The sequence below is a fragment of the Pseudochaenichthys georgianus genome, unplaced genomic scaffold (assembly GCF_902827115.2).
Source record: "Pseudochaenichthys georgianus unplaced genomic scaffold, fPseGeo1.2 scaffold_200_arrow_ctg1, whole genome shotgun sequence".
Classification (NCBI taxonomy): domain Eukaryota; kingdom Metazoa; phylum Chordata; class Actinopteri; order Perciformes; family Channichthyidae; genus Pseudochaenichthys; species Pseudochaenichthys georgianus.
The window spans coordinates 202,260-415,900 of NW_027262720.1; the positions used below are offsets into that span (position 1 = coordinate 202,260).

The 213,641-nt window shown below is 41.6% G+C and overlaps 3 protein-coding genes across 3 annotated transcripts; 2 read left to right on the forward strand and 1 right to left on the reverse strand.

Moving 5' to 3' along the window:
* Window positions 1–5,310: 5,310 nt before the first annotated feature.
* On the forward strand, window positions 5,311–113,685 carry LOC117441800 (AT-rich interactive domain-containing protein 3B-like). The gene is made up of 9 exons (XM_034077806.2): window positions 5,311–5,611; window positions 7,922–8,554; window positions 51,179–51,253; window positions 56,452–56,524; window positions 101,443–101,626; window positions 107,520–107,764; window positions 110,516–110,794; window positions 111,718–111,810; window positions 112,799–113,685. Exons 1-9 carry the CDS (start codon window positions 5,576–5,578, stop codon window positions 112,957–112,959), a joined length of 1,779 nt encoding a protein of 592 aa, XP_033933697.1. The 5' UTR covers window positions 5,311–5,575; the 3' UTR covers window positions 112,960–113,685.
* An 8,706-nt stretch (window positions 113,686–122,391) lies between these two features.
* Window positions 122,392–148,971, reverse strand: LOC117441819 (semaphorin-7A). Its single transcript, XM_034077835.2, has 14 exons — window positions 148,817–148,971; window positions 146,974–147,107; window positions 146,807–146,875; window positions 146,629–146,724; window positions 143,494–143,602; window positions 141,787–141,891; window positions 141,566–141,708; window positions 139,316–139,494; window positions 137,363–137,465; window positions 136,528–136,723; window positions 133,171–133,286; window positions 132,374–132,519; window positions 127,738–127,814; window positions 122,392–123,405 (listed from the first exon to the last, which is right to left on the reverse strand). The coding sequence occupies exons 1-14, from the start codon at window positions 148,965–148,967 to the stop codon at window positions 123,056–123,058; spliced, it is 1,974 nt and encodes a 657-aa protein (XP_033933726.1). The 5' UTR covers window positions 148,968–148,971; the 3' UTR covers window positions 122,392–123,055.
* A 13,140-nt stretch (window positions 148,972–162,111) lies between these two features.
* On the forward strand, window positions 162,112–186,066 carry LOC117441818 (synaptotagmin-1). Its single transcript, XM_034077834.1, has 6 exons — window positions 162,112–162,187; window positions 171,743–172,217; window positions 172,730–173,201; window positions 177,242–177,413; window positions 184,129–184,289; window positions 185,372–186,066. Exons 1-6 carry the CDS (start codon window positions 162,154–162,156, stop codon window positions 185,522–185,524), a joined length of 1,467 nt encoding a protein of 488 aa, XP_033933725.1. The 5' UTR covers window positions 162,112–162,153; the 3' UTR covers window positions 185,525–186,066.
* Window positions 186,067–213,641: the final 27,575 nt, after the last annotated feature.

The following is a 213,641-nucleotide window of genomic DNA, read 5'->3' on the forward strand; positions in this document are numbered from 1 at the left end:
ATCAGCAGGAGAGGACTCTTTAAAGTAGAGACGCTACATACTGATATACACCTGAACATCAGCAGGAGAGGACTCTTTAAAGTAGAGACTGCTACATACTGATATACACCTGATCATCAGCAGGAGAGGACTCTTTAAAGTAGAGACGCTACATACTGATATACACCTGAACATCAGCAGGAGAGGACTCTTTAAAGTAGAGACGCTACATACTGATATACACCTGAACATCAGCAGGAGAGGACTCTTTAAAGTAGAGACGCTACATACTGATATACACCTGAACATCAGCAGGAGAGGACTCTTTAAAGTAGAGACGCTACATACTGATATACACCTGAACATCAGCAGGAGAGGACTCTTTAAAGTAGAGACGCTACATACTGATATACACCTGAACATCAGCAGGAGAGGACTCTTTAAAGTAGAGACGCTACATACTGATATACACCTGAACATCAGCAGGAGAGGACTCTTTAAAGTAGAGATGCTACATACTGATATACACCTGAACATCAGCAGGAGAGGACTCTTTAAAGTAGAGACGCTACATACTGATATACACCTGCACATCAGCAGGAGAGGACTCTTTAAAGTGGAGACACTACATACTGATATACACCTGAACATCAGCAGGAGAGGACTCTTTAAAGTAGAGACACTACATACTGATATACACCTGAACATCAGCAGGAGAGGACTCTTTAAAGTAGAGACACTGCATACTGATATACACCTGAACATCAGCAGCAGAGGACTCTTTAAAGTAGAGACACTACATACTGATATACACCTGAACATCAGCAGGAGAGGACTCTTTAAAGTAGAGACACTACATACTGATATACACCTGAACATCAGCAGCAGAGGAATCTTTAAAGTAGAGACACTACATACTGAAATACACCTGAACATCAGCAGGAGAGGACTCTTTAAAGTAGAGACACTACATACTGATATACACCTGAACATCAGCAGGAGAGGACTCTTTAAAGTAGATACCACATTCTGATATACACCTGAACATCAGCAGGAGAGGACTCTTTAAAGTAGAGACACTACATACTGATATACACCTGAACATCAGCAGGAGAGTACTCTTTAAAGTAGAGACACTACATACTGATATACACCTGAACATCAGCAGGAGAGGACTCTTTAAAGTAGAGACGCTGCATACTGATATACACCTGAACATCAGCAAGAGAGGACTCTTTAAAGTAGAGACGCTACATACTGATATACACCTGAACATCAGCAGGAGAGGACTCTTTAAAGTAGAGACGCTACATACTGATATACACCTGAACATCAGCAGGAGAGGACTCTTTAAAGTAGAGACGCTACATACTGATATACACCTGATCATCAGCAGGAGAGGACTCTTTAAAGTAGAGACGCTACATACTGATATACACCTGAACATCAGCAGGAGAGGACTCTTTAAAGTAGAGACGCTACATACTGATATACACCTGAACATCAGCAGGAGAGGACTCTTTAAAGTAGAGACGCTACATACTGATATACACCTGAACATCAGCAGGAGAGGACTCTTTAAAGTAGAGACGCTACATACTGATATACACCTGAACATCAGCAGGAGAGGACTCTTTAAAGTAGAGATGCTACATACTGATATACACCTGAACATCAGCAGGAGAGGACTCTTTAAAGTAGAGACGCTACATACTGATATACACCTGAACATCAGCAGGAGAGGACTCTTTAAAGTAGAGACGCTACATACTGATATACACCTGCACATCAGCAGGAGAGGACTCTTTAAAGTGGAGACACTACATACTGATATACACCTGAACATCAGCAGGAGAGGACTCTTTAAAGTAGAGACACTACATACTGATATACACCTGAACATCAGCAGGAGAGGACTCTTTAAAGTAGAGACACTACATACTGATATACACCTGAACATCAGCAGCAGAGGAATCTTTAAAGTAGAGACACTACATACTGAAATACACCTGAACATCAGCAGGAGAGGACTCTTTAAAGTAGAGACACTACATACTGATATACACCTGAACATCAGCAGGAGAGGACTCTTTAAAGTAGAGATGCTACATACTGATATACACCTGAACATCAGCAGGAGAGGACTCTTTAAAGTAGAGACGCTACATACTGATATACACCTGATCATCAGCAGGAGAGGACTCTTTAAAGTAGAGACGGTACATACTGATATACACCTGAACATCAGCAGGAGAGGACTCTTTAAAGTAGAGACGCTACATACTGATATACACCTGAACATCAGCAGGAGAGGACTCTTTAAAGTAGAGACGCTACATACTGATATACACCTGAACATCAGCAGGAGAGGACTCTTTAAAGTAGAGACGCTACATACTGATATACACCTGAACATCAGCAGGAGAGGACTCTTTAAAGTAGAGACGCTACATACTGATATACACCTGAACATCAGCAGGAGAGGACTCTTTAAAGTAGAGACGCTACATACTGATATACACCTGAACATCAGCAGGAGAGGACTCTTTAAAGTAGAGACGCTACATACTGATATACACCTGAACATCAGCAGGAGAGGACTCTTTAAAGTAGAGACAGCTACATACTGATATACACCTGAACATCAGCAGGAGAGGACTCTTTAAAGTAGAGACGACTACATACTGATATACACCTGAACATCAGCAGGAGAGGACTCTTTAAAGTAGAGACACTACATACTGATATACACCTGAACATCAGCAGGAGAGGACTCTTTAAAGTAGAGACACTACATACTGATATACACCTGAACATCAGCAGGAGAGGACTCTTTAAAGTAGAGACACTACATACTGAAATACACCTGAACATCAGCAGGAGAGGACTCTTTAAAGTAGAGACACTACATACTGATATACACCTGAACATCAGCAGGAGAGGACTCTTTAAAGTAGATACCACATTCTGATATACACCTGAACATCAGCAGGAGAGGACTCTTTAAAGTAGAGACACTACATACTGATATACACCTGAACATCAGCAGGAGAGTACTCTTTAAAGTAGAGACACTACATACTGATATACACCTGAACATCAGCAGGAGAGGACTCTTTAAAGTAGAGACACTACATACTGATATACACCTAAACATCAGCAGGAGAGGACTCTTTAAAGTAGAGACACTACATACTGATATACACCTGAACATCAGCAGGAGAGGACTCTTTAAAGTAGAGACACTTCATACTGATATACACCTGAACATCAGCAGGAGAGGACTCTTTAAAGTAGAGACACTACATACTGATATACACCTGAACATCAGCAGGAGAGGACTCTTTAAAGTAGAGACACTACATACTGATCTACACCTGAACATCAGCAAGAGAGGACTCTTTAAAGTAGAGACACTACATACTGATATACACCTGAACATCATCAGGAGAGGACTCTTTAAAGTAGAGACACTACATACTGATATACACCTGAACATCAGCAGGAGAGGACTCTTTAAAGTAGAGACGCTACATACTGATATACACCTGAACATCAGCAGGAGAGGACTCTTTAAAGTAGAGACGCTACATACTGATATACACCTGAACATCAGCAGGAGAGGACTCTTTAAAGTAGAGACGCTACATACTGATATACACCTGAACATCAGCAGGAGAGGACTCTTTAAAGTAGAGACGCTACATACTGATATACACCTGAACATCAGCAGGAGAGGACTCTTTAAAGTAGAGACGCTACATACTGATATACACCTGAACATCAGCAGGAGAGGACTCTTTAAAGTAGAGACGCTACATACTGATATACACCTGAACATCAGCAGGATAGGACTCTTTAAAGTAGAGACGCTACATACTGATATACACCTGAACATCAGCAGGAGAGGACTCTTTAAAGTAGAGACGCTACATACTGATATACACCTGAACATCAGCAGGAGAGGACTCTTTAAAGTAGAGACGCTTCATACTGATATACACCTGAACATCAGCAGGAGAGGACTCTTTAAAGTAGAGACGATGGGATCTAAACTCTTCTAATAAGGTTTAAGAGAAAGCATTATCAACCTGTATCCGCTAGGGGGCAGCAGATCTCCATCAGGCTGATTCCTCGATGACAGCGAGCTGGCCTTTACTGTTCAAATAGATTTATTTTTGTCGTATTTCATTTAAACATTTCATTACTTATTATGTATCATTCAGAGAAAGCTGAAATGTTCTCTCTGGTAAGAAGATCCATTTCCAAAAAGCAATTTGGCATTCTTATCAATCCTAACTGTACATTCATATGATTCATAGATCAATATGTAGCATTATATTACATTACATTATTATATTATTATAGTACAAGGAGTACTTTTACTCAATTTTTCTGTTATAACTCTACTCGCCATCTTCATCATTTAATGTATTAACTCATCAATGCATCAATAACTATAATCTAATCATTATAATCCTGTGTACTACTTAGATTCTGACCCTCTGTTTGAGGTACAAGCAGGTAGAATCACCCAACATAACAACAAGTACATCTTTTTGTATCAAAACTTTGTTTATCTAGTAAAATGCTAATTGATGCAACAATACTATTATCTAATAATGTCATATAATAGTACATCTCAGATTCAGAATGACTACTTTTGCTCAAGTAAGATATTGGACTTTGACTTGTAATGTATTTCATCTTTAATGTATTGGTACTTTGTTTTGGAAAGAATCTGAATACTTCTTCCACCACTGCGTATAAGTACTTTTACTTTATCACAGTTGTACTTCACTACATTATGAAGTCCAAATTAGTACCAGAGTGTAGGAATACTCTGTTACAGTAAAAGCATTCAAAATGTTCCTCAAGTGAAAGTAGAAAAGTATTCTCATCAGAATATAGTGAAAGACAGTAAAAGTAGTCATTGTGCAGATTGGTCCATCTCAGAATAATATATATGATATGTTTTATAAAGATTGATCATGAAAGAGTTCTCAAAGCTGGTGAAGGTGCAGCTAGTCTGAATGGCTTTGAAGACTGCAGGGTACTTGATTATATTTCACATCATTCATCCAGATCCGTAAAGTAACTAAAGGTATTAAATACATGCAGTGGAGGAAAAGTACACCATTTACCTCTGAACTGTAGTGGAGTAGAAGTAACTGAGTATTGCTACAATGAGTATTAGTACTTGTACTCGAGTACTCTGCTGTCAGGGGGCGGGGCTTAATGCGCCACGCGGGGGGTGTCACTCAATTGAAGGGAGGAAAAAAAGAAAAACGACTGAAGGGAGTTACCTCCCCGAGAAATGAGAAATGAGACCGGGCCGTTTTCCAGTCGGTGGCCTTTGCTATTAAACCAGGAAATCCCTAAAATTACAGGGGGGCAAAAGAGCCAGAAGACCAGGGGGACTATTCGGAGAGGTTTGCCCCGGAAACAGCACTCACACAGCGGGCTTTCTGCAGGAGGATCGGTCGGTGCATGTATCTCTGAGTGTGTGTGAGTGTGTGTATGTGTGTGTGTGTTTACAAGTGTTTGAACCAGTGCCACAAACGAGGGAAGGATAAATTCGAGGAAGGAAGGAGGGATGGTGGACAACTCGAGCAGCAGTAAGGCACAGATGGTGAGTCCTTTACATTTATCTGGAACCAGCTGTGAAAAACGAGTGGAGTCATTTCCCCCAAAAAACAGAAGCAAACTTTGATAGTTTGCCCTTATGGTAGGTTTGATTCAAACCCTTCTTTATGTCTCTCTATGTTGGAGTTCTGCCTGTTTGACGGTTTCACAAACATCCATTAGTGAGGATGTGGCAGCCAGCTAAAGCGGAAAGGAGCTGGGAGAAGTGTTCTTCACTTAAATAATACATTAAATATATAAAATGCTCCATTACAGGTAGAAGTACTGCACCGGAAAGCGTGTTTAAGTCAAAGTACAAATCAGCTAAATGTACTTAAAGATTAAAAAGTAGTAATTATGCAGAAAAATATTATTATTATTATTACTATACCATTATTAGATAATATGAGAGGATTATTTCATCAATTAGCATTTTAATCTTGCAGATAAACAACGATTTGATTAAAAAACTATTTAAATTTGTAATTTCTTGGATAATTCAATTTTTTGTACCTTTTTTTGTTTATTTCTGAGAAAACCATTAGATTAAAAGTTCACACAAAGAAGCTAAAGATGTCAAATAAATGTAGTTGATGAAAAGTATAAAGTAGTAGTTGTAAGTATAAGTATGTGTGTACTTAGTTACTTTCCACATCTGATATTGTTTACGAATTTATTTTAACTCTGGTTGACTGTCTTTGTAAAGCAGCGAATGCTAGTTTGGACATGTATGTGGATGGAGAGTAGGGACTACATATAATATAACAATACTAGTTTAAGTATATGTTGCAGTACAGCTAAACATGAGTGTGTGTGTGTGTGTGTGTGTGACTTTCCATGCATCATATCTTGCTGTAATTTAATTCTAATGTCAATTTGATCATTCTTTCAATGTAAAGAAGCTTGACCTACTTTTTCTAGTCGTTTAGTTTTCGATTCTGCTGTATTTGAACTTCCTCCTGTACAAAGTAATAATGTAAGGACCATTTTACTGTCAGTGCTAAAACTCAATAGTAATTGGGACCAAATATTTCCACCGATGCTCTGAAAAAGGCTTTTAATGTTCATATGTTGGCGTTAAAACCCCTGCGCGATACATCATAGGAATACTTTGTTAGCTTTGTCATGCTTTTTCTCACACGGTGAAACCCATGTATTGTGTTTTGTTGGTGTTAAAGCTTTTTTGCAGGACTCCTTTAAAGACATTTGAGGTTGCTTTAATTTTTTTGCAATGGTTGTATCTGTTTTGCAATGCGCCTGGTAACACTACTGCGGTAGGTCTCTGCTTTCACACATGCTCCGGGACTTATCGTACACATTCAGAGCCCGACGTCACCTCATATTTTCTTTGTTTATACAAGTATGGTTTGCTTTTGAGATGCTGAGGATGTTCCCACTCTCTCACCTCAGGCCCTCAGTTCAAACATTGACTACAGAGCCAGACGCTTTTACTACATGAAGATACGGTTGGATTATCCATGGTATTTATTATGTACCAATCAGACTCCTGGGTTTCTCGTGCAGCTTTGATTTTCTGAATGTGCAAGGAGCATAATAAAACTGTTGGAATGACTGTGGTCAGATATCCTACAACTTTAAACTGAGTTGAAGTAAACCTATGAAGAAAATAGAAGTCCGATACAAATGATCCAGCGTCTTCAAAAGCATCAACATTGACCCACAATGCATCAGAATCAGTCCTCCAGGAGTTCAGATATGGCTATTTACTTAAAACGGCCATTTCTGATCCTGAAATTGGAAGAAATGGAGTCAGCATCCTCAATTGCTCCCTAAAACCACTCCGAAAGTGTCCAAGCCGTTTTCTTAACTGTTGTCCACATAATGCTAACTAAAGCTAATTAACGCGACTAATGCTAATTGTCAATATAATGGTGTAATGCCATTCAGGTTGATTTGAGCTCAGGTTGACTGTGTTCCTCTTTAATTAAGATATCAGAAGTTATATCAATTTTTCCTTTGGACTATTTTAAACCAGCTAATGTTAGTTTGAACTAATATGTTACGGGGGAGGAGTAGGGCTACATGAAATACACAAATACTGGTTTTACTGCATTTTCCAGTCGTGGTGCAGCTAATCGACTGAAAGGACACATAACGTTACCATTTAAGTAACAAGTGGGTATTTCTTTGTAATAACCTCCATGTTTGTGACTTTCCATGCATCATGTCTTGCTTTAATTTAATTCTAATGTCACTTTACTAGCCCGACAGTACGTCATAGTCACATTTGTAGGTATTTGAATGCATTCAGTGGCTCGTGTCTCATATTTGGATCCTCTTCTCTCGTCCTCCACAGCCCAGCATGTCTCAGGACGCCTCAGGAGGAGTGGGCTTCCCTCAGAGCGGCTCCTCGGGGGGCATGAAGCTGGAGGCCGTGATGGAGCAGCTCCAGCGCCAGCAACACGCCCGTCTAGAGATGGAGAGGAAGGAGAGGAAACTTCGTGAAGCTCACATCATGTACGCTCAACAAGTGGCCGCTCAGCAGGCAATTCTCACCGCAGCCAGAGCATCGGGAGCGGCCTCTTTCATGGGGAAGAGCCTCGGTGTTCCCGGGGTAATGTTGCCTCCGAGAGTGTCCAATCAGAGCAGCGTCGACTCGGAAAGAGAGGATGATGAAGATCGAGGAGGGGAGGAGGATGAGGATGATGATAATGAGATGATGGAGGGAGATGAAGGCAGCGAGGAAGAGGAAGGGAGTGCGAGTGGTTTGGAGTTTCTCAGAAAGCAGACCCTCGCTCTGCAGCAAAACGCCTCCAGAATCCCTCCTCGTCCGTTTGGTAGTTATTCGGCGTCCGCCCCTCAGAGATCTGCCTCTCCACCAATCAGAGTGAAGCAGGAACCAGACGAGGGTCTTTCTCCGGCGGGACCCCAATCTGCAACTTCCCCCAACGGACAGGCCGACTGGGGCTTCGACGATCAATTCAGACAGGTACGGGCCAGGTTTGGCAACATTACATTACACTAAGTGCACGCGTCATCATCCGTACTGAGAAGCAGCCTGTCCTTCAATCTCATGATCTGCCAATCAAAACACGGTCCATTGTGCCCCAGATTAGTAATTCCTTTCACCCCCCCCCCCCCCCCGTCGAGGGTTTACATGATCTCCCCGTTTACCCCCCGCTGTGAGCGTCTGTTTAATCTTGATTGAAGAACAAATCTCTCCCTCGGAATCTGTGTGAAACACTTCGGCTCCCAGGAGACGGACGGCCGCCGATCGGCTTTTGTGGCAAAAAAAAAATCCTCCTAAGTGAGTCCTGGCAGAGAGCCAAGCTGGGAGAAATGTGTTCACACTCCCTCGGTGTGTGTGTGTGTGGGTGTGTGTGTGTGTGTGTTTGGCTGGGATCCAGGTAGTAGAGTCAGAACTGTGGGTGGTTGGGTCAGCACGAGGATTTTGGGACGGGTGGGAAGTTTAGATGTAGTGCACAGTAGCAATCTGTCACTCACACACACACACACACACACACACACACACACACACACACACACACACACACACACACACACACACACACACACACACACACACACACACACACACACACACACACACACACACACACACACACACACACACACACACACACACACACACACACACACACACACACACACACACCCAAGTCCGAGAGTTTTTTTCGGCTGCGTGCCAAGTGCACTTTCCCTTGAAGGTAAATATTGCCTCATCACAGTGTTACAAAACGGTGGAATGCCAACTGGGAGCCAAGTGGAGGGGAAGAAGTACTTATATTTAGTACTTAAGTAAAAGTAGAAGTACTCGGGTCTTGTACTTGAGTAAAAGTAGAAGTACTTATATCTAGTACTTAAGTAAAAGTAGAAGTACTCAGATCTTGTACTTGAGTAAAAGTAGAAGTACCAGAGTGTAGGAATACTCTGTTACAGTAAAAGTCCTGCATTCAAAATGTTCCTCAAGTGAAAGTAGAAAAGTATTCTCATCAGAATATAGTGAAAGACAGTAAAAGTAGTCGTTGTTTGATTGGTCCATTTCAGAATAATATATATATGTTTTATAATGATTGATCATTACTTCACATCATTCATCCAGAGAAGTAACTAAAGGTATTAAATACTTGTAGTGGAGGAAAAGTACAAAGTAGCAGAACATGGAAATACTCAAGTAACGTATGAGTACCTCAAAATGTTACTTAAGTACTTGATTAAATGTACTTAGTTGCTTTCCTCCGCTGGCTTAAGGTGGCATTCAGCTGTGTGTGCGTGCGTGCGTGTGTGTGTGTGTGTGTGTGTGTGTTTTCTGGTACCTGAACTGTGTTTAATAAATAAATATATATATATATATATATATATATATACCTTTTTGTATAAATAGTTGTTGTGGTGTTAAGTTAAATGTTTGTTCCCTTGTCTTAATATTTGTTTCGCACTCTCAAAATATCTCTTGTTCTGGCTGTTCTCTGATTGATATCTCGTTACGGTGAATGCGCGTGGATCTGACAAACCAAGACTTTCAAAGACCTTTCCCTTTTGATCAGATCGACCCGGATGGACTTTTTGTATTGTTTAGACCAGACGAGGAATTGATCATGAAAAGTCCAGCTGGTGCATCCCGACAGCTTTAACAGGTCTGTTTGATTCTGCGTAAGAGTTCATATCATCGGGGTTTGGACTCATGCAACCGCACCTTTAAAGACGTATGATCAACATGTCCACCAAGTTCCAACGGATTCTTTAATAATGGCATTATATCCGATCGCTGCCCTCACATACTTTCTAGTCCTATACTTCAGCGTCGAAGCAAGGCATCTGATCCTGGTCTCACATCAAACCACCAGTGGAGTTCAGTTGGTTGAGTGTGTCTTGAAGGCCGAGGCGAGCAGAGTCAGAGTTGTGTTTGACCGCCTCTCTATCTGTGGCGCGGTGTTTTATTTTATGAGCAGGGGCGTGCCTCATCCTGGGGGGGGGGGCTCAGCCTGGGGGGGGGGGGGGGCATTATGGGACGAGAAATGGCTCTGGCACTTTTTTTGTTGTGTTTCCTCTCTTTTATCTTTCCTGTCATTATGTCAGCTCTGCAGTATTTAATGACGGCTCATCTCTTCAGGCAGTTTCAGGTTTCAGCTGCGGGGGAGGGGACAGTGTGTGGGTGTGTGTGTGTGTGTGTGTGTGTGTTTTTTGATGTCATTGTCTTCGAGAGGCCTGGCAGATGCCGCAAATACCGACCCCCCCCCTCCTCTTCTTCTCTCTCCTGTAATAATGTAGGAGAACTTTTATCATGATTTAAAAGCAGAGGTGGGGAAAAGTACTCAAAAGAAGTACCGATGCATTCCTGTCGAATACTTCATTACAAGTCAAAGTACTGCATAAAAGCAGAGGTGGGAGAAGTACTTATACACTTGTATACTTGGATGCACGATATTGGTTTTTTGAAACCGATAACTTCCTGCTTCTCGAGACCGATACCGATAACCGATAATAATATAATATATATATATTAAATGTATCTGTAGTTTTTGCACACCTGGTGGTAAAAAGAGACTAGTAGTGAGCAAAGGACATGAGCATTACTACTATGAACAAAACAAAGCCAAGAACAGTTTTGACTTCAAAGTGGCCATATTTATTTCCCCAAATAAACTTCTTGTCTTTTTCAAAAGCCTCGTGGATAGGTAAAAGCCTCGTCGGTGCCTTTGCAGCTGGCTTTGGATTCGCCGCTAGTTTAGCAGCGCAGGCGTCTTCGTACGCTTTTAACACACCATCGTAGCCATGGCGATGTTTCAGGAGACTGATCAGGTTGGAAGTATTATAGCTCGTTGCCTTCTTCCCTCCTCGTGGAACTTCTGCATGTGTTAATACAAATAGCAAGCGAACTATCTCACTCTGAAACTTTGAAATAGTCCCATACTACCGACGACATGTTTGTTTGCTGTCCTGGCTTCACGGCCGCACGCCGTTTACGTCACAGCCAGGCACGAGTTAGGGAGCGCTGGATTTGTGAAGAACTCCCCTCTTCCTAAACCACTAATACCACAGTACCGGCAAAACGGGAGGAGCCGAGTGAAAAACAAGCGCCCCTCATCCCAATCCACCCACACCACAGGACTTTTTCTTTTATTTACCCAAAAAATATATTGTATATTATCGGGGCTATTAATACTGTTATCGGGTTTATCGGGATGCGTCATAATTCCTATTATCGGACCGATAATTATCGTGCACCACTACGTTGTACTTGTGTAAATATATTTAACATGTTCATACGAATGTTCCATCATAACAGAGTGAATATATTTGGGTTTCGATGTTGCACATTATTTGGGCGTTGAGAGAATCTGATGCACTTTGTTTAACAGTTGTCTGACTTTTTATTGACTAAACAATGAATAAATAATGAAAAATTATCGTTAGTTAAAAAACATATCCCTTAATTTAACCATTAATATAAGAACATTGATTTAACGTTTACTGCATCGTGTATTAATAATTGGTCCAAGGAGACAACTGAGCTCCCTTTCGATGCAAAATGTGGATTTTACATAATTAATTTTTCATCGAAACAGATTTTTCTCCACTTAATCAAATCAGAGGAACATCCAGAGCGGGCCTCCCTGCTCTTGCCCTCCTCTTTAGTGATTTGAATATTGAGTGAGGGGTCAGATGTGGGGACACAGACAGACACGAGGAGCTGGTGTCTTCCTGTCAGTGATGAATGTGCGGTGACCTCAACCCGGAGTAAATAAATGTCAAACAACGGGACGACAAAGGCGTCTTTTTGGCCTCCAGGACAGAGGAGGCCTGACCTCTGTAATCCCACCGCTAACACCACCATCACATGGAGCCCTCCACTCCCCCAGATAATCCCAGTGTGCTTAATGGTTTTAATCGAACTGTGTGGTGGCGGTATATATGTGGGCTGCAGGTGACTGGATGTCCTGACTAAAGACATGTTGTGTGGGTGTAACGATTAGAGCTGCGACGTTAATATAAAATGTATTATTTGTTTTATCTCCGCTAGAGTTTTTAAATGCCATTTTATGATACGTGTCTTAATGTCTGTCGTGTTTGTAAAGCCCTTTGAATTGCCTTGTGTTGAAAGGTTCTAAATCCCAGTAAGATATATATCTGGAAAAGGCAAAATATGTGGAAATATCTGAGTTAATGGTATTTTTTAATATCCTTTAATATCGTGAATTTATTGCAAAATCAGTCAAAATAATAGCATTTTTACCGAATTGTGCAGCTGTTGCTACGATGAATCAAACGGACCTTCATTCGATCGTGGCACGCTTTAAGTTTTCCCCAATTATAGTTTTATCGTCCGTAGAATCCACCCTGAATCTCCGGTTTGCACCGCGCGGCTGCAGGCAGAGGTTAAACAGGTTGAAGTTGTTCACGCCTGGGTAACTGTTCCTGTGCGACTTGTCTCTGTGACAAGAGAGACGTTGCCTGTTTGTGATCGCAGAGAGTGATACCGAGACAAACAAACTGACACCACAGCTGAATAATAATAATATGTCTGCCACAGATTGGTGGATATATTCGGGTTGTCTCTAACGATCTGCTGCTCTAAGATAAGACGTACTTATTGATTCAAAATTGGGAAATGTTTGCGTTGAAGCCGCATTAAAAACAAAGGCATTGCACATGAGGAGAAATTCAAAGAGTAGAAACATCTCAAAATATACGAGTTGACCGTGAAGATAAAAATGGACGGGTCAATTTGACTCACTGTAAGGATGAGGGGAATTACACAAAGCATTCTCAACTGCACTGTGGGTATTGTCCACAGTTTCTTACCATTGCATGTATGATATATGTGTAATGTGTGTATATGTGAAGCGCTTTGAGTCATTGATAAAGCGCTATAATAAATGTAAGGAATTATTATCACTTCCTTTGGTTTCTCTGCAATGCACGGCTGGCCTGCCTCACTTTAGGGGTACAGATGCTTTTCTAAATCCACTCTTCCACTGAAGACAGGATTCTTAGATCATAGGGACGTCCCATAAAAACAGCTCGAGCATAAATTCAAACGCAACTCTGGATCCTCTCACTTGCAGCCAGACAGAGGAGCGTCTCAACTTCCTCAATTGTGCAACGCATTTGTTTTCGGCTCGCACACATGTGCCTGGTGTTAGCAGCAACGTTATCTCAAATGTGAGATAACATAAGAAGAGCTTCATTGATCCCAATTTGGGAAATGTTGCAGTATAAAAACAAGGCATTGCACATAAGGGACATCAACAGGGTAGGGATACACAATTCTAATGTGTAAACATCTCATAGAGATAAAACGGCATTAAAAAAGTAGAACATATACAAGTTGAAATACACATTTACAGTGTAGCGCGAGTGGCGGTTCCCTCTAACCAATCAGTGCGCACGATCCACACATTCTGCTCACGGGAAACCATAAAGAAACTATCCAGCTTGAGTCGTTCCGTAGAATCCAGTGGAAATATAGCGAATTAAAAGCCAAGATAATTAGCTTAATACATTTTGATTAGGGGATGGTCTCGTGGTGAATCAGGACTTGTTTTATTTCCAATCTTTAGAATCCACTTATCTTCGGTTGCTAATATAAAACCACACGAGCTATTCATGAGCGAGTCGCACAATGCAGGGGAGATATGGCAGCGTTATTGTCGGAAGGTTTGTTGCTATATTTGGGGGGAAAACAACAAATGGGACGAATATTACATTTACTGTATGAGAGGAAGGACCGATGTTACAACGTTTCCATTGAGAAATTGAAACGATTGAATACCAGGACCGTTCTGCTGCTCCACAATACTACACGTTCACACATTTCTACCTTTCTAAATAATGTGCTAACGGCGTCTCCGATTCATTTGTCATCGTGCGGCGCTAACATGCTGCAAAACGTAGATTACAAACATCGTTATTACTTTAGAAAACCCGAGCGTCCTGCAGGATATAAAGAAAGCTCTTCTGAAAGTCCCATGTGAGCGCGGCCACGGCGTCTGTGGGAAACGCTGCAACTGTTCTTCTGCTGAGAACTGTTGCATAATTTAACTGTCGCCACGGCAACACATCGAGCAGGAAGTGGTTGATCTGCACGGCTGCAGAGATCAATAAGGTGTGTGTGTGTGTGTGTGTGTGTGTGTGTGTGTGTGTGTGTGTGTGTGTGTGTGTGTGTGTGTGTGTGTGTGTGTGTGTGTGTGTGTGTGTGTGTGTGTGTGTGTGTGTGTGTGTGTGTGTGTGTGTGTGTGTGTGTGTGTGTGTGTGTGTGTGTGTGTGTGTGTGTGTGTGTGTGTGTGTGTGTGTGTGTGTGTGTGTGTGTGTGTGTGTGTGTGTGTGTGTGTGAAAATATTATTTTTCTTACATGCAGTATCTGGACACGCTTTTAATACATGTTTAATGTGTGTTTTGTAAACTATGCTATTCTGTAAGTTGGCCTAAAATACAAGAGGACACATTTCTGATCCTAAATATCTCAGTTTCTTCTTTACAGGTAAATAGGGAGGAGGCGTGTGGCGCAGCGGGCTAGTGCGTTGGTGTTGGGGTCAGGGGGCACAGGTCCGAACCCCCCTGCGTGTCCTTCACCCCAAACGGCCCACAGCATTGAGTGTGTCGCTTTGGGTAAAAGCGTCTAACAAGTACACATGTCATGTAAAATAGCATTAGTAACGGATTACACTTTAAAGTGTCCCTCCCTAACCCTGGTCAGCAGATGGACTCCTATTGGACGGGCTAAACCTGAAACGTTAAGAAGACAAAAAGGTTTTAAGTCGATGCTCTGAATTAATCAAATGTTAGACGCACGTGCTCATAAACAAAAAGTACATTTTAATGAAGTACTTCTTTCTCAATCCGCAAAAAAGTCGTGGTAAATATCAGTTTAATTATTTTAAAACTAACCAAACGGAAACGTTGCACGGAATCCAAAAATGTAAGTTTGTGAACTGAGTAAACTGAAACGGTGTTTTCATAACTGTAATTAAAGTCAACGTTTCAGTTTGTTCACTGTTTTGCTCCTCGCTGCGAACTGACCCGGTTTCTATCTGTTCTTCTGGATGAACCGCTGGTTGTCTCTCAGAGCTGTCAGTGGGTTTTAAATGTATGTAACGTGTACTTAATGTGTACTTAGTCCCGTTCTGTTTACTGGACTTCCTGTCTGATGCAATAAGGCTGGAATTACCGTCCGACCGCACACTGGGAATCTTTCTAATCCCTTATATGTATCTTTGTTCATGACTACAAATGATATTACTCCTGGCATCCGTGATAAACGCTCCGGATGCTCACCCTCACTTCCAAATGAGCTGCCGCGCTGATCTGAGTGCAGATTAGCCCGACTGAAGGTGTCCCACTGACTCACCGGCCATCTTCCTCTCTTCTCGTTTCATTGCACTTTGACTAAATCAGAACTGAAAAATGTAAAAGATAAGAGAAAAATGACCGATAAAAGCAGATATTATTCAACTTGCACATGTCTTTCGATTCCCTCTGTTCCCAGGGTGTGTGTTGGTAGCATGTTGCACACGCTGCGGGGTTCACACACTCGTGCTCACGGTGCGTGTCGCTGGGATTCCTCAGTTCATGTTGTTTTTTAATGCCGTGTGAAGCGTTTCTGCCTCATTGACAGCAGCTGGATGAAAAGCTTTTTAACGCTAGATTGTTTTGATGGAAACGCCATGTCGTTGTGATCGATGCTACGATGCTAAATGTAGCTCGACTGCTATGGCTACGGGTTGCGTCAGGATGGAGACACAGCGTCACACTGAACAATCAGGGATGTGTAATTAGGTTTTTGCTCTCCTCGCTTCCTGCTTTTGTTCAGGGCAACATCGGAAAACATTTAACCTCGTTTGAATTGTCTGATTTAATTGGAAAATGTCACAAATGAGGGTCAAATGTTAAGAAATAACATTATTATCTCATATCCATTGAGCCCGTCATGTGAGCTGCGTAATGGCAATGTTCAGTATTTTGCATAATTAGGACATTGTGCAAAAGAAACGATACATTTTTAAACAGTCATTGAATACGCCAAGATAATTCAAATAAAAACAAGCTAAGATGTGTCGGGAATACCAGAATAAAGTCACGTTGCAGGGTTAGATATGGAGCTATGTGATATCGTGACAGGAAAGTAATCTGTCTTTTTAAAAACCAAGTTTTATCGATAATATTGCAAACAGTCATTTGAAGCTAATGCACTTTTTTTTTTACTTAAAGCTCCCGTGTCACGGCCATTTCTACTGATCATGATTCCATTGTTGAGGTCGACTAGAATAATTTTAAATTGTTCAATGTTCCAAACTCACATTGGTTTCTCACAGCATCTCTGTGTAGCATGTGTATTCACTCTCTGGCCTACACGGCTTGTTGGAGCTCCTGCCCCCCCCCCCCCCCCTCCCTGTGAGCCCAGTGTGCTCTGATTGGTCGGGACGTTGAGAGGCTCGCTGCTCAGTGATCTGGCTTACTGGTGTGGTTTCCGGGTCAGCGAGACAGCGCGAAACTCATCCTGAGCACACACACACTCACAGCCGAAGTAAAACAATAAGTGTGGCTCGATATTGAGAAAGAAAAAGGTTTATCGCGCTGTGAGAACGGGTCGGCGGAGAGAATGGGTCGGCGGAGCCATCCCAACTCGTCTGTTACCAACCAGGCAGCTCTATGCAAGTCAATGGGACTCCCTGATAGTTGAAAATGTACGCTAAAGGTCCTGGTGTGTGAGGAGCTCCGTGGATTGGTCCATTTTGGTTCCCGGAAGAAACAAATGGAAAAAAAGAAATGTCCAACGAGGCGTTCTGGGGCAGCACAGACAGGTCTTCTCGGTGTTAGAGTTGTACTCGCTACAGGGTGCACTTTGAGGGTGTGTGACTGCAGACCGTTCACATGCAGAACAACCTGCATAACACGAGGGGACGGGTGATAACCGGAAAAGCATGACATGGGCCCTTTAACACTCAATAAACATGTTATAAAATCACATCTGAAACATAGACAGTATCTATGTATACAATAAGAGTGCTCTGTAATAGATGAAGAGTTATGATATAAAAAGTCAATCAGAAAAGTTTATATTGAATATTGATCTGGGTAAATCTCCATAGTGCACGTGTTGCCAAACCGTGATGGCACTTTTGTTTGATATAGCAAATCTCACTGAGCTTCATTTTGTGCTGACCGGCTCTAAAACTGTCCTTTCATATATAAATACCTGAGTGCAGGAATAAAGGAAACGGTGCAGTGTAAGGTATGAAGAGTCATCTGATCGTCGTGGTGACGGAAAACACCAACTCGTGGCAGCTGACTCGTATTAATGTGGATTACATCTCCTGTATCGCAGAGTCGTGCTGCATTTCTCACTAGTTTTCTCTGAGTAATCTGTAACACTGCTGTCTGTGTTTTGGTACATGCGTGTGGATGGCACACATCTACTACACTATAAAACATCACAGTTTTACGGCCATCTTTTCACATGCAAATGCGATTTCATATGCATTTCTTTAGAGTGTAATCTCACTGAGCTTCATTTTGTGCTGACCGGCTCTTAACAGCCACGTGTGGACGATTCCCCCCCGACCAGAAATAGAGGTATTGAATTTAGTAGCTAGATGAAGGGGGGGAGGGGGTTATTGGGAGAGGGGGGGGGGGGTGGTGGTCTGTTTTAACGCTGCCCCACCCAGAGGAAACATTCCAGACAGAATTAAAGAGTTAACTCTTCAAACGGGGGACATTCCCAACAACAGACTGGGAGGGGGGGGGGGGGGGGTAGAGGGAGGGTAGTGGGAGGAAACAAGTATTCATATTCTTCGAGTACAAGTATGAATGCACTGAAAATTCTGAAACTAACATGAAAAATATGATCAAATTTAAACAATACAACAATTCTGGATAAAAATTAAAACGTTGAGTAACGGGAACGTCAGAAGCCAGACGACGATAACACTTATTTCTATCATTAGAAAAAACACTGCTTTATTCCACGAATGGCGAAATTCCTCCTGCTTTTAATGGACAAATCTTTGCATCAAAATAAGACGGAATCGTCTCCAATTGAAACCAAAACTCTGAACCCCAAATGAAATCAACAATTCCCCGAAATGCTCTGTTCATCGCTATGACAACGCAACACAAACAAGAACCGGGAATAAGATTATTCCTCAACATTTCTTCGTTGCATGTTTGCGTTGTTTTTTTCAGACTCTATTAAACGGCAATATCACCAGAAGATCATGTTTATTTTAATATCGGAAGCCAACATCGTTATTCTGATTTAATATTCGACTCATCGTGCAGCCACAGATCGGAATGTGTGCCACACTTGTGCCTTAAATGCAGCACAATTGGCATCACAACTTCTTTTGAATGGAGCTTTGTGGTCTCTTCGTTAAAAAAGATTGTGCAACCTTTGTCCCAAAGTGTCATAACACATTACAGATGAGGTTTTTCCAGTGTCAATGCCCTTCTCTATACAGATCTGACACGACGTACCGGAGCGTCACTAAATACTTGATTTTATACATTTTAAAAGTGGATGTTGTCATTCTGCTCATCATACTTGGACTCTCCTGCTTCCTCGTGAGTAAGCGTGCTCTCGAGAGACAGAAGGCACAGCTGTTGGGACATGCTAATGCTCACTTCCTCCGTGGATTCAATCGTCTATATTGCAGAAGTGATTTGCATCGTGGACATGTTTGCGTAAAGTTGGTCCCTTCAAGTCTGCATTTAGGTCCTCGTGTTTACTCTAACTAGTCCCCTGGACAACCTTTAGAGGTCTGTACTTAAGTACACGTTTCTGGTATCAGTACTTTACTCCACCACATCTTTTCTACTACTTTTACTTTGACTTCTTACATGTTGAACACAAATACCTGTACTTTCTACTTCTTACATGTTGAACTCAATACCTGTACTTTCTACTTCTCTACATGTTGAACCAAATACCTGTACTTTCTACTTCTTACATGTTTAACTCAAATACCTGTACTTTCTACTTCTTACATGTTGAACACTCAAATACCTGTACTTTCTACTTCTTACATGTTGAACTCAAATACCTGTACTTTCTACTTCTTACATGTTGAACTCAAATACCTGTACTTTCTACTTCTTACATGTTGAACTCAAATACCTGTACTTTCTACTTCTACATGTTGAACTCAAATACCTGTACTTTCTACTTCTTACATGTTGAACTCAAATACCTGTACTTTCTACTTCTACATGTTGAACTCAAATACCTGTACTTTCTACTTCTTACATGTTGAACTCAAATACCTGTACTTTCTACTTCTTACATGTTGAACTCAAATACCTGTACTTTCTACTTCTACATGTTGAACTCAAATACCTGTACTTTCTACTTCTTACATGTTGAACTCAAATACCTGTACTTTCTACTTCTTACATGTTGAACTCAAATACCTGTACTTTCTACTTCTACATGTTGAACTCAAATACCTGTACTTTCTACTTCTACATATTGAACTCAAATACCTGTACTTTCTACTTCTTACATGTTGAACTCAAATACCTGTACTTTCTACTTCTTACATGTTGAACTCAAATACCTGTACTTTCTACTTCTTACATGTTGAACACAAATACCTGTACTTTCTACTTCTACATGTTGAACTCAAATACCTGTACTTTCTACTTCTTACATGTTGAACTCAAATACCTGTACTTTCTACTTCTTACATGTTGAACTCAAATACCTGTACTTTCTACTTCTACATGTTGAACTCAAATACCTGTACTTTCTACTTCTACATGTTGAACTCAAATACCTGTACTTTCTACTTCTTACATGTTGAACTCAAATACCTGTACTTTCTACTTCTCTCATGTTGAGACCTCAAATACCTGTACTTTCTACTTCTACATGTGAACTCAAATACCTGTACTTTCTACTTCTTACATGTTGAACATCAAGATACCTGTACTTTCTACTTCTCACATGTTGAACACAAATACCTGTACTTATCTACTTCTTACATGTTGAAACACAAATACCTGTACTTTCTACTTTCTCACATGTTGAACTCAAATACCTGTACTTTCTACTTCTCACATGTTGAAACACAAATACCTGTACTTTCTACTTCTTACATGTTGAACTCAAATACCTGTACTTTCTACTTCTTACATGTTGAACTCAAATACCTGTACTTTCTACTTCTTACATGTTGAACCCAAATACCTGAACTTTCTACTTCTTACATGTTGAACCCAAATACCTGTACTTTCTACTTCTTACATGTTGAACACAAATACCTGTACTTTCTACTTCCTACATGTTGAACTCAAATACCTGTACTTTCTACTTCTTACATGTTGAACTCAAATACCTGTACTTTCTACTTCTCACATGTTGAACTCAAATACCTGTACTTTTCTACTTCTTACATGTTGAACTCAAATACCTGAACTTTCTACTTCTCTCATGTTCCAAACAGCTTGGTTCCTTTAGTCTGAATGTGTGTTTGGTTGCGTGATCATTATTCTTAGAGTCACTGCGTGCCTATTGGTTGGAAACACAATCCGTTATCCATCACTCCTGTCTTCTCTAAAGAAGAGGGACCAATGGAAACGTTGTCATGTTGCCGTGGAAACATTCATTAGCTAACAATGACATTATTGTTCTATTCATATAAAGGGAGGTCAGGTACTCTTTTAAAGCAGCTGGTTAGCTATGGGTACTTTTTACTGAAGGACATTTTGAAGCGTTTCGTCAGTACTTCTACTTTCACCAGAGTCTTTTGAACACGAGTATCTGTACTTCTACTTGAGTAAAGGATGTGTGTACTTGTACCCTCTCTAGAGCTAATTTCTCATGTTGTTCTTGCCTTTGCATCCGAGGTGTCTGCCTTTCCGCTGAAATAACGACCGCCTGCGTCATCATGCAAAAGGTCTTATAGGATGTCCCTTCATGCATATCGTCACCGAGGGAAACTCTGCGCCTCGTCTGCATTTAATTCAAATTCAAAAGGCAGCAGGTTCTCGCATTTAGATGCAAATGTTGCAACGTCCATTAGAGAAGTCACACTCTTTTCTTTCTTCCATCCCCAAATCCACCCCGGGGGATCGGGACTTCCTTTAATAAGAATACAGCTTTGTTTATTCAGCACTCTCCGTACAGCACGTGCAGCTTTTTGATTTGGTTTATTTGGAATGTGTAAAACAATAATACAAACAAATAATAATGAAATGAAAACATGAGACTTATTAAACTGTACAAACTTAAAGCAGAGTCAAATTGATAAACAAAAATATTACCGTCTCTAAATTATATTTAAACAAATATTTAAACACAAATCGGAAAAGGTTTTTTTTTTGGCTTTTCTGCTGTCTAAAACATGCAAATTTCTCCTCCGTTGGATTCTGATTCTGATGCCTGCTTGTAACTCGATCAGTTGGTAGTGAAACCCCCTCCTCTCACACACACACACACACACACGCGCATCTCAACACCTGCCTCTTTAATGAAGGCAAACCGGGAGGTGTACGACTGAAACAAAGACCCCAGCAGCCTGCGAGGTCATGTGACTCTGAGACGTCTCCTGGGTTTTATATAGGTGCTGATATATACAGTACGCATGTATATAGAGTAGTGATCACACTGTGTTGACCCTTGGCACAGTGTGTGAGGTCCTGATGTCCTTCAATGTGTGTCATGTGTGTTTAACGTCATGCTCCGCTGCTCACATGTCGCATTCGGCGCACGTTCGGGGTATTTAAAGGTCTCCGATCATGCAGAATGCACTTTGGGATGTGTCGGAGAATACAACCCACTTTCCTTTCCTCCGTACCCGCATTTCTAAATCTCTCAAATAGTATATTAGGAGACCATTTTTTGTTTTTATATTAGATTTCTTGTTTTTTATATTTTATGTATGCACCATGACATCAAGTCAAATTCCTAGTATGTGCGAACCTAAACCTGTTTCTGATTCTTTCTGATTCTTTAAGGGTAACATGAAGAAAGCCTTAAAGGTCAGTGAGGGTTAGCCGTTCCGTGGCTAACGTTAGCGCTTCTCTTTAATAGCAGGTATTTTTTTCGTGGTATTTATTGGCTATTAAATCAACATTCTGTCGATATAGTGATGCCAGACTAGATATTTCTCGTATGTGTTGTTTTGCATGGTTTTAAAGTAGGGCTGCTCAATTAATCGTATTTTAATCGCGATTACGATTATGGCTTGCAACAATTACGAAAACAACGTAATCGAAATAAAACGATTATTTTTCTATTATTTTTATTACTTTTTTTTTTTTTTTTTTTTCAGTTGAGTTAAACTTAACGTTCAGTGTAATCAACCGTTAAATACATACTGTTCACATTTTTTTTTTTATCCAATAAATGGATGTTTTCAAAGTCAATGAATAATCGCATTTACAATTATTGACCCAAATAATCGAGATTATGATTTTTGCCGTAATCGAGCGGCCCTATTTTAAAGGACTCATTACAGTAGAGTGATGGCATTTGTCCCTTTTTGAAGTCTTTGTATTCACATTACTGATTATATATCAGATATCTCATTGTGTAGTCAACAGTTACCCCCACAGCACCGTCGATATCGAGGTATTGGGTCGGGAATATCGTGATATTTAATATAATCCCATGTTCTGAGCTTGGTACCGTCTGTCTTTATATTCTACCGTCGACACAACACATTGGTTATGGTACTGATACTCCATTTGACGCTTTACGATACTTTTCATTGAGGAGTAGGAAGAAAGCCAAATGTCAAATGTCGTCAAAGGACTTTCCCCAAAGAAATACTTCGGATAAAAGACTAATCAAACGTGTACTACGGACATCCTTCTATACTTCGTGATCCTGTACAATAACTACATTTCGAGCAACTTCACGAACGCATCTTGCCTTTAGCCCAAAGGCGTTTTTGGGGATAATTGACTTTTAATGTCTTTATAACACTAATTTAAATAGTCTAATGACGCCCTGGGTGGAAGTTATGAAATTGTAGCTGCAGAGAGTATTTGAATAAGTCGCCCCGCTGACCCTCGCCACATGAGAACGCTTAACACCGCATGCCGTGTTTTCATGTAAACACTTGTTGGATGTAATTTGAGAAAAGGCTGGAACGCTTGAATGGAGTGCAGATTGGAAATGGATCGGCCTTCGTGTTGCTGATATGGATCCACAGGAAGCACAGCATCGAGGGCAGAGCTGCACAACACGTCTTTACGCTATCATCTTGGAAAGAAGGGATTTGTAATCAGCTGAGAAGGAGATTATGTAGAAGCCAGGACTTTAACTCAACCTGATTCTTCTGTTGGTGCCGACACATGTTTGAAATACTTAACTATCAATGTGTTGAGTTGAGTATAGAAGACGCCGGAAGGAAGCATTGGTTCCACTTTAAAAGCCTTTAAACGCATTGGAAATATTGTTGTTTTGGAATATTCAACAATGTTAATGCGTTTTTTGCACGATGTGTCAAAATGGCAAAACAGACTCGTGCAATATTCACATTTCAGGACGCTCGATGTTTGTTAAAGGCTAAATGTGTGTTAAAATACCACTTTGAACAAAGTATTGTGGAGCTGCAGAGATGCACCCGCCTACACATTGTATTCCACAGAAAAACTCCTTAATAATTTCCTGTATTTTAATTTGAATCTTAATCTCAACTCGGTATTTTCCCTCCAAACCCTGCAGCTTTAGTTCGAAGTTGGAAGAAAACACTACATTGGCTTGATATTGCAATGTCGATATGATTCTCAATAATGGAGGGATTCATCCTTTTCTTATTTTAAAAGAAGATATATTTAAAGTGATCAAGGTCTTTTGTTTTGGGAGGGTCTGAACAAACACAGATATTGTATAAAGTCTGCAAAAACACCAGGAATTCTCTTCCTTTAGATTTCATCGTGCAGCCACAGATATGAATAGATGCCACACTTATGCCTTAGATCAGGGGTGTCAAACTCAAGGCCCGGGGGCCAAATCCGGCCTGCGACTTCATTTTATGTGGCCCCAAAAGAGCTTGAAAAAAATATGATTTTATTATACGGTTACATGCTACTTTACAGAGGCACATTGCCCATAAACTACATGTCCCACAATGCATCTGAAATTTGACTTTTTTTCTCAGAATTTGACTTTTCTTTTTTCAAAATGTCACTTTTTTTAATTTTGACATTTTTTCCAGAATGTGGCTTTTCTTTTTAAATCATTTTGTGACATTCTCATTGAAGAGACTTGCAATTATTTGCCCTAGAGTTCTGCTTTCAGACGTAGTTAATTATGAAGGTATTCATAATTCCGATAATAATCCAATGCAGAGCCAATAATGTCATATAATACATTATTTTATATATGTTAAATATTTATATATGTATTTTTATATAGTCTTAAAGTTACAACCGGCCCTTTGAGTGCAACCATAATGCGAATGTGGCCCGCAATGAAATTGAGTTTGACACCCCTGCCTTGGATGAAGCACACTTGGCAGTACACTTCTTTTAAATGAAGCGTTGTGGTCTCTTTGTTAACAAATATTGTGCAACCTTTGTCCTAAAGTATTCATAATGATAAATGGACTGTACTTGTATAGCGCTTTAACAGTCTTTACGACCCCTCAAATCGCTTTGCATGCTACATGTCCTTCATCCATCCACTCAGAGCAGTGCACCGTACTCTAGGACCTAACACTCACACCCCGTTGGCCATCAGGAGCAGCTCAGGGTTCAGTATCTCGCCCAAGGACACATCGACATGTTGGCTGCACGGGCTGTGATCGAACCCACAGCCTTCTGGTTGAAAGACGACCGCACTCCCTCTCAGCCGCAGTCGCCCCAACTTATAACACATTAAAGAAGAGCCATGTTTATTCAGATTAAGGTTTTTCCAGTGTCCTTCCCTTCTTTATCCGACACGACATATCCTCCTTAAGTTTTAAAGTGGATATTGTCATGCTGTAAATGATATGTGGACTCCACAGCTTTCTCTGGCACCCTGCCGTCTCCCACAGAAGATACAGTGTGTGTTTGGCTGCGAGTAGAGGAGGTGTGGAGTTGAAGAGTGTGTGTTTTCTATTGTTAGCAGCTTTCTTGGCTTGTCTCCTTCTCCACTTTGGCTGATGTCCAGGCCTGTAACGTGCTAACTGGGCCACTGTGTCAAGTGTAAACACATCAGAAGGAGGTGAAAGAAGTACAGCAGGCTTTCCTTTCACTGCTTTCTAGTCACTGCGCTGCCTGCCAAAAATGAAGTTTATAATAGCACACGGCCAGGTTGTTTGTCTGCCAAGTCTTCAGACACAAGCCCAGTGTAATCACACGCTTGAAGAGGGAGCGAGGGAGGAAGCATGCTGGAAAGAAAAGAAAAAAGGAGGTCTTGGCTGCTGGCCAGGAAACGTCACGTCGCTCTGAAAGCTGTGTGTTCACAGCTCAGCTTCCAACGTTTACATTCTTCATTCTGGGCTGGACATCCTCCCCAGATGCTCACTTCCTGGATCCCAGCATCGCATGGAGAGCAACCGTAAGCAGCGGTGGGAAGTAGTGGAGTACAAATACTTTGTTACTCTACTTAAGTACATTTGTCTGGCATCAGTACTTTACTCCACGACTTTCTACTTCTTACATGTTGAACTCAAATACCTGTACTTTCTACTTCTTACATGTTGAACACAAATACCTGTACTTTCTACTTCTCACATGTTGAACTCAAATACCTGTACTTTCTACTTCTTACATGTTGAACTCAAATACCTGAACTTTCTACTTCTTACATGTTGAACTCAAATACCTGTACTTTCTACTTCTTACATGTTGAACTCAAATACCTGTACTTTCTACTTCTTACATGGTGAACTCAAATACCTGTACTTTCTACTTCTCACATGTTGAACTCAAATACCTGAACTTTCTACTTCTTACATGTTGAACTCAAATACCTGTACTTTCTACTTCTTACATGTTGAACTCAAATACCTGAACTTTCTACTTCTTACATGTTGAACTCAAATACCTGTACTTTCTACTTCTTACATGTTGAACTCAAATACCTGTACTTTCTACTTCTCACATGTTGAACTCAAATACCTGTACTTTCTACTTCTCACATGTTGAACTCAAATACCTGTACTTTCTACTTCTTACATGTTGAACTCAATACCTGTACTTTCTACTTCTTACATGTTGAACTCAAATACCTGTACTTTCTACTTCTTACATGTTGAACTCAATACCTGTACTTTCTACTTCTTACATGTTGAACACAAATACCTGTACTTTCTACTTCTCACATGTTGAACTCAAATACCTGTACTTTCTACTTCTTACATGTTGAACTCAAATACCTGTACTTTCTACTTCTTACATGTTGAACTCAAATACCTGTACTTTCTACTTCTTACATGTGAACACAAATACTTGTACTTTCTACTTCTCACATGTTGAACCCAAATACCTGTACTTTCTACTTCTCACATGTTGAACTCAAATACCTGTACTTTCTACTTCTTACATGTTGAACTCAAATACCTGTACTTTCTACTTCTCACATGTTGAACTCAAATACCTGTACTTTCTACTTCTTACATGTTGAACTCAAATACCTGTACTTTCTACTTCTTACATGTTGAACCCAAATACCTGTACTTTCTACTTCTTACATGTTGAACCCAAATACCTGTACTTTCTACTTCTTACATGTTGAACTCAAATACCTGTACTTTCTACTTCTTACATGTTGAACTCAAATACCTGAGTATGTTGAACTCAAATACCTGTACTTTCTACTTTTTACTGAAGTACACTTCAAAGCCTCTTTACTTTTACTTGAGTAAAGAAGTGTAGGCAGTACTTCTACTTTTACCAGAGTATCTGTACTTCTACTTGAGTGAAGGATGTGTGTACTTTTGCCATCTCTGGATGTTGAGCAAGTGAATACACGGCTTCATGTCTGTGCTTTCCTTGAAAACATCCCATTCAACATTGTGACACTTGAAGCCAAAGGAGCTCACAATAAGTGCAATCAAGCACGAGGAAGCAAACTCGGAACATGCAGTGCACTCGCTTTGAATAAGACAAACCATCACTTTGTGCTAAATATGGGGAATACAGTATTTATGGTATGTTTGCATCTTATTTTTAGACGGAGAACTCTGTGAGGAAAGTTGTTTGTTGAACTTCTTGTGACCTCGAGGCTTTTCAAATCTCTGTTCAGGGAAGTTAATTTGAAACAAAATGCATTCACTGATTTACTAACGTCTCTTTCCCAATGCGCATCTATGGGAAATGGTATGGTGACCAATGGCATCACGTGATATAAGTGTAGTTCCACCATTTGGCCACCACACAATTAGCTTTGAAACCCAGCGCTTTTATGCTTAGTTTGCATAAAGTAAAATAATGTTGATCCCGTTAAAGTATTTCCCGGCTTGGGATTAAACATACTATATCTTTCTAGGAAACCCCTGTTGATAGAACCGTCTCACAGGATGAGACACACACGGAGGTAGAAGGTATGATAGTAGAAATACAATATGATCCGTGTCGGAAGAATTGAGACTAAATGAATGTGTACTGACGTTATACTAAAAAGAAAACGCCTCCGATTGTGCGTTTACCTTCTAGTATAGTTTTAAACGTGACTTTATGGACTCCAAGTACTTCTGTTTTTAATCAGACCGTGCAATGCTTCATTTGAACGTGTATTGGGGGGTTTGCTGCACACTTGCAAGGCTTGTATTGAATGATTTCAGATGGGGAAAAAGCCCATCAGGCGGTGACCTATAGCGGATCTGGTTAATCGACAATCACTCTGTGAATAGAACTATGGACCATGTCAACGGCAGTCAATAATTTCAAAAGCCCCGTTAGTAAATGATTAAAGAGGGGCACCGAAAATGGAATTATTAACAGCGTGGCCCACAATGAGTACGTTATAAGGAGATGTATGTAAGAAGAGAGAGGGGCTTCATCGCTCCACCCGTCCACTTTTAATCGGGGAGATTTAACCTGTGTGTCGAGTTCATACGGCTCATACTAGTGGACATTAATAGACATTTTTAAAATGGTGTTTTATTGTTTATTAAAAAGATCTCTCTCGTGCCTTCTTGTTGAAGCACCTGGTGTCTGAAAAGTGCTATAAATATATACATCTTTATTATTATTGATAACAAACATAAGCATATTAATGTGGATCGTGGTTCAATAGTGTTTGTGGCAGATTTAGGACGCCCCATCCCCCGTCGATCAGCCGCCATCTGTTCTCACAAAGACCCTAAATTAATGTGATTAGAAAACCTGAAGAAGCCCCGAGCCGTTGTCTCCGGATCGGATCAGGTTTCTCTTCCTTATTTTACTTTCAAAAGGCATCACATTTGTTTTCTCGCAGCCCTCGTAATGTCCCAAAACACGCCTCTGAAATACACACATGATAATTATAGCTCTACTAGTGTGATGGTTGGAAGAAGAATCGCCATTTCGTTGTGTCCTGTGTCGCAGTTTAAGATGTGTATTTGGTTTAAATGTTTGATGGGCGGTAGCGTCCGATATTAAGCAATGTATACGAGTGGTGAAGCCTTTAAAGATGAAGAAAATAGACGTTTTATGGATAAAAAACGCTCGTTAAAGTGTCTTTTGGAACAATAATGGCGTACATCTTGGCGTCTGGATTAAATGGAAATGGATTTTCTTTGTACCCGACGTTAGAAACCCTCTTTGTTTTATTGGTTTTCCTATTCACATTACATTCAGTACATTGTGTTTGCTCCGTTATCTATATCGTATAACAACCCAATTTCCCTACGAGAATCATTACAGTTTTATCTTATCTCCTCATACGCACTGTACTCCTGTACTCTAACGGCAGCGTATATGCGTGTAGTATAAAGCATGCCTTTAATTGGGTTAGGCACCTTGAGGCTGTGGACAATTTAAATACCTGGTTTGACTAGGCTTTCTAATTTACCTGCCAAATATCGTTATAAAAGCCTCTGCAGAAAGGTGACCAAGTGTGTGAAGCACGATGTGTGTTAGTAATCCTCTTTAAGTAGGCTATACAGTCTGCATGTTAATATGATTAACCGTTATCCACGCTAGGAATAAGACTGATAAACCATAAGCACATTTTATTAGCTTCTCGAGATCAGATATTATTTGTATTTTCTATTATCCTCGAAACGGGAGTTTAAGGGCAAGTACAAATTGACTTTGAGCAAGTAGATCTCTAACAGCAGTCGGTTGAAAAAACATTAAAGTTGAACCCTGACCGGAGCACAATATGGATGGTTAACAATTTATTTAGGGCTGGTTTGCAAATATAGAATGAATGGACTTTGTGCAGTTGGTCGGTCTAACGATGAACAAAGCTTATTATAGCTCTGCTAACTGGCTACCGTTAATTTTAGATAATTTAATTTATTTAACCAGCTGCTGGCTTCAAATGGTTGCATAGTAGAGCAGTGCAGGGATGATGTATTTGTGGAGTCGACCCAGTTAGCATCCATCAACAAACAATTCAATTGTAGTTTGGAAATTCTGGAAAGATCTGTGGCAAACACACTTTTGTGATACTTACAAGCCTTGTTCAGCAGATAACTCCACATGTTAACGTCACTTTATGATTTCTGAAGTAAAAAGATAATGTTGGGCTATCAAGGAACTACAGCACGGTCACATGACTTCACGTCACCACCGCTAAGCTAAAGGAGGCTAATGTTGGGCTGTAAAGGAACTACAGCACGGTCACATGACTTCAGGTCACCACCGCTAAGCTAAAGGCGGCTAATGTTGGGCTATAAAGGAACTACAGCACGGTCACATGACTTCACGTCACCACCGCTAAGCTAAAGGTGGCTAATGTTGGGCTGTAAAGGAACTACAGCACGGTCACATGACTTCAGGTCACCACCGCTAAGCTAAAGGCGGCTAATGTTGGGCTATAAAGGAACTACAGCACGGTCACATGACTTCACGTCACCACCGCTAAGCTAGATGAGGCTAATGTTGGGCTGTAAAGGAACTACAGCACGGTCACATGACTTCAGGTCACCACCGCTAAGCTAAAGGCGGCTAATGTTGGGCTATAAAGGAACTACAGCACGGTCACATGACTTCACGTCACCACCGCTAAGCTAAAGGTGGCTAATGTTGGGCTATAAAGGAACTACAGCACGGTCACATGACTTCACGTCACCACCGCTAAGCTAAAGGTGGCTAATGTTGGTCTATAAAGGAACTACAGCACGGTCACATGACTTCACGTCACCACCTCTAAGCTAAAGGTGGCTAATGTTGGGCTATAAAGGAACTACAGCACGATCACATGACTTCACGTCACCACCGCTAAGCTAAAGGTGGCTAATGTTGGGCTATAAAGGAACTACAGCACGATCACATGACTTCACGTCACCACCGCTAAGCTAAAGGTGGCTAATGTTGGGCTATAAAGGAACTACAGCACGGTCACATGACTTCACGTCACCACCGCTAAGCTAAAGGCGGCTAATGTTGGGCTGTAAAGGAACTACAGCACGGTCACATGACTTCACGTCACCACCGCTAAGCTAAAGGTGGCTAATGTTGGGCTATAAAGGAACTACAGCACGGTCTACCACTCTATCTATGACCTCTCCAGCAATGCATGTTTGTTTTCATACATCCTTGCTCATTAATTACCCTGCGAACCGTGAGCTTGGTTTCAGTTATTTTGGTTTCTCTGTTGTCCTCTGAGTGTCCAGTGGAGATACTGTCTGTTTGGCCCCTGAAGATGAGCTCCAGATGCGTGAAATGAAGCAGTGTTTCGGCCCGTGAGTCCCAGGGGGGCCACAGGCTGTCAGAGGTTGAAATGCCCCTGCACACTTAACGCTATCTGAGAGGAAACAGATACCTCCAGGGCTCTGACTGGTGGAAACGGCTCCTTATCGATTAGTCCCTGCAGAAAGCTGTGAAAAGCGCTTATGGTTTGAACATTTGATACTGCAGATTCAGTCGAGATAGTCACAACGAGAGCCTCTGATGGAGAGGGGCAGAAGCCTGGGAATAAAAGACCCAGCAAGAAGTAATTTACCCATCTGACTGCAGGCGCGTGACCTCTGTCGCTTCACATGTAATGAGATGTGTCCTTAAAGATCACATCAACATGTGTCCCCTCTTCTCCATGTCTCTTCTACATCAACATGTGTCCCCTCTTCTTCATGTCTCTTCTACATCAACATGTGTCCCCTCTTCTCCATGTCTCTTCTACATCAACATGTGTCCCCTCTTCTTCATGTCTCTTCTACATCAACATGTGTCCCCTCTTCTTCATGTCTCTTCTACATCAACATGTGTCCCCTCTTCTCCATGTCTCTTCTACATCAACATGTGTCCCCTCTTCTTCATGTCTCTTCTACATCAACATGTGTCCCCTCTTCTTCATGTCTCTTCTACATCAACATGTGTCCCCTCTTCTCCATGTCTCTTCTACATCAACATGTGTCCCCTCTTCTTCATGTCTCTTCTACATCAACATGTGTCCCCTCTTCTTCATGTCTCTTCTATATCAACATGTGTCCCCTCTTCTTCATGTCTCTTCTACATCAACATGTGTCCCCTCTTCTTCATGTCTCTTCTACATCAACATGTGTCCCCTCTTCTTCATGTCTCTTCTACATCAACATGTGTCCCCTCTTCTTCATGTCTCTTCTACATCAACATGTGTCCCCTCTTCTTCATGTCTCTTCTACATCAACATGTGTCCCCTCTTCTTCATGTCTCTTCTACATCAACATTTGTCCCCTCTTCTTCATGTCTCTTCTACATCAACATGTGTCCCCTCTTCTCCATGTCTCTTCTACATCAACATGTGTCCCCTCTTCTTCATGTCTCTTCTACATCAACATGTGTCCCCTCTTCTTCATGTCTCTTCTACATCAACATGTGTCCCCTCTTCTTCATGTCTCTTCTACATCAACATGTGTCCCCTCTTCTTCATGTCTCTTCTACATCAACATTTGTCCCCTCTTCTTCATGTCTCTTCTACATCAACATGTGTCCCCTCTTCTCCATGTCTCTTCTACATCAACATGTGTCCCCTCTTCTCCATGTCTCTTCTACATCAACATGTGTCCCCTCTTCTCCATGTCTCTTCTACATCAACATGTGTCCCCTCTGTGGAAAGAGACTCTGAAAGTTTCAGGAACAAAGATTTTCTCTCTTTTTGATCCATTTCTATAAAAACCTGTCTGAAAATGAGCTGATCAGATTTTGGCCACTTGATGATGTCATAACGATGTTTTGTCTTGAGTAACCATTAGCCAATCAGCAACAAGGTAACCCCCCCCCCCCCCCCTTATCACCTGAATCTCCTCTAGAGCACCATTGAGTTCTTTGTAACCAAACCTCTCTCAGAGGGGCGTGGGGAGGGGCTCCTTATCTTCATCTAAAGTCACAGACAGAGAATCAGCACTTTGGAAACAGGGCAGAAACAGAGGGGATTATGGGTAATGCTGCCATGATCTGTTTGGTGTTTCAGCCAATCAGAGACAGGCTCTGTATATATCTGAGACCTGTGATATGTTGATGAAAAACAGTATGATAGGGACCTTAATAGCAGTGGAGGCTTCCTTGGTGGACAGTGCAGGTATCGGGGTATCGGGGTATCGGGGTATAATGAGAAGGTTTTAAAGGCGTCTGTGTGATGTCTCTCTAGCGGCCATTAGCACGGGGGTGAAGTGGATGCTTCTCTTTGAAAGATGTGAGATATGCGAGGTATGTTTAGCCAAAGCTTTGAACCCATAAGAAACGCACTGATGGCGGCTTGGACCCGGACGCCGCCGCTGCAGCTTCTACAGGGAATGGTTTTATATCACGGTGGAAGAAGTACTCGCATCGTAGTAAAAGTACTTTGGTCCGTAAATACTACAATGCAAGTTAAAGTCCGGCATTCAAAGAAATATATCGGTGTGTTTTATCGCTTACAAATACTTATAAGTACGAGCATTTACATGTTGAAGTTAGTCAATGATAAGACCATTTCAGATACTTATAAAGATGATGGGTAAAAGTACGATACATGCTTCCAGAATGTCGTGGAGTCGAAGTATAAAGTAGCATGACATGGAAACACTAGTACAAGTATGACAAGTTTAGATACTTACTAAAATACTGGGTATAAGGGGGGGGGGTTCGCAGTACACAGTACACAGTCTACTGACCCGCAGCTGCTGCCTCTCTGTTGGACTCCGGTACTGCACCTTACTCACGAGACGTACAAAAAAAAATGTTGTCTCTGTATGAAAGATACGTTTTAAAATACTGGGTATACTCGTAGTATACTGCGCCATCATAGTACAAACATTGGGTTGTTTTGTCCAACATGTAGCTCCTAACTATGAGTTAAATACATTTAGTGGAAAGAAATGCTTGGAGTAGAAGTATAAAGTAGCATACATTGGAAATACTAGTACATGTATGACTATTTTAGATACTTTTGCAATACTGGGTATATTGAGTATACTGAGTGTTTTGAGTAAAAAGTGCATCCAAAATGTAGTGGAATAAAAGTACATTCAATGGAAATACTAGAAACAATTTTAGATACTTAAAATACTGGGTATACTGGAATTGTAAGTTTTATAAAAAATGTAATGGGTGTATGTGTAAAAAGTACCCGGTAACTTTTAGTTAAACACTGTGGAGTAAAAAGTACATTCAATGCTTCCAAGTATAAAGTAGAATACAATTGAAATACTAGTACAAGTATGACCATTTAAGATAGTTTCTAAAATACTGGGTATATACATCTTCCATCTTCTCCCGCGTATCCGTGGTCGGGTCTCGGGGGTAGCAGTTCCAGCAGAGAGCCCCAAACGTCCTTTCCCCTCATCAAGCAGCTCTGACTGGGGGGTCCCGAGGCGAAGAGATATAACCCCCCCCACCTGGTCCTGGGTCTATATACATCTTCATATCGTATAAAAGTGTTGTGTTAGCTGGTAACTTAATGTGGAAGACGTAAAAGTCGTAGTAGTAAAGTACTGCATCATAAATAAATAAACGATCGTGGTTTTATGTGTAAAAAGTGACTGGTAACCTGCTGTGTTACCAACATGTAGTGAAGGAGAAGTAGAAGTCGCATACAATGGAAATACTAGTACTTCTTGAATACATCCACCTTCCACCACCAGTCTGTGTGACTCTGAACGCCTGGACGTGTGAAGTCATAGCGTGTCGGAGCAACACCCGTCACTGTTCACCTCACGGAGCTGATGGCTGCAAATCAAGTCCATGAGGACAAATGATTTATTTATTTAATTTTGAATTGTGCATTTTGAATGTCCATGTTTGTACTCGTGTTTTCCTTCTTAAAATGTTTTTTAAATATTTTTGAGATTTGGTTGAGCAGGGTGTACTTGTACTTTTACAAGTCCTTTATTAGAGACGTGTTTGTGTTTGTTTTTAGTGTCAGGATGGAACCCTTGTATTTTTCTCTGCAAACAGAATCTACCTACGGGTACACATAAATAACCTGAACCTGTCTCTGAGGGTCCCGGTGGGTCCCTGTGCAGCATGCTTGGACACCAGGGTCTGAAACACCATGTGTATTTTCTAAATAAAGAAAAATATATCTTTATTTTTTTTATGCATTCTTAGTTAACATTAAGCTGCTTTGTCTCTGTCTGCTCTGTGGGACGAATGCACCCTAACCCTAAGGCAAGGCACTTATCGATGAGCCTTTCGACACGAGGCAAACCCAGAGCATTAGGACACTTCTTTCCGCTCATTTAAAGACGGCATTCTGATTCTGAGGCACAGATGTGATTCTCTGACTGTTTGCTCGGCTGTGAAAGGCTCTTTGAACCAATGAGTGTGAACTCCTGGCCGCAGCAGCCTATAAACGTTGCAGTTGTGTGAGGCGACGCAGAGGGGCAGAACGTGTGATGGGGGAAGGGCGCAGGAATGTGGTGTCTTGGTGAAAGAGCTGAAAAATGCACTCCGTTTATTTGGCAAACCAGACTCGCTGGTCGCCAACAGACGTGTTTACCCAGGAAGTAAACACGCAGACCCTCCCCTTTCCCCTTCAGACGTGCAGCGTCCTCCGTCTCTCCGTTTAATTCCAGTCAAAAGGGCTTTACTGCCGGGGGAACACATGTTTGCATTGTGGAAGCTGGTGTGAGATAAAGAGAGGGGGGGTAGAAAATATGGATCAAATAAAGACATACCAATAAGTAAAGTTTAATTTCAGTGAGATGTTCCTTCTTCTTTCTAATAGATAGAGTGCAACAGGAAACATGGAGGTGTTACGTTGAATATTTTAATTACTGATATCTGTAACTTTGCAGAATTGTTATAATTAAATACGTAAAGTTTAACTTGAATATACAAAAAAGTACAATTCTGCTTCTTCTTTCTTTACAGTTCGAAAGTTAACAAACATTTTTGTTAAAGGTTGAACAACTATAGTTTGGATAAATGAGAACTGCTTATTTTAAGCAAATATATAAATACAAATAAGTTAACTTTAATATAGAAAAACGTGACATGTTTCTTCTTCTTTCTAATAGAGTACAACAGGAAACATGGAGGTGTTACGTTGAATATTTTAATTCCTGATATCTGTAGCTTTGCAGAATTGTTAGAAATAAATAAGTAAACTTTAACTTTAATATAGAAAAACGTGACATTTTACTTCTTCTTTATTGTGTATCTATAGCGGGACAGAGCCCAACCGACGGAGCTATCTGAAGATCTGTGGTCCCTGGCAGGTGGGCGAGAAGATAGCCCCTTGAATACAAACGCGTTACGTGAAGCGACACAATATGTACAAGTTCATCCGTGTGCGATAACATGGATGTGTAATAAGAGCTGTTGGCGCATGAAGACAAAACGGCCCAACTTTTGGGAGCGCGAAACGTCACGAAAGTATTCATATAATCGTATGATCCGTTCTTATTGTGCGTCCATGGGTAAAGGTAAAACTCATGTAGTACTGAAGTAATGCTGAGGGAAATAACTCTCAGAATAACGATATTAGCACATTTTACGACCTGAGGACCGAATGTTTTAAATAAGGGCTATCCAAACGTTCATCAATATTATCCAACGCTTTACAGACGTCTCTTTCCCGATGTTAGTCAATGGGAAGAAGTGTTTCCGGCCCAGCGACTGATACGGAAGTGTAGTACCGCCTTTTGGCCACAACGAATATTTTCCTCCCGGCCCGTCCACACTACAGCTTCGACAGCTTCAAAAACGGTTTCCAACGCGTCTGCCCGTCACTTTGAATGTTCAACTGTTGAAGCCTCTGAAGCTTTCGGTGGAAGCGTCAGCCAATCGAATCATACGCCAGTACAAGCTCTAGCCAATCAAACCGCTGCTTGTGTGTCAGAGGCGGGAGATTCATGCGATTGGTTGTTGGTCGAGCTTCAGACACGCCCAGCTCCAAGCTTCTTTTGAAGCTGTAGTGTGGACGGGCCGTCAGAGTCCGGCGCACTTCCTGGGCGCTAGGCGATAAATCATCAGTTACAACGAAAAGGCGATTGTTTCCGACAGTGTTGACCGACTTTAGCCAAAGCTATTAGCTGGTTGTAAAACTTGCAAAGCTTCCAGATGTTATTCCACTTCACTCGACTTTAATTGAAAAAGCAGATTGTTCAAGCTGCACACTTATAATAAACCTTAAAGTATGAAAGGCTTTGAGAAGCGAGGGGATTCTGGATGGGCTGTAACGCAGGAGGTTCTTCTCTCCGTGTCTCCGGGGGGAAATCGGATTAGGTTCAAAAAAGCGTGTTGATCGGTGTTTAAGGGTTAACTCCTGCATGGGCCTGCCTGTCTATTTTCATTTGGTCTTTCTACCTGTGACCTCCCCCTCCCCTCTCTCTCTCCCTCTCTCTCTCTCTCTTTCTTTCTTTTTTCGTGGCTTTGTAATTGGAGTGATTAATGGAGGGAGGGGTGGTCTCGCCTGAAGGCCCGCTCAGAGGCTCTGATTCTGGGCAGGTAGAGGCACGTTTTCCCCATGGACGTTTAGCCCCTCGTCGCTTTGTCTGATCCCCAAAACATGGCGAGTCCCCGGGCCTTTTTTCACTTTAATGCTCCATAATTATTCCTAATGAGAGACGAGGGTCTTTCATAAGTGAGACTCCGTGAATCAGAGGCAGGTTTCACAGTTCTGGCCCTTCGTTCGACAAGTATATCTACTTTCTTGTTTATTTCTTTTCATGCCGCCGCAACACAACATGTCCCAAATGGGGATCAATAGAACTTCTCCTCTTATCTTATCTTATCTTATCTTACCTTATTGTGCTTATTTGACAGACAGTCTACAGATGTGTATCCTTCATGGTCAATTTGTATATATTTAACTTTTTAGTTCGGTTTTATTTACTATTTTCAGATGTTTGTCTTATTTTTCTTTATTTTCCGTGCAATTCCTTGTTATCACAAAAAATGCCCCAATTTGGGATCAAAAAAAGTACTTCTTATAAGAATCAGGTTGTAGGTTTACACATTTGGCGTGGTGTATTTGGCGCATACATAAACACCGTTAAATATGATAAAAGGGAAACAACCAAAAAATAAAGAATAATTGTAAAAAACTATTAAAACAGATCCCAAAAAACGACGTACCGTAAAAGAATACTTGCATTACTGCTACGAAACGTGCAGATATAAGTAGCTCTGTACTCAAACAAGATATTCAGAGGGTTGTGCAGCACTTATATAAATACAATAAATAAAAACAAGATATTACGAATATTCTTTATATTAGAAAGTGAGGACCCCCCCCCCTCTCGCTGCTCATGTAATTATCCTCACCATGAGACCCTCCTTTCTCCTCTCCTCGCTTTAAATCCAAACCCCCCGAGGAAACTCTCTGAATTATTCCTGGAGTCCCGCTGTGCGATCAAGCCCCCAATTATTTGATTTGGATTAGACAGTGCGGCCCCTCCCCCTCACATAAAGGTCGTTTGTACTGTCCCGCTGAGAGGAAGAAGCGTACACGTTTTCCATTATAACAAACGATTGATTGATACATTTATTTCGAAAATAAATAATTACAAAACCTTAAATTATTCATGTTTAATCTATAAATAATTATCATTATTAATTATTATTGTTATTATTATTAATCCGCTTTACTTGTTGATTGACATATACATATATACGCACACATATATACGCACACATATACATACTATTAAAACATATTCTAAAAATACTCGTAATACAATAAAATATGTGCAATACGAAAAGTGGAAAGCTCCAAATTGTTGCACAGTATTCGGAGCGTGTGCATCAGGACTGAAGTGAAGAAATAAAAACCAGATATTGTTCACAGATCTTAAAAAGTAAGAACCGGTGAATCAGAATAGAACATGGAGGGTGAGACCCTCTCTAATGGTCGCACATGGAGGGGCGAGACCCAGTGCCCGGGGAGCAATGGGAGTGAGGGGCGAAGGGGGGTGTCCGGTGCCTTGCTCAAGGGCACCACGGCAGGGCAGGAGGTGAACTGGGACCTCTCCAAGTAGCAGTCCACTCTCCATACTTAGGTCTGTTCGGGGACTTGAACCGGCGACCTTGCGGCTCACAGTCCCAGCCCCTACGGTCACAGTCATATACTTTTTTCAGAAAATCAATTTTGGTCAGATCTAAACAAATCAAATGACTCGTGTGACCCTAATCCTCTTCCGTAGCTACACAGCGCGCCATGCTAAACGTATTGAACACATTATGCGTCCTGCCATTTGAGTCTTTCTCTTTAGCTCGTGGTGCGAAATCTAACTTTGATTAATGTCCAGCCGAACTGCACATCTGCCTTCCTCCGTGCTCTCTTTGCAAAGCCTACGCAGGTCGGTTCCTACGGTAGATTTTAATCACATTCAGAAATAAAAAGCACAACTCCTCTTGTATCAAACTGTGCACAGCAGCAGGTCTCCTCTCCGGCTTCACGCCGTGCGTCCCAGATTCACCGCTGCAGCTTTGATTGAGATTAAAGCAACAGATTTCTCTGGCTGCGAGCGAGAGCTTGGGAGTACCTGCGGGGTGAGTGTGTGTTAGTGTGCGCCGTGTTACTGCTCTACAGGAATGTGAGTGACTTTATCACCCCCCCCCCACCTTTGATTTACTGGCATACGTTGCTATGGGGATTGTCCTGGGGGTGTGTGCGTGTATGTGTGTTCATTGAGCGAAGGTGTGGCTGTTTGCACGGAGAGATTTGATGAGGATCTCCCATGGTAACCTTCCAAATGTGTTTGAGCGCCTTGTCGGGAGGTGGAGGGTCTCCTACGGGTGTTAAGTACACGCAATATGCCGTTATGTGTAAACAACAACACAAACAGACACACATGTCGCCACTGTTTCACAACATGTATTTATTCTTAATATTATTCTTACTACCGGCTGCTACTCGGTTAGTCCACCCGTTACTGTGAAGTGCAATACTACTTTGACTTCTGTAATCCTACAGTATTACACTTATTTACTTTATAAATACCGCCGCTACCTGAATGTGTACTTCTGTACATTGTAACATGATAGCTTTGTACACAGAACACTTTCTACTTCACCACATGAACAGCTTTAGCTCCTTTTCGTCTAAAAAGTGGACTAACTCTTAAAGTCACAACAGACTCAAACTATTTAAATATTTTACAAAAAGTAAATCTGAACTTTAAAAGTAAAATGCAACAATATTACTGTATGTATAAATGTCACATGTATAAATATAGTTAAATACACAGAGAGGCCATCTTTCTGCACAATAAGTACTTTTACTTTTTATACTTTGGGTACATTTTGCTGATGTTGTAAGATTTTGAACAAAGGACTTTTACTTGTATTTTGACAATAATGTATTTTAACTCAAGCAAAGCGTAAAAGTACGAATATATTGCTTTTCTTTCTTTCCTTCTGGGATGTTGAAATGAATCCTGCTCTGACTTCTCGCTGATTATATGTTCAGTCAAACAGAAGTTATTAAAATGCTACAATATTATGTAGAAATGTAACTCCAGTAAAGCGTCTGAATACTTCTACCTTCTGCTTTTCTATAATACCCTTCTATATCTCCCGTCTCTACCTGCTGCAGCTTTGTGAATATCCCCTCTCACTGTCCCCGCTGTAGATGACTGAGGGCGAGGAGTATTGACGGGTGATGTGAGTTTGTGTCGGGGGGGGGGACGACTTCCAGGGGTATTGATCCGCCTCCGGGTTCAATGGCTGTGGGGGGGGGGGTCTGGGAACCGTGGCTCTCAGTGGGTTAGGGGCTAAAGGGGCTCTAACACGGCGCGTGCCTCTCTTCATTAGACTCTCTTTAGTCTGCGGGATTAACCCGGCTGCAACGCAACAACTGATCCCAGGACAGTTTGACTCCACAGGCCGTAAGACTATTGAAGCACCTGAACGCCCGTAAACATTCATCTGAATATATCCATTTACTCTTCTTGCACTATTTCTGTTTTATTTGTATTTACGTGCACATCTCAGAACGTCCTCGTGCACTATTGTATCCGTGTGTTCCACGTCCTTCATGTTGCTCTGGTGGAGAGGCTTCAGCTTCTCGTTGCATATCTGTATCGACGTGCGCGTGAGGATACAGCCTTGAACTGGCCTGTGCTCTGTATGAAGGGACCTGCTGCCTCACACACTGTTTAATGGATGATGTCAAAGCACGTGTGGACATGTTTGATCGATGTCAATTAAGCGGTTGACTTTCCGACTCAACGTGCTCGATGTCAGGTCGAACAGAAGGCCGACGAGCTTGGGACATGCTTCTCAGAGCCAGGTAACGTTTTATTAAGTATTCTGTTTCCTGTAAAGAAACCAAACAAGTATTCACATTGAAGAAGCTTGAGTCCGATCATGTCCTCTGTTTCCCAGCCTGTGTACAAGTACTTCACTTCAACGCAGTTTTTAATTGACCTTCAAAGCACACTTACTTGATCTTTACATTTCTATCCAACGCGACTCACTGAAGGGTCTCAGGGACACGACGACATGCTGACTGCAGTGGGGTTTGAACCTGCGCTCCCCTGATCCCAACACCAACGCACAACCCACTGCGCCACACGCCTCCCTTTTCCAAAAGCATCTCCTTCTTTTCTTTCAAAAGAGAAACCGATGAGTGATTCTTCTAAGGACAAAACTTCATGAACATTTTGAACCAAAATAAAAAGTTACACGCAGTATGGGTTTGAATCAAAGTCATTATTAAATGTACGCAGAAACATTTAGATTTGAGGACAGAAGATTATTCACATGATGCTTTTATTAAGAACGAGCCCTGCATCTAATAACGGCTCCACTATCAAATTGGAGAAATGCTGTCAACATCCTGGCCAATCAATGGCCTCCATCCCCCACTCCAGCAGCAGCCATTAACCCTTCCTGTTCCAACATGCCTCACTAAAATGGTGGCTCTACTGGAGACATCCTTTTCTCTAATGGCTGTGTAGAATTTCCCCCTCGAGCTACGTATCGACATCCAAGAAGTAGGAGTGTGTTGTGTGGAGATGGAGGGAGACGCAAAGAATGTGTACTTGTTGCACTGTAGTGACTTTAAGGTCAGGAGAACACAACACAATACATGGGGCTCAAAAAGCGAGTATTTACAGAGGAGGAGAAGTACTCGGATGTTGTAGTAGAAGTAGTCATATATTACTTGAGTACAAGTTATTTTAATCCAAATCCGTAAAGTAAGTAAAGATATTAAATAAATGTAGTGGAGTAAAAGTACACCATTTCCCTCTGAACTGTAGAGGAGTAGAAGAAGCATAACATTGAAGTAGGGAACAAGTACCTCAAAGTGTACTTAAGTACAAACTATACAGTAATACTAAATTAATATGTGGTTTTCCTGCAGGTTAAATGTTTGAAAATGCTTCTCAAGGTCATGTCTTGTTTTGTCCACAACTCCACGATGTTCTGTTTACTGTAAAGAAACCCAAACAGATTCACTTTAATAAGCTTGAATCAGAATATGTCTACATGTTGTCTTTGAACGTCGCAGCTCAAGTGTGTCTCTGGAAGGAAAAGTAATACTTTCCTTAAACCCACTCTGACCTGCTGAAAGATATTCTATTTACTATCAAGAAACCAACCGGTATTCACGTTTAAAGCTACAATCAAAGCATTTAGACGTTTTTAATAACTCAAGCCGATTGATTATCTGGATATCTGGCAGCGCTACACTTAAGCAGCCCTTACACGATGACCTATGACCTCCTATCTGTGTGCAGTATTTAGAATCCCATTGACTTTTTGTTGCAGTCCTCGCATGCTGACTTCCTGTTTGGCCTACAACAATACGTCATCACTGCATCGCTATATACGTATTGTTAGATAAGGGTTTATTTAGATTATGTAAAACCCTTAATTTGGAGTAAAAACTTAAACCCATCATGTCCATTACTTCCCGAGAACTATGAAACAAAACGTGAAACGGTTCAAAATGAGTATTGCAAGCATACGATGTAAGCAATGTTGGTCCTTCTCAACAAGAGCCGTGGTGTGTGGAGTATTTATTACACGTTGACCCCCTGCTGAGCGGCTCCAGATCTCTGCTGGTCTTCTTTCTAATGGCAGGCAGGCATAATGTGATTATCAGTAAACCTGTAACCGCCTGAGAGGAACCAGACTCCTGTTCTGCAGAGGGAGCAGGAAATGCACATAAATATATATATATACTTATACAACCAGAGGTGGAAAGTAAATGTACTTATGTACCATTTTGAGGTACTTGTCGTCCATTTTCTGCTGCTTTGTACTTATATACTTTTCTTTGACTGTATATATACCATGCTTTTTGTTCAATATTATAACGCCATTAACTAAGTGTAGTTTGGATATAAGTAAAGTATTTGTCTGCAACACATGTTAAATACATAAAGCACTTACGGTAGGAGCTATTCATTGATTTATAAAATAAAAAAAAGACTTTTTTTCTTGCTGTTCCGCAACTTTATCTTTATTTATCTTTATTTGAGTAATGCTTTTATTTTGAAGGCAGCTCCAGGTTATTGGGTATTTAATGGTAGACAGGTGAAGGGGGGATTTGGCTCCGTAAAGGCTTATTTTTATTTATCAAGCTTCAAAGCAAGAGAGGAAGTTTAAAAGTATTTAGACTTGTTGCCGTGCGTAGCTTCAAAGGAGACGCTTCCCATTCGCTTTGAATGGGGCGACGTCAGGCTTTGCCGAACTGCGTTGTGGTTCCGTCGCTTTGCCTCCGTTGCTCGCTTCGAAAGTTGAGAAAAATTCAACTTTTCAAGCTTCGACGGAAGCGTCAGCCAATCAAATCATATGAGTAAAAGCTCCAGCCAATCAAACCGCGTGCTTGTGTGTCCGGGGCGGGACATTAATGTGATTGGTTGTTGCTCCAGACACGCCCACCGGCAAGCTTCAACGCACGCCGCCGTGTGGACGCGCCGTAAGGGAATAAAAGCACACACTTTATTCCTGCGTAAGACTTCCGACCTTATGCCATGTTTGTGTTTTAGGTAAAGGGAATATCCCTGCTATAGTTTAATCACACTTAACGCCATTATCTGAATTGTAGTCTGGATATATACTCCCAAATATCTGCCTGTAAGACGGAAGGAGAAGAAGCTATGCATTGACTGTTTTTACATGTAGCCATTTCATCTTTATTTATCTTTATTTGAGTAATGCTTTTATTTTGAAGGCAGCTTCAGGCTCCAGGTTATTGGGTATTTAATGGTAGACAGGTGAAGGGGGGATTTGGCTCCGTAAAGGCTTATTCTTATTTGCTACAAAGCAAGAGAAATAAAAGCCATCGTGTCCGATTGTTGAAACGTAAGGAAATAAAAGCACACTCTCTATTCCTGCGTAAGATGTCCGACCTTAAGCCACAGCAGGAGTTTGTTTTTTGATTTGTTTGTTTCTCGTCAGAGGAGATATCTCAGTGGAATCACACATACGTCCGCATGCAGGCTTTTAATTTGAGACACTTAGGAGTTATATCAGGCCGCGCAGGGCTTTGTACGCCCCTTTAATGCCTGCCATCCAGGGTGTGGTGGTTTCTGTTTTTAAAGGAGTCTTTTCCTGGATGTGATGAGGGGGCTGAGGCGCCCGGTCACAAGGAGTGGTCCCAAAACACATCAGTATCCACTCCAACTTGACAAAAAAACAACATAGTGTTAACATTCCTCAGCTGACCAAGAGCCAACATGTCTATTCGTGGCCGTCGGCTCCCAGTTCACAATTATTGGTTCTCTGTGCACCAGTAAGAGCTGCAGCCTTCTCCTGTGCATACACTTACATGTGTAATTACACGTGACAGCCCATTCACAAGGCATCGCTTATACAATCAGGCCCGATCCTAAAGTCGGCTTTTATTTAAATAAATGTTAAGTTACCGTCTTATGAGGGAACACCGGGGTTCCTTTGGAGCCTTTCAAAAGTCTAAGATCAACCGTTCGAATGTCTTTCCAAGTCGATGTCACATCACACCGATGCAGATAGTGGACCATGTAGGGGTGTATGCAAATGTGCATGTTGACTTAAATCTAATTCAAAGTGCATTCAAATAATTTGAATCCATCTCCCCGGAAGCTGGAAGAAGCGCGGACACGATGGGGAACGCTAGAGCTGCAGCGATTGGTCGAATGTCAGGAAAAAAGGTTTTGTAATCGTTGAATTTTCATACAGAAACGGCCGGAAATGCTGCTCTCAAATATGAAAATGATCTTGTTTACGTCGAGTGGATATCTTTGGGTTGATGGTGTCGCATTGGGAGATATCTGGCATTTTAAGATAATGACTTTATTTATGATTCATCTTCCACCGCTATCTACACGATTTAGAAAGTCACATTTCTGATTTGCTTCTTGCTTCGTGCTACTTTCTTTAGCGGAAAAGCATTACATAGTTGGAGCTGCACCTCAATGAAACCTATATATCTTACACACAAGATCAGTGAGAGTATCAGGTCTGGATCACTGTATACTCCCCACATGTGTGTGAAAGAAAAGGCCAGTTTTATAGCAAATCCTTTTGATTTTGAGCTCTTTAGAAAAAGACGAGAGAGAATGCAGCAGAAATAAAAAAAATGGCTGAGAGACGTTTTGTCTCTTGTCGCGTTGATGTTAGGAATACCTTGACCCCTGCACTCATGCATTATTGTATGTGTAGGTGTGTGTGTGTAGGGGTGTGTAGGTTTGTGTGTGTAGGGGTGTGTGTGTAGGGGTGTGTGTAGGTTTGTGTGTGTGCTTGGAGTTTGTATACAATAACATTTGTGTTTCATCACAAATCCAAGGCCAGCAGCGACTGACGTCCTTTGTTTACGTCCTATTCCTGTGAGCTGGGAGTCCATTCTAGTTTGTAAGTGACTTTGGAGAAGATAAAGGAGAGATCTGCTGAATATATAGATTGTATAAGAAATTATCAACCTCTAAATAGAGGTAATATAACTGAGTGAGTCCTGTTGAACACACGTCATATAGTGGGTTATACACAGAATCCTGTATTGGCCCCGCAGTGAGGACGGTTAAAGCGCAAGGTTCAGAGCGGATCAAAGCAAGAAATAAATACTAAAAGAATAATATTTGTTAAAAAGAATAATGAATAAAGAACAATCTTAAAATGTTTTTTTTATTAAAAATGAGAAATAAAATTTTAATTAAAAAAATTATACAATTTATTAAAAAAAAAAAAAAAAAAAAAAAAAATTGGGAACTTCTTCTCGGTTTATCCAACTATTATTAAGAACTACCATTAATATAATACAGAAATAGAAACCCGTTAAGTGTCCCGCTACCGGAACATGTACAGCATCCATTAAAAGGCAAGAAGATATTAATTTAAAAAATACATTTTCATGCACACAGGTTTATCCAATTGGTATTAAGCACGAGTATCAAAACGTACATTATTGATGTCCTTGTGTTGAAGAACGTCCTGCCTATAAGACCATTGGAAGTGTTTCCCATGATGCTTCACGGCTCCTTGTTCCGGTTAGCGTCAGATTGAACTGCTGACCTCTTGTTGAATCGGGAACATCAGCTTGTATGAAAGCTGCCGAATGCAACAGTTTCTCTCCCGCATGCAATCGGAATGATCTTGTGTTATAGTCTTTTATAACGGCTAAAGGTTAACAGAGGTGTGCAAAGGTCCAAGTGTACGATACCGTTTATAAAACTTCACATGACACATGATGCAATCTCCATGACGTACTATAGATCATGTAGTTAGACGGAGAAATGCATTTATTTATGATAAAGAAGTCTTATTGTCAACATTGTGTACACTTCCTGAGATGCTAATGTCGTGGAAAAATGGCTTTTTTAATATTCATTGAGGAGTTATCAAAAAGTGAAAACAGTCTTTGAGCGTTTGGACTTTGGACTTCAAATAGAGCTGCAATGATTCGTTGACTAATCAATAGTAGACAAAACAATACCGCCAAATATCTCGATGATTGATGATTTTTAAACCTCTCAAATGGAGATATTCGCCGTCCGTGTTTTTATTTCATATTATTGTGAATGTGTGATTTTGATCCGAGAAATCCACATTTTGAGAAACTGGGATCGATATTAGACAAAAAGACACAGAGAAATATCTTATTGATTAATCGTTAAGGAAATAGCCTCAAAATAGAGTTATTTACTGTTTTCCGTGTGTTAGTATCATATTATAGAATATCGTTGGAGATTAGTCTGAAAAAAATAATTGTTAGAGAATTTGAGAAACTGGGATGAAGACTTGTATCGACCAAACGACCCTCTGTAGACAAGTAAAGGTTTATCTAATCTTCTATTGTCGTTGGTTTAATACAGAGAACGATCAGCTGATGAACCGTTAAATGGTAGCTCGTCCGAATCAATCAACGTTGAATTGGAGGAATTAATACAGATGCTTAAATGCTAATTAGCATCTGGTAATTTAGCGTTTTGGATTCCCTGTCCCTCCCGGACTTCGGCGCGAGAGAGGGTTTTAGTGGTTATCTTTCTGCGGCTTGATGTCTGACGGGTATTTGTTTAGCGAGCACGAATGTTGACAAGCGTTACACGTCCAGAGAGTGAAAGAGGGTGAAAATGACTTGCTCTCAGGGGCCTTGACAACCTTTGACCCCGCAGCTCTCGTTTCAGATCTTTGTAATTGCCACTGACCAATGGGCTCCCGTTTTGAAACCAGACCCCGCGCAGCAGCTATTAACGTCCCCCTTCGTCCCCCACTTCCAACGGATCTTGTTTTGATTCCTGATGCTTTTATAGGTTTTGTCTTTAAGAGACATTCCTTCTCGGCACATACCGAGCACCCCTTTCTGCCCCCATTTTCCTTCCTTCCCGTCTTGTGGGGCCGTCGACAACCCCCTTCTTGTCCTCCGCACATACCTGTTTTTAAGATTCAAGTTTCAAGGCTTTTATTGTCATGTGTACATTAGCTACAGTGTCGACATGTCAAGAAGAACTGAAGCCACGGGCTCCTCCAACGGAGCAACAGGAATATATATAGCACACAAATGAAATAGTTAAAATAGTGCAAGTAAATACAAATACAATTGAAATGGTGCAAGAAGAGTCTATATACAAGTAAATGGAATATGATATTAGATAAATAATGTGTAAGTTGCAAACGGATGAATGTTATGGATGTTCTTTCAAAAGTGCAGGTCTTATGGAAAGAAAGTGTCCGGTGGTTTTAGACCTGACATTCTTCTTCTTGTCATCTTGCAATCTACTTATTTATCTACATAGTTATCACCGCAACAAACCGTATTGACTTTTTGTACATTATTTAATTCCATATTCTGTTCTTGTACATATCACATTCTATTTACATTCACATTATCATGTTACAGTGAATATCTTTGGATCCACATTTTGAGAGAATTTGAGAAACTGGGATCGATAGTAGACAATGATCTGAATACTTCTGAATATAATCGTTAAGGAAACGGCCACGATATTATTATATATGTTGCATTGTTGGAGGAGCTGTGGTCAGAAGAATTTCATTGCCATGGCTACACTGCTGCTTCGTGCACAAGACAATAAAACGTGTGTGTGTGTGTGTGTGTGTGTGTGTGTGTGTGTGTGTGTGTGTGTGTGTGTGTGTGTGTGTGTGTGTGTGTGTGTGTGTGTGTGTGTGTGTGTGTGTGTGTGTGTGTGTGTGTGTGTGTGTGTGTGTGTGTGTGTGTGTGTGTGTGTGTGTGGTGTGTGTGTGTGTGTGTGTGTGTGTGTGTGTGTGTGTGTGTGTGTGTGTGTGTGTGTGTGTGTGTGTGTGTGTGTGTGTGTGTGTGTGTGTGTGTGTGTGTGTGTGTGTGTGTGTGTGTGTGTGTGTGTGTGTGTGTGTGTGTGTGTGTGTGTGTGTGTGTGTGTGAACTTGGCCACCCTTTACAGCTGCGCTCAGGTTGAGAGGCGGGGGCCTCGTCTCCAGCTGGGTCGGAAGAGATGGGGGAGTTTGGAGGGGTTTCCAGATGCAGATGGTTTAGGTCAAATGGAGATGTTTGAGGATGAAGGGGGAGGGGAACAGGAGCTCAGGGGCGCAATAACTCCAGAGGTGACTCCTCCGAAGCCCCTGGAAAAAATGCACTCTTGGAGTTTCACTAAATATTAGTCCTCATGTGTTCGTGTTGCACCGTGTTGACCTGATGGGATCATTGCAGATCAAATGGACACATGTACCTCTCCTGTAGAGATCGTCCCCCCCCCCCTTGCTTTGTTGTTGATAATATGACTTTTAACTCTTCTGACTTCAACACAAAAAACATTAGTAATCTCCACCATTTTATTTAAAAACCCTTTAAAGCTGTAAACGATGTCTCAGACTCCTGGTGTGTACGAATAACTGTGGGAATAAACAAAGAACTGACACTCGAAATGCAATGAAAGTGTTGATCAGTAAATAAATGGACTGCACTTCTATATCTCTCCATCTTCTCGACACACACACGCACACACACACGCACACACACACACACACACTCAAACGAGACAGAGGGATTTGTTTGCATATACAAAGAAGTTGTTGTCATGTGGTACGCAACGTTGTACGTGATTCCTTCAAGACATGTCCCCGTGAGGGATTAGTAAAGTATGTCTTCTTCTTTCTTCACCAGATTACGTTTATGAGGACCGCCGCCGGTCATGGGTTTTTTGTGGGGCCAATACAATTTTCCAATCAAATAAATACCGATTGGATTTGGATATGCCTTGATATACGCTTTAGTCATACCGCCAAGCTCCACATAAGATAAGATGATAAGACGTACTTTATTGATCCACTTGTTGGAAATGTTTGCGTTGCAGCATATAAAGACAAGACGGATACATTCAAAGACAAATGTTGGAGGTCGAAGTCCATTCCTCCAATCAGAAACGTGCAGGAAACATCTTTTATTTCCGCCCGGGGACCTTTCTGCACGACTTGCACTTCTTCCACATGCGTCCTGTCTCTATCTCTGCTTTCACCATTACACGAATGCCCAACAAGTCAACTTCAATGTAGTCGTGCTGCTTTAAAGACTCGCCGTTGCTCCACTACTCTCTGTAACCAGGTAGGTCGACACGGACGAGGAATTTGACTTGATGTCGTGAATATAAAAGTAAATACAAATTAAAAAAACACAGATAGAGAACTATTATAAGAAAATATAATAACATTAAAAATAATAACAAATATAGTAATATATTTAAATCAAATCAACATTTATTATAGCCTCAAATCACAAAAAGGATGAACAAAGCAAACAAAAGCAAAGACAAAATACAAACGTCATTATACAACATTATAAGCATTGCCACGTGATAAAAGCACGGGACTGAAATGATGATGATGATGATGATGGAAACTAGGTGATGGAAATGAGTTGACGAGGAATGTGTCGGATGGATGGATGATGGATGGATGGATGGATGGATAGATGGATGGATAGATGGATGGATGGATAGATGGAGAGATGGATGGATGGATAGATAGATGGATAGATGGATGGATGGATTGATGGATAGATTGATGGATTGATGGATAGATGGATGGATGGATAGATGGATAGATGGATAGATAGATAGATGGATGGATGGATTGATGGATAGATGGATGGATTGATGGATTGATGGATAGATGGATAGATAGATGGATGGATGGATAGATAGATAGATGGATAGATGGATTGATGGATAGATGGATGGATTGATGGATAGATGGATAGATAGATGGATGGATGGATAGATGGATAGATGGATGGATGGATTGATGGATAGATGGATAGATTGATGGATAGATGGATGGATGGATAGATGGATAGATAGATGGATAGATTGATGGATGGATAGATGGATAGATTGATGGATGGATAGATGGATGGATATATGGATGGATAAATAGATGGATGGATGGATAGAGAGATTGATGGATAGATTGATGGATGGATGAATAGATGGATGGATAGATAGAGAGATAGATGGATTGATGGATAGAGAGATAGATGGATGGATAGATGAATGGATGGATGGACAGACGGACAGGAAGTACTTTATTGATCCGAATTTGGGAAATGTTTGCGTTGCAGCAGCATAAAAAGCAAGGCAATAAGAAATGAAGACACTAGAACTAAACAGTCCAGTAAGTGTTCGATACAACTTCCGGTTTGTTTGCTGACCGTTTGTGTTTCTCTCTTTGTCTCGTGCAGAATGGGAGTGCAGGCTGGAACGATGATGCCGACAGCAACCGAGGAAGAGGAGAAGCCTCCAGAGACTTCGCCAAGGTAAGAAGAACACATGCTGTTGCACCGATTACATAATAACTATCATTGTGGCGGCTCAATTCAGTTTGAGTCGCCGAGAGGCTACGCTTGGCTTTATCCAGCAGGACTTGCACTCTTCCTTGTTCATGTGATGTTTTGTTGTTGTTGTTGTTGTTGTTGTTGTTTGTTTTGTTTCTTTCCGTTAACTGTCAAGTGGGAACGAAACATGTTTTGTAGTGAGTTTTTGTGTTAATCTTATTTTCCGACGATACAATTATGAGTGGCTGTGAATAAGAAAATATGAAGGACAGACCATCTATTTCTATTTCTTTAGTTTTTTGAGAAAGGGGCCGGTCTCTTCTACATCAACATGTGTCCCCTCTTCTCCATGTCTCTTCTACATCAACATGTGTCCCCTCTTCTTCATGTCTCTTCTACATCAACATGTGTCCCCTCTTCCTCATGTCTCTTCTACATCAACATGTGTCCCCTCTTCTCCATGTCTCTTCTACATCAACATGTGTCCCCTCTTCTTCGTGTCTCACTACATCAACATGTGTCCCCTCTTCTTCATGTCTCTTCTACATCAACATGTGTCCCCTCTTCTTCATGTCTCTTCTACATCATCATGTGTCCCCTCTTCTTCATGTCTCTTCTACATCAACATGTGTCCCCTCTTCTTCATGTCTCTTCTACATCATCATGTGTCCCCTCTTCTTCATGTCTCTTCTACATCGACATGTGTCCCCTCTTCTTCATGTCTCTTCTACATCAACATGTGTCCCCTCTTCTTCATGTCTCTTCTACATCAACATGTGTCCCCTCTTCTTCACGTCTCTTCTACATCAACATGTGTCCCCTCTTCTTCATGTCTCTTCTACATCAACATGTGTCCCCTCTTCTTCATGTCTCTTCTACATCGACATGTGTCCCCTCTTCTTCATGTCTCTTCTACATCAACATGTGTCCCCTCTTCTTCATGTCTCTTCTACATCAACATGTGTCCCCTCTTCTTCATGTCTCTTCTACATCAACATGTGTCCCCTCTTCTTCACGTCTCTTCTACATCAGCATGTGTCCCCTCTTCTTCATGTCTCTTCTACATCAGCATGTGTCCCCTCTTCTCCATGTCTCTTCTACATCAACATGTGTCCCCTCTTCTTCACGTCTCTTCTACATCAACATGTGTCCCCTCTTCTTCATGTCTCTTCTACATCAACATGTGTCCCCTCTTCTTCATGTCTCTTCTACATCAACATGTGTCCCCTCTTCTTCATGTCTCTTCTACATCAACATGTGTCCCCTCTTCTTCATGTCTCTTCTACATCAACATGTGTCCCCTCTTCTCCATGTCTCTTCTACATCAACATGTGTCCCCTCTTCTTCATGTCTCTTCTACATCAGCATGTGTCCCCTCTTCTTCATGTCTCTTCTACATCAACATGTGTCCCCTCTTCTCCATGTCTCTTCTACATCAACATGTGTCCCCTCTTCTCCATGTCTCTTCTACATCAACATGTGTCCCCTCTTCTCCATGTCTCTTCTACATCAACATGTGTCCCCTCTTCTCCATGTCTCTTCTACATCAACATGTGTCCCCTCTTCTCCATGTCTCTTCTACATCAACATGTGTCCCCTCTTCTCCATGTCTCTTCTACATCAACATGTGTCCCCTCTTCTTCATGTCTCTTCTACATCAACATGTGTCCCCTCTTCTCTCTGAGGGGCGTGGGGAGGGGCTCCTTATTTTCATCTAAAGTAACAGACAGAGAATCAGCACTTTGGAAACAGGGCTGAAACAGAGGGGATTATGGGTAATGCTGCAATGATCTGTTTGGTGTTTCAGCCAATCAGAGACAGGTTCTGTATATATCTGAGATCTGTGAGATATGTTGATGAAAAACAGTATAATAGGGGACCTTTAAGTTGTGCATACAGGGTCGGCGTCATGGGGGGTCATTCGCGGGCCATGCCCCCCCCAAATGAGTCACTGACCCAACGCAGGGTGGGCAAGCCTTGCCACTTTGCCATTTTTGTTTTTTTAATCATATCAGTGAAAACGTTTCCACTAAAGGTTTTTTGTGTGAAATACTCAGCAATAAATAATACAAATATAAAACACAGCCTGAGGTGCTCACTGCTGCTCTCTGATTGGTGTGTTGCTTGACCAATGACCCCCGACCTTTGTTTTGTTATCATTACATGGCTGTGTGTTTAGATGAAAGCCCGGTGGCGATCTGTTCATCTGTTACACTGATTATAGTAAAGCCATCGAACATAATATGATATACAGTCCAGTACAAGTACTTCTGGGTCTCTGTGTTTCATTCAAGCTCGGCTCTGTGTGTGTGTGGCACGAGCGCATTTTGTGAGTGCGCGAGCGGTAACGTGGAATGTTGTTGTTAGCATCTGGTTAGCTAGCTATGCTAACGGATATAAAGAGCTGTTTCTACACCAAGGTGGAGGACAGTCCTCTCCTGTCAGACTGAGAGGATCGTATAACCTCAGCTCAGTGAGGTAAGGACTCTCTCAGTGTTTAGATAGTTCACTTTAGTGTAAGTTATCTCAGTGGGTCTCAAACGGTTTGGTCATCATTTATGTAAACAAGTATTTGCGAGGAATGCCTTTATATGATCATTATAGTTATTAAAGAATAAGAGAATAAATGAAAAACGGGTATGAAATGCTATAGGACAGTAACACAAGAATACAGTTTAAAGGGGGAGTGATGAGTAAAATATCCATAAAGAAAAAGAACATCTGTTTAAAGTTCTGTTTCATCTGGATGCTGAGAGATGTTGGCTATCCATAGATCTCTCATTTAGCTCTCAAAGTGCACCAGATTGATGCTTTTAACTTCAATATTTTAAAAATAATCTTCCCGGGGGAGCATGCCCCCGGATCCCCCTAGAGGAGGTTAGGTCCACCCCCACCTAAAACATGTTCACATGGATAGGATACTATACATTTGCACACTTTTCGTATGGTGGCCTATGTCCATATGTTTCTGTTTTGGTGGTCGTGCCACAACCGTGCATGCATGCTGAAGTCTTAGGTGCGCTGTACAAATCACTACACCCTGCAGAGTGTGTGAAAGACAACAGACTTTACAGCATGTTTTTTTAAATTGAAGCTGTGTTGGTGTGTGTGTGTGTGTGTGTGTGTGTGTGTGTGTGTGTGTGTGTGTGTGTGTGTGTGTGTGTGTGTGTGTTTGTGTGTGTGTTGTTGACGGCAGTGTGTACCCCCCCTTGGTAAATGATTGCCCCCCCATTCGATGTGTTGTAGAGCTGACCCTGTGTGCATACCATGAACGGAACAAATTAAAATGAAATGAAATACTGCAAAGCGTTCCCAATGAGAACGTCCACACTGAAGTAAGATATTTAATAAACAAAATCAAAACACAATAACTTAGAGGGTCAACAGAACCAGTGTCAGCACAAGTTCTCCGTCATCCACAGCCGACATGTAACGGGTGACCGAATAACACAAACCTCACCATGTGACAGTTACCGGAAGTGCTCAACAAATACAAATACAATCGACGTAAACAAATAATAATAATAATACAAATAATAAACTCAGGCTAAGTAGCATTTTGGCTCACCAGTTTAACCTTTGGAGCATTCCTAACGATGCAGAGCTATACGTCTCTCGGCTCGATTCATGTTGCCTGTTGCCCGTTGCCTCACCTCTTCGGTTCGGAGCTGCAGGAAGATAAGAGCTAACGGTCAGCCGGCCGTTGACATGATGTTCTGTTTCTGTGGGACAGAAGATAGACAGTGTTTGAACTGCAGAGCACCTCAGAGAGACACACCGGATCAGATCTGAAATAGAGTTTAAGTTTGAGGTAAAATATGCAGAGGAGGAAAAGTACTCAGATCTTATACTTGAGTAAAAGTAGAAGTACTCAGATCTTATACTTGAGTAAAAGTAGAAGTACTCAGACCTTGTACTTGAGTAAAAGTAGAAGTACTCAGGTCTTGTTCTTGAGTAAAAGTAGAAGTACTCGGATCTCAGATCTTGTACTTGAGTAAAAGTAGAAGTACTCAGATCTTGTACTTGAGTAAAAGTAGAAGTACTCAGGTATTGTACTTGAGTAAAAGTAGAAGTACTCAGATCTTGTTCTTGAGTGAAAGTAGAAGTACTCAGATCTTGTTCTTGAGTGAAAGTAGAAGTACTCAGATCTTATACTTTTTTTTGTGTTTGACTTTTTTGTTTGGTCAATTTATTGAACATGTCAGAAACAAAACAAATATATAACAATAATATATATATATTCTCCTTTTTTTCTTTTTTCACTCAGATTAATAATTATAACAAAGTACCAAAAAAATAAAATAATAACAAACAAAAAAAAAATAATAATAATTTTCAGACTTGAGTAAAAGTAGAAGTACTCAGATCTTGTTCTTGAGTAAAAGTAGAAGTACTCAGATCTTGTACTTCAGTAAACGTAGAAGTACTCAGATATTGTACTTGAGTAAAAGTAGAAGTACTCAGGTATTGTACTTGAGTTAAAGTAGAAGTACTCAGGTCTTGTACTTGAGTAAAAGTAGAAGTACTCAGATCTTGTACTTGAGTTAAAGTAGAAGTACTCAGATCTTATACTTGAGTTAAAGTAGAAGTACTCAGATCTTATACTTGAGTTAAAGTAGAAGTACTCAGATATTGTACTTGAGTTAAAGTAGAAGTACTCAGATCTTATACTTGAGTAAAAGTAGAAGTACCAGAGTGTAGGAATACTCTGTTACAGTAAAAGTCCTGCATTCAAAATGTTCCTCAAGTGAAAGTAGAAAAGTATTCTCATCTAAATATAGTGAAAGACAGTAAAAGTAGTCGTTGTGCAGATCGGTCCATTTCAGAATAATATATATGATATGTTTTATAATGATTGATCATGAAAGTGTTCTCAAAGCTGGTGAAGGTGCAGCTAGTCTGAAGTACTTTGTAGACTGCAGGGTAGCTGGTGAAGGTGCAGCTAGTCTGAATGGCTTTGTAGACTGCAGGGTAGCTGGTGAAGGTGCAGCTAGTCTGAATGGCTTTGTAGACTGCAGGGTAGCTGGTGGATTTACTCCAGGTGGAACTGAAGTCTGATTATATAGTATATTATATACTTGATTAGATTTCACATCCTTCATCCAGATCTGAGAAGTAACTAAAGGTATTACATGCCGACTCAGCGAAGCCGTCCTAATGAGCTTCTGTTCCCTCTTCAGCTGTACGAACTGGATCCAGACCCCAAGAGGAAGGAGTTTTTGGACGACCTCTTCACCTTCATGCAGAAAAGAGGTAAGAGTTCTGAAATCCACATTGTGTTAAGCAGTAGCAGATGCTTCCTCACTTCAGGCTCTCAATCTCCATCCTTGTGTGGTTACATTGTGATTTATGTGAGATTTGAATTAGTTTTTTACAAATGATTGCCGGAGGAGTTTCCACGCTTTCTGTTGTTGTCAATGGGCTTCTTTTGGGGGCTCTGGATTGATATATGTTTGACGTGGAGTACCCCGAGTGTTTCCCTTTGAGGCTAAAACGGCCAAAAGTGAACAGAAATTGTTAAGAGGCAAAATTGTGCTAAAATAAAAAATTTGTGATTCTATATTATAGTGCATATAAGAGCATTTTTAACTCTTTAACTCAGGGGTGTCAAACTCAATTTCATCGCGGGCCACATTAGCATTATGGTTGCACTCAAAGGGCCGGATGTAAATATATAAATATACATATATAAATATATAATATATATATAAAATAATGTATTACATTATTGCCTCTAATTCGATTATTATCGGATAGGGTAATAACTAACTACGTTTGAAAGCAGAAATCCAGGGCAAATAATTGCAAGTCTCTTCAGTGCCCAAACGAGATGCATTGTGGGACATGTAGTTTGTGGGCCACCTGCTTCTGTAAAGTGGCATGTAACCGTATAATAAACGTATTATATTCTTTGCAAGCTCTTGCGGGGCCACATGAAATGAAGTCGTGGGCCGGATTTGGCCCCCGGGCCTTGAGTTTGACACCCCTGCTTTAACTGGTAAATTAGGATTTACTTGAGATTTTAAGTTCATTAGAGTATTTTTCTACAAACACGATTGTCCGAGGAGTTTTCTACACGTTTACATTTGGTGGAAAGTGGGTTTTTTGTTGTTGTCAATGGGATGCTTTTGGGGGCTCTGGATTGATATATGTTTGACGTGGAGTACCCAAAGTGTTTCCCTTTTTGGGCTAAAACTGCCAAAAGTGAACAGAAATTGAACCGTTAAGATGCAACATGTTGCTAAAACAGGAAAACGTTGGGATTCCACATATTATAGTGCAAATAATAGCATGTTTACCCCACAATAACCAATAACATACACATTTACATCAAAATGTGGTCTAAATTCCACGAGAAACATCTGTTGGTCAAAATGGGACACCACATTGTGTAGACATTTGAATATACATTTTAAATATAAAAACACCATGGTAACGAGCCGCAGCATGCCATGTTCATGTCCTACAGAAATACCTTTCGCACTCTTTTACAAGTCTCCAAAATGTGACATTGGTTGGAGTTAATTTCCCCCCAAAACCAAATACCACATGACTTCCATTTCTGAAGAGTCATTTCCTGTCTCGGTGTGAGGAGGGGTCGAGACATGTTTTTGAACGGAGCATCTGGATTTCAGCCACAGATTGATTGGTGTTCCTTCTGCAGCGAAAACACTTCATTCGGTCAATCAATTGGAGCCCGTAGAAACTAAGAAAGGATCGAATCGAAGATGTTTAAGCATATTTATATCGTCTCGGTGGGCTGGACAGATGAACGAACAAGCGCTTTCTTAAAGTATGGACACCTTCGGATAAAAAAGGGAAGTCTAGTCCAAAGAAAGAGAGGTTGGTTGATCGACGTTTAAAAAAAAAAGGACACTTGTAACCCCTCCTTTTTGTGGCTTTGATGCGCTGAATGTAATTACGGACTTTACAGATGAACAAGTATGGACACTGTCTAATAGAAATAGGAAGTTTAGTCCAAAGAAAGGGAGGTTGGTAGATAGAGGATACAAAGGGAAACGTATACCCCTTCTTGCGACCCTGAAAAGCGCCATATAAATCTAAGTTATTATTATTATTGTGTCCTTTTTGTGACACTCTGATAGAAACAGGAAGTGTAGTCCAAAGAAAGGGAGTTTGGTAGGTAAGTGTATAACCCCTTCTTGTGTCCTTTTTGTGGCTTTGATGCGCTGAATATAATTACATGTCCCAAGTGTGCCATGTCACTGACATGACAACATGCTGTAACTCTCGCTGGCTCCGAAATCCTTCACTAATCCCCCTCCCCAGAGTAGAGGCTTTGCGGGGTCAGCAGGTGAGATTTGCCCCTGGTGATCCTGTGGTTCTGCAGCATAACAGCCAATCGGATCTGGACTCACTTATTTAGTTGGCCAACAGCCGGGGAGATCAGCTGACGCGAGCCGATTTAATGCACTTACTGTCAGCAGAGGTGGGAAGTCGGGGAGTACTTCATTACTGTACTTAAAGGTCTCCTATCATGCAACATGCACGTTTTGATGTCTTTTATACATAAAGATGTGTCCCCGGTGTCAGGAGGCTCACAAAGTGTCAGTAAATAAAACCCTCTCTCTTTTCCTACGTACCCAAATCTCTAAAAAACGATATGACGTAATTTCTGAAATGTGGACCCACGGCCCTATCGGAAACAATGCGTGACGTGTTTTGGACGTCATATTGTTTGTTTACATTAGCATCGCTAACACTCAGAGCTAACCTGTACTGGAGAGAGCATGTGTGTGAAGAAGCAGGAAGTAAAAAGAAAACCTGAGAGAGAAAAAGAGTTTGAGCTCCATACTGTTTCAGAAGTAATCCTTGATGTGGTTTGGAACACGATATGGCGTCTCATCACGGCAGCATTTAGCTGTTTCTGGGTAGAATTTGAAATATATATATATATATATATATATTTAAAGCTTTATACCCAGAATCAGCACTTTAGTAACGGGGCTGAAATAGAGGGATATGAGGCGTGGCTCGAATGGGTGATCTGTTTGGTATTTTGAGCAAAACACTTAATCGACATGCTTTTTATATATTTTTATTTATCTGAGACCTTAGGTGACCTTTAAGTACATTTGTCTGGTATCAGTACTTTACTCCACTACTTATTTTTCTAACGACTTTTTACTTTGTACTTCTCATTTCCCAAACAGCTGGTTCCTTTAGTCTGAATGTGTGTTGGTGCGTGATCATTATTCTTCAGAGTCACTGCGTGCCTATTGGTTGGAACACGATCCGTGTATCCATCACTTCCTGGTCTTCTCTAAAGAAGAGGGACCAATGGAAACGTTGTCATGTTGCTGTTGTTCAGCATGGAAACATTCATTAGCTAACAATGACATTATTGTTCTATTGATATAAAGGGAGGTCAGGTACTCTTTAAAGCAGCTGCTAGCTATGGGTGCTTTTTACTTGAAGACGCTTCAAAGCCTCTTTACTTTGACTTGAGTAGAAGTTTAGCCAGTACTTCTACTTTCACCAGAGTATTTTTAAACACGAGTATCTGTACTTCTACTTGAGTAAAGGATGTGTGTACTTTTGTCATCTCTGCCTATCATACAAATCGGTTGCCGAGTTACAGGAATACCTCCCAAGCTGAATCACAGTGTTATTACAGAGGTGCATTCTGGAAAGGCTGTGTTTTGGCAGGCTGTGATTGGTGGTGTGTGTGGATCATACTTCATGGTGTTTTGTCACATGGCGGTGTGTATGGGAGACGTGGTTTGTTTTGTCAGACGGTGACGGATGATGATGGTGCACACATTTGCCTAAATGGGTCCACAGACCCTTGTGAATTCAATCCCTGCCATATTTGCTTTAAGCGCTTTCTGAAGACAGACGAAGACTATTATATGTGATGGTGTTATCAATCTCATTCCACGCTTACATTTCCAATGGTTTTAGGAACACATTAGGGTTGTTAGGTTCAGGCACCAGTTTGCAGATGGTCAGGGTTAGTGTTAAGGTGCTGGGACAAATACAATGTGTAGATAATGTAGGACCTGACCAGAATGATGCTAAAACAAGATGACATGATCGTTATACCTCAGTGGCGAATGGTACAGGCCTCAAACTTGGTGTGCACGAGTATCTCGTCCCTCTGCTCGTGTGTGCCAAATGTGGCGTTTCTAACTTCTTACTGTCATATAACTGTCATTGTCTCAAACCAGCCAATATTTGGCTTAAAAAATAACTAGATCACGGTCACATGACTTCACGTCACCACCGCTAAGCTAAATGTGGCTAATGTTGGGCTATAAAGGAACTACAGCACGGTCACATGACTTCAGGTCACCACCGCTAAGCTAAAGGCGGCTAATGTTGGGCTATAAAGGAACTACAGCACGGCCACATGACTTCACGTCACCACCGCTAAGCTAAATGTGGCTAATGTTGGGCTATAAAGGAACTACAGCACGGTCACATGACTTCAGGTCACCACCGCTAAGCTAAATGTGGCTAATGTTGGGCTATAAAGGAACTACAGCACGGTCACATGACTTCAGGTCACCACCGCTAAGCTAAAGGCGGCTAATGTTGGGCTATAAAGGAACTACAGCACGGTCACATGACTTCACGTCACCACCGCTAAGCTAAATGTGGCTAATGTTGGGCTATAAAGGAACTACAGCACGGTCACATGACTTCAGGTCACCACCGCTAAGCTAAAGGTGGCTAATGTTGGGCTATAAAGGAACTACAGCACGGTTACATGTCTTCACGTCACCACCGCTAAGCTAAAGGTGGCTAATGTTGGGCTATAAAGGAACTACAGCACGGTCACATGACTTCACGTCACCACCGCTAAGCTAAAGGTGGCTAATGTTGGGCTATAAAGGAACTACAGCACGGTCACATGACTTCACGTCACCACGCTAAGCTAAAGGAGGCTAATGTTGGGCTATAAAGGAACTACAGCACGGTCACATGACTTCACGTCACCACCGCTAAGCTAAATGTGGCTAATGTTGGGCTATAAAGGAACTACAGCACGGTCACATGACTTCACGTCACCACCGCTAAGCTAAAGGTGGCTAATGTTGGGCTATAAAGGAACTACAGCACGGTCACATGACTTCACGTCACCACCGCTAAGCTAAAGGTGGCTAATGTTGGGCTATAAAGGAACTACAGCACGGTCACATGACTTCACGTCACCACGCTAAGCTAAAGGAGGCTAATGTTGGGCTATAAAGGAACTACAGCACGGTCACATGTCTTCACGTCACCACCGCTAAGCTAAAGGTGGCTAATGTTGGGCTATAAAGGAACTACAGCATGGTCACATGACTTCACGTCACCACCGCTAAGCTAAAGGCGGCTAATGTTGGGCTATAAAGGAACTACAGCACGGTCACATGACTTCACGTCACCACCGCTAAGCTAAAGGTGGCTAATGCTGGGCGTGATGACGTTTAGTCATCTCATTTAGACACACAGAAACTCATTCACCAGTGGGATATTTACTGATGTATTTTAATGGCATTGTCTCCAGCCAACATTTAGCTTTTTTTTTTATCACGGTTACATTTCTTACACATCACCACCCGCTAAGCTAAAGGCGGTTAATGTTGGGCTATAAAGGAAAAGGCTAATTCATTGTGGGGTTTTAGGACTCATTCCTGCACCTCTCTTTCGGGGGGATAACCCGAGAAGGAGCCCGGAGAAGAAGCAGCTCCTGGCCTGCTCTAAGTTTTCGGGGGTCTTGTTTGCAGTGTGATGTATTAAGAGGGAGGGGCAGATCTGTCACGGCTCTGTTAGCGGCTCTGTTAGCGTCTCTGTTAGCGTCTCTGTCCGGTTAGCAGACTCTGGGAGAGGTTTGTTGACCCCTAACTCACGCCGTCAGACAGAGGTATCCATCAAGATCAGTGAAATACCCCCCAACCCCCCGACAGCAGATCACTGGCTGATTAGAGAGCGCCATGTCGCGTTGCTTCCACCAGCTAGCAGGAAAACCAAAAGGTGAAGTTATCCGTCTCTTTTTTTAAGTCCAATTGTTGTGTTTTGAGCAAATGGGATGGATTTAGAGATCGGACGATACAGGAGTTGAACACTGATCGCGTTATAAATATTGTTTTTGTTTTCAGTGTTATCAAAAAGCTATAAAAAAACCTATAAAAACTAAAAAAAAGAATAATACAGAAATAACAGACCCTCACTATGAGGCTATTTTTTTATTTACCCACGTTAGGATTATTGATGACCTTATGTAAGATTGTATGTTTGTTTGTTGCTTTAAATAAAAGCACGTTTAACATGTATTAAGTACATTTCTTAGTGTATTTCTAACAGTGTATGCAGTAAGAAAGAAAGTGAAGCCAGTATGTTTTGAGACAAAAGTTTCAAGCATATTTTGATGGTTTTTAGGTTTATATTGTGAATCATATTTGTTTATGGCCAGGGCAATTAAGACATATTCTCATATCGTACCGTGCTTAAATTATTTGTATCAGGAAAGCCTTTATTTATATTTTAAACTGCACTGTAACTTTTATCCATGTATTTTTCCTTAATGTTTATTTTATTAGCTTTTCTTTTTTAATGCTTAATGTCTTTCATTTTTTTTGGAAAGCACTTTGAATTGCCTTGCGTTGAAAAGTGCTATATAAATAAACTTGCCTTGCCTTACCTTGCCTTTATTCCTCCCACAGTGGAGACATTAAAGTACAGATACAGAGGAAAATGCAAAAGGAAAATTATTAACTTGCATATTAGAGCCCTAAAATACAAAAATGCATATTAGAACTTTTGTCCTTTGTATTTTCTTAACTTAGCTAAATTAAGTTTCCAGAGCGAGTTACACTGAGTGGAATCGGCTTGCGTGGATCAAGTATCATCATCACTACATGTGACCAGTAACACATATTACCTTATCTCCAGTGAGTGCATCTATAATGGACGAGTGCGAGGCAAAGGGAAAAATAATACGTTGAGAGATGAAAAAGGGGTTTTTAATGCGGGCAAAAAGGGCACGGGGAAAAGACAACATCCCTGCAGGTATTACTGGAACATGAAACTGCCATGTGTCAGACTGTATATGCGAGATTTGTCTTTTCTCTCGCTGATATACCATCGTGTGGGAGGGTAAGGTATAATTTCCTTCACCTTTAAGTGAGTCTTTCGCCCCTCCCTTAATGCAAGAGGCACTTGGCTGACCTCGGCTGTCTCTCGAATCGTAATCGCAGGGAACAAATTGCTCGGTCGGATTCCCATTTTGTCTCTGAGTGCCCAGAGATGGAAGAGCGAGGCTGGCTAAGATCTTGTTAATGGCACCCTCTAATTGCCATCTCCTCCTTCCTCTTCTTTGCACAAGTCAATTCAAAGTGCTTTACCAAAATGAAAGACATTAAGAGCATAAAACAAACAGTAGACATTAAAAAGCAAAGATAATAAAACAAGAATAACAGGTACGTGAATAGAATAGATGTGAATAGTTCAATTAAGAGTAGCGGCAAAAAGAAAGTCTTCAGCCCTTCAACCCCTCTGTGTGGAAGAAGCCGGGAATACCAAGTGGTGGAATGGGAAATGCAAACCTCTTCATTCGCCTGATCTTAAAAGCAGAACGGTTTTAAAAACACCTCCTCTTTCCGTGGAGCAGATTGGTTGGAGAGGGGGACAAATGGTGAAGTGCTTTCCCACCTCATCGCGGGGCCTCCAGGCCTTGAGAGGAAAGCAACAGCGGAAGGAAAACTTACGAGGGATTCCCATTTCCTGCCTCCGCGCTTAAAAACAGGCGCGTGTGTGTGTGTGTGTGCGTGTGTGTGTGTGTGTGTGTGTGTGTGTGTGTGTGTGTGTTTGTGTGTGTGTGAGTGTTAATGGTTGAGGAATTTTAGCAGCTGTCCTAAAGCCTGTCTGTGCGTAAAGGGGCCCATTGACGGGCTGTGAATCACAGAAATGGCAGAAGACACGCATACAAATCCTCTCTCCACCTTCATTTACTTGCCTCTTGTTTTTCTTTGGGTCAACTCCTCCAGCATTCATTGCCGGGCCCCTTTCACATTCAACGTTTGCCCCCTAAACAAGGAGCTTTATTCTGCTGCAGAACCTGGCTTTATTTGCTGCCGGGAGAGGTTTCAACACGAGGCGATTCAACGTGCTTTACTTCAAATGAAAGCATTAAGATGTGGTGCAAAAGAAACGCATTGAAGTCATCAAGAAGCCATGCACAGTCAATCAAAGCGAGACAGGATTAGATATTTGAAAACGGCGAGAGTTGCAGCGGACCTGCAGGTTTCTGGGAGTTCGTTCCAGATATTTGGAGCATAATAACTGAGCTTCTCCATGTTTAGTTTTGCTCTGGGGACAGAGAGCAGACCTGAAGACCTGAGAGGTCTGGGAGGTTCATGATGAAGCAGGAGATCATAATAAACCATGCGGTGCTTTACGAACCAGACGGGGTATTTTGAAGTGAATTCTCTGACAGATCAGAAGCTAATACAGTTATTTATCAGTACTCACAGACACTTGCAACACATATATATGGATAGATGGATGGAGAGATAGAGAGATAGAGAGATAGAGAGATGGATAGATAGATGGATAGATGGATGGATGGATAGAGAGATGGATAGAGAGATGGATAGATGGATGGATGGATGGATAGATGGATGGATGGATGGATGGATAGAGAGATGGATGGATAGAGATGGATAGATAGATGGAGGGATAGAGAGATGGAGAGATAGATGGATGGATGGATAGATGGATGGAGAGATAGAGAGATGGATAGATGGATGGATGGATAGATAGATGGATAGAGAGATGGATGGATGGATGGATAGATGGATGGATGGATGGATAGATGGATAGAGAGATGGATGGATAGAGATGGATAGATAGATGGATGGATAGAGAGATGGAGAGATAGAGAGATAGATGGATGGATGGATAGATGGATGGAGAGATAGAGAGATGGATAGATGGATGGATGGATAGATAGATGGATAGAGAGATGGATGGATAGAGATGGATGGATGGATGGATAGATGGATGGATAGAGAGATGGATGGATGGATAGATGGATGGATGGATGGATAGATGGATAGAGATGGATGGATGGATGGATAGATGGATGGATAGAGAGATGGATAGAGAGATGGATGGATGGATAGATGGATGGATGGATGGATAGATGGATAGAGAGATGGATGGATAGAGATGGATAGATAGATGGATGGATAGAGAGATGGAGAGATAGAGAGATGGATAGATGGATGGATGGATAGATAGATGGATAGATGGATGGATGGATAGATGGATGGAGAGATAGAGAGATGGATGGATGGATGGATAGATGGATGGATGGATGGATAGATGGATAGAGAGATGGATGGATAGAGATGGATAGATAGATGGATGGATAGAGAGATGGATAGATGGATGGATAGAGAGATGGATGGATAGAGAGATAGATGGATGGATAGATGGATAGATAGATAGATAGATGGATAGAGAGATGGATGGATAGAGAGATGGATAGATGGATGGATAGATAGATAGATAGATAGATGGATAGAGAGATGGATGGATAGAGAGATGGATAGATGGATAGATGGATGGATAGAGAGATGGATAGAGAGATGGATAGATAGATGGATGGAAGTGGTCGCAGAAGTGTGTTCAGACATTAAAATACAATACTTAAAATACTTTAAAAAGAGAATGAACAATTACAAATAAAATGAAAAATATGATGGCAAATATAATCGAAACAATATCAAATATTCTGGATGTTTAAAATAAAAAGTAAAACGAATGGATTGAATTGAATGTGAGAAAGGAGAAACTCAAACCGCTAAAAGAGGTGGGTTTCGGGGGCTGGTGAAACAATAGTGACGCTGCAGGATATTATCCTTCGTTGCACCATCATCTCCATTACTGGGTTTAGCCGTCTCACGCCCTCCGAGAGAAAAAGCTTTGACGCCTTTAACCCACGCCGACGTTTTGATTCAGCAGATGGGCCAATGTTTGTTTTGGCTCGACACCCGGACACTCTCTCGCTTGGTGGTGATGGGGGTGTTGGGGGGTCGGGGGGAAGCAGTGGGTCTCCTATAGGTGCAACTTACTCCAACTATCCTGAGCCGATTCTCTAAATGGATGCACTTTGGAGGCGTGTTTACCAATAAGACATAGTTAGGAAGCGACATGTTGTCCTCTGTTGTCTTTGTCTCCATCCACACGTGTCCATCTTGCCTGCTGTTGGGTTCTTTACAGAAGGCAGTAATGGTTTCTTTCCTCTATAGGTGCACATTCTCCCAACTATTATGACAAAGTTAAGAGCCAGCTCTCCAAATGGATGCAGTTCTGGAGGCGTGTTAAACTCAGAATGCTCCAATAAAGCGTAGCTAGGAGAAACCCCCGTCATCTCGTTCGGTGTTGAGGGGGGTTTGGGGAAAGCAGTGCGTGAGGTTATACGGGCGAATAAAGAAAAGAAGAAAATAAAGAGTGATGCAGCCAACTGCCTGTCAGCGCTGTCCACTTGAGATGATTAATGGCCTCAGGCTGGGATGGACAGAGCCAGAAAACAGAGGCTCCCGTTCAGTGAAATCACTCGAGAGAAAGGGGGGTTAAAGACAAGTGTCTTAGCTCCGTGGACCTGAACAAAACCGCACACGTTGCCGTCAAGGAAAGCCTGGACCCTTCTCAGTAGATTCAGCTTAAGAGGGACCACATGGTGTTCAATCGCTGCTTTAGAAGCTATTTCAGGGGAAATCCCTGCGTAGTAGCTTTAAGTCTGTTAATAGTAATAAAGTGGTAAAGCCGGCCTAGTCTCTGCCATTAAGGTGCATTGGTCTCGATGGAGATGTGCAGAATTAGAGGAAGGAGAAGGAGGGAAGTGGAGATAACGATTATCATGAGGAAGTCTCATTAAGCTCGCCGTTAAACCTCCTGGAAGAATCTCCGCTCCGTTCGTCCCCATGAATCTCCGGGAGACGGGTTTCCATTCAACCGTCCAGGGGGCAAAGCAGACGGGAGGAAAAAGACATTCGGGGCTTTTTGAGTGTTGGCTTTGGAGCACATACGCCCTGCTAAGAAGTGCCACGTGTCGAGGTGGACTGTCGTGGTTTTAATCTCCAATTTGGTGCAACGTATTCCAACTATCATTAAGGGGCCAATCCTCCAAATGGCGTGTTTCCCTCCACCAATAAAACGTACATGTTGTCCTCTCTCTCCATCCTACACTTGGCATTTTGAGCACACTTGTCCACCTCGCATGCTGTGGGGGAGCAGATGTATTTATAGAACACTGTCATGGTTTTAATCTCCAATTGGGAGCGACTTCATCCACCTGGGTCGCAGATTAATTGGGGTAGACGGTAATGGTTTTAATGTCTGATTGAAATGCGGTGCCTTTCTAAGTGTTGGCTTTGGAGTACACTCTGCTAAGAAGTGTGCTCCAAAGTATGTGTTGACATTATAATACTTTTAATTAAAGTCAGTGTTCCGGTGTTTCCGCTGTAAGCTGGGTGTGTGTGTGTGCGGTGGGACGAGTGGCCTCCCAGCAGGACATTAGAGGAAGTTTCCCGACTGTAGCGCTGAGCTCTGTCCGCACCAATTACAGCCTGAATGGGCTCGGGGGGGTCTGTGTATGCGTTATGTGACTCCCCGCTCAGCCTCGCGCCGCCCGATAACAGCTCTGTACACACAGCACTCGACAATAGGAACATTCTGTGGCGCTTTGATACAGCCTCAGTTTCCCTTTAGTTAACACCCCACAGCTTCTGGAAAAGGGGCAGCAGCTGCTACCGGCAGAACACACTGGGAACACATCGGACCACGTGGTCGGATTGCAGATTTAATTGAGGTAGACATTGATGGTTTTAATGTCCAATCAGGAGCCACTTCTCCAAATGGACACTGTTTTGGAGGCGTGGTCAACTCCGAATGCGGCAATACAACGTAGTCATTAGATTACATGTTGTCCATTTTGGATACTGTTGGATTAAAGAAGACGGTCATGTTTTGTATCTCCTATAGGTGCACATGTTTCCAGATATCCCGCTCGTTAAAAAGCCAATTCTCCAAATGGATGCAGCTTTGGAGGCGGGTTCAACTCCGAATGCGGCAATACAACGTAGCTAGGAAAAGGGCATTGTCCATTTTGGATACTGTTGGATTGCAGATTGAATTGAAGTGGACTGTCATGGTTTTAATTTCCAATTCGTAGCAACTTTATCCAAATATCCCGCTCGTTAAACCGCTAGTTCTCCGAATGGATGCAGCTTTGGAGGCGTTTTGTCTCTCTTGTCTCTCTTGTCTCTCTTGTCTCCATCCAACTCTTGGCATGTTGAGCACATGTGTCCATCGTGCATGCTGTCGGATTGCAGATGTATTCGTGGTAGACTGTAACGATTTTAATGTCCAAATGGGTGCAACTTATTCCAACTATCATTAAAAAGCCAATCCTCCAAATGGACGCAGCTTTGGAGGCGTGTTCAACTCCGCATGCAGCAATACACCCTAGCTAGGGAAAGGGCTTTGAGAGCACATGTGTCCATTTTGCAGATTCATTTAAAGAAGACTGTTTTAATTTCCAATTAGGAGCAACTTTATCCAATTATCCCGCTTTGTCTGCCTTTAGCTGCACGTCTTTCCAACTGCCATGACTGAGGTAAGAGCCAATCCTCCAAATGGATGCACTTTTGGAGGCGCGTTTACCTCCACCAATAAAACCTAGTGAGGAAGTGACATTTTGTCCTCTCTTGTCTCTCCGTCTCCATCCCCCGTCCTCCACCTTCCCCCACTGTTTATTGTGCTACAGTTACAGCCTCTGAAACTTGATAACACCATGGGGGATAGTGGTGGAGGGTGTGGGGGGGGGGGGGGGGTGGATTAAGGGGCCTCCTGTCCTACACTGGATGATTAATGATCTCCCCAAAAAAAAGGGGGAGAAACCGCTCTTTTTTTTAGTGATAGGCCGACGACGCTGACGGACAGCAGACAAGGGAGTGACCGTCGCGTGTCTGCAAGTGTGAAAGGGGAGAAAAGAGAGGCTGGAAAGGGCAGACGGGGTGAGGGAGGGGAGGTTAAAAGGGGCTGGTTTTTTTGTGTAGAGACAAGACCGTTTCCCTTTGAAAGCACTTTGTCTGTGGGCTGAAAGTGAGCATGCTCCCCAGCCAACCAGACAGGTCATCACGTAAAAAGAGAAGCAGCAGTGGTCCTCTCGGGAAAGGGTGGGGACCCCAATGATACGCTGATTACAACCGCCGCTTCATAATCAGTGCTCCCAGACGATGAAAGAAGCTATTCTTATTGGAGTCGGTACCATCGTTGGTGAACTCCACCCTTTGGCAACTTGTCCAAAACATTAAGATATAAGTTGCCAGAAAAAACGAGGTATCCCACAATTGAGGAAGGTTTAGCAAGTCATGGCTTTTTGAAACAGTTTTTCGAATTCAATACAATTGCGATATAAGTTACGCTTTACATTGATTTAGACGGCCAGCAAACAGCGGCAAAACGTTAAATCCCACCATTGTGCTAAACCCTGTTTTTAAATAGCTTTTCTAATTCACTTCAAAACGTCCATAGAAATACGTAAGGAGGAAAGACCAGAGATACTCTGATTACACCCACCGCCCTATAATCAGCGCTCCCACTATACAATAAACTATTCTTATTGGACGTTGGTGAGCTCCACCCTTTGGCTGGCCAATTATCAACAATTGGCGATATAAGATACGCTTTACTTTCAAACTGCCAGCTTTTATCCCACAATTGAGCTACTCGTGTTTCTATATGGCTTTTTTAATGCAATACTTCAAAAGACGTACGATAACCACGCAGAAAGACCAGTAGGTACAGATTACAACCACTGCTTTCTATTCATTTGTCCCAAACTAAAAATACACTTTTATTTATTCAACACATTTAGTTGTGTGGACATTATCTTCGGTAGCTCCACCCATTGGTTGGCAAACTATCAAAACATGGCGATATAGGATACACTTAACATGGATTTAAACTAGCAGCGGAAACACGTTTATTGAGGAAGGTTTGGCAAATCGTGGTCGTTTCTTCACCGCTTTTCTAATGAAAATACTTAAAAATATTCACAACGATACGTACGGTAATCACGCAGAAAGACCAGAAGTGGAAGCAAAGACGTTGAGGATGGTTTAGCAAATCATGGCTTTGAGTTCAGGCTAAAAGACACTGGTCTTATTATTGCACGGGGGACGTTATCGTTGTTAAACTCCACCCTGCGGTTGGCGAATTACAAACCCAGCCCTTTTGGTGAGTTCATCCGCGGGGGTCGAGACAAACGGAAGTAGCGATGTGTTTCTTGCAATCTGTTTCTTTTGCACTAATACACGACTTGTTGATGTATGAGAGAGAGGGACGTTATCGCCGGTAACCTCCACCCTGCGGTTGGCAAATTACTAACAGAGGTCTTTTTTGTGGGGGGGGGGGTCTTCTACGGTGGTCAAAACAGAAGGAAGTAGTGATTGTGCAATCTTTTATTGTTTCTTTCTTACCAACCAAGACGCCTCTCTGTGTCTCGCTCCGCTCTTCAAAACCCAACCCCCCCCCCCCTGCTGCTTTTTAAATCTCTGCTCAAAACATTTGGACGTGTTTTTATATGTTTCTTGTGCTTTTAATCATGTTTTTAATTATGGTCTATTATTATTTTACTTCCATCGTGTTCTTTTATATTGTATTTATTCCCCGTACAGCACTTTGGCACTGAGGCTGTTTTTAAATATGCTATATAAATAAGTAAAGATTGAGATAGGGCTAGTGTTGTTCCTCTATCGTTCAGCCATTGTATTTCTCCTCGGTCGCCACTGTTCTGTCCATCTTTGATTACGACGCGCTGCTCGGGGATTCGAGTCTCTTAATCTTCTGGGAGATTCGTAATCACCCGGCGCTCATCAGTAACGGAGCAGATTCATTCCTCACAGAGAGGTCATCGGTCAGGGTAAAAATAACACGACTGCTCAGATCCATGCACCTTACTGTGGCCTCGGTGGAAGAGCCACACAAATACTATGATATTCCTACGCAAGAAAGTAGAACATGAGCTGATCTATTTCCCCGAATGAACGACGCTGTTTTTAACTGGAATTATCCGAAAGACGTGATGTGAAAATGCTAAATATATTCCTTCGAAAATAAGACTTTAAAAGAATTCAACACATTGAATGTCGGCAATTCTTGGAAGTAAACAGACATAGACCTATTTTTATTATAACGGCAGTCTATAGTATATTTGAACGCTGCCTTTGGAGCGTCAGGCCCTCTTCTATTCGACATGCTTTCATTCTTACGTGTATATGTATTATTGTGTCTTTTATTGGAAATTCGTACTTCGGATATTCTATAAAACATTATATTTTGTTTATTTGGCTTTTATTGTATTCATTCTATAATGGAACAAAAGTCACCAAACCAATTCCCCTGTTAGTATGTCTGATAAACGGATTAAACATTCATTTCCCATATAATCTACTAACATGTGAAAGACAGGGACCTAACCCCACTTATTCGTCCACTCATGCATAAGAATTATCTATTTCCCTCTAAACCCGTGTTCCTGGCCCCTCTGCTGAGCCGGTCCCACGTCAGATCCACACATTTCCCAAACTTCTTGCTATCTCTGCGTATCTGCGTGTCTTGCTCTCCATCTGTGTCCTGTGTGTGCTCTTAAAGCAATGCTTCCTGTTCTCCACAGCCTGTGATGGACGGTATGAAACACGTTACAGCCCCCCGAGGAGCCCTTCTGCCGCAGCACAATAACCCTGAGCTCACTTCCAGGGTTATATAAGACTCGCCGTAACGGAGAGCAGAGGCCTAATGGACAACGAGAAGAAACTAACATTATATATATATATAACACTTTACATTAAGGTACACAACATGGCAATTAACATGCATATTAGCAGCACACTGGCTCTTTATCAGTCGGTGTTAAACACTTATTAATGCCTTATTCTATATGTCCGTATTCTACAAGTACCAGGCCATTAGTTTCCCTCGACTTAGTGCTTATTTATTGTAAGGAAGGACGTTGTTGTACGAGAGTGTGGGTCTTAATATGCTCAATATGGGCCTAATGAGGCAGCAGTACCACAATAACACTTAACACATATTGTCTATTCGGTAAGACTTTATATTAAAGTACATATTAACCATCAACTAGTTGTTAATTAACATGTATATTAGCAGTACATTGGCTCTTTATCAGTCAGTATTAAACACTTATTAATGCCTTATTCTGCATGACCATGTTCTACAAGTAATTAGCCATTAGTTGAGTTTTATATATATATATAGAATAACCCCCAGGGGTGTCAAACTCAAGGCCCGGGGGCCAAATCCGACCCGCGACTTCATTTTATGTGGCCCCTCAAGAGCTTTCAAAGAATATAATACGTTTATTATACGGTTAGATGCTACTTTACAGAAACATGTTGCCCAAAAACTACATGTCCCACAGTGCATCTCAAATTTGACTTTTTTCTCACAATTTGACTTTTTTTTTTAAATATGCATTTTTTTCTCCGAATTAGAATTTCTTTTCAAAATGTCACTTCTTTTTTTTCAGAATTTGGCTTTTCTTTTTAAATCATGTTGTCACCTTCTCACTGAAGAGACTTGCAATGACTTGCCCTAGACTTCTGCTTTCAGACGTAGTTAATTATGAGCTTATTACCCTATCCGATAACAATCCAATGCAGAGGCAATAATATCATATAATGCATTATTTTATATATATTAAATATTTATATATGTATTTTTATATAGTCTTAAAGTTACAACCGGCCCTTTGAGTGCAGCCTTCATGCTGATGTGGCCCGTGATGAAATTGAGTTTGACACCCCTGCTCTAATTAGTGCTTATTTATTGTAAGGACGTTGTTGAGGTTTGGTTTTAATATGTTCAATATGAGCCTAATGAGGCAGCAGAACCACAATAACACCAAACAAATATGATCTATTCCTATGTATTAAGACGTTAAACTAAAAGTATTAATTGTGTCAAAATAACTCAAAATGTGTTTTTTCTAACTCAGAATTCCCTATTTGAAAGTGACGTCTTGTTCATAACAAGTAAGCGAGTAGTTTGACGCTAATATGTTGATGAATAACTAGTTGATGGTGAATAAGTGTACCTTAATAAGTGTTAGTAATAATGATATACTAAAACCACCAGGCCATAAGACTGTTAAACAGCTGAACTTTGGAAAGAACATCCATAACATTCAACTTAAAAATAACTATTTATCTAATATATCATATTCCAATAACTTAGAGATTATCCTTGCCCTGTTTCTATTCTGTTATGCAGAAAACAAGAAGCCTGCATCCAAGGGAAGAAGTGGACACGAAAAACGGCCGAATGTTATCCGTGCCTCTTTGTCCACGGCATGTAGGGATACACGATTAAATAGAGGAGAGGTCGTTTAAATAATGGTAGATACAGTAAGTGTGCAAAGACGAGTTGTCCTCTTTAAAAACAGGCTTAAAACTCGACTTCTCATTCAGTTATATTCAAAAGCTTTTTCTTAAAGTCTAATCCCGTTTGTTTTTAGTAATAAGCATCGTTCCCTTTTCACTAAGAAGGGCTTGGCGTTATTGAGACACATCTAATATATATATTGTAAGCTTACTATTTGTGCTTTCATGACATATTTACACAATGAAATGTATTATATATAGTGGTGTAGATATATGTATAATACAGTCAGGTATTGCCTCTAAAACCAGGATAATACACCTAAAAATACACTTTAATACTTTAATATCTGGTCTCCGATCACAATATTGATAAGATGTAACCGAGGGTATTGTTTCTTACGTAGGAATGAAAGCACTTCCTGCTCTGGGTCTGACCTTTTCCAAAGTCGCTCTGCATTAAGAGCACCAGCCAAATCCCCGACACACATGTTTGACCCCGTGTCATGGATTGCAAAAAGCCTAAAAGTAATTAGCATTGATGGGAGGTGAAATGTCCAAGATGAGTGCCCAACCCCCACTCAGTCTCTCACTCTGCTTCTGTCCTCCTCGCGTCATAGCAGCTGATGTCTCCAGCATTGATTGGTTTCCCCAAACGGGACTCGTCAGCTGATGCGTCCGTCAGTCCGGTGTCCATTGATTGGAGTGGTTAGCTGTTATAAAGCTGGGTGCTCCGTGTTGCACCTGCCAGTGAAGACATCACTGTCAGCCACTTAAAGGTTCCCTATTATACTGCTTTTCATCAATATCTCACAGGTCTCGGACAGATCCAGAGCCTGTCTCTGATTGGCTGAAACACCAAACAGATCATTGCAGCATTACCCATAATCCTCTCTGTTTCAGCCCTGTTTCAAACGTGCTGATTCTCTGTCTGTTACTTTAGATCAAGGGTCGCCAACATTTTTTAGGGTGAGAGCTACTTTCAAAAAATAAGTCGTGAGGTACTTTTACTCAGTTTTTTTGTGTTTTTTGCAGCGTATATATTTACCTTTACCCTTTGTGTGCTGTTTGGGTCTGTGGGACCCGTTTGCAGTGTTTACTAAAAGAAAATGTTTGCAATTTAATTATTTTAACCTGCTTTATTTGGGGGTGGACATGCTCGGGTCCCGCAAATCAAGCAAGAATGTGATTGGTCGATATTCATTGTGGGGGAGGGGGGAGGGGTGTTCGATAGATATAGAGCTGTAGTAAGTATATAGAGTTCGCTATGATTGAGGTTTCGTTTATGCATAGGGTAGATTCTTTTAATTACATTGACTTTTTTGTTTTGTGTATTTTTTACATTTTGGATTTGCTTGGCGAGCTATTTTTAGAACTTTCCCCGCGGGGGCAACGTGAGTCTTAGTGACTAAGTGCCCTCGGGCACCGTGTTGGCTACCCCTGCTTTAGATGAAAACAAGGAGCCACTCCCCACGCGCCTCTGAGAGATATTTGGTTAAAAAGAACCCAATGGTGCTCTAGAGGAGATCCAGGTGATAAGGTGGGGGGGGGGGAATCTGATCAGCTCATAATTACACGGTTATTACTCTTCATAACATCCATCCATTCATAACATTAGATTGTAAGCGTCTTTGAGCGTTAGGAAAAGCGCTATCAAAATATAATGTATTATTATTATTTTAACTTTATGTGGATTAATAATAACTCAAATGTCAGACTAACCATCATGGTCCCTGGTCCACAACAAAGACTATACTATAACACCCCTTGTTGTGAAATATTAATAACTGCAATATATACCTGCCTGCTATATCTTTTTTTAATCTTTAATATTTTTTTTATGTGTGCTTCTTAGTTAATATTAGGCTGTCTTTGGCTCTTTTTGCCGTAACAATGCAAATGTCCGCTCTGTGGGACGAATAAAGGTATTCTGATTCTGATATTTATCCACATGTTTGTATTAAGTTTCAGCATACAGCATTCACACCGCAATGTCTTCCTTCTGTTGATAGTAATAGTCAGTGTTTAATATTTCCTTACAAAATGAATGTTCTTTGTTATTAGCCTACTATAAGAGTGAAAAGAGACTCTTAAATATCTAAAATGTGAGTAGAAAAAGCTTTTAGCCGTCCACCGAGGAGGCAGTTTACTGTAGAGCGAAGGTCTGAATGTGTAATTACGGGAATGTAATTGCACAGCGCACTCCTATAATTCCTGAATTGCAGCTTTATACAAGGCGTGCACAACAGCCCGACTAAAATAAACATGTGAGGGCAGATTGTAGAGGGGATAATGCTTTTAGACCATATGTTCTTAGTCCGTATTAACAGTGTGGCTGCATGTAGCTGCTGAGAGTTAGCATGTTCTGAATCTGCAGCATGAAGCAGTCACTGTCCACTCTGCTTTAGTTTAGCTCCTTTCATTGACACACGAGTGAAGTCATTGTTAATTCAATGTTTGAAGTGTATTCACAGACACAACCAACTTCAGTGGAGCCATTTCAGCTTACAGTTTGACACAAATGTGTTGTCAACTGGGGCTAACAAGGCTAAGCTAACTAGCATGCTAATGGCAGGAGCTCCAAAGTGAAAAACTGCCAGACTTTTCCGGGTGAAACAAAACAAAAGGAGAAGTTAATTGAGTATCCTGAGAGCTCAGTACATGCTGGCAGTGGGTCACGTTTTCTGAATTCAATATTATTTAGGTTTATTCACCATAGCCGTACTATTTCCAACACTTCATGATTGTCCAGACGGCAAATAAGGTTTTTAGCTAAAATGCATGTATTTAGGAAGTTTTGATTGTGAGTTGTGTGAGTTGTGTGAGTTTGTAAGCTGTATCCACAGACATAACCAACTTCTATTGAACAATTTCAGCTTACAGTTTGACACAGATGTGTTGTCAACGTCTGAGGCTAGGCTAATGTTTGCTAGCAAGGCTAAGCTAACTAGCTAGCTAATGCAGGAGCCAGAATTTTCCGGATGCAAATGGCGAAAAGAGGCAATAAACAGACTATCCTGAGAGCTCAGTACATGTTGGAATTGGGTCCAAAAAAAGGTAATTCATTAATTCATATGTTTATTCACCATAGCCGTACTATTTCCAACACTTCATGATTGTCCAGACTTGTGCGGACGAGTAAGGTTTTTAGCAAAAAAGCATGGAAGTTTTAGGAAGTTTTGAGCATATCACTGGATTAAATAAAACCTGGATTATACGAACACAAGTTGTGAGAGTTTGTAAACTGACTTCTAGTTGTGTTAAACATGGCCCTAGGTTACCTCAGTTCACCACTAGTACTTCTCTGCAGAGGCATGCGAGGAGAAGTTGTCTTCAAGCATTTCAAGGTAACACAGCGTGAATACTTGATATGCAAATGGTGCTTTTTGTGAGAGAAGGTATTCAAGCAGTGACCGACAGAAGAGTCTTTTTCTCTTTAACCCCCCCCCCCCCTGCTTTTATTGCTCTTGACTTCATTCTCGCTTTGATCGCTCAGATTTGTTCGACCTGAGTTTCAAGCTACTCCAGTGGAAAAAACTTAAGTTTAACCTTTGTCTCCTTTTGTCACTACAATCTACAGTTGATGCCAACTCCCCTCCCTCTATTATGTGCACAACATGCCATTGTCATGTTGCTGTGACATATACATTCTTGACATTTCTGCAAAGATCAGAGATGGCAGTTTGCAAGGCCGAGCTATTGGGTTACTTTTCTCTCACTCGATCTCTCAGTCAGATGTAAATATAGAGCAGAGGTCGCACACTATATCTGACCAAGCTGTTTCAATCGGGACCCAAAAAGGCAAGCAATGACTGCACGTTAAGTGTTTTATACGTAATGCATCACATTTAAAAACCGTAAAGACATTATTAAAGTGTAGTTTCATGCATAGATGTATCGTGTTTTCACGCCTGTGCTCGAGTACGCCTAGTATGAAAGAAAACAGCTTTTAACTGACTGTTACCGACACAATACGGGCCTGTATCATCGGTGTTTATAAGAACTGCATATGTCAACAAAGATGCTCCCCTCCCCCCCTCCACTGTAAATGTCATAGCTGTCATCTGCTGTTTGCCCTTGTATCTAAAACCTGCTGATAGATTTCATTTTGCCTAAATGTATTTTCAGTGCAAACACAATTAGACCATCACAAGAAGAAGACGGAGGGCTGAGGAAACAACACGATAGACGGTGCAGCTTTGAGCAGCCTTTCCCACTGCTTTTGCTTTCTTTACACTATGTAGGCCAATCTTTATAAGTTGTTTGCAAGTGTTAAAAGCTAGATGTGTTGTTTGAGTTGTGTCTCAGGCTTTAATGTGAATCGTTCCCAGTTGGAAACACATATTTCCAATTATTCTGACGTCACCTGAATGCACTACACATGCCCAATCTTGCAATGTCAACAAAGCGTTACACAATGTGGTGTCTTTGTGTATTTAGAGGTGGTTTTTTTAAGCTTCATTTCCACGAGGTTTTGTTGGTGTAATCCTGCTGTCAGACAGATGGACAACGACCCGACAGAAAACAACCACCAGTTCAATCTCGGGTTTCAAAGAAAAAAGTGCAACAAAAAAACGTAATAGTTGTTTTTTATGTGCAAAACGTAGCTTTGATGCAAGTTTTTAGTAATCAAGGTATCTTTATCTATGTATGCATTACATTATTTCAAATAAAAACTGACCCATAAACTGCCTCACAACCCAACTCCAGCCGGGAGGAATCGGGTGCCCTGAGCTGTCTTTGTGTAATCGTGCTGTCAGACGGATAGATAAACACGTCTTTCATCAGCTCCAGCTATGCAACATTTCTAACACAATCGAGCCTTACAAGATTTGTGAAATGAAGGCGGGGAAATGCTGTCCACACACTGCATGTGTGTGTGTTTAATGCATTAAGCAACACAACAGGTTCAGGTGGTTTCTGAAGTGTGTGTGGAGGCAAAGCTAGGAAACCCCGCCTTCGTGATGTCGAGCGTTTTCAAATCAATCCCTCACAGCAGGTCTGCTCAACGTGGTGTGTGTTTAATGATGGGGTTCAGTCGTGTGTGTGTGTGTGTGTGTGTGTGTGTGTGTGTGTGTGTGTGTGTGTGTGTGTGTGTGTGTGTGTGTGTGTGTGTGTGTGTGTGTGTGTGTGTGTGTGTGTGTGTGTGTGTGTGTGTGTGTGTGTGTGTGTGTGTGTGTGTGTGTGTGTGTGTGTGTGTGTGTGTGTGTGTGTGTGTGTGTGTGTGTGTGTGTGTGTGTGTGTGTGTGTGTGTGTGTGTGTGTGTGTGTGTGTGTGTGTGTGTGTGGCCTCTGGCTGGTACTCTGCACATTCATCAGCCACCTGCACAATTTCACTGGTCAACTAGATGTTCACACACATTCCCAGATCGTGGTGACCCTCAGAACCGGCTGCAGGTTGGAGTTCGAGACAATGATGGAAACAGCCTGAGGCTGTAATGGATGCATACGCAGACACACACAGACAGTGTTACACACAAAGATACACACACACACACAGATACACACACAGATACACAGTGTTACACACAAAGATACACACACACACACACACACAGATACACACACAGATACACAGTGTTACACACAAAGATACACACACACACACACACACACACACACACACACACACACACACACACCGTAATACACAGATACACACAGATGCACAGTGTTACATACACACACACACACACACACACACACACACACACACACACACACACACACACCGTAATACACAGATACACACACATATACACACACAGATACACCCACACACATATACACACACAGATACACACACACACACACACCGTAATACACAGATACACACACATATACACACACAGATACACACACAGATACACACACAGATATACACACAGATATACACAGATACACACACATATACACACACAGATACACACACAGATACAGTGTTACACACAAAGATACACACACAGATACACACACACACACACACACACACACACACACACCGTAATACACAAATACACACACAGATACACACACAGATACACATACAGATACACACACAGATACACACAGATACATACACACACACCGTAATACACCGATACACAGCGTTACACACACAGATACTCACAGATACACACACCGTAATACACAGATACACACACACACACACACACACACACACACACACACACACCGTAATACACAGATACACACACACCGTAATACACAGATACACACACAGATACACACACCGTAATACACAGATACACACACAGATACACACACCGATACAGTGTTACACACACAGATACCCACAGATACACACTGTTACACACACCGTAATACACAGATACACACAGATACACACACCGTAATACACAGATACACACACAGATACACACACCGATACACAGATACACACACAGATACCCACAGATACACACTGTTACACACACCGTAATACACAGATACACACAGATACACACACCGTAATACACAGATACACACACCGATACAGTGTTACACACAGAGACACACACTGTTACACTGAGGCAGTAACCTTACATATCCATCATTTCCTCTAAAGAAGAGGGACCAATGGAAACGTTGTCATGTTGCCGTTGGTCACCATGGAAACATTCATTAGCTAACAATGACATTATTGTTCTATTGATATAAAGGGAGGTCAGGTACTCTTTAAAGCAGCTGCTAGCTATGGGTACTTTTTACTGAAGGACACTTCAAAGCCTCTTTACTTTCACTTGAGTAAAGAAGTTTAGTCAGTACTTCTACTTTCACCAGAGTATTTTTAAACACGAGTATCTGTACTTCCACTCGAGTAAAGGATGTGCTATCAGCCGGTGTTGATTGGGGTCCTTTGGGATGGGGGGGTTGGGTTTCAGTTGAAGACCCGTCTCACTTTCCGCGCCATCCAACCTTCCCCCCCCCCCCCCCCACCAGGTGACTCTTCTTCATGACCCACGGAGGTGTCGCGTTTCCTGCCACTCTCTCTCTGTTCCTCCCCCTCTTTAATTCAACTCGCTTAAGAGACAAAGATGGCAGTTAAAAAAACACAGTTCTTTATTTTTTATTTCACCTTTTTATTGGTCATTAATTTGAGTTTATTATGTTTTTTAAAATATGTATTTATTTGATGTTATATCTATGTATATTAATTAACCCTGGAGACATATCAGAAAACCCATGTTCCTGTCTATTACAAAGTATTAAGTGCAAAACTAAATCGAATGACTTTTTAAAAAGACACGTGTTTTATGTGCAACTTCTTTTAAAAGATGAATCCAAGCTTTGATGCAAGTTTTTTTTTATGAATGTTTCATTTTAGTCCTAAAAGAGACCGTAGTGTTCGATGTTCTGCAGCTAACGGTACGCTGCACCCGGCGAAGATTTACCGCCAAAGTGCTCCGGAAAAAACTAATCTAATCGTGTAACTCAAGTTCTAATAGTGTCTTATTTGCTGTGTGTGTGTGTGTGTGTGTGTGTGTGTGTGTGTGTGTGTGTGTGTGTGTGCGTGCGTGTGCGTGTGTGTATTACGGTGTGTGTGTGTGTGTGTGTATCTGTGTGTGTGTGTGTGTGTGTGATTTACAGCTTGTTTCTTGGCACCTCGCCAGTTCGGTGATGTTTTACGCCCCACACAATGAGGCAGTTGACAGAAGACAGAAGACAGAAGACAGCTGCTTTAATAAACTGTCGGCTGTCTGTAATAATTCTCGCTAAGGAGCTCGTCTCACTGTTCCGCGAGTAAATAGCGCTCCGAGTGACTTATCAATCATCGAGCGTTTGCTTTTTCCTCCGCTCTAGTATTTATTCTTATTATTGAAACTCTCATATCGAGATATTCACTCGAAAAGTCACACGTTTATTTCTTTGCCTGCTCATGAAAGGGACAACACTTCACTTTCATTAAGTGTTGATTATGTCTAGAAATGTCACATACCTGTATTAGTAGAAAGCAATAATATGCAGTTCGAATAAAAGGGTTAGATTTCAACTAACCGTATACAGTGTTGTGACATTTGTTGACATAATACACTTAATTAAAGTCATGTTTAAGGGTTTTCTAAAGTGTGTTAAAAACGTGTTTTAATCTGATCCGACATACCTACAGTCACATATTTGCACAGAGGGAGAATACACGGTGCTTTGTGTCCTCTTTATGGCACTGCTGTTGGATTAGTCACATCATGCCATGGCGATGATGTCGTAACAACGTCTCCGCAGAGGGAAGAATATCTCGTATTGTTGAGTTTACCCTCACCAACAAAGGGGTTTTCTTACTCTTATCAATGAGGCTTTTCTCCGCCCTTCTGCCTCCGTCTATTCCCATGAATTGCACTTACTGACGGGAATGCAGTCAGGGGTGTCCAAACTACGCTCCGGGGGCCAAATACGGCCCGCGGCCCATTTTGAACCGGCCCTCAGCAAATTAAAAAAGCATAGTGAAATAAGAATCTTGTGCTTTTCTTATAATGTACTTCTTAAATATATATATTACACAGTAGTATTCATGTTACAGTAATACGCCCACGTTTCAAATAAATGCAGTCACTTAAAGTTGAGAAAATCTTCTAACAAATCTAAGTTGATAAGAAAAAAGCCCAATAACTTAATTACATAACAGCCTTGAAATAAACCCTTAATATTTCCCTTTATTCTAATCAATCTGAGGCTTTTGTTGTAAGGAATGAGCTGCCAACAAGATGAGTGAAACCCTGGGATGTAGGCGGTTGTGTTTCTTAAAGCATGTTCATGTATCGAGCCTAATTGACCTACATTTTGCCAACTTATAACTTCCCTTACGAGGCGATACACCTCACCTCTAAGTGGCCCAGCCCTTAGTATATTGTTCTGTATGTGGCCCTCGGTGAAACAAGTTTGGACACCCCTTGTATAGATAATATCGAGCCCCAATGATGTCTTATATAGGCTTTATTAGACAACTGTCCCCCTCTATCTGTGTCTCTGTGTCTCTATCAGCTGTGGCTTTCGCTTCATGCTTAGAATAGCGATGTATCTATAGTGTAACGTTACATTTCACTTCCCTTATGTGGAGGGCACGTATCTGAACACTTGATATGAATTGGTCCGTCATGCGAGTGGTGGCTCTGCCTGGACTATAGATAGCAAATTCCAAGGCTTTTTTACCTTTTATGTCCCTGGCCGTGCATTCAAAATAAAACAAACATGGCTGGAAGCAGAGCAGGGTCCTGACAATATGCCCCGACGTTTAGAAACTAAACAACCAGGGGTAAAGTAAACACTAAGCATGTGGAGACCAGACACTCCGTTTTGACATATTTCAGTCATTCCTGAAGGAAAGCATGAATACCACCTGTTTCGGTTGTTTGAAAGACCACCAGAAACACTCACTGGAGCGGTTTGTGCTTTCGGAAGATACATCTTCTTTCAGTCTGGAAAGTGTCTTCTGCTTTTATTTATTTAGAGTTTCCGACTCCGGGTAGAACATGTTATCAAATGGAGCCTGTCTGATGTTGATGTTTCGATCACAGATGGCGCTGAACTAAAAGAAAATAAACATCTAAGGGTACGACGAGGGGTCGTTCACAAGAAGAGGCCAACGAGATACAAACACATGTAACTTTGTGTGGCGATTGACTCGACTCTTAATATGAAGAAAGAAAAGACCAATGAAGAAACAAACCAGAAGTACTCTCTTCCGTAAGATGTGCTTTTTCAGTCTGGAAAGTTACTATTCTGCGAGTTTCAATGCGTGTTGGGACGCACATTTCCTAGACTTTACCCGGTTTGTTTTTGATGGCTTGAAATTAAAAGAAAATGAACATACGAGGGGTCATTTACAAGAAGAGGCCAACGAAATACAACTTTTTAAACACCTGAATTTCCCTTAGGGCAGGGGTGTCAAACTCAAGGCCCGGGGGCCAAATCCGGCCCGCGACTTCATTTCATGCGGCCCCACAAGAGCTTGCAAAGAATATCATATTTTTATTATACAGTTACAGGCCACTTTACAGAAGCACAATGCCCATGAACTACATGTCCCACAATGCATCTCAAATTAGACATTTTATTTTTTTTCAAAATGTCACTTGTTTTTTTCAGAATTTGGATTTTCTTTTAAAATCGTTTTGTGACATGCGCACTGAAAGAGACTTGCAATTGTTTGCCCTAGACTTCTGCTTTCAGACGTAGTTAATTATGAAGTTATTACCCGCTCCGATAATAATCCAATGCAGAGGCAATCATGTCATATAATACATTATTTTATATATATTAAATATTTATATATTTATATCGTCTTAAAGTTACAACCGGCCCTTTGAGTGCAACCATGATGCCGATGTGGCCCGTGATAAAATTGAGTTTGACACCCCTGCCTTCGGGGATAAATAAAGTTCCATCTTATCTCATGGAGACTCTGAATATCAAAATTGTCAACAGCCAGATTTGGGGACTACTTCTGTCGGTAAGGGTTGACTCTAAAAGGGTCGGACACATTCAAGGAAGGGCAGAAGACCTGGTTGTTTATATCCAAAACGCATGCCTGCTTTGTGTAATCTGAATCATGCCGGGGGTCCCACCCCTCGCCTCAACCAACCAGGAACGCTTCTGACACGGACAATCTCCCGTAGTGTCTATCCAAGATATTTAAGACGAGAAGTATTTTATTGATCATTAATTGTGAATAGGTGGATTTATACCATCACCTTCGACTGAGGAACCGAGATGGCCATTTTTCACTATTCTCTCACATTTCCTGGCCAGTGATTGGATAATGAAAATAATGGTTATACATATTAAATCTGGTTATCAGAGTTCGAGATGACGCCCTGCTGGTGGAGGCGGGGCATTTCAAAGCTGTTTTCGCTCTGAAAGGACTGAGACCTTTGTGTTGGCTGACACCTTCCTCACTAGTCCAGTCTCTCTCCAGCTGGCCACTTAACGCGCCTCCCCTCATTCCCTTCTTCCTTCCTTCCCTCCATCCGTCCTTCCTTACCTCCTCAAGGCAGCAAACACGCCTCCTCTTCCTCGCTTTGTTTCTTTATTTATCTCTGTTGTTTCTCGCACCCTGCTGTGCGTCTCGACTCCGGCATTTAGATTCAAGGTTCAAAGATTCAAAGAAGGTCAGCTCCAGTTTAGAAATGGAATTCTTCTGACCTGAGCTCCTCCAACGACGCAACATATATAATAACATACAAATAAAAAATAGTGCAAGAAGTCTATATACGTGTGAATAGAATATGATATGTACAAGAACAGAATATTAAATAAAATAATGTAAATTAAGATGGAATTAAATACGGTTTATTGCGGTGTCACTAATCAAAAAGAAAACAAGATGGCTTCTTCTCTCCTCCTCCTTTTTGGTTTGGTTCTTAACGGTTTTGCACCATTTTAATAATACACAAACACAACGGATAACAAACACTCATTGGGCTTATTTAAAGCCTCTAGAATGTGAAAAACCAACATTTTATATAAAACGCAACATCAATATCCCGACAATTGCTTGAATTCAATAGAAAAGGACGAACTTTTAGGACAAAATATGCTTAAAATTAAGAGTTAGTCCACTATTATCTGATCGTATGTAGATTTGATTGCGAAACCTCACACCAGCCAATGGGAGATCATTTCCTGCGTGTTGTTTCCCGTGGACGGCCGTCTGCCACTTAATTATTTAAAAAATGCCCATGATGTGAAGTCAGCGATCTGTAATTTACCACTACTGGCGCCACGGGCACCCGATTGATTTATTACAGAGGCCCTTTAATGTGAACAGCTGTTTCCTACTAAAAATAGGTCAGGGGTCGCATGGAACGACCTTGTTTTTTCTCCTCTTTTCCTCCCGTTGAGATGGAAAGCTGCACGAGAGGTGGGCGGCTCTTCTTTGTTTGATATCCTAATGAAGTGACTATCTGTCAATCCAAGATGTGTATACCGTCGACTGGGACTCGACCTCCTGTAGCGTCACCAGCGATAAAGTCCTCGCCTCAGTGTATTTGAGAAAACGGCATGGATGTGGTCCAGAAAGGACGATTAGTCGACTGATGGATCGACAGAAAGAGAGTATTGTTGAAGTTTTATCGTTTTTAGCCCCTCAAACACGGAGATGTGCGGCTTTGCCCGGTTTGATATCCTAACGAAGTGACTATCTGTCGATCCAAGATATTTAAACCATCAAAATGTTAATGTTCGATTCAGACGTCTCTTCTTGCTTTTGATCGATGGTCTCCAGCCTGGAAAACGATGAAAGGCTTTTCACTTGATGACTTATCCCCGCGTTAGGATGGAGTTTGCATGAACGTTGTGACGTCGAGTTAACGGAGGGGTTTCTCCTCCTTTTAGTGTGAAGGATTTCTCCCCTGCTGGGAAATCAAAGGCGACGGCGTGTATCGGGTATTGATTATCCGCACGAAATATAGGCTGACATATCAGAATGGGTTTTATTACCAAGTGTGTGGATACGGGGAATTTGCCCTGGTGTAAACAAAGACTCAGAAAGAAGATTACGTAGCAAAAGAAGCAGTATTATTTAATAATATGTGAGATTACAATAAAATATGAGAAATGTTCAAAGGGTTTTGCAGGATTTACAAATAACAAGAAATGGTTCGTTTTAAATTATTTAATTGATAGTTGCTGAATATTTGTCAGTAGTTCAAAGAGCCAACTGATCATTGCCGCCATCCCAGTTTATCAAAAAAACTATTAAAGGTCTTTAAATATCTTGCTTTGACATTAAGATATTTACTTAGTTATATAAATCTGATAAAAGCACATCGTTGAGGCTGAAAACAGTATTTTTCCTGAAATGTGCACAGGCTTTTTGAAGGATTTTGGGTATAGTGGATCATTACGTGGGAATATCAGCGACGTCCCGCCTTTCTCCTCCTCCGTCTGACCTTCTCATTTGAAGGCTAGCCGTTAGCAAGTAGCCCGATTAAAAGGTAAAAATAGTAAGTCCGGTTACTCGCTATTTTAAAAGTCAAATCAAAGCCAGTTGCAATCAAGTTGACAATTAGCAGTAGAATATAAATAGAAACTGTTGTTAATATCGATCTACAGGGAGATATTCGGCAACGATTGTGATGATCAAGTATCGATAGAGAATTCCGTGAGGTTTTTAAAAACAGCATAAAATACTGATTTATTCATATCGTAAAGAAGTAAATATCTGAAGTGTTGGGGAATAATTTGCCCCGCGTGTCATCTTTCGCCCTCTGACGCAGAAGCCCGGCCCTGAGCAGCCGGTGTGTCCCTTACGGAGGGGCTGCCCTAGCATGTTGATGTCACCAGTTTGTGACCGGCCGCTCTCGGTCAGAGATAGTCGTGGTTGTGGGACTCCTGGAACACGTCCTTCCAGAGGACCCCGAGCCGTAAGCGACAGCAAATGTGATCCAGTGTCCTCAGCTGTTTAGTCTCTCTATTGAAGAATGTTGATTATTCTCTGAACGAGTTAAATACGGGTCTGAGGAAGAGATCTTCAGAACTGATTGTGGCATCTCAACTGTGTGGTCAACTCGTGGCCCGTGACATGTCTCCACCAGAGCTCCAGCTCTCCTCGTGTCTCTGAGTCCTGACTCCATCAGAGCTCCAGCTCTCCTCGTGTCTCTGAGTCCTGACTCCATCAGAGCTCCAGCTCTCCTCGTGTCTCTGAGTCCTGACTCCATCAGAGCTCCAGCTCTCCTCGTGTCTCTGATTCCTGACTCCATCAGAGCTCCAGCTCTCCTCGTCTCTCTGAGTCCTGACTCCTTCAGAGCTCCAGCTCTCCTCGTGTCTCTCTGAGTCCTGACTCCATCAGAGCTCCAGCTCTCCTCGTGTCTTTGAGTCCTGACTCCATCAGAGCTCCAGCTCTCCTCGTGTCTCTGAGTCCTGACTCCATCAGAGCTCCAGCTCTCCTCGTCTCTCTGAGTCCTGACTCCATCAGAGCTCCAGCTCTCCTCGTGTCTGAGTCCTGACCCCATCAGAGCTCCAGCTCTCCTCGTGTCTCTCTGAGTCCTGACTCCATCAGAGCTCCAGCTCTCCTCGTGTCTCTGAGTCCTGACTCCATCAGAGCTCCAGCTCTCCTCGTGTCTCTGAGTCCTGACTCCATCAGAGCTCCAGCTCTCCTCGTGTCTCTGAGTCCTGACTCCATCAGAGCTCCAGCTCTCCTCGTGTCTCTGAGTCCTGACTCCATCAGAGCTCCAGCTCTCCTCGTGTCTCTGAGTCCTGACTCCATCAGAGCTCCAGCTCTCCTCGTGTCTCTGAGTCCTGACTCCATCAGAGCTCCAGCTCTCCTCGTGTCTCTGAGTCCTGACTCCATCAGAGCTCCAGCTCTCCTCGTGTCTCTGAGTCCTGACTCCATCAGAGCTCCAGCTCTCCTCGTGTCTCTGAGTCCTGACTCCTTCAGAGCTCCAGCTCTCCTCGTGTCTCTCTGTTGTGAAGGATTGTGGGTAACGAGTGGATGATGAAACGGGAATACAAATAACGTTTATTCCCATTAGTGATATATCAAACTCGAACCCGGCCAACCCTTCTTCCTCCTCCGTGTTATCATGTCACGTCTAGTCGTTTGAAGGCTGGTTTTGATTTCTCTTTTAAAATGGCAAGCAGCCCGACTAAAAGTAGAAAAAAAATAACGTTTGTTTCAAAGGATTTTGGGGTAATTAAATGGGAATACAGGCGACGGTTGAAGGCTGATTTTTAAAATAGCAAGTAGCCGGACTGAAAGTACAAAACAGTTAGAAAAAGTGTTTTAAGTTATGTGGGGTAACTACGGTAGTGGATAACTAAATGGGAATAAAGGCGACATCTATTCTTATAATTTGAAGTCCAGCTGATTTTGATTTCACTTTTAAAATAGCAAGCAGCCCGACTTAAAAGAAAAGCTTGGAAAAGTGTGTATTTGGGGAATTAGTGGATAATAAATGGGAATACTGGCATGTATGTGCGTTAATGTTATGATATAAGTCCCTCAGAAGTCGTACCCATCCCACCCGTGGTCCTTCTCCATCGGACACTCTATCGTCTCATTTGAAGTCGAGCCGCTTGATAGCAAGAAACCGACTAAAAGTGAACAAAAGTTTGAAAAAGCGTTTGTTTGGGATAACTAGTGGATAACTAAATGGGATTAAAGGCGACATGTATTCTTATCATCAGAAGTCTCGCCGTTTGAAGGCTGATTTTGATTTTTAAAATATCAAGTAGCCCGCCTTAAAGTAGAACAACAAGCTAGGGTAGTTAGTGGATACCTAAACGGCATACAGGCGCTTATGTGTCATGACGTCTCAAGCGTCCTCGTACCCGTCCCGCCCTCGTTCCTCCGGCTGCCGCTCCGTCTTATCAGTTGGCGTCTAGCCGTTTGAAGGCTCTTGTGTTCCCGTGGAAGTCGCAGGAAGGATTTAGGGAGCGGTTCAGGGGCCTCGGCACTTCCCACCAAGACGACCTCTGACCCCTGGTGCCATTAATCACTCGGCTCCTGATGGCCCTGTCCCTGGGGGGAAATCAGTCCGGGGCAAAGCATGATGGGAGGTGAAGCCTGCAGCCAATTAGAGAGCAGCCGTGTGGACAAATCAGGGCTTTGCAGAGAGGAGGAATCGCCCAGTGATTGGCCCACTCCTGAGATGTTGCTGCTGCTGTGAAGTAGAGTCCAAATGTGTCCCCTCTTCTCCATGTCTCTTCTACATCAACATGTGTCCCCTCTTCTTCATGTCTCTTCTACATCAACATGTGTCCCCTCTTCTCCATGTCTCTCACACATCAACATGTGTCCCCTCTTCTTCATGTCTCTTCTACATCAACATGTGTCCCCTCTTCTCCATGTCTCTCACACATCAACATGTGTCCCCTTTTCTTCATGTCTCTTCTACATCAACATGTGTCCCCTCTTCTTCATGTCTCTTCTACATCAACATGTGTCCCCTCTTCTTCATGTCTCTTCTACATCAACACGTGTCCCCTCTTCTTCACGTCTCTTCTACATCAACACGTGTCCCCTCTTCTTCACGTCTCTTCTACATCAACATGTGTCCCCTCTTCTTCGTGTCTCTTCTACATCAACATGTGTCCCCTCTTCTTCATGTCTCTTCTACATCAACATGTGTCCCCTCTTCTCCATGTCTCTTCTACATCAACATGTGTCCCCTCTTCTTCGTGTCTCTTCTACATCAACATGTGTCCCCTCTTCTTCATGTCTCTTCTACATCAACATGTGTCCCCTCTTCTTCATGTCTCTTCTACATCAACATGTGTCCCCTCTTCTCCATGTCTCTTCTACATCAACACGTGTCCCCTCTTCTTCATGTCTCTTCTACATCAACATGTGTCCCCTCTTCTTCATGTCTCTTCTACATCAACATGTGTCCCCTCTTCTTCATGTCTCTTCTACATCAACATGTGTCCCCTCTTCTCCATGTCTCTTCTACATCAACACGTGTCCCCTCTTCTCCATGTCTCTTCTACATCAACATGTGTCCCCTCTTCTCCATGTCTCTTCTACATCAACATGTGTCCCCTCTTCTTCACGTCTCTTCTACATCAACATGTGTCCCCTCTTCTTCATGTCTCTTCTACATCAACATGTGTCCCCTCTTCTTCACGTCTCTTCTACATCAACATGTGTCCCCTCTTCTTCATGTCTCTTCTTCATCAACATGTGTCCCCTCTTCTTCATGTCTCTTCTACATCAACATGTGTCCCCTCTTCTTCATGTCTCTTCTTCATCAACATGTGTCCCCTCTTCTTCATGTCTCTTCTACATCAACATGTGTCCCCTCTTCTTCATGTCTCTTCTTCATCAACATGTGTCCCCTCTTCTTCATGTCTCTTCTACATCAACATGTGTCCCCTCTTCTTCATGTCTCTTCTTCATCAACATGTGTCCCCTCTTCTTCATGTCTCTTCTACATCAACATGTGTCCCCTCTTCTTCATGTCTCTTCTACATCAACATGTGTCCCCTCTTCTTCATGTCTCTTCTACATCAACATGTGTCCCCCTCTTCTTCATGTCTCTTCTACATCAACATGTGTCCCCTCTTCTTCATGTCTCTTCTACATCAACATGTGTCCCCTCTTCTTCATGTCTCTTCTACATCAACATGTGTCCCCTCTTCTCCATGTCTCTTCTACATCAACATGTGTCCCCTCTGTGGAAAGAGACTCTGAAAGTTTCAGGAACAAAGATTTTCTCTCTTTTTGATCCATTTCTATAAAAACCTGTCTGAAAATGAGCTGATCAGATTTTGGCCACTTTATGATGTCATAACGATGTGTTGTCTTGAGTAGCCATTAGCCAATCAGCAACCAGGGTAACCCCCCCCCTCCCCCCTTATCACCTGAATCTCCTCTAGAGCACCATTGAGGGGCTCCTTGTTTTCAGACACAGAATCAGCACTTTTTGGTCTATAAAAAGTCAGAAAGAAACCAAAATGTCAACTAATTTCTAAAGGTTGTGTTTATATTAGGGCTGTCAAACGATTAAAATTTGTAATCAGATTAATCACAGTTTAAAAATTAATTAATCAGATTAATCACCATTCGAACTATGTCCAAAATATGCCATTTATTTATGTATATTGTTGGGAATGGAAAGATAAATGAAAGAAGGCGGATATATCCATTTAACACAGTATGTATGTTTATTATAACATTGTTCTGCATGTCAAAATGAAAGACAACCCACACACCTATCAATCATCAAACCGTGGGGTCTTAATTCATTACGTGTTGATTTCTATCAACGGGGGAGTACTTCAGGAAAGTCGACGAGGGGGGGGGGGGGCTAGTGGAGTACTTCGTGACCACAGAGTGTGAACGTTGTGATCAGCTGTTTTAGCGCAGTTCTCCAGTGAAGGGGGGAGTCTCCCTCCGCAGACGGTTGGCGTAGTTTTGGCACAATTCCGTTGTACAGACCGACGTTAACAGCAGCCCCGTCTGTGCACACGGAGACCGACTCTGTCGTCCGGTGATCGAACCGCCTTCTGGAAAAGCTTCACAAGTACGTCGGTACGCAAATGCGCTTTGTGACACAAGTGACGGTACGCATTTCAGATTACGCACATAACCTGCGTACCAGTTATGTGCACCCCTGTACCAGAGCCATATTATTACTATTATATGGCTCTGCCCTGTACTACAGCAAGAGTATTCTGCGTCGGGACTTCCTGCAACAACACCACGCCGTTATCAAAGATGTTCTATTGAGAAGACGATCACTACGTGACAAAAGTTTTCAAAACCGTGGCTACTGAAATCAATCTTACTAACTGCTGTCTGTGCAATTTACTCCGCGCGAGTTGGCAGACTTTATTTTGCTTACTTTAAAATCATTTTTCACGGTGGGGCTAAGCCACTTCTTGGTATGGGTGTAGCCTACCCCAGCCATACCCTGGCGCTGCCACTGGTGGCACGTATGGGGTGGGCCATTCTGCACATGCGTTAAATGCGTTAAATATTTTAACGCAATTAATTCAAAAAATTAATTACCGCCGTTAACGCGATAATTTTGACAGCACTAGTTTAAATGTAATGATTTCCCGTCTAAAAACCCAAATATGTCCAAAGAGAGCATTCATGTAGAAATGGGAACAATTATAACAGCGAAGGGGGCGAGAGGCGGCGATCAAGAGGCATGTTTTGGACGGGTGTAATTAAGCCTGTTGGGGCTAAATGTCTCCAGTTGGAACAGATGTTGGACACCAAAGGAAAATGTCTCTCACTAACTGCCCCAGTGCTGCTAATGGGATTCTGGGTCAATTACGGCTTTATCAATGGTTCCTTCCCAGCGCGTTCATATGTAGACGGTAGTACTGCCACTAAAGAGGTTTATTATTGTATAATTAAAATCCCAAAATGACTTTAGATGTGTTAATCTTAAAGTGTCATAAGATAGTAAGAAACAGAGAAGGCAAAAGTACACATCCTAGAAGAAGTAGAAGTACAGATTTTAAACTCGTGTTTAGAGACATTGTCAGGTATTTGTGTTCAACTTGTAAGAAGTAGAAAGTACAGGTATTTGAGTTCAACATGTAAGAAGTAGAAAGTACAGGTATTTGGGTTCTACATGTAAGAAGTAGAAAGTACAGGTATTTGTGTTCAACATGAGAGAAGTAGAAAGTACAGGTATTTGAGTTCAACATGTGAGAAGTAGAAAGTACAGGTATTTGTGTTCAACATGTAAGAAGTAGAAAGTACAGGTATTTAAGTTCAACATGTAAGAAGTAGAAAGTACAGGTATTTAAGTTCAACATGTAAGAAGTAGAAAGTACAGGTATTTGGGTTCAACATGAGAGAAGTAGAAAGTATAGGTATTTGAGTTCAACATGTAAGAAGTAGAAAGTACAGGTATTTGGGTTCTACATGTAAGAAGTAGAAAGTACAGGTATTTGTGTTCAACATGTGAGAAGTAGAAAGTACAGGTATTTGTGTTCAACATGTGAGAAGTAGAAAGTACAGGTATTTAAGTTCAACATGTAAGAAGTAGAAAGTACAGGTATTTGGGTTCAACATGTAAGAAGTAGAAAGTACAGGTATTTGTGTTCAACATGAGAGAAGTAGAAAGTACAGGTATTTGAGTTCAACATGTGAGAAGTAGAAAGTACAGGTATTTGAGTTCAACATGTAAGAAGTAGAAAGTACAGGTATTTGGGTTCAACATGAGAGAAGTAGAAAGTACAGGTATTTGGGTTCAACATGAGAGAAGTAGAAAGTACAGGTATTTGTGTTCAACATGAGAGAAGTAAAAGTAAAAAGTATTTAGTATGTAGACGGTAGTACTGCCACTAAAAAGGTTTGTTACTGATGATTAATCTCCAAATGAGTCTAACGGTATCTGTTTATTTTCAAAGTGTCAGAAAATAGTAAGAAAATATCACATGTGTCGATCCAATCAGTACTCAGAGTGTAGATAGTGTGTAATAAACATTTACCCAGATATAATCTTTGATGAACTAAAACAGATGTATAAGTTTGCCTTTTTATAAGGTTGATCAAATACTCTGCCAATTTGTTCTGAAATAATGTTTGGTGTAGAAAATGTCAAAAAACACTTAAGAATATTCATCAAGTCTTATATTTTCACTCCAAAAACCAAAATATATCTACTTTTAATATGATGTGAAACCGAAGCATATGTAAGACTTCAATTTCCTTATTTTTCTGTGGATACATCATTGCAGCACTTTTAAACAAATCTAATATTTGTAATCTCCTTTCTTCTTGCCCGTTTGGTCTGTCCAAAGTTTTTTTTTAAAAGCCAAAATGGCAACTCATTTCGTGTTTGAATGTAATGTTGTCCAAGTTAAAAAACCCAAAGAGATTCAGTTTAAGATATAAAACAAAACAAAGCATTTAATCTACATATTTTAAAGGCTGCAAACTGTATTTTCGGACATGTTGACATTTAAGTTACTTTACTAGCAACAAGCACTTTGAATTGCCTTGCGTTGAAAAGTGCTCTATAAATAAACTTGCCTTGCCTTGCCTTGCCTTGCCTTGCCTTGCCTTGCCTTGCCTTGCCTTGCCTTGCTAACAATCGAAAAAGGTGCAGATGATTCTTAAATAGATCATCTAATCAGTCGACCAATCGCTGCAGCTTTCCTGTTGAAGCGTGACACCAGTGTTGAATAATTAATGCTGTTTTAGGTTTCAAAACCACCTCTGCTACCCGTAAGGTATTCAGGATAGAACGCTTGGTAACACGATATCTTAAAGGTGGGGTCGGTCATTTTGGAGAAACCGGCTCAAGATCGCTAGAATTTGAAAATACACAACCGGAAAAAATCTGCCCCTTCCTCACAGAGCCCCTCCCCCAACACACACGAACACACACGTGACCAATGAGGGCACGAGATAAGTGTGTGCCCCGATGGAAGGCTGACAGGCAGGTCGGCCATCCAATCCGTTTAGCCGGCTCAGATGATTGGTCGAGCTTTTCACAGCGCTACGGCTTCCACTGATGACGTGTTTTTATGTATTTATTGTCAAAGCATTTAAGATATTCATAGCTATCGGGACGTTAAGAGCATTCCATGGAATATAACAAGTGTTTCTGAAATAAATTACATACCCCGCCTTTAAGGTACACATATTCACCACCAACTGGTTGTTTATTAGCGTGCATATTAGCAGTAAATTGGCTCTTTATTAGTCATTATTAAACACGTATTAATGCCTTATTCTACAAGTACCAGGCCATTAGTTGAGTGTCCTCAATAACCCTCTATTAGTGCTGATTTATTATAAGGAAGTTGTTGAGTTTGGGTTTTAATAAGTTCAACAATAAGGCAGCAGAACCACAAGAAGAGTAATTCTCCCATAATAACACATATGGTCTGTTCTTATGTAACGAGACATGAAACTATCCGTGTTAAAATGTGGTTTTTCTAACTCAGAATTCCCTATTTTAATGTCTTGTTCATAACACATAAGCTACTCGTAGTTTGACTCTAATATGTGAATGAACATCTACTGTAGTTGATGGTGAATACCTTAATCTAAAGTGTTACCGAAGCTCTTCTCCACACACTCGCCCCGTCGGGGTCGCTGCCCTCTTTGTGCGCTTGTGGACGCATTAAAAGGTGATTTGACAGCAGACGGCGATCGAGGCGTGAATTAAAGCCCGACTAACTGCTGTTCTGTCACTCTGCTGTGTCTCATTGTTAGCGTGCGGCTGAATGAAAACATGGCTTCCTGCTGACCTGCACTTTAATTCACACATCAATAACCCCTGGCTGATCTCTGACCCTCGGCTTGTGCTAATTGTTTGATGCGGGATTGATGTCCCGGCGCGGCATTAAATAACCGGCAGCAAAACATTCCTGGAGCTTTTATCGGTTCTAGAAAACTGCGCACAGATGTAGAACCGTCGACTTTTCCTTTGCTGTTGTCCACCTCAGAATGAAATGAGCTGTTTCCATCAAACCGGGGAGGATTTTACACCCAATGCGCCGCTTATAGAGATCTGCACGTGGTTCTATTGATGTCTTGCTGATTATATTCGATTCTTACACATTTGTATTTATTGTTAACGCCGTTTCAAATGATATTTAATCGACTTTGAAAACTGCTAGTAGCCCTTTTCTCAAAAGTGATATTTGTTTGAAAAGACGATGGGTCGTTTTCACTTGAATGTGAAAACAGAGCTGACCTTCAGCGTCAGTCCTGCTGCTAACCATTATTCAAATGACCTTGCCAAATGTTTTCTAAATTACATTTCGACTATTAAATTATAGAAAAACAACAAAAAACAATGTTATGTATTTAAATGTCTTATTTTAGTCCAAACTTAAAAATGGTCTGATGGTTAGAATTGTATACCTAATTCACTAAGTATAGATATTTTCATCTTATTATTATATTACACTTGTTTACACAGATGTCTATCCTTCTGTGTTTACATCTGATTCTCTAAAGGACTTTGCAAATTGCTACTGCTTTCAAAGGGATTGTGGGTAATTGTCACTTTGTGGATTACTAAATGGGGATACAGGAGATGTTTAACAGATGTGCTTATTAATTATTTGCCAAAGATTATCTGAATTAATCGTTCTGTCCCTAAACATATAAACAAAGAAAAGCAAAACATGTCCATCAGTTTCTCAAAAACAAATCAATCTTGTTTTTGTCATTCCAACTATTAAGAAAAGCACTTTACTATAATATCAGTCAGAGAAAAGCAGGGACTTATCATATCGGAGGCTGAAAACTGGATTTTATGACATTTCTGCATAAAAAAATGACCAGTTGATCACCACAAAGGCTTCTGATGACTGCATCTCTATTGAACACAGATACTGAACACAGATATAATAGTTTCTCTCCTCTCCTCTTGCTCTGTGTTATCCAAACGATCTGTAAAGCAATCCGGCATCCTGGCGTCTTATAGTGTTGATTGGCTCAGAAGATAAGATGCTATTTCCCAGAGCAGCATTTCCTGCAGCTTTAACAAGCTAAACATGTATTATTAAGTACCGTCGACATGCGGTGCGACTTTGAAAACAGGTCTAAAAGCTACACCCGTAAAACCACCCGTAGCATCAAACGCTTTTTGTTTAAGCTGCGATGTGGATTCCGCAGGTTAAAGGTTTATATTCCTGCGTGCTCAGTTTGAATGTGTCTGGGTTCCTTTTCTCTCCACCCCGCAACCCCCGACCCTCTCACATCCCATTGTTGCAACGCTAACATGAAGAATGAGGAAACTGTTGTGGCAAACAATGATTGTTCAATATCGCAGCCTCATCGGCTTTCACAACCCCCACCAGAGCAGAAAGACCTCCATAGTGACACGTTATACTCACAGGTTCTCTCTCCGCGCGCGCAGAGGCTGTTTCCAGCGAGCAGCTTCAGTTCCAACACCTTTAACAAGCTCTCCCTCTCGATTCAAACACAGTTCAGTACACATGGCTGTTTATGTATCTACTCTAATCTGCTGTTGGAGTGAAATGTGTGTAAGATTATGGAGTTTTTATATTTGAAAAGCTATATTGATTTAGTGCAATTATGTAAACAGCCAGAGGAACAAAGCGATGACAACAGGGGATATTAAGTCATGCTAAGCTAGCTAGCTCTGACGCAACATTTCTTCCTGGAATATATTTCCAAATACTCCGAGAATAACAAACAAGAGACAATAAACTGATACCTGTTTCATAACTAATAGTGTTAGACTAGCAGCCTTTCTATTACGCATAAACGAGAAAAATATAGTTTTGTATTGTTGATTATTTTACACAAAAATACATAGTAGGCCTAGGCTACATTTTTTTTAATTATTTTTTCATCAAAAGACGAAATGTTTGAGGCATATTTCACTGGATTGGTGTCTATCACTGGCAATATATATTCTCTTTTCTAAACACTGATATATATTGTGTATCGGTGTACAAACACTCACAATATATATAATAATATCTTCAGTGAGTATCAGCTCTCTCTCTCGCTTTCATGTTTGATGTTTTTGAGCACCTGATAAACCGCTTGGAAATCAAATATATTATTGTATACGTTTAAAAAAGAGCCCTCCAAAAAACAGATTTCTAAATCAATTCACAATCTTACAACATACATTGTTTCATCAAAACACACTTTTGAATGCACGTGTTAATTAGTTTGGGATAACCGCCTATCAGTGGCAATATCTACCTCTTTGTTGAACACTAAACTGGGATATGTATTGTGTATCGGCGTACACACACTCACAATAATCATGAATGTCCTCAGCGAGTATCAGTGACATGTTAGATGTTTGTGAGCACCCGATGAAGCGCTTTGAAATCAAATGTATTATTAGAGAAGTTTAAAAAAGAGCCCTTCTGATTCAAGTCCCAATCTTACAACATAAGACTCCTGACTCGTACATGAATCTATTTCCACCGGCCTCAGCTAATTATTAATTAGTGCTCTGAGCAAGTCACACCCTCTGATCTGCGCCCTTATGTAGGTCCATGTGTTCGTACATGGCTTACAGACATGTTGCTAACTTAAGAGAATGAATCAGGGCTAATCTTCATGGCCTGATCACACTGCTATTTTGCCGAGTCATTAATGAGTCTGAGGCCGAGGGATTGGCCGGCATTAAAGTACCCCCCCCCCCCACACCCATTTCTGACCGGGGATTAGCAGATTGTCACAATCCAAAAGTACACATCCTTTATTCAAGTAGAAGTACAGATACTTGTGTTTTAAAATACTCTGGTAAAAGTAGAAGTACTGACTAAACTTCTTTACTCAAGTCAAAGTAAAGAGGCTTTGAAATGTACTTCAGTAAAAAGTACCCATAGCTAGCAGCTGTTTTAAAGAGTACCTGACCTCCATTTATATGAATAGAACAATAATGTCATTGTTAGCTAATGAATGTTTCCATGCTGAACAACGGCAACATGACAACGTTTCCATTGGTCCCTCTTCTTTAGAGAAGACCAGGAAGTGATGGATACACGGATCGTGTTCCAACCAATAGGCACGCAGTGACTCTGAAGAATAATGACCACGCACCAACACACATTCAGACTAAAGGAACCAGCTGTTTGGAGAATGAGAGAAGTAGAAAGTACAGGTATTTGAGTTCAACATGTGAGAAGTAGAAAGTACAGGTATTTGAGTTCAACATGTGAGAAGTAGAAAGTACAGGTATTTGAGTTCAACATGTAAGAAGTAGAAAGTACAGGTATTTGAGTACAACATGTAAGAAGTAGAAAGTACAGGTATTTGAGTTCAACATGTAAGAAGTAGAAAGTACAGGTATTTGTGTTCAACATGTGAGAAGTAGAAAGTACAGGTATTTGAGTTCAACATGTAAGAAGTAGAAAGTACAGGTATTTGAGTTCAACATATAAGAAGTAGAAAGTACAGGTATTTGAGTTCAACATGTAAGAAGTAGAAAGTACAGGTATTTGAGTTCAACATATAAGAAGTAGAAAGTACAGGTATTTGAGTTCAACATGTGAGAAGTAGAAAGTACAGGTATTTGAGTTCAACATGTAAGAAGTAGAAAGTACAGGTATTTGTGTTCAACATGTGAGAAGTAGAAAGTACAGGTATTTGAGTTCAACATGTAAGAAGTAGAAAGTACAGGTATTTGAGTTCAACATGTAAGAAGTAGAAAGTACAGGTATTTGAGTTCAACATGTAAGAAGTAGAAAGTACAGGTATTTGAGTTCAACATGTAAGAAGTAGAAAGTACAGGTATTTGAGTTCAACATGTGAGAAGTAGAAAGTACAGGTATTTGGGTTCAACATGTAAGAAGTAGAAAGTACAGGTATTTGAGTTCAACATGTAAGAAGTAGAAAGTACAGGTATTTGTGTTCCACATGTAAGAAGTAGAAAGTACAGGTATTTGAGTTCAACATGTGAGAAGTAGAAAGTACAGGTATTTGTGTTCAACATGTAAGAAGTAGAAAGTACAGGTATTTGAGTTCAACATGTGAGAAGTAGAAAGTACAGGTATTTGAGTTCAACATGTGAGAAGTAGAAAGTACAGGTATTTGAGTTCAACATGTAAGAAGTAGAAAGTACAGGTATTTGAGTTCAACATGTGAGAAGTAGAAAGTACAGGTATTTGAGTTCAACATGTGAGAAGTAGAAAGTACAGGTATTTGTGTTCAACATGTGAGAAGTAGAAAGTACAGGTATTTTTGATACCAGAAAAATGTACTGAAGTACAGTAACAAAGTATTTGTACTCCACTATTTTTGTTTGTTATTGTCGATTAATCTCCCAAAATGATTCTAATTGTGTGTTCATCTTAAAGTGTCAGAAACTAGTAAGAAAATATCACATTTTTCCGCACTATCTTTCTATCAAGAAATCATTTTAGCACTTTTAAACAAACGTAATAATTTAAATCTCCCCACTCCCCTCCTCATGCTTACACTGTTGCACACTTTTGTATTCAGTTGCAGCCCCTCCTCCTCCTCCTCCTTCTTTTCGTCGTTGCCCCCCCCCCGCCCCCCCCCCCTGCAAGCCTCACTGCAGATAAGCTGTTGACAAGATTAATGCATCTGTATCAAAAGTCCAGAGCCGCTTTGCTTTGTGTTGTTTGTGAATCCCCTTTTCCAGGTCAAGCCAGATTGCCTTAACTGGGCTAATATGTTTTCAAGCCAAATGTAACAGGCGTGCCGTCAACAGGGGCTTTAGCAGCATCCTGACGGCACAGCAGGTTCATTCATAATGATACAGCTTTATTTATATAGCACTTTTCACACAACACGTGCAGCTCAAAGTGCTTTTACAAAATGGCACATCGCAAGTTCAAAACAAACAAAAAGAAATTCCCCTCTGATTATTTGTTAAGAACTTTAAAAGGTAAATGCAGTAAAATATAACGTGATCAGGTTAATAGACACACGGGGGTTAAAGGTATGATGATAAAATACAATAATGGTTTCTCTGAAAGATAAGACACAAGACGGCTGAGTCGATGCAACAATATAAAACAATTTGAACATATAGGTACAATAGAAATACAAATAAAAAGATAATAGTAATAAAAATGCCATAATTCTAATAGAGGTTAAAGCGGGTAGGTGGACACGTACGAGGGATTTGACTTGGTGCATACATAAAGTAAGACGGGAATTAAAAACACAGATAGAGAACTATTTTAAGAAAACATTGCAAAAAATATACTACAATAAAATGTAGCCGTATTTACATTGAAATAAAATGGAATAAAATACAAGATAAGACTTGATTCATCCCGAAGGAAATTGTTGTTACAAAAATACAATAAACGCAGCAGCACAATATTAATAAGACTGTGCACGAAAGAGCAATTCAAAACACGGGACACATCGACGGTCACATCAATAATGTAAATATTAACAGTATTTAGTAGTGCAAAAACCGTCGTGGTAGTTACGTAATTTGCACGTTATTTATTGAACATTATTAATAATATTACTACTAATAATAAAAGAATATGTGCAGTAATAAAAAAAAGCAATGTGTGTGTGCATTCATGAGCTGGACCTTTAAAATGGTGGCTGGTGGATGAATGAATGCATAATTTAGATTTCATCCTGCCTGGTCATTTCTACAGCAGCGGCTTTAAATGTATGTTCTGTGTTAGGTGCCCATATGTCTGAGGAGTCGTCAGCATTATGGGGTCCATTCCCATTGGGATTGTCTCGTTTTAAAAATGCATGCACACGTAATACACAGATGCACTTTGTTTGCAATGCGTTCATGGTGCGCCTCGAAGCTATTGCGATTCAGCTGTATGGTTTATACGCCCTATTGATTTAATGTATGGTTTTTCCGCTCTTCCATAGGAACCCCGGTGAATCGCATCCCAATTATGGCCAAGCAGGTCCTGGATCTGTACATGCTGTACAAGCTGGTGACGGAGAAGGGAGGCCTGGTGGAGGTGATCAACAAGAAGATCTGGAGGGAAATCACAAAGGGCCTCAACCTGCCGACCTCCATCACCAGCGCGGCTTTCACCCTGCGCACACAGTGAGTATTCAGATGCACAGGGACGTACAAAAAGATCAGATCAGATAAGATGGAGCTTTATTAATGACCCTGAGGAAATTCAGTGGTTTAACAGATGATTAGGTACCAGGTCGATGCTAACATCTGAACACGTGCCGGTACTACCGTCAGGGCCGAGGCTAATGCACTCATAATAAACTCTCAAATGATATGTCCCGGTTCCCCTGGTAAAGCTCGTAAAGCTCGTAAAGCTACAGCGTGAACACCAAATCCTTGATAAAGCCCACAGGAGAAAGCTACTTGATGCTAGCTGTTAGCTGTTAGCTTGGCATTCACTATGTGAAGGGTACACTTATGTACCTTTTCCGCAATACATATTTCATGCGTACCTTTTACTTGAAAAAGGTACTTATTAGTACCATACAGGAGCGTGATTGTACCTTTAAGGGTACATTTGTATCTTTTGTAGCTTAAAGAACAAAAATGTACCTGTACTGTACCTTTATTTCTGACAGTGTAGTGAGTACGCTGTAAAAAGTTAAACAATAATGAAAACAATCTGTTTTCACTTGAAATAAGTAAAAATATCTGCCAATAGAACAAGTGAAGATTAGCTTGGTACGATTTTTGAAGAAGGGATATTTAGATAAATCAGATCTTGTGATGAGCTGGGAGAACTCATTTTGAACTATATTTGACCAGAATCAGGAAATGTTGTGTTGCAACATAAGCCGCAAATGCTCAAAGGTTTTTATTTTCTGATGTTAGTTTGTGATTTTCTAATAAATATGTAACAAAATCTGAGATACAACTCAAAATAAGATTATTTGACTTAACAATATGATGCATTGTCTAAAAACAAGACCCGATATCTCACTGCAGTGTCACTCCTGAAGTTATTATGTCTTATATCAGATGTGGAGACATATTAGATGTCAGACAAATATACTCGGCAAGATTTCGAGTTTTTGTAGACGTCACAAAAACTGATGATTAGTTACCAAGTCGATGCTACACATCTGAAAACGTGACGGTACTACAATCAGGGACGAGGCTAATGTAGACAAACTAATGATGTGTCCTGGTTTCCCTCGTAAAGTTACAGCGTGCGAACACCAAATCCGTGATGAAACCTGCAGGAGAAAGCTATCTAATGCTAGCTGTTAGCTATAAAAAAGAAGCAAATACAGAATTTACCTGTACCAGGTTGATGCTAAATCTGAAAACGGGACGATACTACAGTTCACAATATACCATCAGGGCCGAGCCAGTAACGATATAGTGTTTTTCCCTTTTAATGCTACATCGTGAACAACAAATCAAAGATAAAACCAGCAGGAGAAAGCTACCTAATGCTAGCTATTAGCTGTTAGCTGTTAGCTGTTAGCTGTTAGCAGCCTTAGCTAACAGAACCGGAATCTGCTTTATTTCCAAGACAGTTTACGCATTCAATGAATTAGTTTTGGTGTATGATACCTGTACACAGTAAGAGGAATTCAATTGTACAAAAGAAGCACATATAGAAATGCAATGAAAACATTATAAAATTAAATGAAATTTGTCAATTTATTGAACATGTCAGAAACAAAAAAATATAACAATACATATATACACATTTAAGCCCTTTTAATTGTAGTTTCCTCTAATCTACTTGAAAAGATACAGTAGTTTTAAGGCAGATGTTTACAAAGATATATCAAAAAGTGAATTCTAACCATCAGGAAGCAAACAGTATTAACAAATAACGTATATTAAAGTCCACAGGGTTTATTGTTATCGTTTTACTCGGGTATCAAATGCTACGTTTTCCCTGTTTGTCACAAAGCAACCAATGCAATTATCTTAATTGGATGCAGTAGTCACCCAATGAGCATCCTATCCATCTAACGTTAATCTTACGTAAGCGCTAATTTAATTTACGGTGAACTAAATAAAGAATCTCGAGTGTGTGTCTTCTCGGCTGCAAACAAGCACGTTCCTTATCCCATATGTGTGTGTGAGAGTATGTGGATATTTTTTCATGTGTGTGTTGGTTATAAGCCGCGACGTCAATAATAACCCGTGCCTGTGTGTTTATACAAATGCGGGTTTGTTTCCTTCCCTCCTCACATCCAATCCGTGTGTATATTACATCACACACAGCTCCCATTGATCCCTATAGATGTATTGATGTGATTTAGGTCAGAGTTCGCCATGACTAAGGTGGGGTTTGACTGACAGATTGCACAGTTAAAAACCGCGACTAAAATCCCCGTTGCTATCTTGATGGAAATCCTTCTCTACACCTCTCTATCCGGTGCACTAATGATCCGTTATGTATTTTTAATGTCGCTCTATCTAATGGACGCTGCTCTTAGCCTCTTATTGATCTGCCATCCCAGCATTATCAGCATGCACAACACAGCATGTTCATTTTCCTGTTGGCTCTTAAATACCAGAGCTGTGATGTCATCTAAGTATACTCAGCATACAAAACGTGTCCTTGCACAATTGTCATACCAGGTGTCTCATTAAATCCTGTGCCAAGGTTACCGTTGGCTTGCTGGAGTAACCTGATTTTATACAATGGGGGTTTTCTATAATTAGGGGTGAGGGATTATGGAAACACAGTTAACACAAAGGGGTGGGACCATGGGGAGTTTATTGTGGATTAGAGTATAAGAAAACACTCACAATAACTGCATTTTGTCTTAGAGATGCTGTTAAAGTAGGGAAATAAAATAAATTATTAAGTCATCCATCTTCTCCCGCTTATCCGTGGTCGGGTCTCGGGGTATCAGTTCCAGCAGAGAGCCCCAAACTTTCTTTCCCCTCATCAACCAGCTCTGACTGGGGGGTCCCAAGGCGCTCCCAGGCCAGCGAAGAGATATAATCCCTCCACCTGGTCCTAGGTCTACCCCTTGGTCTCCTCCCAGCTGGACGTGCCTGGAACAGCTCCCTAGGGAGGCGCCCAGGTGGCATCCTAACTAGGTGCCCGAACCACCTCAACTGGCTCCTTTCGACGCGAAGGAGGAGCGGCTCAACTCCGAGTCCCTCCCGGATGACCGAACTTCTCACCTTATCCCTAAGGGAGACGCCAGCCACCCGGCGGAGGAAACCCATCTCGGCCGCTTGTATCCGCGATCTCGTTCTTTCGGTCATGACCCATCCTTCATGACCATAGGTGAGGGTAGGAAGGAACATGGCCCGGTAGACAGAGAGCTTTGCCTTCTGGCTCAGCTCCCTTTTCGTCACAACGGTGCGGTAAAGCGACTGCAGTACCGCTCCCGCTGCTCCGACTCTCCGGCCCATCTCACGCTTAAAAAAGGTCTATATTTGTTTATTTGTCTTATTATTATTATAAAATTAAGATCCTATCTATAATGCAATACAAATATTAGTTTTTTAATTATTTGATTGATTCGATTATGTCTTAGTGCCATATTATATAGATGTTATACATTTAATACCAATTCAGTAAAGGTTTTGGATAATATTGTGAATTACTTTTGCCAGGATAATCATCGCAATAAATAAATGGTCAAATTAAGTAAAATAATGATGTTGCATGCAGGGATCAAATGAAAGACGGTTCTTTGTAGGATGAAATACTTTTAATTCAAAAGGAGATCTTTACACTGACAATAAAGCAATGTATCCACGCTTTACCAATCTAAAGATATGTGGTTGCACTCCTCCGTTGGTAAACTACTTGTAAAAACGTACACGTATTTTGCACCTCAAAGAGAAACTGTAATCTCTCACCATGAAGCCAAATGAATAAATAAATAAATTACCATCAGGAACAGCATCTTATATCAGAGCTGCACTTAATGAAAGGTCCCCTGTCACAGTGGTTCTCAAATGGGGGTACGTTGGGGTACTGTAGGGGGTACGCGGACCCCTGGGGGTACGTTGGGGTACTGCAGGGGGTACGTGCGATTTATTTTATGTGAATGAAAAATAAAAAAATGAATGCATTTAAACAAACTACTAATAGTAGATTAACTACTTTATTCAAAGGTTTACAGAAACTCTGGATAATAAAATGGGAACAATAAACGGGTGCTCTCTTTCCCTCTCCTGACAGCCTGTCAGTCTCGTGCAGCTCGCTGAACCTGTAATGAGTGACCCGACAGGAAAGAATACATATATTTATAACTAGTTTAGCTAGTTCCAGAGTAGATAAACTAGCCAAGGGTGTTAGGTCTAACTCTGAGTGTATGTTGCTCCGCTCACCGGTCCGTCACAGCGGCGGAGCTGTGGTCATGCAGAGCTGCCTGTTCTCCGTCAGCAGCAGCTGATCTGATCCCTCTCTCGCGTCCGGTTAGACTTCACTCGCGTTTATGTCCAAATCTATCAGATCTAGCTAGTTCTAGTTAATTACATGACTGCCTGCTTATCAAAGGACACCTAAACAATAAGCGTTGCTTGGCAACGGCGTGTGGCCGCAAAGTATAGCGCAGCATTATGCATATGTTTATATGAGGAGTCAAAATCCCATGCTCATAAAATGCTCATATCTGTTTCTCTTCATTCCCCACGCCCCAAAATAAATAAATATACAAATATACCAATTGTAGGAAAAGTAAGGAAGTTTGAGCAGTGTGGGTTTTATATGAACAGAGTTACACATGTTTCAAAACGCGAAGTGTAATAGCTGCAGTGGCCTCGCTGTCAGAAGGACAAAGGTCCTCAGTGAAGCTCGAGCCCATGTTTCTCACTATAGAACAACTTATTAAAAAGATCAGTTCAATGCAACTAATGTCGTCTTAGTGTTGTTGCTTGATGTTGAAATTGGTTTGCCATGAATTTAGTGACGGATTGTAAACATTTGAAATGTAGCATTTAAGTGTTTCTCAGTTACGAGGTTGTGTTTGAATAAATCAGACTCTGATGGTGCAGCGCTGTGCTGGACCTCTTTATAGGCATGTTTTTCCTTAACAAATAGTTTGTGCTGATCAGGGGGTACGTGGCTGAACGTGTGTTTCAAAGGGGGAACATTATTGAAAAAAGTTTGAGAACCACTGCCCTATTATACTGTTTCTCATCAACATATCACAGGTCTCAGATATATCCAGAGCCTGTCTCTGATTGGCTGAAACACCAAACAGATCATTGCAGCATTACCCATAATCCCCTCTGTTTCAGCCCTGTTTCCAAAGTGCTGATTCTCTGTCTGTTACTTTAGATCAGTGTTTCTGAAACTTGTTCATACCAAGGACCACTTAACCAATAAACAAATCGTTTATTTAAGTATCTTTATAATTAAAACAATTAAGTAGTATCTCAAAATAATCACTTAAAATCATGTCTACGTTTATATCCAAAAACAGATATACCACGACAAAAGACTAAATCTAACATTAGGTTCCATTGAATTACATTATGTTGCGTTCAAGCTCCACTCAGTAAATCTGAGTATTGAGCAGAGGTGAATAATGACGTCATCATTATGTGTACACATTTGACTTTTAAATCATACAGTTCTTTAAGGGAATCTTTTTGAAGGCAGATAATAATAATAATAATAATAATAATAATAATATCGCAAATTAAGATAAATGTGGTCAAGATGGTGACCAAGGATCTTAAATTAATGAAATACCTTGTCAAATCATAAAGTAGTATCTCAAAATAATGACTTATCTCAAAATAAGATGTTTCAAAAGAAAGTTTCTGAATGTTTTGAGATATTTAGTGACTATTGTGAAAAAGTGTTTCATAATATTGATTAAAAACACACATGGGCCTCCATAAAAGTGCTTATAGTTTATAAAAGTACATATTTTAACAGGTGTCATGCCTCAACATCATAAATACTCCTTTGATATTTCCCATGTGAATGTTTCCTGGTGATCCGATGTATTTCCTGGTGATCCGATGTATGTCCTGGTGATCTGATGTATGTCCTCTCTGTGTGTTCTCTCCTCAGGTACATGAAGTACTTGTACCCGTTTGAGTGTGAGAGGAAGGGGCTCAGTTCTCCAGGTGAGCTTCAGGCTGCCATCGACAGCAACAGACGTGAAGGCCGGCGTCCGAGTTACAGCAGCAGCCTCTTCCGCTTCTCCCCCTCCCCGAGCACCGCGCCGCACATCCTCTCTCCTCCCAAGATGCACCTGGGCAGCCTGGCCGCGCTCAACGGCATGCACGTCTCCCCGGGACACGTTATGAAGAAAGGTAGGAGCCATGTGGATGTGGAAACGTCTAGCAGCTAAAGAGACGGGAATGTTACTGATCACACATGTTTTACAGCTTGTATGCACCATTTCTAATATGAAGAGTCTCAAATCAGTATTCAATGTTAAATAAACTGCAATAATCTGTATGTTTTTGTTAAAATTTAAGTTAAAACCTTTGTTTTTGGACTGAAAAACGAAAAATGTGTCCTTTGTAAATCATCTGCATTAGCTTTTAACTGAACACAAGTAAAGCTGAGGATCTACACAAAACTAAACTTGTATCTGTTTAACATCACATTTAATGACTTTTTAGAAACCTAAGTGGACATTTTGAACACTAAACGATTAGTCATGAAATCTAAATAACTAAACTAATGATGTGTTGGGGTTCCCTTCTAAAATAACCTGCCTTAAATAACCTGTAAGTCAACCGCTCTCAGATATACGGACATGTTCAGGAACCCTCTCTACATCTGCGGAGGTTACATTTATCTGGGTAAATATGTACGCCACATAATGACGCCTCTCCGTGCTGGTCAGAGTAAACCGGTGTTACAGATGTGCTGGGAGTGTTTGAAGGGGAACACTGCCCCCTGGTGGACAACCACGTGAACAGTTCCTACAGAAAAGGCTTTAGTTTTAAAGAGACATTCAATTAAAAAATGTGTTTTTTACTAGATCATTAAGTATTGACGATATTAAAACACCAAATCTATCAAAACATTTTATATTTACATTATGAACAACACATTATTATCATTATTATTAAGTATTTAATGTCAAAAGAGCTGCAACATTTAATATTTCCTGTTTTTCTTTACTGTTTTTTTTCATCTGATTACGTTTTTTTTTTTACTGACAAACAATAATAATCCACTAAGTTTGTTGGGAGCATTTTTAAATAGGAACTATTTTCCCTTCAAAGAACGAGCCTGTAGATATCACTACTTTCGGCGGAGTGACACGCTGGAAAGAAAGTAGTTCCTACTTGAAACTGCTCACAAAAAGGCCTCATGATTTCTGTAAAATATACAGTTGTTTTAAGTTTTGTTTTGAGCACCATAATCAAAGTGTCATCTCACTCCAATGTATTGGAGAGAAAGCAGACACGAGTACAGCAAATACCTCCAACACTTCCACCAAAAGCTATCTTCTGTAGTTTGATAAATAACTCGGAAAATAAGTCCGTTTTTGGTTTAAGGGTAAACAAAAAACCTCACCTGTTAGTCCTGCTTCACTCAGGTGTCGGTTTGACGAGTTGTAGTTGTGTGACAGAGGGCGTTATATCCACATGGATACGTTAAATATAACACTAAGAAACCGTCTTGATTGATAACGACCTCTACAGGTAAAATAGAAGATACATGTTTCTGATGTTGGCGTGTACTGTCCCTTTAAATAAAACTCTATCAGCATGATTAACAAGCATTTAACGGCATTACAGATATAGTCCCTGAAGACAGACCAGAATACCCTTCATCCGAGTGTGTGTGTGTGTGTGTGTGTGTGTGTGTGTGTGTGTGTGTGTGTGTGTGTGTGTGTGTGTGTGTGTGTGTGTGTGTGTGTGTGTGTGTGTGTGTGTGTGTGTGTGTGTGTGTGTGTGTGTGTGTGTGTGTGTGTGTGTGTGTGTGTGTGTGTGTGTGTGTGTGTGTGTGTGTGTGTGTGTGTGTGTGTGTGGTATGGCAGCGTATGCAGGAATGTTGGTATGGAAGTGTGCTGTTACATTTGCGTATTACATTCTCGCAACATGTCATGCCTCTCCCCCACATCAGTGTGTGTGTGTGTGTGTGTCGGTATGGCAGCGTATGCAGGAATGTTGGTATGGAAGTGTGCTGTTACATTTGCGTATTACATTCTCGCAACATGTCATGCCTCTCCCCCACATCAGTGTGTGTGTGTGTGTGTGTGTGTGTGTGTGTAGTCCATCCAGGTGTTTTTAGAGTCCATGTTTCCCCCCCGGCTGCGGAGAGCCCTCACCTTTTCCCCTCCTCATTAATGACATGGTTCCCATACGTTATGAGCTTTGAAGCTGAGCCTTGATGACGGTGATTACGTGTGCCGGACCCTCGTGGGATGGCCTGTGTTTTAATAATAATAATACATTTCACTTTTATAGCGCTTTTCCCAGTGCTCAAAGTCGCCTGACACTAAATCAGAAAACAAACCGTGGTCCTAATCCAAGTGTGAGTAAAGTGGAGAGTGCTTTACCCTCAGATTTATGCCGGTAAAAAGGACTGTTTGACGGAATCCAGTCTCTGTTGATGTGGGACTGCTTTTGCACACGTCACTCATCAGATCTGTTTGTATTGAAAGTGAGGGAAGTTATTCTCTGCTAGTGATGTAAGAAGTCCGTGCAACTCATTCATTGGGAGTATTTTAATTGTAGCGATATCGTCCTCGAACAATTTAAATTCAATTGTATGTAAAAATCAGGAAACGAAAAGGAAGTCGCCTCGCGGTAAACCGGAGAGAGAAAGCTCCATGCTGTTTCAGAATCATCCTTGATGTGGTTTGGAACAGGACATGGCGTTTCATCACGGCAGCATTTAAGCTACGGCCCCAGAGTCCTCACTTCAGAAACAGGAAGTGAAACGGAGGGGTCTGAGGCTGCAGTGGGCGATCTGTCGTCACATGTTTCCTGTTTGTATCTGAGGCTCGTAATATAGGCCTAAGAATGGTATCATAGGAGATCTCAAATGTACTCCCAGTTCACAAGTTAAAGCATCCCTCCATGTTTCTCTCTCCTCAGAGGACCACCTGCCCCCCTCCATGCTGGCGGGCCGCCCCTCCATGGCTCTGGCCCTCGGGCACCACCAGGTCTCCGGCCTGGCGAGAGCCGCCACTCTGGAGCAGCTGCGGGAGAAGCTGGAGCCGGGCGGGGGGGAGGGTCCGGAGAGGAAGATGGCCCGGCGCATGGCGGAGGAGCAGCAGCGCCTCATGCAGCAAGCCTTCCAACACAACCTGCTGGCCATGGCCTCTCAGATGCCCCTCAACATGCGCCTGGGAAACCCCAACATCACAGCCAGAGGTCAGTGAGGATTGGGGTCAACAATGCAGCGTATCACTACGCCGAAAGGAGTGATATCTCCAGGCTAAAACTGCTATTTTCTGCCGTTCATGCAGGTGGGGTGACACGTACGAGGAATTTGGTGATAAACCTGATTCCCGATTGAGCACCATAATCATAGTGTCATCAGTGATCACCAGGCAAAGTGAGCAGGTCTGATCGGGGGCAAAGGCCCAGTCTCTTTTTATTTTATTATAAGTTTCTCATTATCTGAGATCCTTATGTTCTAGTTACCAATTAACTTTTTTTATTTTGTGTCCGTTGTAGAAATGTCTCCCATTTAACAACGGTTTTTTTAAGCATGAACGGCAGAAAATAGCAGTTTTTAGCCTGGAGATATCACTCCTTTTGGCGCAGTGATACGCTGCAAAGAAAGTAGTTCCGACATGAAACTGCTCACAAAAAGGTCTCGTGATTTCTGGAAAATATACAGTTTTGTTTTGGCGCTTTGAGCACCATTCTCAAAGCGTCCCCGAACTCCATTATGATGGAGAGAAAGCAGACATCAGTCCAGCAGCAAGTTATCTAGTTTGATAAAAGACACTTGATTACATACGTTAAATCTAACACTAACCAACTGCACCTAAACGATGTTGATTGATAAAAGCTCTTCAGGTAAACCCCACCGTCGCCACCAGAGGGCAGTGTGGACCAGGGTAAAGGTTTCATCTAACATGAGTTCAACATTATTTACACGGTTCCATTTGTTTAGCACTACTTAGCACTCACTGCCTGCGTGTCTCCGTGGCAACCTACACAGGCCATCTTTAAACAATTTGAGAATGACTTTATTATGTATGTATTTCAAATGTGAAATGTTACCGATATACTCACGGACCACCCTTTGAGGAACACTGCTCTAAAACATCCCTTTGTTTGTGCAGAAGAGAAGCAGCAGGACATGTCTCTGAGCATCTCGACCAATGGGAACGCCAGCATCACCGTCTCAGTGGAGGTCAATGGCACAATCTACTCAGGTTGGTGTTAGAGGAGGATGTCATGCTGTTGATACTGTGGAAGCAAGCAGATGTTTAAGTGTGCTACGATCACCAGATGTGGTGTTTTCAGTCTGCTGCTGAAACACAACCAGACACCGGTTAAAGTGTCACTCTCTTTGAACTCTATCATGTTCTGTTTAACTTGTATTTAACCAGGTATGTCCCGTTGAGATTAGAACATCTGATTTACAACCGAGCACTTACCAGACGACGATAAAACATACAGTACTGTAGGTAACATGTAAACATTAACACAGTATATCTACACATGGGAGGGCTGAGGGAGATTTGAGTCTCCAGCAGAGTTCGCGTTAACCGAATATTTTCCGCCTATGACAGATTTTTTTTAACAATGACTGACAAATCTGAAAGCAGTCCGTCCTTTTGCCGGATTAGAACAAACTCGGAAAACAGCGCCAAAGTGTCCCCGCAGCGACGCTCCGGCGTTACGCATGCCCTCCAAAAAGGAAATGATATTGTTTCCAAACCTAACTGCCCCCCCCCCGTCAGAGTTGTGTAAAGGCCGACAGATAATTTTGACAGAAGTCTTACGATCCTGTCCGTCAAAATGACGGGCAGCGAAAAAGTCTAGCGCAACCTCTGGTCTCCAGACCCTTTACTTACATTTTAAAAGCTTTAACTGGGATCTCCAATCTGACCGAGAAGTCGCTGAGTGCACCGTTCTTTCACGATGTGATATTTAGCGAGTCGACGGCGCAAATGACCATCACACATAATATATATCGTTTTCAATGAGGCTCCATGGTTATGTCATGATGTTTCCCTTCATGTTGGTGAATGAGCATGTCCTCTGAATGCTTCTCACGTGTTCTGTAAAGCCCTTTCCTTGAGTTAAGTGTTTCCCCCGGATGCATCTGAGACCTGTAATATCTGCCTGACAGTCTGATAGGAGACCTTTGAAGTGTTCTTCAGAGCTTGTGTTGAAACTGTTCTCCTCGCCTCACAGGAACCCTGTTCGCCCAGAAGTCCGGTTTGACCCCCCCGATGTCAGCCCCCCCGGCCGGCCCCAGCAGCAGCTTCTCCATCCCTCAGACCCTAAGCCCCGCCTCCTCCTCCTCCTCTAAGGGTCCTAGCTCCGCCGAGGCCCCCCCGAACGCGTCGCCATAACTCCCGCCTGCAAGAAGATTCAGTAAAATGAGAAAAACCTCTACGAAAAACAAACTGTTGCACAACAAATACCTCATCAACCTGTCCACCTCTTGGCTGTCCAATCAGGAACACCGAAGCGAGATTACGTTATTATGACAGCTAACACACAGCTATGCATCTTACACACACACGCACTACACTACAAACACACACACACACACACACGCTAATCCTACATGCTTAACACAATCAGCTCAGCCAAAACCCACTGACAGGTGTCGTCACAACTGAACTTGAAAAGTTTTATCTTAGGAACGATTTTTGTTTTGTTGCCATTTTGTCGTCCTTTTTTTTTTTTTTTTGATTTTGTGTTTTTAGAATGATTTTGTTTTCTCTTTTTAAATACCTCAAATCAAGTAACCTGCAGTGGTGTCTTTACCTCAGGAGCTGTAGTATATTTAACCTGAATCAACTTTATTTTTATATTATTTTTGAACCTCGTTGCAATCGGGGGGAGTCGGGGAAACTCTCACTGTGACCTCCAGACACACACTGTTGCTGTGGATCAGCACAATAGAACCTTCACAACCTCAGACCCCCACTCAGGCTCACCGGACCCCCTCTCAGTGGGTCTCTGCATCCCCCTGGATTCAGTGCTTTACAAACTGTCTCTAAACATGTAGCGCACACAGGCGGGGGGACATCAACTCTAACACAGCAGAGAGAACGTCTCCCCCCCCCCCCCCCATTGTACCCTTCCTCTTGACCACAAAATGCTGAATGTCAATCCGACAATAGTTCTCTTTGCGGAGGGCGACTCTCTCAGGAAGCAGTTCATTTAACAAAAGAAAAGGGATTCGTACCTGGAGAAATGCACATGTTGAAGAATACCTCACCAGACTCTCTCAAACGGGGAGCTACACTACATACCTCATGACGGCTGCGAGGCCAACAAGACTTGACGCCGCGCGGGAAACCTCGGAAGTCTTCGGAGATCCTCCCTGAAAGGACGACGACGCTGCTGCTGCTGCTGCTGCTGCTGCCGCTGGCTGTTTGGGGACGAGCAGGCGGTGCGACGGTCCGCCGGCTCTCCGCCTGCGTTCACTTGTAATAACTTGTTTTTAAATGCTTGCTTTCCTTTTTTCTTTTTGTGGTTCCTCGAGTCTGAGAAGAGTGATTTATCTGCATTTTATTTTTCAGGGAAAGAGGAAAAAGAGTTCCTCGCCGACACGCTGTGTGTAGATTTGTAAGGATTGTCAACGAGGTCGCGGGGGTCATGGAGAAAACCTTAAATGGAACGTTGGAGGCGTCTCTTTTCAGCGCATGTGTACAATCATGTGACCAGTGTTTTCGAACAGCCGGGTCCTCTGGTTATTGCACAGCTAGAAACCAAAGACTAGCCACGGTCGCTCCTCTTCATCATCCCTCCTCTTCATCATCCCTCCAATCCTCCCCCCAAAAAAGGCAGTTCTGTAAAAAAAAACATTTAATCTGATTTTGAGTTCTGGAAAAAAGCGAGGAAGTAAATTCCCTTGTTTGACATTTCACGGCATGAAATATGAATAAGAAATTAAACTCAAAATCTGATTATGTGTCCAGATATTCAAGTTTATAGTTCCTTTTAAATTTAACCCTTTACATGTATTGGCTGTTTTGTAACCCAACACCCAGCGTGGCCCCTTTATGAAACCCCCCCTTCCCAATAATCCAGGAACAGATGGATTATTTCCCTTAAAGTCAATTTCTTGCGTTTTTAAAACCCCCCAAAGGATGACAAATGAATTTTCTAGCTTTATCGGTGTTGAACGTGAGGCATTTTACCCGTTTAGAAACCTCTACGCCCGGAGAGATCCGAGGGGGGCAGCCTTGTTGCTTTTTGAATCATTCGGTGGCAGATGTTTGAGGGTCTGAGCAGACCCCCCTGGAGTCTGGCTTCACGACACAGACTGCGTTGTGTCGGTGAGGAGCTGCAGATGCTGCCTTAACGTAGTCGCAGGTGAGATCCGGTCAGTTTTTAACTAAACAAAAACGTCTTTCTCTTCAAGCTTAATCCTTCGGAGAGTTTTTATTTTTCAATACAATCAGACGCCGTGCTGTTGGTGAGTTTTGCTATTTATTCACGTTTAGTTCTTTTGTCCTGGTGGACCTTTTGTTTCCAGGACGATGCTTTAAGGCTGCGTTACGGAAACATGTTGTTGTTTCTACGTCCAGGCTTTCTGTGTCATCTGCTTTAGTCGAAGCAATGGCCGTTTGATAGTGTAGCTTCACTGCCTGCCTGTGTGTGTGTGTGTGTGTGTGTGTGTGTGTGTGTGTGTGTGTGTGTGTGTGTGTGTGTGTGTGTGTGTGTGTGTGTGTGTGTGTGTGTGTGTGTGTGTGTGTGTGTGTGTGTGTGTGTGTGTGTGTGTGTGTGTGTGTGTGTGTGTGTGTGTGTGTGTGTGTGTGTGTGTGTGTGTGTGTGTGTGTGTGTGTGTGTGTGTGTGTGTGTGTGTGTGTGTGTGTGTGTGTGTGTGTGTGTGTGTGTGTGTGTGTGTGTGTGTGTGTGTGTGGTTGCAACATGTTAAGTATCCCAATGCCATGTAATACCGTTCAGGACCTGCAGGTGCCACTCTGATGATGTCACAGGAGGAGATTCATGCTCAGAAATAAGACTTTTAATCTACAACAGAAATATGAGACGTTTTCTCCTTTTCAATTGTGCATTCTGCTCGTTATCTTTTCCTCACTTCACGAGCTCTTGCAACCTGTGTGTGTGTGTGTGTGTGTGTGTGTGTGTGTGTGTGTGTGTGTGTGTGTGTGTGTGTGTGTGTGTGTGTGTGTGTGTGTGTGTGTGTGTGTGTGTGTGTGTGTGTGTGTGTGTGTGTGTGTGTGTGTGTGTGTGTGTGTGTGTGTGTGTGTGTGTGTGTGTGTGTGTGTGTGTGTGTACTAGAGACCGCCCCTACCTCGTCATACCACAATACCTCAGGGCAGTGGGCTGCAGTCACTGTTTCGTTGGATATTTGAAGCACGTTGAGGGACGATGGCTGACGGACACTGCGGTCACTTCGCCGAATGCAACGTTGATTTTATTTTATTTTTTGCATTTTGTGTCGTCGTCAGTAACTGTAGGCGAGGGCTCGTCACTCAGGAAGCTGTGAAGTTGGAAGTCTGCAGAACCTTTTGTCTCTCAGATGATTTTGGAGTTGATTCAGTTTTAAATTGTTATAAAGAAACGAACCTGATCTGTGTGAAGCAGGCGCATATGCAAGTGGTTATCGAATACCTCATTTATCAAGTTTATGTTGTTGTTTTTCGCTTGTACAATGCTCCGTATATTAATTCAACTGTGGGGTTTGTGCATATTTTTGTACTGTTATTATTATTATTATTATGGACATGGTAATAATGATATTACTGATATTATAGTTTTCTCTTTGATTAAAGCAAACAAAAAAATAGGACAAAACAACGAATGCTTGTAAAAACTGGTTTGTGCTGATTGTATTTAAGAGGAGCACTTTCCAAAGTGGGTTTCACACATTCAGTTTTGTTCATATTAGTAATATAAAGATATGGTTCTCAGGGCTTTAAACTTGTATGTCATGATAAAGTTTTACTTTATATCTTATTCCATGTGTGTTCGCTTTATTTCTCCTTTAAAGAGACGCTGTAGTTTGTTCTATAGGTTTGGGAGTTTCTCTCCTACACACTCGCATCAGCAGGAAAGGACTCTTTAAAGTAGAGACACTACATACTGATATACACCTGAACATCAGCAGGAGAGGACTCTTTAAAGTAGAGACACTACATACTGATATACACCTGAACATCAGCAGGAGAGGACTCTTTAAAGTAGAGACACTACTTACTGATATACACCTGAACATCAGCAGGAGAGGACTCTTTAAAGTAGAGACACTAAATACTGATATACACCTGAACATCAGCAGGAGAGGACTCTTTAAAGTAGAGACACTACACACTGATATACACCTGAACATCAGCAGGAGAGGACTCTTTAAAGTAGAGACACTACATACTGATATACACCTGAACATCAGCAGGAGAGGACTCTTTAAAGTAGATACAGTACACTACATACTGATATACACCTGAACATCAGCAGGAGAGGACTCTTTCAAGTAGAGACACTACATACTGATATACACCTGAACATCAGCAGGAGAGGACTCTTTCAAGTAGAGACACTACATACTGATATACACCTGAACATCAGCAGGAGAGGACTCTTTAAAGTAGAGACACTATATACTGATATACACCTGAACATCAGCAGGAGAGGACTCTTTAAAGTAGAGACACTACATACTGATATACACCTGAACATCAGCAGGAGAGGACTCTTTAAAGTAGAGACACTACTTACTGATATACACCTGAACATCAGCAGGAGAGGACTCTTTAAAGTAGAGACACTAAATACTGATATACACCTGAACATCAGCAGGAGAGGACTCTTTAAAGTAGAGACACTACACACTGATATTCAGCAGGAGAGGACTCTTTAAAGTAGATACAGTACACTACATACTGATATACACCTGAACATCAGCAGGAGAGGACTCTTTCAAGTAGAGACACTACATACTGATATACACCTGAACATCAGCAGGAGAGGACTCTTTAAAGTAGAGACACTACATACTGATATACACCTGAACATCAGCAGGAGAGGACTCTTTAAAGTAGAGACACTACATACTGATATACACCTGAACATCAGCAGGAGAGGACTCTTTCAAGTAGAGACACTACATACTGATATACACCTGAACATCAGCAGGAGGTGACTCTTTAAAGTAGAGACACTACATACTGATATACACCTGAACATCAGCAGGAGAGGACTCTTTAAAGTAGAGACACTACATACTGATATACACCTGAACATCAGCAGGAGAGGACTCTTTAAAGTAGAGACACTACATACTGATATACACCTGAACATCAGAAGGAGAGGACTCTTTAAAGTAGAGACACTACATACTGATATACACCTGAACATCAGCAGGAGAGGACTCTTTAAAGTAGAGACACTACATATTGATATACACATGAACATCAGCAGGTGAGGACTCTTTAAAGTAGAGACACTACATACTGATATACACATGAACATCAGCAGGTGAGGACTCTTTAAAGTAGAGACACTACATACTGATATACACCTGAACATCAGCAGGAGAGGACTCTTTAAAGTAGAGACACTACTTACTGATATACACCTGAACAACAGCAGGAGAGGACTCTTTAAAGTAGAGACACTAAATACTGATATACACCTGAACATCAGCAGGAGAGGACTCTTTAAAGTAGAGACACTACACACTGATATTCAGCAGGAGAGGACTCTTTAAAGTAGATACAGTACACTACATATTGATATACACCTGAACATCAGCAGGAGAGGACTCTTTCAAGTAGAGACACTACATACTGATATACACCTGAACATCAGCAGGAGAGGACTCTTTAAAGTAGAGACACTACATACTGATATACACCTGAACATCAGCAGGAGAGGACTCTTTAAAGTAGAGACACTACTTACTGATATTCAGCAGGAGAGGACTCTTTAAAGTAGATACAGTACATACTGATATACACCTGAACATCAGCAGGAGAGGACTCTTTAAAGTAGAGACACTACATACTGATATACACCTGAACATCAGCAGGAGAGGACTCTTTAAAGTAGAGACACTACATACTGATATACACCTGAACATCAGCAGGAGAGGACTCTTTAAAGTAGAGACACTACATACTGATATACACCTGAACATCAGCAGGAGAGGACTCTTTAAAGTAGAGACACTACTTACTGATATTCAGCAGGAGAGGACTCTTTAAAGTAGATACAGTACACTACATACTGATATACACCTGAACATCAGCAGGAGAGGACTCTTTAAAGTAGAGACGCTACATACTGATATACAGCTGAACATCAGCAGGAGAGGACTCTTTAAAGTAGAGACACTACATACTGATATACAGCTGAACATCAGCAGGAGAGGACTCTTTAAAGTAGAGACACTACATACTGATATACACCTGAACATCAGCAGGAGAGGACTCTTTAAAGTAGAAACACTACATACTGATATACACCTGAACATCAGCAGGAGAGGACTCTTTAAAGTAGAAACACTACATACTGATATACACCTGAACATCAGCAGGAGAGGACTCTTTAAAGTAGAGACACTACATACTGAGATACACCTGAACATCAGCAGGAGAGGACTCTTTAAAGTAGAGACACTACATACTGAGATACACCTGAACATCAGCAGGAGAGGACTCTTTAAAGTAGATACAGTACACTACATACTGATATACACCTGAACATCAGCAGGAGAGGACTCTTTAAAGTAGAGACACTACATACTGATATACACCTGAACATCAGCAGGAGAGGACTCTTTAAAGTAGAGACACTACATAATGATATACACATGAACATCAGCAGGAGAGGACTCTTTAAAGTAGAGACACTACATACTGATATACACCTGAACATCAGCAGGAGAGGACTCTTTAAAGTAGAGACACTACATACTGAGATACACCTGAACATCAGCAGGAGAGGACTCTTTAAAGTAGAGACACTACATTCTGATGTCATCCTGAAAATGAATGTAACACGGCCCCTGTAACGTGTTGCAGCAAACGTGTTAACGTGTGATCACACTCAAGTTTGAAAATATTTTTGCAACACTTCACTTTTTCACATCCCCTCACAACAGGTTTCTGTGTCGCAAGTCCAGCAAGTTCCCCACAACTCGAGGAACCAAATACTTTTATGTCACCCTTTTTGTATTGAGTCATTCTGGTTGTGGGAAGTTTTTATATCTATAAATGATATACAAATAATACTCACGGGATTATGACATGAAAACTTCCCCACGATCACACGACAATGTGATGAGCAGGAAATATCACAATGCAAATGAATCAACTCTTTCTTTGTTTTCCCCGTCATGGATCTGGACCAGGGCCGTTTCTTCCTATAGGCGGACTGCATAGGGCCCCTGCGGCCACTAGGGGGCCACAAAGCTGAAAGTTCAGGTTCAGCCTCAATATATGTGGGGAGAATTCAAATGAGCCGTCTTTATTTGTAGACAGCCAAGCCCTACAAGCCAAGCTCCTGTGTTCGGTGAAGCATATGCTTAAAAATCAAATGTAGGATATAAACACAACTAAACTGCAATAATGGCAAAGCTGTGGCTTGTGTTTTTCGGGTAATAAATTCCAAATCATCGTTGGGCTGTCACCATACTTGCCAATCTTGAGACATCAGAAATCGGGAGCATTTCAAAACCACCGCGGGGGGTGGGGGGGGGGTCGAGTTGTCGATTCTTGTTCTGTTTTCTGTGACTATCTTCCTCACCCTCTCAGACTTTCAGTTGCGCGTTACTAAAGAGACGCGCTACCATGGAAACCAAACAATGGTGTAGCTGTATTAAAGTGAGAGTGGAAACAGTCCTGAGTAAATCTGATTTTGTCAGAAATGCGGGAGAAATATGATCCCGGGAGTAAACCGGGAGAGGGGGCAATGGAATCGGGAGTCTCCCGCGAATCGGGAGGGTTGGCAAGTATGGCTGTCACCCAATGAGTGACGTCTGAGGAAGAGGACAAATGTAAATGTAACATTGTTGAGAAAATGATGAATCTCTTGCATTTATGAAATAGAGGATCCTTATTGTTTACCTTTTTTTTAATATCATTTTTTGTAAGTTTCAAGTGCTGGGTTTTTGTGAAATTAGCCTGTTTTCCTCTTAAAGTGTAACAGATTGATGCTTCTCCACAGATCACCTTAAAGGCTTTCGGAATCCCCCCATTGTAGTTAAAAAAACTAGGGCCCCCAAACAGCATCTTGCACAGGGCCCCCAAAAGGCTAGAAACGGCCCTGATCTGGACACACCAGTTTTATCTTTCTATCTTGTATTTCTTAGGAAGGGTAGTGACTGTTTGAGCTTCAGGGTTCATTTGAGAGTGTACATGTAGGAGGAAGCCAAGCATGGTGTCATTTCACATCCTTTTTATTTAAGGAACTGATAAGCGTAAGTATTTGCATTGACAAGAAAAAGGAACAATGCACGGAACAGGTTTTTATTTAGAATTTCTTTACAAAAGTAGATTAGATGCAAAGCTTGAGTATGTGTACAGATCAACATGTACGCCATCGTTTGCAGCCTCTACAGTTAAACATAAACCAAAGGGCATTTTAAACAGAAACATATGGAAAATATGTATTGCTTCACAATCCGGCTGAAATCCGACCATAAAACAAAATGCTGGTTGTTGTTTTTTTCGTTCTTACAACTAAAACTACCCTGTGGATTTTAATCAACTGAAGCTTCAGACTCTTATATTAAACACACATATTTGTAATAAGAAAATAAAGTGTTGAAACAGTGAAGGAAGTGGGAGGTAGATTGCAAGACAGGATATTACAGCATGGACAGGATTGCACATTAAACGGATCTTTAACTGGTGGTAAATTATTTCTAAATAACTGCTCAAGCAATCCATCATCAGACTATCAAAGGTACCCTGACTCTGGTTCAACATGTTTCAGGCAAGCTGACAGGTGTCAAGCATCTGCCATAATTGACCCAGTTTAAGGCCTATAGCAAACTGCTTTATGGAACAAATCATATAAAATGCTGTTTTACAGTTTAGATTTTTAACCAGTTGCCTAATCTTTCACCTAAATGTATTTCTTAATTCAAAGATTTCAGTCTTGCTCAATTTGTATTTCACAGCTTTAAAGTGTAACGGATACATTTAATTGGATTAATTTCTATGGTTTGAAATAGTCAAATTGTCGATGTTCTGGAGACTAAAGCTACTGTAGCAAAAGCATTAACTTTATAATGATGGCATACACCAGCTGTGGTTATACTACTCACGAGGCAACGTCACCAAGATGTGTGCCGCTTTGAAAATTGCTTTTAGGACGGAATCAAGAAGTTGAGTTTAAGTTGAGGCTAAACACACAAAAAAGTGCTAGTTTTCAGCTGCGCGCGTGCACACACACACACACACACACACACACACACACACACACACACACACACACACTTCAGATAAATTAGATACATCTCAGCTCCAAGGCACATTTTCTACACATGTTTCTCCACAAAATAGTAATTGAAAGGCTACGTCTAGTGCACCAAGGGTTAATGAAATGACATAAAACAAATGTTTTAGGACTTATTAAGGAATACAAGGAAGGGGTCTTCCACACACACCACACACACACCACACACACACACACCACACACACACACACCACACACACACACACACACACACACACACACACACACACACACACACACACACACACACCACACACACACACACACACACACACACACACACACACACACACACACACACACACACACACACACACACACACACACACACACACACACACACACACACACACACACACACACACACACACACACACACACACACACACACACACACACACACCTAACGGGAGCAATTTGGGGTTGCGTATCTTCCGCAACTTCAAGTGTCGTGTATTGCCTTTGCATTCGTATCACTCGGGATCGGTCATGTACTCAAGTACACACTTGAGGTTCTTCTACAATACTCCTACTTTTTACTCCACTGCTTTTTCTGTTATAACTCTGTAGTATTGCTACTGCAGTATAATATCTGAGCTCCATCAGGACAGACTCTGGATCAGAGCGGCGGTCAGACAACAAATAAGTAATTCTAATCCAATCAAATATATATGATTCTGCAATTAACTATTTTTCATAAATGTATTTTTGTTACTTTAAGTCTTTTTTTTAATCCAATACCTTTTTCTCAAGGTTTTGAACGAAGGACCTTAACTCTGTTGTATTGCTACTCCGGTGGAATACCTGAGGGTGTGGAGATCTACATTAGCAGTAGATCATGTGGAATGAACCCCACTTTCACCCAGAGAAACAATGAAATGTAACAAATCAGTAATTATAATCCAATAAAATGTACTTTTTGGTATTTTTCTAAGGTAATACCTGTTTTCTAAGGTTTAGAAAACAGGGCTGTATTGCTACTCCAGTGTAACGTCTGAGGACTATCAGGACAGACTCTGGATCAGCGCGGCGGTCACACAGAGCGCCAGCAGCAGAGACGTTGATGTTTTGACCCCCGCTCTGCTCTCCAGCTGCAGCGTGTAGTCAGCCAGCACTCGGGTGTACCCCCTCTCCTCCGACACACACCTGTACCTGCCCTCCTGCTCCGGACTCATGCTGGGGATCAGCAGGAGGCCCGGAGAATCCTCCAGGCTCCAGGAGGGGGTTCTCTCCGGGTGGATCCAGGTGTATCTGGCCTGGTGAGAGGAAACTGGGCACTGCAGGAAGTACTTGGAGTCCAGAGGGAGCGTGATGCTCTTCGTCACGTCGTCTCCTCCAGGTGGATATTTACTCACTGAGAAGAGAACACATGCAGTCATTTAAAACATATCTTATACTCCGATTGCCTTTTGCACCGTTACATTGTATTTTTAGTCTTGTGTTTAACAGACATATTAGGATTTACATTTCCGGAGGGCAAAGGAAGTGTAAAGGGGGTTTTAAATGGCTAAGGACGAGGGGGTTTGATGGTGGGGATGTTTAGATGATGAGGGTGGGACCAGGTGGCTGTGTTCTATATAGTGTGACTGGAAGCTGTGTTCTGGGTGCAGTCATTGTAATGCAATGTCTAACAATAAATATGTCAACATGTGTATATTACAATTAGGGCAGGGACTTTAACGCGTTAATTAAGATTAATTACACAACAATTAACGCACTTTAATCGCACTTATTTTTGCACAGCGGAACGTTTCTCACTGGATGAGTTTCAGGCGTACCGATTATACTGGAGCACCAACATGTTCATGACTTCAGCATGGGACTTCAAACAACAACAAACCACGGTGAACAATAGTCAAACATGAACGAACAAGCTGATGAGACCGCTTTGGTCGGCCCCGTGGATGGGACACTTTGTTTTAACAAACGGACGGATGGAAGCGTCGATAAGAGCCGCAGCACATCAAGCCTAAAGTATCACCTAAATGCAAAGCATGTAGCAGCTAGCATGTAGCAGCTAGCATGGACGTTAGCCCGACTCCGAGTGCAAGGAACCACACCCTGACCCGACCCACACTCAACCAGACGACTGGTTTCAGGGCCAGGATAAGTCAGTCCACGTCTGAGAGAATAACCAGCTCCCTGGCTCTCTGGACTGCACTCGACTGTAGACCACGTGGAGTCACATCCATGTGAAACTGCTTCTCACTGTTCTCAGGTCAAATATGTATATTTGATTAAAAATGCGATTCATTTCGATTAATTAATTACAAAGCCTCTAATTAATTAGATTAATTGTTTTAATCGAGTCCCGGCTCTAGTTAAAATGTGTACAAATACTGTTGACCTTTCATAGGAATAAGGAAGTGTTTTTGTTTGTTGATGGCAGAAACTAAAACAGGACGAGGAGAATAGAGAACTGAATCAGAGGTTCATTTAAATTCCTACCTGCTTTCTTTTTGGTTTGCTTGTGTTTCATATGTACCCAAGATATTCCTCGTTGGTTTGGTTTGTTTTGTGGAAAAGTTTATAAAATATTGAGAAACTTACATTTTGTTCTACCTTTTAACTTGAAGTGCCTTCAGCATTTCAACTGTTAATTGTAGAACAAAATGATCTCTACACTGGGAGAATAATCAGCAGGACTAAAGTGTTCAGTATTTTAGAGAAGTCCACTAGTACCCCCCCCGGCCCCCCTCCCGGGCCACAGATTGGGCATCTACCCTGTAGGTAGATGTTTTGGGCTTGGACATTTTAAAAGTAGCTCCCAAGCTGAAGAAGCGTGGGCACCCCTGGCATGCGTTGAGATAAGACGTCTTAGTATCCGCCACACACACAGCAATGTGTAATAAGCCTGAAAGACGTGATGCAGTGGCAGAAGAGAAACACTGTAAATCTCATATCTCGGATATCGAGACAAGAGATTGGAGAGAAATAAGAATAAAGTCTGTATAAGAATAGTACGAGTATCTTTAGAAGAAACGCTTTTGGTAGGCCAGCTTAAATGCGTTGTGTTTGAAGATCATACTATTCATTCGGTGATACATGTGTTGAGAGAAGGTGACTGATTTTCTCTGTGTCTAAAATTAAAATATAGTAATTATACACACACACACACACACACACACACACACACACACACACACACACACACACACACACACACACACACACACACACACACACACACACACACACACACACACACACACACACACACACACACACACACACACACACACACACACACACACACACACCACACACACACACACACACACACACACACACACACACACACACACACACACACACACACACACACACACACACACACACACACACACACCACGTTGAGCAGACCTGCTGTGAGGGATTGATTTGAAAACGCTCGACATCACGAAGGCGGGGTTTCCTAGCTTTGCCTCCACACACACTTCAGAAACCGCCTTCATTTCACAACACACATGTGACTGCCTTCCTGCACCCACTCAGCCTATCAGGCAGGGACGTATGTAAAGCTCTGTATACTTTGACTAAGTATTTGCATATTACTGTACGATTCTTTGTTCAGAAAGATCCATGCTATCCTGATACAGGCCGACTGTGTTCCTGTGCGTGACGACGGAGTCGAGGCAGAGCTGCAACTGTGTGTTATATTCACATCCGAGTGCACAGACTTGTCCCGGAAACTCCTTACAAATATAGAACTTGCCGGAAGGAAGGGACAAAAGTAAAGGACATAGTATTTGGTTAGTGGGCTACAGCCTTAATGCCAGGATATCAACTGAAAACAGAGTGTTTGTGTAGAAATGCATGCAGACTATCTGATGTCAAGTTGCAGAAACCACTTTTTGCAGAGTGGGAGATAACGGATCAAACCCGCTCTCATTCCTGTGCGTTACGTATAAAGCCAGTAGCCTGTTAGCTTAGCGACGAGCCGTTTCCATCCTGGCTTTATCCAATGTTCACACAAGAGTTCTACCTCCTGACACATCCTCCATCCACACGGTCTCAACTGAGAGCACCAGGAACACATTAAACATACGATGTGGAGACTTTGGGATATCTCCCACTCTGTGACTTTTTACAGACCCAACATGTCGTTGAGGTCCATGTTTACCAAACTACCACTTTTTCTGAAGAATGCATATACATGTTAAATACATGGTTTACACGTGTAGTTACTGGGGTTCCACTTACTCTGATTACCTCATCTGGGCGTTCGGGAAATACTTGTCCTCCTAGATATGACGTGCATGACCAACCCTGACGTCTGCTATCTCCTTTGAGGACAGAGGCTGCTTCAGCCATATGTTGTTCCCGTTCTGTGACCGGGCGACCCGAGGTCACACATGGTGTATTGGTGTGGGTGCTCTGGGACGCTTCCTGCTCTGTGTGAAATCTTCGAGGCCATAAGTGTCAGACGCAAGTAGCTCAGTGTTCCCAGCTGTTTAGGCCATCTCCTCAAACACGTCGATGACTCTGTGAAACCAGTTAGATGGGCGAACGAGAGAGAGGCGCTGCAGAATGGACGTGGCACTCTCCCGTGAAGTCAGAACCTCCGGCTCTTGGACTTGTGATGTGAACTCTCCGGCCGAAGCTCCTAATAAACCATCAGTGTTTGACTTCAAAGCTCCTGCTCGCCCCGTGTCTCCTTCCTGAGTCGGTGTGTGACGACGGTCACTTCGTCACCGTGGACTAACGGCTTCGGGCCTTGTATATCGCACATGTCTTTTATTTTGAAAAGTGTCCCCCCTCCCGTTCTTTCCGTTACTCCTGATTATGTTCCCCTGGTGCCCCGTGTTGCCCCCCCCCCTCTCACCCGTGTCTAATTGCTGATTGGTGGGTGTGCATTTAGGCTGTGTGTGTCCTGTTTGGTGAAGCCTGGGTAGTGTGTGAGGTCCTGGTGGCTGGGTAGTGTGTGAGGTCCTGGTGGCTGGGTAGTGTGTGAGGTCCTGGTGGCTAGGTAGTGTGTGAGATCCTGGTGGCTGGGTAGTGTGTGAGATCCTGGTGGCTAGGTAGTGTGTGAGGTCCTGGTGGCTAGGTAGTGTGTGAGGTCCTGGTGGCTAGGTAGTGTGTGAGGTCCTGGTGGCTAGGTAGTGTGTGAGGTCCTGGTGGCTAGGTAGTGTGTGAGGTCCTGGTGGCTAGGTAGTGTGTGAGGTCCTGGTGGCTGGGTAGTGTGTGAGGTCCTGGTGGCTGGGTAGTGTGTGAGGTCCTGGTGGCTGGGCTCACGTGAACAGCAGATTGAGGCTGGGTTGTCTTTTGGACGTTCTGCCTCCTCGCTCGGTCAGCCTCACACGGCGACTCCCACTGCATTGCTCCACAGGCGTTTCCCTTACAGGAAGTGCACTTTTGCACAACCTACCTTTTGGATTTGGAAAGGTTTGCATGTTTGGACTTTCACAACTATGCGACACCTAACTGATTTTGATCAAGCTATGAAATGAAATTATAAGACTTCCCGATATCCATAACGAACCTGTTTGACCATGTGTTGCGTGACTTTAATTACATGTGTTGTGTACACTTTACTACACGTCAAGCTGACATTGCAATCACATGTTCGCATCCGTGTCCTCATTTCCTATCACAGCAACTTCTTGTTTTTCAGAACAACATTTACATTTCTCTGCGGACACACCTATTGATTTAAAACCAGACTGCAGTCCAAATATCTCCGTACCTGCTTGAGAGTGCTCGACCGTCCCTGGAGGCGCACAGATGCTGTGATCTGCTCGGCTCACGTCCTGAAGCATGTCTCTGTGGGGAAAAGGATGGCTGATTACAGATAAATGAATGCAGAGTATTTGACTAGATAGTACACGACCCGGTTACAATGGATTTGAACAGCCTTAATATCATACAACACTTTACTGGCAACAATACACCTTCAAAAATATAAACGCACCAATCAGAAGAGGTTATAGAAAACATAGAAGAGCTCTGAACCCGTTTCTCTTTCGACCCGGTACAGACTCCCTCTCTGTCTGTGTCTGTGTGTTCCCTTGTTCCGATTAACCACATCTTTCTTCTTGTTTTGTATCTATCTCTACGCCGGGACCCGGAGCCGAGGCTGATCCTCTTGCTGTAGTCCTGTGTCCTGGATCCTCCATCCTGAGCTCTGGATTAAGTGGTGGACTTCGGGTCATAGCTGAACACGTCTCTGCGGTCCTGCCTTGGGTCTCGTCATGCTGCTTCCTCGTGGATTCATCTTCTCATCACAGACACATGCATTTCCTAACATTCGGTCTTTATGCTGTCAAATGTATTATCTCTTTACACACGGCATCTATTGCAGTCTGTCCGTCCTGGGAGAGGGATCCCTCCTCTGCTGCTCTCCCTGAGGGTTCTCCATGTTCCCTTTAAACTGTGGGTTTTCTCTGGAAGTGTTTCCTTGTACGATGTGAGGGTCTAAGGACAGAGGGTCTAAGGACAGAGGGTCTGAGGACAGAGGGTCTGAGGACAGAGGGTCTGAGGACAGAGGGTCTGAGGACAGAGGGTCTGAGGACAGAGGGTCTAAGGACAGAGGGTCTAAGGACAGAGGGTCTAAGGACAGAGGGTCTAAGGATAGCGGGTCTGAGGACAGAGGGTCTGAGGACAGAGGGTCTGAGGACAGAGGGTCTGAGGACAGAGGGTCTGAGGACTCGACCAAAAATCGTTTATAAATGTGCTCTATAAATAAAACTTGATTTGAGACTGCGTGCTTTCATTACCTGTAGAATGGATTTCTGTATAGTTCTACTTTCTGGTCTAACCTAAAAAGAATATTGCTCAATTCCAACTCCTCATCAGTTTATAGGAAATCAGGTAACGGTGGTCTTCTCTTGCATCAAGTAGGTGGGGGGGCTTACAGGGGTCTTTCTGCAGTGCAGCACTATAGATGCAGTGAGACACTTCGACTCAGACGGCTTCACACGACTCCTACTCAAGCTTCCGTTCTCAGTCACACAAGTGGGCAAACGTTCACTATCATTTCAAACTATCGTTTCGGCACATGGAGAAAGTATGAATCAGATTCACATGTTACAGGAAGCAGATGTGTGAACGTGTGGAAATATGAATGAATGAGTGTGTGTGTGCGCGCTTAAACTTTGATACCACACCACACACACAAGGGTTACTGAGAAATCTAATTTGATGCATTAACAAGAACTCCTTTTGGCAAAAAAAGTCAGGTTTACAGATAAGGTTAATTTGACGTCTGTTATCATGTTGCTGCAGATAAAGTAAGAATGTAAAAATAATATCACTTGGTTTAGAGGTTATGTTCATTTCCAGGTTCATATCAGTATGTAGTGTCTCTACTTTAAAGAGTCCTCTCCTGCTGATGTTCAGGTGTATATCAGTATGTAGTGTCTCTACTTTAAAGAGTCCTCTCCTGCTGATGTTCAGGTGTATATCAGTATGTAGTGTCTCTACTTTAAAGAGTCCTCTCCTGCTGATGTTCAGGTGTATATCAGTATGTAGTGTCTCTACTTTAAAGAGTCCTCTCCTGCTGATGTTCAGGTGTATATCAGTAAGTAGTGTCTCTACTTTAAAGAGTCCTCTCCTGCTGATGTTCAGGTGTATATCAGTATGTAGTGTCTCTACTTTAAAGAGTCCTCTCCTGCTGATGTTCAGGTGTATATCAGTATGTAGTGTCTCTACTTTAAAGAGTCCTCTCCTGCTGATGTTCAGGTGTATATCAGTATGTAGTGTCTCTACTTTAAAGAGTCCTCTCCTGCTGATGTTCAGGTGTATATCAGTATGTAGCGTCTCTACTTTAAAGAGTCCTCTCCTGCTGATGTTCAGGTGTATATCAGTATGTGTCTCTACTTTAAAGAGTCCTCTCCTGCTGATGTTCAGGTGTATATCAGTATGTAGTGTCTCTACTTTAAAGAGTGCTCTCCTGCTGATGTTCAGGTGTATATCAGTATGTAGTGTCTCTACTTTAAAGAGTCCTATCCTGCTGATGTTCAGGTGTATATCAGTATGTGTCTCTACTTTAAAGAGTCCTCTCCTGCTGATGTTCAGGTGTATATCAGTATGTGTCTCTACTTTAAAGAGTCCTCTCCTGCTGATGTTCAGGTGTATATCAGTAAGTAGTGTCTCTACTTTAAAGAGTCCTCTCCTGCTGATGTTCAGGTGTATATCAGTATGTAGTGTCTCTACTTTAAAGAGTCCTCTCCTGCTGATGTGCAGGTGTATATCAGTATGTAGCGTCTCTACTTTAAAGAGTCCTCTCCTGCTGATGTTCAGGTGTATATCAATATGTAGTGTCTCTACTTTAAAGAGTCCTCTCCTGCGGATGTGCAGGTGTATATCAGTGTGTAGTGTCTCTACTTTAAAGAGTCCTCTCCTGCGGATGTGCAGGTGTATATCAGTGTGTAGTGTCTCTACTTTAAAGAGTCCTCTCCTGCGGATGTGCAGGTGTATATCAGTGTGTAGTGTCTCTCCTCTTCTATGTCCCTTATACGTGTTATATTAAAAGTTATCAGAACGACGTTTCTTGTTTAGACGCAACCCTCTTATCATGTCACATGATCAGATCGTTGATAGACTACACGCTAAATGTGTACAACCTCAAGAGATTACTTCACTTCTATTTCCTGATAGATATCAAGTTCTGCAAAAAAAATTACATATTTTATTTATTGATAACATTTACTCCCCGTCAACATTAGGTACTTTTTTGTGAAAGAAAAATGCCAACGTTACGGGTTCTGAGCGTCTGTTCAGAACAACAACACCATGTGACGCTGAGCTCTGCTGATTGGCTGCAGCAACTCCTCACAGCCATGTGTGTACGGCTTTACTGAAACACACACACCTTCTAACTAACATCGGTTCTGGTAGAACATCCGGTGTTGACCCAGTTGGGTTGCAGAATCGACCCAGTCGTGTTCAGAGACCTCAGAAATGAAAATGATGGCAGTAAGTAAGAGACCTCAGAAATGTAATGTCTGTGAGTAGAAATAACAAAGCATCCTTTGAACTGTCTTTTACTGATTGGTGACAATGGCCTAGACAGACTCTTAATATCGATCTTGCTTGGACCATTTACAATATACACAATTCTCTTTTTACTCGAGTGGAAGGTCGAGTTATGACTCGTTTGAACAACATGACTCTGATCAGAGGTGCTCACTACGGGAAGTGATGACGCAAAGGTGGGTGCAGCCAGTTATTGCACTCTGAGTGAACTTGTTGCCCCATCACTGCTTCTGGCAAGGAGGTGACCTTTTGTTTGTTTACCTGTAAGCAGGATTGTCGAAAGACTACTTCTCCGACATTCCTGAGGCGTGAATCAGGTGAATTACGGACTTAGAAAGATTCAGTACATGTTGGAGCGCTTCGTCAATTATAGCAGATATACACCTTACGTGTTACTACTGTTAACAACCTGTGTGTGTGTGTGTGTGTGTGTGTGTGTGTGTGTGTGTGTGTGTGTGTGTGTGTGGACCCACCCAAACGTCGCCCGGAGGCAGTCGTCGTGTTAACCGAATATTTTCAGTCTATGACGGATTTTATTTAACAATGACGGAGAAATCTGAAAGCCAGTCATTTTGACGGATTAGAACAAACTCGGAACAGCGCAAAAGTTTCCCCGCAGCGAGGCTCCGGCGTCAGGCCGTGTTACGCACGCCCTCCCAAAGGAAACGATAGTGTTTCCAAACCGAACAGATCATTGAAATGTCTGGGACGTTTTGCTTTACGCTGTGAGGTGCACGCATATCTCGGCGGGCACGGATAACACCGGCGCAACGGTTCACGAGCGTGCTCTCGCTAGCTGAAGCTTGGTTGCTAGGTTACGAGCTGGCTGTTCTCTGATAAGGGGCCGGGGGGGTGCAAAGTTAGTGATTACTTACAGAGGTACCTTTCACGTCCCATCGTATTTAAGACCTTTCTCATTTTGTGGATCATATTTAAGACTTTTTACGGCCTTAAATTCTGATTATCAAATGTAAGACTTTTTAAGACCCTGCGGGAACCCTGTATGATGTCATAACGATGTGTTGTCTTGTGTAACCATTAGCCAATCAGCAACCAAGGTACCCCCCCCCCTTATCACCTGAATCTCCCACTGAGTTCTTTGTAACCAAATGTCTCTCAGAGGGGCGTGGGGAGGGGCTCCTTATTTTCATCTAAAGTAACAGACAGAGAATCAGCACTTTGGAAACAGGGCTGAAACAGAGGGGATTATGGGTAATGCTCCGTTTGGTGTTTCAGCCAATCAGAGACAGGTTCTGTATATATCTGAGACCTGTGAGATATGGATGAGAAACAGTATGACAGGAGACCTTTAAACGCCCATAGGTGTGTAACGATGGGGGTCTTACTGAGCGTGGGGGGTGCAGTGGGAGCCGTTCCAGCCGCAGTAGGGGTCTCTGGAGAGGACACAATCCCCACAGCTGTCTCCGTACTGGGGACAGTTTCCCACATCCAGCTGCACCAGCTCAGTCCTGGAGGTCAAATACAGCTTCATCTAGAAGACACAGTACAGAGGGGGGGGGGGGGGGGGTATTGTAACAAAGAAGAAGACAAAGTCATTAGAAAGTGTCCGGACTGAAAGAAGTATTAAGAAGCAATAACAGTGTACAAATACTTTTCATTTTTAAAAAAATTTTTTTTTTAAACGTACTTAGTAAAAGTGCATGGGTATTAGCATCAACATACCACAAGTAAAAGGGTATTAATGATGCAGAATCGGCCATATCTAATCTAATAATCTTATATTATTTCTAACTTATTGGGTATTAAGATAAAGACAATGCGTATTTTTTTATTTCCTAACTTCTTAAGCTTTTATATTATATTATATTCACATGTTCAACCATGTATTCCTCTTCGTGTTGACCTCGGAAATGAGTGGGGTTTAAAGAGTAATACAGGAAATATAAATAGTACCCAATAAGATGCAAATAGTCTGCTAGATCCCATTTAACAATGACATGCGACTCATTCAAGTAATAATCGATGTAAAGAAATCCGTTATAAGAAAGACTTGTGTTGCTTCTCCAGGGACATGTAAAAATAAAACATCTTTTCATTATAAATCTGACCTGGTTTGACCTCTATATTATGTCATCCTTGCCCACTCACGATAACCACTCCCACTCTGCTTCTTATGACTCACAGTGGGGGGGTGGAGGAGGAAGCGGAGGATGTGGTGTCTGTGGTGGAAAGGTTGATACTCAGCGATGACGAAGGTCTCGGTCTCCTTCTGCACCACCTTATGGATGTCTCCCTTATCTGTTAGGAAAACAGGAACGATGATGAAATATCCAAACATGTGAAACACACCCATAAAAGAACACTCCCGTTTCCCCACATCCCGATGACTCGCCCATCGAAGCCCACGCAGTGGTCGGAGGGAATGTGTAGCCGCAAGAGGAGAGGGAACAGGACATGATGGTTTATGAGTAATAGAGCCATCTCTTCCAGCTACCCGTTTGCTCTCAGGGAGTTCATTCGACACCAAAGCAGATCTACCAAACCCTGCAAATGAATCCTAGGAGGCAAGACGCCATCGCACCGTTAGTCAGACATCATGTTACCCCAGAGATGTGTCATGTTTGGGGCGCTTAAGGTCACACCAGCGCTTTAAAGGTGAGGTTGTGGGACAAAAAGCACCTTGACTCTCCGAAGAGATACGGTCACAGCAATTGACATTTGGGTCCCTGTCGGCGTCGAAAGATGTAAGAGATGGCAGAAAAGGTCAGATTGTGATTTCAAACCTCCTTTTCTCTGTTATCAAACTTCAAAGGAGGAGAAACTTAAGAAAAGGAATCGAACTTAGTTTGAGACTCCACACTTCACTGGTTACCTTGACGTACAAGATCAATCATTGCCAGTGTTAGGATTACGATCTAATGGCGCGTTTCGCTCGGTTTGGTTAGGCCTGGTTAGGCCCGGCTCACTTTTATGCCTCGCTTCCATTACAGTTTAGGAACTGGTTACTATAGTAACGCAGTGTAGGCGGAGCCGTGACGTCATCTTCAATGAGAACCCCAGAAAAACAACACAGCCGTTAGCGGTTAGCACTCAGAGCTCACAGCTCCTCATCTCTGTTCACAAACTAGACAGAAGTGAAACCAGTCCAAACCACAGACTGCCTGTGTCATGGAGAACACAGGCGCTGCTTTATTTATGTCTGTAGGCCGTTGCTGTGAGTGTGGACGGTCGGAGCATATATAACGTTAGCTTAGCCGATCTCCATTTAGAAAACACGCAGGTGTTCCGCCTGCCGTCTGTCTGCAGACTCGTCAAAGCATTAGTTCATGGTTTTTACTAACCGGTATCAGTGTGTCGTTACTTCATCATTTTGAAACGTGTATTACAATTAAATCACGGTAACATATGTCCATCTTGTTGTAGTTGTAGCTCCCTAGCCAGCGATTCTCTCTCTAGTTTAGCATGCTCAGCCCGACTCAGCCCGGTTGCTCCTGGCCCGAGAACCACGATTTGATGGGGCCAGAAAAACTGTGAATTAGGACCCGCTAGCCGGCACTAGGCCAAGTGGAAACTATCTCATCCATCTATACTCAGCGTATTCATTCGACGCCTGCTCCACTAAACCAGATCAACCAAAAGCTGCAAACACTATCAATTAATCCACATGAACTCAGGCTCTCTGTAGGTGGCCTGAGGGACGGCAATTATGACCCGAGGCCTACTGTGCTGTGTTCGCCTACTCAACGGGAAGACACTGAGTCTCTTTATTATCTGATGATATACTGCAGGCATGTCTTTACCCCCTGTGTTATGGGTTTGAATGTAAGTCGCACATGTCTTCATCTTGTTGTTCAGGAGTAAAACAAGGCCAAAGTCAATGATTCACATATTGTGTTATTTAAGGAAGTGAAATAGAAACTGCTCATGAGATTCCCCGTGTTGCTCTCCTCACATCTTGTGCGAAATAACAATACAACTCCAACACGAACAACACGAACGGCCTCTCTTACGGATCCAGTGGCACCTGAAGGAGTTTCTCTCAGACGTTCATCCAAAGCGCTGCAGGTCTTTCTGAAAGTCCTGCATCTGGAGAGGCAGGGTATCCAATCTGGGTATTACATGTCCTCCTTGTACATCTCTTCCTGGTTCAACTACAGGTCATCAGTCTCTAAACTGAGTCTTGTTCAGTCTTGTTCCGACTCTAGTTATAGTAATTAGTCTTTGTAACAGCTGCCAAGTCTTCTTGTTGTTGAAATGTAAAACAAAGGTTGTTTAAATGCTTTTTTCTTCCAGTATAGCAGCTATTTGGAACAACCGGTGTATCGTCACGTGTACTCGTCATTCTGTCGCTGCTTTAACGCCTGCATCTCCCTACGAGGATCAACAGAAGTCCATCCGGCATCCTGTCTCGCTTTGGAATAATTCACCTATGTGGTAAAAGGGAGAGTAAATACTTTTAAGGAAATAGGGGACACTTTTCCTGGAGAGTGATCTAGCGGAAATGTATCAATGTCAAACACTGATCAAGAATAATGAATAATAATAACTATCTCTAAATGATTTACGCTTTATACTTGTCTCTTTAATTGTTGTACATATTAAGGTATATTATCTATTTTACTATGGTGTGTGTGTGTGTGTGTGTGTGTTAGGGCTGCACGATTTGGGGAAAAATCTAATTGCGATTTTTCTGACAGATATTGGGATTCGATTTGCGATATTTGTTTTTAAGCGACCCGACGGAAGTTTATAGTAAAATGCGGCCATATCTCCGGCTCGGAAGGTCGCATCAACGTGCTCCCGTCTCTAGCACCCCGCAGCCCGAGCTACGAGTGGAAGAACTAAACTTACATGAAACTTCCGTTGGTTTGCTTTAAAGTCAAGCTCCAGCTTCAGATTCTCCCTGTGATAGAAACACGTGATGGAGCGTCACTAACCTGACTCAGAAACCATCTGAAGCTCCACTGGAAGCCATTTGGAAAGGGCAGGCACCTTCAGAAGCACTTGGCAGGTGATTGGATCAATCTGTCTATCACCTTCTATCAAGGGCCACTTCTGATTGGTTAACAATGGCTGGTACATGTGGAGCACAGCACTTCTGATTGGTTAACAATGGCTGGTACATGTGGAGCTCAGCACTTCTGATTGGTTAACAATGGCTGGTACATGTGGAGTACAGCACTTCTGATTGGTTAACAATGGCTGGTACATGTGGAGCACAGCACTTCTGATTGGTGAGGAGGACGGACACACAAGAAAAAAGAAAAAATGGCAGGCTTTGAATTGATAATCGCATCATTTCAAATCGCGATTTCAAATCGATTAATCGTTCAGCCCTAATATGTGTTTTAGTTGTTTATATATTATTTAAAGTTGTTTTGCTTATTCTCATTCCTTTACTTGATTTGGTCCCATTTCATTTCAATCTGAGAGTCCTCCCTGAATGTGACTGTATGTGTTTCCGATGTTTAAAATACAATAAATGTAACAAATTAAAATAAAGGCCCATCTTGTGTTTTCTTAGATGCACAGTACTCACGTAGAGAGAGGTACAGCACGGTGTGTGTATCGCTCCCGTTGTTCCGAGAGTCGTCAACGTAGATGTGCGTGTAGTTGTGATGATTAAAGAGAATCGGACCGGAGTTATCGACGGGCCGAACCCATTCCTCCATCTCCGAGTTGTCCTTGATCTGGCTCAGGACGTCCATGTGAATGGTGCCGCTGTCCTGGACGCACTGAAGGGGGATAGGAAGTTACGGCACATGTTTAATGACGGGTCACCTACTGTTGCTACGCCTCGCTCGCTTTCTGAGTAAAGTAGGATTGTGTTTCTAGATTTCAGAAGAAGACAAAAAACTGCCTCTTCAATTGTAGCGATTAATAACCGAAGATTTAAAAGTTTCTTTAAATGCTGGAGATTCAGTTACACAGTGTCACCGTCATATTGTCTCATGGGTACATGTTTTCGTTAACTTCTAATTTCTAAATAAAAACCCTTTTAAAAAATTGTACCTTAGATATTTTACAATTAATTGAATGGCTACAATCAAATTAGACGCATACAGTTCATTAAAACCAAGGATGAGATGCATTGCTGTTTGATGCAGCCGCTGTACAAAGTGGGTGATTTCTACACATAGCGGTTTTAAAATAACAACAAAAAGAGAACAATGATTATGCATTTTTTTTAAATGTAAAGTTATTTTAACATATGAATGGTTCTGATTTCAAAAGATCAAAAGTCAAAATGATCCAAGAATTATCATGATCTTTACTTTGTGTCTGTATTCATGCACATAGTTCGAAAGCTAGCAGCTATAAGGATACCGGAACTCTTTCTTAAAGTTGTTATTTCAGTTGTTGTTGACACATACCGCTCTGGACCTGCGGGGTTGGGCGACTTTGCCTTTAAATGTGGACGTTGTGAAGATGCGTTCAATGTCTTTTATGGTGTAGACACACACCGCACTCATCCCCCTGCAGATACACACACACACTCATCAGCTGATTCACACACCTGCAGCAACAGGGAACTGTGGGAGGTCAGTTAAACGTTGTGAGACAGCTGAGCATACGGAAACCAAGATTAGGAACAAGGAACTAGCCAAGAAACTCTTTTGTGCATATGTCAGTGAAACGTTGATCTCATGGACCACCATGACATCAAAGTGTCACTGACATCAATCCGCAGAAAGAAGTTCACACCAGGGTGGTTGTTTACTTTTGGTTAATTGAGCTGACATAAGCAATGACTCTGCAGTTTTAATAAAATACACCACAGCAGAGTCACGCTCTCACCACTGTGGCGGACTTTCATCTGATGGTGCTGGACGTGTAGTCAAATGGGTTGGTTAGGATCATGCCAGGTGACTCGAGTCCATATAAACTGTTCTTAGTATTTCATTTTATATTCTACTTGTATTGAATCTTACTCTGCTTTACATATATTTTACCCATTTCTGCATTTTACTATATAATATCCTTTCTTATGACACGGCGATTCTGATTGGTCAATTTAAACATTCCAGAGGTTGTTAATTTTCATTAACAGACCGTTGCTAAGCAGAACAGACTTTGTGCAGTCATATCAATCCGCAGAAAGAAGTCCTGTATACTATACTCACTTTTATATTAATTGGAGAGCAGGAAACGTTGGATTCATGACAGCTAAACTGTCCTCAGTAAAGAAAAGAAAAAGAGGGTGAAGAGAAGGAAAGAGGTTAGAGGACAGAGAGCTGGACGACGGACAAATCAACAGAAGAAGACAGACAGGAAGTCAACACGAACGGGACCGAGGTCTGGGCTCTGGCAGCGTTTAAAGACTGGTTAGTGCTGCCGTCAGTTAAAGTTACGTTGCTGTAGCCGCAAAGTCATGCTGGCTTTTCACCTCTCACACTGTGGCCGACTTTAAGCTGGTGACTGTGGAAATGTAGTCATGAGTCAAATATGGATTGTATGTCAGGAAAAATTGGTTCGGATCGTGCAAAGGTTACCCAAGTATATACACTTGCTTCGTTTTATGTATATCGTTGACATATATCTGCATTTAACTTGCACTGTTTTATGTATATTACTTATTGCAGTATTGGTACGATAAGTCTTAGGTATATCGTTTGTGCATTGAATTGTTGGGAGGATCCTGGGACTTCAGATTTCCATGGCCAAAACTATGCTGTAGCTTCTGTGCATATTGAGTTGAATACTTTATTCTGGTTGCTAAGGAACCACTTGGAGGAACAGCAGAAGAAGAAGACAGGAAGGAAACACTACCAGGAACAAGGCTCTGGGCTCTGGTTTGTGTTTGAAAACTGGTTAATGGTAAAGAAGATGTGAACAGCCGTTAGCGTAAGCAATACGATCGACTTAAAATCAACTAAATCCTTTAAAAAGTAATATAGAGACAAGGTAAACTAATGTGCATTTAAAAAAGAGGAATAGTTTTGGTGAAAACTAAAAGGTACCATGGGGTCAGATTAGAGTTTTCCAAAGGCGCGTTAGTTTAGCGTGAAATAACTAACGGACAAGTTAAAAAGTGGAAGGAAGTGAGGTCATAGAAAACTATTTCTGCTCAAAAGTGAGCGATGATTGAGTCAGAGCTGAACATTTCAGATGCGTGTCTCTCACTGCTCTGAAACTTAAATGCATGTTCCTTGTTATTCATGTTTTATCATCTTTGCTTTTAAATTAGTGTTTTTAAATGCCATTTGATAAAATGTTTCTTACTGTCTTTCATTTTGTAAAGCACTTTGAATTGCCTTGTGTTGAAAGGGGCTATATAAATAAACATGCCTTATCCCTCACTTGAATGCATGATAACGAGTTCCTACCATTCATTTCTGAAGAGTGCATAGACCCTGGTGTCCTCCCACTGCTCTCTCTCCACAGTCGCTACATCCACCAGCTCAGAGAAATGCCTTCGGCTCTCAGGCTCTCCGCAGAACAGCCGGGCGTTCATCTGGGACGTCCAACTGAACTGCAGAAAGTTCTTCGGACCGCCACGATCTTCCTGGAAGAAAATGCATTGATTACTCGATCAAAATGCACATGCAATAGCCGCGTTCACACTGCGGTACTTTTCCCACAAAGGTTCATGCGAATTTAGTTCATGATCGCGTTCACACCAAAAAGAGCCGGTACTAAAAGTAGTTCATGCGAACCTTGTTACCCCGCTTGTTACCCCCTTTCGAGCGGCTCTTTTTTGAGAAAAGAGCTATATTCCTGATTGGCTGGGCGGATTGCAAACCACGCCCCGTAAAACTCCCAAAAAGTTTTGTGAAGCCGCCATTTTATTATCCTCGCATTAGCATTATTAGCATTAGCATTAGCCCAGCGCAGAAACGCAGAGAGACTAACTTATGGCAACACACAATAAAACATGGGAGCGGTGGAGATGAGGAGGTGTCGGCGTTCTTTACTCGGAAGGCTTCAGTAGAAGCTGCTGGGACTCCCAGCAGCTTCTACTGGGGCCTTCCCCAACTCCGGGGACTTCCGGCCGGGGACTCCGGGCGGCAGTATACGCCGTGAAGTGGTTTGCGGCCTGCCAGTAAACCCAAAGCAGAAGAAGAAGAAGTGACCAGCGGCTTCATTTGCCTAATCCACCCCCAGGGACTTTTTCCGGTGTGAACGCGATCTGTACTTAGTTCATGCGAACTAAAGAGTTCGCATGAACCTTTGTGGGAAAAGTACCGCAGTGTGAACGCGGCTAATGAGTAATTAGCAGCGTATATAATGAGTTAGGGCAGCGCGATATATCGCGTCGTGGCAATATTCACATCGCATTTTCAAATGTTCAAACATTTTTTAGGACGTGCCATATTAAGTAGGCAAATGAACTCAAACACGTCATGTTACAATTCTTTTGCTGCTTGCTACAAAAGGAAAACTTGCGCGGCTCTCATGTCAGGGGTACTCGAGTGAGTGACAGCAAATCTCCAAAGCCAACGGACCCGGTGATTAAAGGTAAAAACACTGAATAAAGTCGTTTCATGTGTTTCTCCAGGGCAGTTCGGCGCTGCTAACCGAGCTAGCTCAGCTTGTTGCTCTGATAACTTAAAGGTGGGGTAGGTACGTTTCAGAAACCGGCTCATGATACACTTTTTGTTATATTCCATGGAATGCTCTAAACATCCCGATAGCAATGAATATCTGAAGTGCTTTGACAAAAAATCCATACAAAAATGTCATCTGTAGAAGCCGTAATACTGTAAAAAGTACAACCAATCGGATTGGATGGCCTACCTGCCTGTCAGCCTTCCATCGGGGCACAGACTTATCTCGTGCCCTCATTGGTCGCGTTCGTGTGTGTTGGGGGAGGGGCTCTATAAGGAAGTGGCAGATTTTCTCCGGTTGTGTATTTTCAAATTCTAGCGATCTCGAGCCGGTTTCTTAAACTTACCTACCCCACCTTTAAGATCCAGACGTCCGTGACTGAAATCCTTCATCCGGTTAAATATAGTTCGAAAAAAATACCAATTGTAAAGCATTACAGCTCAAGAAAGGATGGTTTGCGAGAAAAAAGTAAACTGTCTTTTCTTCAATTCCTGTATTTTGAAGAAAATCTCGCAATGTCAGTTTTTTCCAATATCGTGCAGCCCTATAATGAATATAATAATAATAAACTTTATTTGTATAGCACCTTTCATGCACAAAGCAGCCCAAAGTGCTTAGCAGAACAAGAAGAAAACATAGTTTGACTGTAAAAAAAGATCAACAGGTTATTTCAAGGGGGCAGAAGTAACACAAATGTCCTCTGACTGACCAGAGGGTTTTTGTTTTATTGCAATTCTAGCGTACTGTATTTAGGAGACATTTTTAAACATGACACAGTAAGAGAGAGGGTATATTTTGAGGTAAGTAGTTTCACAGGAAATTAGGAAGTTATTTTTAAAAAGATTGAAAAAAAAAATCAACTTCCTCTTCACGACCACTGATCTCAACACTCTTTATGGCTTCAATTTCAACCCAAGCTATTTTGTGCACATATCTGCTTCTAAAAGAGTGTTTCTATTCTTGAAATCTAGCTTCAAACATTACAAATTAAATATGCAATCCTTATTATTTAGTCCTGCGGGTCTTACCATGCACACTCGGGTCACAAAGGGGATCCACATATCACTGTCCAGGCCTGGATCTTTGTTCTTCTCCTTATAGAAGCCGAACACTTTGCCCTGCAGGGGGTCGTCTCTCCGTCCGCTGGGCACCAAACCCACATAGTGCTGCTCTGAAGACGGGAAGTCAATACGAGTCGAATAATCTGGGTTAACATCATTTAATTAACCCAACATCTCGAGGCCTTTACCTCTATCGTGCATCGTGGGTCCAACTCTGTTCCACCCAAACCTGTGGATGCCAACATCGCCTCGAGATCCAGAGTGTGTGACGTAGAGGTTACTGTCTGCTGATTCTGCACACACATTAGAAAGACATCACAACACCATCGAGGGGCTTTTGGTTTGCCCTGATGATGCCCTTTCTAAATGACCTGCAGTCTCTCCTGTATGAAGAAGTGCTTTCTGATCAGCAAGACTTGTTTAGAAGATTGAATAGGAGTGTGAAGACAGAGGGAGATACATTTTAAAAAGTATCGTCGTCATGTTTGTTTTCCTTGCATCGTGTGTTAATATTTGTCCTCGTATCGTCATCAGTGGTGAAAGAAGTGTTAAGATAACATGGTGTCCGAGGAGTGGAGACCTTCTCATTGCACCCTCTACAATAAAACATGTTGGAGGATAAACAATGGGTGTGCAAAGGTCGAACTTTAATTGAACACATCTTAGTATACATTACACAGTGGGTGGAAGTGTTGCTCCACTTCGGCACAGACAGATATTTCTCAACAAATATTGCATTAATTGTTTCACGTTCACCGTTTTCCTCCAGTGCCAACATTGACTTTACATTTTGCTTTTTTGTTTAATATCTCAAGTAAATTTGGATGGTAAGCATACTATCTGTCCTCTGACAAAGAGGGAGTGGAGAGTGAATATTAAAAAGGATAATCATGATGCTATTAGGGTTGCCAGAAACTGACCATGATCAAAATCGATTATTCGGCAGCCCTGGCGAATAATAATCGATTATTCGACCCCCGTTGTTTTCTTTACTAGAACATTTTTAACAGTACAAACAACAAACAAGCATGTCATCACAACGACGTGGCCTTGAAGTGAAGTTGGTAATGGCCGGCTGTGCTGCGTCTTTCTCTGTAACCGCTTTGACGTGCTGCGCACACAAATGCCAACGCATTGTTGAGGTTGAGTTGTGATAGACCAACGTCGTTTCGCAGAGCTTGCATTTAACTTCCTTCGGACTTGTAAGTTCGAAGTAGTTCCACAAGGAGGAACTCTTTTTACCTGCCGCTTTGTTCATCGTTAGTCGCACGCGTGAGGGAGAGGGGGGGCGGGGGTGGGGGCGGGGTCGGTGTGAGGGAGAGGGGGGGTGGGGGCGGGGTCGGTGTGAGGGAGAGGGGGGGTGGGGGCGGGGTCGGTGTGTAGCGTGCTGCAGCAGCAGTCTGCTCTGCACACAGGCTTCCTCCAAGTTTACAGTAAAACAAACTGGTGGTGTGACCAATGGCCATTTACAATTATTAATACTATTACTATTATTAGCATATATATATTTATATATATATTTTGGTTGAAACTAAGTCAGAAAAAAACATAAATAATAAAAAATATATATATAAATAAAATCGATTTTTAAAAATAATATTCGATTATGGAGACTGTAGCGAATATTCGAATAATCGCTGGCATCCCTAGATGCTATGTGATGTTTGTTTTCCATGTATCGTGTCTTAATATTTGTACTCGTATCATTTCGCATCTTATATCTGTATCAGTGGTGAAAGAAGAATTAAGATATTTAAATATTACTTAAAAGAAGCAATATCCCAGTGTGGACTTGAAAGACATGCATTCAATATCTAACTTAACTAGAAGTACCAAGTATGCATAAACTAAATACAGTTTAGGAAAGCAGAGGCGCTTTGTGTACGGAAACCCACCCACGAGAGCGGCTGGTTCTCCTTCCTTTATGATGAAACCCCGTATACTCTTCTTTATGTTCTGGATCTTTGCAGAGGACATGCACCTGGGGGTCTTCTCTGATACATCCTACAGGGAAACAGACAGAAAACATTGTGCGAAACAGATATTATTTAGAGACTTAGTATACCAAGTGAACAAAATCTGGTGCATCTCACAGTTAATAAAAGCAGAAGTTAATTTACTTTTTTGTGAGACAGAAGAAGAAGAAGAAGAAGAAGAAGAAGAAGAAGAAGAAGAAGAAGAAGAAGAAGAAGAAGAAGAAGAAGAAGAAGAAGAAGAAGAAGAAGAAGAAGAAGAAGAAGAAGAAGAAGAAGAAGAAGAAGAAGAAGAAGAAGAAGAGACACATGAGAAGTGAAGCTCTCCCAGCGATGGCCGCCTGAAGCCGACACACGATGCATGTGTATCAGGGAGTCAACAACAACATCAACTATGAAAATATCAAAACTTAAATACACTAAAGGTCTTGGGACTTCTTAAAGTTTGATATGTAACTGTAATCTGAAATGTAATTATTTGATATTGTCATGTGTTCATTAGATCGTACCTATTTCAAAGAGGACCTTTTGTGCTGCCGCCTTATTCTAGTTTTACCCGGTTATGTGTGAAAGCTGCAAATGTTCCTTATTATGTACATGTTCAGGTTCCTATCAGTATGTAGTGTCTCTACTTTAAAGAGTCCTCTCCTGCTGATGTTCAGGTGTATATCAGTATGTAGTGTCTCCACTTTAAAGAGTCCTCTCCTGCTGATGTTCAGGTGTATATCAGTATGTAGTGTCTCCACTTTAAAGAGTCCTCTCCTGCTGATGTTCAGGTGTATATCAGTATGTAGTGTCTCCACTTTAAAGAGTCCTCTCCTGCTGATGTTCAGGTGTATATCAGTATGTAGTGTCTCTACTTTAAAGAGTCCTCTCCTGCTGATGTTCAGGTGTATATCAGTATGTAGTGTCTCTACTTTAAAGAGTCCTCTCCTGCTGATGTTCAGGTGTATATCAGTATGTAGTGTCTCTACTTTAAAGAGTCCTCTCCTGCTGATGTTCAGGTGTATATCAGTATGTAGTGTCTCCACTTTAAAGAGTCCTCTCCTGCTGATGTTCAGGTGTATATCAGTATGTAGTGTCTCCACTTTAAAGAGTCCTCTCCTGCTGATGTTCAGGTGTATATCAGTATGTAGTGTCTCCACTTTAAAGAGTCCTCTCCTGCTGATGTTCAGGTTCCTATCAGTATGTAGTGTCTCCACTTTAAAGAGTCCTCTCCTGCTGATGTTCAGGTGTATATCAGTATGTAGTGTCTCTACTTTAAAGAGTCCTCTCCTGCTGATGTTCAGGTGTATATCAGTATGTAGTGTCTCTACTTTAAAGAGTCCTCTCCTGCTGATGTTCAGGTGTATATCAGTATGTAGTGTCTCTACTTTAAAGAGTCCTCTCCTGCTGATGTTCAGGTGTATATCAGTATGTAGTATCTCTACTTTAAAGAGTCCTCTCCTGCTGATGTTCAGGTGTATATCAGTATGTAGTGTCTCTACTTTAAAGAGTCCTCTCCTGCTGATGTTCAGGTGTATATCAGTATGTAGTGTCTCTACTTTAAAGAGTCCTCTCCTGCTGATGTTCATGTGTATATCAGTATGTAGTGTCTCTACTTTAAAGAGTCCTCTCCTGCTGATGTTCAGGTGTATATCAGTATGTAGTGTCTCTACTTTAAAGAGTCCTCTCCTGCTGATGTTCAGGTGAATATCAGTATGTAGTGTCTCTACTTTAAAGAGTCCTCTCCTGATGATGTTCAGGTGTATATCAGTATGTAGTGTCTCTACTTTAAAGAGTCCTCTCCTGCTGATGTTCAGGTGTATATCAGTATGTAGTGTCTCTACTTTAAAGAGTCCTCTCCTGCTGATGTTCAGGTTAATATCAGTATGTAGTGTCTCTACTTTAAAGAGTCCTCTCCTGATGATGTTCAGGTGTATATCAGTATGTAGTGTCTCTACTTTAAAGAGTGCTCTCCTGCTGATGTTCAGGTGTATATCAGTATGTAGTGTCTCTACTTTAAAGAGTCCTCTCCTGCTGATGTTCAGGTGTATATCAGTATGTAGTGTCTCTACTTTAAAGAGTCCTCTCCTGCTGATGTTCAGGTGTATATCAGTATGTAGTGTCTCTACTTTAAAGAGTCCTCTCCTGCTGATGTTCAGGTGTATATCAGTATGTAGTGTCTCTACTTTAAAGAGTCCTCTCCTGCTGATGTTCAGGTGTATATCAGTATGTAGTGTCTCCACTTTAAAGAGTCCTCTCCTGCTGATGTTCAGGTGTATATCAGTATGTAGTGTCTCTACTTTAAAGAGTCCTCTCCTGCTGATGTTCAGGTGTATATCAGTATGTAGTGTCTCTACTTTAAAGAGTCCTCTCCCGCTGATGTTCAGGTGTATATCAGTATGTAGTGTCTCTACTTTAAAGAGTCCTCTCCTGCTGATGTTCAGGTGTATATCAGTATGTAGTGTCTCTACTTTAAAGAGTCCTCTCCTGCTGATGTTCAGGTGTATATCAGTATGTAGTGTCTCTACTTGAAAGAGTCCTCTCCTGCCGATGTTCAGGTGTATATCAGTATGTAGTGTCTCTACTTTAAAGAGTCCTCTCCTGCCGATGTTCAGGTGTATATCAGTAGGTAGTGTCTCTACTTTAAAGAGTCCTCTCCTGCTGATGTTCAGGTGTATATCAGTAGGTAGTGTCTCTACTTTAAAGAGTCCTCTCCTGCTGATGTGCAGGTGTATATCAGTAGGTAGTGTCTCTACTTTAAAGAGTCCTCTCCTGCTGATGTTCAGGTGTATATCAGTATGTAGTGTCTCTACTTTAAAGAGTCCTCTCCTGCTGATGTTCAGGTGTATATCAGCATGTAGTGTCTCTACTTTAAAGAGTCCTCTCCTGCTGATGTTCAGGTGTATATCAGTATGTAGTGTCTCTACTTTAAAGAGTCCTCTCCTGCCGATGTTCAGGTGTATATCAGTATGTAGTGTCTCTACTTTAAAGAGTCCTCTCCCGCCCCTTAGCGTATCACGCACATAGGGATGTCACTCCCGTCTCAGGACCATACTCCCTGCAGAACCTCACCATATCACAGCATGCCGTTCCCTCCCCATCGGTTCCACACAGGAACAACTTGTTAGCTTCCATCTTCTGGACAAGATAAATGTTAAAGCTGCAATCCTAAACGAGAAGAGTATTTGTGGTTTTACAATCCAATCCCACCAACGTCTGCTTTTTGCTTCCATCTTTTGTTTTTTGTTACCGCTTTCACCGTCTGCTGAGAATCACTTGTGTTGCACTCTGTCCACGGTACATGTATTTCTGCTGGAGTCTGGGAGGAGAAGGAAATGCATTATGGTGTCAGTCACTATAACTCGATTGCAGATATTGACTTAATGTCATCAAAACGGTGTCAGAGATGTACGTTACCTCGTGAGGGTTTTGGAAGTTGAATGATTTCAGGCGTTTCTGTTCAGCAGATATGACCGTGCTCGGCTCCTTTTCCAGAACAATCCCTGCAGGGGCATGGTGTCCGAGGAGAGGGAACCTCTTCATTGCGGTCTCTGCAACACAACATATTAAAGGATACATACCTTGAACACACCTTAGTATATACAGCAAACGGTGAGTGGAAATGTTGCTCCGCCCCTTCGGTTCAGACGGGTGTTTCCTCAACAAGTATTGCATTCATCGTTTTTGTCCAGTGCTTACATTGACTTTACATTTAGCTTTTTTGTTTAATATCTCAAGTATATTTGGATGCATTTTCTCGACATTTGGTACACGTACTATCTGCTCTCTGACAAAACATCCCCACAAGTTTGGAGATCCTCTGGCTTTTCCCACCAGTGCTACCAGAAGGTCAAATATTTCACTTGTACAGTAAATATCTCAACACTTGATAGATTGCCTTTTGTTTTTTTTACATTGATGGCAAACCAAAAGCCTCTTCTTTTATAGAAATGCAGTATTTTTCTCTATTTTTCCATGTATATTGTAATGAGAATTCCAGTTTCCCATTAGCAAGTCTAATTTATTTTAAATAGCTTCAATGTAATATGGTCCTTTGACTCCTAATCAATGCAGCATTGTATTACTACAATGGACAAAGACCGATGTGATGCAGCAATTCTCCCATGGGAGACAATACAAGACAATTTATCCAGATGCTACTAATACACAGTGGTGTCAAGTAACTAAGTACATTTACTTAAGTATACTTTTGAAGTACTTTACTAGAGTATTTCCATTGTATGCTATACTTTGTACTTCTACTCCACTACAGTTCAGAGGTAAATGGTGTACTTTTACTCCACTACGTGTATTTAATACCTTTAGTTACTTCTCTGGATGAACGATGTGAAATATATATTTTGATGATAAATAATACTTTTCTACTTTTACTTGAGGAACATTTTTGAATGCAGGACTTTTACTGTAACAGAGTATTCCTACACTCTGGTACTTCTACTTTTAATCAAGTACAAGATCTGTGTACTTCTACTTTTACTCAAATACAAGATCTGAGTACTTTTACTCAAGTACAAGATCTGAGTACTTCTACTTTTACTCAAATACAAGATCTGAGTACTTTTACTCAAGTACAAGATCTGAGTACTTCTACTTTTACTCAAGAACAAGATCTGAGTACTTCTACTTTTACTCAAGCCCAAGATCTGAGTACTTCTACTTTTATTCAAGTACAATATCTGTGTACTTCTACTTTTACTCAAGTACAATATCTGTGTACTTCTACTTTTACTCAAGTACAAGATCTGAGTACTTCTACTTTTACTCAAGCCCAAGACCTGAGTACTTCTACTTTTACTCAAGTACAAGACCTGAGTACTTCTACTTTTACTCAAGTACAAGATCTGAGTACTTCTACTTTTACTCAAGCCCAAGACCTGAGTACTTCTACTTTTACTCAAGTACGAGACCTGAGTACTTCTACTTTTACTCAAGTACAAGATCTGAGTACTTCTACTTTTACTCAAGTACAAGATCTGAGTACTTCTCCAGCTCTGCTGATGTAAATGTGTTCCTCTATAAACACACGGTTTCCTCTTACATTAAACCCTGAAGGACAGTAACTGCATGAATCCTCTGCATTTGGCGCCAGAGAATCACTTTAGAGATTAAAGCAGCTCTCTCGTGCCCGTCTTGTGATCCAGATTAACATGGAGGACAACCCTGCTCCTGGTGTATCCCCGCGATATTAAACGCGGACCCATGCGTCCAGGCAGGGTAGAGGATGCGGAGGGTTTCCTACCTCTGAGAGTGAAGGTCATCCTGGCTGTAGGCTTTGAGGTCGCCTCGGTCAAAGTGTGAAGGCGGGAACATAATAAATAAAGTTTAAATAACAAGAGAAGCATTCTTCCTGTGAAATGTGTGAGGATCTGCTCGGAAACACACAGCTGCATTGCAGAGAGGTAGTGCGTTTGTCATTTATAAACTCCACCCAGGGCCGTTTCTTCCTATAGAGCGGACTATGCGGGGCATAGGACCCCCGCGGCCACTCGGGGGGCCCCAAACTGAAAGTATTATTTTTTTTTTATTTATTCATCCGAAAAACAAAAAAAGTTTAATTCATACACACAAAGATGAACAAAATTAGTAGAAGCGGGAGGGCTGAAGCATAGCTTGTGGAAAGTAGCCCTCCCGTGCATCATCCTAATACAGCGGCATTATTGCATCAAAGAAATATAGAAATGAAGGAGTACAAAGAAATAAAGAAAACAGGAGAAAAAATTAAATAAAAGTTAGGGCAGGAAAACAATAAATGCATATAGATAAAGGGTCATTTTCTGCACATGTCAATAGCAGTTTCAACTATCTTTTTTTGGAAATACTATATATAAATATATACATAGGTATATACACACATGTACTTGGCAAATGAATAATAATAATATATGCATAATTGCATATAAACATTGTGAACACTTATTTTCAAGTGACCTTTTTTACATTCATATGTTCACGCTGTGGTTTGGAACGGCTTTTGAATGTTATTAGGCATTTTCTTATGGAAAATGTTGTGCATAATCAGTACTGTTTTAAGCTGTACTATCTCAACACATTTTAATAGATTGAGTTTTTTTAAATATGGGAGTTGTGTGTTCATATTTACCAACACCACAGACTATTCGTAATACTTTTTTTTGGGATGTTATTCTTTTTTGTAGATTTGTTGAGTACGTGTTTCCACATATTTCGGAGCAGTAGTAAAGGTAAGGGAGAAATAGACTGTTATAAAGAGTATATTTTCTGCAAGAATGTTCTTAGTATGATACAAAATATCTATTGTTTTTGACAGTTTAGTCTGTACATAATTGATATGGTGCTTCCAATTGAGTTTTTCGTCAACAAGCAGTCCTAAAAATGTACATGCACCAACTTTTTCTATCTCTGTGTTGCAAATCCGTATAATGCAGTCATTTCTACTCTCATACTTTGTATTGAATAACATGTAATTTGTTTTGGCCACATTAAGGGATAATTTTTTAACTGCAAACCAGTTACATAGTATTTTTAATTCTGCATTCACAATTTTAACAAGATCGCCAAGATTATGATGGGAGCAGAGAATTCAAAGTTCAGGTTCAGCCTCAATATATTTGGGGGGAATTCAAATGAGCTAAATTGTTATTTATTTATGTATAAGTTTCCCGAATTGGGATCAATAAAGTACTTCTCATCTTATCTAATCTTATTATTTACTCCACTACATTTATTTAATACATTATACTTTGAAGATGTGTGTACTTATCTGAGTACTTCTACCATCTCAGGATTTAATTAATAAAAAGAAAAAACGTTTCTTTATTTCCTGAGTGTGGAGGGATACGAGGGATCTAGTTATCCCATATTTTACGTCATAAATAATATAATTGTGCGACTAGAGAGTTGAAATAGGTTGCGTGGCAATGTGTGCAGGTTCATTCCCTTCTGATCACGTCCATGAGATAATAAAAGACGGATGGATAATAAAACGATAAAAGGTTCAACACCGCTATAAAGTTAGTTTATGATGGATATACAACGACAGACATTCACTGCGCTTCTCTTTTAGTTAGGGACTGTCAACAAGTGACTGTTTGAGTGAGATGTAAAGACAATGTTAATTTAAATACCCTCCGTGCCAACTTGCTCATATTAGTACAAAACGCACTAAAGAAATGTAATAAACATGTCTTGTGTGGCACACCTTTTTTGATCACTGAAAAATAAAATGTATAGAGTTAATAGTTAATTGCTGTTTTTTTCAATAGCTGCCATATCATGAACTGCTAACCCATACATTATATCAACACAGAGAATTAGAGACCACTCTTTTTAATTGGATTAAAACATATTTCTTTCAATTTTATATGTAAATCGTTTTGAATAAATAAGCATTTTATAATTAAGAAATCGTATTCTTATTTCAGTAGCTCCCTTTTGATGTGACCAAATTGTGGCAGATACTGAACAAGTTGGACACATAATTGGATTTCATTCCTCAATGATTCGTTTTTAAACTCAAAACACACACTTTTCTATAGGAAAAGGGCGTTTCTTTTATAATTATTGTAATAATTATGAATATTGGAACAAACATTCAGGGATTTTCTCATTGAAAAATCTCTGTTTAAAAGCTTGCAGATTTCTATTTTTAATAGCACACCTATTTCTATGGGGTTTAAGGGTTTATTTTATTTCAAATACATCTTGTTATTAAACTGTATTTGTTTATGGAAACGTCTAATTTATTTACAACAGCTTCCAAATCATGTGACCTATTGCCTCTGCTCCTCTATCAGGTGTCACAATCTTAAGGAGAACCCAAATGCAGCACTCGAGAAACCAAGGAGAATTGGTAATATACTTTATTGGAGATTCCACTGGATCGGAGGAATACCAACCGGGCAGTATAACGCACCGGAGGACAGCGGGCAGAAGGTGAGTCAGGGACAGGCAGAGGGTCAGGGAGTAAGCGAGGCGGTCAGCGTGGCAGGGTCGGATAACAGGCCAGGCAGGATCAGGAAACATGCAGAGCAGGCAGGTCGGGGACAGGCAGGGTCGGAACCAGGTAGGCAATCTAGTTTTGAACGCGGGAGAGACAAGCATGAGGCAAAGTATAATCTGGAAAAGAGTGTGTGTAAGGTGCGAGTTTAAATACTGGCAGAAGCTAATGGGTGCAGAAGAGAAAGAGAGTGAGTTAACGAGTGGGTGTGGAAAACAGGTGAGACAGGTAAATGGAAAACTACTGGTGGATGATGGAGCAGACTATGACATAAGGTTTAATAATGTCTACAATTAAATCATCCTTGAAATAACATTCACCTTTAAAGGGGACCGATGATGCAAAATGCACTTTTTGATGTATTGTCTATAAATATGTGTCCCCGGTGTGTCAGGGAACTCACGCAGTGTCAGAAAATAAAACCCTCTCTCTTTTCCTCCGTACCCAAATCTCTAAAAACGGGGAACAACGGAGTTGATCCAGATTTGCGTCCGATATGACGTAATATCTGAAATGTGGACCCACGGCCCAATCAGAAACGTTGCTATCAGAAACAATGCCCGACTGTTTTGGACGTAATATGGTCGGTGTTTACATTAGCATCGCTAACACTCAGAGCTAACCTGTACTGGAGAGCATGTGTGTGAAGAAGCAGGAAGTAGAAAGGAACTCACCTTGTGGTATAACCGGCAAGAGAGAAAGCCTTTGAGCTCCAGACTGTTTCAGATCCTTGATAATCCATGATATGGCGTTTCATCACGTTTAGACAGTAGCTGCCGGGTCCCGCATGAGCTCAGCCCGCTCCTTTTATTTTAATAAATGTTCTTTTTTTTAAAGCTTTATTCCCCAAATCAGCACTTTTGAAACAGGAAGTGAAATAGAGGGATATGAGGCGTGGCTAGAATGGGTGATCTGTTTGGTATTTAGAGCAAAACACTTCATAGACATGTTTTTTATATATTTGTATATATCTGAGACCTATGCTATTGTCTAAAAATAGCATGATAGGTGACCTTTAATTTAAAACCTAATATTAATCATACTTTAAATTACCTAAAACCTCCAGCAGATGACAGCGTACTACTGACTGGAAAACAATTTATGTTTTTCAAGAAAAAAGATGGTACAAATATAACTTAACTCACCAGATACAGCTTCCTGTTTGACCTCCTCACAACCAACACTTTTATGAATGGATAATATAATTTTAAGACAGAATTGAATGCCTTGCAGATCTTCTTCAATACTGAAAAGCTGATGCAAACAAATTCTCAACACCGCGTTTCCCATGAGCACCTGAAGATGTAGAATAGTTTTTATATAATATTGTGAATATATTTACATTTTAATGTCCAATTTACCCCCAAAATTATTTACAAAAATCATAGTAAAGCAGCTTTCTGGAAACCAATATCTCAAACAAGGGAAGCAACTTCATAAAAACAGCTATTAACACTTTAATGATCTTTCTTTTTGTCACGATTCTTGTGTTGTGTGTCACGTTTTTAGTTTTGTGTGTCTGGTAGTGGGTGTTTTGCTTTTCTCCTTGTCATGTTTTCCTCCCTGTGTATTGTCTGGTCTTTTCCCCTGTGTTTTCCTGTCTGTCGTTAGTTTCTAGTGATGGTACGTATTGCGCCGAGGCTTCGGAGCGTGTGTCGAGTAATCCCCGAAGCTTTTTGTGAAGCATGTATCGAGGCTTGTATCGTTTTGTGCCAGTGACGTCATCGATGACAAACGAAGCCTCGCTGCCTGTCGATACCACGTGACTGCTTCACGAAGCGATTCAGATCGGTTGAACCGTTGAACCACAACGCTCATAATACCCATGGATGTATACTAAGAACCGTATTACCCCTCCTGTACCCGGGGACACGATGGAATCAAGAGAGCTCAGACTCTCACTCATATAGAGGTCGGAACATGTCATAAGTATAAATAGATACAAGCATAAATAAATATAGGAATAAAAACGTGAATAAATAAATGAATAAATATGTTGCAGTGTTTTGAGGGAGCTTTAGTGTGTGTGCTGCGGCTCAGCTGGAAAGCAGTTAACTCACGACCGCAGGGTCCCTGGTTCAACGACTCGTCAATACGTATTTGTTGTTGTTTATAAAAGCTACAGCTAAATGAGATAATTAATAAATGTATTCTTTGATATGGTTTAGCCTTTCTCCGGCTACAACATGGTTAAGTTTATGAATATTATGAAGGAATACAAATCCCTCTTTGCAATGTGCAGCCTCCTTAGGCTTTTCATTCACAATCATTCAACTGGAATAAATACAATATTGTTAACATGGAGATATGATTTAATGTTCGTTGTTTAGAGTTATTCTAAGGCTTTACTCATTGGGGACTCGGTATGAGATAGAGCACACTGTTGAGATGTCCAATCTGCCTGTTTTACACACTTTGACCAGCAGGGGGTTTGTGTTCAAATGAAGCCCATGAGATGAACCCTTTTGCGAACCAATTGGCTGGAAAGCTTCATAAGGCTTCATCTCACCATCACTATTAGTTTCCCTGGTGTGTCTAGTTGTCTGATTGTTTTCCCCTGTCACCCCTTCTGTGTCTCCTGTGCTCATCAGTGTCAGCCCCGCCCCTGATTGTTCCCACCTGTGACCCTGTGTTTAAATTCCCATGTCTCCCAATGTTCGGTGTCAGTTCGTTTTTGTCTTTTGCCATGGAAGGTCTTGTCTCAGGTCTATGCTCTCTTCGTGCTATTGTAAAGTTTTGTTCTGCACCACGTGAGAGATTTTCATTCTGTTCTTATTTTTTTTGTCATCTCAGCTAGAGATTCGAAAGTGACCAGTTTTTGCTCATCTTCGTTTTTGATTTTGGAAAATAAAGTATCTTACCAATACTTTATCTCTGTCTCCCGGGTCGTGCAATTGGGTCCTACATCCTGAGTGTCTGAGTTCATAACAGAACGAACTGACCATTATGGACCCAGCCGACCCAAGAACACTTCACGCCGCTCTGTCAGCACAAGGCGCAAGAATGTTTCACCACGAGGAACAGCTGGGTATAACCACCCAGAGAATACAAGAGCTGAGAGGACGCCAGGCAGAGATTCAGGAAGACATCTCTACAAAGCTGCAACAGCTAGCTGAAAAGATGAATCGTTTGATCCCTCACCTGCGGACTGCTCCAGTACCGGCCCCAGCAGCCATGGTTCCGGCTTCACTACCGGCCCCAGTAGCCATGGTCCCGACTCCAGTTTCGGCTCCAGGACTGGCTCTTCGGCCGATGCCAGCTTCCTGTGCCCTGTCGGCTTACCGACCATCTCAAGTCACCTCTCGAGTCCCTTCTCAAGTTCCTTCTCAGGTCCCCTCTCGAGTCTCCTCTGGAGTTCCCTCTGGAGTCCTTTTTCGAGTCACCTCTCAAGTCACCTCTCCAGTTCCCTTTCAAGTCACCTCTCAAGTCTCCTCTCGAGTCCCCGCTCAAGCCACCCCTCAGTTTCCCCCTCGAGTCCTCGCTCGAGTTCCCTCCCAAGTCACCTCTCGAGTTCCCTTTCGAGTCTCCTCTCAAGTTCCCTCTCAAGTCCCTACCCAATGTCCTGGTCCGTTGGAGGTTCCGCTGGGGGTCCTGCCAACTCCATGTCCTGTGCCGTTGGAGGCCCCGCCGACTACTCTTCTGCCAAAATATCAATAAAGTTATAAGTCCTAAGATCGTTTTTTGGCAACCAGGCATTGTTTTCAAATGTTAACCTGGAGAACAAGCAACATCCATAAATCTGTCTCCCATCAAATGAAACACCCTCATTATTACTGAAAATCAAAACAGAACAGGCTTCATCTTTGCAAATCACTCGGGTCTAAAAAGGGTGAAACCGTCCCCGTGTTTTCTCCCAGGGCTGTAAGAGGGTTTTCTGCTGTGTGTCTTTGGCCGACAGACTGCAGTTTTGACTGGAAGTTTGCCAGCTATACAGTTAATTCTGAATGTGCTGACTGCAGCTGATACTCACTGCTATCTCCACCACACACCATGAGGGGTGCCACCAGGGAAGAGGACCAGAACGAGTGCATTATATGGGAGATTAGTGTTTGCTTTATACGGTACGGATTACATCTGACAGCAGAACAACAGCCAATAGATGCTGGCTCTGATGAGGAGAGAAGATGCGCAACTCATGTAAGTAAACATTTTTTATTGGATATGAAAATGTTCCTGCAGATCAGCTGCTCTGAAGAGGAGACGTTTACAATAAATAAAACATGATTTCAGATTTCAGAGATTAATTTGCACCAATGTTATGGGGTTTTCCCTCTTCTGTAGTGTGTCCTATGGATTTGTGTGTATGTACATCTGCAAAGGCTAAAATGTTCCCTCCAGAGGAAGTTTATAGTGACATCACTATAACACTTGCGTTTCTATTGGCTAGCGCTCCAACACATTGTACATGATAGGCTAAGGGGTGGGACATCTCTATAAGTGGTTGACCAATCACAACAGAGCCAGCCAGCTAACCAATCAGAGCAGACTGGGCTCTTTGAACTTTAAAGCATGGAGACATGTCACAGTAGAGACACTCAATACTGATATGAACCTGAACATCAGCAGGAGAGAACTCTTTAAAGTAGAGACACTCAATACTGATATGAACCTGAACATCAGCAGGAAAGAACTCTTTAAAGTAGAGACACTACATACTGATATACACCTGAACATCAGCAGGAGAGGACTCTTTAAAGTAGAGACACTACATACTGATATACACCTGGACATCAGCAGGAGAGGACTCTTTAAAGTAGAGACACTACATACTGATATACACCTGAACATCAGCAGGAGAGGACTCTTTAAAGTAGAGACACTACATACTGATATACACCTGAACATCAGCAGGAGAGGACTCTTTAAAGTAGAGACACTACATACTGATATACACCTGAACATCAGCAGGAGAGGACTCTTTAAAGTAGAGACACTACATACTGATATACACCTGAACATCAGCAGGAGAGGACTCTTTAAAGTAGAGACACTACATACTGATATACACCTGAACATCATCAGGAGAGGACTCTTTAAAGTAGAGACACTACATACTGATATACACCTGAACATCAGCAGGAGAGGACTCTTTAAAGTAGAGACACTACATACTGATATACACCTGAACATCAGCAGGAGAGGACTCTTTAAAGTAGAGACACTACATACTGATATACACCTGGACATCAGCAGGAGAGGACTCTTTAAAGTAGAGACACTCAATACTGATATACACCTGAACATCATCAGGAGAGGACTCTTTAAAGTAGAGACACTACATACTGATATACACCTGAACATCAGCAGGAGAGGACTCTTTAAAGTAGAGACACTACATACTGATATACACCTGAACATCAGCAGGAGAGGACTCTTTAAAGTAGAGACACTCAATACTGATATACACCTGAACATCATCAGGAGAGGACTCTTTAAAGTAGAGACACTACATACTGATATACACCTGAACATCAGCAGGAGAGGACTCTTTAGAGTAGAGACACTACATACTGATATACACCTGAACATCAGCAGGAGAGGACTCTTTAAAGTAGAGACACTACATGCTGATATACACCTGAACATCAGCAGGAGAGGACTCTTTAAAGTAGAGACACTACATACTGATATACACCTGAACATCATCAGGAGAGGACCCTTTAAAGTAGAGACACTACATACTGATATACACCTGAACATCATCAGGAGAGGACTCTTTAAAGTAGAGACACTACATACTGATATACACCTGAACATCAGCAGGAGAGGACTCTTTAAAGTAGAGACACTACATACTGATATACACCTGAACATCAGCAGGAGAGGACTCTTTAAAGTAGAGACACTACATACTGATATACACCTGAACATCAGCAGGAGAGGACTCTTTAAAGTAGAGACACTACATACTGATATACACCTGAACATCATCAGGAGAGGACTCTTTAAAGTAGAGACACTACATACTGATATACACCTGAACATCAGCAGGAGAGGACTCTTTAAAGTAGAGACACTACATACTGATATACACCTGAACATCATCAGGAGAGGACTCTTTAAAGTAGAGACACTACATACTGATATACACCTGAACATCAGCAGGAGAGGACTCTTTAAAGTAGAGACACTACATACTGATATACACCTGAACGTCAGCAGGAGAGACAATATGCAACCAATGTCTGCATATTCATGATGTCAATATTATGCTTATTATTAGTCATAAATGTGTTGAATGCGACTGCAGAGCTATTTTAAGCGTCTATTCCAGTGTAAATCAGGAGTATTACAGGGTAAATTGTGTTTTGAACGGACAAACACTGACGGATAATGCAAAGTTGCGTGTGTGTAAATGGTTGCTCACACATCTGCATGAGAGGATATTTGACCCTCCCACACAAAAGCTGAATATAAATTGACCGCGGGTGAAATAAAGGTTTAATCCGGAGCGACGTGAGGCTTCCTTTAAGATCCCCTTTGGCCCGAGGGCAAACATATAGAGCAACAGAGAACATAGTGCAGTGTGTTGGCAAACAGGCATGTACGTGTGTATTCAGCTTTGATCAGGGTGAAGGAAACTCCACCCACAACATTTGTTTATTAATAACCTTGCATGAAAAACTTGATTTTTCTCGCATTACGTTTGAATGAAAATCAGTAAAAGTGTTATTGAAGTAAATGGAGTCCATGTTTAAAAACGGCAACAACTGTTTAGTTTACAAACTATACAGGTGTGGGAGGGAAACATGGGGATTTTACCATTTGCAGCCCATTTACATGCATTAAAATCTATAGAACACACCAAAGGAAAATAAAACCCCACAAAGTAATATTTTAATTGACCAAAACATCCCCTAGAAAATACCAATGAGTAAGTGATGCTTTAAATGTGTATTGTAAGTCGCTGCTTAAAGTAACAAATACATACATAAGGCTTTCTTTTTGAGTTGTATAAATAATACACTGCTTTGAAACAAGAACAGTCTTTAAAACCAAATCAATCTATCACAGCCTCTTTCTGTGGAATGAGAAAAGACCCTCGTTCATAATGAAACCTATGACTGTTGTGTAAAAACTTCTCTTATTGTTTTTCGGAGGACGTTGTGAAGAAAGGTAGGTAGTGGATATAACAGAATCCATTCGGGGACCCCCCTTTACCTCCTGCTAGTGAGTAAAAGAGCTTTTTAAAGGAAAAGGAGGTGAAGCTGATGCAGGAAATGCTAATGTGGAGGTTTAGAGGAAGAGCCTTGTGTGGTGGGCTTTTGAAAGCTTTGAGTGTAAGGGGATTCAGGTTTCAACTTTTAAAGAAAACCTCCAGAGCTTTCACATAATGTATTTGAGTTTATTCTGAGTCATAAGCTCCTTTTGCCTCATGCACTGCAACCCTAAATCACCTCACCTGGACGAGCTGGATGTGATGCAGGGGGAATTAAATATCAGATGGAGACGGACTGTAAAACATCTGGAGGGTTAACGCATACATAACATCCTATATGTTGATAATTGGGGGGGGGGGTCTTTGGGGCAAAACAGAGGGTGTCGTAGACTGTAAAGCTCCCTGAAACAAACGTGTGATATTGGTCGTTATTGATGACATTTGATGGAAGATGTGAGTCGTTTTTATAACAATGGTTATTTGCATTACTCGTTTTTGATTGGTTGGCAGCACCTGTCGAATTTTCATTTGTAATTCTAAGTTAAACAGAATACAAAATATATTTAATAAATGCTAATTGACATTGCAGTGAAGTCTTAAGTGTTCACTTCAACAAACCTGCAGATCTGAAGGCTGCCCTAAATCTCCAAGAGCGTAAAACACATTAAACATTTTATTATTTCCTAACAGTTAAAAAAAAGTCATGCTTTAGGCTTTAAGGGATGGTTTTAAGTTTGCATTGTAGGAATTATCGGCAAAATACCCGCCTTACTGGAAATTAAGAACTAGTGGTATTTATACTTTTGGGGAAAAGCATTCATTCCATATTCATAACAAAGCACTGGGTCCACCTAAAACATTGCAGTATAACCTACGTTTGACAACCATTTTACAGCCTGGCGTCACCAAAGATCTTCTATTTTTATTTATTTTCAATAGAACATGGGAACTTTAACCATGGACATTTCAAAAGTAATGTTTTCGAAAATGTCCTTATTATTTTGTATTTCTTCTTCCTCCATTCGTCTTGTTATCAGCGTGCCCAGTCATATTAGAGCAGTGATGTACCCCCTTTGAAGAAAAATGCAGCCATGTACCCCCTGATCAGCGCAAAAACAATTTGTTAGGGAAGAAATGCCTATAAAGAGGTCCAGCACGGCGCTGCACCATCGGTGTCTGATTTATTAAAACAACAACCTCGTAACTGAGAAACACTTAAATGCTACATTTCAAATGTTTAGAATCCGTTACTAAATTCATGGCAAACCAATTTCAACATCAAGCAATAACACTGAGACGACATTAGTTGTATTGAACTGATCTTTTTAATAAGTTATACTTACAATGAAGTGAGAAACATGGGCTTGTGCTTCACTGAGGATCTTTATTCTCAGTGACAGGAAGGCCACTGCAGCTATTACACTTCGCGTTTTGAAATATGTGTAACTCTGTTAATATAAAACCCACACTGCTCAAACTTCGTTAATTGGTATTTATTTAAAAATGTGTTCATTAACATAAAATAAATCTCACGTACCCCCTGCAGTACTCCAACGTGCCCCTAGGGGTCCGCGTACCCCCATTTGAAAACCACTGTGGATTGGAGCATTACAAATACAGTTTGAGTGATTTATTATGCCCTCTAGTGGTTATAATTGGTTCCTCTACATGCACCAATGACATGCACACAAATGCATACTAAACACACTGATGGCCCGTCCACACTACAGCTTCAAAAACAGCTTGGAGCTGGGCGTGTCTGAAGTTCGACCAACAACCAATCACATGAATCTCCCGCCCCTGACACACAAGCAGCGGTTTGATTGGCTAGAGCTTGTACAGGCATATGATTTGATTGGCTGACGCTTCCACCGAAAGCTTCAGAAGATTCAAAAGTTGAACATTGCTCAACTTTTGCAACGCCAGGAAAGCTCCGCTCTGCTTCCCACAATGCAGTTCGGCGAAAAGTGACGGCACCCCATTCAAAGTGAATGGGCAGACGCGTTGGACACCGTTTTTGAAGCTGTTGAAGCTGTAGTGTGGACGGGCCGTGAGGACTTGACTCCTGATATTAATTGAAAGTATTTTATTGACTTGAAAATGATCGTATTGCTTCTTCTAGGAAATTAAACTCTTCTCCACGACGCACCAACGGCTGAACTCCAACAACAACAAGTGAACAGAGCCATGCTCATAAATCCATTCATGGTCTTTGTAAACGCTGAGGAGTGACTCACCTTCTTTTGTTCGTACGACATTGTGTTGGATGTGCAGGTGGGAGTATATCACCCACACTCAGTATATCAATATGTTGGAGACCCCTCCATGTGTGTCCCCTTTAATAGTTTGATGTACACGTTTAACCGTATTATTTTAATGTAGTTCTTTTATTAAGTGTTCTGACATTGGGTTTCATACCAAATCTGGCAAGATATTGATTAAAGGGGTCCTATAACTCAAATGTGCAGGTTCATATTATTATTTAATGTCTCTACTTTGACATGTCTCCATGCTTTAATGTTCAAAAAGCTCTTTTTCTCATACTGCCTGTGCTGCAGCACCTCTTTTCACCCTCTGTCTGAAACCAGAGCCCAGTGTGCTCTGATTGGTTAGCTGGTCCACTCTGTTGTGCACAGCTTAGAGATGCCCCGCCCCTTAGCCTATCACGTACAATGTGTTGGAGCACTAGCCAATAGGAGCGCAAGTACAAAGTGATGAAAGAGTGTGGGACAGAAACAGTTTTTTGCCTTTGAAGACCATTAACATGCACTCAAACCGATATAACACACTACAGGAAAGAGAAAACCCCAAATATCGTTTATTTTCTGAAACCAACTATCGGCTACTTGACTGATAAGCTGCATGCTGTCCCTTATTGTTGCCTGGCCTGAATCGATCTGAATCAGTTTGTTATGGAATTTATATTGAAGGTAGTTTTAAATACATGATGGCAATAAAATATGCCATGATATTTTACTACTTTCTTTTCTTTTGTGTCACAATGAGCCTACCGAATAATCAACACACGTTATTTATGAATGAATGAATGAATGAATGAATGAATGAATGAATGTCGCAGGGAGGCGCTGATTGGACACTTCCTCCCACCGACGCACTGTTTGCGTGGTATAAATACATCCGAGGCAGCAGAGGAGGCGATTGGCTGCAGGACTTCAGGTCCCTGCGCACACACACGCACGCACGCACGCACACACACATACACACACACACCACACACACACACACACACACACACACACACACACACACACACACACACACACACACACACACACACACACACACACACACACACACACACACACACACACACACACACACACACACACACACACACACACACACACACACACACACACACACACACACACACACACACACACACACACACACACACACACACACACAATCTCTCTCACAGATGAATGGCAACATGTCGCAGCACACTCTTGCAGGTAGGAAGACTTTCCATTTCTCACTTTGTCTACTTTTTGTTTTATCTCTGCGTGTCGGTTTTGTGTCATCGTGTTGTATTTTTGTTGCATATATGGCAGGCTAAACTGAGGCATGCTCTGAGGAGAGACCGGCTGCACGTTATTGTGAGGGTGTTTGTTTTAGATTGTATGAATAAGGACCAAGAGCTGGTAAATAGGAAAATCTAATTCAAGCACAGAGGTTACAATAAGCTTTACTTTCTGCAAGTAAAGTCAATGCATGTTGTTACTGCAGGATCGAGTGAAATCTAGCAACATGCGGATTTCGCACAACTCAGATTTAACTCTTTTAGTCCCAGTCATATTTTAGATTGATCCATCAGCCTTTACAATCTTAAATCACTGCTGCAGCCTTTCTACACTTTGCATATCATGTTGGAGGACCTGCCTGTTGCTGTGCCAACAAAAGGATGACTTTACATTTTTACATAATACATATCTTGCAGTGTCTTAAAGGGAGAGAATGGTTCTTATTGGGACACAACCCTGAGATAATTTGATGTTTTTATCGTGTTTAGCTCCTAATGGAGTGCCTAAACTCACTATATGTTAAGCTGATTTATGAGGAAAACACATCCCTAAGAAGTGATGGATTGTCTTTATAAGATCATCAACATCCCCCTCTCATTGCTGGTTGTTTACCTGGAGATGGTCCCAGTGTTTTCACCACTGTCCCCCAGTGGTGCTGCATGACTCATCCGCCCTCCCCCCCCCCACCCCCTCAGTTTCTGACATTAATGGACATTGGAGCTCAGCGTCACAATTGTATACAGAGTGTTCAAACCCATTTATTTTATTATTTTTAATCACAAGTTCACGTTTTTGAAATGTGTGTGAGAGATGGGAATTAAAACAACCTTTTTCTAATATTAAATCAAGATTTTAAGATGAGTCTTAATGTTGTTATAGATTTTTTTTTTGTGTTTATATCCTAAGTGTCTTTTTGTTGTTCTGAGGGCTTAACTTATTTCTTATTCTCTCTCTTCTCTTATTCTCTTATTTCTAACGAGACTGGCTTATCTTTTGTATTATGTATCTTTAATCATTATACCTTTATAACTGATAATATTGATTTATTAGTAATCTCATTGTTTTAATATTTTGTGAAAGCTCCAAAAATAAAACCTATAAATATTGATGTATTTGGTTACCAAAAAAAAGTAGAATTTCTATTGTCTTAAACCATTACAAGTAAAAGTCTCAAGTAGGAAATGTTAATTAAGTAGAAGTACACAGGTAATACATGTCGTTACAGAAGTACTCAATATGCATAATGACACATTTTACAGTATTATATTTTCATATAATATTATCCTTTTTTTATCACTAACATAAACATGTCAGGGCATTTTAATGTATTGTTCGTCAATGGGAAGCCAATTTTAAATACTGGTAATGTATCATCGTATCATATAAACAAATCACATTTTTTAATATGTAAGTGTTCGATAAATTAAGTGCAGTATGAAATACTCAAGTACAATTTTGTCAAAATAGTATTATGGTGATTGAGTATATTCTTTCCACCAATGGTAAGTTGATATATTGTCACGATTATTATGTCATGTCACGGTTTTAGTTTGGTGTGTCTGTTCTGTTCTCCCTGTCATGTTTTCCTCCTTGTGTATTGTCTGGTCCTTCTCCCTGTGTTTTCCTCCCTGTCGTTAGTTTCCCTGGTGTGTCTAATTGTGTTCACCTGTTTCCCTGGTGTGTCTGATTGTGTTCACCTGTTTCCCTGGTGTGTCTAATTGTGTTCACCTGTTTCCCTGGTGTGTCTGATTGTGTTCACCTGTTTCCCTGGTGTGTCTGATTGTCTGATTGTGTTCACCTGTTTCCCTGGTGTGTCTAATTGTCTGATTGTGTTCACCTGTTTCCCTGGTGTCTGATTGTGTTCACCTGTCTCCCTGGTGTGTCTAATTGTCTGATTGTGTTCACCTGTTTCCCTGGTGTGTCTAATTGTCTGATTGTGTTCACCTGTTTCCTTGGTGTGTCTGATTGTGTTCACCTGTTTCCCTGGTGTGTCTGATTGTGTTCACCTGTTTCCCTGGTGTGTCTGATTGTGTTCACCTGTTTCCCTGGTGTCTGATTGTGTTCACCTGTTTCCCTGGTGTGTCTAATTGTCTGATTGTGTTCACCTGTTTCCCTGGTGTGTCTAATTGTCTGATTGTGTTCACCTGTCTCCTTGGTGTGTCTGATTGTGTTCACCTGTTTCCCTGGTGTGTCTGATTGTGTTCACCTGTTTCCCTGGTGTGTCTGATTGTGTTCACCTGTTTCCCGTGTGTGTCTCTTGTGATCATCAGTACCAGCCCCCGCCCCTGGTAGTTTTTCACCTGTGTCTGTTTCCCAGTGTTCAGTGTCAGTTCGTCTTGTCTCTTGCCATGGTCAGGTCTATGCTCTCTTTGTGCTCTTGAAAAGTGTTGTTCCTCACTACGTGAGCGATATCATTTTGTTCTCAATTTTTGTCATCTGAGATTCGATAGTGACCATTTTTTGTTCATCTTGCTTTTTTTTGGAAAAAATAAAGTATCTTACCAATACTTTACCTCTGTCTCCCGGGTCGTGCAATTGGGTCCTATATCCTGAGTGTCTGAGTTCATAACATATATAAAATGAAACATACAAACATATGTTCAGAGCAGGGTTTCCGTTAGCCGGTAATTACCGGTTTTTAGCTGGTAAAATTGATTAAAAACCGGTAAATTCAAAACCTGCCGGTCAAAATGTCTGGTAATAATTAGGGAGGCTCCGATCGATCGGCCGCCGGTCATTATCGGCCGATATTCACTCTTAATAGTTTGATCGGTGCTCTCTATAAAGGCCGATCAGGAGAGCTGGATCTGATCGATATGGACATAAACGAGAGTGAAGTGTAACCGGAGCGTGAGAGAGATCAGATCAGCTGCTGAGTCTGACCGAGACACACAGCTCTGCATAATCACCTGAAGCCCCGCCCTCTGTTTAGCGAGCTGCAGGAGCTGCATGAGAAACTGACGGGCTGTCAGGAGAGAGAGAGGGGAAAAGAGAGGATCCGTTTCTCCCATGTTATTATTCAAAGTTGATGTAAACTTCTGAATAATGTATGTTATCTACTCCAAGTAGTTTGTTTGAATGTAATAATTATGTTGTTTGTTGTTTGTGGAATCATTTATTGAAAAATGAATCTGAATTTTTCGATCTGTTACGATTATAAACTGAAGCAATATAAAAATGAGCCCCGTGAACTGAGTTTTAAACTGAAGCATATCTGCTCATAGTCCGGTAATATGGGCTCAGAACAGTCTCATAATACACACATGCGCACAGAAGGATTCACACTTGTATTTCATGATCAACAAAAGGATTCACACTTGTATTTCCGGATCCACACTTGTGTTTTTCAATGCACACACAAATGTGTTCCGTTTCATATACATGTAAATAAAATCCAAATACAGAAAGAAGTTTTACATGTGTATTTTTAATCCTCACATATTTGTTTTCCGTTTAAAACATCTGAACCTGCAAACACAAACAGCTTTCTGTGCATGGATCGCTGTCCATTCGTGTGTGGGTTTTTTGAGACTCCCCTGACGGTCAGCCGATTCGTACTTGTAATTATTTCCATCTATAGCCAATCAGATGTCTCCTCAATTCTAAGCCAATCACTTGAGCGCGCCCCCACGAGGGTAGATTTCTTGCGTTCATGGCGTAGCGCTTCATGTACGCATTTTGCGCAGTCAGGAGCTGACAGCTCCATGGAGCCTGCCTGCAGGCGCTAATCTCAGGCCACCTCCACTCTCAGAAGCTACATTGCCACTTTCCGAACAGGAAATGCACACAAATACAAGCCTTTATATTATTAAGGTACAGCGCCACTTTCCAAACCATTGATGAATGCTTGTGTACACAAAAACGGCAGGCAAAACCGTTTTAAATGTGTGTTTCCTGTATGGCGAATACAGCTGCTTTATTTATGTCTGTATGAAGTTGTTGTGAGTGTGGAGGGAGCAGCTACAGGTTAGCTTAGCCTAATCGACCAGTGCACTACGAAGCCAGTGCTAGACAGTGACCTGTTAACGGGGGGGGAGCCCCGCCGGTCATTATCGGCCGATATTCACTCTTAATAGTTTGATCGGTGCTCTCTATAAAGGCCGATTAGGAGAGCTGGATCTGATCGATATGGACATAAACGCGAGTGAAGTATAACTGGACGTGAGAGAGATCAGATCAGCTGCTGAGTCTGATGGAGACACGCTGCTCTGCATAATCACCTGATGCTCCGCCCTCTGTTTAGCAAGCTGACCGGTCTGCGCAAAATACGTACATGAAGCGCTACGTCACGAACGCAAGAAATCATACCCTCGTGGGGGCGCGCGCTCATGTGATTGGCTTAGAATGGAGGAGACATCTGATTGGCTATAGATAGAACAAATTACAAGTACGAATCGGCTGACCGTCAGGGGAGTCTCAAAAAACCCACACACGAATGCACAGCGATCCGTGCACAGAAAGCGGTTTGTATTTGCAGGTGCAGAGGTTTTAAACAGAAAACAAATATGTGAGGATCAAAAATACACATGTAAAACCCTTTTCTGTAATTGGATTTTATTTACATGTATATGAAACGGAACACATTTGTGTGTGCATTGAAAAACACAAGTGTGGATCCGGAAATACAAGTTTCAATCCTTTTGCGGATCATGAAATACAAGTGTGAATCCTTCTGTGCGCATGTGTGTATTATGAGACTGTTCTGAGCCCATACGGTAATTACCTGCTAACGGAAACTCTGCTACACAACTCTTATTATTATTATTATTATTGAAATATGACCGGTAAGTTTCAAATTAGTCCGGTAAAATAAATTCTGCTCGGACATTTGACCGGCGAGGAAAAATCCTAGCGGAAACCCTGATTCAGAGATGTTTTAGTAAATATGTTATTGTTATTTACTAACTGTAAGGGAAACTTCTGTTGCAATGGAAATCAGGACTCAGATGCGGCTTTCACACCAGCGCTTTTCAGTTTCTAGCTCCGAGCGGGAGCTTTTCTGGTTCAGCTCCGGTTTCCCTTTTCAGCTCCCGCTCTGTACACACCGCCCACTGGCGCCCCAGAGCTGCCCTTGCTGCGTCATGACGTCACCGTTTACATCGCTGATTTGCCCCCCAATGGCAGCTCGCAACAACAACAACAACAACAACTGCGTCGGGTCGATGATCGTGTTGCTTTTAATCACACGAAGCCAGAATAAATTGAATAACGACTTCTCCAACCTTATACTTTGCTCCAGAGTGCCGTGGTTCATTGTTTATTAATGTGTTTCTGCAGCATTTACCGACCGCTGCAGTGCTGGCAGCTCTTCTACAGGAGTTTATTCTCCCGTTAGCTCCCGTTAGCTCACACTGCAGCGGCCGCTCTAAAGTATTCACTGTCCGACTCACACAAGCAGCTGATGCATATCCCCAGTTCCCCTTAGCCTAAGTGAATGTGTGTCAGTCTCAATTGACACTGTTTGGTATCACAACGCTGTTATGAAAGTTTCTCTGGTATAAAACGGGTGATGTTGGCATAGCAACCGAAGCTAAACTGACTACTTGCATCCGATAGCTGCAATAATACAAAACAACACGTCTGCCTCTCTCCACAATGATCGATAACAGTGAACGGATGGTCAAAGTAAGGCACAAATAAACAGAATCACACGAAGCCTGGTTAGTGCTGCCTGACTTTATAAAGTGTGTTTATAGGCACTACTGCTTGTAGGCAGGCATAACAGTCGACCCATGGGAGGTGGGTTTAGTTTCCTGCACGCCTCGACGTAAGAGAGACGTAAGCGACGTCACCTCTTAGCTCCAAAGCTCTTGCCTCTGGACCGACAATTTTTTGGAGCTGGAAATGAAGCGGATTCCGGAGTTAAGAGCCGGCGCAGCTCCGGTGTGAACTGGAAAACCCGGCGCTTTTCAGGCTCTAGCTCCGAGCCGGAGCTGAAAAGGCGCTGGTGTGAAAGGGGCAAGAGAGACACGGGAGGAGCAGGAATTCTGAATGTCAAACACTGGGATTTATTGAGAGATCCAACGGCCGGGAGAGATTACACAGCATAGTCACATTTTCATGTGAGCCACCTTGCAATCTCTGAAGACATAGCTCAAATACATGGTCTGTATATCCATAAGGAGTAGGGGTGTTGAAAATAATCGTTTCTACGATGCATTGCGATGCGGACGTGGACGATTCGGTCTCGATGCAGTGACGGAAGATAATCGGTTATAGAGTAGTAACGTTGCTTCCTGATTTTCCGGCCGCGGCTTTACTATAACGGTTTATTTTTCTGTCACTTTAATATCAAATCGGTCGGTGACGTAGAGATCAGGGAACATACGTGACAGCGGCACAGCAACACCGAACACCGAGCAGTCTGCTTTATCCACCAACACAATCCAGAACCAGTCCAGAACCCACAGCAGAAGGACCCGCTCTGAATCACTCCGTGTCGCTGCGGCTCATGCCCCTTTCACACCAGCGCCTTTTCAGCTCCGGCTCGGAGATAGAGCCTGAAAAGCGCCGGGTTTTCCTGTTCACACCGCAGCGGCGCCGGCTCTTAGCTCCGGAATCCGCTTCATTTCCAGCTCCAAAAAATTGTGGGCCCAGAGGCAAGAGCTTCGGAGCTAAGAGGTGACGTCGCTTACGTCTCTCTTACGTCGAGGCGTGCAGGAAACTAAACCCACCTCCCATGGGTCGACTGTTATGCCTGCCTACAAGCAGTAGTGCCTATAAACACACTTTATAAAGTCAGGCAACACTAACCAGGCTTCGTGTGGTTCTGTTTATTTGTACCTTACTTTGACCATCCGTTCACTGTTATCGATCATTGTGGAGAGAGGCAGACGTGTTGTTTTGTATTATTGCAGCTATCGGATGCAAGTAGTCAGTTTAGCTTCGGTTGCTATGCTAACATCACCCGTTTGATACCAGAGAAACTTTCATAACAGCGTTGTGATGCCAAACAGTGTCAATTCAGACTGGCACACATTCACTTAGGCTAAGGGGAACTGGGGATATGCATCAGCTGCTTGTGTGAGTCGGACAGTGAATACTTTAGAGCGGCCGCTGCAGTGTGAGCTAACCGGGAGCTAACGGGAGAATAAACTCCCGTGGAAGAGCAGCCAATACTGCAGCGGTCGGTAAATGCTGCAGAAACACATTAATAAACAATGAACCACAGCACTCTGGAGCAAAGTATAAGGTTGGAGAAGTCGTTATTCAATTTATTCTGGCTTCGTGTGATTAAAAGCAACACGATCATCGACCCGACGCAGTTGTTGTTGTTGTTGTGAGCGCCGTAATGGCTACCGTTGGGGAGCAAATCAGCGATGTAAACGTTGACGTCATGACGCAGCAGGGGCAGCTCTGGGGCGCCAGTGGGCGGTGTGAACAGAGCGGGAGCTGAAAAGGGAAACCAGAGCTGAATCAGAAAAGCTCCCGCTCGGAGCTAGAAACTGAAAAGCGCTGGTGTGAAAGCCGCATCAGAGACACAGGGATTTATGTTTTTCAAAAATAATCGCGTTACAATCATGTCAGGTTTTTGGTGGATTTAATTAAGTCTTGGATTGCAGAGTATGAATGTCCTCTAGCAATTTTCAGACGATATATACTTGTGTAAAGTTTGTGAAGGCAGGAGGAAAAAAGGTTCCGCGATCACCGTCTCCTCTCCGTTCCTCCAAGCCCCGCCCCCTCCCTGAAAATAATGAGTGACAGGCTGATAGTGACCTGATAGAAACTTTATTATTCACTTAATCACTGAGATATAATGAAGCTAATTTAATCTCATACATTCATGGGATTCATGTAACAGTAAAACAGAGCATGTGAGTGAGCACCCACATGCACTATTTTAGTTTGTATATGCTGTTGTAAATACTCCTGTTGTCTGCTGTGTTCAGACTCAAGTCCTGTGTGTGATGCCACATTCAGGACATTCAGTGTCCTTTCTTAACAGAAGGCCGTTGCTAGAAGCTGCAGCTCGACTGCAGAAGCATTAGCTTTTTGTTTTTGAGGATAGAACAACTTCACACACGGAGGCTAGACCTATACAATTCAATTATTTTGGTTTATAAATTAATGTCAAGACATTTATGTTATTGATTTCTGAAGCACTTTCTAAATAATAAAAAGAGAGTTCATATGTATTTACTGCATGAATGCATTGATGAAAAATAAGCCATGTGCAGTAATATAGAAAATTGAGGATGCAACGCATTGGTATGAATCGTGATGCATGGGGATATCGAACCGAATCGAATCGTTGACAGGATAATCGAATCGAATCGTGAGACCAGTGAAGATGCACAGCCCTAATAAGGAGTGGCCTATTTTCCCGCCTCTGGTAATCAACACCAGACCCTGGAAACAAAGACATCTCTATATGCAACTCTGCATGTGCCTTTAAACCCCTCACCCACAGGAAAGCAGACGACCTCTTTGACCTTTGTCCTCCTCTAGTTACAGACAGAGCACAGGCAAGAAGAAATGAGAATCTTAAAACACAAAGAGATATCCTTAAAATATTCTCTGACACTAACTACCGTTGTTTGGGTTATTTTGTCCTGGGAATGGTGACAGCATTAACGAGTTGTATACATACTACTGAAGAATATGTCTGATGCTCCAGTGATGAAAACAAACACAGTAATTGAATTAAAGGGAACTGACACGGATGCATTGCATGTACCCTGCTCCTGCTTTGGATCGAACTGTGACAATCCCATTTATACAATTATGATGATGATACTTCCTCTTTGATCTGGTTAGGAGCGCAGACTGCAGACACAACATGACCGTGTTCGGAGTCAGACGCCACATCAACTCTTATAATGAATTCCCCTTAAATGTGTCTTTACTGACGGGTCAATCGATGCACACAACGTAATACATTTGTTAATTTGCAAATTAGTCTTTTCTCTCAAATATAAAAACACATGTTTGAACGGAATACATCATTCCTGAAAGCCTTACTGTATTATATCCAATAATATTTTGGATTTTAACTGCCATCTGCCATCATAAATGTGTCCAAAATATTGCATCCAAATGCAGAATATGAAGCGTCTCATACTAAAATCTAACGGACCCTCCACTGAATAACTGTCCTGACTAATACTGAAAGGAAACCTGTATTTCCAGGTCCTCATAAAACCTGTTGACGCAGTATTCATGTCTCATTTTGAGTTTTCCATCATAAATTGGTGCAAGAAAAACTTGTCAAAATGCAGTAAAAGATGAAAAACTTCCAGACCCTCCACTAAAAAGTGTCCCGACCAATTTTGGAACAAAACGTGTACTTGTAGCTACTCGTTAAATCCATTAACAGAGTATACAACTGTCACTGCCTTGTGTATCTGCGTTCTCCGTCATGTACATTGGTGCAAAAGAAGTTTGTCAAAATGCCGGAAAAGATGAAAAACTTCCAGAATGTGGCCGGCCTGTGTTTCCTGGTCCTCATTAAACCCGTTAACCCAGTATCTGTCTCTCTGTCCTCAGTTCACCTGCAGATCCTTCTGGCGGTGGGTCTAGCTGTGTTTTGCTACTGTCTGGTTCTCGGCTATGTCCTTTGCTGTCGCAGAAGAAAAAGCGTTTCATCGGAGGACAAGGAGGCCGTCTTCCTGTCTCCTCATCCTGCAGAGAGAGTCACTTTGACTCCGGTGAAGCAGCAATACGAGGAGCTGGATGGAGACGTGTTGGAGTTCCCGTCGTCTCACAGCATCTCTTCTCCATCAGAGGACGATTTCAACGCTCTGCTCTTTGACCCAAACCCCAATAACCGGTTGCTATCGCCATCTTCTTCTTTCCCGATGCGTCGCCTCAGCACCCCGGCTGTCCCTTGCTCCCCTATAAATAAATCCCCGCGTCATGGAAGAGCTTCCCTGCCCTCCCTCACTAAGTTGTGCAAGTCCAAGGGTCGGAGAAGCACCGTGAGTGGAGAAAGCTTCCTGTACAAACAACCAGAAACCTGCAGGTCCGCTGCAACTCTTACTACTTTTAAATCAAGGCTGAAGACTTTTCTTTTTGCCGCTACTTTTAATTGATATATTCATATCTCACACTGCACTGTGACTTTTATTTTTAGCCTACCTGTGTTATTCATGTTTTATTATCTTTGCTTATAAGGTAAGATAAGATAAAATGGACCTTTATTAATGTGCGTGGGGACATTCAGTAGTTTAACAGCAACAGGGTAAGATTGAAAAACAGGACAGCACAGATTCACACCAGATTAGAGATTAGAGATTAATACAATTCAAGATAAAATCAAAGATACAAATACAATTATATAGGCTACTTAAGTCACTTTAAAATAGGAAATGAATTAAGATGAACAAATATTTTTAAACAAGTGTTTTAAAATGCCATTTTATATTATCTTTCTGCTGCACTATTAATGCTCTTAATGTCTTTCATTGTTGTAAAGCACTTTAAATTGCCTTGTGTTGAAAGGTGCTGTATAAATAAACTTGCCTTGCCTTACAGCGGTCACCTGACGCCTCCCAGCCACCAGGGGAAGCCATATTATCCATCCCAGTACGGCTCTAACTCCACTTCAAAACCAGCTCCTCTCCTCCACTTCACCCTGATCTTCTCCTCCACCTGTGGCACCCTAATGGTGAACATCCTGGGGCTTTCGGGGGTCAATCGGAGGTGTACGGGGGTGTTTGTTAGGGCTAGCCTACCCCCACTTTGCCCCTCCCCTCAGCGGACGACGTCCAGGCGCCGCAGCCTCAGCACGGAGCTCCACGGTCAGAGCCTGGTGCTGCAGGTGGGCTCTGTGGCGGAGCTGCGGAGCTGCACCCTGAGGCTGGCGGTGTTCAGCCGGGAGTTCTCCGGCCTGAGGGAGGTGGCGTTGGGATCGGTGGAGCTGCCCTGTGAAACGCTCGAGTGGGAACCGGATAAAACTTCAACCTACAGCCAGCAGCTGAACCCAACCAAAAGCAAGCTGAAGAAGGTATATCCCATTCATTTGTTGACGTAAACTTATTATTGGGGTAGGTTTTGGAAGTTCAAGGAACTGTTGGGGAAATATTTTCATAGGCCCATAACTTTGACCCAGTTTATCAGTCTGTACTGCCCTCACTGAGCACAGGCCTGAGACCTTGAGCTGCTCTCAGGGTTTTTCTTCCTGTTCCTGCCTGTTGGCGTCAGCTGATAGTTATGGTTTTATCTTGTTATGCAGCATGTTGATTATTCTCTCAGAACTACATGGCTCTGGGGTAGAGATCGTGCCATCAAAGTTCCTGCTCTCTCTGTGTCTCTCTGAGTCTTGTCTCCATTGCTTCAGAAGTTTCCATCACAGGTATATCCCAAGTACTCGTTGATTTGTTGACAAAAACGTAGCTTTTACAAGCAATAGTACACAAAGGAAGTGTGCTAGACATCGAAGCAACTTTTCGTATTGCCCAAACGGCGGAACTACATCTTCCGTGTCAGGCCGTGATGTCATTGGGCCCAAAGATATGTTTTCCAATTGACATTGGGAAAGAGATGTCTGTAAATCAACCTCCACCTACAGCCTGCAGCTCAACCCAACTAAGAGCAAGCTGGAGAAGGCATATCCCTATTATTATTATAATTATTTGTTGACAAAAAACGTAGCTATTACAAACATAAATATACAAAAAACACAAATGTTCAGTAAAGCACATGTAATGCAGATTTGAAGTGGTCGACACGTCAGTTTCTATGTTATCAGCCCATTGAATGGTCTTTGAGTCGTCATCACCATTTAAATGGTTCAGATTGGGCAAAATGGGCAAACTTCCCCTAAAACCTTTAACTTCCTGTTGCCAGTAGGTGGTGATATGTCAAAGAGTCAATATTGGCATGTAGATTCGTATCATCCATGAGGAATCTTGAGCGTACTTGCGCTTGACAAAAGTTAAGCTAAATGGAGAAAACTTGTTTTAGGTTCAGGCAACACAACTACTTTGTTAAGCTAAGGAAAAGATCATGTTTGGGTTCATTTGAATGGTTTGGGCAAAATGGGCAAAATAGGCAAACTTCACCTAAAAGCTGAAACTTCCTGTTGCCAGTAGGTGGCGCTACGTCAAAGAGTCAATATTGGCGTGCAGTCTTCAGGCCTGGACTCCTATCATCTATAAGAGATTTGGAGCATATTGAATAATGTGCGCTAAAGTAAAGCCCGGCAGCTCAACCCAACCAAATGCAAGTTGAAGAAGGTGTATCCCAATGATTCATTCATTTGTTGACAAAAGACGTAGCTTTTACAAATATAAATACACAAAAAACACAAATGTTCGATAAAGCATCTACGATACGATAATACTTTAATGTTCAGATCAAGTCTGAAATTTGACTTGCATCACAGCAGCTCCATGTGTAACATCAACAGACAGATATCAAGAAAAGCAATACATGAAAAAACAAAAAACAAAAAACATTTAGCATAACAGCGCAATCAGAGAAGTGATTGGGGGACGGGTGGCGCAGTGGTCTGTGCATCCGATCATCAGTGCTGGGGAACTCCAGTTCGAAACCCGCTCTTGCCGCCACTGCGTCAGTCAGGCCGTTGTGTCCTTGGGCAAGACACTTCACCTGAACTTGCTCCTGGTATTGTCCACAGTATCTGACCACTGATATGATATGTGTGTATATGTAAAGCGCTTTGAGTCATTGAAAAAGCACTATAATAAATGTAAGGAATTATTATTAGTTTTGTGTGTGCGTGTGTTCCAAATGTGTTGTTTTTAGGTATGTGAACTTCTCTTTTGACACTGACTGACTGTATGCACTGCTCTCCCTGTACTGGTGTCTCTCAAAAATGTTTTTTTAACAAAGTCTGCATCGTCAGTTGATTTCACTGAAAGGGAAATGTGCAGACCTACAAATCATATCATGTTTAATCCATGAAGGAATGCAGCATCTAATCAGCTCTGCCATGTTTCCACTGTTGTTCGTCATGGTGCCATTGTTGTTAGTGACAGCAGAGCAAACAACCAGAGTGCTGAGACTTGGCAGCGTGCCCACGCTGTGCCCTCTGAGACTCAGCCAGAAGGCACCACTAACTGACCCCTGCAGGAAGGAGGGGGGGGGGGACGACGACATTGCTTTGTTTTCGTCTAGAACGCATGCAGTTTGCTCGGCAGGGAGGACAGTATCATCTCCACGCACGGCACACAAAGTTCGTCCTCCCATTGGCCATCAAACTCTATAACTCTTCACCCGTCAGTAAAGAGAACTGAGAACTTCCACAACACCAACACACTCTCACTCCCTAAGCGTCCAATAGCGACGTTTGGTCAGTGTCCGTGGCGTCCAGTTGTGACGCTCCTAGGCTCCTTTTAGGGAGTGAGAGTGTGTTGACACCACTATGTGCAAAATAAATGCCATTACCATCATTATACACTCTGCTCTATATCATGTGCAATATTCTTCTTCTTATTAATACTGTTCTATAATAACGTGCAATTACATATCTTCCACTACGTTTTTTTTGCAGTACTAAATACTGCTTGTCACTGTACAGTATTTTACATTAATTATGTGACCGTCTATGTTTCCTAGTTATTTAATTGCTCTCTTTACTGCACTGTTAGTGTCGAGTTTTATTGTTATGCTGCCGTGTTTATTTTATTTTTTGTAACTCTGGCACAACAATTTCCTTGGGGATAAATAAAGTCCCATCATGTCTTATCTTTATCGTATCTTTCTCTTGTTCGGTGTGAATCAACTGTTTGGATGTGGATGTGACGTGTGCAGTACGGACTCTATCTTTTAATGTAGGCTCTTCCAGGGTTATTCATCTGCATACATTCCCTGCTTTGACATTTTGTTGGAACAAGGTGCATGATGATTTAAGGACACAAGCGGCCGAGATGGGTTTTCTCCGCAGGGTGGCTGGCGTCGAAGGGTCAGTCTCTCTGAGTTAAAATGACGGAGGCGCTGAGCCTTAACTGAACTCACTTGTTGGGATAAAATCTCCTTCACACTCTGCTGCTCGACGTCTGACTCACCACCGCCCACCCGATGCAAGCTATAGAGATCTGACAGGAAATCAGATGTAAATGACTCCTTTAGAATTACAAATTAGCTTTCCCTTCTACCCGGAGTGCCTCAGTGCAGACGCCTGGGTTATTTTAGGATGGGTGGGCAATGGCGAGAACATGCACAATCCTGACATCTCCATCCCGGAAGCTAAGATCATCTGGACAGGATCTCCTCTCCACCCCCCGCACCAGGTTGCGGACTTTTGGTGACATTATGTGATAATTCAGTGTGGCATCCCCCACCCTCTGGAACTCTCCCCCCCCCCCGAAATCCGCAGCGCCCCAACCCTGGACATTTTCAAAAAATCCCTCAAAACGCACCTTTTTACCAAGGCTTTCCCCACTGTATAGTTAGTTTAATAGGTTTATTTTTCCGCTACTTCCCCCCCCCCCCCCACCCCCTTAACTTGTCTGCCTTTTCCCCCCTACTCCCCCCCCCCCTACCCGACTTGTAAAGCGACCTTGGGTTTCCTGAAAGGCGCTATAAAAATATTATATATTATTATTATTATTATTATTATTATTATTATTATTATCTACATAAAACCAACATCACAGATTAACTTTAAGTGATTGGAAATGTGATGCAGACTCTGAACAGCTGAGCACCTCAGGCAGGGGAATCCAACGTGCCTCATGAATAAATGTGATTATATTTGTAATAGATCCATGAAATGAAGATAAACTCATTGACATTGAAGCTCCTAACCTTTCCTTTGACAGCCAGTGATTCACTGTGAATCCCTTTACATGTATTCTGACAGTATCAATGCCTTGGGGGACTCATTCATTTACAGTACAAATACTGAGCATGGGTATTAAATTCTTTACAGTTTAAATCTGCTCCATTCTCTTGGTTTATTTCCTCTGTGTCACTTCCCCCACCTCCTAAAAGGATGAAGGGAACATCTGCAGAGTGAAAGAAGACCATCTGTCTTCCCTTTTGTCACATGTTTCTTTCTCCCTTCTTTCCTATCCTCAGAGTGTGAGCTCCCAGGACACTCTGGGTCGCAGGAAGAGCTCGGTGTGTGTGCTGCGGGTGTTGGGCCAGCTGTTCGTCCTGCTGCAGTTTCAGACTCTGGCTCAGCGAATCAAAGTGATGGTCAGGAAGGCAGAGAATCTGGCAAAGCTCACACGCATCCCAGGAGCTGCAGGTAAACACTTACAAAAAACAAAATAAGATAAGATATTTTTCTACTACCCCCTGCAACATGGGGTTAATGATAATTATTTACAGTGGCAGTGACACACATGTTCCTGTAAACATGAAAAAACATCTTCTGCAACTTGACAACACATGCAGCATTTAAATCAAATCAAATCAAGTTTGATTTATATAGCACATTTTCAAAACGATTTTTGGTCGAGCCAAAATGCTGTACATGCAATAAAAACACTTTACTGCGATAGCAAACAGAAGACAATAAATTACAACAGCAAATATAAAAATCAAACACAAGGAAATGTCAGGACTCCTGACATTTCCAACATGTCCGTTAAAGTTAAAATCTTCCGGACACAATTAGAAAAGTGCCGGTCAAAGGTCTTCTTTGTTATTTATTGAGCTTTAAAACAAATGAATAACGACTCTATATAATAATATAAGAATAAAACACGGAGGACGGAGATCTCTTTTTCTCCCCCTCCTCTCCCCGCTGCAGCCCAGCAGCTGATCTCAGAGCTAACCCTCTCCTGCAGGGGGGCGTGGTGCATCTCACAGAATCAGCCCCCTGCAAAAACAGCACTGGAAAGAGCAAATAGAGCGAATATAGCATGATATGTCCCCTTTAAGGTATTATTAAGGTAGGGTTAATGTTGCTCTCAAAGTGCACCAGATTGATGCTTTTAACTTCAATATTTAAAAAAAAAAAATCTTCCCGGGGGAGCATGCCCCCGGACCCCCCTAGAGGAGGCGACAACCCCCCGAAAGGATGTTTGGTCCACCCCCCACTTGTAAAAAAAATAGCACTTTACCCCTGCACCCCCCCCCCCCCCCCCCAACAACTCCTGGGCTAAGCCCCGGATCTCCTACAATCTTAAATCCGCCTCTGGTCAGGAGTCGTGCTGCGCTCTGACTAGAAGGCCAGGGAGAAGAAGTGAGTCTTTAGTGTTGATTTAAAAGCCCCTAGGGTCTGGGCCGACCTCACATGGAGAGGCAGAGTGTTCCAGAGCCTGGGACCAGCTGCTGCGAAGGCTCGGTGCCCTCTGGTTTTGAGCCTGGTCTTGGGCACTACCAGCAGCAGCTGGTCAGCCGACCTTAAGGCTCTGGCTGGGGTGTAGCGCTGGAGGAGTTCTGCTATATAGGCCGGAGCCAGCCCATTTAGGGCTTTGAAAACAAAGAAAAGGAGTTTAAAATCAATTCTGAATCTAACTGGAAGCCAGTGCAATGAGGCCAGAATTGGGGTGATGTGGTCACGCTTTTTGTGGCCAGTGAGAAGACGTGCAGCTGCGTTCTGGACTAACTGCAGTTGTCTAATTGACGCCTGGTCCATACCCACATACAGAGCGTTGCAGTAATCCAGCCTTGTGGTTACAAAGGCGTTAATAACCCTTTCTAGGTCTTTAAAAGATAAAAACGACTCGGTCTTGGCCAATAGTCGTATTCTTGACTACGGTGCTGACTATGGTGGTCACTCCGAGGTTCATGACAGAGGGGAGGATGTTTTTATTGAGGGAGCCCAGAATATCAACCGGAGAGGCTGGAGGTTGGGGTCCAAAAAAGAGGACCTCGGTCTTGCTCTCGTTTGGTTCGGCTCAGCCAGGATTTGATCTCTGTCAAGCTGCATCAATAGCTGTAATGAGTTGACATTTGAATTGAGAGGCAGATCGATTTGTACATCATCGGCGTAACAATGGAACACCCAGAATAGAGCCTTGAGGAACCCCACAGGTAGGAGGGGCTTTGGCAGAGGAGAAGGCACCTAGCTGCACTGAGAAGCTACGGTCTGTCAGGTAGGACCTGAACCATGCGAGGGCAGAGCCTGTGATGCCTGCGGACTGTTCGAGCCGCGACAACAGGATGCGATGGTCCACAGTGTCGAAGGCAGCTGTCAGGTCTAACAGCTCCAAGATGGTGGAATGAGCTCCCCATTGACATCAGGACAGCAGATAGCTTACACACCTTCCGGCGCAGACTGAAAACTCATCTCTTTCGACTCCACTTCGAGCAATAGAACTATTAACAAAGCACTTATGGACTGGCTTACCTAAAGCCAGTTGAGTAGCACTTGAAATGTTTTTGCTCTATGAAACCTGATGTACTTATATGATTCTGTTTTCTTCAAGTTTGTATTTTGTTGGTCGAACGCACTTATTGTAAGTCGCTTTGGATAAAAGCGTCAGCTAAATGCAATGTAATGAAAACAGAACCTGAGGTTTTTGGCTGTTTTTGGAGATTAACAGAGAAATGTGCTCTGGCTGCTTTGACTGCTGTCTGGTAGTCGGAAAGGCAAGCACGAAGGATTTCTCGGGAGACATGGAGTTTATCCTTTTTCCATTTTCTCTCTGCACGCCTGAGAGCACGAGTGTAGTCATTGAGCCACGGCTCTGAGAGAACTTTGGTGCGCCGTCTAAGCAGTTAGTCTGTGGACAGAAAAGTAATTGCTTCGGATCAATTCATCTTTAAAATCATTATTAATGAAAACCTGGCAGAAAGTGCTGCGTTAGCCTCTTAAATGTAAAGATGTCCTGCTATACAAAGCTTCCATATCATATTATACTGAATATGTTTGGGTTTGGACTCGAGGAACTGTATGAACCGCTTTTAATATTTTCCGCCACTTATCCATTAATCAACTTACCCAGAAAATAAGATGCAGATGAATCATTAATAATTGTGAGTTGAAGCCCTAGTGGTGAGGAGACTCTTAAAAACACAATGCAAACTGGTTTAGGATCATCTTACTCAGTAAAACATGTATTACAAATGTATTGTCTGGCAATAACTGAGTTGTGTGGACATATCAGCAGCAGTTATTTAGCAAAAATAGCTTATTCTTTTACATCCTGTGTTGTGTTGTTGCCCTATACTACAAAACAAATGTCCCATTGAGAGATAACAAGGTACAGATGACCTGCAGATATTGAAACTATACTCACACCATACAGGAGGACAATGGTTGGACATGTAAACTGCCATCAGGTCTGTGGGCCTCTGTCCTTATTTCCCTGTTTTGTCTTGGCCACAGTCAGACAGACCGGATCCTTCTTTGGCTTGTTTGATAATCACATTAGCCCGTTGCCATTTCCCCTCCTGTCTGCATCACATCTCACTGCGGCTGATTGAAAGCCCTGCCGTCGAGGAGAGGAGGAAGCAGGAGATGGAGAGGAAAACAGCTTTAATGTTTTAGTTTCCTGCAGTGAATGTGACAGTTTGAGGCCGAGTGGTCAGTTTTCTTCTTTGTGAGTTTCTGAAATGTTGTTTTTAGCATTTCTAATTATTTCCAATACGCTTGTAGAATGGATTTATTGGCGAAGTGATAGTGGAAAGGAGTTCAAGGAAGTGTTAGATCAACACAAAAACTGCAGTTAGTGTGTGTGCATTGAAGACCAAAAACAACCAACGATTGGATTTTTTAGTCGATGAGAAGATTTCCAGACTGCTCACTTGATTTATTATCTCAGTAAACTCTTTCCTGAAAAGGTTTTGATCTCAATGTCTAGTTTCAAGTCTTCTTCGACCTAGCATGACGTTTATTTTGTCAATTAAGGTCATATTTGTAAAATAGAAGATAAAGCAGAGTGTGCTTTAAGGCGGGACTACTTTGTGATTGACAGGTTGCCAACACTGTATTGTCTGTGATTCCTTTTAAAAAGAGGTTCAGTTCATGAGAGTTAACTGTAGCATTATGATCTCCTACACCAGTGTTTCTCAAACATTTTCATACCAAGGACCACTTAACCAATACAAAAACACTCGCGGACCACCTAACTCCACAGATATCCAAATTCACATCGTTTTTATAGAACAGATTACAAATCGCCTGAAAATGGTAAAAACAAGTGTCAACATGTGTGACGAAGGTGTTGCGCTGGGCTATATCATGCAATCGAAAGTGAAACTTAAGCTCCCTCCATTGCGGAGATATTCCCGTGAGAGTGCGGAAAACTTAAATTTATTTATTTATTTCAAATGTGAAATGTTACTCACGGACCACTAGGGGGCGCTCGCGGACCACCAGTGGTCCGCGGACCACACTTTGAGAAGCACTGTCCTACACCATCATGTTCAACATGCAATTGTACTTCCTCCTTTCCTGTAACTTCAAACTTGACGTCACAAAACTCACTTTTTTCACTTCCTATATTCAGTCTGTTTTAATCAAAATTGTTTGCCTCTTTTTGGGTTATTCTTGTCAAAAGGAACCCTTTAAATACAAATATGACAAAAATAGAAAAGCAAACTGAATTAAATAAATCAAATCATGACGGTGGATGTATTTGCACAATAACTTTGTGTCACGGTTTTAAGTTTGTGTGTCTGGTAGTGGGTGTCTTTCTGTTCTCCTTGTCATGTTTTCCTCCCTGTATATTGTCTGGTCTTTTTCCCCTGTGTTTCCTGTCTGTCGTTAGTTTTCCTGGTGTGTTCCCTCTCAAGTCTCCTCTCAAGTCCCCTCTCGAGTCATCTCTCAAGTCTCCTCTCGAGTTCCCTCTCAAGTCTCCTCTCGAGTCCCCTCTCAAGTCATCTCTCAAATCTCCTCTCGAGTCCCCTCTCAAGTCATCTCTCAAATCTCCTCTCGAGTTCCCTCTCAAGTCTCCTCTCGAGTCCCCCCTCGAGTCATCTCTCAAGTCTCCTCTCGAGTTCCCTCTCAAGTCTCCTCTCGAGTCCCCTCTCAAGTCATCTCTCAAATCTCCTCTCTCGTCCCCTCTCAAGTCATCTCTCAAATCTCGTCTCTAGTTCCCTCTCGAGTCTCCTCTCGAGTCACCTCCCGAGTTCCCTCTCGAGTCACCTCTCGAGTTCCCTCTCGAGTCACCTCTCGAGTTCCCCCTCGAGTCTCCTCTCGAGTCCCCTCTCGAGTCACCTCTCGAGTTCCCTCTCGAGTCACCTCTCGAGTTCCCCCTCGAGTCTCCTCTCGAGTCCCCTCTCGAGTCCCCTCTCGAGTCTCCTCCCGAGTTCCCTCTCGAGTCACCTCTCGAGTTCCCTCTCGAGTCACCTCCCGAGTTCCCTCTCGAGTCACCTCTCGAGTTCCCTCTCGAGTCACCTCTCGAGTTCCCTCTCGAGTCACCTCTCGAGTTCCCCCCTCGAGTCTCCTCTCGAGTCCCCTCTCGAGTCCCCTCTCGAGTCTCCTCTCGAGTTCCCTCTTGAGGCTCCTCTCGAGTTCCCTCTCGAGTCCCTACCCAATGTCCTGGTCCGTTGGATGTTCCGCTGGGGGTCCTGCCAACCCTATGTTCTGTGCCGTTGGAGGCCCCGACGACTGCTGTCATGCCGGGGGTCCTGCCAACCCTATGTCCTGTGCCGTTGGAGGTCCAGTCGACACCTGTTTTGTCGGGAGTCCTGCCAACTCCATGTCCTGTCCCGTTGGGGATCCCGCCGACTACTCTTCTGCCGGGGGTCCTGCCAACCCTATGTCCTGTTCCGTCCAGGGTCTCGTCTACGCCTGACCCGCCAGAGATTCCACCAGCTCCTGCCTGTGAGCCCGGTCTCCTGAGTTCCCCAGCCGAGGACTTCACCAAGAACTCTGCCTCGACCCCGGGCCATCCGCTCGAGAGCTCCATCATGGACTCTGCCTTGCCCCCGGGCCGTCCGCCCGAGAGCTCCATCATGGACTCTGCCTTGCTCTCGGGCCGTCCGCCCGAGAGCTCCATCATGGACTCTGCCTTGCCCCCGGGTCGTCCGCCCGAGAGCTCCATCATGGACTCTGCCTTGCCCCTGGGTCGTCCGCCCGAGACACCCATCATGGACTGTGCTTTGCTTCTGGGTTGTCGTTCCGGACACCCTCCACCCACCCTTGAGGGGGGGGGGGGGGGGGTTCTGTCATGGTTTTAAGTTTGTGTGTCTGGTAGTTGGTGTTTTTCTGTTCTCCTTGTCATGTTTTCCTCCCTGTATATTGTCTGGTCTTTTCCCCTGTGTTTTCCTGGCTGTCGGTTAATTTCCCTGGTGTGTCTAAATTGTTTTCACCTGTCACTCCTTCTGTGTCTCCTGTGCTCTTCTGCGTCAGCCCCGCCCCTGATTATTCCCACCTGTGTCTTGTTACCCTGTGTTTAAATTCCCCTGTCTCCCAGTGTTCAGTGTCAGTTCGTTTTTGTCTCTTGTCATGTTCAGGTCTATGCTCCTGGTACTCATGAAAAGTTTGATTCCTCACTACGTGAGCGCTTTCATTTTTTGTCATCTCGGCTAGAGATTTAATAGTTACCTTTTTTGTTGTTCAATGCTGTTTTGGAAAATAAAGTATCTTACAAATACTTTACCTCTGTCTCACGGGTCTTGCAATTGGGTCCTACATCCTAAGTGTCTAAGTTCATAACACTTTGACCTGCACAGATATATATATGTAAATATATTTAACAATCCGGACTCAGATATGTATATATTTGTCTTTAATTAATTTAACTAAATTCTTGTTTTAACAGTTACTTATCTGTATATCATTTTTAAATGAAAAAAACTTTGTTTTCAAAGATTCAAGATTCAAAGGTTTTATTGTCATGAGCTACAGTGTAGAAATGGCAATGACATTATTCTGAGCTCCTCCAACAATGCAACATACATAATAAAATACAAAGATACTAAATGTTTTTAATTGTATCTTTAATTGAATTGGTCTTGTGTGAATCTGTACTGTACTTTCGCTCTCACTCTGATACTAAAACTCCTGAATTTCCCCACGGGGATAAAGGTCCATCTTATCTTATCTTATTTTCTCCCCACAGACCACTACGTTGTCATCAACCTGCGTCAGGATGGGAAGGTTATCGGTACGAAGGAGACCAAAGGGGCGAGCGGTTCGAATCCCGTCTGGAACGCTCCCTTCCTGTTCGACCTGCCACCTGGAGACATCTCCCAGCTGGTGCTCGAGTTCATCATCATGCAGGTATTTCAAGTTTCAAATGTTAAGGCTTTATTGTCATTTGCACAGCAGCTACAGTGGAGATATGGCAATGACACACTTTAGTCTCAGGCTCCTCCAACAGAGCAACATGAATATATATAGGACATAAAACAAATAAAACAGATAAAATAGTGCAATAGAATGTTTTGAGATGGGCCAGTAAATACAAATAAAATATAAATAGTGCAAGAAGAGTCCATACACAAGTAAATGGAATGATATATTAGATAACTTATTTGCAAGATGCAAACAGAGAATGTTTATGGATGTTCTTTAAATAGTTCAGGTGTTTGCTACGAGGTTATTTTGCAAACTCCCTTATATGCAAGTAATTACATAATAAACACTGACCTTCAGTTTTAGGTTACACAGTTCACCCTTAAATACCTAATTTACTTTTTCCTGTTTATCTATATATATGTTGTAGTGTGAGTCGCCCAGTGTTGACGATAAACTGTAGAGATGTCTGCCTTCTGTCATGGAGGTACATTTAAGAACATTCGTAACTCAACAAACACTACGGACGAAACGTTATGGAAATGCACTTTTGAAGAAGTCATGACCCATTTACTCAACAGACTTCCATATGAGACATTTAATGTAGGAACTGCTTTCTTCTAATGAAATACACCCGATAACAGTATGAGTGTGTGGAAGGAAGCGTTCATCTAGTGTACTCATGGACAAGTGTAGATGCAGAATTCCTTCTGTGTTGTGAAAGGGTAGAAAGAAATAGTTCCTACTTGAAACTACACAAAAAAAGATATGCAGATTATTATGAGTTATGGGTTAAGATTTCTGCAAAGAGACATGGTTGTTGAGCATCTTTTTGGTAGAAAAAGCAGACAGCTCTTCAATAATTCCAATATTTCCAACTCTGCAACTTAACCCCCAAAAAAGTTGCTAAGTAGCAGGACCAGTTTTGCTTTTATGTGGAAGTGACTGTTTCCAAAGGGTGAGATAAAGGGCATGAGACGTTAAAAGGGACTGCAAGCCAGATTTAAACCATATTGGTATCTGAATATCTTCATATGTTTTATTCAGTATTCTCCATGTGTCCACAGGGCCGTCTCTACACTAAGAGCAGTATTCTGGGTCGGGTGTTAATCGGCGGCGATACCTCAGAGGAGGGTCAGGGACACTGGAAGGAAATGTGCAGCCGGGGGCAAATAGAGACGGCTCGCTGGCACAGCATCCAATCAGGCGGGCTGCACTGAATACTCTCGGACTGAATCACCTCCCGACAGCGAAACACAGAGAGTGGGAATAACGTGCAATGGGGCGCCAAAGTATTTAATTTGATCCCTTTAGGATCAGATGTGGATTTTGGTAGCTTTGGCAACTTCGATAGAAGCCATAATTATAATCATGCATTGAATAACTGGTCATGCTGTTTTAGAAAGAGACGGATATGCAGATACTGTATATGCAGCTGCTCTCTCCATATCAACAGTTTGCATCCCTTTGTGATTATCTCCACTGTGACTTCTTAAAAACGGTATAAATGTACAACTGTGTCGTTCTGGTTAAATGCAACTTGTGCTGACGTGGTTGTTGTAATGTATGTAGTGGGGTAGAAGTACTAAGTAACATACAACCACCTCTGGTCAATAATGATAGATCTTAATGTCAAAATGTTTTCTTTATTTCACATCATTAACCCAAATCTGTGAAGTAACTAAAGGTGTAAATAAATGTAGTGGAGTAAAAGTGCATGATGACCACATGAAGTAGTGTACTTGAGTAAATGTTCTCCCTCTGGAAAAGTTGTATTCATTGTGTGTGTGTGTGTGTGTGTGTGTGTGTGTGTGTGTGTGTGTGTGTGTGTGTGTGTGTGTGTGTGTGTGTGTGTGTGTGTGTGTGTGTGTGTGTGTGTGTGTGTGTGTGTGTGTGTGTGTGTGTGTGTGTGTGTGTGTGTGTGTGTGTGTGTGTGTGTGTGTGTGTGTGTGTTAAATGTCACTAATGATGTAGCGGCCAATGATCTCCAGTGTTCAAACATCCTCCACACTTCACTGCAGGACGTTTCCCTGACTCACTGCTCTAGTCTTTCCTCAGACGACCGCCTGACAATTACTTCCTGTCACTGCACCGGCTTCCCCCTCAGGAGACGGCCTCCATGTTTTTGGGGGCAGAAAGTGCATCTTCCACTATACTACGCTAAATTGGACGGTGACGCGTGACTATCCATGCTCAAACAAACTGCCTTCAAGTGAAGCAATGAGAGAGGGATTAAACATGTTTCTTTAAGAAAGCAGCAAACAGTCCAACCTTTTTTACCAGATAAAAATGGTGTTGTAATCTGAAACATTTCCCTGATTATGATAACATGCCTTTTTAATAATAAACAAATGACTCCTTTCCCTCAAACTTAAAAAAAAGTCACATTAGGGTAAAGAGCGTACAGAAAAGTGAGTAAAGTGTACACAAACATTAAAATCCCAATGTTTTTAAACACTACATTTATGAAAAAATACATTTCCTCATACTCATTAAAGTATATTTACTATTGCCAAGTACATGCATGACTAGATAGGCCCTTTTATGAAAGTAGATATGGTGCAAAATGCGAGAGCGTGTAAAACCTGATGTGAGCACTTGCAGAAAAGAAATCTGAGCTTGTGTGCATACATTTACACTTGTATAAAATATCCACGTAACTGTGAACCAAATGTACACTTGTAAAACATATCCACGTAGATAATTTACAAAGGCTTTAAAAACAAAGCAGGAGCCCAAGACAATTATAAAACTTTTCATTATTTCAGTACAGTTCAATTGGTTTTATTTTCATAAACGGTTATCAACCGTTAGTGCCAAAGCAGTAGGCTATAATATATGAATTACTGCTGTAGACTACAACCACTACTTGTTTAGCTAGCATAAACTCAACAAAGCTAGCGTTAGCTGGCTGACTGACGTTATTTTGCCGCTAAACTGCACGATATAAAACGGTGGTCTTCAAAGCGGATTTAATCCTCAATCACAATAATAATATTCAAAGTAATACTGGGCAAGTAATGGGCAACATTTAACGTTGATTGATGCGCCATGTCAGAGGACTGGTAGCGACACGAACCGTTAGCCCCTCAGTCTCCAGTCGCCCAAGCCTCGTCCTTCTGATAGCTCCGCCCCTTCGCTCCAACCCCCCTCCCTCCCCCCACATCTACAGGTGAAAATTACTTTTGCGACACATTTATCGCAAGAAATGTAGCAAAATTCAAGACCGCAGATTCGTCGATTTATACTGCCACAGAGCAGATTCGTCAAGTTGTAATGACTGATTTGAGAGGTTGTAATAAATAAAGTTGCAGTTGTAATGGAAAATATATTTTAAAAATATGGATTTTTCTACAAGTGAACATTTTATCACTAAGTTCATTTTTTTTCTACAAGCTGCAAAACTTTTTTTTTTCTTCTGTGAACTTCAAATTTGGTTCACAGTTACGTGGATATTTTTTACAAGTGTACATTTGGTGTAAATTCACACAAACTCAGATTTTTTTTCTGCAAGTGCTCACATCAGGTTTTACACGCTCTCGCATTTTGCACCATATCTACCTTCATACCTTTTGACAGTGGAAAAAAACACTATAACATGTTTAGGATCAATTGTCGCCCTCTTGAGGATCTTTTAGGTAAAGCAGTTGATGACTGACACTGAAAATGACGAGATCCAGTTGAAAGTGAGGGATACAATTGCATGAAAGATTCAACATTCAAAGACTCCAATGTCATATGCACAGCTACAGTGTAGTTATGGCAATGCAAATCTGAAGTCCCAGGCTCCTTCAACAATTCAACATAAACATGTAGTATTGTAATTATTATTTATTTTAATACAGTTAGTGTTAGTTATTACACATGGCCACATTCTCAACAAAGTAACGACATGACTCCCAATAATAATTGAAATGCTTTTATGGATTTAGAAAAAGATTTTCTTGATTTAAAAAATAGTTTTATGTATTGATTTAAATTGACATGCATCCGCTAAGAAAAGTAGTCCGTTGTTACTGTTTGAACTAACGTAACAACGGCAGGAACTGCTTCGATAGTGTTTTTGAGGAGCTTTTTGATTACAGATTTGAAAACATCGTTGCTTGCTTTAAAAGTAGCACAATTCATTATGTCAAACCTTGAAAGATATCCTTGCCCTAATGCCAAAAGTAACTGGCAACTGAATATGTGTCGCCGTAGCTATGATGTCTATGTCTGGACCGCTGCGTAAAAAGGAGGGTTTCTGCCCCATTACTTCTCTTCTTACTTCTATAAGAATAAAACACGGAGGACGGAGATCTCTTTTTGTCCCCCTCTTCTCTCCCAGCTGATCTCAAAGCACGCTCCCCTCTCCTGCAGGGAGAAAAACTATATTTATATACTTTATATAGGTTGATACAGTAGCCCCTTTTTTAAAATAGTTTGTATAGGTGTTGCCAGGGGTTAAATTGGGCCGGGGCTGTCCGGGGCTAAGCACCGGCACATAGGAAAATGCTCTGACGTCATGCCCCTCGCATATTTTAACAATGTATGCAGCATGCCTATATCATATGTCTACACAAAAAATATATACATGCTAAAAACCTTTCTTTCTGTATGTTTAAGGTTCTTAATAGCTGTAGGGAACATAAATAAGAAGACGCGACGATGACTTGCACTTTTCAAAATGTTGTGGGTCTCCCCTTTCTTTATTTTCTTCAAATCTACTTGGCTGATCGGCAACCACACAGTCTCTTCCGTCAGTCACACAGACAGCCAGCAGAGTGACAGGTTTCTTAACATGAATTCGTCTGATATTCTGGTTTTACGTTCGACTACCATTAAGTTAAATAACGTTTTTTTGTTTTAACTAACTTTTGATCAAATCAAGCGTTTCTTAAACTAAGAGAAAGACACCAGCCAATGGTCGATATTGTTGACTTTATTTTAGAATAGCAGATCTCTGCGACCAGCTATAGTTTGTCGGCTTTGTCAGTGAAGTGTGTCTCTGCTCCGATCGTGAGCTTTACACCGCAGCACCTCCCGCGGGACTCTGCTGCGGTTCCTCCGTGCAGACCGCCCGTTTCCTAGACCTAAACCATGCTATGCAGGGGCGGTTCTAGGGGGGGCAAACAGGGGCCAGTGCCCCCGTAACACTGACCAGGTGGTCTCCCCTCCAAAAAAAGGTTACAATATTACGATTTATTGGAATTAAATCAAATCAGAGACCCGGATGTACAGTGGAGATTAAACTGTTCATTACCTTATAAAAGCAAATACTGTTTATGTTTTTTAATGAAATTGTCACTTAAATTTACCAAAACAAATACCAATTATTGTATTTTATGTTTATTTTACAAAATTACTTTATACTGTCTTTGTCAATTTAACCCGCTTTTATTGTACCCCTCTCATGAAATAACTGGCCTCAGCCTGATGCTATGTATGTGAGTGCATAAAGCTGAGATATGCATATATGTATTTCATTTCTCTTTGAAAGTTTCAGAGTTTAAAGTAAGGCATGATGCAGAAATGAGTGAAGCAAAAAGGAGGAAACTTACAGACTTCTTTAAAAGGTATGCAAGACATCACTGCTACTTAGCGTGTCAAAGCCATTTGTATATTTTATTTATTCACCATAAGTTCCTTTGTTAATTATCCTACATTTACTTTAAGGACTTTAAGGAGAATGCCAGTGTGCCGATGCACATGTCCCTTCTAAAGCTTAAGAACGCAGTGGAAACCATTGCTGTGAGCAGTGCAGAGTGTCAGAGGGGTTTCTCAGAAATGAATGCAGTTGTAACATCAATGCGCTCACAACTTAAAACTCAAAATGTCTCTGCTCTAATGTTCATTCAAATGGTTGGACCTCCTCTTACCTCTTGGGATCCCACAAAATATGTGAGGAAGTGGGTAGCTACCAGAAGGTCTGCAGACCATTTAGCCTGTAGACAAAGATGCACGACTACACAGGCTTTCCCCTATTGGCCCATCTGGGATTTGATGAAGTAGCTGGTCGTACATACAGTGTTGAACTGCTTATATTGATGTGGACTTTCATTCCTCAATCAATTCAGATAATATGTCTCTGTACTCACATAGTTGTTTTTGAATGTTTTTGAGTAAGTGTGTAGAGAAATGTTGACTCAAAATGGCAATTTAAAGGTCTGTAATTTGTGAAAAATGTTTGTGTATATATGAACAATTTCAAATGTAAATTCATTCCAGTTAAATAATACTAATAAAAAGACGGTCTATTTCAGTGGTTCCCAAACGGTGTGCCGCGGCACACTGGTGTGCCGTGAGGCAAGTCCGGGTGTGCCGTGGGATTTTGTGACAACCTATACGTTATTATTGCAATATACAACTACACAAAAATAATTATTTTTTAATTTACTATATCAGTACTTTGTAGGTTTATATGTACGTAATCTGCGCGATTTGCGCGTCCACAACTCCACGTGCAGTGCTGCATAAACATGGCTGAGTCAGCGATAACTCTCGAGGGGTGGAGGTATGCCCATTACTTTGAGTTCATCCGAAGAATAGACAGGAAGGTGACGGTGAGGTGCAAACTGTGTCCAGGCCAGAAGCTGTTATCCACTGCTGTAAACACCACATCAAACCTCAACAAGCACCTGCAAAGAACACATGCTAAGGTGGAGCTACCGCACACGCTATTTGTTGTTTGTTTATATCACAGTCTGTTCTTCTTCTTCTCTGTCTTCCGGTTGTTGCCTGTTTTGAATGACGAATACACACTACCGCCGCCTGCTGGTAAGGAGAGTTATTGCCACTCACGCATGCGCAGTTCGTACGTGCTCGGCTGAAGTCTTTGCGGTGTCTGGTTCCAGTGCAACATATGGCCAACACGCAGGAGAACACGCCGACGCAACAGCGTGAGCAGAGATAGACTGCGCAAAATATACAGATAGCAGGAGACAGAGGACAGCCACGGTCAGATAGCAGTAGACAGAGGACAGCCACGGTCAGATAGCAGGAGACAGAGGACAGCCACGGTCAGATAGCAGTAGACAGAGGACAGCCACGGTCAGATAGGAAAACATTCAGGATCTGGATCAGTCTTATGCGACAATGGAAACTGAACTAAAGAGAACATTTGAAACTTTAGCAGTCTGCGTGATCTGCCTGCAGGGAGGGGCGGGCCGGCCCTACGAGTAAAGTAACGAGTTACTTTATGTAGAGAGTAACGAAGTAGTGTAATATATTACTTGTTTTTAAAGTAATATGTAATATGTAATATATTACTTTTATTTAGTAACGACCCCATCTCTGCTGAAATGTTACATTTATAATTTGTAGTTCAGGACTATGGAGAATGCAGCTTCCTTGCATTGACAGTTCTCTGTGCTGAATTTCCTTTGTCTCATTTTTAATGTTGTGACCTGTCTGGTTTAAATGAGTGTGTTGCTGCTTTGATGAAGCCTAATTTGATAACGTTTCAAATTAATTTCTGAAATATTTCGTTAATAAATATTTCATGAGTAATATAGTTGTCTTTGTCACATTTTATTTGGCATTAGTAAATAATTATGCACATTTACAGATATTTTACATGATATGAGTGATAACACGTGTTATAAGGGCTATTTTGCACAATAGGTGTGCCTTGAGATTTTTACTTGTCCTTTGGTGTGCCTTGGGCACAAAAAGTTTGGGAACCACTGGTCTATTTGACATACTTTCTATGTTTACTTTCTCGATTGGTGGCATGAAATAGTGCATCTAATACAGGAGCAGTTGCTTTAGGATTGGGCATCATATATTGCCCCCCCCCCCCCCCCCCCCAAAAAAAACACAGCCCCCCCACATATCAAATCCCAACTTAACCCCTGGGTGTTGCTATCTGTTTTGTGTAGCGTGGTTCTACAAGCAAGTCAATGCATTAATTGGGTGGTATCAGAGAGTTACACGGGTCTGTAAATGCAATGAAAACAATTGGCCACAGCAAATAATTTATATTAAACATGTAATTTTTACTTTTGAATACTTCAGTACAAAGCATGTCTTGAATAGTTTAAGTGATATATGTGTACACATATAGATCATTAGTCAAAACAGCGCTACATTTGATTTAATTAAAAGGTATAATATGTGGTAAACTGAAGAGCCCTTTGGGAGCCGAAAGAGCCGGCTCTTCTTGGTGAGCCGAGCCAAATGATCCGGCTCACCAAGAAGAGCCGGAATTCCCATCACTAGAAGGAATGACTTCTTCTGCGAGGATTTATAAAAGCATCTGGAACCCCTTAAATTGCTATTGGATAAAAAAAGTTAGGAAACGCCCTTATACGATCCGACCCTATACGATCCGCCTCCTTGCTGCGGTCTGCAGCCAGACCCATCTCATTTTCCGGGCCTCAGAAGCGAGACGTTGCTAGTCGTTGACGCACATTTTATACCGAATGTAATGTGTTTAAGAGACTTTTAAAACACATACAAAGACTTTAAGAGTTTATCCTTGGAGGGTGATTTATCCGTGCTTTTATCCGTTAAACCGTGTTTTTGTTGCCTCCCGTTCTTTGTTCGTCGCTGATCGGTAAACATAAGTAAAGGCATTCAAGGGAGATTAGTGTGTTTAACGGCAGTGTTTTATCAAGGAGAAGAAAGACTGAAGAACCAGGACGGAGAGAGAGAGAGGTAACATCTTTCAGTGTGTTTGTGTGAGAGAAGGTGCAGCTAGTTTGAATGACTTTGTATACTGCAGGGAAGCTTCTGAATTTACTCCAGGTGGAACTAAAGTCTGATTTAAGAGTTGATTATATTTCACATAATTCATCCAAATCTTTAAAGTAACTAGATTAATACCAAAAACATTTAGTAATTAAATAATTGTAGTGAAGTAAAAGTACAGAGTAGCATTACATGGACATACTCAAGTAAAATACAAGTACCTCTAAGTACCTCAATTTCATCGCGGGCCACCTTTGCATAAAGGTTGCACTCAAAGGGCCGGTTGTAACTATATAAATATATAATATATAAAATAATGTATTATATTACATTATTGCCTCTGAATTGGATTATTATCAGATAGGATAATAACTTAAAGCAGAAGTCCAGGGCAAATAATTGCAAGTCTCTTCAGTGCGCATGTCACAAAACGAGATGCATTGTGGGACATGTAGTTTATGGGCATATTATATTATAAACGTATTATAAACGTATTATATTATTTGCAAGCTCTTGCGGGCCACGTAAAATGAAGTCGCGGGCCGGATTTGGCCCCCGGGCCTTGAGTTTGAGACCCCTGCTCTAAATAGTACTTAAGTACAGTACTTGAGCAAATGTAATTAGTTACTTCTCACCTCTGCTATGAACCTACGAAGTGGCTGTAGATTTGTTTCGTTGTGTCTGTCGGTTGTATTGAGTTGTCTTGTTTTGTGTCAGCTGTAGTTGTGTTGATTATTTCAGAGACACAGCCGGAGAAGCAGCACTGAGAGCAGCATGGAGGAGAACAAAAAGACCCCTGGAGCTCAGGTCAGTGTGCACTTCCTCACAATATATTACTAACACTGTTATCCCCAAATGAAAGATCACAACCTGTTTAGAAAATACAATATTAATGCACAATATGGTTAGAACATTACTGTACTTACTGTGGTTAGAACGTTGTTGTATAGCAGAGGTTGGGAGTAAGTCATACATTACATTGCATTTAGCTGACGCTTTTATCCAAAGCAACTTACAATAAGTGCATTCGATCAACAAGTTACAAACTTGAAGAAAACAGAATCATATTAAGTACATCAGGTTTCATAGAGCTAAAACATTTCAAATGCTACACAACTGGCTTTAGATAAGCCAGTCCTTTATTAGTATATAAGTGCTTTGTTAGTAATTCTTTGTAAGTAAATGTATCGCTCGAAGTGGAGTCGAAAGAGATGAGTTTTCAGTCTGCGTCGGAAGGTGTGTAAGCTTTCTGCTGTCCTGATTTCAATCGGGAGCTCATTCCACCATCTTGGAGCCAGGATAGCAAACCCACGTGTTTCTGCTGATGGGAACTTGGGTCCCCCTCGCAGCGAGGGTGCAGCGAGTCGTTTGGCTGATGCAGAGCGTAGTGCACGTGCTGGGGTGTACAGTTTAACCTTGTCCTGGATGTAGGAAGGGCCAGATCCATTCGCAGCATGGTACGCAAGTACCAGTGTCTTGAAGTGCATTCTAGCAGTTACCGGAAGCCATGTGCAAACTATTTCAAGTCTTAACCTACAAGTCTCAAGCAAGTCCCAAGTTACTGTGGTGAGAGTCAAGCAAGTCAAAATACAAATACAAAATTCTGATGAATAACCCCAGTTTCCGCATTTAAATCAGTTAAAAGAAGGTGTTTATGAAAAATTTAGTTTTATTTTCACATTAACAACAATGGAGAACGGGACAAGAATCAGATCTTGTACTTTAGTAAAAGTAGAAGTACTCAGGTCTTGTACTTGAGTAAAAGGCGAAGTACTCAGTTCTTGTACTTGAGTAAAAGGCGAAGTACTCAGGTCTTGTACTTGAGTAAAAGTAGTAACTTTAGATTTGTTGGAATTACAGTCTTTTAAGGACACAATAGAAACATATGAAACATCTATAGTCAATTAATCACTGAAAATGAACTATTACCCATTTTTTAGGAACCCCAAATACAGCCCTACATTATTATTTCTCTGGCGTGGAAACGGGTGAACACTTTTAGATTGAAAAGTTGATGTTTTAGAGTTAAACTGTATAGGTCTTTAAGTGTTTTGACTATAGGAAGATTGCTTAACATTTAGGTTAAATAAGGACACAAATATAATTCTTCTATAGTGAAAATATATAAAATAAACAATTTCCATTCCATTTGTCAAGTCTTATGCCTAGTCACATGGTAAGCTATACCAGGTCTGTTATCGAGTTAAGTTTCCAGATTTAGAGAGGCCCATGGGCTCTTTGCTAATTATCAATAGATGTATTAATTTTAAAGTGAGCTGACACAGAGTTTAGAGGAAGTGCAAAGAGGCGCTGTTTAGATAATACAGTTAAGTCTGTGTTAGTTAATTACTCCTAAAGACGTCATGAGATGATGATCTTCTGATATCTAAAAACTAGGGCTGTCAAGTTAACGCGTTAATAACGCGCTAACGCAAAAAAAAATTAGCACCACTAATTATTTGAACGCAATTAACGCATGTGTATTTTTTTTTCTCGGCTGCCCCGTAGTTTGCGCATCGAGTTTAAAATACCATCTAAGCTGATGCTGACAGCCCCGCTCCTGCCGTCCGCTTGTGGCAGACCACACTTCCGCGCTCACCGGCAGGCACCGACTGGCTATTGGGAGGACCGGGAGGGTGTGTGTATGTGTGGCTCGAGCGAGCGAGAGAGAGACCTTACGTGTATTGCTGTTGTTAGCATCTGGTGCTAGCTATCTGCGCTAACGGATATAAGGAGCTGTTTAAATGAAAACAGAGGAGCGACATTTCGCCACAACTGCGCCGAGCACTTGACTTTATGCAGCAAGCCAGACAGTGGGACATAGGAGAAGTCAGCACACATGATTGCAGCGTCCCGGCAGCTTCCGTTCGAGCATATGCCTTGAGTTGCACACAGCTCCAACGATCCATCACAGTGACTTCTAAATATCGTCGACGACATATTTCCGAGTCGACGCGTCGCTACACACACGTGGGTCACCCAAAGCAACAAGCAGTTCGCAATCGCACTTCAAACACAATGGAGACTGACACGGCTACCACCTCCTCCTCACAGGATTGCGCACGAAGCCCTCAAACGAAAACATCTCGCCCTAGGTCTTCAAAAGCATGGGAATATTTTAAAGTTAGTCCAAAACGCAAAGATATTGTCATTTGCAGTCTTTGCCAAATGGAGTTGGCATATCACACAAGCACAACGGCTATGTTGGAACATTTAAAGCGGCAGCTAGCTGTGGTGGCTACCATTAGCAGCTAGCATTTGCTCTCCGATTTTTACATAAAAATGGAATTATGGATTATAAATTCAATCATTTTTTTATACATAGACGTTAAAAACCTATGGATTAACCGATTCAGCCGCGTTTTTTCTCATTTTAATGCCATTGAACACGTCTTTTGATCAGATTGACAGCTACGGTGAGACGATCTCCCTAGAAGCTCTGTAAAGGTACGTGTTGTGATGACTGTATTTGCTTCCCCTGTACTGTACTGTACTGCGGTCAACTCAGCCGTCTCTCGCATTTGCTTGGTCAAATGAGCAGCGCTTCATTTTTGAGTGCGCGATTAATAGCGTATTTACGGTAATCGCCGAGAAGTGGCGCTGACGCTAGTACAAGTGTTTATGGTATATTTGATCAATCAATCAATGATATTTGATGAGGGATAAAATGATTTTTAGCCATAAGTTCTTAATAAAATTGGTACTGTTGGACTCAGTACATGTTAGACTACTACCAAAAATACAATCAAGTACTTTTACTGTGTACTATTTGAGTAATACTCTGTCAAACTCCCCTCCAGAGTACAATAATGCATGTTTTCTGCCCTTTTTGATGAGAGATACAATCATTTTTTGCAATGAGTTCTTAATAAAATCGGTTATGCTGAATTCTGTACTACTTGGACTACTACCACGAGTACAATCAAGCACTTTTACTGTGTACTTTTTGAGTAATACTTGTTTAAACTCCTGTCCTGAGTACACAAAAGAATGTATTCTGCCATCTTTGATTTGAGATAAAATGATTTTGTGCAATAAGTTCTTAATGCAATTGGTACTGTTGGATTCAGTACTACTTGGACTACTACCAAAAGTACAATCAAGTACTTTTACTGTGTACTTTTTGAGTAATCCTTTGTCAAACTCCCCTCCAGAGTACAATAATGCATGTTTTCTGCCATCTTTGATGAGAGATAAAATGATTTTGTGCAATAAGTTCTTAATGTAATTGGTACTGTTGGATTCAGTACTACTTGGACTACTACCAAAAGTACAATCAAGTACTTTTACTGTGTACTTTTTTAGTAATCCCCTGTCAAACTCTCCTCCAGAGTACAATAATGCATGTTTTCTGCCATCTTTGATTTGAGATAAAATGATTTTGTGCTATAAATTCTTAATGAAATTGGTACTGTTGGATTCAGTACTACTTGGACTACTACCACAAGTACAATCAAGTACTTTTACTGTGTACTGTTTTAGTAATCCCCTGTCAAACTCCCCTCCAGAGTACAATAATGCATGTTTTCTGCCATCTTTGATTTGAGATAAAATGATTTTGTGCTATAAGTTCTTAATGAAATTGGTACTGTTGGATTCAGTACTACTTGGACTACTACCAAAAGTACAATCAAGTACTTTTACTGTGTACTTTTTGAGTAATCCTTTGTCAAACTCCCCTCCAGAGTACAATAATGCATGATTTCTGCCATCTTTGATGAGAGATAAAATGATTTCCTGCAATAAGTTCTTAACGAAATTGGTACTGTTGGATTCAGTACTACTTGGACTACTACCAAAAGTACATTCAAGTACTTTTACTGTGTACTTTTTGAGTAATCCTTTGTCAAACTCCCCTCCAGAGTACAATAATGCATGTTTTCTGCCATCTTTGATTTGAGATAAAATGATTTTGTGCTATAAGTTCTTAATGAAATTGGTACTGTTGGATTCAGTACTACTTGGACTACTACCAAAAGTACAATCAAGTACTTTTACTGTGTACTTTTTGAAAACTCCCCTCCAGACTACAATAATGCATGTTTTCTGCCATCTTTGATGAGAGATAAAATGATTTCGTGCAATAAGTTCTTAACGAAATTGGTACTGTTGGATTCAGTACTACTTGGACTACTACCAAAAGTACAATCAAGTACTTTTACTGTGTACTTTTTGAGTAATCCCCTGTCAAACTCCCCTCCAGAGTACAATAATGCATATTTTCTGCCATCTTTGATTTGAGATAAAATGATTTTGTGCTATAAGTTCTTAATAAAATTGGTACTGTTGGATTCAGTACTACTTGGACTACTACCAAAAGTACAATCAAGTACTTTTACTGTGTACTTTTTGAGTAATCCTTTGTCAAACTCCCCTCCAGAGTACAATAATGCATGTTTTCTGCCATCTTTGATTTGAGATAAAATAATTTTGTGCTATAAGTTCTTAATGAAATTGGTACTGTTGGATTCAGTACTACTTGGACTACTACCACAAGTACAATCAAGTACTTTTACTGTGTACTTTTTTAGTAATCCCCTGTCAAACTCCCCTCCAGAGTACAATAATGCATGTTTTCTGCCATCTTTGATGAGAGATAAAATGATTTTGTGCAATAAGTTCTTAATGACATTGGTACTGTTGGATTCAGTACTACTTGGACTAGTAGCACAAGTACAATCAAGTACTTTTACTGTGTACTTTTTGAGTAATCCCCTGTCAAACTCCCCTCCAGAGTACAATAATGCATGTTTTCTGCCATCTTTGATTTGAGATAAAATGATTTTGTGCTATAAGTTCTTAATGAAATTGATACTGTTGGATTCAGTACTACTTGGACTAGTAGCACAAGTACAATCAAGTACTTTTACTGTGTACTTTTTTAGTAATCCCCTGTCAAACTCCCCTCCAGAGTACAATAATGCATGTTTTCTGCCATCTTTGATGAGAGATAAAATGATTTCGTGCAATAAGTTCTTAACGAAATTGGTACTGTTGGATTCAGTACTACTTGGACTACTACCAAAAGTACAATCAAGTACTTTTACTGTGTACTTTTTGAGTAATCCCCTGTCAAACTCCCCTCCAGAGTACAATAATGCATGTTTTCTGCCATCTTTGATTTGAGATAAAATGATTTTGTGCTATAAGTTCTTAATGAAATTGGTACTGTTGGATTCAGTACTACTTGGACTACTACCAAAAGTACAATCAAGTACTTTTACTGTGTACTTTTTGAGTAATCCTTTGTCAAACTCCCCTCCAGAGTACAATAATGCATGTTTTCTGCCATCTTTGATTTGAGATAAAATGATTTTGTGCTATAAGTTCTTAATGAAATTGGTACTGTTGGATTCAGTACTACTTGGACTACTACCACAAGTACAATCAAGTACTTTTACTGTGTACTTTTTTAGTAATCCCCTGTCAAACTCCCCTCCAGAGTACAATAATGCATGTTTTCTGCCATCTTTGATGAGAGATAAAATGATTTTGTGCAATAAGTTCTTAATGACATTGGTACTGTTGGATTCAGTACTACTTGGACTAGTAGCACAAGTACAATCAAGTACTTTTACTGTGTACTTTTTGAGTAATCCCCTGTCAAACTCCCCTCCAGAGTACAATAATGCATGTTTTCTGCCATCTTTGATTTGAGATAAAATGATTTTGTGCTATAAGTTCTTAATGAAATTGATACTGTTGGATTCAGTACTACTTGGACTAGTAGCACAAGTACAATCAAGTACTTTTACTGTGTACTTTTTTAGTAATCCCCTGTCAAACTCCCCTCCAGAGTACAATAATGCATGTTTTCTGCCATCTTTGATTTGAGATAAAATGATTTTGTGCTATAAGTTCTTAATGAAATTGATACTGTTGGATTCAGTACTACTTGGAATAGTAGCACAAGTACAATCAAGTACTTTTACTGTGTACTTTTTTAGTAATCCCCTGTCAAACTCCCCTCCAGAGTACAATAATGCATGTTTTCTGCCATCTTTGATGAGAGATAAAATGATTTCGTGCAATAAGTTCTTAACGAAATTGGTACTGTTGGATTCAGTACTACTTGGACTACTACCAAAAGTACAATCAAGTACTTTTACTGTGTACTTTTTTAGTAATCCCCTGTCAAACTCCCCTCCAGAGTACAATAATGCATGTTTTCTGCCATCTTTGATGAGAGATAAAATGATTTTGTGCAATAAGTTCTTAATGACATTGGTACTGTTGGATTCAGTACTACTTGGACTAGTAGCACAAGTACAATCAAGTACTTTTACTGTGTACTTTTTGAGTAATCCCCTGTCAAACTCCCCTCCAGAGTACAATAATGCATGTTTTCTGCCATCTTTGATTTGAGATAAAATGATTTTGTGCTATAAGTTCTTAATGAAATTGATACTGTTGGATTCAGTACTACTTGGACTAGTAGCACAAGTACAATCAAGTACTTTTACTGTGTACTTTTTTAGTAATCCCCTGTCAAACTCCCCTCCAGAGTACAATAATGCATGTTTTCTGCCATCTTTGATTTGAGATAAAATGATTTTGTGCTATAAGTTCTTAATGAAATTGATACTGTTGGATTCAGTACTACTTGGACTAGTAGCACAAGTACAATCAAGTACTTTTACTGTGTACTTTTTTAGTAATCCCCTGTCAAACTCCCCTCCAGAGTACAATAATGCATGTTTTCTGCCATCTTTGATGAGAGATAAAATGATTTCGTGCAATAAGTTCTTAACGAAATTGGTACTGTTGGATTCAGTACTACTTGGACTAGTAGCACAAGTACAATCAAGTACTTTTACTGTGTACTTTTTTAGTAATCCCCTGTCAAACTCCCCTCCAGAGTACAATAATGCATGTTTTCTGCCATCTTTGATTTGAGATAAAATGATTTTGTGCTATAAGTTCTTAATGAAATTGATACTGTTGGATTCAGTACTACTTGGACTAGTAGCACAAGTACAATCAAGTACTTTTACTGTGTACTTTTTGAGTAATCCCCTGTCAAACTCCCCTCCAGAGTACAATAATGCATGTTTTCTGCCATCTTTGATGAGAGATAAAATGATTTCGTGCAATAAGTTCTTAACGAAATTGGTACTGTTGGATTCAGTACTACTTGGACTACTACCAAAAGTACAATCAAGTACTTTTACTGTGTACTTTTTTAGTAATCCCCTGTCAAACTCCCCTCCAGAGTACAATAATGCATGTTTTCTGCCATCTTTGATTTGAGATAAAATGATTTTGTGCTATAAGTTCTTAATGAAATTGATACTGTTGGATTCAGTACTACTTGGAATAGTAGCACAAGTACAATCAAGTACTTTTACTGTGTACTTTTTTAGTAATCCCCTGTCAAACTCCCCTCCAGAGTACAATAATGCATGTTTTCTGCCATCTTTGATGAGAGATAAAATGATTTCGTGCAATAAGTTCTTAACGAAATTGGTACTGTTGGATTCAGTACTACTTGGACTACTACCAAAAGTACAATCAAGTACTTTTACTGTGTACTTTTTGAGTAATCCCCTGTCAAACTCCCCTCCAGAGTACAATAATGCATGTTTTCTGCCATCTTTGATTTGAGATAAAATGATTTTGTGCTATAAGTTCTTAATGAAATTGGTACTGTTGGATTCAGTACTACTTGGACTACTACCAAAAGTACAATCAAGTACTTTTACTGTGTACTTTTTGAGTAATCCCTTGTCAAACTCCCCTCCAGAGTACAATAATGCATGTTTTCTGCCATCTTTGATTTGAGATAAAATGATTTTGTGCTATAAGTTCTTAATGAAATTGGTACTGTTGGATTCAGTACTACTTGGACTACTACCACAAGTACAATCAAGTACTTTTACTGTGTACTTTTTTAGTAATCCCCTGTCAAACTCCCCTCCAGAGTACAATAATGCATGTTTTCTGCCATCTTTGATGAGAGATAAAATGATTTTGTGCAATAAGTTCTTAATGACATTGGTACTGTTGGATTCAGTACTACTTGGACTAGTAGCACAAGTACAATCAAGTACAATAATGCATGTTTTCTGCCATCTTTGAACTTATAGCACGAAATCATTTTATCTCTCATCAACGATGGCAGAAAACATGCATTATTGTACTCTGGAGGGGAGTTTGACAAAGGATTACTCAAAAAGTACACAGTAAAAGTACTTGATTGTACTTTTGGTAGTAGTCCAAGTAGTACTGAATCCAACAGTACCAATTTCATTAAGAACTTATAGCACAAAATCATTTTATCTCAAATCAAAGATGGCAGAAAACATGCATTATTGTACTCTGGAGGAGAGTTTGACAGGGGATTACTAAAAAAGTACACAGTAAAAGTACTTGATTGTACTTTTGGTAGTAGTCCAAGTAGTACTGAATCCAACAGTACCAATTTCATTAAGAACTTATAGCACAAAATCATTTTATCTCTCATCAAAGATGGCAGAAAACGTGCATTATTGTACTCTGGAGGGGAGTTTGACAGGGGGGATTACTAAAAAAGTACACAGTAAAAGTACTTGATTGTACTTTTGGTAGTAGTACTGAATCCAACAGTACCAATTTCGTTAAGAACTTATTGCACGAAATCATTTTATCTCTCATCAAAGATGGCAGAAAACATGCATTATTGTACTCTGGAGGGGAGTTTGACAAAGGATTACTCAAAAAGTACACAGTAAAAGTACTTGATTGTACTTTTCGTAGTAGTCCAAGTAGTACTGAATCCAACAGTACCAATTTCATTAAGAACTTATTGCACAAAATCATTTTATCTCTCATCAAAGATGGCAGAAAACATGCATTATTGTACTCTGGAGGGGAGTTTGACAGGGGATTACTCAAAAAGTACACAGTAGAAGTACTTGATTGTACTTTTGGTAGTAGTCCAAGTAGTACTGAATCCAACAGTACCAATTTCATTAAGAACTTATAGCACAAAATCATTTTATCTCTCATCAAAGATGGCAGAAAACATGCATTATTGTACTCTGGAGGGGAGTTTGACAAAGGATTACTCAAAAAGTACACAGTAAAAGTACTTGATTGTACTTTTGGTAGTAGTCCAAGTAGTACTGAATCCAACAGTACCAATTTCATTAAGAACTTATAGCACAAAATCATTTTATCTCAAATCAAAGATGGCAGAAAACATGCATTATTGTACTCTGGAGGGGAGTTTGACAAAGGATTACTCAAAAAGTACACAGTAAAAGTACTTGATTGTACTTTTGGTAGTAGTCCAAGTAGTACTGAATCCAACAGTACCAATTTCATTAAGAACTTATAGCACAAAATCATTTTATCTCTCATCAACGATGGCAGAAAACATGCATTATTGTACTCTGGAGGGGAGTTTGACAAAGGATTACTCAAAAAGTACACAGTAAAAGTACTTGATTGTACTTTTGGTAGTAGTCCAAGTAGTACTGAATCCAACAGTACCAATTTCATTAAGAACTTATAGCACAAAATCATTTTATCTCAAATCAAAGATGGCAGAAAACATGCATTATTGTACTCTGGAGGGGAGTTTGACAAGGATTACTCAAAAAGTACACAGTAAAAGTACTTGATTGTACTTTTGGTAGTAGTCCAAGTAGTACTGAATCCAACAGTACCAATTTCATTAAGAACTTATAGCACGAAATCATTTTATCTCTCATCAACGATGGCAGAAAACATGCATTATTGTACTCTGGAGGGGAGTTTGACAAGGATTACTCAAAAAGTACACAGTAAAAGTACTTGATTGTACTTTTGGTAGTAGTCCAAGTAGTACTGAATCCAACAGTACCAATGTCATTAAGAACTTATTGCACGAAATCATTTTATCTCTCATCAAAGATGGCAGAAAACATGCATTATTGTACTCTGGAGGGGAGTTTGACAAAGGATTACTCAAAAAGTACACAGTAAAAGTACTTGATTGTACTTTTGGTAGTAGTCCAAGTAGTACTGAATCCAACAGTACCAATTTCGTTAAGAACTTATTGCACGAAATCATTTTATCTCTCATCAAAGATGGCAGAAAACATGCATTATTGTACTCTGGAGGGGAGTTTGACAAAGGATTACTCAAAAAGTACTTGATTGTACTTTTCGTAGTAGTCCAAGTAGTACTGAATCCAACAGTACCAATTTCATTAAGAACTTATAGCACAAAATCATTTTATCTCAAATCAAATATGGCAGAAAACATGCATTATTGTACTCTGGAGGGGAGTTTGACAGGGGATTACTCAAAAAGTACACAGTAAAAGTACTCGATTGTACTTTTGGTAGTAGTCCAAGTAGTACTGAATCCAACAGTACCAATATCATTAAGAACTTATTGCACGAAATCATTTTATCTCTCATCAAAGATGGCAGAAAACATGCATTATTGTACTCTGGAGGGGAGTTTGACAAAGGATTACTCAAAAAGTACACAGTAAAAGTACTTGATTGTACTTTTGGTAGTAGTCCAAGTAGTACTAAATCCAACAGTACCAATTTCATTAAGAACTTATAGCACAAAATCATTTTATCTCAAATCAAAGATGGCAGAAAACATGCATTATTGTACTCTGTAGGGGAGTTTGACAGGGGATTACTCAAAAGTACACAGTAAAAGTACTTGATTGTACTTGTGCTACTAGTCCAAGTAGTACTGAATCCAACAGTACCAATGTCATTAAGAACTCATTGCAAAAAATGATTGTATCTCTCATCAAAAAGGGCAGAAAACATGCATTAGTGTACTCTGGAGGGGAGTTTGACAGAGTATTACTCAAAAAGTACACAGTAAAAGTACTTGATTGTATTTTTGGTAGTAGTCTAACATGTACTGAGTCCAACAGTACCATTTTTATTAAGAACTTATGGCTAAAAATCATTTTATCCCTCATCAAATGTCATTGATTGATTGATCAGATATAGCATAAACACTTCTCGGCGGTTACCGTAAATACGCTATTAATCGCGCACTCAAAAATGAAGCGCTGCTCATTTGACCAAGCAAATTTGAGAGACGGCTGAGTTGACCGCAGTTGTCGCGAGTCCGGATCACTCAGTGCTGATACTATATACCTACATAATCTGTGGAGTCTCAGCTTTAATCGGATATCTTGTATGTGCAGCTACGATAAGTAATAAGGGTACTTTTATCTTGAGTTCTGTGCCAATGTCCGTTAGCATTTTTCGCTCATGGGTCATTTAGATGCTTCTTATGAGACTTGTGTTTTGTTTTGGTAAACATGGTTTGTATCGTCAGTTAGCTGAGATTATTTCCGTTAATCTGGTATAACACATTAATAGTTTGTTAAATATTAAGATCCCCTGAGACACAGTATCGTGAAAATATTTTTTTTACATGACGTTTTTTATGAATTGAACAACAGAAAAATAATCGTTAGATTAGTCGTTTTCGAAATAATCGTTTCCCCCCAGCACTACCACACACACACGCACGCACGCACACACTCACGCACGCACGCACGCACACACACTGTATTGTATTATTGTATGAGAGGTTCCAGGTTGAATTGAGGCGAATATGTGTAATGTTCAGAGGTTGTTGTGTTTAATATTCATGAGAATATTTGTCATTGTTCAAATGATAATAAACATTAGCATAAAGCATATTTGTCCACTCATATGCAGGGTTGGGTATCGTTTGAATTTCCACGATTCTGATTCCGATTCTACTTTTCGATTCCGGTTTTTAACGGTTCTCAATTCCGATTGTTTGAGGGGCAGGGTAAAAAAAAATGATACATGCTTCTTCTACCAAAAAAATTACATTTATTCGAGAAACTTTTACACAGGTTAGTTTACAGTAATATTCACATTAATCAGTCTGTTTATATTCACTGCTAACTGTAACCTGAGAACCACTGAAGCTACAACAGTGCAACAGTCCAACTTTTAAAGAACAGTTTTGTTGAGAAAAACAAGCATACCTGCCTTCTCAGGCATAGCATACCGGGAAGAAATGTTTGAACATTTTGAAGTAAAATGCTTCAATCTGGTGCACTTTAAGCAGAATTACTAGAGACTAGATCTAGGGGGTACAACTCTAAACACCCATATGAAAAAGATCAGTTTACATTTTAATAATTAAATAAGTATGTGAGCATAACCAATAACCTACCATAGCCAATAACAAATACATGTAATGTATTTTATTTTTGTTGTTCATTCATATCTTATTTTACTATTTTATTTATGCATATGTTTTTATCTCTCCAGTTTAAAACGATATGTCTGGTTTACTGTCCTATAGTATACATTGGAATGATTTCAAACCTGTTTTATCCCAATAATTATAAAGGAGTGCCTTGGAAAGATGTGTTTACTTAAATTGTGATCAAAACGTTTGAGACCCACTGAGATAACTTAGACTAAAGTGAACTATCTAAACACTCAGAGTCCTTTACCTCACTGAGCTGAAGTTATCAGCCTCAGTCTGACTGGAGAGGACTTCTTCTTCTTCCGTTAGAGCAGCTAGCATCAGATGCTAATAACAAGTTACAACAGCGCCTACCGGTGCACCCTCCCTTTCTCCCTCGCTCGCTCCCACGCTCACTCGCATTTTGTCTGTGAGCTGCGGATGCCAGATAAGCCAACATCCCCCATTTTCATCACTTACAGCGCCCATCGCACAGGGCAAATGAAAAGGGTGTTACATTTACTTAATTATGAATGTTGTTACATCAAGGCCGAAAATTAGGATGAGCCCCAACGGTCAAAACATTTTTTTTTTCTCCCAGAGATGTCAGCGCAGCGCCTCCACAGATCTGGAGCCCTAGGCGAACATGGGTAGTTGCTCGCTGTAGGAAGTGAAGGTACAACGCTACATTTCCCGCCCCGCCGCAGTCATACAGTAGGCTACGGAGAGCGGCGAGAAACATTTCCTCAGGCATCGCAAAGCGGAACCGAAATTCACATTTCTAAATGATGCCGTTGGAATCGAAATGTTGGAACCGGTGCCGAACCGGAACCGGTTCTCGGTACCCAACCCTACTCATATGTTGATAAGAGTATTAAAAACTTGAAAAATATCCCTCTAAGGTACATTTAGAACAGATAAAAAATGTGCGATTAATCGCGATTAACTATGGACAATCATGCGATTACATATTTTAATCGACTGACAGCCCTACTAAAAACATATACAAGTATGCCATTCAGAGCAGTGGCGGTTCTACGGGGTGGCAGCTGCCACCTCAGAAAAATGCCTTGCCACCCCAATTGGCAGCTTTGTTTTGAAAGAAAAGATGTGGCTCATCGGACATTTATGAGAGAAAATCTCTAATGTGCAAGTGAATGCAGCACAAGACGCGAGCCTTGTAACCCCTCCCCTGGCGCGAGCCTGGAAATATGATTGGCGGCGATTTCATTTGAACGGGGGGACAGCGCAAAACGAGGAGCATGTCGGATCCAAGTAGACTGAAGGAATGAGGCATTTGCGGTCTACAATGACAGAGAAGAGCCTGTCAAGTTTGGCTGTGCTGCAAGGCAAGTTTATTTATATAGCACTTTTCTGTACGCGACAATTCAAAGTGCTTTACAAAACAAATTAAAATACCTTTTAGGAATACTTACAGTAAAACACATATATAATGGCATTTTACAACAGGCATTAGAAAGCAAAGATAATAACTAAAAACAATCCTCCTAAACCACCGAGTGTGCCAATCCAGAACAGATACGATCCACTGACGCAGATCTTTTCTTTTTCCTCTTCACACAGCAGGGTAAGGACCAATAGCTACTAGGGCTGTGCATCTTCACTGGTCTCACGATTAGATTCGATTACGATTATCCTGTCAACGATTCGATTCGGTTCGATATCCCGATGCATCACGATTCATACCAATGCGTTGCATCCTCAATTTTCTATATTACTGCACATGGCTTATTTTTCATCAATGCATACATGCAGTAAATACATATGAACTCTCTTTTTATTATTTCGAAAGTGCTTCAGAAATCAATAACATAAATGTCTTGACATTAATTTATAAACCAAAATAAATGAATTGTATAGGTCTAGCCTCCGTGTGTGAAGTTGTTCCATCCTCAAAAACAAAAAGCTAATGCTCCTGCAGTCTAGCTGCAGCTTCTAGCCACGGTCTTCTGTTAAGAAGGGACACTGAATGTCCTGAATGTGGCATCACACACAGGACTTGAGTCTGAACACAGCAGTCAACAGGAGTATTTACAACAGCATATACAAACAAAAATAGTGCATGTGGGTGCACACTTACATTCTCTGTCTTACTGTTACATAAATCCCATGAATGTATGAGATTAAATTAGCTTCATTATATCTCAGTGATTAAGTGAATAACAAAGTTTCTATCGGGTCACTGTCAGCCTGTCACTCATTATTTTCAGGGAGGGGGCGGGGCTTGGAGGAACGGAGAGGAGACGGTGATCGCGGAAGCTTTTTTCCTCCTGCCTTCACAAACTTTACACACATATATATCGTCTGAAAATTGCTAGAGGACATTCATACTCTGCAATCCAAGACTTAATTAAATCCACCAAAAACCTGACATGATTGTAACGCGATTATTTTTGAAAAACATAAATCCCTGTGTCTCTGAGCCGCAGCGACACGGAGTGATTCAGAGCGGGTCCTTCTGCTGTGGGTTCTGGACTGGTGTTCTTGTGTTGGTGGATAAAGCAGACTGCTCCTTGTTGCTGTGCCGCTGTCACGTCTGTTCCCTGATCTCTGCGTCACCGACCGATTTGATATTAAAGTGACAAAAAAAACGTTATAGTAATGCCGCAGCCGGAAAATCAGGAAGCCGAATCGTCTCCGCCCTGGCTCCAGGAATATAAAACCCGATGCTCTGTCTAGGCTATACTCTCCTGACTCTCCTGATCCTCCAGATGCTTCAATCCTTCCCAAGAGTTGTGTGGTAGGCGCCCTCTCTTGGGAAATTAATAACACCATCCTGGAGGCATTGAGAGAGCAACCAGATCCAGGCAATGGTCCTCCGAACCGTCGGTTTGTTCCTGATGCTGCCCGCTCCAAGGTTCTACAGTGGGTCCACAATTCCCGGTTCTCAATCCATCCCGGAGTAAACCGCACTCTTTCTTTCCTGAAGAGACATTTCTTGTGGCCAACGATCAACAGGGACACTCTGGAGTACGTTTCTGCCTGTCCCACGTGTGCTAGGAGTAAGTCCTCCCACCAGTCTCCTGCAGGGTTGCTCCAGCCCCTTCCTATCCCTAGTCGTCCCTGGTCACACATCGCACTGGATTTTGTTACCGGCCTGCCCCCCTCCCAGGGCAACACCACAATCCTCACTGTAGTAGACCGGTTTTCCAAGTCGGCTCACTTCGTTGCTCTTCCAAAACTCCCGTCAGCCCTGGAGACCTCCCAACTCCTCACAGAACATGTTTTCCGGTTACATGGTATCCCTGCCGACATTGTCTCAGACCGCGGTCCCCAGTTCAGAGATACACGATCTGCCCTTCTCCAGACTTCGGCACAGAACCAGCGATCAGCCAACCGTCACAGAAAGGCAGCTCCTCTATACGTCCCAGGCCAGTCAGTCTGGTTGTCCTCCCGCAACATTCCTCTCATCTCTGAGTCCAAGAAGCTTTCCCCACGATTCATTGGTCCTTTTCCCATCCTAAGGATCATTAACCCTTCCGCGGATCGGTTAAAGCTTCCCAGAGCTCTGAGAATTCACCCCACTTTCCACGTGTCTCAGATTAAGCAGGTTCACACCAGTGAATTGAGCCCTCCGGCCTTACCCCCTCCTCCCGCCCGTATCATCGACAATCACCCTGCTTATACGGTGCACCGTCTTTTGGACGTCAGACGTCGGGGCAGGGGTTTCCAGTATCTGGTGGACTGGGAGGGTTATGGCCTCGAGGAGCGATGCTGGGTTCCTCGTTCCCGTGTCCTGGACCCAATCATGGTGAGGGCCTTTCACAGGGCTCATCCAAACAAGCCTGGTGGTCGCCAGGTGGCTCCCATTGAGGGGGGGGGTACTGTGAGGAATTGCAGTATCTCCTTCTCCTTTTTTTTGTTTGTTTGTCTATCCGTTCGTCTGTCTTCCTGGCTGGGCGTGGTTGACCTACTTTCCGTTTTCCGCCAACTCACCTCCGCTCCTGTTTCTCATCATCACTGATTACCACTACTCACCTGCTGCTGCTTAAAACTCCGGTTCGATCATCAGACTTCGCCAGTTCTTCGTATACTCACAGTGAAACTCCATATTCCATTCCGTCCTGCCTGCCACGTCCAGCCCAACCTCCGTCTCAGCCCTGCTCCACGTTATTCCCACTCTGTTGAGAGTTTACTTTGTCTTCTGCCTGTTTTTTGAGGACGTAAATAAATCCAGTCTTTTTGACACTTCACCTAAGTCTCCGTCCCAAGTGTTCTTGCATAGCGGGTTCAAGTTTTGAGTCTCTTTACGAGGAGTGTAACACTTTCTTCTCTGATATCATTGCCAAAAACAAAAACAACGCACGTGCTTTGTTTGCTACCGTCGACAGACTAACTAACCCCCCAGTGTCAGTAGCCTCTGAATTTCTATCCACCAGGGCGTGCAATAAATGTGCCTCCTTCTTCACTGACAACATTCAGAATCAGACAAGAAGTCAGTGCCTCTGCATCAGGTACAGCAAATGTTTTGTCTGTGTCCATTTAAAATCAATTCAAACACCATGACACAATTCCATCAGATTAATGATAAAAACCTAGAGGACATTATTCAACTTCTGAAGTCCTCCTCCTGCTGCCTTGATATTATTCCAACAGGATTTTTCAAAGATATTTTTCCTTGCATGGCCTCAGATCTACTTCATATAGTAAACAAATCTCTTCACTCAGGTATTTTTCCACAGGCCCTGAAAACTGCAGTCATTAAACCGCTCTTAAAAAAGCATAATCTAGATGCTTCAGTAATGAACAATTACAGGCCCATATCAAACCTCCCATTTCTAGGTAAAATCATTGAAAAAGTGGTTTTTCAACAGTTGAGTAATTGCAGTTAAATAACTGTTTGGATGTGTTCCAGTCAGGCTTTCGTCCAAACCACAGCACTGAGACTGCTCTTGTAAAGGTCTTCAATGACATCCACTTAAACACAGACAGTGGCAGAACTTCAGTGTTAGTATTATTAGATCTCAGTGCTGCGTTTGACACTGTTGACCACAACATATAGAGAACCGCAGTGACGCGTCGTAAAACCCGGAAGTAAACTTCTTCCGGTTCCTTCGTGAAAAACGCAATGCAAATTCTCCATAGGATTTTGGAAAATAGCTCGAAATAAGGTCTGTGGTTCACACACATGTAAGAGAGGGATCACGTTTTGTTAAGCCGGATAATCTCCACATGTCTCCCCTACTTTTATAATTTTTTAATCATAAATCTAGTCGCCAAAAGCGAAATGCTAACGTTATGCTATAAACGAACTACAAGCCAGTACAGCAGCAGGGTCGCACGACGTCAACGTCACGCCAACTTAAGATCGTTTCAACTGACTTGTACTGAAACTGCACGTTGAACACTTTAAATATATTAACATTTTAAACTGTATACCCCGGTTATCTAGGCCCTTTTTGTTTGTTTTATGTATACATGTCAGACTGTGGGAAACGATATTTCGATATTTCTGGATGTATAACACATGTAGAATTTTTTACAATAAAGCTGACTTTGACTTCCGCGTGCTTGCATATTTTAACAAAGCTTTTCATTTTAGCCACACTGAATTTAACTAGAAGTCATGGCTGTGTCAATTACCAGTCTGATATCGTTTTACAAAGATGACAAGAAGATTGTAGATAGAGGAGAGAACCACTACTTCAATCAGGAGAGACGTGATGTATGGAATACATGTTTATTATCGGTCACATTATATAAATGAAACATAATGATGACAGTTTATAACAGGTGGATGAAATGTGTTTTGGCGATTAGGCCCAGGTTTTGTAGGACATTATTCGGGAAGGGAAAGAACCGTTTCCGATGAACCCCCCTGGGTCTAGACCTGGTGGTGGTGATAAGTGGTTAGGTCCGGTTGGAAGGGAGAAGGTTGAGCTTGGCCCTGAGTTGGAAGCAGGAGGCGAAGGGGTGGAGGAGGGTTGCGCGTTGACGCCTGAAAGACAGCTGATAGCAAAGGGGAGAGCATATATAGAGGGATTAACAGGTGCGATAATTAGGCTTGTGAATGGAGGGAAGTGATAGGTTGGCTAAGGAGTGGCGCTCCCTGTCATCCAGTGGAGGGAGCGAGTATTGCCATGACGAGCAATACGGAGTGTTAGGTCTTCCTGTCTGAACTTGCGCTCAGCTTCATTTCAATCAGGAGAGACGTGATGTATGGAATACATGTTTATTATCGGTCACATTATATAAATGAAACATAATGATGACAGTTTATAACAGGTGGATGAAATGTGTTTTGGCGATTAGGCCCAGGTTTTTTAGGACATCATTCAGGAAGGGAAAGAACCGTTTCCGATGAACCCCCAAAAGAAGTGAAGTATGAAGTACTGAACGTGAAGACATCTTACCTTGTGGGATGCAGTGGAAATCTATGGATGAAAATGAGAGGTTAATACATGTGGGAATTTAGACGTACTGATGCCTCCCAGGCGTCCTTCCTGGCCGTATGGGGCATCCCGGCCATACGGGGCATCCTGGACGCACAGGGCGTCCCGGACGTGCGGGGCGCCCTGAACGTCCGGGGCAACCTGAACTTAGCAGGGACACATTTATACAGACCTGAAGGTTTACTACCTGGCATACAGGGTTAGATATGGCAATAATATTAAACATGAACACAGACCCGGAGGTCACAACCTGACGTGCAGGGTTAAACATGAACACAGACCCGGAGGTCACAACCTGACGTGCAGGGTTAAACATGAACACAGACCCGGAGGTCACAACCTGACGTGCAGGGTTAAACATGAACACAGACCCGGAGGTCACAACCTGACGTGCAGGGTTAAACATGAACACGGACCCGGAGGTCACAACCTGACGTGCAGGGTTAAACATTAACACAGTGACACGTATGCTGACGTGCTATGAAACCACCACCACCAGTATACGCATAATTACCATTTTGTTTAGTGTTTGAGAGACCTTGGATAGCCAGCACGCGCTGATGTCCGGCGAATGTGGGATGTGAAGGCGGAGGAGGACCACCGCCAGAGTTGCAGGGATGAGGGAGAAATGCCTGATTGCAGCAGAGGTGCTGAGCCTATCTGAACGAAAGCCCTGATATGCTATTAAGACGCCACAACCAGTTATGCATTATTTACCATCGGTAAACTGAAGAGCTCTTAGATTGCAGCACGAGCCGATGTCCGGGCGAAGAGGGAGATGTAAATAAGTAAGCACGAGCTGTTAGCTGGAGTACAGTAATGCATGAATATCATAACCTGGATTGATGCGAGCCAAGTGAGCAAACCCGAGAATATGAATGAAGTGCAGAATGCACGCAGAAAAGACGTACACTTAGTTAAATGCTGAGACATGACCCACGATATAGTATAGCTTAATAGCAGTTAAGTGCGCCAGAATGAGTCATAGATGCTGATAAACTGATTGAGTGATTAAGATTGTCTTCCATCATCTGAGTGAGGATGATGGGAGGAAGGGGAGAGCAGATTTAAAGG

Bases quoted from the DNA above. Each gene is read 5' to 3' on its own strand.
- LOC117441800 (XM_034077806.2), top strand. From the start codon at position 5,576: ATGGTGGACAACTCGAGCAGCAGTAAGGCACAGATG. The intron at 56,525-101,442 runs GTAAGAGTTCTG...GCTCTTCCATAG, and splicing joins CACCTTCATGCAGAAAAGAG to GAACCCCGGTGAATCGCATC. The intron at 101,627-107,519 runs GTGAGTATTCAG...TTCTCTCCTCAG, and splicing joins GCTTTCACCCTGCGCACACA to GTACATGAAGTACTTGTACC.
- LOC117441819 (XM_034077835.2), bottom strand. From the start codon at position 148,967: ATGCAGCTGTGTGTTTCCGAGCAGATCCTCACACATTTCACAGGAAGA. The intron at 147,108-148,816 runs GTAGGAAACCCT...GTTGTGTTGCAG, and splicing joins GATGACCTTCACTCTCAGAG to AGACCGCAATGAAGAGGTTC. The intron at 146,725-146,806 runs GTAACAAAAAAC...CTTCTCGTTTAG, and splicing joins CTCAGCAGACGGTGAAAGCG to GATTGCAGCTTTAACATTTA.
- LOC117441818 (XM_034077834.1), top strand. From the start codon at position 162,154: ATGAATGGCAACATGTCGCAGCACACTCTTGCAG. The intron at 162,188-171,742 runs GTAGGAAGACTT...CTCTGTCCTCAG, and splicing joins GTCGCAGCACACTCTTGCAG to TTCACCTGCAGATCCTTCTG. The intron at 184,290-185,371 runs GTATTTCAAGTT...ATGTGTCCACAG, and splicing joins TCGAGTTCATCATCATGCAG to GGCCGTCTCTACACTAAGAG.